Source organism: Ursus maritimus, unplaced genomic scaffold (assembly GCF_017311325.1).
Source record: "Ursus maritimus isolate PB19 unplaced genomic scaffold, ASM1731132v1 scaffold_27, whole genome shotgun sequence".
Taxonomy (NCBI): domain Eukaryota; kingdom Metazoa; phylum Chordata; class Mammalia; order Carnivora; family Ursidae; genus Ursus; species Ursus maritimus.
Genome location: NW_024425230.1, coordinates 23,222,708 through 23,511,065, shown reverse-complemented (window position 1 = coordinate 23,511,065; position 288,358 = coordinate 23,222,708). Strand labels below are relative to the sequence as shown.

Here is a 288,358-nt window from a genome sequence, read left to right as displayed (position 1 = left end):
GGACTAATTTAGGAAGAGCAATCCCAGAAGACCTCTTAATGAAGTGACATTACATTGATACTGTGAAGACAGTAAGAATAGTCAAGAGCATAGGTAGAAGGCAGTGGGGACAGCATGTTTAAGAGCTTTCTGGCACTTTGCAGAATTGGAAAAACAGCACAAAGGGGGAAGAGTAGAATCTCTGAGGAGAGGTTAATAGAAGCTTCCCAAATAAAAAAGCAAAAAGAAAAAAAGACTGAAAAATAAAACAAAACAAAACAAAACAAAACCCAGAACATCCAAGAACTGTGGGACAACCACGGAAGGTGTGGCCTGAGTGTAGTGGGAATACCAGAAAGAGAAGAAAGAGAAAAGAACAGAAGAAGTAGTTCCAGCAGTAATGACTGAGAATTTCCCCTCAATTTCCACCCATACAAAAACCTGCACATGGATGTTTAAAGCAGCTTTAGTCCAGTTGCCCAAACCAGGAAGCAACCAAGATGTCCATCAGTAGGTGAATGGATAAATACAATGTGGCCCATCCAGACACTGGAATACCAGTCAGTGATAAAAGGAAGTGAGCTGCCGGGTCATGAGAACACATGGAGGGTACTTACATGCATGCTACTAAGTGAAAGAAGTCGCTCTGAAAGCATACATACTCTTTGCTTCCAACTATATGACATTCTGAAAAAGGCAAAACTACGGAGACAATAAAAAGATCGGTGCTTGCCAGGGGGTTAGCAGGGGAGGCAAGGATGAATAGGCAGAACACAGAGGACTTTTAGGACAGTGCAACTACTTTTAAGACCCTCTACTGGTAGAAACAGTCAACAAACATTTGTCAAAACCCACAGGATACACACCACCAAGGGGAAATACAGACTTTGGGTGACCATGATGTGTCAATGTAGGTTCACTGATCATTCGTTTTAAGAGTGGACAAGGTTATACATATGAAGGAGCAGGAATTCTCTGTACCTTCTACTCAATTTTGCCACGCATCTAGAAAGTTAAGTCTATTTTTTAAAAAGGGTGGGTGTCCAGGAAGAGCCTGGAAAGGCAAGCAAGGATCGTAGATTTCACCCTCAATGCAATGATAAGTCATCGAGGGATTTCAGTAAGGGGAGTGACAAACTCTTAAAACGAAACTTTCTTAGGTTTTAAAGCAATCACTTCAGCGGCTGCCTGGAGAGTGGACCTGAGGGGGACAATGGCGGAAGCTAGGAGATCAGGAGAGGAGGCTGGCAATGCGGTTTAGGTCAGAGTTGATGGAGGCTTAGACCAAAAAAGAAGTCATGCAGACAGAAAGGAATGGTGGATTAAAAAAAAAAAAGAAGACTTTTAAATACAGAATGACAATGGATTAGATGTGTGTGTTAAAAGAGGAGAATCAAGGAGGACTCCAAAATTCTGCAGTGAGCAACTGGAGGCCATTGTCTAGTTGAGCAGACAGAGGAAGGAGAAGCTACCTGAAGGGCAAGACCATGGTTCGTCTTTGACCGTGTGACGCTTGAGATGGCTGGTAGTGCCTGACACTTGGTAGGTGGCTGGGTGTTGCTCTTATTCACGTTGTTTTTGTTATGAGCATAATAGGGTAGGCAATACTAGACATAATTCTTCTAAAATATTTTCCCAGAGATTAAGGGAATGGGGGTGGAACACATCATTTCCCTTCCATCCCCTTACTATCTCAGCAACCTGTCCCGGTGCCCTGAACCCTCATACCCACTGCAAGCTGGGGGAGGGGGCGGAGTGTGTGTCTCAGTTACACGCGTCACAGCTTTGCAAACTCCACTCTGAAAAATCTGCTGGAAGGCACTCATGCTAATTTTTTACTAAGCAAGGCATTGCTCCCAAAGGCCCAAAACAGTAAGTTAATTTTAATAAAACAGTAAGTTGTTAAAAGGCTCAAAAAACCTATCGAGGTTACCCTTTCGAAGTTGTGGTTCTCTGCACGGGGAAGCAGCATCAGCAGCTCCCATGAACTTGTTAGAAATGCAAATTTGAGCCTCCAGGCCAGACCTACTGGGTCAGAAACTCTGGGGGTGGGGGCCCAGCACCCTGTGTTTTAACAAGTCCTTCAGGTGATTCTGATGCCCTTCAAGTTGGAGCACCACCGACCTAGAGGAATCCCAAGATGTCATCTGCTGCAATCTTTTGAGTCTACCTGGACAAAGTTTAGGCTGTTTTAAATAAGTAAGACATAATTTGAAGGCAAGTGATACTCTCTACCATATTTTTTTACATGGAAAGTATCAAAGACAATATTTCATCTGCATGAACGAAAGAAGAGAGCCTCGGTATGGAGCGTGGGCGTGGCACGTGCTGGCCCGGGGGTGGGGGGAGGGGGATGGGAAGCAGGTGTGGCTTACCTGACAAATGCCGCTGATGCACATGTCCAGGGAGTCCGTGCTGCAGCGAGTTCCATCCAGGACCTTGGGTGCCAGCTCCACTACCAAGTTGTGTCCCCGGGCATGACACTTGAGCGCACAGGGGACAGCAGGATCGTTATACCGGGGAAGCCATTCGTAGTAACGCCCCTGATACTGGACGTCATTGTAGGCGGAGCACTGCTGGGCTCTGAAGTCCTCCGCATCTGGAGGGCAGTCCTGCGAGCAGAGAAGAAAGGCCACACGCACATCACTCAGGGAGACCAGCCACCGAAAGGCTGAGCAAGTTTCCAAGAGTCTGAAGAGACCAGCCCCACCACGGGCCTCTCACCCTGGAGTCACCTCATTTCTTCACCCTATTTAAAAGCTCTCTTTTAACCGTCTTGCTTTTAATTGTTCCAGATGACTCTAGGTCTTTATGGGGAATATTAATTATCATCCATGCCTTCAAGAAGCATTTCAGTAGGAAGGATTACTTGCCCCTACTTTGGCCCCAAACTGCCCTGCTTTGTGAGAACTTGTGTTTGTTTCTGTTTTTGTGATTGTTAATTCATGAGCCCTTCTTCTCTCCTTGTGGGTCCCCAATCACTGCTTTTCACTGGAGCCAAGTGCCTGCCTTCAACCTGCCGAAGGATGGAAAGAGAAAACGGAGTTCTTTCAAATTCTGTCTACAACAACAGCAAGGAAATTCTAAGTAAATCCTTTAGGGAGCTCTCATAATAATAGTAAAAAGTGTTTGTGCAAGTCTTGATGACTCAGAAATCTTTTTACTTAATTACTAATCCCTCCCATCCGATCCTTCCAAAGGCAGACGCTGGCTGACAAAAGGTTAATTTACTCTTCAGAGTTGGGTACAAACTTCCTAACTGATGGGAATTAATTAATCCTATACCAACTTCCCAATTACAGAAAGCAAATACAGAAAGGCAATATATTATTTTGTATTTTTTTCTTATTACAAAAGTAATCAATGGTCCTTATAAAACCTTTGGGAAATGGTTTCTATTTAAAAAAAAAAAAGAATAAAAGACAAAGATTCTTGTACCTAAATCTTTGAACAAATCCTTGATGATTTCCCAAAAACAAATTTCTGGAAATAAAATTTCTGAGAAAAAGGGTGTGTTTCATGAGCTTTTCAAAATATTGCCAAATTGCCCTCCAGGAATTTCCCTCTTTATTATCACCAGGCTCCCTAAGTTCCCTTTTTCTTAACCTCTCTTCTCAGCTTGGATATTATAATTTTCTAACATTTTTCTAATCGTGTTAAATAGATTTTCTTTATTTTAATTTACATTTCCTTTCATTTCTTAGGTTTGATAGCTTTCACGTATATTGCTCTTTGTATTAACTTCAAAAATTTCTTGTTTCATTTATCTATTGGAATGTTTGCCTTTTTACTGTTTTTAACGGATAAGACTTCCAACCTTCCCAATGAGGTTATCAACTCTTTGCCATCTGTACTGCAAATATTTTCCCCATTTGATTTTAGTTTTGGTGCTCTGCAAAGTCAAAGCTTTAAATTTCCAGGTAGTCAGCTCTATTAATATTTCCTTTTAAGGCTTTTTCCCTCATTAATGAGTTCAGAAATGCTTTTTGTACCCTGTCTAGAACAGATAAATACTCAAGTGTATTGTTCTAGTTCCTTTCTAGTTTAGCAATTACATTTAACACTTTGTTACACCGGGAATTTATTCTGATGTGTGGTGCAAGGTAGAAACTTAATGTTATGTTTTTCTACAAATAATTATTAATAAATTATCAGCCAGAATCTTAAAATAGAATTTCTTTCATTTCTCCTCTTTTTACTACTTAACTTTTGTATCTTGCTGTGTTTATGCTTCTGACCTTTATAATCTGCCTCAAATCCTTTCTGGAAGTAGGCAGGGAAGACATAAAATATAAGAAATAACCATCCCCCCCGGGATTAGTTGTATTAGTTTGCGGTGAATCGTTCCAAAATCCTGTACCACATCCACATTTTCCTGTTTCAGAAAAATTAAACCTGCACCCAGGTCACACTACGGAAGAGAGAGTCGAGATGGAGACTGAAACTGGTGACCTTTCTCTCTTGAAATGAGGACTGTTTTCCATCCGGCCCCAGGGAAGATCATCAGTTGATAAAATTATATGGCCTCCTCTTCCCTTAACCACGGCCAATTTTCTGTGTATCTGACTCTTTGAAACCGAAGCCAAAGAGTGTAAGACAGCAGAGTGAAAACAACCCCCTTGCATTAGGCTCACTGATGTGGCAAGCGTGCTTTAGGGACTGAGACTTCTTGCTGCCTGACTCCTGACTGCCTTAAACTCCAGAAACCAAAGAAGTTTCACAAAATTAACAAGGTTTAATTAACAGTCAGCTGAGGATGCCAGCCTACACTTAGTCCTTGCTGAAATGGAGGCCAGGTTTGGACACGGGAGCCCGCCTCCTTGGCCACAGCTGATATCAGAGGCAAACACCTGGTCCATGCCAGGACAGTCAGTCTTTCCCAGGAATCTGGAATTGCAAGAGAAGAGCTGGGGACTCCCATCAGTCTGGGGCTGAGCTAGCCGTCTCTTCCATGAGATGCCTGTTGAAGAAAAGCAAGCCAGTTCCCACAGCAAAGAAGAATGAATTAGACACGGGAAAAGGAACGAACACCAACCACGTATTTCAGTAAGATTACGTAACTTGGGCGTCTCACCGTCTGATTCCTGGGTCCAGGCCCTCAAGGTGTGCTGATGCCCGAATACCATTAAATATCCACACACCCATTCAGCGAATCCCATTTTTCTTGAGCTATTTTGAGTGGGCTTCTGCTCCTGGGAAATGATGACCCCGACGAAGACACCCTTGGATCCCGACGGTGCTTACCAGTTTACAAGGGATCATACTGATATTCCCTTTGGGGTAGGTGGGTCACAATTATCCTTACCCTCATTTTATAAACAGAGGAAACTATGACCCTCAAAGTCTTCAGTCACTAGCCCAAAGACACCCAGCTAGAATATGACAGAGCCAAGACTGATTCCCAAAGTAACAAGTGTTCCATTATACGATACCGCTTTCTAGTAATCTTGCAAGACATGGAGGACTCACATTAAACGCTTTCATTTACTTGGCATTCTTCCAGTGTCAACACTAAGCCTGTCTAGTCGGCTTCTCCTGGGTCCCCGGCCCTGGCTCAGGACAATCTAGGGATTCTTGTGTCTTAAACAGTTTAGTTGACATTTAGGAAGCTTGAATACCAAACATTCTTCTGCTTTCCTTTCCCTGAGAAGCATTTCTTCATATCAGTTCCGACAACACGTTTGTTAAATATGCTTTACGGGCTTCGCCCAGGTTACATGCTGTGGAGAACATGAAAGAATATAAACCACTGTGGTCACGTGGAGAGCCCGTTGTCTTATTGGGAAAGCAGCATCTACTGTATGAAATACCCTGATCCCGTGGGTTACTGTTTGTGCTTACAGATTCGCAAGTAAGGCTTTGCAATGAAAAGGAAATAAAATTGTTGTCCATGTGTTAAATTAAAAATTGATTAAGTGGCGGGGCGCCTGGGTGGTTCAGTCAGCTAAGCATCTGACTCCTGATTTAAGCTCAGGTCATGATCTCAGGTCATGGGATCGAGCCCTGCACTGGGCTCCGTGCTCAGCAGGGAGTCTGTTTGGGATTCCCTCTCCCTCTCTCTCCATAACTCCCCCTCCCACGCTCTCTGTCTCTAAAGTAAATAAATAAAAATCTAAAAAAAAAAATTGATTAAGTGGAGTTAATAAGGAAAGAACAGATCCTAGATCAGAAAGACTTGACTCAGTCAGGAGGAGGCGGCCAGGCTGGAAAGCACAGAAAAGGAGAAGGAGGAGGAGGACCAAGATTAGGAGGAGAAGAGGGAGAAGGAGGGAAAGGACGACACAACTTGTACCCATTTAAGGACCATGCTAAAGACAGAGATCTCTTTTCCCTCCTTAAGCCATGAGGATACATGAACCATTCTCACGGACAACTTAGGGCGAAATGCTGAGACAGGAAGATCACCTAATAAACAGAGCATTTTTACATAAAAGAGATAGAGCGTTAGCTAAGGGATGATTTATATAATAGGATTGAACCAAGCTTTAATATGGGTTAGATATTTAGGTCATTTTTCCCAGATAACCATGAGTAAGGGACTTAAGAAAAATGTAATCTCTACTATAAGCAAATTTAAGATTTTTATTTTATCTTCATATCCAAGTTGTACTATGCATTAAATTTTGGGATCCTCTAATATAACCAATGCCAAAATTTCTAGCATGAAAACGAATTACTGTGAGTGGTCATTATAAGAAGACAGTTAGCAAAGGGTGCATCCTGGAAAAGTGACATTTCAGAAGAGATTTAAGGGACGGCCTGATGTTTTTAGGACAACTATAGGAAAGAACACAAACAACGGGGACATGGCAGAAATGAAGTCAGTAGCGATGAGGGACAGGGACCAGGTGTGACCAGCAAGGGTGAAAGTTTGTGAGCTGAACACGAGATAAGTCTAACCAACTGCTGGAGGTCCTTGAATGCAAGTCAGGGGAATTAAAAGCAATAAGGATCCGCAGAGGGGACTGAAAAAGAAAGTGTGGCACTTTAGGAAGACCCGTGTGACGGCAGGATGGACTGGGGTAGGAGCAGCGACAGTGGAAAGTAAAGAGCACCTCTAAGAGGAAACTGCCAGAAATTAGCCATCCATAGGACTCATGGTATGAAGAGTCTTTCAAGGGTCACATCAAATGTCTCTTCTGGAAAGCCATCAGGGACCCCACTGTGCAGAGTTAACCATTTCTCTCTCTGTGCTCACATAAAAATGTGTTCATGCTGCAAAAACACTATTACCAAATCATGATACACTTGTTTTTAAAGGTATTTTCCCTTTGTTCTCTTCCAGCACTGACTTTGAGCCCATAAACCCTGGTATAAAGAAATGAGTAGTCAGCGAGTTCAAGTATTAGAACTCTTTGCTGACATGCATGACTTCCCTTGGAAAGTCTCCACTTACTCTGGGAGACGCCTGATAAGGAAAATTCTTCACTGAGACCTCAGGGGCCTGGCCCTGGCCGTCAGGGTCTTTGCTGAGCACTGACTAGAGGGTTATCTCTGAAGATGGCAGGTACCTGGGATTAGGGGATGCTCCAACCCGAACCTTCCTCTTCCCCCCGACAGAATAACCCCAGGGAGAGTTGTGAAAGCAAAGCCCGATTTTGTAGGGAGGACAGTGTGGTTCTCATTCCCTGGCCGCGCCTCCCATTCCTGCACACCAGGAGTGGGATTTCTTCCTCTCTGCCCTCTGAATGTGTATCCCCATCACACCCACACTTCCTAACAAAAGGACATTTGATTCTTCCTTGAGTGCCTGGAGTCTATTCTTCTCAGGTATCTTCTACTGAGGCGGGCAGAGATCAGAAGTGCGGATGTCAGGGTCTGTCCACGTCAGGCCCGAGTTTCCCGTGTTGGGGACCCCTTCCCCGCACCTTGGGCCATTGGCGTACAAGGCCCACGGCCGTGGAGGACACCATTTCCGTGATTCCCCTCCGCTGCCTCTCTTCTCCCTGACCTCTGCCCCTTGCCAACTGTGAATAGTCAGAAGGTTTATCCTACAGCTCCTGGGGTTGGTGATTCTATAACGGTATCTGAAAGGGGAGTGTTCCTGCAATTTCCCCTGTGAGTCAGGTGCTCATGCGTCAGGAGGAGCAGCCATGTTTGAGACTACTGTTTGTACTGTCATCAGTCATCTAACAAAGCTTGAGACCTCTCAGGCTCCTTTCCAAGAGGCAGTCTGATGTAGCAGAGTGGTTAGAAGCTGGTATTCCGGAGCCTGGAGCCCGACTGCCTGGAGTCTAGTTCAGCTCTGCGACCTTGAGCACGTTTCCTACATTTCCTCCTGTGTAAGAGTGGAGATAAGGGGCGCCTGGGTGGCTCAGTCGGTTGAGTGTCTGACTCTTGATTTTGGCTCAGGTGATGATCTCAGGGTTGTGAGATCGAGCCCCGTGTTGGGCTCTACGCTCAGGGGATCTGCTCGAGATTCTCTCTCTCTCTCTCTCCCTCTGCCCCTCCCCTACTCTCTCTCAAATAAATAAATGCTTTTTTAAAAAGTGGAAATAAAAATAGTATCTACTTTGTAGAGATATATGAGGATTAAATCAGTTTATTCATGGATAGGCGCTTAGAACAATGTCTAGCATTTGGGAAGTACTGACTACATGTGATCTATTATTATTATTATTATTATTATTATTATCATCATTAATTTTGGTTAAGAGTTCGAAAGCTGGCACACATAGATGGCAAGCTCTGTGGTTTTGAGGCCAAGAGCCTGAGCCTTCAGATAATCACATGGAGGAATAGAAAGAAGTAGGAGTGACCTCTGGGATGGGAGGGAACAGTAGGTCTCTGGGGTCCCTGGCAGTGACCTCTGTTCCTCCATGGAGCAGCCTTCCTGATCACCAAGACTGAGATGGTGAGGTCCCTCAGGTGGGAACGGGGGATCTCGCAGCCCATCGGATGGGATCTCCTGCCCCCGGAAATACAGGTGTAGGAATCTCTGAATCACAAGGCAAATCTCCCTCATAAGAGTGCCTTGTCTTGGAATCACTAACAGCAGCTTCCTTCAGAAGAGTGGGTGATGGGCCCCATTTCCAGGGAAAAGGGAAACCACTGACTGTCAAGGGAGCCTGGCCCGTCTCTAACGGGGACACTGAGTGGCCGTGACAAGCAACAGCAGGGGAGCATTAAGGGGAGCTCCCTTCTCTCCCCACTGGAGGTAGGTTGCAGACTGGTCCTCCTTCCTGCCCTCTGCCCCACCCTGAGTAGCAGGGATGGGGAGATCTCAAAAGGGTGATTCTAAACCCCAATTAATAAAGCAGGAAGCAACTCAAGAAAAGATGTGACTATCTTTGTACCCTGAGTTCATGTGGTTATGTCCACTCATGGTGCCTGACATCCCGGGCGTGTTTCTATGGTATATTCCCAGGAACGCACTGTGTCACCTCTCCTGGGAAGACCCCAGCCCTGCCGCTGGGGCTGCACAGCTCCAGCTCCGCCCTCCAGGAGGGCTTGAGGGGGCACAGCGGCAGAGCCTGGCAAACAGAGATGGAGGGGTGTCCCAAGCACTTTAGCCCTGAAAGACCTGCCACAACCCCCCCCTTATTTCCCTAAAAGGAATTTGGTAAAAGTCTGAGTTTGCAACGGCAAGCACAGTGATTAATGCCGCATTCTTATGAAACCTCTCTAAGGACCCCAACTCTGAGAACTAAAAAGGGCAACATTCGCTTTGCGGTCCTCTCCACTGGTCACCACCTTCTAAACCTCTATTCCTCACCAGCCTAGAGGTGGTAAAGGGTTCCGCAGGATCCTCCCAGAAGGGCCCTCACATGAGACCACAGGTCCTCCCAAGACCCACAGACGGGGCCTCAGGGGCATGGGATCTTCACTCGAGCGCACCCAAGTCCTAACCATTGCACCCAGGATGCGCTAATTTTAGTAGATTACGTGTGTGTCTACACTGTATGACCCGACACTCCTAGACCCACATAACGCTTGTGTTGAAGAAAGGTGCCTTTTTGGAATTATCGAGAGCAGAGTCTCACAGACAGATACACACACACACACACACACAGAAACCCGAGAGTGAAATCTCAGACGGCAACACCTTGATCTGGGCATTTAAAATGAACTCCCCTAGAGAGTTTCAGAGTACCGCTGGCTAGGATACAGTTGTGTAATTTATTTTTGAATGACCGCAAGGAGTTTGATTTGTTAAAGCAGCACTTCATATAAAAAAAAAAAAAACTAAAAACAAATAACAACAACAACAACAAAAACAAAAACACACACCCAAGCGAAAGGTAGTAGATCGAAACGTCTCCTAGATAAACCCTCAGGTTGCTACTGTGTTCACAAGCTTGCGTGAGGAAACAAAGCCAGACTGTGTGTGTAACTAAATGCCTGCCTCTCTGTTCAAGTCAATCTCTCTGCCCCCCGCACCCCTCCCGGACCTCAACTCATTTAATTTAGCTTCACGCCCATGTGTGTCCCCAGAGTCCTCGGCCCTCCATCTGGTCATGGGACATGTGAAATCTATTCGCTTTGTGGCCCCAAATTCCTCCCAGGACATGATGGACACCAAGGGCCGAGTCATACTGGAATCTGAATGCCCAATAACTAAGTACCCACATTTCCCACTTGAGTTTGAAGCCAGTTGAGCGAGAAAGACAAACCTTTCTGCTTCATCACTGATAAAAAACAGACTGAAAATGCGGCTGACCTGTGATCAGAAGGCCTTGCTCACACTGCCCGCTCACTATTGCCCCAGCTTTCAGGGCTGCCCTCCCAGGACAAGTCTGCGTCTGCAGAACAGAGGCCCTCAGACAGGACTTCCGTCTCCCACCGGCCCAGGACAGAGAAGGGACAAAGAGGGACAAAAGGCCCAATGAGTGAAACTTTTTAAATAAATTAATTACATCCAATGGAGAAAAAATGGATTAAAAAAATCTAAATCTTAGATTTCCAGATTCTAATAATTTCCTTTCTATTTGCGTCATTTTGATTTGGGTCTATACCGTGAACCAGGGAAATGTTCAAGTGGAAAATAGGATGGATTCCTTCTGCTATTTATTTTGCATTTTTAGATTTGTAAAGCAAAAGCTTGAATTTCTTTAGTACTCATCACTGTAGAACAAGAGTGAGGTTTATAAACCTGTCCCTACATACAATTTTTTTGAATCACCAATAGAGCACTCTTAACACATTTTGCCGTGGGCAGGACAGGTGGTTTGGAGCAGGAAAAACAGCAGTAGACCAGTTAAGTCTGTGCTCTTCCTTTGTGACCGCTGGGAACTAATTTTACCCCAGGCCCCTCATTTGCAAAAGAGAAATAACCACACCTCGTCTGCCTCTATCGTAGAGACAGTAAGAGGGTCAGGTGACCTACTGTACCTAATACACTTGGAACGTTGAAGGCATTTACAGGTATGAGGTACTGTATCTATGAATTCAGAAGTTATTAAATACTTACCAAATCACTTTATAAATGTGAAATGGCCTCAAAAGGTAGTATATATGGAAGGTATGAGATACACAAAACCTGCTGTCAACTAAAAAATAGTTACATTTTCCCCAAAGGGTACCAAGGGGCCATTAGCTTTACAGTACACATAATCTTCCAACTTAACACATGAACATCATTGGATTATATATTTTTATTCCAGAACTTACATGATTGCTGCATGTCTTGTATCGAATATTCTGTCCTTCACAATTCCTAGAGGAAAAAAGAGGGAAAAAGAAATTATTTCATAGAAGTGGCAGGCAGCACAAAAGAAAGAAAGAAGGAAGGAAGGAAAGAAGGAAGGAAGAAAGGGAGAGAGGAAGAGAGAGAGAGAGAGAGAGAGAGAGAAAGAAAGAAAGAAAGAAAGAAAGAAAGAAAGAAAGAAAGAAAGAAAAGAAAAGAAAGAGAAAGAAAGAGAAAGAAATGGAGGGAGGGAAGGAGGGAGGGAGGAAGGAAGGAAAAAAAAGAAAAGTGAAGAGAAGAGAAAGAAAGAAAGAGAAAGAAGGAAAGAAAGAAAAGAAAAAAGAAAAAAGAAAGATTGCCAATACAAGGTGATACTGATAAAACTTTTATTACTCCACGTTACCTCAGAGATTCAAAGTTTAAATTCTAAGAAATAACTTTCAAAAATCAGGAGGGCAAAAAGTCTCATGAAAGTGTCACTTTAAATATTAGAGAGTAAATTCTTTAGCTGAATTAATGTAATGACATTACTAACGTGCAGTTTTTACCCTGGGAGCCATATAACCACTGAAATTAATATAGAACGTGTGTGCATACTTATGGGTTTTTTCTGCGAAAAAGAAGAGGAAGCTACGGGTGGACGCATTTGGGCACCATGTCCTCACTCACTGGGGAACCCAAGTTGGCCGAGCTCTCCGTGACCTCCTTCTGTAATCGACACGACGGTCTCTGGTAGACATCTGCCTGAGGCAACCCTTCTACACTGTATTCTAACCATTGGCCTTACTGAACAGAAGCTACAAAGGAGTGTCCAGGTGACTTTCTTGGGATACTGGTGCTGTAGGGTCTGAAGTCATCCATAGGTTTGAGAATCTCCCACCATGAACCCTGTCCTCCCCGCCGCCACTGCTGTCCAGAGCCCTGCCACTCATTCTCTAGGCAGATTCTTCCTCCGGATGCTTGAGATCCCATCTGGCAGCTACTTTCCTCCATCAGCGCTTGCCGCTCCATGGTTTACATTCACTCCTTAAAGTTAGCTCGTCCGCTAATGGTACCTTTCCCAACTCTTCAATTACACATCCTTACCTTTGGTTTTCCTGGCCAGTTCAATGGCAGATTTGCGGTAAAGATAGCTAAACGCAGGCGTAACTCAACATCTTGCATTAAAAGTCAACTGATACTATTTCAATTGTTTTAAAATATTTAGTCCTAGAAGAACATAAATTTTTAAGAAGTGGATCTGAGTGGGGGCACCTGGATGGCTCAGTCGGTTAAGCGTCTGACTCTTGGATTTCGGCTCAGGTCATGATCTCAGGGTCCTGAGATCAAGCCCTGCATTGGGCTCACAGGCTCCTCAGGGAGTCTGCTTGAGATTTTTCTGTTTTCCTCTCCCTCTGCCCCTCCCTCCTCCCTCTCTAAAAAAAAGAAAAGTGGATCTGAGTGGAATCTGATTTTTGGCTGGTATGGTTTAAATAGGAGCCTCTATGAAACAACTGATAATCTATTTCAGTAATGTACAATTCATTGCACATACTTGCTGATGATTCCATTTTTATTGATTATAAAAAAGAGTAAGTGAAAACTAATACTATGCCAAGAGGAATAAAAGAGAATAATCAATCTTTCAAAATCCCATCACTAAGACCTTCACTCTCAATATTTTGGCATTTAATCATCCAGTGTTTCTGCAGGACTTACAGAGGTGAAAGCAAACTAGAAATTCAACTTCGTATTAGTTTTAATCTAATATAACAAGTAGTCCCCCATTTTATTACTAAGTTTTTGGAGAAATTATTTTAATAACTTTATAATAGTCCATTACGCAGACATTACATTTTTTGTAAGTCTGAATTTAAATTTTCTTAATTGTGGTAAAATACCCATAACATAAATTTACCATCTTAACCATTTTTAGATACACAATCCAGCATAAGTGCATCCACATTGCTGTATAAACATGACATCTTATGGTTATTTATGCTGCCTCTTTTTTCCCTATGCTTTTTAAATTTACATACAGTAAATTTCACTTTTCTGGGAGTGTACAATTTCATGAGTTTTGACAAATCCGTCCTCCACATGACTAATTTTCTTTTAATGGTGTGATTATTTTGTATTTTATCATGTCTGACACTCTTTGATCCTGCTTTCCACTTTTTCTTTCTTTGCAATCCTTCTCAAACTCAGCCTTCTCTGCTTGCATCTCGTACCATACCTTCCTTTCTGTTCCGACTGTAGCACGTACCCCTATTGGGATTAAGGAGATGGGCCTATGGGAGGAAGAACTTTTGGGAGTGAAAAAAATAGCATTATAGCTGCCTTGGAAAGCATTATCTAAATGACAGTTAAATTTCTGAACTTAAAGGCAGACAAGGTATCCAATCAGTTGCCCCTGTTTAATACAATTCTCATGACTTGGGGATTAGGACATCTTCCCAGATGCTATTGTAATAACAGGTTGACCCAGTCTTAGCGTTTTGTAACACTACCTATTTCCTCTTTTTGTGTCTTGTCATTGGTACACGACCCTGAAATTTATTAAACTTTCGATGAGGCTACATCAAACTTGAAATATTCAAGAAGCACCAAACTGGGAGGCTGGCGGGAAAACGGTATTAGGGTGGAGAAGTCTCTCTTGGTCAAGGGGAAGTGACGCCATTCTCCTGGGAGACAACAGCTATACCAGTGGACAAGGTCATGTACTTACGTAACTTATTTCATGGTGCTTTTATGGGCACCATGAAGAAAATAAATTACAGAAAAAGTGAAAGGGGTAATTTAAAGTACTCTGTTTATTTTGGAAAGGCCCTGACTGAGGAAAGCAGCTAACAGATTAAGGAAGTGATAACCAAATGCTTTTGTACCACACTGACTTAGAATCCTAAGAGGCTTTTAATTCCACTATCCAGAGAGCAGGCAAATTGCAAAGACACATGTTAAAATAGTATTTTAATTGAAATACTGATAAACGAAAAAACAAAAACAAAAACATATCGAAACCTACCAAGAATGACAGTTTCTTTAAAAGCGTTCTGGAGCTTCAGAAAAAAATATTTCAGGTGCATTGTCACCAATTGTTTAACTTTAGCTGTTTAAATGAAAAGCAAAACTACTTTTGTAGGGGCGCCTGGGTGGCTCAGACAGTTAAGTGTCTACCTTCAGGTCAGGTCATGATCCCAGGGTCCTGGGATTGAGCCCCGCATCGGGCTCCCTGCTCAGCAGGAGCCTGCTTCTCCCTCTCCTCCCCACTTGTGTTCTCTCTTGCTATCTCTGTCACTGTCTCTCTCTCTCTCTCTCAAATTAATAAATAAAATCTTTAAAAAAAGAAAAGAAGAGCAAAACTACTTTTGTAAACATGAATTTAAAACTAAAAGGAAAGAAAACAGCTGATGGTTGTATCTCAGGTCTGCTGTGTAGACCATACAGTCATGGTCTACACCCCACTGCCATCTGCTGCACCCTGATTGTAAGCCTAGTATCCAGGAGGCACGAACTTGCATCTAGACTGATGAGCCTGCAGATCTAAACCTGCATCTAAATCTCCATGACCAATCCCACTACAAGTGCAGCAAAGCGATCTGGAAAGAGAGCATTTTACTTCCTGAACTCTCAAAATGTAAAGTACCATTCTGCACTCATTCTGTCTCCAATAACTTCTTATGGCGAACCTACTAAGTACCAGGAGATGGGTATAAAGATGCGGGGGAACTACCTCTCAATCCCCCTAACAAATCAGTAGTAAGATTGTTTTTTTTAAACCCAGCCATCTGGCCAACATTTTGAACATGCTGCTTCACTCCGACCTAACACACAGTAAGCTCACTGACTGGCCACTATTGATGTGGTATGCCTTGGTTACAATTTAGTATGAAAATGAATGACCACTTTATGAAACAGGCATAAAATGAAATTCAAGTTATTTTAAAGTTAAGGACGCTGGAGTCCTAATTCCCCAAGCAAGAACCTGCCAGCTTATTCTGGAAATAATTCCTTTGGCCCAAAGCAACTGAGCTGCAGAAATATTACTTCCAAGTTTTTAATTTCATTCTAATTATTATATGCAAGAGCTAATGGTTATCAGGAGTATATGAAAATTCAAGAACATCATTTCACAATTATGTATTTTCTATCCATTACAACATTCATAACACCCTGAAATTGGAGATTTTTGAAGCCATAAATTTATGAATATATAAAAAACATATGTTGATTCCACATGAGGATACATTAAAAACATTAATAAAATTTCCTTGGAGTTTATAGCAGTATAATTTATTACATTCATTTGATGATATATTGACTCAAATACTAGTGTCTTAAAGACTGAGAAGCAGTGTTTTGATGAATAAAAATATATTAATTTTTTAAAATAGTAGTTAACTTAAACCTGTTTCCCATGGTTGGCAGTTGACTAGCATATCGAGTTACAAATTTCTGCAAGAGAGACATTCTGGCTGGGTTATGCTCTACAGTGCAAAAGCACTGACTGTGAATTTAAATATAATCAAATCCTGAAATAACATTATCTGCAAAGAAATAAATGAGCAAAATAGCTGCATTCATCCCCTTCCCTAAATCATGAATTTAAATAAGCACGCTGATAAAAAGAGAAGGCACTGAAATGCTTTCAAAAGCTTTGGGATGGCGCTTTGTTTGATTTTTAATGTAACCACCTCCATCTTCCTTCTCCAAGAAAAACTGACCACAGAGCCCCATATTTATGAAGATTTAACAAGTCTCTAAGGGTCTCCTAGGATAAAGAGACCTGATAAGCTTTCCAAGGGAAGTAGGTTTCCTTCTTAAGAATCTCAGAGTTGTTTCAAAATGACAGTAAAAGTTCTTAACATGGGAGTAGGTCAGGAATGATTAAAGTTTGAGGCTGCCCAAAAGGTGGGGAGCAGGGATGAGCTGAACTATTCATACATCTGCTGCCCTTCTTTTGAATGAATCTAATTCATTTTTTATGCAGAGACAAGGTGTTACTGTCTCTGTTTCTCACTGGAGACATGGAGCGAGTGGGGCGATGCCACAGGCCTGGCCCCATGCCAGGAACCAAGCTGGAGACAGGACATATATCACCATACATTTATCTGACTCTAAATACCACAGGACATACTACTCTCTCATTCAATTTTTTTAATTCTTGATTAGGCTCTTTTCTAGCCAGATATATTTGTTCAAATTAGAGGAGCTCAGGGAGTAAACGAATTTGGAGACTCTCAGGCCTAAGAGCAAATTTCAGAAGATAGGTTAAAACTTGTGCATAAAGCAGACTAAAAAACACTAAAGTCCTAAAAAACTGAAAAAAATCAAGCAAGCAGCACTTCAAGAATGGACACCTGAAATAGAGTAGCGACGTGTATAACTGAATTGTTTTTGTATTCTTACAAGTGTTTTATTATGAAATGTCTGAAGTCCGCACACACGAAAAATATAAGAATGACACAACTTATATACATACTAGCAAGCCTCACTGTATCTTTAAGTTTTCTTGGGAATTATTTTTAAGAAATGTATCATTACAAATCTGGTGAAAGTCCCCAGCCAAACGCTTCAATCCTATTCCCTTGCCTCCGTCTGCAGAGGCAACTAAGTAAATGGTATCAGAGTGTGTGCCATGACCTCCCTCGGCTTGTTTTTTTAAATTTGTATCAGCACTATGTTTTTGAAAACACCCATACTGATAGACGCAACCCGGACGCATTCACGTTTATGGTTCCACAGGAACCCAATGTATAAACACACCGCTGTGTATATATCAATTCTTTTTCTTTTTTATTGGCCAATTTTCCCAAAGTTTATGAAGATTCTGCAATGAGCGACCTTACACAGTCTCCTTAGGCATATCTGCAGGCATTTCTCTGGGATATATACCTGAGCGGGACTGCTCTGCTGTGGGCACTTACAGCTTCGCTACGACTAGATACTGACAAGTGCTCTCTAAAGCGAGCGTACCAATTTTCACCCCCATTCGTAGTAGCACAGGAAGGTTCTTATTTCACACATCTAGGTCAATATTTGGCATTTTAAAACATTTTTAAGTTTTTCCCAATCTGAAGAACAGAAAATATCTCACTTTGTATTCTTTTGTGTCTTTTTGTGAATGAGGTTAATATTGCCATTTATTTTTGACGACACAGGCTCCCCTTCTGTGAATTTCCTGTCCATATTCTTTCTTCATTTTCCTCCAAGTTTGTTTTTGTTTTACTGAGAACAAAAGAAGTTACTTAAATATTTCAGATACTAATCCCTTATTGTCTATATTCACTGTCAAAAGTCTCCCACTCTTAGGCTTTTCTTTTGGTTTATAGTATATTTTCATGATACAAAAGTGTTTGTGTAGTGGACTTGAAGTTACCAATATTTTTCTTTGTAACTTAAACTCTTTGTATGTTAGTTAAGGAATAATTCACTACCTGGAGATCATAAAGACATTTTCTGGTATTTTCTTCTAAATGTTTTAAGCTTTGCTTTTCACAAGTAGACTTTAATGTACCTAGAATGTATTCTTTATGTGTATTGATATTTTCTAATATTTTCCCTTTAGATATCAATAACCATACCTGAGCCCCATGTATTGAATATCCACCCTTTCTGTACAAATTTTTAGTGCCACCTCTAATGTGTATCAAATGCTCGTATATACATGTTTTTGTTTCTTGGATCTCCATTTTGTTACATTGGTCTCTTATTTGTCCCCATGCTACTATGGTAGTTAAATTTCTTAAATTTTAGTGTCTGCCCGAGTTACCCATTTTGTCGTTTGAAAAACTCTTTTCATTACCTTTACATTTCTTTATGATTCTTAGAATTGGAATTACACTTAAAGATTAATTTTGAGAGAAAACTGTTATTTTTATGATGTATGACTTTCTATTTTTGAACATATTATATCTCACCATTTGTTTAGGTGAGATTTTAAATCTTTCATAAAGGTCATGTACATCTACTGAATGTTTTACAAGGTACCTCACATTTTGTTAGTAGTGTAAATAGCATCTTTTTGAAGTTTTGCTTTCTCAGTTCTTGCTACCATGTAAGAATACAGTTGTTATCTGTGCATTAATCTTGTTTACAGTAATAGGACTCTTATTAGTCCTATTTTTTAATGTGTAGATATTCTCAGACGTTCTCTTAGACAATCAGGTAGTCTCTGAATCATAAGAACTTTATTTCTTCTTTTCTAATTCTTACACTTTGTATTTCTTTTTCTTGCCTGATTATACTGACTAGGGCATCAAAAACAAAAACAAACAACAACATCAGGCATTCTTATTTCGTACCTAATATCAGAGAAAATGTCGTAGCATTTCTACACCTCTATTTCTAGTTTGCTACATTTTTCTTTTCAATTATGAAAAAATACAGATAACTATGCAATTTTTCTCTCCTATGTCATCAATGCTGTGCCTGATGGCGCTTACTCGTGGCAAATATTTCCTTTCATATTATGTATTTTAGGATTGCTAGCTAATTTTAAATAAGGGATCGACTGATAGGAATAGGAATCCCATAGTGCCTGCCTTGGTGCTTTGCCCCTCCATGTCTTTTATTACTGCCGGTAGCCTCAGAGCTATCAAGGGTTACAAGACCACTTTTCATATTAATTTCTCACCTCAAAGCTTCCACAATTATATGGGATATACACATTCAACTCAATATGTACAATATGTCTAAATCAATATACATGTACCTCAAACTCTTAGGAGAACAGGTCCATTGTTTCAAAGTGGAAACTTTTTTTAATTCAGTGTTGAGACCAAGAATTTAAAATTTTCTATGCTGGTATATGGATTTTTTTTTTTTTTTGGTCCCAGTCCATCTGTTTAGGAAACCTATGGACTTCAAAGGTTCTGCCTTTACATTATGGTTGGAATTCCTGTGCTGTGCCTTAAATATACTCAAGACGTGATGGCTTGTGATTACGAAGGAATTAAAACTCAACAGCCTGAGTTCTGGACACCAGCAGATCCCTCTCCATTCCCCAGATAGGCACAGAATCAGGTAGGCACTTCTTGGTCTGAGATTCAGTTACTTCTTTGTTTTTTGGTTTTGTGGATTCCCTTTAATTTCTTCTAGGTTCAATTACACTTTTTTATTCAGATTTGTTAATGTAGTGGTTTTTTATCCAATTAACATACAATGCTAGATTAGCTTCAGGTGTACAATATAGTGATTCATCAATTCTATACATTAGTCAGTGCTCATCACGAGGGGTGAGGGGTGCACTCTTGATCCCCTTTATCTTTTTCACCCCTCCCCTCACCCTCCTCACCTCTGGCAACCACAGGTTGTTCTCTGTATTTAAGAGTCTGGGTTTTTTGGGGGGGGTTTTGGTCTCTTTTTTTCTTTGTTTCATTTCTTATATTCCATATATGAATGCAATCTTACGGTATTTGTCTCTCTGACTGACTTACTTCACTTAGCATTATAAACTCTTGCTCCATCCATGTTGTTGCAAATGGCAAGATTTCATTCTTTTTATGGCTGAGTAATATTCCATTGTGTATATACGCCACATCTTCCTTATCCATTCATCTATAGATGGCCATTTGGGTTTCTTCCATGTCTTAGCTTTTGTAAATAATGCTACAACAAAGGGGTGCATATATCTTTTCAAATTAGTGTTTTCATTTTCTTTGGGTAAATACCCCATATGGAATTATTAGATCATATGGTTATTCTATTTTTAATTTTTTGAGGAACCTCCATACTGTTTTCCACAGTGGCTGCACCAATTTGCATTTCTACATTAGCCTAGAAACATTTTTCTAGATATGTCTCCTCTGGCAAGGGAAACAAAAGCAAAACTACACTACTGGGACTGCAACAGCAAAAAAAACTTTTGCAGAGCAAAGGAAACCATCAATAAAACACAAAGGGGATCTACTTAATAATAGAAGATATTTGCAAATGATATATTCAATAAGAGGTTTATCCCAAAACATATAAAGAATGTATACAACTCAACACCAAATAAAAGAAATAATCCAATTAAAAATGGGCACAGGACCTGAATAGACATTCTTCCAGAGAAGAAATACAGAGGGCTGACACATTGAAAAGATGCTCAATGCAACTAATCATCAGAGAAATGCAAATTAAAATTACGATATCACTTTACACCTGTCAGAATGGCTAAAATCAGAACACAAGAAATAACAAGTGTTGGCGTGGATGTGAAGAAAAAGGAAACTTCATGCACTGTTGGTGAGAAGACTTTATTTTTATTTTTTTATTTTTTTTAATTTTTTTTTTAAAGATTTTATTTATTTATTCGACAGAGATAGAGACAGCCAGCGAGAGAGGGAACACAAGCAGGGGGAGTGGGAGAGGAAGAAGCAGGCTCATAGCAGAAGAGCCTGATGTGGGGCTCGATCCCAGATCGCCGGGATCACGCCCTGAGCCGAAGGCAGACGCTTAACCGCTGTGCCACCCAGGCGCCCCGAGAAGACTTTATTTTTAAAGCAGTTGAGGTTCACAGGGGAAGGTTCAGAGAGCTCCCATTCACTCCCTGCCCTACACATGCATAGCTTCCCCCAATATCGACATCCCCAACCAGAGAGGTACCTTTGTTACAACTGATGAATCTACAATAACACATCATGACCACCCAAAGTCCATAGATCACATTACAGTCAATTCTTGGTGTTCAACATCCGGTAGGTTTGAACAAATGTGTAACAACATGTATCCATCCTTATGGTATCATATGGAGTATTTTCACACCATAAAAATCCTCTGTGCCTTGCCAATTCATCCCTTCCTCACCCTAACACCATGCAATCACAGTCTCCAGAGTTTTTCCAAAATGTCGTGTAGTTGGAATCACAGTCTACAGCCCTTTCAGGTTGGCTTCTTTTCAGGGGTATGCATTTAAGGTGCCTCCATGTCTTTCCATGGCTTCATAGCTCATTTAGCAATAAATCGTACGCCATTGTCTGGATGGACCATGGTTTATTTATCCATGCACCTACTCAAGGGCATCTTATTTGCTTCCAAGTTTTGGCAACTATGAGTAAAGCTGCTTTAGACATCCATGTGCAGGTTTTTGTGTGGCTATAAGTTTTCAACTCCTTTGGGTAAATACCAAGGAGCTCAACTGCTGGCTAGCGTGGTAAGAGTATTAAACATACTGCTAAACTATCTTCCAAGGTGGCTGCACCATTTTGCACTCCCTCCAGCAATGAATAAGAGCTTCTGTTCCACATCCTCACCTCACTGGAACACTGTGGTCAGTGTTCCAGATTTTGGCCATCTAATAGAAATGTAGTGTAACTCATTGTTGTTTAAGTTGCATTTCTCTGATGACATACAACGTGCAATGTCTTTCCACGTGTTCATTTGCCATCTCTGTATCCTCTTCAGGGCAGTGCCTCTAAAGGGCTTTGGCCCATTTTTTAATTAGGTTGTCCATTTTCTTATCATTAAACTTTAATAGATCTTTGTGTATTACTTTATCAGATAAATCTTTTGCAAATATTTTCTCCCTTCTGAGGTTTGAGGTTTGTCTTCTCGTTCTCTTGACATTGTGTTTTGCAGAGCAGAAGCTTTTAATTTTAATGAAGTGTCTTTGGTAGTGCATCTAAAAAGTCATTGTCATTGTCACACTCAAGGCCATCTGTGTTTTCTCCTATGTTATCTTCTAGACTTTTATATTTTTGGGTTTTACATTTATGTGCATGATTCATTTTGAGTTAATTTTTATGAATGATTCAAATCTGTGTCTAAATTCTTTTTTTGGCATGTAAATGTGCTATTGTTCCAGCACCATATGTTGAAGAGACGATCCTTGTTCCATTGTGTTGCTTTTGCTCCTTTGTCAAAGATTAGGTGACTATATTCACTTGGGTCTATTTCTGGGCTCTCTATTCTATTACATTGATCTATTTGTCTATTCTTTCACCAATACCATATTGTCTTGATTACTGTAGATTTATAGTAAGTCTAGATATCAGATAGTGTCAATCCTCCAACTTTGTCCTTCTCCTTCAATATTGTGTTGACTATTCCGGGTCTGCCTCTCCCCATAAATGTTAGAATCAGTTTGTCAATATCTTACAAAACACCTTGCTGGGATTTTGACTGGGGTTGCATTGAATCTATAGTCCAGGTTGGGAGGAACGACATCTTGACAATATCGAGTCTTTCTATCCATGGACATGGAATATCTCTTCATTCAGCTTTATTATTTTTAAAGGATTTATGTTCTATCTTACCTGACATTTCTAGGTCATTTTAGGAATACTATATAGTGTGTAACATTTGGAGAATGGCTTTTTTACCTCTGTAATTTCTGTGTTGATTCATTCTGGTTGTTGCATATATCAGCGGTTCTTTTCCTTTTATTGCTGTGTAGCATTCCATGGTATGGAAGTACCGCAATTTAATCATTCACTCGCCAAAGGGCATCTGAGTTATTTTCACTTTTTGGATATTATGAGTAAAGCTGCTATAAACATTCATGTACAAATTTTGTTGCGAACACAGTATTCATTTCATTTCTGTGGTAGAAATGCCCAGGAGTACAACTACTGGGTTATATATTTACTTTTTAAAGAAACTGTCTGTTTTTCAGAATGACTATTTTACATTCTCACCAGCAATATACGAGTGATCTGGTTTCTCTGCATCCTTGCCAGCATTTCATATTGTCATGATTTTTTTTTAGCCAAGCTAAGTATGTAATGCTATCTCATTGTGGCTTTACTTTGCATTTCCCTAATACACAGTGATGGTAAGCCTCTTTTCATGTGCTCCTTTGCCATATATTCATTCTCTTTAGTGAAACATCGATTTATGTCTTTTGTTCATTTTCTAACTGGATTGTCTGTTTTTTAATTATTGATTCTTAAGGTTTCTTATTTTAGATACTAGTCCTTTATCAGATATGTGGTTTGCAGATATTTTCTCCTACTGATCTATGTGTTCATCCCTCTACTAATACCACAGCTTTGATTAGTATCTATATAATAAGCTTTTATATCAGGTAGACTGATTCCTCCTACTCTATTCTTTTTTTTTTTTTCAAAATTGTTTTAATTATTCTAGGGCCTTTGCCTTCCCATAAGAATTTTAGAATAATATTGTTTTAGAATAATTATTTTAGAATAATCTACAAAAAATATTGCTGGAATTTTGAGAGAAATTGGGTTAAACCAATAAATCAGTCTGGGGAGAACTGACCTCTTTTCTGTGTTGACTCATCCAATCCATGAACACACACATTTGTCTCCATTAATTTAGACCTTTGATCTCTTTCATCAGGACTTTGCTGTGTTCAGCATCAAGTTCTGTACACATTTTGTTAGATGTACACCTAAATATTTAACTTCGTTTGAGTAACTTTAAATAGTATTGTATTTTAATTTCAGTTTCTATGTACTCATCACTAGCAGGAGAAATAAAATAAATTTTTGGATGTTTATTTTGCATCCTGTGACCTTGCCAAACTCACTTTTTTAGTTCTAGAGGTTATTTTGTAGATTCCTTGGGCTTTTCTACATTGACAAATAAGGACAGTTTCATTTCATCTTTTGGATTAATATGTCTTTTATTTTCTTCCCTTATTGCATTGGATTGAACCAAAGTGGTGAAAATAGACTCCTTTGCCCTATTACTGATCTTAATGAGAAAGTATTCCATCTTTCACCATAACTATAACATATAATGTTAACTATAGGATTTTAAATATTTTTTATCAAGCTGAGAAAGTTCCCTTCCATTCCTATTTTTCTGAGAGTTCCTTATCACAAATCAGTGTTGACTTTTCTAAAAAACTTTTTCTGCATCAATTGATATGATCCTATGAATTTTTTCTTCTTTAGCTTGATAACTGAGTAGATTACAGTGACTGACTTTCAAATACTGAACCAGCCTTACATCCCTGAAATCAACCCCACCTGGTCATAGTGTACAATCCTTCTTAAATATTTCTGAATATTATTTGATAGCATTTTATTAATAATTTTTACATCTATATTTATGTGTAATATTGGTCTGTAGTTTTATTTTTTTGTATAGTTTTTATCTAGTTTTGATATTTGATGAATACTATATTCATAAAATGGATTGGGAAGTATTCTCTTTTGTTTTCTGGAAAAAATCATGTGGAATTGGTGTAAATTCTCCTTAAATACTTGGTAGAATTCACCACTGAAACAATCTTGGCCTGGAGATTGTTTGGGGGTCAAGAGTTTTTATATTATGAATTCAATTTCCATAGTAGTTATGGATCTACATATCTACTTCGTATCAAGGATATGTTTGGATTTCAAAGACCAAAGAAAGACAGTCCAAAGACAGCAGTGGGGAATTTTTAAAAGCAATTCAATTTGCTCTGCAGAATTCACAAAAGGCTCCAGAAGAGGCACATCAGATATTTCTGGAAATGGGATGAAGTTAGGGCCAAAAACAGTAAAACTGGTTGAAAGCCTGCCTAAGGAGCAGTTAGACTCCCAGCTCCCTTTCCTTACTTTGGCAAAACACTGCACATTATTATCTAAAGAGGGTAAAACAAAAAGTCTCCAGACTGAGAGATAACCTGGCTCAATGAAAGGCAAAGGTACCATACTGAAAATAGGGATTAAATAAAAAATTCATATATTTAGAGCTGAGACCCCAGCTTTCAGCTCCACTTGGTTCCTAGACAATTGGAATCAAAAGATCCTTGTCTGACAAGTCGGAGCAGCCCAAAATAAAACACCTAGAACATCATCAGGCAATGAGACAGGCCAACCATACCCCCCACAATTAAGCTCACAACTCTTTTTCTTAAATATGAATACACAAGGATCACCAGAAATCTTGGAAAGTCTCTAATGAAACAGTATGACAAACACGAAATCAAAAACAGTAATTTGGAAGGAACTAAGGCTATGTGAGGAAAAAAAAAACTTCCTCCACTAAAAGTCTATTTATATTCTCAGAGATACAAGAAAATATACTGCATCTTGAGATCAGGGACAGAATGCTATTTTTTTAAATTCAAGGAACAAAAAAAGATCTCAGAAAAAGAAAAAAATATATATATATAGTATTTAGCAAGCTGGAAAATGGTAAATTTATGTAAATTTCCCAGAAAGTAGGGCAAATGGACAAGAACAAAATAAAAAGTGTAATATTTGAGTAATAAGAGTCTCAACAAAAGACAATACAGAAAATTGAAGAAATCATCAAAGAAATAACTCAAGTCTTAAAGGAATAAATTTTCATAGTGAAAGAGTCCATGGTGAGTATAATACAATGGATGAGAACAGACCCACACTAAGACACAGCATATGAAATTTCAAAAAACTGGGAGCAGACAAATGCTTCTAAGTACATCCACAGAGAAGGAAAAAGGAATAGGAAATCAGAATGCCTTCAGATTTCACAAAAACACCACTTTGTATTGGAAGACAGTGAAGCAATGCTTTTGAGTTTCTAAGGGAAAATCATTTCTATATAATTCTGAACCTGGAAAACCATCCTTCAACTTTGAGAGTAAAATAAAGACATTTTCAGATATCCAGGAAGCTCCTGAAAAAATGTACTCCATAAAATGAAGAGGAAGTTAAGAGAAGAAAAAAAGAGAAGTGATTAGGGAACAGGAGGTCGAACCCAAGACAGAGGTAAAAGACATACGCAGGACGACAGTAAGATGAGACTCCGGATGCCCTGAGTTCCTGGCTAAAGGGCAACTAGTTCAACGTAAGGCTGTTAGGAATTCTCCAGGAAAGAAGAAAAAACGAAAATTAGAAAAAAACTGTGAAAATTAGGATAGCTAATTTTTTTGAATTAGTGCTAAAAATGTAGAAAACTAAAAAAGCAAGCAAACAAATGAGGAGCCAATTATGGATTCTAGAGGAAAGAAAAATACACTCAGGAAAGGAAAAATAATCATACTACATTACATGACTCAGCTGTGAGTAGTATAAGGATCACAGTCGTAATAATTTAAACATTGAACAGTGGTCTAGCCAAAGTTGCATATGACCCTAGCCTGAGGAACTGAAAGTAAGAGAGAGAGCATTTGCATGTGTGTATGCCTGTGTGTGTGCACACAGGCACACTCAGAATGAGAGGTGTGAGAGATTGCTAAAATCCTCATCTCCCGAAGTATGAATCTAATAGATAATGCTTACAACTGAACAATCAAGAAGTTGCAATATAAGCATTAGAAATTTAGAATAAATATAAAAACAATCAGTTGCCCCGGGGAATGAAATGATGGCAAGCAGGGGATCCAGAGACTTGATATTCACCACAAGCCTCGTTGAGCTATTTGGCTCTTTAAACTATATACATGCACATCTTTGAAAAAAATAAACAAACATGCAAAAAATCTCATTGCAAAAAGTCTATAATCCCCAACTTAGCTTTCAGTATCTTTCACAAAATGACCAACCCTTACCTATTCCATGGACCTTTACTATAGCCAAGCAGGCTTTTCATTAACCAACTCTGAGATTTATTAATTCATGTATTTCTTTAAAAAATAAAATTTACTAAATTTGCAACATATGTCAGTAGTAACATTGAACATAAAGAGATGAAAGACACAATCAATGCCACCTAAATTTGGTCTCAGTTGTGGAAACAGAAAAATAAAATAACAGTGAAATAAACACTCTTATAAAAATATTCACAAGATCCCATGGAAACATGGAAGAGTTGCACATAAACTAGTGAAGGGTAGGAACTGCCAACAAATGCTTAAAGGAAGAAATGAGGATTCAGAAGAGTTTTCAAGGTCAACTATGTGTCAACCAGAAAAAGGAGAGAAGGAAGCTTTAGCCAGAAAGAAGAGCATTGACCAAAAAATGCAAGTTGATGGTGAGTACACATTCACTTACCCATTCAATTACCACTGTTTGTGTCCAAATCACATGTTAGATATTATGTTAGACCCTGGAATGGTGAAGTCTTTGACCTTTCCCTAAAAGGACTCCTATTTTGCCAACAATTTAAGAAGCACGAAAGAGGGACATCAAAGTTATACCAAGGTGTCAAGATAGGTCTCCTAAATGAGGGTGACCTTGTGCAATCACTAAGAATTAGCTAGATATCATACTTAAAAAAAAGGGGGGGCCACCTGGGTGGCTCAGTCGTTAAGTGTCTGCCTTCGGCTCAGGGCGTGATCCTGGCGTTCTGGGATCGAACCCCACATCAGGCTCCTCCACTGTGAGCCTGCTTCTTCCTCTCCCACTCCCCCTGCTTGTGTTCCCTCTCTCGCTGGCTGTCTATCTCTGTCAAATAAATAAAAAAATTAAAATCTTTAAAAAAAAAAAAGACCCAAAAGCATGTAAGATACAATGCAGATGATTAAGACAGTAGACACAGAAAAGGGTCAGGTTTAATGTGAAGGAAAGAATGTAAGGTAAGAAATATGGCATAGGGGCATTTTAAAACTTCATTAAAAGTCAACAAATTAATCTCTCTCTCACACACACACACACACACACAAATTCAAGTGGCAAGGATCTTGAAAAATCACTCTCAAATATACAGAAAAAGACAAAAGAGATGAAAGCGATTGGAGAGAACACAATAGAAGTGGAAGGCAGACAGAGGTAACTGATGTTCATAAGGGCCAGAACAAAGGGGCAAGAACCAACAGTGAATGATACAATAGAAGAAAAATTTTCCTACAATAAATAAGGATCTAAATCTGCACAACAAAAGTTGCCGCTATGTGCCAGGGAAAAATAAACTTTAAAAGACTGAGAGCTAGACACAACCTTGTAAAATTCTTAACTTGATGAAAAAAAAAAAACCAAGTCTTCTGTAGGCTGCCAGACAGAACAAACAGGTTATCTACAAATGAACAAAAAAATCGAACTGGCCCGAGAGCTCTATGGGCAGCCACAGTGTATACTAAACACGATGGAAAAAGAACCTGTGGGTCTTGAGAAGGAAAATTTCTGTCTCAGGAATTTTATACCTAAATAAGTCATTCACTCTTTATGTGTGAAGGCAGGAGAAAGACATTTTCAGATATATAAGGACTCATAAAGTATAAAACCCACAGCTTTTTCCTGAAATTAAAAAGTCTATAAAGCCCTGCTGCTTGAAGTGTGGTCTATGGACAAGCAGCATTGACATCACCTGGGAATTTGTCAGAAATGAAAGCTCTTGGGCCCCACTCCAGACCTACTGAATCAAAGTTTATATTTTAACAAGATCCCTAGGTGATTCATATGCACATTAAAATTCCAGAAGCACAGCTCAAAACATATCCCTGCCAACAAAGTGATGATTCAAAATGAAGAACTAAAAAGACTGATAATGAGCACTGAAATCATGTATGCACACATACACAACGAAGTTTCAACAAAGGTCTGAAATACGATAACGAAAGAGACGATGTAAAGGAAAATGCTGGTGCCAATAAACTGAGTATAAAATCTCAAGCAATAATAACAAAACCCAAGATGTGGGAATGAAGGGAAAAGCATAAAATGTTAATCATCTTGCACTGGAGAAATCAGAAGAAACTGTTTTTTTATTGGCATTGGTATTGATAGTTATAAAGTAATTATTAAAATATGACTTTCAAACATCTTCAATTTAATCATCAGTAAAAAACAACAACAACAACAACAAAAACCAGATCACCCAGATTATATAATTTCCAAAATGCCAGATGTAAAATTTGAGAGAAAAACATGAGAGAAAAGAGAAAGATTTTAAATAGAAATAGTAATCTGAGCACGTATATTGAACTCCTTCCCCCATACAAATGCATACTGAAATGATCAACAAGGTACGTTAATAAGTGGACATCTCTATGATCATACCTGGAAATCCAAAGAGGCTACTACACACAAGCCAGGAACTCTGAGATACAGTGTAAGCAAGTTGGGATTAAAGGGAGCATATAAATACACTATTCACAAGGGAAGCCTGCCTTCGAAGTAAGTGAAAGACATCAGTAGGAGAACCTACCTATACCCAGTAAGTTTAAGTGGACAGTGGAGCCACAATTACCAGCAATTAATGGCATGGGGGTGGCTAGCCTAAGACAAAAATGTAAAGCACATAAGATCCCACTGGATGTGGGTGCCTGTGAAATCTCAGTCCCTACATGGGCTACAGTATTCTGGAAAGGTTACATAGGATAGGTACCACAGAAACTTAAATACAGAAAAGCCACAAAAATCATAGAAAAGAAATTCATTCAGCAGAAAGGCAAATTCCTTCCCGTGAATGCCTTCAACTGTGCTTCCTGTTCATCTCCTAGTATAGAGATACTGACCCAAAGCTGCAGTAGACCCAGAGCAGAGCTTCTTACCCAGTCAGAAGGGCATTTTTTCCCATGGAGATCCAGAACTGAATTAACAAGGGACTTGATCAAATACTGACTCTAATCCAGACCCTTGGTATGTGGAGTATAGGGACTTGGGGATGGACAGACAGACAGACACACACACAGAGACTCTCTCTCTCTCCCTTTAAAAAAAAAAGATTTATTTATTTGAGAGAGAGAACAGGGGGGAAGAGAAGAGGGAGAGGGAGAGAGTCTAAAGCAGACTCCGTGCTGAGTGCATAGCCCAACATGGAGCTCGATCTCATGACCCTGAGAGCATGACCTGAGCCGAAACCAAGTCACATACTTAACTGACCACACCACCCAAGCACCCTACGTATATATGTATTTTTAAAAATTTGCTCTTATTGCTTAAATGGAAGTTTGGACCATCAATTGTTTGCAGCCAAGTCTTTTCTAATATATATATATTTTGGGCTATAGACATCCCTGTAAGGGTGAATGAAGGTACATCTTCCAAGTCTTGATATATTTTCATGATCCCTCTTCATTTCTGATAATGCCTCTTTCCTTAGTTTCTACTTTGACACAGTACAGCTGTACCAATTTCCTTTTAATTAGTATCACATGTTATAGCTTCTGCCTACGCTTTTACTTTCAGGTGTCCTTACACTTAACATTGGTGTCTAGTAAACAGCGTGTGATTTTTGTTTTATCCTCTAACAACTTTTATCTTTTAATTGGACTACATAGTCCATATATCTAATGTAACAACTGATATGTTTGGGGGTTTCAAATCTACCGTCTTACCATTTCTATTCTATTTGTCACACTCACTCTATCTTCCATTTTCTCTCCTTGAGTTTTCTCCTTCGTGAGTTATTTGGAATCAATCAAGTATTTTATCATTATTCTACTTCTCTCTATGATAGATGGTTGTTAGTTATAGAATTTGTTATTTTGTTTTTAATGATAACCCTAAATATGACAACACACATCCCTGATTTTGTCAAATGTAAGTTACTTTTACGATTTTCCAGGCAATTCAAAAACCTTAGATCATTTTAACTCCATTTGCCCCCTTCCCAAATTTCATGTCATGGTTTCCCTCTCTTTTTAATTCTACATATACTTAAATCCCACAAACGTACTATTTATTATTGCTTTAAGTGGTGAACAGTCATTTACATTTCTGTTCTCAAGTGCTCTTCATTTCCTCTTGCATTTCCATTCTCCATATCAGAACATCTTCCTTCTTCCTAAAGAAATCCCTTCACCACTTCTTTTAACACAGTTTAGGTAGAAAAGAATTTTGAAGTTTTTGTTTGTCTGAAAACATCTTTATTTCACCTTCACATGTGAAGGGTATTTTTCCAAGGTAGAGAATTCTATTGCAATAGTTATTTTCTTTCAAGATGTTAAACAGGTTGTTTCATTATCTTCTAATGAGAATTTACCAGTCAACCTTATTTTTGCTCCTTTGAAGATAATATATCTTTTCTCTTTGGCTTAAGATTTTGCTATAATGTGTTCGCATGTATTTACTCTGTATGAGGCTTGCAGACCTTCTTGAACTTGTGGCTTAACATCTCCATAGCAGTAACTTTTAGAAGTTTCAAAAAATTCTTGGCTACTATCTCTTCAAATTACCATATATCCTCTATTCTACTTCCTGTGTTTTTCCCCTCTGTAATTTAGCCAGGATAGTTCTACAAACCTATACTCTCTTCTGCTATTTCTAATCTGTTGTTAGCACCATCTATTTAGTTCTTAATTTTAGTTATTTTAGGTTACTGTTCTTAAATTTCCATTTGATTCTATTTTATGGATTCCAGTTCTCTGGTAAAATCATGTATTTTGTCACCTACTCTTATAAACATATTTATTACAGGGATTTTGTTGTTGTGTTTGCTGTTGTTTTTCACACATAGATCTAACAGCTCCACGACCTGTTTCTATTCTCTGTTTTTCCTCTTGATCCTGTCTCATGGTAAGACTGGTAATGTTTTAAATAAATTATGGGAATGATCTATGAAAATCTGTATAATCTCTGGTTGATGTCATCTTCCTCCAGCGTATTTTAGGTTTTTCTCTTTTTAAAGCTTCTTGGAAGCAGTTGGAATAGCAGTACATTTGATCACTCAAATTAGGGTTGAGCTCATTCAAAACTGGGTTTCAGTCTTAATAACACCTAGTCTATTTAGGACCATTTTTTCCCTTTCTCCTAGGGTATAGTCCTTCAGGAATACCAGTCTATCACCTGAGATGTCTACCAGGGCTTTGAACCCCAATTTTTATGTTCCAGGACCATGAAACTGTCAATAAATCTGCTTAGCTTCTCCACCTCTTTGTAACTGCTTTCTGCTTGGCTTCTCTGCCTCTCACCACTTAAGAATCAGTGAATGCCTGGATGAAAAGCATAGCTGTGATAAAATCACTTTTCTGCATATTGCTTCCTTCAGGGATCTTAGAATCTCAAGTTCTGAGTCCATGACTATGTTTACTTCTCAATTTCTGGTTCAGTTTCCCATCACTGAGCTATTAATAACTGCAATCATTTTTATTAATCCAAAGCAAAGTGAGACAAATAAGAGCAAAAGAGTGGATTTTCATAAAGCTAAATGAATTCAATTTAAAGACAGGTTTTTAAATCCAAGAGTACGTCCTACCTTTAGATGTTGAAATGACAAGATTCTGATTCTAATTCTTTTTTGAAAAGTCTGTGATGGTAGACCAGAGTTGAGTTTTGTTTGTTCATTTTTATTTTTGTCCTTACTTGACTAAACAAAAAACTGACAACCTAAATTAATTCTAAATATATTAATATGCCCTTTTTTGGAAATTTTCCTAGTGTTTGAAATTCAAAAGTCTGAGCACCAGATTCTTTATTCTGGCCCACAAATTCACCTTCTTCTTCAGTATTGGTCCATTCTGCTTTCTCCCTTGTCTGGGGTTCTCCTGGCATGAAAGCCTCTTTTCATTTCCTGCTCTAGCACCTTTATACATGCTGCTCCCACTCTCTGAGTTTTTTTTTCCATAACCTTCTCCTATAAGAACTATGAGGGCAGGCTCTGTGTTAGTTTAATTCACAATTGTTAAACTCCTTGCATATAGTAAGGCATAAAAAGGATCTGGTGAGAAGGCATTTGCAAATGACATACCCAATAAAGGGTTAGCATCCAAAATATATAAAGAACTTATACAACTCAACACCAAAAAACCCCTCAAATAATCCAATTAAAAATCGGCAGAAGACGTGAAAAGACATTTCTCCAAAGAATACCTACAGATGGCCAAAAGACACATTAAAGATGCCCAATATCACTCATCATCATCAGGGAAATACAAATCAAAACCACAAGGAGATATCACATCACACCTGTCAGAATGGCTAAAATTAAAAACACAAACACAACAAGTGTTGGCAAGGATGTGGAAAAAAAGGAACCCTCATGCATTGTTGGCAGGAATGCAAACTGGTGCAGCCACTGTGGAAAATAGTATGAAGATTTTTTTAAAACCTGAAAATAGAACTACCAAAAGATCCAGTAATTCCGTACTAGGTATTTACCCAAAGAAAATGAAAACACTAATTTAAAAAGATATATGCACCCCTATGTTTATTGCAGCATTATTTACAAGAGCCAAATTATGGAAGCAGCCCAAGTGCCCACAACAGATGAATAGATAAAGAAGATGTGCTCACAATAAAGTATTACTCGGACATAAAAAAAAAAGAATGAAATATTGCCATCTGCAACAACATGGATGAATCTAGAGAGTATAATGCTAAATGAAATACGTCAGTCAGAGAAAAACAAATACCATTTAAGAGACAAAACAAAGAAAACAAGATATCTCTTAAGTATAGAGAACAAACTGATGGTCACCAGAAAGGAGGTGAGTGGGGGTATGGGGGAAATAGGGAAGGTGATTAAAAGAACACTTACAATGGTGAGCACGGAGTAATGTACAGAATTGCTGAATCACTATACTATACACCTGAAATTAATCTAACACTGTATATTAACTATACTGGAAGATGATAGATAGATAGATAGATAGATAGATAGATAGATAGATAGATAGATGATAGACAGACTGATTGATTTTTAAAAGGGTCTCGTGCTGAAGACACCTTCATGGAGGATTACATAGAGGAAGAATTTCTGAAGATTTGAGAAACATGTGCTATGATCCTACTTTCCACTCTGCCCCACCAAGAAAGAAAAGGGATAAGGGCTTCAACCTGCTAACCCCAAATCAAGGGGATGAAATTTTAGGGACACCCCTTAAAGAGTTCAATCCATGTCTCCTGCAGTTGGTTGGTGGCTAATTCACATCTGAGAAATTTAAGGGCAGAGAGATTGGTCACAGCCCCTGTGCATGAAGAGTAGGTATTGCTGCACTGAATCCCAGAACTTCAAGAGTTCGTTTAGCAAAGTGCACAGGAGGGTTTCTGGTGAGCCAGAGGCGGGCCACAGGCAAGACAGGCAGCATGGCGCTGTCTTAGGAACCTACCAAGATGGCCACTGAGGGGTGCGGAGACATGAATGGTGGGGGGGGGGACTGGGAGTGTGCCTAGTTGTCCAAGAGCTGAGGAAAGAACAGTATTACCAAGATAGGATTGTGAACAGCACATCTCAAAGGCACTGCTGACAAGACACGCCAAGGGACTGGGAGAAAAGAGGAGACCGTGCCTCAGAGAAATCCATCAAAGTGTTCACAACAGAAGGAGACAGCTTTAAACACCTGCCAAACCACAGAGCACTGAGACATGCTCACTAATGTCAAGCCAGACTTCCTCCTCTTGTTGCTCTCCTCACACCCAAATTGCCCTTCCTGAAAAGGTGCAGAAAAGACAGGAGAAACAGAAGCTTAGCAACTTTTCTTCCTTATCTGAAGCGTTTAATGACCAGCTGACCCCAGTGAGGAAAGAGAAGATGCACGTTCAAACACACACTGAAATAGATCACTTAGCAAAATTGTATTTCAGACAAAATCAAAGTCATATTTTAATTACTAAAATAATCAATAAATATGTAAGCATTTTGGTTGTATGACAAAACGATGAAAGTGGTCATTCATGGTCTCCAATATATTCCTCCAATTCTTTTTAACAAATACAAGTACATCCTATTAAAAAAAAGACAAAGTCAGGGGCGCCTGGGTGGCACAGCGGTTAAGCGTCTGCCTTCGGCTCAGGGCGTGATCCCGGCGATCTGGGATCGAGCCCCACATCAGGCTCTTCTGCTATGAGCCTGCTTCTTCCTCTCCCACTCCCCCTGCTTGTGTTCCCTCTCTCGCTGACTGTCTCTATCTCTGTCAAATAAATAAAATCTTTAAAAAAAAAAAAGACAAAGTCAAATAAACCCCACTCCTTTTCCAACTGAACCCCACCACTGATCTCAGATGATTCAGACCCCTCAGATCTGGAGGCCACAGAGTGGTGCTGAAGTCCTACCTTCCACTCACCAGATTCTCTGCTGGAAACTTCTCCCCCAAGTGACTGAACAGTAGTGGGAAAAATCTCATTCCACACATGAGAAGTCGCTCCCTGACCCTTGCCCACAGGCACACGGTCCTCCCACTGTAGACCTCATGGGGTCAGTACATGCCAGTACAGCATGATCTCCTGTCATCCTTCCACACAGCAGGATGCACTTTGAGTAACAGGGTCTTCGTCTCCTCCCCAAGGTAACAGTATAGGGGAAGCAGGTATACCGGTTCATCTATGCAAGACTAATCCCTTGATTCAGTTCTGCAACCATTCACTTATAGCCCAGTGCCCTGAGCTGAAACTGCCTGGGTGAATGACACCAACAACGCCTCCGATAGTCTTCTGCTGCCTTCCTACAGCTTTAATATCCCATAAGGTGTGAGCCCAACAAAATAGGTGCTCCCTGCATTTCTGATCTACACCTTGACACTATCCAGGGAAAATCAACCTACCCTTTTGCTTTACGATATCCCAAATCTGAAGACAACTGCCATGATCCTGGAACCTTCCTTTGGTCCAGAAGCAGGACATCAAATTCCATCAACCTGGGGCTCTGTCTTACCTGACAGCCGCAGTAAATTCTTGGCTGGGATTTAAACTGCCCTACGAAGGATTAGCTCCAGTTGTCCCAAAAGCAATGATGAGTGTGAACTTCTTACAACCTTAAGGGTTTTTTAAGAAGCCAATCTTACATTTTAACACATTATTTAATATAAGCGTACCTAAGGTGTAAAAACAGAATTTGCATTACCTTCTTAATCAATGGATTGCTCAGAGAAAGTGAACATGAAATGAACTAAAATTGAAATAACTCAAGGGTAGAACCCAGAAGACTTGAACCATTATCTCTAGAGTTGACAATCTGGGGCGAGCGACTTAACATGCTGGCCTTCCCTCTTGCAAAACTTAAAAGTGTCTAGTGCCCCCAGGCTCCTTTGAGCTGGGAGTCTCCTGTGGATGGACTATGGCTACACTCATAAAAATGGGGCCATAACTATTTAAGTATGGTAACTTGAGGATGACTAATGTGTATATACAGCAGATGTCATATCACCATCCTAGTACCTTCCAAAGCCAAGAAGCAAGTCTGTCTCTCCAACTCCACCCTTCAAAGGCACTGACATCCAACGAAGAAGAGCAGGTAAAACCCCCACTTACCTCCCAGTCAAGCACCTTCGCAGAGAGTATGATGCCCCTCCCCCACACGTCCGAGAACAGTCACTCCAGCTGCCCCAAGCATCCCAGTTGCTGTCTTTGTCTTCATCTGAACGAGCGTTTCTTGAGGTCTAGAATGTAAAAAAACACAATAAATTATAGAAAAATATACTAGAACTATACCAAAGTTTCCCCAGTTTTTCCAGTCTTATTCTAAGCTGTTCACAGAGGAGAAAGTTGCTTAAAGATGCTTTGTTTTGGGATGGCTACATTAAATACACACACACACACACACACACACACACACAGTTTTATACGGAAACTAGTGTCACGTGAGTACCCTTCCACCTTATGAAGGTTTTGCCCAGGCAGATTCTAAGCTCAGTTTTAAATCTGAAATTTCATCATTCCAAAATTTAAATAGACTAAGTTATGTTTTATAACCAACACAGCAGGGTCCCAGCTTGTATCTAAGACGTTCTCGCCACTGAAATCCTGGCTTGCCCTTCTGTCACACAGATGGGCACTGGCTCCAAGGAAATCATTTAGCACGAGGATTTGTGGAATCTCCTGAAAAGGGCTCCATCCCAAGAAAATAGGGATCCAAGAAAATAGAGAACGGTGCACTAATTAAACCAACTAATTAATTTGGTTTAGTCTTCTGGAATGGCCACAATTGACTTATATTGGGATACCCTAGAGAAAAGAGGAGGACAGGTAAAAGTTAAAATATACAGACAGATGTAGATGTAGATATGAGAAGAGATGATGTATATTACTTACATAAAACTATAAAACCTTCACTAAGGGACCTAGATTAGGGCCCTTGAATAAATGGAGAAATGTACCATAGTCCTAAATGGGTAGACTCGATACTGTAAAATGTTAGTTCTCTCCAAATTAATCTATAAATTTATAACAACTCCAATCAAAATCCCCAAGGGAATTTTTTTGGACCCAACAAAATGATTCCAAAGTTCATCTAGTGGAGTAAAAGTCTACAAGAGCCAAGGAAAAAACTGTAAAAGAAGGGAAATTGGAGGGAAATTGCCTCAATCAAGAGTAGAAAGTTGGCATAGCGATAAGCAGTAAAAATCTATTAAATTAAAAAAAAAAAAAGAGTCCAGAAACAGACCCAAGTATAAGGAGGTAGGATGGAACCGTAAGTCAGTGTGACGAATGTTTTTAAAAACAGAACAAAAACCAGGGTGCTTGGGTGGCTCAGTTGGTTAAGTGTCCAACTGCTGGTTTTGGTTCACATCACGATTTCAGGGTGGTGTCTGCTTGAGATTTCTCTCTGTCCCTCCCCACCCCGAAATAAATTCATTATTTTTTTAAAAAAATAGATGACTTGTTCACAAAATACACCAAAAATGATTTCCAGAAATATATTAGAAATTTTTATTAAAAGCACTGAGATCATAAAATAGTCTATAGACTTGACATAGGCAAGACTGTTCTAGATAGGTCAACAAAGGTGGAAGCTACAAAGGAAAAGACTGAGCGATGTCCATTAAATTTCTATTTTATTTCCATTAAAATAAAAGCACACAAGACATTTGCTATCTCTTCACCCTTTGGATAAAGGCGCAAGCATGTGACTGCACATGCAAAATGTATACCACAAGGACAAGCATAGGGCCAGGAAGGAGCAACCTGCCCCTGAGAATGGAGGGTGCGGGGCTCAGAGCAAATGTTGTCCATGACAGAAGGGATGACCGGTGAATGTCTTTTAGTCCCTCCACCCTCATTAAAGATCTGAAGCCAATATGACAAAACATTACATCTGATGAAGCCAGGGGGTGCTATAACAGATGTTAGTTTTGTTCAAACTTGCATTTTTTTTTGAAATATCTTTTTCAAAAGTAATTTTTTTGAAGAAGGGGGTAAAAGGCAATCCTAAGAGCCCAGGAGAATTCTGTGTCACTTTTCATACAGGTAACTGTGTACAAGCATTGAGAAAGGAGTGAGTTAAACATTGCATCAAAAACTGGGGATGTACTGTATGGTGACTAATATAACAAAATAAAAATTATAAAAAAAAAGAGAAGGGAGTGAGTTAATTTCAAGTGTTCACCATGGCAACATCCATGTTCGAGGACTCTGAGTGATTTTATCCTCTTTTGTTTTTGTTTCTCTGCACTTTGCAAAAAAAATAAATAAAGTCAACACTTTAATACTTGAGTTAAACATTTGCAAGCAAGCAAACAAAGACCACATCCACACACAGAAAAGTTCAAGTCAGAGAGAATTTAACAGGGAAGCTGTAAGTCGGAGAACAGGAACATAGTTTATGAAGGAAACCCTGATACTAATAAAACCACAGCGAACGGCTGAACTAGATATTACACGGCTTCCTTAAGCCCTTAGGCCACGTTACCTCATCTACCAAAAAAAAAAAAAATTTAAATTAAGAGGGGGATCTGTAGAAAGGACTTTCAGAAGCGAAATGGAATAACGAACCAAGGAGGGGTTTTCCAATCATTTCCACCAAGACTCACCGGTCAGTGGGTTTCGTGGCTCCTTGCCAAGCTCCCTATTTATAGTACGGTGCGCACTCCTGCTCCAGGCAATACGTCAGGAACAGTCAAGCGAAAGGAAAGGATAAATATCTGGCAACTGATCAAATCTGTCATCAGGAATAAGGACTAATTAAACCCATACTATTTACTGTTCTAATTAGATCACTGTTCAGTTCAATTTTCTACACTAAACGTCACCCAAATGGAACCATGTCCTGTCTATAACATAATAAAAAATAAAGTTTTAATTCATAAAAAAAAACACAAATAGCACTTTAATACATTCATCTGGACTTTTAGGTTGGTAAGTCCAAATCATTTAGGTAAACGTTTAAAATATACACAGCTGAAATTGATTTTTCATTTTGTCACCCGATCTACCGATAGGTTGAATGTGAAAAGTTGAAAAACATCATCATATATATTTTTAAATGAAAGTTGAGAGTTCTTTGCAATATTGTTTTAATTTGTTTTTATTCCCACTATCCCATCTGTTCAGTTTATAGTTAGAGTCGGGTTTCTTTCCATAACTTCTCCACCTTTACTTACCAAAAAAAAAAAAAGAATCTTGATTCTAAAATAACAAAAATAGGCATGTTATAAATGCAGGCATTTGGTTTCTCTGGTTGGGTCGGTGAGATATTTTCACCCCTTAGAGAACAGAGAAAACTGCATCTCAAGAGGAGTCCTCGAGTTTTTCTCCTGCCCTTGGCGTGAAGAGGAAGATGGGATTTTGCTTTGAAACCCTGCTGCCGCCGTCTGCCAGCCTGTCTTCCCGCCCTTCTCACAGATGCTTCTTTACCCAAAGAGCAGCGATAATATCCCCAATGTGCACCTGGTTCTCGCCTCTCCCCCGAAGCCAGCAGCATGGAGCAAGCACAGCTGGTCAGAGGACAGCTCCATGGGGGCAGGAGAAAGCACCACTGGGGCGTCTCTGCACACGTGTGCTCGTGTGTTCCTCCCGACAGTGACGCAGCAGCTCCTTCCCGGGCTGGACCTCCTCCCAGGGCAGGGGACCGCCGGTCTCCATCAGCTTCTGCCCCAGAACCCTGCCCTAGCTCTCCCTCCAACCATCCCAGCTCTTCCATGAATATTTACTCCACACACTTAAGTTTGCACATATAAATACAACACTGTTTCTGAGAATGACACAGATCACACTTTGCCCCACGCTTCAGGTTTCTTCTGATAAAATCTGAGTTCCTCCCTCCCTCCTTCCTTCCCTCACTCCTGCCTTCCTCTCTCCCTTCCTTCCTTCCTCCCTTCTTCCTCCCACCCTCCTTCCTTCTCACCTTTCCTTCCTTCCTTCCCTCCTTCTCTCCCTCCTTCCATCTGTCCTTTCCTTCCTTCCTCCTTCTTTCCTTCTCTCCTTTCCTTCTTTCCCCCTCCCTCCCTCCTTCTCCATCCTTCTTTCCTTTCTCCCTCCCTCCTTCTCTCCCTCCCTCCTTCTCTCCCCGTCCTTCCTTCTCTTCTTTCCTTCCTTCCTTCCTTCTCTTTCTCCTTCTTTCCTCCTTCCTTCCTTCTCTCCTTTCCTTCCTTCCTCCTTCCTTCTCTCCTTTCCTTCCTTCCTCTTTCTTCCTTCCTCCTCTCCCTCCCTCCTTCTTTTCCTTCCTTCCTTCCTTCCTTCCTTCCTTCCTTCCTTCCTTCCTTCCTTCCCTCCCTCCCTCCCTCCCTCCCTCCTTCCTTCCTCCCTCTTCAGGCACACCATTTCTTGGATCCCATCACAGAGGCCATATCACATAATGGTCGAATGCTATGTGACCCTGGATACATTTCTTAACCTTTCTAAAACTCATCTATAAAATGGGGATGGTAACCTTCACTGCAGCAGGATTTAAATAAAATAACACATATATAACAAATCACACATCATCTCAATAAATGTAATAAGTGAATGTCTCAATAAGTATAAGCCATTATTCTTCAAAATAACATCTTTCTCAAAGTAGCGACAGTACAGCTAGCTCTCTCCCGTTCTTACTTATGCGAGACTTAACATGAATCACTACTGAATTTTCTCTTGTTGGTTTTGGCCCAGAGTACTGGCCTGGTGAGATCCGTTTGAATCCTGATCCTGTCACCCGTCTAGGAGCCACTTCGCTCAGCTTTGCAGCTTCCCTGTTCCGCCCAAGTCCCTGATAAACGTGCTGGCCACAGCTCCCTAATCTTACAGAATGCCATTAATGCATATTTCTGCTTTTTTCTTTTTAAGTAGTAAGCAGACCATAATGCCAAATAAGCAGCTAACTAATCAGACTTGGAATCTGTGGATACAGGTTAGTGTTAAAATAAAAATACGGGGTAATACCTATCACCATCATCAAATGTTAGGGGGCAGAAGAGGCTGAGGGGAGGGAAGAAACCAGCCATCCGGGGGCCCAGGTCCAGCAGGTGGGGTCTGTGTTCTTGAGCCGTGGGGTGGCAGGGAGCCCTCCGAGACAAGGAGTATTTGGCAGCCCCGCTTTGGCCAGCCCCAGCCCTGAAATCCAAGGACAATAAAAGCTGAAGGATGGGAATCAGCTCGATCTCGGCCCGAAGGTAAGTCTGAAGAGTCAACGTCTATGCTTGTTGGCTGGGTACCACTGCTCCCAGTTCCCTCTTCACCCGCGTCTCCATAAGCTGTCTTCAGTAATCATTTAAAATTCCATGTTCTTAGTACTTGACACGTGGTCATCTGAACTCTATCTATAGGTTTTCTCCCCCAAGTCTGAGTCAACCACCATCATGTCACGCGGCGACCCTGCCTCGGGCGGGGCTCTGAAGTGGGGCGTGGAGGAAAATTGGAAGGCACTGCTGGTGCACAGACAGAGCCCCGCCACCCGTCCTTTTCCTACAGCCCTTCTATCCTTAACAAACCCTCGAGCTAGGTACAACCAGCCCATTTGACAGGTGAGGAACCATCGTGTCGGGGGTGGGGAGAGTCTGGGGGGGGAGCCCCTCTGTCAGACACTGACAAGCCTGCGTGTTCTTCACTGATGCCCCGCTGCACCTGTGACCAGGAATCCAGCAAATCTGGCAGCCCACCTACCGTCACTGGCAGCGGTCAACCTGCGTCTTGGATGGAATACACCTGCTGCCGTGATTGCCTGACCGCAACCTTCTCCCGTGATCTCAAGGGGGACGTCTCCCTTTTCGGCTCTCTGTGTTGCAAGCAGAGCTAGGCTTCTGTTTGTCGGAAGCATTTGGCTGCGTCTAGGTTATCACAGGAGGGATACCCATGCTTTGACTGACGCTCACGACCCAGACACATTTGTGAATTTCCCACACAGGAACAAAGACCAAGGGCTTTGGAAGTTCCAGACTCGGTGCTCCTGGAGGACTGGCCTGGACGGGCCACAGGACAGCCAGCAGCAGGTGACAGATGCCGAAGGGATGTGGTGACAAAGAATCAGCCATCTGACCTTGACAGCAACAGACACAGGGCCCCAGACGCTGACACAGAAGCACCTGCCACCGAGTTGGGAAAGCCTCCTCAGGGACAAGCCTTCCCAAGGATGCACCAATTCTGCTGGAGGTGCAGGCAGGCCCTCACCCATCCCTATCAACCCCTATCCCACGATGTGATCGCAGGTGGGGTCCTGCTCTTGGCTCATCTCTATTTTGTAACCTTGATGGAATTAGATGTGTTTCTAGTCTCTTCCTTTTGCTCATCTACAATTACCACTTTTATACAACGAACATGTACAGTTTATGCAATAAAACACCCAATAAAAGTTCTTTTTTTTTAAGGGGAAAAACAACACTCAAAGAAAACCTAGGGAAACACATCTAGAGAAGCCAAATGCACTTTATGCTGTTTGGTTGAAACTATCAGCTTAAAGATCTCTTAGGAAATCATATTTTCCTAAGTGAAGTTCTAGCTGGGGAATATTTTTGGATGAAAAATTCAGAAGAGATATTGTTTACTCATTATATAATAGGACGGGAAGAAGCCAAGAATATTGTAGGAATAAGTGTGTTCACAATCTCATAAAGGCTCAACGACTCCTTGCCTTTCTTGGATCCCCATGCATAAATCAAATCATAAAATATTTTCCTGACAAGTTCTTAAATCTGTGACTTATAATGAATAGTACAGTTCTACCAGTCTTGCAAAAATGTTAGTAATTAAACACAGATTTCGCATATAAGGTCACTTATTGGAAATGCTATATTAACAGCTCCGTATTAAAAACAACCCAAAATAAAATAAGTTCCACTGGGATATTACTTCCCAGACATCAAATAAATGTTCATTCCAATGTTACCACAAAGGTTATTTAAGGAGATCACAAACGACCCAGATTTTGTTAACAGTAAATACATTCTTTCAGGTTAATACGACCTTACAGTCTTTAACAACAAAAAAATTAAAAATATATGAATTGGGTAAATGACATAAATATGTCACTCAAGCTGTCACACAGGCTCAACAATTCAACTCAACCAGAATATATTAAACACAGACATATCTAAAGATGTGAGCAAGGTACTACGGAGAAACGCTCCATACCCCTGGATCTTACCTCTCCCTTTTCAGTTCATTGATCGTCGACTGAAAAGTGTATACAGCAGTCCCCCTTATCCATGGGAGATACGTCCAAGACCCCCAGTAGAAGCCTCAAACCATAAACAGTACTGAACTCTCTCTATATATGATGTTTTTTCCTACACATACATACCTATGATAAAGTTTAATTTATAAACTAGGCACAGTAAGAGATGAACAACAGGGGCGCCCGGGTGACTCAGTCGGTTAATCGTCCAACTTTTGATTTTGGCTCAGGTCATGATCTCAGGGTCGTGAGATCAAGCCCCACATCAGGCTCCATGCTCAGCAGGGAGTCTGCTTGAGATTTTCCCTCCCTCTGCTCCTCCCCCCACTCATGCACTCTCTCTCTAAAACAAATAAATAAAATCTTTAAAAGAGAGAGAGTTGAACAACAGTAACTCATAATAAAATAGAATGACTATAACAATATATGTGGTAAAAGTTATATGAAGGCGGTTTCCCTCAAAATATCTTGTTGTTCTCACTCCCCCTTCTCCTTGTGAGGATGTGCGATGACACATGCCCACGTGAGGAGATGAAGTGAGGTGAAGGACGTGGGCATGTGGCGTAGCGTTAGGCTGCCGGTGACCTCCTGACCTTGGGTCAGAAGGAGGCTCGTCTCCCTCAGGACTGTGGTTGACCTCCAGGAACTGAAACCATGATAAGGAGGATGCCTGACCATGCACAGCTCATGACCTTGATGGTCGATGGCCTCCAGGATTTGGTGGACCCTCTCCAACAACGTGGTCCTGGTTATTTTACTGCCTTCTTAAAACCCTTCACTGATCCCTCAGGACGCATGTTCTATACCTCTTGGCTCTCTGTGACCCGCTCTGTCTCATTCTCCAGCTCCCTTTCTTCAGCTCGGGCTCACACCATATTCCACAGCCAAGCACACCACGGTTCAGACTGTTCCCCAAACACAAACACATCCGCCAAGTCCTGCTCTCCGTGGCATATTCCAGAGTGGCATGAAGACCCTCGTCCTGTGGCAGCTTTCCCTGCAGGAGACCAGAGAGTGGAGAGCCAGCCGGACCCTGCTTCCCTGAGCCCGGGGTCGGTCTAGTCCGGGAGAGCTTCTGAGGAAGCATCCTCCTCTGTGGATTCTTCCTGCTGGCCCAACACCTGGGAGGCTGCCCCGGTTCTGTGATTCCTCACCTCATCTACTGCCCTCCTTGACTTAGCCGGAAGCATCTTCCTCTGTGGATTCTTCCTGCCGGCCCAACACCTGGGAGGCTGCCCCCGGTTCTGTGATTCCTCACCTCATCTACTGCCCTCCTTGACTTAGCCAGGCGTGGACTGACCTGATGACGTGCGTTCGCCTCCTCATCCACACCCTCTACGCGAACTCCTAATTGGGAGGTTGGTTGGACCTCTTGTGCTAGTGAAAGAAAAATCTCCCACAAATGTTAGGAAGACTTCCCAAATCCAGATGGTTTTCTCCAAGTCCAGATGAAGGAACACCAATGAGACATTTCTAGACTTCTGAGAGCAAGGCTGACCTTCTGTAAACAGCAATCCAGTCCACTGTGTTAGGGAGGAGACTGAGGGCCCAGTGGGACACAGAGGGCAGCTTCAGACGGGGACCGTTGGAGGAGCATTCTAAAAACACAGGATTTACTAGGGTGTGGACAGAGCACAGGGAAAGCACAGGGCTGACACGCCCCCCCCACCCCCGGGCTGGTACCAGGCAGGCTCTGTGAATACGATGATTCACGTTATCTGCCTGGGTCTTGTGTGCACGATGGGCAAGGGCGGCCAGATGCCATGTGTAAACGCTGCCTGAGAGGTGTGCTAAGGCAGTGGCTAAGACCTTAGCAACATCAACCCTAAAATGAGAGCCGAGGAAGCAAATACACTGCCCTCCTCCCTGTCTCCAACGCCCTGCAGCGCTCACCGGAACAAGAGGACACGGAAGAGCACTGATGCGGTCCGCACAGGTCCTCCTGGGTGGGTGCAGCACAGGGGGGCAGGCAACGGAGACAAGATCTAGAGGGCCGAGGGAAGATTTCCAGCACAGTAACTTACTGACTCCCTGGCATATTTTTAAGCAGAGGCGAGACTTCGGCAAATTGTTATTTTGGAAAAATTACTCTGGCACAGGAGGTGGGGAAGGACGGCAGGAGGAGAGCCCACAGGGCATGCAAGAGACAAGAACCCAGGGCTGGAGACAACCAGGGTTTGCAAGAAGAGGGCGCATGCCTGAAGGTTTGTGCTGTTGTCTGTCTGTCTGTCTGTTTACTTTTGTACTGACACATAACTGATATAGAACATATTAGCTTCAGGTGTATAACATAATGATTCGATATGTGTCTATACTGCAAAATGATCAGCACAAGGAGCCTTGCTGACATCCGTCACCACACATCATTACAAACCATTTTTTTCCTTGTGATGAGAACTCTTCAGATCCACTTTCTTAGACATGAAGTTTGCAGGAGATATAATCAGCTGCCCAGATTGCAGGGAGAAAGGAGGTGTTGGGGTGACTCTGGGGCTTCCGTACTAAGTGGCTTGTGGCACATGGGAATCTCACTCAGGCTACAACCACCTGTAAACCCCGCCCCTGAGGAGAGACTCCTTGTGCCCTGTGTACCCGGTATAAGCAGTGGCCAGACACCCCTAAGATAAAGGGATAAAACAGGTCCCCAGAGGAGCGTGGCCTGAGAATCTGATTTATTTAACTACAATTGCGTATCTTACCCCTAAAAAAGTACTTCCTGGCTAATGTTTAAAAATGTGGAGATTTTACATAACAATCTATATTTCTGACTTCTCAGGAAAAGAAAAGAGGAAATCAATATAGGACCCACATCCCAGCATGGCAATAATTCAAACAAACATGGCCACACAATTTTTTGAAGTATAATTAATATACAGTGTGATACTAGTTTTAGGTATAGAATTTAGTGATTCAACACTTCCATACAATACCTGGTTCTCATCACAAGTGCACTCCTTAGTCCCCACCACCTGTTTCCCCATCTACTTACCCACCTCCCCCTCTAGTAACCAGTGGCTGGTTCTCTGTAGGTAAGAGTCTGTTTCTTGGTTCATCTCTCTTTCTCTCTTTTTTCCCCTTTGCTCATTTGTTTTGTTTCTTATATTCCACACATGAGTGAAATCATAGGGTATTTGTCTTTCTCTGACTTATTTTGTTTAGCATAATGCTCTCTAGCTCCATCCATGTCATTGCAAATGGCAAGATTCCATTCTTTTTTATAGCTAAGTAATATTCCATTGTAGTATATATGCCACATCTTCTTTATCCATTCATCTATATTTATTGCAGCATTATTTACAACAGCCAAGATACAGCCACAGGATTTTTAAGGGGCATGTGCCCTCCGATTTGCACAGATCTCATCCAACCACTACGAGGATTCACACTATTTGCCTAGCCCTTGGGGGCTGAACTGGGAGCTCCTTGGTAATGAATGAATGTCCGTTTGAAGGTAATCAATACGCATGTGTATCTCTAACTAACGTCAGATTCTTTATAATCTTGCTACAGAACATCATATTCCAGCAAGTAAGAAACATAGACACAAATAACTTTAAAATAAAAAACAAAGGGCACTTTACAGAACAACATCATATTCCAGCAGGTAAGAAACATAGACACAAATAACTTTAAAATAAAAAACAAAGGGCACTTTGTCATCTTCACTGGACAGTGAGTTAAGCAATGTGCACACAGAAACAGAATATAAAAAGCTATTCCGTAATGCTTGTTGTCTAAACTCTATTCTCTTTGTACCCATGGGCTTTCTCTCTGGGTATTTCAAATATAAAATATTAGTGTATTTTAAAAGCTCAAATAAAAGTTTCCAGAGTGTAGACAAATTATATTTTGAAACGTACCCATGCTGGCAATAACACATGGGACACCATGGTCCCCAGGAAGCCCAGGAATCACCCAGGGCCATCTCTCCATAACAGCCACTACACAATCCTATGTTGTGGATGAGAACATCTAGGTAATGTTCTCTCCATAAGTGCAATTTTCACAGCTACTAAACAAATTAGAAAAGAACCATAATCAGTTCCTCTCCAACTACAGCAAAATACATAAATAAAAATGCCCAAATACTATGAGGGCTTTGTTTTGCTTTGTTTTAACTTTTTGTTTAAAAAAATTCCTAAATATAAAGGTACTTTATGTGAAGAAAGATTTAATAGGATATCATCCACGATACTTGGGTAAGTCATCATGAATCATGTCCAACACAATATCAGGTAAGACTGACTAACAAGGAAAACTAAATGCTACCAATTATCAAAGTCTGTTGGACGGTTATGGAGCACTAGGTAATATGGATCAACATCCCACTGAGGACAACTCGAAAAGAAAAAATGTCCTCTGTGAATGAAATAAAGACATTTTCAAAAAAAATTTTCAGACAAATAAAAACAGAGAGAGAGAAAAATAGAGAGAACTCATCATCAGCAGACCAGTCTTAAAGGAAATAGTAAAAGGTGGGATTCTTTAAAGATTTTTTCATGTATTCATTTGAGAGAGAGAGAGACAGAAAATGAGAGAGAGTGCATGCAAGCAGGGGGGAGGAGCAGAAGGAGAGGGAGAAGCAGGTTCCCCACTAAGCTGCCTGACGTGGGGCTCCATCCCAGGACCCCAGGATCATGACCTGAGCCGAAGGCAGATGCTTAACTGACTGAGTCACCCAGGCGCCCCATAAAAGGTGTTTTTAGGGTTAAAGGAAGCTTGGAGATTCAGGAAGAAATGAAGAATCAAAATAGGAATGGCAAATGTGAAGACATACAAATGGCTAACAGACACATGAAAAAATGTTCAAAATCATTAGCCATCAGGGAAATTCAAATCAAAACCACATTGAGATACCACCTTACGCCAGTTCGAATGGCAAAAATTGACAAGGCAGGAAACAACAAATGTTGGAGGGGATGTGGAGAAAGGGAAACCCTCTTACACTGTTGGTGGGAATGCAAGTTGGTACAGTTACTTTGGAAAACAGTGTGGAGGTCCTTTAAAAAGTTAAAAATTGAGCTACCCTATGATCCAGCAATTGCACTACTGGGTATTTACCCCAAAGATACAGATGTAGTGAAGAGAAGGGCCATATGCACCCCAATGTTCAGAGCAGCACTGTCCACAACAGCTAAAATGAAACATAAGAAATAGCAGGAAGATCGGTAGGAAAAGGAAGGGAAGAATGAAGGCGGGGTTAACAGAAGGGGGAATGAACAATGAGAGACTATGGACTCTGGAAAACAAACTGAGGGCTTCAGAGGGGAGGGGGCTGGGGGTTGGGATAGGCTGGTGATGGGTATTAAGGAGGGCACGTATTGCACGGTGCACTGGGGGTTATAAGCAAATAAAGAATCATGCAACACTACATCAAATACTGTATGGTGACTAATATAACGTAATAAAAATTATTTAAAAGAAAAAAAATAATAATAAATCTTGGTGTGGAAAAAAAGGAATGACAAATGTGAATAAATCTACATAAAACAGCAATTATAATGGCTTGTGGGGTTTAAAATACATATATGTAATTAAGCTATGTGACAACAATGGTGTATGAGTCAGAAGAGTGGTGGGTAATATTCAGATCCTTGCATCATCTAGGAAGAAGATAACAGGACAAATTTATAACTGATTTTCATAAGTCAAGGATAGATGTTTTGATCTCTAGCATTGCCACTAAAAAAAGAGAAAAGAGTTATAATTTCCAAATTAGTAGATGAGAAAACATTCATTAAGGACACATATTCAGTCAATCCAAAAGAAAACAAAATGGAGAGAAAAAAGAACATAGATAAGATAAATACATTTTAGAAGCACATAGTAAAATGAAAGATTTAAATGAAAGTATATCAATAATAAATAATAAACAATAAATCCAAACAGAATAAATGTACCAATTAAAAGACAAGGATTATAAGGGTGAAATTTGAAAATTCATTATATTCTGTTTAAAAGAGATATTCCTGGGGCGCCTGGGTGGCACAGCAGTTGAGCGTCTGCCTTCGGCTCAGGGCGTGATCCCGGCGTTACGGGATCGAGCCCCACGTCAGGCTCCTCCACTATGAGCCTGCTTCTTCCTCTCCCACTCCCCCTGCTTGTGTTCCCTCTCTCGCTGGCTGTCTCTATCTCTGTCAAATAAATAAATAAAATCTTTAAAAAAAAATAAAAGAGACATTCCTTATTTATTTTTTTTTTTAGATGGGGGTGCAGAGGGAGAGGGAGAGAGAGAATCTTAAGCAGGCTCCATGCCCAGTGTGGAGCCTAACACAGGGCTGATCTCACAACCCTGAGATCATGACCTGAGCTGAAATCAAGAGTCAGACACTTAACTGTCTGAGCCACCCAAGGGCCCCTAAAAGAGACATTCTTTAAATATAATGACCACAAAGATTGAAAATAAAAGATCCAAAACAGAGACAACAAGACTACTAATGAAAATAAATTTACATGAATTACACGAATCAGACAGAGCTGATTTTAAGAGAAAGAGGCAAACAGAGATGCATTACGATGTTTGAAGTTTGAATTCTCCAGAATGGAGCAAAAATTCTAAAAGTACCTAATAACATAACCTCAAAATATACAAAGCAAAAACGGACAGAACTATAAAGGGAAACAGAAAAATCCACAGTCACGGGGGTAGATTTTAACAGAACTCTCTTACTAACTTATCCAACAGACAACACATCAGTAAAAGTCAGGACACTGAAACAATTTAATTACAAATGGAATGAATATACATGTATGTACAGAAAACTATAACCAACCATTACAAGAATATGCATTGTTTATATTTATAAGATATTTACAAAAATTGATTGTAAGCTGAGCTAGGAAGCAAATCTCAAGAATTCAATGAATTGAAATCATACAAGTACTTTCTCTGCCCACAAATCAAATAAGCTAAACACCAATAAGAAGAACACTAAAAAATTCCCATTTGGAAATTGAGAGATTTTTTTTCATTTTTTTCCCCATTTTTCAAATTCAAGTATAATTAACATACAGTGTTAGTTTCAGGTGTACAATATAATGATTCAACAATTCTATACATTACTCAGTACCCATCATGACAAGAGCACTCTTTAATTCTCATCACCTATTTCACCCATCCCCCCACCCACCTCCCAACTGGTAACCATCCGTTTGTTTTCTGTATTTAAGAGTCGGGAGGAGGGAGGTTGTTTCTTTTTTCTTTCTTTGTTCATTTGTTTAGTTCCTTAAATACCACATATGAATGAACTCATATAGTATTTGCCTTTCTCTGACTTATTTCACTTAGTATTATCCTCTCTAGCTCCATCCATGTTGCAAATGACAAGATTTCATTCTTTTATGATTAAGATCCCATTGTATATGCATACCATATCTAACAATACTTTTCACAGAACTAGAATTAATAATACTAAAATTTGTATGGAACCACAAAAGACCCTGAATAGCCAAAACAATCTTAAGAAAGAAAAATAAATCTGGAGGTATCGCAACCCGAGATCTCAAGTTATACTACAAAGCTATAGTAATCAGAACAATATAGCACAAAAATAGACACACAGATCAATGTCACAGACAAGAGCCCAGGAATGAACCCACAACTGTAAGGTCGATTCATCTTTGACAAAGAAGGAAAGAATATCTAATGGGAAAAAGACAGTCTCTTCGACAAATGATATTGGGAAAAATGGACAGCAACATGCAAAAGAATGAAACTGGACCACTTTCTTACACCATACACAAAAATAAACCCCAAATGGATTAAAGACCTAAATGTGAGACCTGAAACCATAAAATGCCTAGAAGAAAATATAGGAAATTTGTGGTTTTGAATATACATATTTGAAAAGAAGAAAGCTGAAAAAACCAACGATCTCAAATCATTTCAAGACATTAGGAAAATGGCAGCAAATGAAACCCACAGAAAGTAGAAGGAAAATAATAAAGATGTGAACAGCAATTATGAAATAGAAAACAAAAATGGAAAAAAATAGGATCAACAAATCTAAACACTGGTTTACTATAATGACAAATAAAATCGATAAAATTCCTTGGGAAGACTATCGAAGAAAAAGACAAAGAGAAGTCACTAACAATCAATGCCAAGAACGAAACGTGGAGCATCACCGCAGAGTCTGAAGGCACTAAGAGGATGGAGGATAGTATCCGCACACTGATATATTTCAAAATTCAGAGGCAGGCCCAGCTCCCTTGCCTTGAGGCAAGGCCAACTCTGCAGAGTGATGTATGCCCCAGAGCTCCCTGCTGGATGAGGCGGAGGCTGGGACTGCACCTGAAATCCCACATTTGCTGTGCTCCTTCCGTTTTCCCTTCCCTGTCTTGCTTTCCCCCCTCCCTTATTAGGCCCCACTGGAAATACTTCCCAAATAAATCACTTGGACATGAATCCACATCTGAGCTCCGCCTCTCAGAACTCAACCCAAGAAACTTCTTAAACTATATACATGTAAAATACTGACTTAAAAAAATACTGTGACCCAAATATGACAAACCATTCATATTAGTTAATTCTGGGTGGTGGTACACATGAGTCTGTTATACTAGTCTCTGCAATTATTTTCTTCAGATTTTTTTTTTCCTAACTGATGAAAAGTGAGGAGCACTCCTTAGAGGATGGCGATAGGGAGAAATTCTGAGGCATTCATGCAGTAAAAGCAAGTCACCTGAAAGGGAAAAGTCTGCCTTCTCCACAGCTACACTTCATGACAGAAGACAGGGAAGCAAAACCTACGAAATTAAAAAAAAAAAAAAAAAGTACCATCCAAGAAGATATTACACTCAGCCAAGACTTATTTAAGAATAAAGGCATTTAGTCAAAATTTAAAACTTTTATGTGGGGTGCCTGGGTGGCTCAGTCAGTTAGGCGTCTACCTTCAGCTCAGCTCGGGTCATGATCCCAGGGTCCTGGGATTGAGCCTTGTGTCGGGGTCCCCGCTTAGCTGAGAGCCTGCTTCCCCCTCTCCTTTTTTTTTTTAATAATAATTTTTTATTATATTATGATAGTCACCATACAGTACATCCCTAGTTTTTGATGTAAAGTTCCATGATTCATTAGTTGCGTACAACACCCAGTGCTCCATGCAATACGTGCCCCTCCTTACTACCCATCACCAGCCTATCCCAGTCCCCCACCTCCCTCCTCTCTGACACCCTCAGTTTGTTTCCCAGAGTCCATAGTCTCTCGTGGTTCATTCCCCCTTCTGTTTACCCCCCCCCCTTTCTTCTTCCCTTTCTTCTCCTACCGATCTTCCTACTTCTTACGTTCCATAAATGAGTGAAACCATATGATAATTCTCTTTCTCTGCTTGACTTATTTCACTTGGCATTATCTCCTCCAGTCCCGTCCATGTTGCAGCAATGTTGAGATTCCCCCCTCTCCTTCTGCCTGCTGCTCCCCCTCTTGTGCTTTCTCTCTCTGCCAAATGAATAAATAAAACCTTTTTAAAAATGTAAAAAATGAAACTTTTATGCATCAAAGGACACTATTAACAGAGTGAAAAGGTAATAACACAGAAAGGGAAGAAATATTTATAAATTATATATCATACAAAGGATTGATATCCAGAAGATATTAAGAACAACCCACAACCCAAAAAGAAACACCCAATTAAAAATTGGGCAAAGGGAAATGAGTCAATCAGAGAAAGACAATTATCGTATGATTTCACTCATATGTGGAATTTAAGAAACAAAACAGAAGAGCATAGGGGAAGAGAGGGAAAAATAAACCAAGACAAAACCAGAGAAGGAGACAAACCATAAGAGACTCTTAATCACAGGAAACAAACTGAGGGTTGCTGGAGGGGAAGGAGGTGAGGGCATGGGGTAACTGGGTGATGGACATTAAGGAGGGCACGTGATGCAATGAGCACTAGGTGTTACAGGCAACAGATGAACTCTACCTCTGAAACTAATAATACAGTACATGTTAATTAATTGAATTTAAATAAAATTTTCAAAAAATAAATAAAATAAAATAAATAAAAACTGGGTAAAGGACATGAATTGACATTTCTCCAAAGAAGACATACACATGGCCAATAAACACATGAAAAGATGCTCAACGTCACTCATCACTAGGGAAACACAATGGAGAACTACAATGAGATACCACCTCATACCCACAGGATGACTGTTATTATTATTATTTTTTTTTTTACGAAACCAGAAAAAGAAACAAAAGACAAGTTTGGAAGAGGAGGTGGAGAAATGGGAACCCTTGTACTTTGCTGGTGGGAAAGGAAAACGGTGTAGCCCCTGTGGAAAACAGGCTGGTGGTTCCTCAAAAAATCACACAGAATTAGCATGGGATCCAGCAATTCTCTTTCTGGGGATCTATCCAGAAGAAATGAAAGCAGGGACTCAAACAGACGCTTGTCCTCCCGTGTCCACAGCAGCATTATTCCAAACAGCCAAAAGACAGAAACAACCCGATGTCCACAGACGCAGAATTGGATACACAAAATGTGATATATCCATGCAATGGAACAGTACTCGGCCTTGAAAAGAAATGAAACTCTGGCACATGCTACAACATGGCTCAAGCTCCAAGACCATTATACTTAGTGAAATAAGACAGACCAAAAAAATAAGTTAAAAAAGACAAATACTATATGATTCCACTTATGAAGTACCTAGAATAGACAATTCATAGAGACGGAAAGTAGAGAGGTGGCTACCAGGGTCTGGGGGGCAGCGGGGAGGAAAGGATAGGGCAATATTTTTTCATGGAGGCAGACTCTTAGCTTTTTAAAATGAAAAAGTTCTAGAGATGGCTGGTGGGGATGGGGATGGTTGAGGTGGCTGCCAGGGTCTGGGGGGCAGCGGGGAGGAAAGGATAGGGAAATGTTTTTTCATGGAGGCAGACTCTTAGTTTTTTTAAAATGAAAAAGTTCTAGAGATGGCTGGTGGGGATGGGGATGGTTGCATAATGATGTGAATATACTTAATGCCTCTACACTATACGCTTAAAAATGGCTGAGATGGTGAATTTATGTCATGTATATTTTCCAATAAAATAGAAAGATTAAAGGCAACACTAACATTTTCAAATATTAAAAAAGAAACTCAGAAAATGGAGCCTTTCCTTAAAAAGTTGACAAAGAAATCTAGCCAACCAAGAGATGATTCAAAATTTAAAAAAACAGGATAATAGAAGTCTTATAAAAGGAACGGTGGTGAGTCTTTAATGCACGTAAATAAACAACGAGAACGTTAAGGTTGTAGGACAGAACGTGGACTGTATTAAATTAGTAAAAATATAATAAAAATTGGGAGGTGAATGGAGGAAAGTTAAGTAATACGGTCTGAAATTTAGTCATGAAGCTTCTGAACACAGTAACTCCAAAGTCCTCGTGTTGCTCATAATCTCATTCTTAGGAATGTCTCTGAGGAAATGATTTATCCTTCTGTGAAGCACTCCGCCTAAGTTTTGCAAGTCTCTCACCTCATTTCCTTATTATCTATTAAATTCACGGAAATAAAATATTTCTAATTGAAAATGGCATACGTCATTGGATAGTGTTTCTATAGAACTATGTTGATTTATTTGTCCTCACAAAATCCTCTTTGTATGTATGTTTGAAAATGTCCGGAAATGTTATTTACCAAATGCAAACGCTGGTTATTTCTAGAAAGTGGGATGGGGTGATTTGTAGTTTTTTTTTGGTGGATTTCTGTACTGCTGGACTTTTTTTTCAGTACAAGCATACTTTTTTTTAAATGTCAATTATTCTGACACATGAATAAATCCAATCTGCATTCAAAGAAGTTGTCCTGCTGTGGTTTCAAAACTCAAGGCAATTCGGGGTCTCCCTGGTGAACGCGTGCCAAGCAGCCTGTACCAGGGGCTGGCCTTCCTGTAAGCAGGATTGATGGAAACTGCCTCAGGGCATCTCAAGGCTGATGGAACAAAGACATGCAGTCAGATGCTACAGATGATTAAGTTCCAGCCCCACACATTTCAACAAATGTTCTAGAATGATACTTCTCAACCTGGTGGTTTTGTCCCCCAGGGAGCACCCAGCGCTATCTGGAGACATTTTTGGTTGTTGGAACTAGGGCAAGGAGGGTGCTGATGGGTGGGGGCCAGGGATGCTGCTAGACACCCTTCCATGCCCAGGACAGCCCCCCAGCACACAGAATGATCTGACTCAGAATGTTAACAGTGGCGAGAGAGAGACATGCGTTCTAGAAGATGCATGTCCCCACAACCAAGATTCTTTATGCTCATAATGATTTATACTGGTTAAAGTGAAAAGAATTCTTTTATAAACAATATAACAAAGCATCGTTAAAATCCTCAATGCTCAGATAGTCTTACAATGCAAACAGCTTTACTTGCACTCCCCCACAACGCAGCGAAGTGCCCTGCCTCTGCATGATGCTTCTACTATTTATTTTGTTTATTTTTTATGTTTTTAGGATTGTATTTATTTGACACAGAGAGAGAGCATGAGAGAGTACAAGCTGGGGAAGGGGTAGAGGCAGAGGGAGAAGCAGGCTCCCCACCGAGCAAGGAGCCCAACAGGGGGCTCGATCCCAGGACCCTGGGATCACGACCTGAGCCAAAGGCAGACACTTAACTGACTGAGCCGCCCAGGAGCCCTGCTTCTTACTATTTCAAAGTAGGTTCATATAGGTTACTTTATATACTTTCTTGCCCTGTGTTAAGAACCACAAACTAGTCTTTAGAAGCTCTTAATTTCAACATACCTCAAACCCTATTCAAAGCATTCATATTTGACAATCCACAGTGGATTTTTCTTTCCAAAGAAAAAATAAGCATAGATTTTCAAGTTTAATGATACCAAGTTTTTAAAAAATTCTTTTTTGACTTTTCTCAGTGATTTACTTCCATCCATGGTTAGCCATTTCACATAGAAAAACAGAGGTTTTGTGCCAACAACTCATCAAGAATATTACCCAGACCACATTTTAGGGGCATAGGCTTTAAACAAACTCCCACAAGAAATATTATTTGACAGCTACAAAAGTAATTCATGAAAGAAGCCAGCATGTTGTTTCTATATCACTCCTTCTGGGATTGGCTGCAGGCCTGCATGCTCTGGGCCACCCATGGGTGGCATGTCACCCCGGTAAAGAGAGAAACCGGGACGTTCTGCACGTCCACGGCTGAAAGAGCTGACAGCAAAGTCGTAATTCCTTGACTAAAAATGGCAGGAGCGTCTCCCCGGTTAAATGACAATGGCCTTGTGTAGGTCATTGCTAAATGGCTGACGTTCCGATCCACTGAGTTTCCAAAGAGTTAGCCAGGTTTTTGCAGGTTTAGCAACGTTAAGATTCACCAAGCCTGATTTAGTCACTCCCCTCAAGATTAATCTAGTTACAAAAGAAAGGAAAACACATGATTTCAAGTGGGCATTAGTGCTCAAAGAGAAAGGACGACGACCCTCAGCGTGGGAAGTCAGGAGTGTTTCCTGAGAAGGTGTCACTTGAGCTAAATCTTGGTAGATAAGCAGGAGTTTATGAAACCCTACCAGTGAGCCAGCCTGTGGAAGGAGCCAGATGTCCTTTGACAGATGAATGGATAAAGAAGATGTGGTTCATGTACACAATGGAATATGACTCAGCCATCAGAAAGGATGAATACCTACCATTTACGCCGACATGGATGAAATTGGATGGTATTATACTAAGTGAAATAAGTCAATCAGAGAAAGACAATTCTCATATGGTTTCACTCATTTGTGGAATATAAGAAATAGCACAGAGGATCATAGGGGAAGGGAGGGGACACTGAATGGGAAGAAATCAGGAGGGAGCCAAACCATGAGACTCTTGACTTTCCTCTGAGGGTTGTGGAAAGGAAGGCGGGTTTGAGGATGGGGCAACTGGGGGATGGGCATTAAGGAGGGCACGTGATGTGATGAGCACTGGTGTCATACACAACTGATGAATCATTGAACACTACACCAAAAACTAATGATGCACTATATGTTGGCTAATTGAATTTAAATAAAATAATAAAAAAAAAGAAACCCTACTGGTGAACATCTAAGCAAAGAGTCTAATTCACGGGGAAAAGAGGAGATATGTGTATAAATTCTAGTGGGTTATAGGTAAAGTAATCAAAGGAATATGGTCACTTGTGGAGATCTGTATCATGTAAGCTAGATTTTTATCCATCTCATAATATGACCGTAATCTTAACACCAGCCACATTGCAAGCTCTTGCTGTGCACTCACGTGGTTAGTGGCTACTGCATTAGTTCAAATATAGAAAATTTCTAACAGAAAGCTCTGTTAGGCACCAATGGTATAAATGACTGTTGGAAACATGGTCATAAAATCAAAAGCAAACCCAAAAAAGCTTACATGTCTGTACATGCGCGCACACACACACATATGCTACAATCTTACATTAAGTCAATCGTTTATTTGATTGAATCATGTCTGTGATGAACTTAAAAATATCCACTGGGAATTTTGAATAATAGAACTTAAACTTTTAAAATCACCAGAGACAATGAAGTCAAGCAAAATATGGTCTGCAGAGAAAAGTACCAAAAATAAAGAAATATACCAAACATTGAGCCATGCCCCAAAAATATGAACATGATAAAGGAATAAGGCAAAAAATAACAGAAAGGGGGTAAGCATAAACAAAACAGAGCATTTTCATTTCTTCATATTCTGTGTCACGGATTCAGTTTTCACAACGTTAATTCTGTCCTTCATCACACGATCGAACTCCTGCTATTACATCATTTGTTTATACAGTTGCCTTAACTTTTAAGCCTTTTTCATCTCATCTTGTTATTTTCATCTTCTTAGTGTTTTCTTCAATTTCATCAATAGCCAAAGCAAATGTAATTTAAGCCATATTTGTTTTCCCGCAATAAATTACCTTCTCAATATTCCTTTTTACCTCTTGTAGGATACAGTTGTATGTTAGGATACAGCATCTTTTCACATTTCTCACGTTATTGTTGTTGGTTTTCATTCATTGTACAAGGAGAGATCTGTTCTAGGCTGGTGTTGGCTCCAAAATGTTGTAGGACAGGCTCTTGTTGGGTGGATAGAGTCTCGCTTCCCATCTGGACGCTAGGGACACAATCCTTCCACCTGGGATTGGTTGATGCTTGTGAAGCAGGTAGTGAATCAAGGCTGAAATTAGTGTCAAAGAGAAGATCTCACCTCTGCAATTTCTCTTCTGCATTTATTAAGGTTGCTCCCTCCGAGAATGAGGTTTTCATGGGGAGTTTTCTGTTCATACCAGTGAGTTTCCTGGCACAGCTGCTCACCTTCTTAGAAAGGACCCGAAATGTCAGGGAAAATCCACATGGGAGAAAAAGCACAAACGCCCACAGCTTTATGTTTGGTGTGGCCCTGCTTATGCTTAATTTTACCTGGACGGAGTCTCCAAATATTGTTAACCCCCAGCGGCCCAGCTAACAAGGCTCCAAGCAGAACCACAGCTGTCCCCCTGCCGTTCGAGATTCAACTTCAAGTCCACTATAAATCTGGCTCTGCTTCTAAACTACTGGATGACCTCCAACACTCGGTTAAGTCAGCATTTTGGCTTTTTTTCTTTCTCCCGTGATAATATAAAATGCCAAAATCTTAATGACCTTGGAGTAAATATTCATCACCGCCTCAAAGCTACAACCCCCGCTCACCTGGTCACCTGAGTCCACTGAGCTTTCCTTCTCCAGAGCTCACCTCCCTTTCATTTCCTCAGAGGAGCCTCCCTGACTTCAGCCTATAATGAGCCTCCCTCCCTACGGCAGTTTTGCTTTCCACGGCTTCAGTGACCCCACTCAAGTGCAGTACGGATGCAGGTGATCATCAGAAGGTCAGTAGGAGCCTAACGCCACGTCACCGAGCCTACGTCATCATCTCACACCGTCTCATCATGTAGGTCCTGCATCATCTCACTTCCTCATAAGCAGGGTGAGTACAGCACACCAAGCTAGTGTGAGAGGGAGAACACATTCACATAACGGTCAGTACAGTATATTGTTTCACTGTATACTGTTACAAGTGTTCTGTTTTATTAGTGTTGTTTTTAGTCTCTTACTGTGCCTAACCTCTACATTAGATTTCATCATGGGTGTGTATATATAGAGAAAAAAACACAGTATATATAGGGCTCAGTATAACCCTATGCACCGTTTCAGGTGTCTGCTGAGTCTTCGAATGCATCCCCTCCAGATAAGGGGGTTTATACTGTGCACAGCAAACCACGTGATTATCTGATTAATGTCTGTCTCATCAACTGGACTTCAAGCGCCACAAAAGCTTGTACTTGATCTAGTTTTATCCGCCAGTGTATTTCCAGCACTTAGCATGGCACCTGACATACAAGAGACACCTAATAAAACTATTTACTGAACAAATGCATGAATTAGTAATTTAGCTCATGAACAAACACATGCATAGAGTTAATAATTTCAGTAATAAATGTGTATGGATAAAAATTCATGTTTTGAGATAATGAATCCAGAAATTAAAATTTCTCCAACATGGAAAATTTTCTCTATGAACCATTTTGAAAGTGAAAGGGGCCAGAGTCCTGATCTGTGACTTTATCTTTTTTATTGTCTTTTTTTGTTGTTATTCCCTAAATTAGCTTTTGATTCTGGTCATGACACCAAGCTATGCCACAGACCCCTCAGGGGAAAAAGAAACACATCTCACCCAAGTCCTCAACGAGTATGGGCTCACACTGGCCAGTTTCTTCATTGCCAGTGTTAATCCTCTTTTCATTACTATTTAAGCAGAAGCTTAGGTGAAGACATTCCATCTCTGTGCAATAAGGAAAGCTAATTCTGTCTTCCACGGAGCTGGGTTGAGTTACCGGATATGTTATAATTGATTAAGAAACAAACCCCTCAGGCTTGTAATAGCTGATACATGATTCTGGTTCAGCTTGAATCCATAATCCACTGGCTTCAAATTTTGTGTAGAAATAGGGCGATTTGGAAGGCCATGAGTGTGGAGAAAGCAATCCACAGACAGTATCCCAACCAAAGCTTCCAGAAGTCCAGTTTTACACCCAACTAGCCTTCAGCATCTTTCTCAAGAACACCATTAAGGAACACAAATTGATAGATAAGTTTAATGTAGAATCACAAGAGGTTAGAGCTGGAAAGGGACTTTCAGGTTTATCACTTTTACAGATGGTAAAACAGAAGCCCAGAAGCAAAGCTACACAATTGATTCGGTGACAGCAGGCTTGGATGAGAACTCTGATTTCTGCTTGCAACCCAGGACTCTAGTCACCAGCCACAATCCTCACCTTCACCAATGACTCATCTATGGCCATTCCTTCCACTTTTTGCCACTCCTATGTATCCTACATGTCTAAGCTGGATGTGTCCCTTTAAAACATAGTTTCACATCTGTCATACTCACCCAGTGCTCAAACCATTTAGTCTATTACTAACATCGATGGGACAAAGTTGGAAGTCTTTGGCTTGGCAGGCGAGGCGCCCCGCCTTCTGCCTCCTACCAGCGCACCCAGCATCGCCCCCTGCTGTTTCCATGCGGTGACAGCCACTACCATTCAATGGTCACCACTGACCATCACATGGGCTGTGCATACATTTGCTTATGCCTCTCCCTGTGGTGATGCGTGGTGGGCTGAGGTACCCAGAATCCCCATCAAGAAAGCTCTTGTTGCCCTGGGTTGCAGGAATGTGTTATCAAAGAGCTGTCAGCCATCAGCCTTTTCAGACGTGAGGTGTTACAGAAAGGCATCTCTCTGGGGTCCTATCCAGCGGCAGCATCCATCCAATGACTAACCCAAGCACAGGTATAAAGGCCTGGCCATCTCAGTGCAACTTGGGACAACTGCAAAGGCTTCACTTGCTCCAGAGCTCCTTGTGGGGTGGGTTAAGGCTGCATTGGGGATGGCATTACAGCTCGATGTCCCCCTCTGCCTGTCTTCCCCGTCCTTCATTCCTCCCTTTTAACCTTCTCTTCCATGGGTGTCCATCCCAAATGAACATCTTGCATGCTGAACTCTCCCCAGAGTCTGCTCTCCGGAAAACCCAGCAGGCAACACTCCCTGCCCCAAAATGCCTTCCTCCATTCTCTTTCAGGGTCTATTCCCCAAGCCACTCCTCTCCAGAAGTTCTGCAGCACATATAGACCATGTCACTTATTTTATATCAATATGAACCACCCACCCCACACCATTAATTACTTCTTAGGTACAGGTGTCAAAAGCATCCACTGTGTTTTACAGCTGTTTGTATCCACAAGACCTAGCAGTGCCATGCACACACAGTGAGTGATGAGTGCACGGTAACAATGTTGATGATAATGAAAATGTAACAAATCTCAATGGACAATCCATAGACTGTAGGTCCCAGAGAGCAGAGGACTGCTCTCCCTCCACGTTCTTTATAGCAGGCACTGAAGAGAACGAAGGAGAGTTGCTTTTGCATTCTTAGCCGTGGGAGAGGAGGTGAGGAGAGAAAGGAAAGCAGAAGAAATGTTTTGTTGAAGGGGAATGACATACAAGGAATGTTGTACAAGGTCTTTTCTCCATGCCTGAACGACTCCGGAAGACACTGAGCAGACACCTGCTAAGAGCCGCCACTCTGGGGCCGGCGCGTCTGCTTCTGCCAGCGCCATAGCTGCCCTCGTCCTTCTAGAATGAGCCATCTTGTGAAGTAGAAGCCACTTCTCTGCCCTTAAACATCCTAAAACTATTTCTTTGTTTTCTTCTTATGGAAAACCATAGATGCTTGGGAGACATGGGTTTGTCTTATTTAAAACAAAACGGGATCACAGTGACTCTTATGAAGTAGACCAAAAACCAACAAAAACCCACTGCGAGCAGTTAGAGCCATGGCTTGAATTTTGTGGCATGTGAGGGTGTTCTGAAGAGGAACAAGAAATCTCAGCCTCCCGGAAAACAAAAGCTAACGCTAGATACTGCCGTCCAGCGAGGGGCACTCCACTACTACTCTGAACGGCCAGAGGCAAGGCATCCAGCCCTCATCCCACACGTGTGGACAGATCTGGCCGGGTACCTGACAGTTTGAAATCAAACAAGGGGGGAATGGAAAAACTTACTGAAACCACTTCTCCTACCAGAGCAGACACGGTCCAAAGTGGGGACACGACTACTGCCTTGAGGGGCCAAATAATGAAATGTTGTTTCAACACCCTTCCCAAGTGAGGAAAGAGGAAGTGGAAGATGAACTGCAGAGGAAAGGCAAAACAGGAACAAGACGCAAGAGGAGGGTCAAGGAAGCAGGAAACCTCAGGAATGGTTGGCGGAATGGATTTCAGGAGATTGCAGCAAGAGGGCAGCCCGACACCTCCTTATACAATGTAATTTCCAAATGACACCTAGACCACGTTCTCCGGGCAGCGTCCTCCAAAACCCAATCTAACCTGTCACTTCTGTTAGCTTTGGACATTTTCTTGGTGTCCAAACAGATATATTATAAGGCAGTCCCAGAGTCCTTTTATTTCCCCCCAGAAAATCTAGGACAAAACTCTCTGCCTTACGTTCCTGGAAATTAATCATTCCGTCAGAAGACAGGGAAGGAAACTTCCCATTGTACTTCACTCTGAACAAAAATGAGAAAGTACTTCAAACCTGAAATGTACAGTTTTCACCTAAGGCTAGCTTCCTCCTGTGACCATCGTTGTAAATATCCCGCATGCCACCCAGTGTCCTTCATAAAATGACCCTGGCTTTCAGCTTCATAACCAGTGGCATCAGGGGCATGGGCTTAAGAGTGAAATAGACCTCAGTTGATACAATGTCACCCAAGAACTGGCGATTTGGATCTGATCGTTTAGTCTATCAAATCTGAACTTTTCCATGCATACAACAAATACAGGATTTGTGTCAGACACTAATAGTTGACCCTTAATATCCACACTTTCCTTCTTTTTTGCTCACAGAATCCTAGGTGGTGACTATCTTGTTCCCACTTTCCAGCCTCCCTTACATTCTGGGTGGCCATGCAACCCAGTTCTGGTCGATGATACGCAAGAAGACATTCGTTCTGCGTGTTCTGAGCAAACACTGCCTTTTTGATTAATGGGACCTACATGGTTCCACCCCTCTTCTCTCCTTCTTTCCTCCCAGGACATCAGTGTGGTGACTGCAGAGCAACAGCTGTCCCACAATGACAAGAGGGACAGCCAACGCACTGAGTACGGATAATAGAAAGACAGACTGGATCTCTGATGGTGTCAACGAGCCATGTGACCAGCCCTATTTGTTTAAGTAACTATTGGTATGGCGTGATGCTCTCACAGCTAAAAACACTCAACTGATATACAGGTTGTTGTGAAGTTTTAAAAAGATTTTATATTAAAGTCATTTGCCTGGTCATGGATATTAAGGAGGGCATGTATTGCAATGAGCACTGGGTGTTATACACAAATAATGAATCATGGAACACTACATCAAAAACTCATGGCATACTGTATGGTGACCAACATAATAAAAAAATTTTTAAAAAATTTTTAAATGTCATTTGGTAAAGCACCTGGTACCTCCTAGGTTTGTCCGACTCCACAGCTTGCCCTCCTTCCATGACAGCAGGCTGTCCATAAAAATTACATTTATCTGTAACCTATATTGTCCAATGGCATAAACCAAGTATCACTATATATACTTTTTATTTCGTGTGTTAATGCAAATACATACTCCTTTGACATTACACAAATGGCTTCTCTAGAAAGGCATATGTGGGAAATCCCAAGCACTGAATTCTTCCAGACAAACCACTCATCCTACCTCACACAGGGTGAGAATAGAGAAAATCATGGAATCTGAAGTATGTCAGTTTGAACAAAAAATATTTTGGGTGTCCTCGGAAAATATTAAGTCATGGATGTGGTTTATTCTTTCTTATATAGTAATGCTCTGCTTTTCTAGGACAATTAGGACAAACTGTGCTACATAAATGAACTTCCCACATAAAGAAAGTTTGCCCCTTTGGTATTATTTGCATTGAAGAAATGTTTTCTTGTTAAATCTATTATTGTTATAAACATCAATTATTACACTAGATTAAAATGCAGCACTTCTACTATTCTCACTTGATCTCCTCATACGACTATTATAAAGCTATCTATTATATCTTAAGGCACGAGGTTAGACTGTAGTAACTCACATCCACCTTGTATTAGTTCTTCCACCTTCCCTGAATGGCAGGCTGAGAATTAAATTTCATAAATGTCAAAACCATTACAAATGTAGTACACCACTCAAAAGACAAGGGAAAGCACATTTTTAAAAATATTTGTTAGAATCAAAAGAAGTAATGTTAGACAGAGTCCTGTTTTTGCTTGTTTAAATTCAAGGCAAATGGACACAATGGTAGAAGAAATAAAAATGGAATGATTAGGTAATAAACTCTTACCAAAAGGGAGTAGATACAGATGAAGCTAAAATATAAGGACAGCTGTAATACGACAGGAGATTTAAAAAATGAATATTAGTCTACCAAGCAGAAAATAAAATACATAAATCTGAATCCCAGAAGGAACAGGCAGATATTAAAGCTTCTTTCAGAATGCTGATGAAAAGGATAAGTAAATTAAAACAAGAAATAATACTTGTGGCAATTAAAGAACAATGTCAACAAATAACCAGTGTTTTTTATTATAATAGAAAGAAATTTTCTGAACTGAAGTCAGATCTCCACACCGAGACTAAAGAGGTTCATTTCAGGCAAAATCATTGAAAAGAAACCCTCGCAATAACACATCCAGACAAAATTTCTGCAATGCAAAGATTTAGAACTAATCTTATAAGCTTTCAGATAGGAAAAACATAAGTGATTACAAACTGAGAAAAATCATAGTCACCAAGGATTATTTTATTATTTTTATCTGTTATTCTACTTTGTTATTTCTAATTTTGTGTTTTAACATGGGGCTTTTTAAAAATTTTTAATTTTTATTATTTTCCAAATAACTTATAAGCACATACCTTATTTCCTGCTTGATCCAATAATCATTGGCTTGGGAGACAGGTTTATATCAATTTACAAATGGCTAGATTTATATAATTTCTTGTTACACATATCTAATTTTAATCACATTGCGTTAAGAAATGAGGACTATATCTCTAATATGGAAAACTTACTGACTTTTCCTTGTGAACTAATATGTGGTAATTTTTTGCAACTCTCTATGCTTTTTTTTTAAAGAAAATATATTTTCTATTTGGAAAGCATAGAGTCCAATATAAATCTATTAGATCAACCATGTTGAGTATATTTAAATTTATATCTTGATTTCACCTTTTAGTTCCAATAGTTTTGGAGTTTTCTTAAATTTTTGGATTGATCATAATTTCTTCAAATAATCATAGTTCTGTCTCTCTCTTTGTAGTCTTTATACCACTTACTGCCTTTTCTTATTCCATTGGCTGGGTATTCTAACACAATACTTAAAATTATTATATGATTCTATTATCCCCTTCCTCATTTCAATAGGATGTTTAAACACTAAGTATCATGCTGGCTGATAATACTCATTAAGAAATGTTCCTTACAGTACCACCGTGCTAAAAAATTTCTTTATTAGTATTCTATGTTGAATTTTGTCATATGCCTTCACGACATAACGAGATAATTCTATAATCTGTTAATGATTGAATTTTTAATCTGAAATGACTGCAGTTTAAACCATTCCTTCATCCCTAAGAAAAATCACACTTGGTTGTGATGTATTAACCTGAAAAGAAAAGAAAAAAAAGCTGCTAGATTTCATTAATATTTTATTTAGGATTTTAGCATGTGGTTTATGAGATTGGAATATAATTTTCCTTCTCTGGATTATCTTTAATGTTTTGGTATCCATATCATACTAGCCTTTTAGAAAGTTTTCTAGCTCTCTCTATGCTCTAGTTTATGTTAATAGAAAAAAACATAGTCCCTTGAATGGTTGTTAGAATTCATATGGAAAAATATCTTGGCCTGATGTCTTTCTAAGTAATAGACAGCTAGTTGCTTTTTCAACCTTTTCTATAAATATTGGTCTATGTATGTTTTCTATTATTTATTTTAGAAATTTGGGTTTATATTGAAATTATCTATTGTATCTAATTTTTCAATTTTGTTATTAATTATATATAGGAGAGGATGTGTGTTCTATGGAGTATGCTGGTAGTTAATCCTCTAGATTTGGGCTCCCTGTCTCCCCTAGTGGTCACTGGCTTCTTGGAGCATGAAACTGATTCTCTGGCCCATGCTCCACTTACTGCTAACTAGGAGAAAATACTATTGCCAGGGACTGCTCAGCTGAAACAGGCCACACACCACTCTCCTCCCACCCCCTTTTTATCTGCTAATTCTAGCCTTAGACTTCCACAGAATGGCTTCCATCACAGAACTACTCCTGAATATATTGTGGGCTACAGTTTCCTAGAGTCTAAAAGAACTACCTACTTGTTATTTTAGTAACTCCTAAGAATTTCTAGTTTGTTGGTACAACTTTCTCTCCTTTTCTAGGGTTATCATTGAGCTCTTGTTCTTTACACATCTTCGGAGTCATTTCATGAGATTTACAATATGTGATAAAGTGAATGCAAAGTTATCAGCCACCATCTTGATCCAAAGTGTCATGTTCTGTCTTAAATTTCTTGTAAAAATGCCTAGTATCTCCTTTGACACGGGGTCTAATTTTTTAAATATAATTATATAATCATTAAATATTCTACATACTCCATATACAGCTAATCATTTGGGAGGACCTAAATGCCAAGACTGATGGAAAATCCAATAAAGTACCAGCAGAACTTCTAAGGAATGGAAGAGCAGCTTTCCCCTACTTATGAACACTAGCTTATTACATAGGATGCTATGTTGGATAAACCGGAGGAAAAATTTTTTACCAATATTGCTAATATGTGCCTTAGCAATACAGAATATTACATTTAGTCAACTTTGCTTCCTCCTGTCCTAAGGATGGCTATTGCAGATCAAGTCAAAGGGAAATATTTGTCCCTTGTTTTCGCCATATGCATAGCTACCCCAAATCCCTTCTGCTCAGGGATTAGATCAAGGTAAGAGGGCCTGAGGCATTTTCCAACTTTATTGCTAACCCATTCCTAGGCAAAGACTCCCTCAAACTCTACAGTATGTGTCTTTAAGGTGAGGCTTCCCCTCTTGTCACCAGCAGGTTATGGAAAACCCAAACCTACTTAATTTATGGGAAATCAATTTAATTTTGGGAAAACCCAAACCCATGTAATCTATGAAGTAAATTTATGAAGTACTGAACAAATGGTGTTCAGTAGCAAAACAAACAAACCTACCTACCTTTAGGTTACTGAGATGCCAAAAATAAACAAAAACATGTCTTAGTTCATTAAAAATCTCCCACTGACCCCAAAGATGTCCTTATAATACTTATAAGATTCTTAACGGATGAAGCTTCTAGAACATAATCATTAAAGATATGAATCTGGTAAGAAAGGCTAAGGAAACCCATCATTGGAATTTTTTTTTTCAAAGCCAAGTATCCTGATCTTTGTGAACTAAAGGCTACTTCCTTATAAAATCAGTAGCTTTTTCATCTTAAAATAAGCAATAGTTGGTTTTGCTCCTGAGAAACACTGTTAGTCGATCATCTTATGGACCCTGTGAATTATGTAACCAATTGGGTTTCTCTCTCCAAGTCAGCTGCCGGAAAGCTCAGACTCAAACCTGCTCCCATCCTACAGTAAGTACGCAGAGTTCTGTAGTTGTCTTTGCCATCTACACCTGGTTTACTTGTCAGATTTTCAAGCTCTTTAGAGGCTGCCTTGTTTAAAATGAGGTAGGACTTTTCAAAAAATAAAAATTCTCATTCTGAAACGTTTGCACGGCGAGGCTACCTTCATAGTTTTAGTGTCCTTGAAATGAATGAGGATAACTATGGGGGGGAGCTCAGACTACAGCATAATCAGAGCAGAAAACCAGTACTGGGAGTACAGGCTTCCCATCTTCTGGAGGTTTCCTAACAGGAGTTGGATGACCTCATATCAGAGATGCAACATCAAGCATGACACCTCGTACCCCCACACACACACACTAGCAGAAGTGCTAGAAAAATGATGTTTCCACCATTTTCAGCCATCGTTCCCAAGGCGAGATGGGAATTACCTGGGGTCAGGCTGAGCCTGATGCTCTGTGGAGTCTGAAAAGGAGACTCACTTCTCCTTAGCTCCAACAAGGACTTGTGCCTGCATGGTTTAGAAGAGAAATATTCTGATTCCTTTATGCCTGGTGCTCATATCTATAAACCACAAGACTATTTGCTGAGCATCTCCCCCTCCCCCAAAAGGGCCCCACTTGTACCCGAGCTGGCAGGTGTAAGTCAGCAGAGGCAACTCATCCCAAAAGGGGCTGCAGTGCTGAATAGTTAGAGCTACTGGTTCATGCAATTCCAACATGAACACCTCCAGGGACAAGAAACTAGGACTCCATCCCTGGCTTTCCTAGCTCTGTCTGGTTATGCCCACACCAGCTTAGTGACAGCTTGAGGATGGGGAAAAAAAATTTTTTTTAGAGATTAACAAAATATCATTGTTTGAAATTATTATTCTCATCAGTGTCATTAACTATAGAATAATTTCTACAAATCCAGATTAGCATAATAATGACTCAATAAAAATCCATACAAAGGCCGTATTCACTCAGATCCTCTAAACCCAAAAGGGAATTTTTTTTTTTTGCACACAAACTGCAAAATATATGTCAAAACCTTTTTCCCCTTTAAAGAACCCACACAGATGCATCATAAATTGTTGCCATAAAAATTACTATCTGGACTTAATGTCGTTATGAGTTCATACTTTGTATTTTATAGTTAAACTGTTTCAAGCTGTAGACCATTATTATAAAACAAAAAAATTAACAATTTCTTTTTCAGAGACTCATTATTCCCCTTATGCGAGGAGGCTCACCACACTTTCCTCCAGTTTGAATACCAGCCTTTAATTAAATGTCCGCCTGCAATGTCTATTCCTCATATACCATTCCAGATGTCTATCCAGCGAGAAGGAGTCCCTGGGCTGTCTTGTGGTTGATGTCCGAGTCACTTTCCTGCTTTTGCTGGGCACTAAGCCAAATAAATGATCTAAAGCGTTCAAAACAGACGCCAAAATTAATAAATTTTTACTCGTATGAAATTCAGGACCGTGCACCCTGTCTTATGAAGTATGAGTACTGTCAACAAACTAGAGGGGATTTTTAAATAAAGTCATCCCCCCTGTAAATTTAATCAACACCACTTTCTCCCAACAGCAAGACAGCTTCCATCGGACAAAGCCTGGCAAGTGAGGCACCATCGTTTCAAAGATTTGCACGAAAATGCAGCATATTGCAGAGCGAATTATTTTCCAAGCCTCTAGACCCACAAACCTTCTCTGGTGAGTTAAAATGACATTAAATCCCCCCCCCCACGTAATGTGTGCAGCCCACAAAAATGCCGAAAGACATTGAACTTAGCACCCGTCCCAGAGCTGTAATCACGCTGAGAAGGTGTGACTCAGTCTCTCCCCACCACCATCCGTGCCTGACTTGTAGACAACCATGCCTACACCCCTCACCCTCCGTGATCCCCTCTGCCATAGCGTCATATTAGAATTCACTTTGTTCACTCATTGTCCCTGCTGGACTGTGGGCCAGTTGGAAACAGAACTGTCTTGTTACTCATTCCCCACCCCCCAACTCGGAGAGCTGGCGTATAGTAGGTGCTCACCTTGCTTGACTAAATGAAAGATTCAGGTCATTTTTGTGTAGGAGGGTGTAAGGAGACATTTTCCACTTCACTCTTGTGATTACACCCAGACGGTCAATTTAATGAAATGCAGAAAATGGAATGATGTGGCAGGTTGTAATAAATGCCAGCCCAGGAATTCTTTACCAGTGTGCTTCCCGATACAATGCAGTATTGTGCTCTTTCCAAGGGCCATAATTTATCCAGCCCCTTTTGACAGATTCTAATGAACCAAATGTCATTGACGACAATATCCATTACCTGTGCTCACTGCAGCCTGACAGGAATCGTATCCAGTGACACCGTCTCCACAGGTAAAGAAACATACTCCCCCCCACACACACACACACAAAGCAAGATAAACTGGCATGTGTGATGTCCCGATGAAAATTCAACCCTATATGAGACGTAGAAGGACAATCTAGCACAAACAAGGAAAATTCAATAAATTCCGTTAACGTCAGTGGAATACAAATGGTGGTTTTATGGAACGAAATCCACTGGTTAAAACAGAGCTGAACGTTGTCTATACAACTTCTAATATAGTCTGAGAGTATGTCTTGTGATCCAAATTCATCGATAAATGCAGAAGCAATACCCCTGTTATATATTAGTGCCCATTATTATTCAAACCATGATAGAATTTTCTGGGAAAATCCATCTTTAAGGAATCCCATCGATCCCAACCTGTTCCTTTAAATCCCAGTTATACTCATGTATGTTTTGATCTGACAAAGGAAGCATCTGTTAGATAAAATACAGTGATGAATCATTTATCTGCCACCATTAGGGAAATAAGTTATTTTTCAAGTAATAAAGGGGGCTCCTCCCAAACACCATTTTTAGTTTAACTCTTTTTAAATGGAAAGCATCAGCCTTCAGACAGGGGACCTAGACAATAACGTAACACCTTCTTTGGTGTTTGGGATCATTTCTGGGAACACCCATTATTGTAAAAGCAATGGGTGAGTTTGTTGTGTTTTTCAGCATTCCCACCCACCAGGCTTCTGAGCTCCTGTGGCTGGTTTTGCTTTGCTGTGAAATCGTGCTGTGGTTTCTTTGACCCCTGTCTCCAAGCCGGCTTCTGACTGCCCTTTCTCCCTTCCTTCTTCCTTGCCACAGGGAGTGACCTGGGTACCACCCCATAGCGGATCCTCCGGTCTCAGTCTGTCTTGGTTCACCATTCCAGGCTTTGGAACTCATTTCAGATTCAACCCTGCTGGCTTTATTCCTGGAGCCCCCGCCTATAAAAATCCCTTGTTTTGGCATGTCACAGGTGGCCAAGGCTACTGGTCTTGCCCACTAGCACCTCCTCTGGGCAATCAGTACTCATAAGCGACCCAGCACCTTCTATAAAGTTCCATGTCATTCTTGTTTTTTTCAAAGATTTTATTTATTCATTTGAGAGAGAGAGAGGGAGAGGGAAAGGGAGAAGCAGACTCCCCACTGAGCAAGGAGCCCAATTCAGGACACTTGATCCTAGGAGCCCAGCAGCTGAGCCTTTGCTCAGTCATATGACCGAGCCATCCAGGCACTCCTCCATATCATTTGTAAACATTAGATTTTTAATTATGGTTTTTAGACATTACCCATGTCTTAAATAAAGAAGTTAGGACTTTCAGGTCAGGTACCACTCCACTCGGTGACAATTCTGTCCCTCGGAGACTAAAGCAAAAACCACAGTCTTGGGTGGTCTTTATCAAATAGAGATCTCTGCACAGAGATATTTATTCCCAGTGAATTTTTAATGCTGAGTTTCCATTTCAGAAATAATCCAAAAAATTCATCTAGGCATACTGTAGTTCATCTGAGGGTGGGGACACCTTATAGCGAAGTCATGTCCCTGTTCCCTTCTGGACTGTGCTGCTGGTTGTGTCCGAGTTCATTGATCACCTGAAGCAACTGGGTTTTACTTTCAATGCAATATTTCTCCAAGTAGGGTTCGGGTCTCAGGTTTGAGTGTTACTGCAAGGGACCATTTCTAGAGGGTTCTCTGCTCAGGTCAAACACATCTAACCTCAGTTCTTTAGACCTTTCTTAAGCACAAAATATTTCATTAAATGATTTTATATCAGCAACTTTAAGGAGTAAAGCAAGTTATGATTTCAAATCAACCCTTGACCAAACAGTTTTGCATTATTGAGAGATGGATATTCACATTGACCTTACAATATCATTTCACCCAAATGTCAGAAGGAGGGAATGGACGTGTGTGGGTTTGTGTAGTACACTGTAACTGCCCTAAGCACTTGCATCGCCCAAAGATGAATCCTGTGGACTTAGCTGCTCTGAAAAAGGGAAGAAAGAGTTTCCCCCAAGAAAACAGAGTTTCTCTATAAAAGAAAAACGGAAAGGTAAGCTCTTTCATCTCTCGCTGAAGTTCTTTAAAGAAAAACAAGAAGGGGAATCACCACCAGACATAGGAAAAGGTGGGCACTATTAAAATAAGTGTTTAGGGCATCTGGGTGGCTCAGTCAGTTAAGCAGCTGACTCTTGGTTTCAGCTCAGTTCGTGATCTTGATCGTGAGATCAAGATCCGCATGGGCTCCGGGCTCAGCACGGAGTCTGCTTGTGGATTCTCTCTCTCCCTCTGCCCCTCCCCACCATGCTTGCTCGTGCTCTCTCTCTCAAATAAATAAATAAATCTAAAATAAAATAAAATAAAATAAAATAAAATAAAATAAAATGGAATGAAATGAAATAAGTGTTTAGTCCTGGATGTCCACTCCACCATCCTTTCTATTTATTAAAATTTCCCCCAACCTTCGTGGGGGTTGGTCACTTCTCCTGAGCGTTCCTTACTCACTACTGAGAGTATTTATCATGTTTATCATGTTTCCATGGTCAATGTATTATATCCACGCTTGTAGAAAACCTGAGAAATAAATTTAAAAGAAAATGAAAAGCATTCATAATTCCACAGTCCAAAGACAACCACTGTTAACATTTTGAGGTGTTTCTTGATGTTTACTTTCTGTCCACATACGAGTAAAATCAGAGACTTCTATGATTTTATGACCCGATCTTTTAACTTATGGATATAATATTAACATATCCCATGTTATTTCAAACATGTAAATATAAAAAAATTGTGATATTCCATCTTAGAAATCCCATAATTTACTCAACCATTTCTTTATAGTTTAAGATTCGGACTGTTTCTGGTTTTCATATATTATAAATAATGATGAGATTAATGTATATTTTGCATAAGACATTTTGTTTTACTTAGACTATTCCCTTTAGAAAGTCACAAGAAAGGCATTTTGCTGGATCAAAAAGTAAAGATATTTTTGAGGCTCTTAATACATGTTGCAAAACTGCTTATCAAAAGCTCTTTACTTAAAATTATTCAGGACCATGATGTGCACCTAATCTCTCCCACCACAAGCACCACCACTGGGTTTTCATTCTTTCTTTTCTTTAAAGTAAAGCTAGGGGTAAAAATGCTATTTGGTCATTGTTTGAATTTTACATTTTATCTAGGATAAGTTGGATTTCTCCATAGAATTGCTAACCACTTGCTTTCCTAATGAAGGAATAAATTATTTTCCTTTAAAAGATTCATCTACTCTCTTTAATTTTTCTTGCCTATCTGAAAAGTCTTTATTTTAGATAGTGAGCATTTTAACACAAGTTCTAGTATGTGTGGCTTTTCTTTAATTTTTCATTTGAATGTTTTTCGACAAATATCCGTTTTACGCCTTCTAAGTAGTCTAACCCATCGATACACTTCATTTTCCATTCTTTGTAAGTTTCTTATTGTAATTTTGAGAAATTTGAGAAATGTTGACTTTTATGACCTTTTTATATTTTTATGGTTTAATTTTTATTTAACTCTTCAATCCATCTGGAATTTATTTTGGCATATGGTAAAGGTTTAAATTAACTTTCTCTAAATAGTTAACCAATTGTTCCAATACCACTTGTTGAATCTATTAAGTGCCTACATTTACTGAAAGTATTTGAGGCAATCTGTTCACTTCTCAACAGAGATTGTAGTTACACTATAACTTTGGAGATAGTCTAATTTTTTTTATTTCCTACAGACTATGTAATTATATTTTTCATTTCTATCTTTGATCAATAATTTCTATAGGAGAGTATTTTAGCATTTCTAAATGTTTACAGTTTTTAGCGTGAAACATCCTCCCTAATGCTTAATTTGTATCACTTAGAGAACGTGGCCTGTATTAATCTCTGTATCTAAATTTTTTCTATTTCTGCATTTCCTAAATTCTGAAACACCATTTCTCTTTTTTTTTTTTTTCAATTTTTGAAACCAGAATGTGATGCATCTTACAGTCAACATCCTTAGTGATCATTTGGGATTTTTTTTTGCACAAGCTTTCGGTAAATTGAAGATGCCTTACCACATTTAATTTCCTCTCCCCTTCTGTCTCTCTCCTCCCTGTTTTGGGTACGTAGGTTGGCCCTCTGATATCTATACAACATAGCTACAATCTCCTTCTCATCAAATTTATCTCCCTGTCCTTTCCCTGTGTGATCGGACCTCTGATATTTGTTTTCTCTAATTCGATCTCCTGCTGAATCCAGAATGCTTGACCCCTCCCGCATCTTGATTTCATTTGAAACGAGGCCGTTCCTTTGTCAGCCTTTGCTCACCTCAGGCCACCCTGCCCCCTGAGCGTCTAAGCTAGTTTCACAGGGGCGCTGTCTTCTAAAAAAACAAGTAGGGTCCTGGGTTTCTTAGGTTTCTTGTTGTAAATCTATTCTGCAGGAAGGCTAACACCTAAGAGTGTTTTGAGAATGGAGGCCCCTTCTCTCAGACCGTAGAAGCTTTTGCAGGGTCTCTCACATCCCTTGCTCATACTTCTTTAGGAGGCTAATCTATCTGGAATTGGATAATAACTGAGCAGCTGAACTGGGGGTTGAGGTCGGGGATCTCTCAGACACCCTTGGGGAAAGGGACCTTATTCATCGAAATCCTTTATGAAGGGAGTCCGCATCGTCAGTGTGTGCATGTGGACAACGTGACAGTTGGGTCCAACCCCACTAAATGCTCATGAACGAGAAGGCCCACCAGGTGTGTACTGCTGATCCGATGAACTCTGGTTGTTTGAAACGAGATTTCCTATGGTGTGTGGCAAGAGTTGGCCCAATAGGTGTAGAGCACAACCACAGATCACACATGGCAGACCAAGCTGAACGTCAAGGCAACCGCCCACGGCTACGCCAAACTGTTCCAATCCCAGGTCTGGTCCACTTTGCTGAATTAAAGAGTGTATACGCTGCATCTAAATAAATTAAAACACTAAAAAATAAAAGTATAAAAATTGCTAACTGAACTGTACAGAAAAAAAGATTTCCCATACTCATCTGAACCTAGGAAAAAACAAAGGTTTTCTGCATTTAGTTTTTAGGCTCTTACTCTAATATTATACAGTACCATTTGGCAAGTTTCATGGCGATTTTTTTAACTTAAAAAAATACAAGTGGAATATTTTAAGGCTGAAAACTGAGAAAAAAATACGCTTTCAAAACGTTTTAGCTAAAGGTTTACACTAAGTTCACGGCATTATAAATCCATGTCTTAAAATGGGCTGAATTTGGGACACGTACTTTATAAGAGCATTATCCTGTAATGGGACAGGGAATTAAGCTGCTTCAAGTTAGAACACAAAATAGACTCAACTTGTAAAATATGCTAATGGTAACATAGTTTCACTGCCAATAGCAGGGCATATTTTCTGTCATTAAAATATTTTAGTGCTTAACGTAGCTATTCAGAATGTAATGTTCACTGACGCATTTTAACCTTTGTCAATGCTGACAATCCAAAATACCTTTTGTCACCAACCTCTAAATCAATACTTCTCAAACGTTCTGGCATCAGGATGTGTGAAACATCATGCGATGCTTTTACAAGGCCCGATGGAATACTAATCAATAAAACTTTAATTTACTATACTTATAATTTGGGACTAAGTTGAAAACAAGTTTCTATCATATTTCAGCGTGACAAAGAGGTCAGGGCCCATTTAAGAAATGTCTATAGAAGAAGCATCTAATTGTAAAATGTTCTTCTGCTATTTTTTTTCTCTTGAGAATTTGAGATTTTTTAAATTGCATTATTTAATTTTAGGTATGCAAGCTAGTGTAGTAAAAAGTGAACATGTTTTCCCTTGAGAGTGACCTGGGTTTGGTGAGGTCATTCCCTCTTCCAGAGCTCAGCTTCTTACTAATAATGGAATGACACCACCTCACAGGAACGTTGGGGTTTGTTTTCTCGTTGTTTGTTCTGTAATCTTTAATTTTTTTTTACTTTTTATTACGGAAATTTTCAAATGTAAATACAGACAGAATGGTATAACGAACCCCCAGTGTCACTCACTCAGCCCCACCATCAACAACCCAAGGCCAATCGTGACCCACCCACTACCCACTATGCTCCCCCATTATTTCGTAGCAAATGCAAAACTTCATGTCATTCCATCAGTAACTATTTTCATGTGCAACTGTAAAAGATACCCTTTTTAACGCAATCCCATTACTGCTTTCCCAGCTTAAAAATTAGCAACTGACAATAAAATATAAATTTTCTAATTTTCTTATGTCATCAATGGTATTATAATTCAGGTTAATTAGTTAGCTTAAATGAAGATCCAAATAAAATCCACATATTGCAAATGTTTGATATGTCTTTCAAATCTCATTTAATTGTTTTGGTTCCCCAGCTAGTCCTTTCTTTCTTTTTTTTTTTCCTTTACAATTTATTTGTTGAAGAAACTGGCTTGTTTGTCCTATAAAGTTTCCCACTGTCTGGATCTTGGTGGTTGCAGAACCATGACTTAATTTAACACATTTCTCTGAACCCTGTATTCCTTGTAAATAGGTGGTAGGATCTGGAGCCTTGATTTGGGAGGGGGCTAGGGAGGGCACACGGAGGGCAAGAGTACTTCATAGATGGTACTGTGTTCTCCATCAAGAGACACGTAATGTTTAGCTGTCTCTCTTTTTGGGATATTATTAGCAGTTGCTGATGTTCTATGCCTAGAACCGTCAGTTCACTGGGGTTGCAAAATGATGATATTCTCATTCTATCAGCCTTTCCTTATTAGCTGGAGTATTTCTGCAAACACAAATTTTCCTCATTTACCATTTGGTCACACGAGGTACAATTCATACAGAGAAGGCAGGATAAATATTTGGAGTTTTTTCCCTTATTTTTTTCAATATCATGAGTTCATTCCTTAGCACTCACCAACATTGATGAATACATTTTAGTACCATTATTAATTTAGGGATTTAAACATAGTTGATATATTTAAATCCTTTGTAGTTTTTATTCTTTGCAATGCCCAGATTGTCCCCTTTTTATGCTCCTCAGAGTCTCTGCAAGTTGTCCCCTGAGCCCTTGTGATGAGGTTCTAGTAATCCTGATAACCAGAGTTAATTATATGATGTTCCAGTGTAATTGTGCCTATTTCTACTCCTGTGCCATTTTCCCATGAGTCCTAGTTCCTTCTAAGAGGTAAATGATATTTAGAGACCATAATCTGGGCACTAGGGGTGCCGTTGCTGGTAAATTGGTCCTTTGGTCACTGTTTTGGGGGACTTTTCAGTGGGTGGAGCTAGAAAATACGTACTATTTTACTTTTGTTTAAAATAAAATACCTCAGGGGTTCTTACAGATACTTTCAGTTCAACTTTAGGACTATCAGGTTTTTCATTTCTCTTTTACATCTCTCGTTTCTCCCACACTAAGAATCTGGGTTCTCAAGAATACCAGAAATTAAAAAAAAAAAAAAATGATCACCTTTGTACTGTTCACCTGCTTTACCCCACACTGCCCACAGAGCAGTCTCAGGCAGCATGAGGAGTGCTGCCCCCTACAGTAAGATTACTGTAGGACATGTTATGATTTTATTTTTAGTTCTTTTTGTCCTTGGATATACCCACATAGTCAAACTAATACATGGTAAAGTCCTTTGGAATGATTCTTCTCTCTGTGTGGTTAATGGTAGCAAATGAAAACACAGATTTTTTTAGTTTTGTTACTTTATTTTCGATGTTTGGAGATTATACTTTTTAAATCTAATTTCATCCTATGATTTTGTAAAATATTTGCAAGGTTCCAGAGTCAAATGTATAAGACAGATGTATAGGAAGAAATTTGGTTTCCATCCTTCCCTGCTATCCCTTATTCTCTCCCTTCCTATGTATTAGCTCTTTGGTTTTGGGTTTTTTTTTTTTTCAACTCTTCACAAATTTCATCTCCGATAGTACAGGGGCCATGCTAATACTCTCTGTATTGTGAATTTTAGTATATGTGCTCCGGAAGCGAACACAGAGGATTGTTTTGAGAAGTAACCGTGATTATAATGCACATGCCACATGCCCATACATGGAGGTTACTTAATAAAGGACAGCTATAATCGTCGTGTTATCGGAAAAAGAAAAAGCCCCTTCTTCTCTAGTTTTCAAGACTGGAGTTGCAGGAGATGCCTTGGAGACAATCCTGTTTCACATTCTCACACCCCACACCCAGCGCCATGCCTGGCACACAACACAGAGTCAGTCGATATTTGCTGAGGCAACAACTGAATCAGAGGCTGAATGCATAACTAGACCTGCAGCTACCAGCACAGATGTTAAACACCACGGCCTCAGCTCGAGGCATCTTGTCTTCTGAGGGAACGGTGTGTTCACGATTAGGTTTTTAAATGGAGTATAGCTGTACTTCATGCCCATATATAACATACATTTAATAGCTGCTCTATTCGATAGGTATATACTTTGTGTAACGTAAACCTAATATGAAGGAAAGGTTTTGAGTCAAAAATTCTTGACTTTTCCTAATCAGAAAGGGAAGTTTGCTCAACCACTTTGAACTCCGCAGAATTAAAAACCTCTCAGCATTAAACCACCAGAGGGAAGGGCTCAAGAGAAGGCATCAGCAAGTGGGCTAGGAGTACTGTCCTTGGTGGTCTGCCATGTGGAAAGAATGGGGAATTAGAAGCAAGGCAGCCGGAAACAATCTGACTCTCCATCCCAAGTTCTGGACTAACAGTGTTTAGAAGAAAGAAATTCTTTCCTCGGTTTCAAGTAGAGAGTAAAAAACAGAAATGAACACACATACACACAAGAAAAGAAATCAGGATAGACTCATTGTTGTGACCAAGAATACTTAACATTTTTGAAGAATTTATTTTATTCCTTAAGGAAAACTCAGAAACGAAGGTATCATTAGAATTTCGTCAAGTCTTGTCACTCCCAGAAAGAGACCTACTATCCACTCTGTGTCCATGGGAGACAGAAAGTCACACAGGCCTGCTCCATAATCGCTCTCACTCCAGCAGAAGAGATAAGACATCCATGTAAATAATTACAAACCCGGATGAAGCCTTGGGGCCACGAGCAAGGATGAGCTACTCTTCCCCAAAGAGCAGGAAGTAACCGCCTTAGGCTGATGACCTCCCTGAGAGCCACCTGGAGGTGGATGGAGGAGAAGCTACCAAAGCGGGGCATTGCAGGCATCACAGACGTTCAGTGGAGAGCTCAGCATGCCAAGGGGCTGGCACGGGCAAAGGCTGGGAAGGGCAGGAAGTCCAGTTTGATCAGCACGCTGGGCACATGAAAAGAAACGGGGGATAAGAGAAGCCAGGTAGACGGGCCAAGCTAGGTGGGGATATGAATGCTGTTCAGGGGTTGAGCTATCTCAGAGGAGGGAACAAACAGGACCCACTTAAGGTTTCTGACAAGGGGTGTAACTTTCAACAAGCCGGTGTTCACTGTGCATCTACTATGTGTCAGGCTGTGAGTCAGCTCTGAGAGTATGACGATGAAAAGACACAGTCCCTGCCCCTAAGGGGCTCAGAGCCTGCAGGGAGAGTCAGGGGAGGAAATAACCACTGTGCTGGGAGCAGAGGACAGAGAATCAGTGGGAGAACTTCCGAGGGGGTGGGGGAAGACTGATGGAGAGGGGACTTAATCAGCTCAACCCAGCTCCAGGAAGGGAGGTGTATGTTAGGTTACGTTTATTAATTTCTACATAACTCATATCTATTCATGTAAGCAGCTACATTTTATTAACTTTCAAAAGTGGAAACCTGTCCAAAACAATTGTGCATGTGCAGAATGATGAAGAAATTGAAACAGTTTCTGGGAAGAGGCAATATTAAAAGGCCATCAGTCACTGTCCGTGACCATCACTGCTGACCCCGGGGACGTGAGGCTCAGCAGAAAGTGCTCCAAACCTCAGATCCTGGACCGTGTTTCCCTGGAACAGCTCATGATGCAGCAGCCCCACAGGCTTTGCTGTTTGGAGAAATAAGTCACCAGGACTAGCACTAGAAATTCAAATTGACCAAGAGCCCTCTCGGACCACACTCACCTTCTCTCCTCACCCCCTCCCCCACCACCCAGGAAGGTCATGGTCTGCTCAGGAGGGAGGAGGTGATATAAGAAAATAATTCTCCAGAAGCTAAAGGAAGGAAGCCAGTGAACAAGCAGGCGGAGTCTCACCTGGGTGAGAAGTGAAGGTAAGGATGACATCAGGGGTCTTCCCTGACGAAGTAATCATTGAGCTGGAAGATAAACAGGGCTCAGCAGAAATGACAGGGGAGGGGCAGGGGGTGTAAGAAGCAGAGGGCGATGTTCCAAGATCCGGGACAGTTTGTGCAGGAAGAGCCATGTGAAAGGACACGTGAACGTGTCATTAATAAAACCAGACTTGGAAATCCACTGGAAGGCAGTGCTCAGAGGACATCCAAGTGGGGCACCCTCAACAGCTACATACATGCCCCCCACTTGCCCTCAGAATGTCCTACCAAGCATGGTAGCCAGCAGCACCCCACCTCAGAGCTACCGATCGATCCCCTTTAGTTTCCGCAGCCCAAGAGTGGACAGTAAAGTCCAGGCTGGAATGTTGGATGACCAACCGTCCCAGTTTGCCTGGACCATCTCAGCCCTGAGAAAACCAGGACGGTTGGCCACCCTACAAATCTTACATAAGACTCATATTAACAGGATTATAAAAGATAACTCAACATAGAAAATAACACAACAGACCGTTTCAAGATATGTCTCCACCTGGCCCCAGGCATCCACACAGCAGCACCATTTTCCCACCATCCGAACCCTCGAGGATGCCTCGGCTCCCCCAAGTCCAGATCCAAGAAAATAGGGTCTGGAGAGATAAACCTCCACGTGGGAGCAGACAAAAGTATCCACAGAATGACCCGAGCCGCCCAGAGCCTTCGTCCGTCAGGAGCCTCTTTGCAAGCCATGCCTGCGCTTTTGTGATGTTGGCCCAACAAAAGGAAACGTTTCCAAACTCCAAATAAGCCAATCAAAACATAATGCTTGAAATCCCTCATGATCGGGAATAAATTCCATTATTGCCTCTACACCCAGCCCTTCCAATTCCAGCTTGGAGAGGATCAGCGATGTCTCTTCCTGCCTGCCATGGCTCGCTCTCCCGGGGCCAGCAAATCAACTCACCTTTGTTTTGTGACTCTCTCAACCTGTTAGTTCTCCTTGACAAAAGAAAGGCACGACGTGGCTCCGTCCAGCGTCCACCCGCCATGACTCCCCACCCTCGTGGCAAGGCTGCAAGTCCCGCTCCCTGTCCTGAGCCGTGCTCTTCCCCAAGATGGCAGACGCTCACAAGACCACTCCCTTTGGTACACCACAGCGGAACACACGTTCCAAAGAGGCGCAGAGAGACCGAGAGGGGAGCGCACTTGCCCTCGTCTAAGGAGTGAGGATGACACGGCAGGGCTGCTTGACGTGACCTCGTGTCAACGTGCTTGAAGACGGAGCATCTCTGAGCAGGGACTGGCCTGAGCTCAGACAGAAGGGGTGTCTGAGCACAGGCAGCAAGGGCTTCGTGGGGATGGGACTGAGCTCTCGGCGCTCGTGACTTGTAGGGGAAGCCGCATCTGGGACTGCTGACCTTCACCACTCCGTACGCACCATTCAACTCACCTGGTGCAAGTGATTTTAAAAAATCACACAGAACCCCCCAAAAAGGAGTGCAGGAAGACAGCGTTAGGAAAGCGTCTGCATAGTTCAATAGCTGGATACTGAGTCTGCAATAACAGACCCTATTCTTTTATGCTTGAGAAATGGCTGATTTGCAAAAAGCTCAATGATAATGAAATTCAGAGTTGGAGTGTGCCAAGGCCAGTTGGAACAGCACGTCCTGCTGCATGTACTACGGTCATGTATTTGCTCTGTGCCGAAACTGAGAACAGACTCCACGTTATTCCAATTAACGTATTCTTGTCTTCTCCTAACAGACCATGAGCTTGCTTTCTCATTAGATCGCTAAATCTGTGGAATATTTAAGGACCATAACTACATTCGACCAAGATTACTCACTAACAAAGGAATGAGCTATTCAAGCTCAAATGGCGTGCTGCTTAAAAACATTATACACACAGGCCAGAAACAACACGGAAACTCTCCGAGAATATGCGAGCACTCGTCTCCATCGGGGGGAAGGAGCTGACAACACCCTATACATTCAAGGGCTATGTCCATCTTCCTCCACCAGAAGTCTCAGGAGTTGGTATACACTTCCCAAGTTAAAAACTATTACATAAATAACTTGGAAATGTCAAGTGATATTTCTGAGGCCTGCCAACAGTTCAACCACAACGAAGCTCCTTGCCAAGATATTCATGAAAAGTTCAGAAGAAGTTACTTTGAGAAAGATATACTCACAGCAAACAGATTTCTTCTCCTTAGGAAAAAAAATGCATAAATCAATAGTGACAATAAGGAAAAGGAAAATTAGGTTTGTCATAATGGTAGAAGAAAACAGACTTTTAAGAGAACTTTAGAAATGAGACTATACAAAGACTTCATTATTAATATATTATTGTTGCTACTAGTATTAAAAATTCATTCAAACATTTCTCTCATACTTTTCCTTCCCGCAGATTAGATGTAAAAATGTCTTAACTGAGCTTAAGGGCAAAGAACAGCCACTTGGCTTTGCTACCGCCTGGCTGTGTGATCTTGGGTAAGACCCTGTTCCTCTCTGGGGCCCAGATTCCTCACCTGAAAAAGCAGAATCCCTAAACGTCCTTCCAACTCTGACTTGCTACAATTCCAGACGCCTGTCAGGGCCACAGACCCAGCCCTCCGCCTCCCTGGCAATGGAAATAGGAGAGAAAAAACAAATTGGAGAGGCATTTTGAAAGGAGAAATCACACAAATAGGCAGTCAGTGGCATCCAGGGAAGGAAAGAGAAGAGTCAACTGTGACTCCATCCAGAGCGTCATAATGTCTTAGGATTTTACAAAGACAGGATTTTATAAACACAGAATGAGTCACGTGAGAGTCTGGATTTGACTTCGGGGAAAGTAACCGAAATTCTTGAAAAGGACGCCTGTCTAAGGTGACGCTGGGGTAGGGGGAGGTAGGGACTAAAAGTCAGAGTTTAAAAGCTAAAGTGAGTAGGAGAAAGTAGCAGGAGACAAGAAGAATCTGAAAATCAGGTGGGCACTGAAAGCAATGGTAGATCAGAGTGTAGGTAACAGAATTTTTAACTTGAAAAAAAAATCTTGAATCCACTTAAATGTGGGCAGTAAGAGACAAAACATATGCCAGATAAGGTAGGGGCTCCTTCCCTGGAGTCCACAGGAGAGAGAAGGTGACGGGGAGAAGGGATGACGGGCACAAGCAGGTGTACAAGGACCGCTGCAACATGAGATAAAAGTGTTCTCTGTCTTCAAGCTTGCATCGGAACTGACCCTTGGTTAATTTTAGGAAAGTCAGAACCCACCACCAACTGAACACACAGGCTTGTCCCGCATGCCTGGAGTCCAAGTGATTAAAGTTTGGTTCTGCCTTTCAGTGTTTGCAGTCTAAAGCTGGCAAGGTGGACATTACACCAACAGGTACACACACAAAGACAAACGCACAGACCTTAGGAAAATGAGCATGGGCATTAATTTCTACGTAAGCTTAACCTCCTTTTATCCCACTATGGCTGCCCATAAGAGGAAGTGTATTCCAGCAAATCCACGAGGTCTGGGAAGACGCACCCTCCACATTTCCCTGTACCTAAGAAACATTAAAAAATGAAACACAAAAATAAAAGACTCTTTGTGCAAAACAAAGAGTTTTGTTAATTTTTTTTTTTAAGATTTTATTTATTTGAGAGAGAGAGCATGAGCTGAGGGGGGAGGGAGAGGGAAAAGCAGGCTCCCCGCTGAGCAGGGAGACCGACATGGGACTAGATCCCAGGACCCTGAGATCATGACCCGAGCTGAAGGCAGACGCTTAACCAACTGAGCCACCCAGGCGTCCCAAGTTTTACTAACTTAAAGAAAAGAAAAGAAAAGAAAAGAAAAGAAAAGAAAAGAAAAGAAAAGAAAAGAAAAGAAAAGAAATGACTTCCAACCAAGAAAAATTAAGTCTAGAACAGACTTTTACATCAGTGTCCATAATAAACTTCTGAGGCCCCAAGTTTAAAGCTTCAGTGAACTAGAGGTGAGGATGGAAAGACTCACCACCCTTTTCCCCAAAAAGAGACACAGGCCAAGAGTGACTGCCCGCCCCCATCAGCTACAGAGCAAGAGCAAACTGCAGAATCCAAGACTCTGCTTCCTAGAACTGCCAACATTCAGCTCTTTGCATGTGAACAGGTCCTCTGTGGGATCAACTCCAAAACCACCATGAGGAATAACAAAAGAATTTACCCCAGAGGCTGGCTGGCTATCAAGCCTTTGGACCACAAGCCCTTCGCTCGGTGTCCCAAACTAACACGTGTTCACTGTCTTGCACGACTGAAGCAACCAAATGTCAGGACGCTGCCACTGCGAGGACACGTTCACTAAATGGGAAGTAAGTGCCATTTTAACTTGAGCCGCCATGCTCCACCCAGACTTTGAAAAAAAGTCATTCCTAGTGTGATAATAATTATGCTTGTAAATGCCATCAGCATAGATGATTCTTTTTTTAAGATTTTATTTATTTATTTGGCAGAGAGAGAGAGAGGGAACACAAGCAGGGGGAGTGGGAGAGGAAGAAGCAGGCTCTCCGCTGAGCAGGGAGCCCGATGCGGGGTTCGATCCCAGGACCCTGGAACCCTGACCTGAGCCGAAGGCAGATGCTTAACGAATGAGCCACCCAGGCGCCCCAGCATAGATAATTCCTAACGCCTGAAGGAGTTAAGTTAAGAATGAGCTAAGGAAGCAACTCAGGAATACGAAATCCTTCCCCTGGGTTTACGAAGGTCTCCAAGACTCCGCTGACACCAGCCATGGAAGCAGGATTTTTAGGAACAGAGATAATTTTCTGGGGGATTCTCTTGAGAGAAGGAGCTAGCTGCCTGAGGTCAGAGTGCCATAGTCTTCGCTGTTTCAAGCAACTGTCTGGATGTCCTTGAGTTGGTCACTTGCACATGCAGAGTCTCCGTTTTCTTGACTCATAAAATCAGGCATCTGAGCCAAGGTCTGCACCAGCTGTAAACGTCTATGATTCTCTAAGTAACAGTCTACTGCAAGGCTGGCAAGACCACCTCGATAATCAGAATGATCCAATTAACACTCTGCAATGTAGGCTATTCTATCTGTAGTTTAAAAAAAAAAAAAAAAAAAAAAAAAAAAAAAAAAAACCAGACTGCTTCAGAGTGGAAGGCATTCAGATCATGAAACCCAGTCACTTTGTTTTTCAAAACAAATGGAGAATCTGAGGTCCAAAGATGTTGAAAACCTTTGTTAAATTACAAGCTAATTAGTAGCAGAAGCAAGACGAAGGCTGCCTGACGGGTCCTGTTTGCACTGAGCCATGCTGTCACCCCGCCAGCTTCAGCCCTGCTCTCTGCACCAGCAGCTGCCTCGGCCCCTGCACCATTTATGTGACTCATTAAACAGCCTACATCACAGCTGTGCTTTATTGGCCTTGGGGTTATTAGTTTTCCAGACACGTAATCTAGGTGACATTGGAAGAGTGACCTGAAAGGTCTTCGTGAAAGCAGGCCAGGATAAAATACTCTAGAAAGTCCTACGAGATCTGTTGAAGACAGCAAATCTCTCTCCTCCACCTGTTGGCTTCCCAGGTTTATTGAATGAGGATTTGCAGGTAGAAGAATCGATGGCCAGCCAGTCCTGATCCTATCCCTTCAGGAACCAGACTGCAACCTGGACAGCACACGCTCCCTGTCTCTCTGGCTTCAGGCGGCTGCACAAATGCGCAAACGCCTCAGGTAGGTACCTGCGCCCTGAGACAGCACAGCCACTGCCCCGGGCGGCCACTCACACACACCTGGCCCCGCTGGACGTGACAGGGCAACACTGGACAGCTGTCCCCACCACTCTCCGGATGTGGACTCTGCAGCCCTAGGGACAGCCCTGAAAACCCTCTAGGGACAGGCTGGGAATCTCCATGTGGGGAACAATGCCACACCCAGCATGCTGCCATGTGTCCAATATGAGAAGATTTGTTCCCAAGCATACAACCTGCAGACACTGAACCCTAAATTGTTGGATCTGCCAACTTGTCAAATCTCTCAGACATAATGCTGACACAGGCCAGACACATATGGGTACGTGCGGTGTGACTCCATTTAGGCAAAGTCAAAAATAAAAAGCAAAACTAGAATGGTGACAGAAGTCAGAAGGGGTGATACTTCCTCGGGGGGGGGGCACAAGGAACTTCCCAGGAGCAGGACATGCTCAGTTTCTCGATCTGGGTTTCTGTAATTGGGTGATTACAAAGGTATAAAGGTATTTATAAGTTCATCAAGTTCTACACTTCAGATATGTGTGTACTTAACCATATGCATGTTAAAGCTCCATCAAAACTAATTTAAAGTATTGTGTGAGGTCCCTGATGTCAGTGGAGAATATGCTTCTATCCTTCAGCATAAGGATATCTGAGATTCTCTGAATGGGGTCTCTGCAAATCATAGGAGTCATAATGATAGCAAGATCACCTGCTTACATGCACCAGGCCCTATGCAGAGAGACCTACCCGAATGACCTCCTTCAATCCCTAGAGCATTTCCAGGGGGTGGATACCATCCAGGTCTCCACCTCACACAGGAAGCATGACGTGGCTTCATGAAGTGAGGTGAAGGAGCATGCCCAGAGTCACAGAGGAAGTCAAGTGTCAGAGCAGGGATTCAAAACCAGCTCAGTCTGACTCCAGAGCCTGTGTTGTTGTTCTTGTTGTTTTTCTTTTTTAAGGTTTTATTTATTTGACACAGAGAGAGAGAGAGAGAGCACAAGCATGGAATGGGAGAGAGAGAAGCAGGCTCCCCAGGAGCAGGGAGCCTGACGTGGGGCTCGATCCCAGGACCCTGGGATCATGATCTGAGCTCAAGGCAGACACTTAACTGACTGAGCCACTGGGTGCCCCCAGAGCCTGCGTTCTTAACTGGTCTTCACATTCCATTGTGTGCTGCAGGACCAGGGGATTTTTCAAGCTGGGTAACATTGGGCTCATACACTTCTCCCTCTGCCTGAAAGGCTCCTGCCAGTATGATGCCGTCTGTACACTCAGCATTAAGAGCAAAGAGGACCGAGTCCCGGGGTGATGGATTCTCTCTAGCGGAGCACATCCTAGAGGTCATTCAGGAGATACACCTAGTTTGGTACAAAGGCCTGCGTATTTTTTTTTTTTTTTTTTGCCTTTGCCAGCAGAAAGCAGGTGTTATTACTGACTTGTTATTGTCTGACCTGATTCCTTCCCCTTGAGCGAAACACACAGGGGGGTGACACAGAATGTTTTCATGTGCTGTTCGCTGGGGCTTTTCGGAACACTGTGTCTTAGGACAAAATTTCCACAGCGTGCCACACACTTTTAAGATCTGCTTTAGGCCTTTTGAAAAGGCTGAGGGGGCTTATTTTCCTCTTTTCCTAGCTTGTATATTGTTATTATATTAAATATAAATACAGTGTATCCGTAGAACCTGGAGGAGGCATTAAGCAGTCTTTAATTACACGGTACCTGGCTCATGATTTTCCAGAAACCCTCTTTTATCCTCTGCTGCCTTCTCAATTAGCTCCCTGAAGTTCTCACATGAAAACCTGTTGGATCATTGATTTCTCGATTAAAAGCAGCCATAAATTACAGGCCCTGTAAAAATCCACCAGGGAGAAGGACAGAAAGCAATTTAATGATAGCTTAGACCCCATTAGCTGCCAGGCCCCAACGCCCATCCGAAGGGTTAACTAGGCTCCGTTACGTGAACGTGGGATGATGCCCTGCCCGCCCCTGCTCCCCACAGCAACGACTCACGCATGCCCTCTTCAAGATACTTGGAAAACTGATTGCATGTTGAAATTTTTTGTTAAACAATCGGTCTCCTCTCACCACTGCCCCTGAGCACCTGGGTAGTTCCCTGCCCACAGCTGGGACCCGGTGTTCACAGCCTGCCCCTCACCCCAACCCCAGGTGCAGAGCCAAATGTCTCAAGCCAGGCCACTCAGCAGCAGCCTGGAGGATGGAAATGAATGGGGCCGCCCCCCAAGCTGGGAGGCACGGTGCCAGGGACAGACTGCCATTCCTGCCCCGCTGGACACCTGACTCACCCTCCTTCACCAGCCTGGGAACTCTCCTGCCTCATCTCCAGCGCTCTGTCTGCCCGGCCTGCTCCCCATTGTCACACCCCACATCTGCCCACGCTGCCACAGTGACTGTCCCTGAGCTGCCGCATCTGAGAAGCACCGTCTACCCCCTAACTAGCGTGCTGCCATCAGGCCCGAACTTGCTGTGTGGCCTTGACCACACAGAAGAGGACACCTCGGTCACTGGCCCATCCTGCCCTGCCCCATCGTGTGCCCTGAGAAGACGTTCTCACCAAATTCCGCATCTGCACCTGACCCTACGGGTGCCAAGCTCTGCCAGGTCCACCCAAGCCCTCCATCGCCGTCAGCCCCACCCAACTACCCCACGATCTCAGGCCCCACCAGCTAGAAACCTCCACATTCAGCAGAGTGGACGTGCTCTGCTTCAAACAAGTCACGAGTGATTTCAGAGACACGTACGACGCTCCACGCTGTTAAGGGATCAACGTGAGCTGGGGGCGGAGAGGAATCATGCCGCAGGCCCACTTCCACCGCTCGGCCGGGCAAAGCCTTGTTCTCATCGAGCCGAAATGAAGGAACAGAAACACACGCACGCACGCACACACACACGTGCGCACACGCATGCACAGAGGCTCACCTACCCTGTTCCCTTCTGCAAAATGGGCAAAAAAATCAACGTTGGTGCTGGTGAAAGACAGGAAGCAAAAGCCAGGAGGGCAAAGAGAGGGAGGCCTCATCAGAAAACAATACTCTTGGGTAATTTCAGATAATAAATACATTTGGTGATCACTAAAATGAATGAATCCATCATAGATTTCCGATAAAAATAAGAAAAAGTGACTCAAGCTAACGTCCCAACCAGAGCAAGAACCACCATTGTGTAGGAAACCATATGTGCAAGTGTGGGCAGCCCAGAGGTCTTGGGATCCTTCCAGAGAGTCAATGGCTTATTGAACTAATAGTGCCAAGGGGAAAAAACATGATTATTTTGAAGTTATTTTTGAGAAATCATTTCCTGCCCATTGGCAAATGGCAAAGCCAAATGGAGGCTCTTTCAAGAGGTTCTTACCTGGTCATCATAGCGGTACGTGAGGAACTGCTCCCCCGTTGTGTCTTCGAGAAAACTTCCCTGAGGGGAGAGTGCAAACTCAGGAAGGAAGTAGGCTCCAGGGGACTTCTCTGCTGTGGCCTGAAAGGCAAGGTCACCTGGTTACAAATAAGGCCCCGTAAGGACCCGCTGACGGACAGTCCCTGGAGCAGGGTGATTCCCAGGGCACCCACCTGCTAACAGCTGTCCCAAGAAGGAAAATGACCTCACTTAGTAAAGGCCAAGGTGAGACACACAGGTGTCTGTGTGAGGCACTGTTAGGCTAGGACACCCCACTGGGCCACCTCCAGCTGACACACAGTATTGATTCCCTGACACCTGCCCCCCTCCCCACTGCCCACAACCTTCCGGCGATCCAACTACAGTGCAGTTAACTTAAGCACTGTTGTTGCAAATCCATTGTTTCTAGGACTTTCTTTCTTTTCCTTCCTTCCTTCCTTCCTGTTTTTGTTTGGTTGAAGGAGTGAGAAAGAACTTTTTTCCGCACGACAAAAGAAACTCACATTCACTGCAGAAACCTTTGAAGATACTGATGAACACAAAAGAAAATATAAATCACCCCATAATCCCTCCAACCTGTAATAACCACTTTTAATTGCTTTGGCATAGTTCCTTTGAGACTTTTTTTCCTCTCATAATGCTTTGGAAGTTTATACGAAAATCCAAGATGAAATAAACATGGCTTTTGCAGGAAGACTCCATTTGGTTCAAGGAAAGCCCATACGCTAGCATCGGAATCATTAGACATAAGCCCCTGTTGTCAGGGTTGAGGGGAATCAGGAAGAAGGACACCATCTCTTGGAGACTACGGGTGCGTCCAACGGCCCGGTGGACTAGTTGCCATCACTTGCCATCAACTCCAGCCTGGAGGAGCCAAACCAAGAAAAGGTGGAGGATGCAGAGTGCTTACCAGGATCCCTGCCTTGACTGGCTGACAAGGAGGAAAGCGATAAAGGATATGGACCCTGCCCCCCACTGCATGCAGCCCCACCTAGTCCAGGAACACAGATCAACGACTCTGCCTCCCACAGGGTACCTCACTCCCCCCGCTTGGGGAGGAGTAAGAATCCAAGAAAGAGGCCACAGGTGCTATTCTGAGGAAAATACTCTCTGCAAACAGAAAGAGTGAGGAATAAAAGTACCCCTCAAATACCTCTGCTCCCCCTATGGTCACATTCTCAAACTACAACAAGAACTTTGGTTAAAGCAAAACATTCAAGTGAAGGCTGCACTTTAAAAAGAGCGATCAGCAGGTGATAGCTCTGGGAAGGCAGAGAGGACAGGTAACTCTCTGTTTTGGTTGGCACTAGACCGTTCTGAAAACTTCAGAAGTCTCATGAAATTTCACTCACACAAGGGTTTCAGTGCCCAGTGAGCGACAGGAATCTTCCCAGAACCATGCAGCCTCTGATCTCCCTTGCCTTCCTTCAAAGTGGCTTGCTTGAGTCCAGATTACTCTGATCTGAAGTGAGGAAAACAGGACAATCACGCACAAGAGTTCAGTGTGGTGAGCAGCGAGCCTCCCTTGTCACAGGCCTGTCACCTCACCGTGTTCTGGGCAGGTTTTCTCTAGTACACAGCCTTCTGTGGGGGCAGCTTTGCTCCAGAAGCTGGGGGAGGGGTTCACCTGTGGCCTGCCGCAGTGCCAAGGGGTCAAGAGTCTGGCAGGGAAGTCTGTCCAGGCCCCGTCAATGGTGCAGAATGCATCTATCACACCTGGCCCACTACTGCTCTGATAGCTGCTGGAGGTCACTGCCATAAGTGGCCTGAGAAGGAAAAGGAAGAGGAGCTAATACCACAGACCCCACAGAGACAACTGACTCTCACATGTTTTAGTGCTGTTTTATGGATGTTAACAAGAAACCCCAGAAAAAGCAAAAAATCTCTCCAGTACTCATGTTTTCACTCCTCAGTCGTTATTCTACTAGGGGGAAAAAAATCACAGACTCTCTGGCTTGACTGTAGCTATAGCTGATTACCTTCTGCTTTCTGACCTGCTGTATCCAATGTTTAAATTTCATCAGGATTAAAAAAAAAAGTGAGATGGGAATGAAAATGTCCATGTGAAAATAGGAGGTGAACTTAACGATAAGATTTCTTACGTCTGTGTATGTTTCCTAGGCAGTTTGACTGTGTGTCAAAGTCCAGTTATTCTCACCAAAGACAAATGCATCCAGGGAAACCTCAGGGGAAATCCTACATGACTGCAAGACGACTACAGGTTGCATCTTAAGACAGTTCCTATAAACTGATTACCAACACACCTAGCAAATAGTCCATAACATTTAATTGCTGTTGTTGTGATTTGCCTCTGTTGCTTTTAGAATTCATAGAATCATAATTTTAAATACCTAAGGAGACTTGCCACAGACCACAGAGCAGAAGCCAGGCCTGGAGCCCACGAGCAGCTATGTGTGAAGACACAGATCCAGTTACCAAAGAGTGGGGGCTGGGAGCAGCCTAGAGTCATTCCCAGAAGACAGCTCCCTGAATACAGTGCTTTATATTTAGCTGACCACATGTTCCACATGTATTTACTGAGCACCTACTATATGCCTGGAATCCTTCTAAGAGCTATGGGTACCCTAAGGAACAAGAAAGATAAGGTCCTCATTTTTATGGAGGTTTCATTCTAATGGGAGGAGACACATAATAAGTAAACAAATTCCTAAACAAGAGAATTAAAGTTCTAAGTGCTATAAAGGAAATAAATAGGGTGATATGGGGTAAGCTGAGTCTGCAGAAAGGGAGTCAGTGAGGCTGATCCAGGTGGACAAGGAAGAGAGCAGAGAGAGAGGGAGAGAAGGAAGAATGGAAGAGGCAGGATATGCGGAGCACTGTGGGCCCAGGCAAGGGGGTAGAGAACCACCAGATGTGGCTCAAACCTTGACTGTTTCATGGAGGATGGGTTAGAAGGGGGCAAGAATGGAACCACAAAGACCAGCTGGAAGGCTGCTGCACCAATCCAGGCGAGAAGGGATGATTCCTTGGATGAAGATGATGGCAGTGGAGAAGGGGAGAGCTGAATGGATGAGAAGTAGAACCTGCAAGACTTGCTGATGGGTGAGAAGGGAGGAATCAAGGACAATTTCTGGGATTTAGGCTTGAGCAACAGGCTATAAAGGAATGCCACGGATGGGCAGCCCTGATAGGAGGAGAGGGGCAGAGAGGCGATCGTTCTGTTTGAGTCAAGTGAAGTTTGAGATGCCTAGGAGACATCCATGTGGAGAGCTTGAGTTGGCCGTCTAATACTGAAGTCCGGAGCTCAGAAGGGCAGTCTAAGGCTGAAGACAGATTTGGAAATCATTGTTGACATCTTCATACATACATACACTCACGTATCCACAGTCATCCTACCCGAAAGGACCTTCCCTAGAGAATCTGGCAGACAAGAGGGCTTTGTCTGAGGCCCTTGATAATTCTAATGTCTGAAGGTAAGCAGAGAAGGAGCAAGCCAAAGAGTTTAAAACTGGTAATCATTTAGAGAGGAATAAAAAAAAAGAGAAATACTGGGTCATGGAGGATTCAGCATCAAAGAGAGTGGCCAACTGCCTTGAATGTCCCCGAGAGACTGAATAAGATGAGGCTGGAGAAGGATCCACTGGGTGTGGCAATAAGGAAGTCATTGTTGACCTTGACAAGAGTAGGTAAGTGGAGTGGCAGGGACCACAGTAATGGGTCTGGGGACTGGATGGAGAAGAGGAGGAAGAGACCAGGAAGGGACACTTAGAACAAGGCAATGGCGAGAGGGAATGTGGAAGTATAGGCAGAATTTTTAAAGATTGGAGAAACAAGAGCATGTGTGCTTGGTTATGGGAATCATCTAGTGGTAAGAGAGACCATGGAGGAGACAAGAGAGATAACTGCAGGAGTCGAGCCCTTGAGAAAACAGAGGAATGGGGTCCAAACTGTATGTGGAGAGTCTGGCTTTCATATAGACAAGTGTCCTTGGTCCATGTAAGTCTACACCACGCCACACCCACCAGCAGACCCCTGAATGTGACCCTCCATCTTCCCTGCGCCTACTCCTTGGACACCCTTCTACTAAGTCCCAAGATGATCCACCTGTGTCTATCACCCCACTTCCCAATTAAGCTTTCTTATCTCCCAGATGGCTCTCTCTCCTGGGCCCCTCTGCAGCTGCCCTACAGCTGGAAGAGTGCGCTGCCCGCATTTTCTTCCAAACAGCTGCCTTCTGCGGCAAGGCGGGACTGTCCTAAGCCTGCTGTGCGTGAAATCCGAAGGCTCCTTTTGTCACACCACGACACTTCTCTGTGATCAAAGGATTCATGACTCTGTTTCCACACTATTAAAAACATCTACAAACATTTAATTAGCTCCAATGAGCTTTCTTTGCTCTGCTTAAATTCAGATTGGGTAAAATGAGGTATGTTTGCCCTACGTTTTATTCCTATCCCAGGATTCTGCCTCTCCTCCCAGACCCACTGAGGTGTCGCATTTTGGGGGAAGTACCCTAAGGCTGAGAACAGCCTCTCTATCACGTCTGCCCATCCCCCAAAGCAGGGGTATGGGCAGTAAGGAGGGAAGACCGGCGGGTTGCTCTACCTGAGCTAAGCAGGACAGGGTGCTGCCTCCGCAGCCCCACCTGTGGGGTTCAAGGTCGCTAGCCACTGGTTGCAGCAGATTCTCTCCAAACCCACATCCCACTCCTTGCTACCAATAAAAATATGCAGACTTTATACTTACCTCTTTTAATCAAAATCCTTACTCCTGAGTAAATTCCTGATCATGCAAGAGTTGATTCTAACGATCCCCTGCAATCGGAGTCCTTTCCCTCCATAGCAGCGAGGGTGCACCAAGGTCACAGTGCACCTCCATGGCTGTCTGAAATTTGAAAAGGTGTGCTGTGGCATCCCACAATTAGGAAAGCCCAGCACTTGAAAAGCCCCTCTCAGTCACCTAATCCAGCCTGTCTACCTCAGAAATCCTGCCAGCTGCCCTGCAGCCTCTACTTGAATACCTTTAGTGATGGGGAGCTCACTCCCTCCCAAGGCAACCCAGATCTGTCAGAACCTAGCAAGCTCATAGACACCCGAACTGGCTAGAAGTGGCCCACTGCTCCCCAGTTGAGGTCTGAGGTGCCCCAGCCACCAGCACCACTCTCCTAGCATCCTCTCCCACAGCCGCCCTGCCCCTCCCCCACAAACACACATATTCTGAGTTGAATTCCAGAGTCTGAGCCCTGTAAGCATCTGAGTCCCAGAATTACAGAATGCAAGGAACCTCAGAGACGCCTGAATCCCAACCCGACTCCTGGAGCAGGCATTTCTCCTGCAGCATCTCCGACTGTCCAGCAAAGGAGTCATGAGAGGCCCTCTGGAGAGAAAGCCGAGGAAGAAGGAAATCAAGCCTACTCAGCACCCACCGTGCAATGGGATTTGTGAAAACGGTCTCATTTCGTCTCATTTTGAGGTGGGTGCCATTCGTCTCATTTCACATGTGAAGAAACCAAGACACAAGAGGGCAGGTGCTTTGACCAGGGGCACAAGAGCTCTCAGAGGCTGAGTGCAAGGTCACCTCTGTTCCATTTCCCTGCCTCCCTCAGCGGGAAATAGTCTGAGAAGAACTGGGCCTTCCTTTGGGAGAACTGGCTGGGTTCACCAGTGGCTTCCGAAAGCAAGTGCCATGCAGATAACTGGCCTCCGAGAACATGTGCGGACATCCTCACCCAGATGGGAGCGGACTTCCTACGTGTCAGGGAGGTGGCATGTGCGATTCCTGGCAGGATGAGGTGACCCAAGAGGTCAGGCCCTGGAGTAGCAAGAGTGGAAGGGAAGGAGGGGGGAGGGAAGCCAGGCCAGGAAGTGTGCAATCTTCCCAGGGCCCAGATCCAGGGCCCAGAGAGACACTGCCAAAATGCATCATCCCCCCAGCCACTGTCCGCAGCTGCCGAGTCACCAGGGGTGCGGTCAGGAGGAATCCAAAGGGCCCCTCCAGGGACCAAGAATCTGAGACCTGGGGATACAGCTGCGTCTCCAGCTCCCGTTCCAGCTGAAGACTTTGACTTTGGCCAGAGGAAGTAACCGCACGATGCCAATTCAAGGACAAGATTTCAGTGTCCCAGACCTCGCTCTGTACCGCATAAGGATGGAGAAGACCTATCAGGACTGAGCCAGAAGTCTGGCTGATATAATGGAAGGAGAGAGAAACAGGGGTGAAGAGGTGTCCAACAGTAGCGAATGGGACCCCATGTGCTCCAAAAGTCAGGCAGTCACCAGTTAAGAAAAAAATACCATGTGATGCCCATCAAAATTCAACAAGCCAGTTTACACACTGCTCCCAGCTTGGTCTGAGCTCACCCGTGGAGCACACCCCTCTCCAGAGTGTGAACGCAGCCAAACACCACCCCGCTAACCTCTACAGACTTACAGGCAGTGAAGGCCACCGAGGCTTTTCCCCAAGTGCCACCGTGAAGCCACGTCTCTGTACTCTGAGAACCAGACTGCACCTTCCCCCATCACCCACACCCTCTAGACCTGGCCCATCACTCCAGCCTGTCAAGACTCTGGATCCCGACTCCGTCTAGCAGTATACACATCACTGCCTCGTCGCTTTACATCAGCCCAAATTTGAGCAGCAGGCCCTCTGTCTGCATCCTTGTCACTGCCACAAACACTGATCAGGAGCAGGGCTGAGACCCAGGGCCGGTACCAAGCCAAGGAGAGCCTGTCTCCAGGCTGATGGTGACTTTACCCAATCGCAGGCCCCTCATTTCAGATGTCCGCATGTTGGCCACTTGGGGATTCAAGAAACACCTCACCAGATGCTTCACATCTGTGGTGACACAGACAGTGCACGAAGATGTGAGAGAGAAGAACTGAGATCCCAACAGATCTTAGTAGGTTGGGACAGAAGCTAAACGCACAAAGGCAAGGCCCTGAGCCACTAAGGCAGAATTCCTCCCAACACCAGTGCTTAGCAGGAAACTGTTAAGGTTCCCATCTGGAACATTAATGCACAGGAAGCCAAGATCTGCAGGGGCGAGTTCACTATCCGGATGGGAGGTTGGGACCACTCCTCCAAATGGTCATATTAGATGAGTCTGGAAGTGTGCCGAGCAGGCAGAGTGGGCAGAATACCCGGGTCCTGGGGACAGTCTGCAAGGACCACATTCACTGGAGGGTCCTGGGAGCTGTTCCTCCTGGTCCAGATGGCACACAGAACCTTACAGCATACACCTGCCAGAACTCATGGGGAAAATCAAATTAACCAATATTATTTATTTACACTCAGCACACCAACCACATTTTTGCTCCAAAAAGCATGATGTGCATTTTGTCTCTTGAACCTGCAATGGTTGTTTAAAAATAAAATTAAATAAATAATAAAATAAATAAATACATAAAATCTTCCATTTTGTTTTTTCAAGTAGAATGTCATCATTCCAAGACTTTTCAAAGTCTTAGGTGTCCTAACACTTCCTGATATAAAACACAATTTATGGGGCACCTGGGTGGTGCAGTCGTTAAGCGTCTGCCTTCGGCTCAGGGCGTGATTCCAGCATTCTGGGATCGAGCCCCACGTCAGGCTCCTCCACTATGAGCCTGCTTCTTCCTCTCCCACTCCCCCTGCTTGTGTTCCCTCTCTCACTGGCTGTCTCTCTCTCTCTCTCTGTCGAATGAATAAATAAAATCTTCAAAAAAAAAACACAATTTATGTATGCGAAACACATATATACGTGTGTGTGTGTGTGTGTGTGTGTGTGTGTGTGTGTGAGAAAAACATTTACTTTGGCAGGACTGGAAAAGTGGGCTGAAAGAAAAAATAGTTTTCATATTTTTTTGTTAGTTTTTAAAAATTAATGCTAGGGATTTAAGATTTGTCTTCTCTATTTCCCATCAACTAATTAATATGTTCTCTTGATACTGTTGGGTTGCAAGACTGAATATTTAGATAAATATCCGAGACGCCTTGCCCAAAATACCATGTAGTGTCAAACTTCAGTCCAACACTGAGTCACGTTTTCAAAAGAAATATGAGCGGCAGACCCTTCTGGATCCCTCCTCGAGCTGTGAGGTGGGGTGTGCCTCGTGGGCGTGCATATTCAGAACGAGCTGTTCCACACAGAAGGTCTTTCCCTGAATTTGTCAAATTAAGACTCTCTTAAGCAAACTGGAATTTGGATCTAATAAACATCATTCATAGCACTAGTCTGCCTGCCACCAAACATGTATATTCTCCCTCTCATTTTCTCTCTTCCTCTCCTTCCCTCCCTCATCCCCCTACACACACACACACACACACACACACACACACATCTCTAATCAGCACTGGCAAGCAGAACCAAGAGTCATGGGTGAAAAGATCCTGCTGGAACAGATTTCATCATTCAGTTTCCTGAAAGGAGAAAAGCTACAAGCAGAGTCCTAATACCTCTCCACGTCTTTGAACCTTCTTCGGGGCTCAGCGTTGGGCTTTGTGCACAGAAGACATTCAACAATTCACTTTCCTTCCCAGACAAAGCCGCACAGGTCGGCCCGCCGCCCCCGCAGAGCCCTGCATGACTGATGCCTGAATATTCTCTCCTCCACAGAAAGACCCAAACGCTCTGGCCGAGTAACACACTGGCATTTCACAAGGGGGTTATTTAAAAACTCCACTACTACTCTGAATGGGGAGAGGAACGAAAGCCTCCCCTGCCAATACACACAACACGGATCCTCTTGTGCTGGACCCCCCCCCAAATTGTTTAAGAGTTCATTTTTCAAGAACTTGAAGTAAGCTGACCCACTGGAATCAGCCTCAATTAGCAAAATGCCACATGGAAATAACTCTACCTTAAAATATGTCGGGGGAAAAGCACGGACTATTGTGTCCCCTGAACAGGGCTCTATTGGTAAGGAAAAACGGGATGGATGGTCCCCTCGAACCTGACTGGACTGTAAACTCGCTGACCCGGGCCGTCCCTCTCCCCCCACCCCTCCTCCTCCTGGTCCCGTCCCACTGGGGCAGGCAGCGCCCCGGAAGTCAGCAGAGGAGGGGACCACCGGTTTCTGAGGACCCTGAGCTGCTGGCGAGGAAGCTGTGTGTGGGAACCGTCCGGGCCGTCTCTGCAACCCTCCCCCCCCCCCACTCCCTGATAGGGCGTCGGTGCTCAGGGAGGGACTCTCTCAGGCCCAGTGTGGGCGCGGGAATCTGCACTTTGATCCGAAAGTGAAGGCTGTATTTTTCCCACAGCCTCTTCACCCGCTAACACTCATGATTATCTCTCCGGCAGAGAAGAGGCATCTTTGCTTTTTAAATCGAGTACAAACAAGTATTTTATTTTACCGAAGTGGTGGCGAGGGGAAGTCCCCAAAGCCTGGCGTGTCCAAGCAATTCTTGGGTTCACAGCATCTATTTGGCTACTCGGTCCATGTGTGTCTATTAAGCACCTACTACGTGCCAAGGCTGTTTCTGACGCAAGGAGTTCAGCAGTCGGAGAAACAGATGAGAATCACTTCTCCCAAGGAGCTCACAGTCTTAACGAGGGGAAGCAAAAAATGAACAGAAGAGGGAAGCAAAGTGTATACCATGGGGAAGTGTATCACATGGGGAAAGAGTTGGGGGAGAGTACAAACTGCAGTTTTAAACAGAGTGGTCAGGGTAGGCCCCAGTAGGTCAAGGTGCCTTGCGGAATCAGCTTTTTTTTTTTTTTCCTTTTTCTGATTTTCTAAACTGACAAGTGGGAGCCTGACATTTTCCTTGCAGGTTTCGAAATGTCTGCGTTCTCTAAGACCCCGGCTGGGTTCTGCAGGGCTCTGGACCCGTCTGCTCCTACCTACAGCAGCGGTGTGACCCTTGGCTTCTTGGCCCCAAGTGCCTCTCTGCCTTCACGGGCATCCAGCGCCAGCCCGGCCATGCCCCAGCGTTCCTCCCTGGTTGTTCCAACATCTCCTGCTTCCACTGAGCCACAGCCCGACCCTCCCGGGCCCCAATAACACGAGCACGGTGAAAGCGTGCCGAGAACACCACTACTTGACAACGGATTACTTATACAGGCATGCTAGCTCTGTGGATAAACTCAAAGCCCACTCCTGAGTGTCAGGCAAATCGGTGTGTGCACTTCATGCACGAATTTGTATTAACTCAGTAGCAAGCAGGCAAGCAAGCAAGAGAAAGAAAGAAAAAAGAAAAAAGAAAAGAAAAAAAAAAAAGCATTACCATCTCTTCCTGATTTGGCCATGAGACACCACCCAACCTGACACAGTCCAGAAACACGTCGGGGACATATTCATGTTTATTCAAGATTTTTCTCACCCCCACAGCTTTATTTCTTTCAGGAAACAGCTCGTCTGTGTGGCTGAAATCATGCAGGCTTTCACAAATGCAGCCTTCCAAGAGAAGAAAAAGACAGAAATGTGCTGTTTGCACATACTCTGAAAAACATTTATATTCATCATAAGCCGGTTTGTTTTTCTAAGCTTAGCAGGGCAGGAAGCCTTCAGTGCTAACACGTCAGCAGAGCTGCCAAGTGTGCTGTCAGATGCTCCTGCCTCTCGGAATTCTTAAACAAGCAAGACGAGAGGAAGACAGGGACGTGGAGGCAGGGTGTCTGGTCCCTGTGTGTAAAATGGCATCACGCTAATTTCTGGAGGTTTTTCACATAAAATGCTAAGGACTTCTTGAAAACAAAGGTGATGCTTTTATAAAAATAAGATGTTAACGAGGTGCCTAGGTGGCTCAGTCAGTGAAGCATCCGACTCTCGGCTTTGGCTCATGTCATGATCTCAGGGTCACGAGAGGGAGCCCTGCGTCGGGCTCCACACTCTTCGGGGAGTCTGCTTGAGACTCTTTCCCTCNCCCTCTGCCCCTCTGCGCCCCCCCCCCATTCACATGCGCTCTGTTTCTCTCTCAAATACATACCTCGTTTTAAAAAAATTAAGATGCCAACATCAACCCCAATGTTAAAGCCATATGGGAACCATAAATCAGCAGGAGAAATTATTACAAACGCATTACCTTTTCTTACGAAAGAAAAGAGAGAGAGATACAAACTATAACCTTTTACCCGAGTGGGGTGCTGGTCATGATACAGGTTTAGGGATTTAAGTTGATATATTTTAAGGTCCAATTTTAATTTCTTAATGATACATGGAATGATAAGTCATTTCTTTTGAGTGCTTAAAACATCATCATACCATTCCATATCTGTGTGACATGAAAATGTCACGTAGTTTTCAGTCCTGAATAAACATAGGATTAGTTTTGCTAATGGAACCAGATTGCATTCATACACCAGCCACACTTGGAGACATTGGACACCTGTTGCAACTGGTGATAGATGCTCAAGTTTAGAAAGGGGCCAGATTTGCAGCTGGGAGTCTAGGCTCCAGCCCCCCTCCACAGGAGACCGTGCGGCTCCCGGGACACCCTCCCCATCTCCAGGTCCTGCTCACCACATCGTTAAACAGGAGGACTGGCCCTGGTGAGCTCCAGAATTCCCCACGACTAGAGGGAAGCCAGGCGAGAAGATGAAGGTGTAGTCATTTTGTTTGTTTACTGTATTTTTTAATTTATCAAAGGAATATTCTTGGTATGAATTTAGAAAGGCTGCTGTGCAATAAAAAAACAAAAAACACAAACAAACAAAAAAAAAACAATCTAGCAGTCAAAGCAAAACTCTGGCATCCTTCCTAATGGGAGTCATTTCATTTTCTTAAAACAAAAACAGGCCCAAGAGAGAACCACAGAGTGACCCCCTTAGTGACTCAAAGGCCCCTCAGATACAGCCTCATGAAGCCCAGCGTTAAAAGAAAAACACAGAATAATTTCAGGAAAAAAAAGTCAATGCTGTGGAAGTTAGCCTTTTTCTTCCCCCACCCCTCCGCCAACGCTGCCACTACGGAGAGGGAGCTTATGTAAGGGACATTTGCGCTGTCCAAGACTCAGTTTCCTCACCTGTGAACATGGCATCAAACACTAGGGATGTACTGTATGGTGGCTAACATAACATAATAAAAAAATTATTATAAATAAATAAATTGTTAGGAAGCCGCACAGTGTCTGATACCATAATTGTTATTATCACAAAGTCCCCAAAATGCATGTTTAATGGTAGCATTAACACAAGCATGTATGGAGTCCCTCCTCTGGGCACACACACTGGCTAACCATCAGAGACCCAACGAGGCACAGTCCGTCCCCTCAGGAGCTCACCATCTCGGGTTGGGTGTGAGCTCGGAACACTGTTCAGGCGTATGAGAGGGACGTGCACGAGGTGGAGGAGGGAGGAGGGAGGTCACAGATGCATCATGAACACAAGAGCCACCATGCTGAGATGTAAAGAACAAAGAGGAACTAGGAAAATGGAGAGAAGAATGGGGGAACAGAGCCTTCTAGAATAATGCAGGCATAATAAACAGTATGGACAAACCAGGAGACTGGAGAGAGCAGGGCAGGTTGGACGGAGCCCTGTGTGGATGGAGCACAGAAGGAGAGAGAAGCCAGTGGAAGCTGGAGAGGCAGGCATGGGCTGGTGAAGGGGGTCTGGTGGCACAGATCCATAATTCCATGCTTATCCTTGGGAAGCACCAGAGGGATGTTAAGTAGAGACGTGAGACTATGATTACAGAGACTGGATAGGAAGGGGTGAGACAGAAGGCCAGGAGACCAGCAGGCTACTATAATACCCAGCAGAGAACCAACGGTGGCAGTGAGGGCAGAGAGGGGAATGAGCCCTAACAAGATAACGCATCTCAGAACTCAAGAAAACAATTATGGCGGGGCGCCTGTGTGGCATAGCGGTTAAGCGTCTGCCTTTGGCTCAGGGCGTGATCCTGGCATTGTGGGATCGAGCCCCACATCAGGCTCCTCCGATATGAGCCTGCTTCTTCCTCTCCCACTCCCCCTGCTTGTGCTCCGTCTCTCGCTGGCTGTCTCTATCTCTGTCAAATAAATAAATAAAATCTAAAAAAAAAAAAAAAAGAAAACAATTACGCCAATATGTTTCAAATATTAGGAGACATGAAAATGTTTTAGAAAAAAAATCTATTTAAATAATCAAAATGGACTATTAAAAAAACGGAAAATCTCAATGGTCCTTTAACCATTAAAGAAATAAAATCATTATTTAACATTCTTCCCATGGAGGAAACAATACATCTGGAAGAATTTAGAGGTGAGCCCTACAAACATTTGAAGTATAAATAATTCCAATATTTAAAAAAAAAAAGGAAAAAAGAAAGAAACGTTTAAAGAACAGAAAAAGAGAAGCCCTCAATAATGCATTTCATGAGATTATCACCTTGATAACAAAACCAGGCAAGAACAAAGCAAGAAAGAAATTACATCTCAACCTCACTCTTAAAATGAATGCAAAATTCCTAAGTAAAATATAAGCAAAATAAATCTACCACTGTATAAAAAGAAACCATCCATGGAAGGGTGAATCAATCATGGCATATTTGTGCCCTGGAACACGGCAGAGCAGGAAAAAGGAACGATCTCAGCTTCACACATCGACAGAGATGAAATTTCAAACCACAACATGGAGCAGAACGGACATAGTATGATTCCATTTGTATACAATTCAGAAAGGGCTAACGCCACATAATATATGACTTAGAGATACAGACTCAAGAGGCTAAAGGCAGCATAGACACAAAGTTCACTTTTTGCTGTAGTTACTTCTAAGCAGACAGGAGGATGTGACAAGACAGGGACACACAAGGAGCTTCAGGGCCACTGACAATGTGGCATTTCGTAAGCTCCATGGTGAGTACTCAGGTGTTCATTATATCATTGCCCCTCGGCCATCTCCTGTACGGTTGTGCAAGTCGGATACTGCGTACCGGCATATGGCCACCCTCCTTTAAAAACCATGTTATGGGGGCACCTGGCTGTCTCAGTCAGTTAAACAGCTGACTCTGGATTTCAGCTCAGGCCATCATCTCAGGGTCATGAGATCAAGCCCTGTGTCAGGCTCAGCATGGAGTCTGCTTGAGACTCTCCCTCTCCCTCTGCTTCTCCCCCCCACTCTATTCTCTTCTCTCAAATCAATAAATAAATATTTTCTTAAAATCATGTTATGAACTTAGAGAGGAAAGCATTTCACAATACGTGTAAGTCAAACCATGCTGCCGTGCTCCTTAAACCTATACAGTAGTATGTCAATCACATCTCAATAAAATTGGGTAAAAAATTATATAAATTGCTTTTATATATATTACATATATTTATTATTTATAGATAATAAAAAAGTTTTAAGTTAGACCTTTACTATATGCATGTTTATATTTCACACTAAATAAACATAGCCTCTTGTATCAATGGGAAAGTGGTCGATCATTCAAGAAGTTCTTCAGGACAATAGGGAAATTAGGAGGAAAAAAGGGCAAGTTCAGATCCCTCCTCAATCAATGCACCAAAAATCAATTCCAGGGGAAAAAATATGTAAAGGCTAAAAAATATATATTATATTATATATTATATTATACTATGCTATATATAGTATAATACATGTCATATCACATATAGATTTCCACTATTTTATAGAATTGAGAATCATGAAAGAAAAGTCTGCTATCCACCCGACTGTTTTCCCAGTGTAAGTTACTTTTTCTTTCATCCAGAATTTTCGAACATACATACGCTAGCTGAAGTATCTGTCTACGAACGTGGCTTCCTAAAAAGACCATTTCTATTGACTGCTTTCTTTCCGTGTGTGTGGACCACACTTTCCTGTTGGTTTGTGTTTCACATTTTTGTTGAAAACTAGACATTTTAAACAACAAAATGTGGCAACTCAGGAAAGCTTTTCCTCTTCACCCTTAGGAGTCAGGCACTTCACCAGAACATGGGTACGTCTCCGCTCATGTCTTTTTTCACCGGTCCAGGCTTTGACCCTTTCAGACTCAGCCTCGTCCTCATTCAAGGACACTTTGTAGTCACAGCTGCTTTGCTGTGACCTCCTCCCCATCCATTCCTCTCACTCCGTCCCCTGCTGCTGCTGCTGCTGCTGTTTGAACCCTGGGTCCCCTCAGTCTGCTCTCCACGTCCCTCAGCACTTCCCGCACAACTGACACTCGTGGTTTTCCACTGTGTTAGACAGTCTTTCGTCCCCTTGCCTTGCTTTCAACTCACCCACTGAATTTTTGCTGTGAAAGCCATTTGGGTCTACGATGGAAGCTCCTTAAGGACCCTTTATGATTTGGGGACTAAATGCGCTGCCTCTGTTCTCTCACGTACACAGTGCTGCTCAAAGCTGCTCCAGGAGGTTACCATCCCAGCCATGGCAAGGAGGCGGCATGACCAATGTCCCCGGGGGCCCCCAGAGAACCAGCCAGCTACAAGCAGTCTCCTAGGGCACCAGGAGAACTCCCCTCTGCCTCTAATCCCGATTCTCTTCCCAGACGGAGAAAAGCTCTGAGCCTGTACCCTAATGCACAGTCTCCATAAGAGCTGGTTAGAGCCTGCCTCCTCTCTCCAGACCAGCCTGCCTGTCAGCTCCAGAACCAACCCTCTGCCAGAGGGGCGGCTGGCTTCAGATAGCCTTACAGGGGAGAGTAGCATGAACCAATTCAATTTGCTATCACCATAGGACTGCAGGACCTTAAATGATTCTGATAAAGCAACTGTACAGAATGAAATATATTTAATGCATAATCAGATCTTGGTGTGGGAGAAATCTTCAGAAGTACATCAAAGGCAGAACTCATAAAAAATATTTATATAGAGAGTTAATATCAAAATTAAATTTTTAAATACAATTTAAAAGTGAATACCAAAATTGGGGTGCCTCGGTGGCGCAGTCGTTAAGCGTCTGCCTTCGGCTCAGGGTGTAATCCCAGCATTCTGGGATCAAGCCCCACATCAGGCTCCTCCGCTAGGAGCCTGCTTCTTCCTCTCCCACTCCCCCTGCTTGTGTTCCCTCTCTCGCTGCCTGTCTCTGTCAAACAAATAAATAAAAACTTTAAAAAAAAAGTGAATACCAAAAAAATGAATAATCCAATTAACAACTGGGCAGAAGACATGAATAGACATTTTCCCAAAGAAGACATATGAATGGCCAACAGACACATGAAAAGATGCTCAACATTACTCATCATCAGAGAAATACAAATCAAAACCACAAAGAGATAACACCTCACACCTGTCAGAACGCTAAAATCAACAACACAAGAAACAACAGGTGTTGGCGAGGATGTGGAGGAAGGGGAACCCTCTTGCATTGTTCGTGGGAACGCAAACTGGTACAGCCACTCTGGAAAACAGTGTGGAGGGTCCTCGAAAAGTTAAAAATGCAACTACCCTACAATCCAGCAATTGCACTACTAGGTATTTACCCAAATATAAAAATACTGATTTTAAAGGATACATGCACCCCAATGTTTATAGCAGCATTACCTACAATAGTCAAATTATGGAAAGAGCCCAAGTGTCCTTCAATTGATGAATGGATAAAGAAGATGTGCTGTATATATACACAATGGAATATTACCCAGTCATCAGAAAGAATGAAATCTTGCCATTTGCAATGACTGGATGGAGCTAGATGGCATTATGCTAAATGAAATAAGTCAGTCAGAGAAAGACAAAAACCATAGGATTTTAAGAAACAAAATATGGAATTTAAGAAACAAAACAAACAAGCATAGAAAAAAAGAGGAAAATGAAGAAACAGACTCTTAACTACAGAGAACACACTGCTGGTCACCAAAGGGGAGGTGGGTGGGGACTGGGGACACAGGGGATGGGGACTGAGGAGGGTACATGCCAGGATGAGCACCAGGTGTTCTATGGAAGCGCTGAATCACTAACTTGTACACCTGAAACTGATAGTACCCTGTATGTGAACTAACTGGAATTTAAATAAAAACTTTAAAAAATCCTTTCAAAGAAAGAAATTTTGAGTAAAATAATAAAGCATTATAATATTTTAATCGTAAGTAACAGACAAAAGGTTATTAGCTTCAGTGTATAATAATAGCTTTTAAAAAATCAGTAAGAAGATGAGGAACAGATTAATAGAAAAACAGGCAAAGACATGAACAGGAAACCCATGAAAGAAGACATGAACACAGCTATTAAACCTTTGGGTATCACTAGCAATAAAAAAAATACATTTCGAACACTTATCAGATTGGCAAAGACGCCATAAGACAATACCCATTGGCGGCAAGGGTCGTGTTTGAAACAGGCTGTAGCAAACCAGACTTTCAAATGTTTAAATTCAAATAAAGAACACGCTGCAATCTTCACTTTAAAAGTCCGCACCAAAAAATGCTGTCTCTAAAATATAATCTCAGAACAAATCCATGTTTAAAAGCTGAACTGGATAGGGGCGCCTGGGGGGCTCCGTCGGCTGAGTGTCTGCCTTCGGCTCAGGTCATGATCCCGGAGTCCTGGGATCGAGCCTCATGCCTCGATGCTCTGCGGGGAGATTGCTTCTCCCTCTGCCTGCCGCTCCCCCTGCTCATACTGTCTCTATCAAATAAAATAAATACAATCTTTAAACAAAAAAAGCTGAACTGGATAAAACTACAATACCAGAGAGGACGCTGGGGACCTAAGACACCTCAGCACATCCAGGTACACCCTCCTTCAGTATTTCTGAGCAGCTCTATGCCCGGCCACATGGGAGGCACTGACGACAGTGGTAAAAGACACGGACACAATCCTTCCCTCAAGGAATTTATATTCTCCAGAAATATCACAAGAACATTTCAGACCAATTTTGCTCATTTTAAAATATGTGAATTATATGGTCGCCTGACCTCCCAATCTAAGAACTACTCTTCAGGAATGTGGAAACATCACGCAGAGTTACTTCTATGTAAAGACGAACCTTCCCGAGCACATTTTAAGCATTCGTAGCTTATGGGGGTGGTGATGGAAGGGGAACGGGGTTTCTCCCTGCTCCAGACTATGTAAAGCCTCCGCTCCACCCGGTTATCTCCTGAAGGGAGAAGAGAACACAGGAAATTAGCTAGCGGTGGTCGGCGTGATGCAGGAAAGGTGGGACCCAAGGCAAGCTGCTTCCCGCTTCTTCCAAGAAGTCCTGCTGTCCAATCCAGTAGCCACTAGGCAACACAGCAACTGGGACGTTCGAGACATGACCACAGCAGCCTCCCCTCCAGTGCACGTCGGAGACCACAGATCATACCAAACCCTAGACTGTTTTTCCCTACCCGCACATACCTATGATCACGTTAAATGTATAAATCAGGCACAGTAAGAGATTAACAACAGGAACCAGGAATAAAATAGAAACTGTAACAATATACTGTAATAGAAGTTAAGTGAACGTGGTCTGTCTCTCAAAATAGCTTACTGTCCTGTACTAACCCTTCTTCTCGTGACCATGTGAGAGGACAGAACGTCTGCGTGGGGAGATGACGTGAGGTGGATGACGTAGGCGTGGAGATGTAGCATCAGGCGGCTAGTGACCTCCTGATGAAGCGTCAGAAGGAGGATCACCTGCTTCGGGGCCGCAGGTGATCCCAGGGAACAGGAACTGTGGGAAAGGAAGCCGTGAAGAAGGGGAACTACTGCGTTCTGCATTGAGATGGGCCGTACGTGGAAAACAAACACCTGACTTCAAAGACTTCGGATGACAAAAGGCACGGTAAAGCATCTCAGGAGGAATTTTTTTTTTTTTTAAGATTTTATTTCTTTATTTGACAGAGATAGAGACAGCCAGCGAGAGAGGGAACACAAGCAGGGGGAGTGGGAGAGGAAGAAGCAGGCTCATGGCGGAGGAGCCTGACGTGGGGCTCGATCCCATAACGCCGGGATCACGCCCTGAGCTGAAGGCTTAACCGCTGTGCCACCCAGGCGCCCCTCAGGAGGAATTTTTTATATCAATAACATGCTGAGATCATAATAGTTGGGTTTTGGGGGTAAAATGAAACATACTGCTAAAACTGATCTTGTTTCTTTTCACTTCTTTTAACGCGGCTCCTAGAACCGTAAGGTGACACCTGTGGCTTGTATCGCTTTGCTACTGAACGCACAACACAGGATCCTGGGGTAGTTCTAACTTCCCTGCAAGTTTAGAGAAGGAAGCCCCCGGTCTAAGACAGGTGGGCGTCTCCAGCGCTCCCTGCTCACCAAGATGCAGTCTTGGGATCAAGACGAAGCACATGGTACCTAAAGGGGCTGCAGAAAGGAGTAATCGGACCTCACAACCACCATGCCGAAGGAGCCCCAACCGCAGCTCACTTACTGGCGCTGTGAGAAAGGCCATCAGTCGTACAGCAGTGTGAAGGAGCTTAACTACAAGAACACACCTCGAAAATCCCACATCCCAACACCACGGTGAAGTCGAACAACTAGATTCAACATGATTCTTGAACAAGAGGCCACAAAGCCTCCTAAACATCTTCCCCGTGACGTCGTGCACCGCCGAAGACAGGACCCGTCTTCCATGTCTCCCGTTGTTAGCAGCTGCCTTCGACACAACTCCAACAGCGGGATTCCAGCTCCTTCTCCGGCTCAGTCCGTGTCCCACTGTTAGAAGCCGGAGCCTGTCGTAAAGGACCGCACAATGGTGTCGGCTGTGTGGAGGAGGAACTGACATGGGAATGCATCACGAGCCTTCCTGCGAGGCAAACCGGTGCACTACAAATCCTTGTTTAAAACCCGATGAAAAATGTCTTCAAGTTTTTAGAGGGAAAAACGGTGTAGCGGCTCGAAGGCCCGCCTGCATCTACTCTGGGGTTTGTGACAGGTTGTAAAAGAGAGGCATCTGCTACTTGGCTTCGGGCAGAAACCCAGGCGGTGGGATGAGGCCAGACAGAAGAAAGGAGGAGGGAGGGGAGCCAGCTGCCAGAGAGAGGCTGAAGAGCCCATTGTGGGTTTTCCACATGTCCGCAGGGAAGTGGCCGGGAAAGAGTCTCAGATTCCAGGGGCCTTGCTCTCGCTTTGCCTTCCTCCGTGAAGATACAAGAGAAGGAAGGAGCGGCCGTGTTACTGGACGCCTACTCTGTACCGGGCATGGGCCAGGTGCTTGGCATAGTCTATCTGAGTTAATCTCACATCCATCCTGCGAGGCAACTTCATATCATCCCCCTTTTCCAAATAAGGGGAAAACACTGAGGTTCTCGGGATAGAGAGCTGTCTCATCATGGTTAGCAAGGACCACAGCCTGTTGGAAAGCTCATTCATTTCCTCTTCACAGAGTCATACAGCATATAAAATAATTTTTCTTTGGGCAAAAAAAAATGAATGAGGCTAAACACTGAGGGAAAAATATACAAGGATAATCTGTGTGGCGTCGAGGTAAGAAGGGATTTCTCTAAAAAGGCTCTGAAAAAGGCAAACTATAAATGATAAGAGGAATAAACATCTATCCATTCATTTATTCGATTAATATTTTTTGAACATGGGTCACCTACCATATGTTGCTTAGGATACATCACTGAACAAAAGAGACCAAGGTCCCTACTCTCCAGGAATGTATATGCTATGGACAATCTACATTAAAATTCAAATAAACACTTTTGTTCACCATAAAAGGTAAAAATGTAGGCCACTGACTAGAAGAGACATGTAACCAACAATTAATGAATGTCCAAAATATATAGATAATGTCTACAAATAAGGGAGACCAAAAAAACCCGGAAAAACTCATGAGCAAAACGTATGGATAGGCAATTCTCAGCTGGAAACTGAATGCCAGGAAATAAAAAAAAGTGAGTATTTTACTAGTGAACAAGAAAATATAAATTATAACATCAAAAACATAGCGTTTTACCACCAAAAACTGACGAAAATGAAAAAGCCTGACAACATCAAGTGTTGGAGATGTGTGGTATGAGTATTCCTGGATTGGGGTTGGACCATAAACAGGTACCATGACTTGGATAATGACTTTGCAGTGGCTCATAAAGTTGAAAATGGGTGTATTGTTGCACCCAAAAATTCCACTCCTAGGCATAGACCTGAGAGAAAGTAGTTGTCAAAAAGAAGATGGACAGAATGGTTCATAAAAACAAAATTGCAAACAACCTGAATTAAATGTCTAACAGGAGAATGTATAAATAGGTTTTAATGTCTTCATGCGGTGGAATACCACACAGCAACAAAAATAAATTAACTAAAGCTACATTTAACAACAGTGACGATTCTCATTGACAGAATATTAAGCAAGAAAACAAGCTGCAGAATACTCTGTATGATTCCATTTTTTAAAGATTTTATTTATTTATTTGACAGAGAGAGCATAAGCAGGGGGAGGGACAGGGAGAGAGGGAGAAGCAGACTCCCCGCTGAGCAGGGAGCCTGATGCGGGACTCAATCCCAGGACCCCAGGATCATGACCTGAGCCGAAGGCAGATGCCTAACTGACTGAGCCACCCATGTGCCCCTCTGTGTATAATTCCATTTATATTGTTTTAAAAGTACAGAACAACACTATATATTTAAGAATAAGTCGTAAAAGTATGAAGACAAGGAAAGGAATTAAAAACTCAAAATTCAAGAGTCATTACCTATGGGGACAACAGGGAGAGAAAAAGACAGAAATGTACCTAGGTCTTTGTATTGACAATGTTTTATTTCCTAGAATCTAAGAGGTAGTATAAGAGTATATACTGTATTATTATTTAATCCTTTCTAATTCTTAAGTATTACATAATAATAGATTATTACATAATAATACATAAAAAGATTTTAGCAAACTAAGCATAAATGTCAAAAAGAATAGAACGGTTATGGAAAATAAGCAAGGATTCTCAAATGATAAACCAATGTTATTCTAGGTAAGTCCTAAACAGGCCATCTTTGAATTTCAAATCTATAAGGAAGTCCTAAGATTAGAATTTCAAATCTATAAGGAAGTCCTAAGATTGGAATTTCAAATCTATAAGGAAGTCCTAAGATGAGGTGCACAGCCAGGGATGTAAAGTACTGTTATAGGAGTGAGAAACCTTAAATGCTTCTCCAAACAGCAGAATGAGAAAACGCAAACCAAAGAGGTAGAATAAATGGTCTCAGGGTGTCAAAGGCTAAGCCAGGTCTTCGGGATGTCTCAGGGCCAAGGCTGCTCCACAGGAGAAGCCCAAGTTTTGAATGTAATGGGGTGCATGTTGAAAAGGCCCCAGACTGGCAGGGACAAGGGACACTCTACCGAACTCAGTGAGGGCCCAGGAGAAGCACAGAATGTGGTGCTGGATGGACTAGGGATCTGGCTGGATCGGACCACAGCCTTCCCAGGAAGGCTTCACCAGGACCCATTCTACACGTCTCACATTATCTACGTGTCTCCTCAACTCAATATGAACTTCTTCCAAAGCAGAGAGTATGTCCTCAAATGAGTCCAGGGAGCTGTGCTAGACTGCGGGTCCAAAGGGAAAGGAGACATAGACCCCAGGGAACACAGGAGAAAAGTCAATTGTGAAGTCCAATGGGGGAGAAAAGACATGTAGAGAAACAACTCGGTTACAAGGTGGGACACAATAAGGGAGAAATTTATGGCAGGGAGAGGCCTGGGGAAGACTCTGTGAACAACTTGCATCTTGAATTAAGAACAGGGGGGCAAGTGGAGAAAGGACTGAGCGGGGAGAGTGAGCAGAGGAAAGCATGAGCGACAGTTCAGCTTGACTAGGGCATGGATACACAATCGGCCCACTGTTTGGAGGAAACAGTGAGCCACGTACAAGGACAGAGCAAGAACTCAGAGATGCCTATCTCAACGACCACAAATAGAAGGTCTGAGCAAGTATCTACTTACTTTTATTCTTCCCACTGATTTCATCTTGGCTCAAAGGGATGACCGGTTTTATTGAGCCAATACCTAAAACTGAATATGTGGCCTAAGTCCAAATATTTCCAAGTGAATTTCCTTGTAGTCTGAAACCTCTGATAAATGAGGCAAGCTCCGAAGGCCTGCCTGGGATGTCTTCCTCCACCGCCACACAGTGAAGACAGTCTGGTCCACCTGACAACAGGCTGGGTAATGACCCAGTAAGAAAAGTGGATGGGAGACAAATCAGGATACATTCACATTTCTTTACAAGTTATAAACAACACATTTTTGTAACCAAAGAAATAAACATAGCTCACTTCTAAGAAAGCAAACAGTTGTAGGAAAGTCATTTGATGACATCTGCTCTCTGATGGAAAATTTAAGGAAAACAGCATGATTCAGGCCAAGCCAAGAGAAAGCCCAATTAGCATTATTTAGACTATAGCACTATCATGCTTCCTTGTACAATAAACAAATATGGAATCTCTCTACCCTTTCACACCAATGTTCTCCAGTGACACACCAAATGCTCCCTTCTTCCAACACACAGTCAGTAATCTATCCAGGACTTAGTGCCAGCGGTAAGGAGGAGCTGTACTAGTAGGTCCCTCTGGGAGACCTAACAAATATGGGGGAAGAAGGGTAAAATGGTTGGAATAGAAGATCAAATGGTGAGGTAGCGCAGAAAAGTAGTAAAGGAAGATGTGCCTAAGGCAGTGACAAGTACAATGACTCAGGCACTAGCCACTGGCCTTGATGCCACAGGTTGTCTAGAGCAAGACATCAAGTGGACTAGAGGAGTGGGTCTAGTCCTAGTTCCGCCCCTCACCTGTTTTGAGACCTTGGTTAGATTGGTTTTGGGCTCCACGATATTTGGTGTTCTGTTCCTCCTACCCCTGAGTTCTTAAACACAACTGGCCTACCACATATGACGCCATAGAGAATGCAGAGAAGCCTGCTACAATGCTGAGCCCGTCCCAAGAGCCGCAGGTCAAAATGTCAGCATTCAGGTAATGGAGGTGACCAACTTCCCCTACCCAGAAACTGTCCCAAATGACCAGAGAAAAACAGACCTTGGGAATATCAATAGTTTTGAAGAATAATCTTGAGATGATGCCAGTAATATGATACAAAGTCTAAGGATTTTGTTTTTATCAACTATAGGCAGGGCCAGATAAAGAAAAAGTCACTAAGAGCAGATTTTCAAATCAATTCTTAGGAAACCAGGGCATAGGAACATTACAAGATTAAGTAAGCAAAATTCTAGAATAACCTGTAGATGTGGAGGGTTTCCCAGCTAGAAACCATGACAAAGCCCCAGTGAGGCAGGAAAAACAGGAAGTCTCTAACCATGGATCAAAATCAAAGGTAGCAGGGAAAGCAAAGGCCCACAACCAATGAGTCTGTAGACAGGGCCATGATCCCAGCTCCCACAATCAGCCCTTTATGGTGCTGGATGAATAAAGCTGCAATTAAAAAAAACCCTGTATGATCAAGAATGATATTTAAAGTATTTAACAACTAGTAAGACACAGGCACCAGCCAATCACATGTCAGCTGCAACTTCTGATATGGCCAAGCTGGTAGGTACTTGCTTAACTCTTCCTAGATCCACTCCCAACAATCTTCAAGATGGATTTCTACGGTACACAAGCAAACAATGGGGGAACTATGGTAGCCATTATTGCTGTTCACTAAATATTTCCAGTTTCCCACTTGGGTCCATGGGAGGAGTGCACATTCCCATCCCTTTGATGTTAGGTGTGGCCATGTGACTTACTTTGGCTAACAGAATGTGAGTGATACGTGTCACTTCTACTTAGAACTTTGTAAAACCAGTTCCTGATTTGCTACATTTTCTATTTTCCTCTGCAATGTCAACCAGCAATGTTTTCAGATGGCAACGGAACTGAGAAGGAATGTGACCGATATGCAATGAATGGGGAGAAAGTTTTCCATGCATCCTGCTGCTGCAATTATTTTGAATGTTACCGCGGCATGATCTAGCCCATCCTGACTGATAACAAGAAAAATGTGCCTCACTGGTTTTGGAAATATGGTGATAGGGTCATTGCAAATGTTCATTCGAGGACAAGTGAATGGAATTAAACCAACTTAGAAACTACAAACATCTACAGCATGAAAAGAAATAACATGACATGTAAGAGATAAATTTTCAGAAAAAAGTTTTATTCTAGGAAACAATTTTAGATAGCACTTGCTTTGAACATTTAAAAAAACTAAAGTAAACAGGAACTTTGAGAAACAAGATACGAAAGATGAGATAAAGCAACAATTTCAAGTGAAAAAGAAGTTGGCATATGGAAATCATGTCTTAAAGCATTAGGCAGATTAAAGAGAGAAATTATATTATAGAAAATTAAGAGTCTGTGAAGTAGCAGACAAGCATGAGAATAAGGAATGAAAAGGAAAATGCAGGAATTATAATTGAAGATGATAGGCAAGGAAAATAGACAAGGAGATCCCATATAGATAATTCACGTTCTCAAAGGAGAGAACAGAAAAACTGGAAAAGAAAAAGAAATGTAAAGATATATTGAAAGAAAACTCCCCAGTCCAAAGAAAATAGCTAACCTGTGCAGATCAAAACGAGAACCTAGTCATATCCTAGTGAAAATACTGAGTTCCTTGAAGACTTATAGAATGCTGGATTATAAACAAAATGGTATAGACTCATGTGTCCCTACTCCCCCTGCTAACTATAACGAAACACCCTGGACATAACACAGCAAACAATCATAGTAAGACTCAGAAAGGAAGAAAGAAGAGGGCTGACAGGCTAGGGACCTCAGGGTTTGAGGAACAAGATAGTAGTGGGCTCCCTGGGTTTTTCTTTTACATTCCATATATTCTGGATGGAGTGCAGACAACTGCAACACAGAAAACCAGTAAGCAAAGACACCCACCTCATAAAAGCCCCAACAGCAGTTTATTCTCTCTAGTCAAAGGACCAGGAGACAGCCCAGCAGGACAGAAATCCTTTAGACAATAACCACCTTGTCCTAGCCAAAGAGCATGGATGCCCCCCACCACCAGCAGCAGTGCCAGAAAAGAATGAGTAGAATGAGTGGAGAATCTGGACTTTCACTTCTGAACTATCTCACTGGGCAGTCTGGACATGCTACCTTCCCCTAGCTGATGGCATGGTACTACCAAAGACCAGGTGGGGATCCTGGACTCCCACCCCTACCCTCCGGCAATAGTGGGCAGCCCAAGGTGACACTTTTCCCACTGATGCCCAATATCAGCTGGGACCAAGTGGGGAGCTGGACTCTGACCCCTGCCTAGCAGTGGTAGGAGGCACTCTTCCCCCACCCAAGTAGAATGGGGGGGTGGGGTAGAGCTTAGAAGAGGGTAGCTAGAGAAAGGGAATTTTTAAACTTGCATATAAAGTTTTAAGCAAACCCTTAACCTACCCACAAATGACACTGACCAGTATTAACAGTATAAAAGGTTTGGGAACTGAACTAGAGTGTGGAATATCATTGCACATAAATGAGGCAAACCAGAATACCACTGCAAGGTTTCTAAAAATTTAATTGCTATTATAATGGCCCACAAGAGCAGACAAAGACCTGCATGCTAACCTAAACAGGGTGACTATATGCTATAATAGAATATAGATTTAAGTAGATTCCAAAGTCTCATAACATAATACCAAAAGTATTTAGAATACAATAAATATTCTTGTTATACCAAGAACCAGGAAAATCACAACTTAAATGAGAAAAGACAACCAACAGATGCCAACACTGAGATGACTCAGATGTCTGAATTATCTGACAAGGATATTAAAGCAGCCATCATAAAATTCTTCAGTAACCAATTATGAATCCTCTTGAAACAAAAAGATAGACAATCACAGAAAAGAAATACAAGACATGACAAAGAAAGAAATAGAAATTGCAGAACTGAAAATACAACAACTTACATTGTTAAAGAAACTCACGTGGATGCAGTTTTTCAGCATATTGAGATGACAGAGCTTGAAGGAGAAGAGAAATCGCATGGGGCTGAAAAAGTACATTTGAAGAAATAATGGCCAAAATTTTCCCAACTTGGGAAAAAGCAAAAAACCAAAGATTCAATAATCTGCATCCTTAAACAGAACCCCAAAGAAATACATAACAGGACACATCATAATCAAACATCTGACATTTAAGGATAAACAAAAATCCAAAAATCAGCTAGAACAAAACAATGCATCACCTATAGGGGGACAATCTGAATGACAGTGGGTTTCTCATCTGAAACCAAAGCGGTCAGAAGGAAGTAGCACATGTTTCAAGCGCTGAAAGATCAGTTAGACCAGAATTCTATACCCTGCAAAAATGCCCTCCAAGAATAAAACAGAAATGAAAACATACTCAGGTACAGGAAAATGAAGAATCTGTCACCAGAAGACCTACCCTTAAAGAAAGGGAAAAAGTACTCGAGAAAGATGGAAAATGACAACAGAAGGAGGCTTGGAACTTTAAGTAGGAAAAAAGAACCATATAATGGATAAATAACAGATAATGGAATACACTTCTCTTAATGAGTGGGATTTTTTTTTAACGTTTGACAGTTAAAACAAAAATCGTATCATCTGATATGGCACTCGGTGTACAAAAAGACTATATTTAAGACAGTTACCATATTAAAAGGGGGGGCAAAAGAACCTACATGGAGGTAAAGTTTCTATACATCATTTGAGGTAACTGTGAGAAGACAGAGCAATCACAATGTGAGGGGCAGGGGGAATCAAGAGACATTAAAAATCTCTATAAATAAATCAATATGGAGTTCTAAAAAATGTTCAAGTAGCCCACAGGAAGGGAAGAAAAGGGAAACAGAGGAAACAAAAAGAAAAAAATAGTAGGCTAAAGTCCTAACATATAATGGTAACATATCAATAATTACATTAAATGTAAATGATCAAAATACACCAGTATACCGGAGAAAGACTGGCAGAATGTATCAGACATACATACAGCTCAACTATATGCTCCCTATAAGAAACTCACTTCAGATATAATGGTACAGGTAGGTTGAAAGTAAAAGAATATTAAAGTAAAATGAAAATTTATATTATGTGAATATTATATTTAATAGCAAGTTTTAAAAAGGAGTGGCTACATTAGTATCAGATAAACTCCAGAGCAAAGAAAATTTCCAGGGACATAAAGGAACATTCCACTAAGCAAACACAGGAATTTTAAACGAGCATGCACCAAACAACAGAGCTTCAAAATATGTGAAGTAAGAATGGATAAAATTGAAAGGAAAAACAGACAAATCCACAATTAGAGCTGGGGATTTCAACACCCCTCTCTCAGCAACTGACTGAATAACTAGAGAGAAAATCAGCAAGGATAGAGAAGAAGTAAACAATATCGTCAACCAACCAAACCTAATTGATATTTAAAGAACACTCCACCCAACAAGAGCAGAATATACATTCTTTTCACGTGCCAATGGAACATTCACCAAGAGAGACCACATTCTGGGACATAAAACAAACCTCAATAAAGCATTCAGATTGAAGAGGAAGAAGTAAAACTGTCCTTATTTGTAGATGACATGACTGTTTAATCACCTCCAATTCACCCACCTGACAAGGAAGGGATTCTCCTGCAGGGTTATGGGAATGGCCAGATACCCGACACCTGACACTGAATTGATGAGACAGACAGCAGTTTATTAGTCACATACTCACAGCCCGGGGGGAAGAAGGCACTGCAAGCCATGCAGGGCCACGTGGGGGTTTCACTTGGGAACAGAATAAACAAGCAAGGACCGAGGCAGGCAGGTAGTATCAAGATGTGACCTCTGGTTCCTTAGGGAGGATGTGATTGACTTGTTTGAATTTTGCAGTTTGGCAAGGAAATGAAACCCACTTTCAGGTATAAGCAGGAACCTTACCTGGCCCCCCAGATAAGGAAGGTTGTTTGGCTAGGGGACCATATCCATGGAAGCAGAGTGGGGAAGGGAACCTGCAGTGAGGCCATTCTAGACCCTCCTGGTTTCACCAGATGTCAAGGCAGCACACAACACTAGGCCTTAATGCTAGGCTTACTCCACATTGTCTATAAACAGAATCTTAAGGAATACACACACACACACACACACACACACACACACACACACACACACACACACCATCTCCTAGAAATAGTATATGAGTTCAGGGAAGTTGTAGGGTACAAGAGCAATCCACAAAAATCCATTGTCTTCCTATGTATTCGCAACGAACACGTGGATAATGAAATGAAAACCCCAACACCATTTACAACCATTCCAAAAAATATGAACTATTTAGGTACAAATCTAAAAGACATGTTCAAAATTTTACAAAACACTTATAAAGAAGTCAAAATCTATGTAAATAATAAAAAGTCAGACCATGTTCATGGATTGGAAGACTCAACATAGTTAGGGTGTTAATCCTTCCTCAAACTGATCAGTAGGTTTAACACAATTCTTATCAAAATTCCAGCAAGACTTTTTTGTCTACATAGACAAGCTTATTCAAAATTTATATGGAAATGCAAAGGAACTAGAACAGCTTAAATCATCTTGATAAAGAAAAATAAAGTAGGAAGGAACACTGTACTCAATTTCAATACTTACAGCTACGGTAACACAGATAGTGTCTTCTTGGAGGAGGGATAGACATATAGCTAAATGGAACAAAATAGATAGTCTGGAAGTAAACCCACACAGATATTCCCAACTGATTTCTAACAAAGGAGCAAAAGTAATTTAATGGAAGAAGGAGAGTTTTTCCAACAAATGATGCTGGAACATTTGGATATCCACAAGCAAAAGTAAGTCTTAACCTTAACCTCATTCCTTATACAAAAATTAATTCAAAATGAATCATGAATTTAAACTTCTAGAAGAAAGCATGGGAGAAAATCTTCAAGACCTAGAGCTGTGCAGAGTTCTTAGCCACAACACCAAACACCATGATCCACAAATGAAAAAAAAGTGATAAACTCAACTTCGTCAAAATTAAAAACTTTTGGTCTTCAAAAGACCGTAATTAAGAGGATTTTAAAAAATCAAGCAACCAGCCAGGAGAAAATTCTTGCAAACAACATACCCCACAGAAGGAATTCTAGCATACCACAGAAGCTACAACTCCTTTGTATATACTCAACTTCCTAGTAAAGAGAAAGCAGAGAAGAATCTCTGAATTCTAAATGCTGAACGCAGATTAGGACTACACACGCACTTCTACTGCCAACTCTAGTCTTGTATTAATTTCCAGGAAGACCTTTCTTTCTTGATCTCATCAGGGATTGTCAGTCAGTGGATTTGCTAATTGAATCGCAGAATGATGTGCTAATCCCAGTCTTACATTACAGAACAGAGCTCTGAGCTCAGTGAGTACTTCCACATGAGTTACAGAAAGATGCCTGTGTCCTGGGTGCCATGTGTCTTTTAAAGGACAAGCTTCCCTTAGTTATTCCTAGAATGGAAAAAATCTGTTAACTCTCTCCAGGAAACCACTCAAGGGCTAGCCAAGGGAGAACGCTGGGAGCCAAGGCTGGCTCGAAACACCTGTGTCCTGGGGTGGGCACCAAAGTGGATCAGCAGACGGCGTAGAAAAAAAAAAAAATCAGAATGAGGCCAACAAGGACAGAGGCTCTGGCCTTTGCTTTGCAGGGATTCACCAACACCCGACTGAGGAAGGGCCGAGGGCTGCATCAGCACGCCACCTGTGTTGCTGTGTGCACGTGTACGTGCGTGAGCCTGTTCATTAGTTTTATCAATTAGCTACATAATAAACCGTAGCTAGCTCATTCCACAGCATGCGTTGGGCTCCTCCCTGCCCCCCACCCCAAATCTTTCCATTGTCTATTAAAGTGTCAGGTTGCTAAGTTCGTTGCTAAGGATCTACCAAGCACAGCAGTCAGCAGCCAGGTACACAGTGGGCACCAGCCAGGTAAGCAGCCTCCTCACATCAGGGCCTGAACAGAACCCGCCAGAGCATGGCCGCCTGCCACTCCACGCGTTCCTTCCCTACTCCGTGCACCGAATGCTTTCCTGGCTCTCACAATGGAAGCTGCTAATGCATCCCAGAAAGTGTTTACAGAGTGTGCAGCACAAGTGCTCCACCCCCAAAGCCGTGAACAATGATGCCTGCCACATGCTGGACCTCCCAAGGATGGAAAGGAGGGTTTGAAGGTCAGCTCAAAGCCACTGGGCTTCCTCCAAGAGGCAAGGCCACAAAGCCCATCCTGAAGCATGAGGCAAAGCATCAGACCTTGACCAGGTCTGGGAAGGTCTTATCCCATCAGAGGGCCATGGAGGAGGGAGTATTAGGGGCCACGGATCCTATGACCACTGCTCCATGGAAAAAAAGCTCTGCGTTCTACACATAAAGTGTGCATTGAAAGGAAATTTGCTTTAAGTAGCCACAGGGCATTGGACCTGCTTCAATCTGCCCTTCCCTCCCAACCCAAGCTTCGTATGACCACAAGATATTGTCACCAAATGGGCGACCCTTCCTCCAGAAGGATAGCCATAGCCCCTCACCTTTGGGCTGGCTTCTTTCCATCAGTTTCTCTAATCTTCAGTTCCAGCAAACGGGCAATCATCCAAGCCAACAAACAGAACCAAACAAGCAGAAGGCAGTCTCCACAAGCCCTGCCTTCACCCCAGCAGAAAATTCTGACAGGGCTTTCTTCTTTCCAGGCTCATCTGGAGTCCTGGAAGCCCAGATCCCACTGAGCAACAGCAAGTTTTGCTGGTAATTTTAGCCACACACACCCCCAATTTACTGGTACCTTACTTTTGGATTTTAACATGGATGGGCCTCTTTCTTCCACAAATTGTAAGCTCACAGTTAATCCATTTTATAACATGTTAAAATGTACCCCTAAATGAGCTACACCAACCCTCAGAATTCCAGGCTCTGGAAACCAAGGTGGTCCCTTCCATCTGGATTTAAGGGTGATGAAGTTTAAGATGTCCCAACTGCTATGAAACAGACAACCGTTTCTAGTGATATCAAACGCTGGTGAGTGTATGGTGACAAGGGCAATCTCCCAGGGCCCTCGTGGGAGTGTGAACTGGCACAACTTGGTAATTAAAATATTTGTGGACTGAAATGTTGAAGATTTCATTATGGATAATGTTGGGGGGAAAAAAACCGGGAGGCAAGATCAGCAAATGGGGAAGAAGAATTCAATTTTACTCAACACCTGGACCCATTATTCCTCTCAGGAGAGAACTGTCTCTGTTTATGAAAACAGCTGGACAAGCACTTGGGGGGAACGTGGGCTCCTGAGGATGAAGATCAGCAGGAGACAAGAAGAAAACAGGTAGACTGCTCCCCTCTGGGACTAGATAGGACTCAGTGTGGGGAGTGAGTTAACAGTAGATGGGAAGGACCAGAAGAAAGACAGGGGAGAACAGAACAGGCATTCCCTAATCCAGGGAATATAATTTATAGTCAGCTACCCATGGAAATTTAGAAAAATGTCAAAATGTCAACCATCCTTGCCACATTCGTGAAATTGAGCACTTCCGAATTCAGTATTTCCAAGCTTAAAACTTTAAGACCCTGTTCAGTGAAGAAAAAATAAATCCGAAATTAGAGCAAAATTTTAAAAATTTTGAAAAATTACAAAATACCTTCCTCTGTCCTACAAATTTCTAATTTTTATGAAATGGAAAGTTTCTAGAAAAAGGTACATCACCCAAACTGATTAAAGAAGTAGGAGAAAGCCTGAATAACCCAATGATCATATAGAAAGTAAAAAAGGCTGTCAGAGAAGAGTCTCCCAAAAAACGTCTGTGCCCATTTGCTATCAACTTCTTTCAAATCTTCAAGGAACAGGTTATTCCTGTGCTATTTAAACTGATCCAGAAAAGAAAAAAAAATGATGGAAAATGCCCCGACCCGTTTTTGTGAAGTTAACAAAAATCCTGATATAAAAACCCAAAAAATACAGTACTAACTGACATTACTCATGAATACCAATGTAGTACTTCTCAACAAACTATTTGTCAACCAAATCCAGTTGAATATTAAAAAGACAATATATCATGGCCAAGTACAGTTAATGCCAGGAACACAAGGATGATTCAATAACAGGGATCCCATTAATATGATTCATTGGGTTAGTAGGTCAGGGCAGTCAAAGAATATGATCATCTAAATCTCTCTGAAGAGCCCTGATAACCAAGCGTGATGGCAATTATAGCTTTCTATGTACACCACTGGCAACAGTCAGCTCAACAGGGGAACATACCGCCCCCAGGAGACCAGAGCTGCACAAGGTGACAGCCAGCCAGAGTCTGGGAGTTGTGCTGGGAGGCTGTGTCATTGATTTATCAACCCTCTCCCTCCAGCCAAGTATCAGAGAAGAACAATCAATACACACAGAAGTAGACAGAGTATGGGGTCTATCAACCAGGGCAGTGTTTTCTCAAACTGTTATATAGCCCATTTGTGGGTCATGAAATTAATCTATTAGGTTTTAACCAGCCATTTTTTCATGGGATCAATGGAATGGAATGGGTACAAAAGCAATAATCACAGGGAAGCCTTCATAGAAATGATAAGCATTGTTTCTTGAAAATTTTGTTCCAGGAACATGAATACTTCTTCCTGCCTGGCTCTACATCCTTGAAGTGAGACTTTGCTACAATTTCCCAATTCATTAATATTTGTATATGATGAGGGTGTAAGTGTCGTGATTAAAGTATGCTCTTCAAAGCTATACTGCCTCCACTGAAAAGCTTGGCTTTGTGTCCATTGATTAATGAATGGATAAAGAAGTTCACACACACACACACACACACACACACACTCTCTCTCTCTCTCTCCTTGGACTATTACTCAGCCATTACAAAAATGAAATCTCTCCATTTGCAATGACATGGATGGAGCTAGAGAGTATAATGCTAAGCAAGTCAGTCACTCAGAGAAAGACAAACACCGTACGATTTCATTCATATGTGGAATTTAAGAAACAAAACAAATGAACAAAGGGGAAAAAGAGAGAGATTGGAACCAAGAAACAGACTCTTACGTATAGAGAACAAATTGCTGGTTACCAGAGGGAGGGGGGACATAGGGATGGGGATGAAGGAGGGCACCTGCCATGATGAGCACCGGGTGATGTATGGAAGTGTTGAATCACTATATTGTACACCTGAGACTAATATAACACTGTATGTTAACTAACTGGAGTGAAAATAAAAACTTTTAAAAGGGAAAAAGAAAAGCTTGGGTTTGCCTGATTAAATTAGATTAGATTATTTAAAAATATTCACTCTTACCCCTCACCCTCCCCTCAACACACACACATACACACATAATCTCTATGGGAGGAGCATATTTGTTCACTCCAGTGATTTGGGGCTTGGCCTTACAACTGCCCTGGCTTCACAGTAGGTAAAGGTCCTTCCCTACCCACTGACCATGGCTTTGGCTATGTGAGATGCTTTGGCCAATGGGATGTTAGCAAAAATGACTCAAGTAGAAAGCACAAGAAAAATGCTTGTGCATTTGGACCTATTCTCATGTATGTCTGTTATTATCGAGAGAAGAACATATCCTGGCTCGTCTGCTGGCCTAACCGAGGAGGATGAGAGACATATGGAGCAGAGCCCGATTACAAAAAACAAAACAAAACAAAACAAAAATCCCCATCAGAACAGAATCCTCCCAAGATCAATCAATACAATTTTTAAAAATAGAAACATAAGCAAAAAATAAAATAAAAATAGACACATAAACAAAATGTAATCAGTGAACATGTACCATTAGATAAATTTTTCAAAACAACAGTCACAGATAAATAATAGACAACCTGATCTCTCCTTCAAAAAGCTCAGGTGGAAATATACAAGTGTAAAGAAAACACTTAAGACAACAGAAAAAGTGAGCTTAGAAAAAGAATGGCAAAAATTAAAAAATAAAAACATTACAAATTCGAAGACCACACTAAAAAACCTTTCCCCAACACACGACACACACTTATGAAGAGAAAAAAACGATTTACATTAAAGTCATTCACATCACATCCAGATGAGAATATAAGACGTCAGAATAAAGAAGAAATTGTGTAGATATTGTGGCAAAGTGAGGCACATACAAGGGGAAAAAATCATACTGGCCACAGAGTTCTCTTCAGGAATACTCAATCCCAAAAGGTACAGAATCATTATTTACAAAGACCTCAGGAAAAAAAGTGAGAAAAGTTTTCTTTAATTGTATCATTGAATTTTTTGGTTTTTGTTCAAGAGATATTAACTATACGTATGTTGGATCCTCTTTTGTCACTTTTCTATTATCATTTATTTGCTTGTTTCTATTTCATCTTGTAGAATGCCCATTCTGTCTGGCACGATCCCAGTTCCTTAGTCCACTGTGTGTCATTCCTTATGGGGTCCGCCAAGGCTGAGGAACAGCAGAAGAAGGACCTGAGGTACGAGACCGGATGAACTAGAGCAATCCAGCCCTTCACTTCTGCCTTGGAGTCCGGCTCATCCTCTTACTAACTAAGCTCTTCCTTGTCTCTAGAGCAACATCTTTCTTTTATTATCAACACTCAGAAGTCAATGAGGTCCACAGGAAGCCCCGTAGCCCACAGCTCTTCGTTCTGGGAAGTCCTGCTCCCTCTCCCCACCTTCTCCCCTTCACCTTCAGCAGCCTCTCTCTGTAGGTCACCTTGAGCACCTAGACAAAAAAAACTGTCAAAGACTTTCCCCTTCAACTCTGGGTTGCTTACCATTTTTGGTGTCAAGTAAGACCTCTTTGGGGGACAATACCTACTTCTTTTGAGTCCCATCAAGGCCCCAAATTTCACTGTTCTTACCAAAAGTTTATTAGACAGGCACAATTTGTGACAGTCACCCTTAGGGAAATCTCTGTCCTCACAATCCAAGGAGACACATATCAGCTTTCAGGATCCTCTCTCACATCAAGGTTTGACGGTACTCAAAAAAAAAAACCAACAACAACAACTTCATAGTTTGTGTTGGGGGACTAGTACCATTTCCTTATTTCACTGAAGATAAACTTGTTCTTTTTGTTGTGTGTTTTGTGTAGTTTTGAGCGAAAGAACCTGGTAACTCCCCCATTATACCAAATATCTTTCAAAACAACAGGCTTTTTGTTCTTGGAACTTGACCAAATCATTTGAAAGACCTTCTGGATTAGTCCAAACTATAATAATGAAGAAAGGTCTTGCCTTAATAGTTACTGAACACACTACAAAGCTACAGTAAAGGAGTTTGTTTAAAAATATGGTATTAGCACAGGAAGAGACCAGCAGATGAATTAACTAAATATATTCTAAAATTAAAATGTTAATGCTTTTTTAAAAAAGACTAGAAGAAGACACATATATGCATATATTTTCTCTAGGTATGATATTATTTCCAAGCATTTTGCAGAGGCAACGAGCTCTTAAATTAAGAAACTCCTAGAGGTCCCCGGGTGGTCCAGTCGGTTAGGTGTCTGCCTTCTGCTCAGGTCGTGATCCCAGAGGCCTGGGATCGAGCCCTACGTCTGGCTTCCTGCTCAGTGGGGAGCCTGCTTCTCCCTCTCGCTCTGCCAGCTACTCCCCTAGCTTTGTGCTCTCTCTCTCTCCATCAAATAAATTAATAAAATCTTAAAAAAAAAAAACTCCCTAAAGTAGACTGCTTGAAAATTGTAAACGTCAGTGTATCCAAAACATAAATAAAAATAAAATATTCATGACAAAATGGGAAAATTATTCGCAACATATAAAGGACAAAGGTTAATATTCTTTATACATAAAGAACACTTACAAATTAATAAAAAAATTTTCAATAGAAAAAATTGGCAAAAAAAAAGGAAGATAAAATCTCTTATACTATTTCTAGTGTCCTAAGGAAACCTTACACAAAACCACTAATAGAAATGGCCCAAAAGTATTTCTAAGAATCTCTCGATACTAAGATTTCCTTAAATCTTATATTGCCAACTATTGCAAAGTAAGAGTACATATTGAGAGCAGCTTTCTGAAAGAGAACTTGATAGTATAAATTTAAAGTCTTAAAGCTGCACATAGTTTTTGACCCCCAAAGTCCACATCTTTTAATAAATATGTTTTATGTTTTTAAAGCAGGAAAAACACACAATGGAAATTTCAAAAAAGTGAAGAGAATCTGAAGAGTCCTTTCATACTACAAATGAGTTTTTATTAATAAAATAGGTACTCTTCCTTTTTCTAAATTATTTTCAAAATAAAAGGCTAGTATATTTATAAATGAAGGCTTGGAGAACAAATGCATTTCTGAGTATTTGACCACAGTAATTTATAGCATACACTGGCTGGAGCTGTTCAGTGCTGACGAATTCCAGAAAGTAATTGCATAAAATACTTGGAGAGGAAATTGCTTTATGCTTCCATGCTATTTATGGAAATTAGCATCTTTGTAAAAATAAACTGCAAGCAATCACAATCATAAACCTTGAAATGTGGTTTCCATAAGATGTTAGCTCTGGTGCTTTAAGATCTATTAGCAAGGCGGTGGGGGAACACTGCCCACTTTTCTGTTACGAAGCAATTACATATAATTGGTTTTTTCCTCTTGTATCTAAAATCCTTTCTTTTCTCCTAGATGCTTCCCTGTGGAGTATATATATACTGAAATGTTCACTTTGCCCAGAACAACCTTGCTAATGGACCCGCTTCCCTTTCAAAGAGCGTCGCACATTTCCTTTCTCAGTGCCTCACTTTCTGTAACCTACATCTTGCCCTGAAACTACTCCTTCAAACATCACCAACCATTTCACAAGATCAGGGTCTTGGGACCCTGTGACCAACTTTCATGGTCATGCATCCCTAAAACTTGTTCAAAACCTGACGGAATCCTCATTTCTTCCCTCTCTCTCTCAATCCCACAGTAATCCCTTGTCAGGATCTATCTCCTCAGGTTCTGAAATGGTTTTCCCTCGTCACCCTCTTGTCTACGGCTAACTCCCACCCACGCGCTCTTGTGAACGGAGTTGAAGGTCTCATTATTACCAGCCTGGACCAGTGCCAGCTGCCTTCCAAGTATCCTCAGCTCAAGTGCATCACCAGTGGTCCAGGCAAATCTCACTGGGGCCTCCCATCACCTCCTGAACACCCACAGGACTCCATGCACCCCTCTTTATTACTGACTTACGTCGCATGCTCGTTGAGGTCCTGTCCAGTATAACCACAAACTGTCTTTGCTCATCCTGATTTCATACCCCGTGCCGCCATGTACCCTACTCTTCAAACATATGGTATCCATGGAAGCGGAGGGGCAGCCACAGATTTAAGAAACAAATTCCAAGATGGAACAAATACAAGTTAGTGACAGAATGGGTACAGGGCAAGGCAACAAAGAAGAATGCATCTAGAGGGAGCCCAGGATTCTGGCTCATATGACCAGGTGATGGAGAATCTAAGCTTTGAGACAGAGTTGGGGCAGGGGGGATGAGGACTTCCATTTAGGAAGTATTGTCTTTAAGCCCCTCCCCCCCAGTAGCCCAGGGGAGGTGGCTAGCAGCTCATGGATATGCTGATGTGCAGCTCAAGGAGGAGGCAAACAGAATGCTGTCAGAAATACCGGGCCTTTTCCATTTTGGAGAGGCTTTTGAGTTTCAAACAATAATAATAAAGAAAGAAAAGAAAAGAAAGAAAAACCAAAATAGACGTTCAAAACTGTGTTTTATTTCCAATGTTGACATTTAGAAGTTAAAGTAAAATAGAAGATATCTATCTTTTCAGTGTATGTAGAACCTTCTTGGAAGAGAACCTTTGAAAGCTGGATCCCTAGGGGAGCTGGGTCCCCTGGTGGTAAGTCCCACTCAGGAGCCTCTGGAGAGGAAACCAGAGGCATGATGGGAGGTGCCTGAGGAGAGCAGAGGGAGACAGAAAGAAGAGGTCAAGTACAGAACTCCGGAACTGAGCAGCTTTTTTAAAAAGCCAGAGATGGGGGCGCCAGGGTGGCTCAGTCGTTAAGCGTCTGCCTTCGGCTCAGGGCGTGATCCCGGCATTCTGGGATCGAGCCCCACATCAGGCTCCTCCGCTAGGAGCCTGCTTCTTCCTCTCCCACTCCCCCTGCTTGTGTTCCCTCTCTCACTGGCTGTCTCTATCTGTCAAATAAATAAATAAAATCTTTTAAATAAATAAATAGCCAGAGATGGGAAGGTCAGAGAGGCAGAAAGAGAAAGGAGTCAGGTGTCACCTGCGACAAGCAAGGAGAGGGCTTCCTTCCGTTCTCCCACTGGATTCTCATGGGATCTGCCCAATGACTCCATCCTGCAGTTACAGGCCTCGGGGGGCAACGTGGTAATAAGGTGGATCCTGCCTCCCGGACAAGCCGAGGTCTTTCTGCTCAGGCTTCTTCATGAGTGTCCCACACAGCTTGGAATCTGCACCCAAAATCACTGTGCAGGGTGAGGTCACACAGGGAGCACCGTTATGGCATAAAACCCAGAGTGCCGGAAGAACTCTACCCAGAATAAAACAGGACGAAGAGAAAAAGGGCCACAAGGTATATCAAATGTGTAGCAAAGCAGTCAACTAAGGAAAAAATTATTCTAAGGAATATTCAAATAAGTAAGCAAAGACGTGAGCATGAGATGCTCATTACAGGTGAACGAACCATCCTGGAAACCACCCAAATGTCAAACAAAGAAACAATGTGCTTCAACAAATTCTGGTATCACAGTGTATCCATAAGTACAGTGAACACAGCCATTACAAATGCAAACACAGTCATATATGTGCTGACGTGGAAAGATATTCACGATATAGTGACTGAAAACAATGATGGATAGCCGTATCGTTAGCATGACCCCATTTATCAAAACATAACACACGTATTTTTATCATATTTATGCATGGAAAAGTCTGGCAGATTACACATGAAAACACTAATAGTTATTTTCTGGGTGGGAGTAGTAAGGCCAAATTTTTATTTTGATTTTCTTTCCATTTATCCAGATCTTCTACTTTTCTTCAAGTTTTTATGTGCATAACCTACCCACTAGCAGTCACTGCTGCTAGACAGAGAACGTCAAGCTGTGGCAAGGAGGTCAATCAGTTCACTGTCATTCTCTGAAACCTCTTATCTAGATGGGGACCAGCAGGAACAGCGCCACAGAGCTTGGCTGGGGAGTTCTTAAGATGTGAGTTCATGCACAGGAGAGTAAGAAGAGAAGTGGTTGCACCAGGACCTCACTAGTGTCATAGAACTCACTCTGCGAACAGTGAATACAAGTGTTGATGGCTCTCTAACCACTGCTCACGCACGACCCAATTCAATCAAGAGGACACCAACCCAGACTGCCCTCTCAGTCTGCCACCCTCCTTCTCCCGCGTCAGGAGTGTGGTTCTGAGGAGGTGGGGGATTTCTGCACCTCACCACAACCACCCATGCTCAGATTCTGCCTCCTGATATAAAGGGGATGGGGTAAAAGCTAAAAGGTCAGGATTAACATTTGTGGTGTCAGAAGGGGACAACCACCGCCGAGGCCAGAGCCAACACCAGGACGAGAACTACGAACACCAAGGCCTCCACCGAGACGACAGCCACCCAGACAAAACTGCCATCGAGACCCGAACCACCCAAATATCCAGAACCACCGAGACCAGAACCCCTCCCAATACCAGAACTGAGGAAACCAGAATGATGGATCAAGACCGAAAATAGCACCAAGCCCAAAAACAATGCCAGAGAGAACCGCTGAGACCAGAACCACCAAGAACCACCTCCAACAGCAACCCTGAAAACTTCAGAGCAGAACCACTGAAATCCGAATCACTGAGACCACAACTACCACCAAGACCAGCCCTGGCCCTCAGCCTAGAGCTGACATGTCTAATTTTAGTGTCACGATATTCAGCGGGACCTTTGCCAATGCCAAAACATTGGTCTTAGGGGCCAAAGTGGTGACAGACAGGAGCTAAGTGCCTCACATTCTAAAAAGAATGACCAACATCAGGCAGACACCTGCCTCAGAGCTCGCTAGGGAGGGGCATGGTGAGTCCTACTGTCACCTCCCTCCTCTCTAAGGAGGAAAAAGAGCACTGCAGGGGAACCTGCCCAGAGACCGGCCATCCACCCCCTACCCCCACCGACTGGCCTCAGCTCAGACAGTCTGCTGATCTGTCCCCCGGAGCAGGGCATGGGAACTGAAGGCAGCTGGCAGCCAGAGAGAGGAGGGAGCATGTTGGATCCCATGCCTCCGCTGTCTGCACAGCAGGGAAGCGTGCATTTCCTATGGATCGAGTGGACAACACCAAAGGGAGCAGGGGTGTCTTTGTGATTGAAGTGTGGTTGACACATGACGTCACATTCGCTTCAGCCGTACAACGCAGTGATTCGGCAAGTCTCTATGTTATGCTACGGGTCTGGGTTTAAACCACCTTGCTGGTACCCCAGCCCACAGAGCTGAGCACTGGGCAGGAAGAGCCCAGCAGCAATGCCAGGCAGAGCCGGACCTCCTGCTCCAGGAAAGGGAGGGCCTGCAGAGCCGTCTGAAGAAACCGCACTTGCCACCCACGGGCACGAGAGTCAGCGAGAGCCGGACGTGCAGTGGCAACCGCCAGAGAGAGGCATCCAGTTACGTAGAAAACTCTTTGCTCTTCTCCCTGCTCCCTTCTGCTATTTCCAATGCCAGGAAAGCTGGACCCAGAATAATTAAAAGGAAGAAGTATCCCAGAGCCAATCCTCACCACTGGTTGAGGTGGGAAGAGAACAGACCACAGCACAACCGCGTGGCATGTGCCCGGAGCCACGTGTCAACCCTACACGGGACAGAAGGGAGGGGAGATTGAAAGCAAAGTGGGGAATCAAAATTTTAAACCGGACTGGACTTTTTTTTACATGAAAAAATGAAAGTGAATCTGCCCAAGGTTTCGCTAAGGAAGGGAGTGGATTTGACGAAGCATGCTTGGAGCCCATGACTGGAGCCATGTTTACACCCACGGAGTGGAGGTTTCCCCATGAAGGAGGCTGCAAAGGGAGAGCTGGAACAGCTCCCCAAGGAGAGGATCTGAAGCCGCAGGAAGCTTCCAGGGCCCATGACACCAGAAGTGGGAGGGAAGCAGCAAGCTTCTCCAGAAATGTTCAAGAACAAGTTAGAAAAACACAAGACTGCCGGCCTCATGCTTTGCTCTGCAGTCCATCACAGTTACTTGTGGTCAGTGACTACAAGAGGTTAAGTCGTCGCTGGTGTATTAAAGGAAATCTCGTTTTTATTAAATGAGTTGGCACACCCTTGCTCCCTGTGGCTCAGCCTTGTGTCTACTAATTCTCTACCAGCCACCTAGTGGCAGAACACAAGGCAAGGGGAGATACGGAGGGACATCTCAAGGCGCCCAAACACCATAGTCCCAAGACACCCCAGAGGGGCAGTTTTGAATCAAACCCAGGCAGGCCCTAGACAGACAACCACATGTCCAACCCATGAGCAGGGTCTCAGGACTGACCGACACTTCACTAGAACATTCTCCCATGACCCATGGGGAGACTGCCCTAGCCAATCCCACTCACACCTGCAGGAGCTCCCCATGAGAAGATGGGGCCCCACCCCCTCCTAGCCGGTGCAGCATCCTCTCTGTTCGGCTGATGCCTCCTGAGTGCCCCCTACAGTACCACAGCAGAAACTACAGGCAGGCTCCAGTTCTCACCCACCATACAGGCAGCAACAGCCGCAGACAGCTCCGTCCATCACATACCCGTCACATGCCAGACACTGTTTTTGTTTTGACTGTTCCCTTCTTCCACTTGCAGCGGATTAACTTCTCCAAACAATTCTGTGAGGTAGATCCCCTCTCTACAGAGGCCGAAACTGATGCAGAGAAGTTTTCGTGGCAGGTCAGGAAGGAGGTGCGCTGGGACTCGAGCAGTGGGCAGTGTGGATGATAGTGGAGTCAGAAACCTCCGTTTACGATCTCCTGCACACACTGCCCCAAACAGGGAAACAACACGGCCAGAGGCACACAGATATGGAAAAATCCAAAAGAGGTCACTGAGTGATTCAAGCTGGGCAAACACTGCCCTTGGCCAAAGGTCAACAGACTGCCTCAAAGCACATTTAAATTTTATAGGGTGCAAGAAGACAAAATGAAACGTGGTGCCTTGAAACCTCAGCCCCAGCTGACCAGGAATAAAGCCTGTTTCAGATCTGCCGAGGGGACAGAAAAGCAAGTCTCCACCATCTGCCACCACCCTACACCCCACTGACTAGAGAAACCCTAAAACCACCCTGAAAATACTTAACTTCCATTCTCAAAAAGAGATCTGTTAAAATGTACTTATGGAGTGGCATCAATGAAATGGGATAACGGGGGAGAAACCGCACCTCGACAACCAGTTCTCATGAGCCACTGAAGTCATGGGGCACTGGAGCTGGAAGAGGCTCAGAAGCACTGTGTCCAAGAAAGTGAACTGAGAGGCAGTCTGATGAATCGATCCCACGGTGTGAGCCTTTATGCAAGTGTGCATCCTCATTGAACAGACATTAAAGCCCTTCTGAAGGGCCAGGCCCTTGGCTAGACCCTGAGGGTACACAGGCCACCCCACTAAGCCATACACCCAAGAAGTTATGTCTGAAAAGAGGGGTTGCCTTATTCTAATTCCCACAGGGGGCTGTCCTGGGCTAGCCCAGCCCTGGGGGCACAACACTACAACGTGCTCTGCACCTTTAGACCAGAGGCTACAGACTGCTTGGCTAAAGCCAGGCTGCAAACATTTGTCTGGCTTCCACTGCTTTCAAAACCGGGAGGTTTCATAGGAAACCTGGATGATCCAGCTATCTTGAGAAATTAGAAGCTATGGCAATCCCGGGCTTGGGGTGATGGTCAGATGGAGGCGAGCAGAGGCTTCTCTAACTAGATGGACCACATGCCATCCACTTTGCTGCTGTCTCCACCACTCCCTATAGTCTCTTGGGCGATACTATCTTCACTCTTTTATTTCAGTCTGCCCTGTTGGCAAATGAGGATGCAAGAGATGAGGTGGGCCTTCTCAGGCTAGTGGGAAAGACAGGAATCTAAAAAAAGGACTGCAAAATAGTGTGATATGTGTTGATAGAAGCAAACTCAGAATATGTATTTAGTGGCTGAGCTAAGGCCAGAACCTAGGCTCTGCCCCATTCATTGTGTTCTGGCCTCTAGCAGCCTCGCCTCTACTGGGCACATGCAGACAGTCATTCTAGACTGAAAAAACAGGGTCCACCACAGTCCCAAGTCACTGCTGGTACATGGTATTCAAGTGGCACCCAGGCCCTACTCAGGACTCAGAGAGGACCCAAGGAATTTGAATCATTCTTACAGCTAAGACAACCAGAAATACCGTTTGCTGGAGGTAAGAGAGAAAATTAGATTCTCTTCGGTATAGGGTTAACACAAATCATACCACCTCTTGGCGATCTAGAGTAATGCTGGTAAGCAAGCAGAGGGATGCCTGCCATACTTCTTTCCTAAATATTACCTGCAGGAGGGCAGAGGGCATGAAGACTGTCCGTATCAGCAGCCACCAGGAGCTCTGCCAGGAAGCCATGGGGTCCAGTTTCCTGGGGATCTCTCCTGAGCCTACAAAAGAGGAAAACATTGGTTTCCATCCAGCTCTGCCCCCGGTGGCAGCACCATGACTTAAGACACCAACCAGAGGGAGGGATCCTGAGCCTCCCATAACGTCTTGCAAAGGTTTGTGTAGGTCCAAGGTGGAGCTGTACCAAGGGTACAGATGGGCCCACATCAAGGTCAGCAGGGCAGCTGGACCTGACTCCCATGTGCAACCCACACCTCTAGCCCTTCAGAAGCTGAGACATCTCTGCACCAGCCGCTTTCCAGCTCATGTGTCAGCAGCAGGGTGTGGCTACTGGCATCTGACTCAGGAAGTCAGCACGGAGCCAAGGCTTAGGGCACCTGCCAGCTTCTTCGACTTCAGGCAAAAATGAATCTAAGACCAACTAAGCCAGCCCAGAGACTGGAAGGGACCTGCCTAAGGTCACACAGCATGGTGACTGTTGTACGACTGGAACGCAGGTCTTCTGAAAGTTCAAGGCTTTCCCCAGCAGATGACACCGTGTGCTGTCCGAACCCCAGACCTGCAGCCTGAGAGGTCTGAGAGCTGAGTCCGGGGTGGTTCAGAGGGCACAGCCTCAACGCCCGCCCAACACAACCTCCCAAAAGTAGGTGAGGGTGAACCAGCAGAGGCCCCCTGAGCCTGGGAGGGCCGCGGGGGGGTCTCTGCAGCGTTCTCCTGACAATTTACAGGGAAATCAGTATGAGTCGAGACTGGAAAAGCCGAGGTCACACTCGCCTCTCGCTTCGCCTCGCGGGCGCCTTGGCGGAGCCGGTGTCCGGGGGCGGGTCGGTGGCTTCTCTCCATCTGGAGAAAGCATTAAGGGCCTGGCCTAATGCGATCCGCAAATGTGCTGCTGTTTCCGACCTGAGGCGGCGACTCTGGGCCGAAGGGAGGCGGCCGGTGCCGGGCCCCGGGACCGCGCGCCCCCCTCGCCGGCTCGCCCCGGCTGCCCCGCCGCACACCCCGCCGGCCGCCTGCTGCCCGCCGGTGGCTCCTCCTGCGTCCGCGCGCCCCCGGCACCCTACGCCCGCTTTTCCCGCGGGCGCGTCGCCTCGGCCCCTGGCGCTCTAGGCGCTCGAGACCCACCGGCCGGGCGGCCGGCCCTTCCGACGCTCACGGCTCCTGGCTGCTGTCCGTCCGTTTTCCGCCTGGGAAGCCCGACCCCGAAAGCCCCCGTTCTCCGGGGTTCCCCCACAAGTTAAGAGCGAGCCCCGCCCGCGGAGAGCCCCGCACGTCACTCCCCGAATGCTCCAGGAGCCCACGGAGCGTGCCGACCCGAGGTCTCCAAGCCGCGGCGGGGGTGAGCGCCCCGGTCCTGGAGACCCCTGGACCCGCGAAGTAACCCCCTCCCGCTCCGCCTCCCCCAACCCTGCTCGGCGGCCACTGCCCCGAGTCTGACTACCCCCGGGGAAAGCCTTCCCTCGCCCCCCGCGCGGAGCTCGCGACACCCACCTTGCGCGGTGGACGCTTCTGGAACGTGCAGCCCGGGCGGCGCGGGCCGGGCGCGCGCGGCGGAGAGGCGGGCGGGAGCGGCGCCGTCAACACCTCGTGCGGAATCCGGGACCAGGACGTTCCCCGACGCCGGCCTCCAGCCCGCGGCGCCGCAGTCGCTGCCGCCGCCGAGCAGTTAAATGGGGCTGGGACGGGGGCCGCCCCGCCTCTCCCGCCCCCTCCGGGCGCGGAGCGCAGCGCTGGCGGGGGCCCAGCGGCGGAGGGCGCGCGCCGCCACCTGCACCGCCCGGCAAGTGCACGGCGCGCCTCGCCGCCCGCCCGCCCTCCGCCCGAGCCGGGGGCGCCGGGGCGCGAGGGGAGCGCGTGAGGGGCCGGGCCCGGGCCGCTGCGAGCGCGCGGGGCCTCGGCGACGGCGAGACGCGGCTGGAACGCTCCTCCGCCCGCTTCCTGGAAGCCACTCCTCGCCCTGGGCCGGCCGCCAGGCGTGGTGCCAAGAGCCGGGATTGCCGACGCCGCCACCGCCGACGCCGGCAGGCGCGCTGGGGAGAGGCGGCCGCGGCCTCGCGAGCCAGCCCGGGGCGCCCCGCCTCAGTCGGAGCCGGGAGGAGGGCTGCCGTCGCCTCCCGCCGTCCCGAGCCCCCAGCCTCCCCTCCCGGGCCAGGCGCCGGCGCTGCTCAGGCCGGCCCAGTGGCCACACGGAGGGGTGCCCGCAGCCGCCAGCCGCCGGCTCATGCCCGCGGGCCTCAGGCGCCCCCGGCCGGTCGGGTCCTAAGCGGAGTCCGCGACCCCCGTCCCGGCCCGCGCCGCCTCGGTCCCGGGCCCCCGCCCCCCGCGCAGAACCCACGCCCCCCGCGCAGAACCCACGCCCGGCCACGGACTCCTGAGCGCGCTCACCACGTGGACATCTGACCGCCAGGGGCCACGAGTGACCGAGTAGGGTCCCCTCCAGGCCAGGTACCAGCAGCCACTTCATGGGAGATGGGCTTGTTTGAGCTGCCCAAACAATGGGGTGCCGCGCCGAGGGTTAAGGGTAACGGGATGTCAAGACTGGGGACAGGGATGACTTTCCTTGTGGACTTCTAGAAGTGAAGAGAATTAAGACGCAGTGTTTGTCCCTGGCTTGGGCCTAATCTCAGAGGTATAAAGCCAGGGGCCAGGGTACAAAGCTCAGAAAGGCTGCCTTATGCCCCACCTAAGTGTGACCACGGGCATCATTTCCTTGGGTACCCGTGTGCCAGCCACTGTGCTGAGCTCTTCCTGCACAGTTAATCTTCACATCGGGCTCAGTGGCGTTGGTTAAGATCATTATTTCCATTTCACAGTGAGGAAGCCGAGGCCCAGAGGAAGATACCTTGCACACAGTGAGTTGCAAAGCCAGGGTTGACGCCGGTCTCCTCTCTAAAGTTCCTCTGCTGTTCATCCCGGAAGCTGCACTCCGGCCTGTTCTGTAGTTGCTACATTCGGCTGGTGTCAGACTGTGTCCCCACTCCATGTGAGACGGCTGGACTCTCATGGTCAGATGAGCAGAGGACAGTGTGCCAGGGGCAGAGGGCGCAGGGGGAGATGGCTCAGTCCAGGGCAGGGATCGCTGGGCTGAACCTCCAAGATGGCACCTACCTACGGTTCTCCGTCGTTCTGTTCGTATGAAGCCAAGGGAACAATGTTGTGAATACCGAACCTCTGAAAGACAGAGTTAGGTCCCTGCCAGCCCCTGGTCACGTCTGTCAACCAATCAATATACAACCTCATTTTATCTGTGGTTCTCGTTAGAACATACCTCATGGATTCATGAACACTGAACCCATGGCCACCAGCAGTACCACTCCTGCCCGAATGAAGCATCTCCGGCCCACGGATTTGCTCTGGAGGACACATCGCACTGAACCTCTGTTTAGGAGCACTGGCCAGCCCTCCAGCACTGCTTTGGGGGCCCTTTTAAACAGCGAAATGACCAACAAAGAAGACAAAAACATAAAAAGTGGCACAGCATAGACCCTAAAAGGACACTTGCTTACAGGGTGACTGCTGACACCAGAAGGCAGAGTAGGGCCCCCCGTTCCACCTTCCACCTGTCACTGGGGACACGAGAGCAGGTGATTCACAATTTCTGCCCCTTTTCCAAATGAGCATGAACTGCAAGTATTGATTTGCTGAAAATAAATCTTAGGTGAATTCACAAACATGGGAGATGCAAATAACGAGGACCGAGCGTTGGTGCTTCTCACCAGGGTGTCAGTAGGGGGATAACAACACCATTTCAGGACATCAGGGGCACCAGGCTCTGCTCCAGGCTCCTCGCACGTATTAAGTCAGTCATCACCAGCCTATGGGGTAGGCATTGTTTTTATTCCATTTTGCAAATGAGGAGACTGATGTAGAAGGGTTGAACCACACATTCTTAGCAGCGAGAATGTGCCAGTTCTCACGTCATTCATAGTCTAAAACGAGCCCTGATGTTCATGGAGCCTATTGCAAGAAGCACATGAATATTCAAGATGAAATGGAGAATTCAAAGAGACATTATGTCCGTGCAGCTGGGGTGAACTGAGCTGCCCGTGCCTGCAGTTCGGGAAAGCACCGAGAGTGCCTGTGGAGCAGAAGGTGTGCTGGCAACACTGGAGGTGCTCTGCTCCAGGTAGAAGTGCCTCAGCGGGACTTCCTGTCTCATTGCCCCGGGCACTCTTGATTCCTGAGCCAGGCTCCAGGGGGCGCCCTGCATCACGTATGGAGGCCGGGCTGAGGCGCGCTCTCCCATGGGCTACATCTCCTGTCGGGCCAGCCCCTCAAGAAACAGTGGGTGGGCAGTGAAAAGGAGAAGAGCAGGCATCGCCAGCACCGAGGGCAGTTCCTTCCTGTTCCTCCAGCAGATCAAGCGATCCCCTTTGTAACGAAGGCACTGTGAGTTAGCCAGGAAGGGCAGACTCCACTTAGGGAGGGCTGGCTGGACCTCGCAGGCCCTGTGCCCAGGTTCCCAGCTAACTACCCCCATTAGGACTCTCCTACCACTCTGCCCAAGTGTAGACCCAAAACTTTCCCTCAGTCACCCACCCACTCTCCCCTCTGCCCTGCACCCCCTCCACTCAGATCTGGCCAAAATGTTTCAACAAGACATTGCTGAAGAGGTGGGAGAAGATTGGGGAGTGGGAAGAACAGAAGAGAACGTACCCCCAAAAAGCCAATCTGTTGGATTGGGCCACTGGGTGCAGTGGGCCACCCAATCTATCTCTGAGGGTTCTGGCCCTAGACTGCCCCTTCCTCCCAATAGAATCCCTACCGCCTGAGGACAAGGGCAGTGTCGTCAACCCTGAGAGTTCTAAGAAACTGAGTTCCACTTCTTCCCGAGGATCCATCTTCTTGAGTTCCTGTTTCCTTTACCAGGCACAAGATCTGCTTCTTCCCTGGAAGAGTTTTAGGGATCCCCACCTCTACTCCCAGCATGGCCTACTAACCCCCACCAGACAGGCAGACAAGCACAACAACGCTACATTTGTGTGGGAGGCGTGCACAGAGGACCAGGGAACTTACTATGGGTGACGCTGGTGTGGGAGTAGGTGTGTGTTTTACCCTAAGAGAGAGAAGACATCCCTTCCGGGCATCAGCCTGAATTTGTTCTTGATACAGTTTTGTTCTCTCTGCTCGCAGGACCTGTGAGATGGGTGTGAGAAGCACGCCCGAGAAGATGACATTGGAGGCTTGGAGAGAAATATTTGGGGGCGAATCCTATAGAAGTTGCAGTTGACTACAATAGGAACAAAGCATACGCTCTCAGCCAAAGCCCTCAGGAGATAAGAGGCCGGGACTGCCAGGTGAGCACGGTGTGTTAGGGCTGTGAGATTGTCAAGAGGGTGGTCTTCCAGAAAAAAGAAAACTGTAAGGGAGTAGAGAGCAGGACAGGAAAGGGGGGAGAGCAGAGCAAGCCTGAGGCCCAGGGGCGGTCTCCCTTTTGCTTGATCCTTAGTGTCCCTGGAGCAGAAGATTCGCCACACACTTGCCCAGTCTTAAGGCAACATCCACGTGCCAGTCCATCCTCGCCTCCTCTAGAGTTGGATGGTGGCGTGACCTCCCCGGCTACTCCCGTAAACCAAAGGCAGTGCTCCAGAGAAGCTCTCAGGCTTGAGCCCTTGGCAGCCATGCTCTCCTCAGCAGGGGGACGGGTGCACCTGCCGACGCTGGGGGTCTGGACAGAGCGTCCACACCGACAGCACCGACTTCACGCGGTGCTTCAGGTCTCCTTAGCCCCATATGGGAAACACGCTCAGCCAGTGTTTACAGTTTTCTGCCTGTCCGGGGTGGAGTCCTTCTTTGGAACAGAAATTTGTTTTATAAAATGTGTTCAAGTCTCCTGCTTCCTCAGCAAAAAGAGCCCTTGGGAAGAGGGGTGACAGGAGCCGGTTCTGTGCGGTGAGGCGCTCTGGGCTGTGGCGTACCCTCGCTCTTGGCTTCTCCTCTCATCCCGCCCTGAGATCCCCAGAGAGCACCTCGGGGGGCCAGATGGGTGATCTCATGACTTCTCTGAGGGCCAGATGCATGCTTTCAAGTCAGGAGCTTAGGAATTAGGATTACTGCGGCTCTGGGGCTCTGAGCCAATCGGAATCTCTGTCGGGAGGGTGGTGTTGGACAGACTTTTTCTAGAAAGTTTCAAATCCTTAGGGGTGGGCTAAGGAGGGTTAGCGTCCCCTAGAGTGTTGGAAACAAACAGAACTGGGATCTGGTGACCTTCCATGCCTCAAACCAAGGCTGGTTCCCACGTGGCCTCTAGGACTAGGAGGGTGCTGACCTGGCTCGGATTTGTGTGATCTTATACTCTGATAATCTCGCGTGCGCGCACACACACACACACACACACACACACACACACACATATGTCCAGATAGACTCTACTGCGGATCGGGAACAAAACACAGATGCCCCGGGAAGAACGGATTTGCTAGTAACTTTGAACCGTTCCACTCGGCCCCTGACAACCCTCATCTTCCCTTCAGAGGCACAAGGTGAGAGGGGAACCCTGGAGCTCTCGTCAGGAAACCCACCATTTCGGTCCAGGATTGGCCACAAATTGGGGGATTCTGGGCAAATCGCTTCACCTCTCCGAGCATCAGCTTTCCCTGCTACATTGCGGGCAATAGGTCTTTCCGGTGTAATGTCCAAAATTGTTGTTATACTCTGCTTGTATAATACAGCAACTCTCTACATATAGCAGCTCCTCCACCACTCAGCCACAGCAGTCTCTGCAGCTCGGACCCCAACCAGAACAGAAAAGGCCTCTGCGCATCCGCCTGACATCAGATTTAAGCATATTGCGTCTGAGCAAACACTTGGGTCTCACCCAAGCTTTTGATTCTGTGTTTGCACATTGTTCCAACGTGTTTGTTCTTCTGGCTTTCAAGAGTAACTTAGAGGCTGTAAATTCGAAAGGAAAAGAAAGCCTGCTAAGCAAAGCGATACTAGCCACATAAAGTCACTACAGAAGAACTGTAAAAGGCACAAGAGAAGTAAAAACAAAAACAAAAAAACAACACCATAGTCTGGGACAGTTTTATTCCCCTCAGAAGGCCTCAGAAAATCACTGCATCCTGGCACGGTACTGTGTCCGTGTTCACGAATCCAGATTATTTATCGAATGCATTTGTACGTTAGACTCTGTTCATGGATGGATCGAAGTACATGCTACGTTTTAGGAAATCATTCACTCACAAAAGGGTTAAGATTTAAGAAAAAGAAAACAGGGGCGCCTGGGTGGCACAGCGGTTAAGCCACCCAGGGGTCCCCACATTAGGCATTTTTTAAAAGATTTTATTTATTTATTTATTTATTTATTTATTTGAGAGGGAGAAGCAAACTCCCTGCCGAGCAGAGAGCCCGACACAAGGCTCAATCCCAGGACCCTGAGATCCTGACCTGAGCCAAAGGCAAATGCTTAACAAACTGAGCCACCCAGGTGCCCCTATTAGGCATTTTTATCCCTTCTTTACCAAGACCCAGGCAAAAATGTTCTTTTTTTTTTTTAAGATTTTATTTATTTATTCGACAGAGATAGAGACAGCCAGCGAGAGAGGGAACACAAGCAGGGGGAGTGGGAGAGGAAGAAGCAGGCTCATAGCAGAGGAGCCTGATGTGGGGCCCGATCCCATAACGCCAGGATCACGCCCTGAGCCGAAGGCAGACGCTTAACCGCTGTGCCACCCAGGCGTCCCTAGGCAAAAATGTTCTATGGATGAGTGTGAAGAACCAATTTCCTTCAGATCCCACCATCCACGATTGGCCAGCTTCAGATCCGAAGAAAAGTTCAGTTCAATGCAGTGAAATGCAATGTATATTAACTGACAATCGACTTTGTGCCAGGCATGGGCTAGGTCCTGGGAACACAATGGTGTAATAAGATATTACCTGTCCCTGAAGGAGCCAATGAGATAGGATGTGATAAATGTTCCCAGAGTGTTAGAACAGGGAGCTATAAAAGAATTGGGTAGGATGGCAATTAATTCGGTCATGGGGGTGTTAGAGATTCTTAGGAGAAGTGATGTTTCCGTTGAGAGCTAACTTTTAAGTACAGGCTCAGGATCTTCTTCCTTAAAATAAAATCAGCTACTCCCCAATGAAAACCAATCTACTAGAATATTTAGTATATTTAGAATATACTATTTAGAATAATATAAATGGCTGGGGTGGGGATCAGATCTAGGAAAGAATAAGTAAATCCGTCCCATGCTCTAGAACAAATCCTATCTGACCACCTAGCACACATGTGAGTTACACATGCCTCTTCAAACTAATGAGGAATTGAGGGAACATTGTAGAGTATCTGCAGTGGACATATCCTAATGGGGCCCCCCAGTGATCGCTGTCTCCTGGTACTCGCACCACTGTGTAATCCCCTCTCCTTGAGTGTGGACAGGATCTGTGACTTACTTCTAGCAATAAAATATGACAAAGGTGCTTCCTCGGTGCTGCCTGCAGAGGTGGCAGCCATTCCCTCTTGGCATCCTGGCCACCCTCAGACCTCTGTTGAAGCCCATGATCATTAAAAAGAGGACCAAGAAGTTAAGCCAGCACCAGTCAGACCCCTATGTCAAAATTAAGCACAACTGGCAGAAACCCAAAGGCATTGACAATAGGGTACATACAAGATTCAAGGGTCAGATCTTAATGCCCAGCACTGATTACAGGAGCAACAAGGAAACAGAGCACATGCTTCCCAGGGGCTTCTGGAAATTCCTAATCCACAGCATCAAGGAGCTGAAGTGTTGCTGCTGTGCAACAAATCTTACCGGGCAAAGATTGCTCACAATGTCTCCTCCAAGAACCACAGAACCACAGTGGAAAGAGCACCCCAGCTGGCCATCAGAGTCAGCAAGCCCAATGCCAGGCTGTGCAGCAAAGAAAATGAATAGACAACTGGTGCACACATCATAATTTTGTTGATAAAACCATAAAACTACACACGCACAAAGAATTTTCAAAGGCAATGGGACAGCCCTTCTTTGATTATGTTATATAACATGGTAACTTCCCTCTTGCCAGGAGACTCTCTCCCTTATTTGATAGGATGAAGGGAGCCAATAATAGAGAGACCCATGTGGCAAGGCACTAAGGATCTCCAGCAGACAACCAGCAAAAAAACCGAATTCTGCCATCAAGCACATGAACTTGGCCATGCATCCTTCCTCAGTCAAGCCTCAGATGAGACCTCAGCCCTGGCTGACACTTTAACTGCAGTCTTGTGAAAGACCCTGAAACAGAGGATCCAGGTTAGCCCTGCCTGGATTTCTGAAACACAGAAGCTGCAAGATACTCAATGTCTGAACGTGTGTTGTTTTAGCCACCAGGTGTGTGATACTTTGTTACATAATAACAGATAATTAATACATTGTCAACAACTTTATTACAGTAAAAACAATTAAGGGGGAGCCTGGGTGACTCAGTCGGTTAAGTGTCCGACTCTTGATTTCAGCTCAGGTCATGATCTCAGGGTTGTGGGATCGAGACTTGTGTTGGGCTGGGTGTTGAGCCTGCTTTAGATTCTTTCTGTCCCCCTCCCTCTGCTCCCCCTCCACCACTTGCATTCTTTCTCCCTCTCTAAAAAAAAAAAAAAAAAAAAAAAAAAAAAGGAGAGAGAATTAAGAAATAGTTCATCTGTTATTTCTGTTACTTGTTCATCTCATTTGTCTTTTCCAATATGTTCTCAGTGGTATCAGCCATGAAGTGGGTTGGATATCACATCAGATCCAGAACTAGAGAGACGGATGCTTATTGACTTAGAACCAACCATCTAAACACAACTTCTTTTTATCACACAGGGAGATATGAAAATCTATATAAAATTTTTATTTGATTTGAAATTCAAATTTAAAGGGACGTAATTTATCTCACATTTCAAGGATGCCAGTTAAAAGCCAGCTTCTAGAATACTGTTCCAGCTCTCAGAATCCTGAGAAAGAGCTTCTAGCCTGGCATTCCCCTGCATTCCTCCACAAAAAATAGTTCTGGGCAGGAATTATTCATGAGAAGGTTTGGGTGTGAAGTAAGAATTCCAGACAAAAAGGAAAACGTGCAAAGGCCCAAAGATGAAAGTTCCAATTCAACAACCACGTGCTTTTTCAATGTTTGGTGTGGCAGAGAAAATGCTGCGCATTCGCCAAATCCCTTCTCATGTGCCTCCTTCTTGGAGGCTGCAATTCCCAGCCTTCTTGCAGGGCCATGTGACTGATTCTAGCCAATGAAATAAGAGTGGAATTGCTGTGTATCTCTTCCTAGTCGAGGCAGTGGAAAGCTCCCGTGGCTTCTCCAGCCCCTTTCTTCCCCTTGGGCAGCTGTGCCCAATGCGCAGACATTGTGCACTGGCATGGCAGAGCCACAAGTCAAAGGGTCCTGGATTGCTGACCCAAGAAGGACAGCCGGCTTGGGGAGTCATCCAACCTACCCCGGAATTTATATGAACAAGCAATTACCTTTATCAGTCGAACCTCTGATGTTTTTTAGTTATTTGTTACTGTAGCATAAACCAGTCTACGCAGACGAATACATTTGGCGCACAAAGTGAAAAGGGGGTTGGCTCGAGTGAAATGGACAGAAAAGTAGGCGGGGGTCAAGTTTGTGAAAGGCACACAAGCCATGCTATGGGGTTTTGTACTTGACCCTAAGCTCAAGGGCTTGCTTAATATAATATCTGGCAGAGCAATGGCATGATAAGATTGGAATGATTACCCTGACTGTATGTTTAATAACCCAAGCGAGAGTCCTGCTAGCATATCCTGGCACAAGCGGTCATGGACATAGGAGGAAATTGATGGATTTGAGAGTTGTTAGAGAGATAGGGTTGATGAGGCTTGGTGAATTACGTAAAAGGTAGGTACCAGGGAGAGGAGAGTCGGGGTTTGCTCCCTGATTTTTGACATGGACCGTGTGTCGTTCACTGATGCAAAGGACATACAAGGAAGAGGAGCATGTTGGGTGAGAAGGGGCAGCATGGAGACGGTGGCTTCGCCTGGAACGGTTTGAGCTGGAAATGCCTGTGGGTCTAGAATCAGGAGGACCCCCTGCTCTGGAGAGGCAGCTCTGTCCCTCGTCAGCATACGGTTAATCCTTGAAGGCGCAGAAGCTGATGGTGTCCATGAAAACAGCTATCTATCCATCCACCGTCTATCGTATGTCTGTTTATCAGGAAAGGAATTTTTAAATATTCTCTAACGTGCATGTAAGCTGTTATGATTCCCGGAAACAGTGCAAATACCAAAAGTTAACTTCTTTTTCTCAGAAAACAAAACCAAGAAGCAATTATTTTGAGCTGGTTTTTGATTTCTGCCTTTGTCTTCAGCATTCGCTCACATGGCTCAGAAGCTCAGGCTTGAAACGTGTTTTCTCAACTCTGTTCTTTTGCTCTGCCGTTGTAAGCGTCAGCCTGGAAGACACACCCAGAAGCCCCCGAGTCCTCCAAGGCAAGTACGACATTCAATCCTAGCCTGGGTCCCTGGTTTACCATCAAAGCAAGACTGGGACTTACTCGGCATTCCCCATGTAATTGCTAAATGCTATTTCATTAAATACGTGCCAGAGCAGTGTATTTTTATTGTTGTTTTTGAAAACCAAGAAAGAAACCAAAAGACTGCATGAAACAAATATTCCTAAATCCATGTATGTAGTCAGGAAAACTGAGAACGCAGTGTCCTGTGTTCTGCGAAGCATAAATAAAGAAACTGGAAAAGAAAATTTAAAAACAACCACCACACTGGTATTGACATGAAATTTCAGGTCAGGTAGAGACTTCTGATCCAAGAAGATGATTGGTGCTCAGATTTTTTACTCAAACCATCTAACCATACCCACTAAACGGATGTGATGTAACAGTCTACATTAGTGCCGGAAACCGGGGAGAAAATCATCCCCATGGCTGAGGTGCAGAGGCTTGAGAAGATAGGACGGTAGCCATCGCTTTGCCAACAAGGGCTCTCGTGACGCGGGAAGAGATGCGCTGCCATCGGTGTCTTCCCTCGGCTCTGCCAGGAGGGCAAGGAGACCGCTAGGGAAACAAATGGGGTGACAAGCCCGAAAGGAAACAGTAATGATGCAGGTTGGCAATATTGCTTTACCCCTCTGCCTTTAAAGGTAGACTGATTCTGGGGCGCCTGGGTGGTGCAGTTGGTTAAGCATCTGCCTTCGGCTCAGGTCATGATCCCAAGGTCCCGGGATCCCAGGATCCAGTCGGGTTCCCTGCTCATTGGGAATCTGCTTCTCCCTCTGCTCCTCCCCCCTGCTCATGTGCTCGCTCTCTCTCTCACTCACTCTCTCTGTCACATGCTCTCTCTCTCTTTCTCTCTCAAATAAATAAATAAATAAAATCTTAAAAAAAAAAGGTGGACTGATTCTTTCCCTGCTCAATCAGCTGGGAGACTTCTCCTGGGCTGAATCAGAATTTCTACTAATAAATTACATGCAGTGACCAGGAGAAGAAAGGATCCAGGAGGAGGGCAAAGGAGAGCAGCGTGCAGAGTTGGAGAGATAAGGAGAAGATGAGGGGAGAGGTTGCTGGGGTGACCAGGGTTTTGGGAGAGAGAGAGCGCAGCCTGGAGAAGGCTGGATGCACTTTGTCCAACACACTTCTGGGTGTGAAACCCCGCTGATGGGGAGCCTCAAGGCACAAGCACACAACCCAGTTTTCTTTCCAACAGTTGATTAGAAGCGGACTGGTGTCAACCCAGTGCCAGGAGCCAGGCTAAGGATGCTATCCGCCGGCTTTCTCCACGGGTGTCTTGTGGGAGATTCAGCATCACCTGATTCTTCACCTCGTCTGGCCTGGGACATTTACAAGGTCAGTCCCCATGTGTGCCGGGTGGGGGGGGGTCTCCCCTGTGTGGTACCCTCCTGGCTGCCTCTTGCCAGCCTCCTCCTCTAGCTTCTGCTTGGCTAGGTAAACCAGAGACCATGGTTTTAAAAATATTAGTTTAAGGTAAACAAGATGAGTCATCTTCCCAGCAAAAGTTCTAGGGAAGCACTAACCCCTCCATCTTTGAAACCTCAAGAGTCACAGGGCCTGGGAGAAGGGTCATTTCCCGAGTCGCAGATGCCCCGGGAGAGCCAAGAGTGAGGCAGCCTCGTGTCCTCTGTGCGCCTTCATCTCTCACCATTCTTGTGGCTTCGTGCCTCAATGATAAATGCATCCTTATCAACTGAATAAATTTGTAGACCGAAATAGGACAGAACGGTAGAATGATAAACATCAGCTAGCTTAAAGCTAGAAATAAGAAATACGGTAAATGGGGGTGTGCAGGTGTGCAGTGAAGAGCACCTGTTTCTCTGCCCAAACCTTGAGCAGTAAGACGGCAGAGGAGCGCGTGGGCAGAGCACATCTCCGGGGACTGACCCCTGCGTGCGCTCTGCATGTGAGCTGCTCCTGCGAAGGGCAAGGGAGGGGCGTAGCTGGTGTCTGCCCGGCCCTCGGGTCCTGTTCCCAAACTCGCCCTCCGATTCTGGTTCCCTCTGGACCCAGGGCTCGGGAACTAGAGGACGTAGAGAGGGAAGGAAAGTCACGCTAATAGAGCTGCTTCTATGTGGAAGAAATCCCAAAGCGGAGAAGAAGGATCTGCCACCAGCCCGAACCCCGGCATTCCTGGGGGGTTTCTTCTGTTGGTCTCTTGGGCTCAGTCAGTCACAGAACACCACTTCCCGTCTTCATGAGGCCATTACTGTAATATCCTCACGGACAGGGTAGATTTTCCCCTAGAGGACTCTGATGTGAGTTAGAACAGTGCAAGAATTGAATTAACTCCAAGGCCACTCCATTAGCTTCCCGGGGCTGCTGTAACGAATTACCACAAGTGGGTGGCTTAAAACAACACGGTTGTGTTCTCTCACTGTTCTGGAGGCAGACGTTGGAAATCAAGGTGTTGCCAAGTCTGCACTCCCGCCCGTGGCCCTGGGGGAGAATTCTTCCTCGCCTCTTCCCGCTTCTGGTGGCTAGGGGTCTTCCTCGACTGCGGGCTGCGTCCCTCCCATCTCTGCCTCTGTCTCCATGTGATCTTCGCATGACCTCCCCCCTGTGTCTGTCTTGTGACAAGTGTCCCTCTCCTTTTTCTTATAAGGAACCAATTACTAGATTCAGGGCCCCCCTCCTCAATCCAGGATCTTAAGATCCTTAATTGCATCTATAAAGACCCTATTTCCAAGTAAGGTCATGTTCTCAGGTTCTAGGGGGTTAAGACTAGGACATATCTTCTGGTGACCATTATTCTACCCACTATCACCACCAAGACCTAAATTCTATATTCTGTATTCTCTATCGCACCTGAAATTGTGTCTAACCGTGTTTTCTGACATAGCTTCTCAGAGATTGTACAACTGAGACCAAACGGCATTAAGATACTCTAACAACAATATGCTAATATAAATATGCCCCACATCTAGATATAAAATTTCTTCCATTACCAAATTCCCAGGAGGAAATGACTCTATTGTGCGTGGGTCCCGATGCTAAGCACAAGAGCTGCTGGTGACTCAGCCCAGGCCCCTGGGTGGTTCTGAAAGTGTCTCACGTCCCCATCCCAAAAGCTGGGCTGCTCCCCTGAATCCATAATCAGCATCTACGATGATGATCTTGGCCAGTTCCTCTTCTCCCTCTAAAAATGCAGATGCACAGGGAGTCAGCTCTGCCTCCTGGGCTGATTTCCAGGGTCTGAGATCAGCATCTACTCCTGACCTTGTCCTTCTGTGTTTCACCTGACACATTTCCTCAAAACCCAACATTCCCATCAAATTTCGAATTTCCCTCAGTATATCACGCTCTACATCGCTTCCAGTCCAGCTGAGTCGCCCTGCTAACCAGGTGAGTTACAAACTGTTGTTTGCCCGCAACACGGACACTGACGGGATGTACCCGTAATACTGTCTTGCTTATAGGATTCCGTGGTTGTTTCAAAGAAATCTATGGAAGATCTAAGAATTCATCAGAGGAAATGGTTGCCACGGACCTGCCCTTGGAGGATTTGCTCCTGAAATCAAGCACTGATTTCTAAGTGCCTAACCATCTCTAGCAGAAAGGGCTTTTCCTATAGACTGAGGAATGACAAGAGGCAAATAACCCAGGCTTCTCCTCTCTCCAGTATGTTTCGGTTAGGCCAACAGCGTATTACAGGGTTTTTTGAGAGGTCAAAAGTATAACCAACATGAGGTGAGGTTAAAGCCGGTGTCCAGCCATTGGCATGTGCAGTGTTGCCCACACCAGCAGGTGTCCCTCAGCCCAGACCCAGTGGTTTCATGAACAGGTGGGACTGAGGCCAAGCTGGCTCTCTCATTCAGCATGTCACAAATTCACAAGACATCCCGGTGAGCCCCAATCCACGTACCTTGGACCCATCCTGATCTACCGTCCTCCCTCTCAAGCAGAAGTGAACTTCCATGTAGGACACTGTGAACTAATCCAATTGTGCCTTTTCTCCCCATTTCCCTTCCACCCTACCTTTCTTAATATCCTAAATATACGTCTACTCAATTTCTGGTCCTGCTCCCATGCCGTGGATTTCGGCAGGAGTTTCTTCCATGTTCTGGACTATTCTGTCACTCAGCGTATCTTTGATGGCTTCGTTCTTGTCTATGGATGCTATAACCTTGGGCAGATATTTACAAGGACACAACCATCCACGCCCATTGCCTATTTTCCTGTAGGTATGCAGCTCTAAACTACTGTTTCTTGTTCAGTAATGATCACTCGAACCTATTTGCTACAAATTAGGTTGTCAGTGTCTTAGCCCTAGGCCCCACACTTGCCAATGTCTCTGGGAATATACCGTATTCAGTACGCTATAATCAGTACCACCCAAGGGCCAGTCCCTGAAAAGAACTAATGATATTGAGTACCTTTTCACGCACTTACTGGGTATTTGTATACCCTCTTTTGTGAAGTGTCTCTGCAAATCTTTGGGCCGTTTTTAACTGAGTATTGACTTGTGAGAATTACATATTCTGCACGCAGGTCTGTAGTTGGAGATAGATGTATTGTGACTATTTTCCTCCATGTATGTATTGTGAATACTTCCATCCGTGATTGGTCTTTTTATTATTTTTTTTAAATGGTGTTCTTAGATGAGCAGAAATTTTTAATTTTTTTTTTTTTTTAGGAGGCTCCATGCCCAGTGTGGAGAACCAAAGCAGGGCTCAAACTCATGACCGTGAGATTAAGACCTGAGCTGAGATCAACAGTCAGACATTTAACTGACTGAGCCACCCAGGTACCACAGAAATTAATTTTAATGAAGTCTAATTTATCAATTTTGTTTTTTTGGCGTTAGTGCTTTTTTGTGTCTTAAGAAATTATGCCCACTTCCAGGTTATGAAGACATTTTCCCACGTGTTCTTCTTCTTTTTTTTAAAGATTTATTTATTTGAGAGAGAGAGAGAGACGGAGGGAGAGCATGAGCCGGGGGAGGGACAGAAGGAGAGGGAGAGAGAGGGAGGGAGAGAATCCCAGACTCCATTCCCAGCACAGAGCCCAATGCGGGGCTCAATCCCATGACCCTGAGATCATGACCTGAGCTGAAAACAAGAGTCAGACGCTTAACCGACTGACCTACCCAGGTGCCCTGAGAACAGACATTTTAACAATGTTAATATCTCTGTCCATTTTTTTGGGTCTTTGATTTTTATATGCAAAGTTGTGTAGTTCTCAGTGTCAAGGTCTTGGATATCTTCTGTTCAAATACTTCCTAAGTATTTTGTACTTTCTGCTGCTCTTATAAATAACATTTTTTCATTATTACATTAAATCTAACATTTAATAATTGTTTCCAATATATAGAAACATTATTTTTGCATGCTATCTCATGATCTTGATAAATTTGCAGTATATAAATATCTACTAGTATATATATTAGTATATATGTGTTAGTTCTAGATTTTTTTTGTACATTCTTTAAGAATTTCCTACATATTCAGTTGTTTTCTGCAAATAAAGATAGTTTTATTTCTTGCTTTTCAATCTTTAGGCCCTTTTTTTCTTTTCCTTGCCTTATTGCATGGTTAAAAACTCATTTTAAAAACTGTTATAAAGGATATTTCTTATAAATACTCCATTTTCCCTTTTATATAGGACTGTCTGGGCTTCTGATAACTTGAGTCTTCTTTGAACTGTGCTCATTTTCATTCCCCAGACAGAAATACCTTTTCCTCATTCTCCCAGTTTCTATGAGGTGGGATTTTCTCCGAAAAGTCCCACCTAGCTGAGTTACCTTGCTTGTGAGTTTGGGTTGGGAACTGGGCACAAGTCTCACAGCCCCTCCTTGGAAGCTGGCCTGCCTGCAGGCAATGTGCATTGTTGACCTTTGGCAGCCATGCGGTAAGCTCGGTGTTACAGGCTCTGTCCGTAAGTAAGAGCAGGTGACGACAACAGTCGTCCTCGTCCCGGACTGGACTAGGTAGGTCTGATCCCTTTGGGGCTCTGTTAGCAGATGCTTTTGCTCTCATTCTAAGCTACGTATTCTGACACAGCCTTTTACAATGCAGGTTACATACTGGCTCTTACCTGTTTTAACCCTTGACTAATGCCCCAGTTTATTTAGAACTCACGAGGGAAAGAGGCGAGCCATTTACTGAAACCTCACAACCCCTACAGTCTATGACAGCAGTTATAGCTAACTGCAGTTACTGCAATTACTGTTTATTAACTCATTAACTGCAACTAGTTTATTTCCCAAACAAAATACGGAAGCATAGTATAGGCATTGAGAATAGCCCTGGGCTTCTCCTCTCTTTGATAAATTTCACGTATGGCAGCTGGAGACGGAAAGCTGAGGGCGTATAAAAAGCGTGGGGCAAACACAGAACGAGAGGTGGTGTGGGAGGGAGGTGAAGAACACAGGTGCGGAAGGGAGACCACCTAGCTCAGGAGCCCAGCTCTGGCATTCCATGACCGTGTGACTGTGGACAGATTACTTAGCCTTGCTGCGTCTCAGCTCTCTTATCTGCAAAATGGGTTGTTATGAGGATTGAGTTTATTCATTTAAATGCTTGCAGTAGCACCTGGCATACAGTAAGCACTCAATAAATGTTAGTCATTATTATTATTTTACTATGGACACTATATATACAACTGCTTTAGAGAACATGTCGGGGAAGGGAGCTGGTGGGAAAAGAAAGGGGGAAAAATATCCAGGATGTCGTTGTGACTTTACTGATGTACCAAGGACCCAGAGGACTGAGAAGTCTGGTTTTGGTCCCCTTGAACCAACCTGGCCGCTAGGCATTTGTTACTAATGTCAGTGAAAAGCAAGGTGTACCCCGGTGACTTGAGTGGGCACACCTCAGTAGGCTGTGGGGTGCAGTTCAAACTCTGCCTCTCACACCACAGGCTGTTCGATCCTGGGCAAGCCGTCCGTTGAGTCTCCTTCTCTGCGAAGGAGAAAGGATACCCGACCCCTATGTGATGAGTGCTGGTGGCACTCCCCCCAGATCAACCTCTGAGCGAGGCCAGGGGCTGGTTCTCCTAACCCAGGCGATCTTGTTACCATGCCCTCAGCCCAACTCCTGACCCTGCTTCCCCACCCCCGAGCATGCCCACAGGACCTGCGTGAAAACCCACCCAATACTGGGCAGCAGCGGCTCTCTTATAAATCAACTCGACAGTACATGGAAGAGTCTCCTATCCCGGAACTGGAAGGACGGTGTGCTGTGTTTGAATCGGGGGACAGTGAACGCCCACTCTCAGACCTGCCGACTCAGGAAGAAGCACCCATGCATCCACTGGGACCCCGGGTCAGCCATGGGGCTCGGGGGAACAGCGCGCTTACAACTCCATTCAACATTAAGAATAAGCAAGGCCTTCTGCCAACATGGTGTCATATTTATTGGACGGCTCACAGGTCACTAAAACATAAGGAAAGACCAGATGACATCAGTAATGTCAGGAAACAAAATATTTAGCGTTTTTTTAAGTTTCAAAATTTGCATTCCGCTGCGGCTGAGGGCTATCAACGCGCAATTCACGGACAGGACTGCGATTTATTTTTACCAACAAGCAGCACAGACATTTATTTAACCAATGACTTTTAGGCCAATAAGCAAAAAAAGAAGAAGAAGAAGAAGAAAACTACAGTTTCATGTAGCTAATACAAGAAAATCATTTATACAAATGAAACGGATACAAAATACATTATAAAGAGAACGCACATACAAAAGTCATTAAGTTGGTCAAAGAACAGATGTCACAGACCACCACACTGAGAGCACTGGCGTGAATTCATTTCGGTTATGAAAGCGTGTCCAAAGTGAGTTACACATTTACTGAGGTAAAGGCACGATCACTTCAACATAATTAATGGGGAAGAATCCAGACGCCCCGTGTAGCATCCCTTCATACCAGTTTTCATCTATCTGATTGGTTAATGCAATGATGTCCCCTTCTTTAAATCCTAGTTCTCCTTGGTTTTCGGGCTCAAAATCATAGAGACCACGACAGCAGGGCTGGTCCATGGGAACATTAGAACCTGTCCACATCATATGGAGACAAAAAGTACGGATTAACATGACACATTATCCTTGGAGGAGTGGGGAGCTGGAGAGGTCGTGAACAGCAGGCCCCCGCCTTCCTCCCCCCAAGGCTGGCTCGGCCCCGCTCTCGGGTGCTGGGCTCGCAGTGTCTGTCCCAGCTGCCCCCAGCCAGAGGATGCCCCAGCTGACCTCCCGGGTCCATGGCTTTTCCCTTCAGTACTCCCATGCGGTGGAGGCTGGCCCAGCCCACCTCCCTGAAAGCAGCTCCTCCCCTCTGCCTGGAGCCCGGGGGAGACAGAGAATTGCAAGGCCCAACCCCTGCCTTCAGCAAGCTTACACTGCACAAGGTGTGTATGACATTTAAGGACACAGACGAGCTGGAGAATCACTTATAGCTCAGAAGCTCAGAGAAGGAGGAGGCAGGAAAGGCCTGGGTGGTCGGGACATCGTCCCAGAGCTAGTGACCAGGAGCTGGAATGAGGCACGGTGTGACATGGGAGAGGATGGGCAGACCATTCACAGACCAGCCTGACATGCTGGGCTTACTGTGTGAAGCTAGACGTTCTCAGAATAACATTTTTCAAATAGTTATTTTTTAATTTCAAAACTAAAACATGGCAATGGTAATAAAGGGAGAGAGGAGGGAAGGAGGGAAGGAAGGAGAGGGAAGGAAGGAAGAAGGGAGGGAGGGGAGGAGAGGAGAGGGCGAAAGAGTGAGGGGGAAGGAGAGGGGGAAGGAGAGAGGGAGGAAGGAGAGGTGGAAGGAGGGAGAGAGGGGAGGAGAGGGGAGGGGAGGGCGAAAGAGTGAGGGAGGAAGGAGGGGAGGAAGGAGAGGGGGGGAAGGAGAGGGGGAAGGAGGGAGGGAGGAAGGAGAAGTGGAAGGAGGGAGGGAGGAAGGAGAAAAGTATGTAAAATTGAGAAGTCAGCTGTAACCCACTAATCCAGACATAACCAACGTTAAATTAACATTTTGGAAGAGAAGCTTCCAGATGTCTTGATGAATATCTCTCTGTATGTATTTACATAAATATATTCTTTTCATAAAAGAACATTCCTATACATATTAGTGTGACTCTCTTTCCAGAATACCTTTAATTGCTGACCAGCTGTCGACTCCATCAGTATGATACAGTTTCTTTAGCCCGCCTCCTATATTGTTGGATAGATAAGGTCCTTCCTTCCCTTCTCTCTCTCTCTCTTCCTTTCTTCTTTTTCTTTTGTTCTCTCTTGGCTTTCCTAGGTAACTCCTTGAAACATATCCTAATACATGTTTATTTACAAACATGCACAATCAATACCTGGAGGTAAATTTCAGAAGGGAGTTTGCTATTCATAGGACATAAATTTTTCCAAGACTTTTAACATTTACTATCAATTTATTTGTCTATTGTTTTTTGTCTTTAAAGTTTAAGGAGCCCCTTATAAAATGTTATAAATGCTTTGTATATTTATCATGTTTTCTTCCATTTGTTTTGGGAGGATGTCCTGGGGACGGGGCAGGGAAGGGGGTTTCTGGGGCACATACAGAACACAGAAAGAAAGTTTAATCAGCACAGTCAAGCTCATCAACCTTTCCATCCCCAGTTTCTCCCCCACATTCATATATACATATTCAACTAAATTCACCCCAAGAATGATTTAATTTTTATGTGAAAATTTTTACTCTTAATTCTGTTAAATTTTGGCAAATAGAGGCATTATTTTTGACGATGCTGAAACAGTTATCTCAAGACAACTTATTAAAGGCCCCATTCTTCCTCTACTGACTTCAGTACTACTTTTATCTTCGTCGTTTAATTAATGATCATGTGCACTTGGACGTATTTCAGGATTTTCTATTTTTTCCACTGATCCATGTGGGTAACTGTAACAACGTATCATCTGAAATATTACAGCTTTAAAGTAAGTGTTAATAACTAATAAGGTAAGTTCCTCATATCCTGTTCTCATGAAATCACCCCACCAGGTAAACTTCAGTATCAATGTATTGAGTTCCCCCCATAAAAATTTCATTTTGGGGGGTACCTGGCTGCCTCAGTCGGTAGAGCATACAACTCTCGATTTCAGGGTGGTGAGTTTAAGCTCGAACTGGGCACAGAGATTACTTTTAAAAAGTCTCATTTTGATTTTAACTGGATTTTCTTTAATATTAAGATTAGTTTTAGAATATTTTTTTTCAAAGATGTATTTATTTATTTGCACAGGCAGGGGGAGAGGCAGAAGGACAGAGAGAGTCCTCAAGCAGACTCCCGACCTAGCATGGAGCCCAACACGGGGCTCGATCCCAGGACCCAGGCGTGGCAGGAGCAGAGAGGCTGCCCTAGCCAGGGGAGGTGATGTCCGACCCAGAGAGGTCAAGGGCATGGACCACTGGTGGGTCCACAGCAGAAGTGACTGTCCCCGGGAAGATGGAGCTGGAAGGAAGCCAAGCCCCACCCCACAAAAACCACGCCCCCTGTCTACCTCATGGCCCGTTTCTGTCGTCACACCAGCAGAGTGAGGTCTGCAAAGGTGGGAGGCAGCGTCCCCGGGCAAGACTGTGCCAGGTTCACGGTCCCTGTCCTTTAAGAAGAGCTTAATCCCCACACAGGACTGAAATATCCATGTATGTCATCTCACCTCTGCCATCCTATTTTATGCTTTCTGTTCTCATTTCCTTTTTCTGATATTATGAAACATTCTTCCTTCTCGCTCTCTGACTTTAATTGAGAGTTGAAACAAGCCCTGCTAGAGATTATGTTCCTTCCTCACCAGATCTTTAATGTGCACATAAAGAGAATATAAATTTGGGTATTGCTATGGTTGGTCAAATGAGAAGCCCCTCTAACTTGGGCAGCTAATCACTGCGTGAGGCCCGCTTGTGTCTCTGACGGACGGGGCGGCCCTCCGTCTGTGCCAGCCCCACTCCTGATCTTCCAGCACTCCGTCCACACCAGGTGGGAGTGGGAGCCAAGCACTCCTTCGCCTGCAGGCTGTTCACCAGTGAAGTTCCCCAGTGGGGCTGAGGTGGCCCCACGGCCTTCCTGTCACCGTGGCTGTCAACACGGCAGCATACTGAAGAGCTCATGCACTTAGTGGAACCCCAGGCCAATTAGATCAGAAGTGCTGGCGGTGGGACCTGGACCTCGGGATATTTAAAATTTCACAGGTGTCTCCAATGTCCAAGGGAGTCTGCAAACCACCCGCCTAACAGTCTTCCCTTCCCCTCCACTTTCTTCAACCAGAGCTTGGGAGTGTCGAGGAGTTTCAGCTGGTAGGGAAAGGGAAGGGGACCCACTTCTCCCTCTCCAGAGAGGAAGCTCCTTCCCATGTGGTGACTTACAGGAAGATCAGCCTTAGAATCGAAATCCACATGCACTGTAGTGTCTAGCATGTACGTGATGTTTCTAGCATTTGGATGGCTCCTTCCACGACACACTTCCATCCCACCCCAACTTTGTATATTCCTTTTGTCCTGACGATGGCCGTGGAAAGACTTCGACACAGAGGTCCAGTTCATTATCTTGAATTTGAACAGTATCGCATTCAGTGGCTTCAGAGCATTGGGAAACTGAGTGTTTAGCGTGCAGAACTTTCCATTTTCCTTTGGAAATGCAATGCCTCGCTGGGCGCATTGGGGCACTGAAAATCCATGCCAACCTGGGCCGTTGAGTCAAAGTCAACTTTATTAATGAATACCTGTTTTAATGTGGTCTATAAAAGTGATTACTATCCTTTCAGCATGTCTTGCATTCCGGGCGCACTGAAGAGGGAGACAGAGTCAGGTGCCAAACCACATGGTCGTCTTGGAAAGCATTTCCGTGAACACAAAACGTTAGTGCTAGAGGGCTATTTGGTGGTCTTCCATGGACCGTTCTCTTCTTGAAGAAGAGGCAGGGATACCTCCAAGAGGTCACAGCAGCCTGCCCCCAGGCTAATGGCAAAGCCAGAACCAGACACCAGGGCTCCCAGCCTGGGATCTATCCTGCTGATGTCACCTCCTACATGATCTGTGACGCCGCTAAGGGTTGCCAAGACATTTTATGGGCTATCACGCTGACTACGGATCTAACTATATATATTTTTTTCCTCCCGCTGACTCTGCAAGCTACCTGCAGTGACTGAACTAAATGCTGAATGGCAGGCATGCACTTACCCCAACCACCAGCTACTTGCGCACATGTGTGCACTCCCGGCACGCACACTGAACAAATCGGGGAAAAGACACATTACTCACTTCTCACTTCATTTATTCTAGGCAAGCGACCATTGCCACGCTGCCCACTTTGATTTTCTGAGGGCTGGAAAGCATCCAGCACTCATATCACACTCCATCAGCAAATGAACCCAAAACATGGCGTCTCTCCTGAGAGGCGGTGGGGTGGCGTAATGATGCAGGCCACAGTCCCTGACTCAGGTAAGGCGTGAGCACCTGGCTCTCCAGCCACCTCTGCACGGCCCCCAGCAGCGAACGCAGTTCGGACAGCGCAGACGCCAGGGAAATGCACACCGCCCGGAGCTCGGGCTGGCTGCCGGGACTACACAAGCAGCAGGGCGATATTCTGGACTACTGTCCGGTGCGTTTGCCGAGCTGGGTCATTTCTGCTGTCGGGGGCCTTCAGCCCAAGAGCTGTGGCCTCCCTTACTTTAGGGACATGAACAATGCAGTCAATGTTACAACTTCTAGGTTCCAAAATCATGCCATTTCAGCTGCAAACTGGTGTGAAAGCCAAGGTTTACAGGCTTTCATGCCAATGCCAGAGCCAGGTAGGCTTTTATGAGACTTAAGAGGCAGAGAGAGACAGACAGCCAGATAGGCTGACTTCTGGAGTCCCAAGAACCAGGATCTGAAGAACTCAGAGCATGGAGATTTTGTTACAAGCCGTAGAGAGGGAAGGGCTGCTTCCTGCCATCCGAGAAGACATACAAGCTCTTTCCAGAGGCAGGGAAGGAGCTGGAGAGAGAAGAAGGTGGGCAAGAAGGTTGAAATGCTCCCCTTATTCTACCCTGGTGGGGGTGAGGGGTTCTTAGGCCCCACTTCCCACTGGAACTCTGGGAGAAGGCAGGTCCCCTTACTGCTCTCAACCAACATGGTGGGGAGGTGTAATTATGCAGGGAAGGGTCTGAGGGAGCCACTCCTGGCTCCCCATGACCTCTGAACAAATCTCCAGTCCCCCCAGGAAGTGAGGAGGTGCTGGGGGGGGGGGCAGCTGGATCAGAGATGGCCCGCGACAGACACACAGGATGCAGAGACCCCACAATCCAGAGTCAGAGGCTTGGACCACGGAGCCGGGCCTGGGCCTGGAGGGACAAGTTATCTCTGTGTGAGCTGTTCAGCCCAGACCAAGGGGCTCGCCTGCCACCATGACGTCTGGGGAACATCCCCTGGCATCTGGGCAACATCTTGGGGGAGAGGCGTGCGGAGGAGAGGGTCCGTGAGAAAGACCAACAGCTCTAACAGGGACTCTCAACGGAACTGACTGGGTTTAAGTCCTAAACTGACCAAGTAATAAATGGATAGTCTACTTTCTATTAAAAGAGTTACCTTGAAATGGCAAGATTATGTTTTTTTCCACCGTTAGAAGAGATGGAAAAAAGATTTTTTTTTTTTTTTTTTTTTTTGGCCAACAGTAGAAATGGAAAAAAGATTAACTTGTTTCCGCCACCGGTCTAAATGGAGACTTATAAGCAAGTTCAGTTCGCTTGAGGAGAAAGAGTTCCTGCCCACCGAAGTGATCGTGTAGGAAGCTTCCCTCTGCACAAAGAGGGCTGAGAGTCAGCATGGAGGGAGCCCACAGGGCCGGCAGAACGGGCAGCATTTCCTCAGCGGGGCTATTCCATGCCCAAGAGACACCAGCACCTGCACCGGGCCTGCAGGCCCCGCTGACCACGACCGGACGCCAGCACCTTTGCTGAAACCATCCCATAAGCAAAGACGGGTCCTACCCAGTGTTCATCTTTGGGGACAGCTCATTCCTCTCGCCCCCTGGGGTCTCGCAGCACTGCTCCCTGACCTCACATGCACCTCGCCGGCTGACGTGGAGGCGCGTGCTGTCTGGCGGGCGGCGGACACCCCCAGCCCCGGCCCGGGCCGCCCAGCAAGGACGCTGCCTCCGCCCACCTGCCCTGGCCGCGTGGCCCATGTTTATTTTCTCTTACTCCTGAGACCTGGCTTCACGTCACATGAGAGCAGAGGTGGGAAAAACAGTCTTCCTTGTTAAAGCAACGAAACAAAGATTATTTTAACAGAGAAAAGGGAGGGTCCCTGTTAAATATTTATTATTCAAGTTCTGATCCACACCATTAGGAGGAAAAAAGAAACAAAGGAGGCCATAACCCAAGAGTTTCAAGGTGGCTGGTGAGTACAGACTACATCGGGAATGCACAGTAGGTAGAGAAATCACATTCTCCCGAAAATGCGTTCCCTTCCCTCTTGGCAATAATATGGCCCGGTTCCTACCAATCCTGGGTCCCCTCTTATTACTTTAACACCACTATAATTCTGGGGAGTGCCCTTCCGCACCCCACCTTCTGCTTCCCCAAGTCCCCGATGCAGAGGGCTGCTCACTCACACAGATGCCCACCCAGCCCGTCGCATTCCCGTGGTGGTCCCACGGTCCTCAGCCCCCGTCAGCAACGGGGATGACATCAGAACCCTTGGTGCCAGGACACTATTCTAAGTGCCTCACTGACATCAGCGGATTTACTTTGGCACCATTATTCCCCCCAGTCTGATGGAGAAATTAAGGCACACAGAGGTTCAAAGCAATTCAGCAACGGTGCTGAGACGGGACCTCCATCTGGGTCCAGAGTCTGCTCTTGATCTGAAAATCGTTAGCTTGTGAGTTTATCCCCACTCAGTTTCTGAGTCAACCCCAAGCTGGGGCGGGGGGCGTGAGGGCAGGGGGGTAGGGTCTATCAGCTGGGCTTGGTGAGCCTGTGAGTCCTCAGCTTGGCATGCTCTGGGGGGCGCCCAGGCCCTGGAATGCTCTTTGGGAGCGTTCGCCCCTAAATCCCTCCCTGGTCCCACCAAAGGATGTTCTTTGGGTACTTATTCTCAGTCCTGTTTTTTTCTGCCTGAGCTTCTGCTTCAAAGTGAGCAGCTCAGGCTCCAATTAAAAAAAAAGCAAACACAGGAGTCGACACCGGGTGGCGGATGCGCCACCAGAGTGGACGTGGCATCCAATGGGCCTGGCGTTTCTGCAGCCTGGTCTGCCCCTGTGCCCCCCCCGCCACGTGCCAGGATCTGGGGGCCCGTTCTCCAGGGCTGGATTTCTCCTCCTGGCGCTGACTGCCGTGGATGGGGAGAGGCAGGGAGTGGTCAGTGTGGCAGGGGGCATCCTTCTCTGGGTAGCAGGAAAACCTTGCCACTCTTTTGCTGGTCTTAAACTCGGGTCCCTTTTAGACCCTCAGAAGAGCCCCCTGCTTGCTCTTCTCTGCCGGCCCTGACTCTGAGGATTCCAGTCCCTGGGCTCCGGGCAGAGCGCCCCCGCTGAAAGGCAAGCTACGACACCCCCTCACTCCCCCACTCCTATTTTTTTTGGAAGGAAAAGGGGACAGAGAGAGAAGTGATTCATACGACTGTTGTCGACATGCGTGCCTATCAGGGAACAAGGTATGGCGTCTACCAGAAGCTACTGACCTGAGGAAGGCTCTTTGTCTTTTAGTAAATGCCCCAGACTGCTGTGCCTTCTGACTTTGTGTTCCTGCTTTTTATTTTTTAGTCTTTCTCTTGCCTCCCTTGTCTCCGGGCTGCGACCTGTCACTTTCCTGCCGTCAGTGGGCCTTCCCGAAGCAGTCCCTCGGCCCTTCTAATCTGCTGCTTCCAGTCTGCTGTAGGCTAAGAAATCAGATAACCAGTTAGGTAACTCGAACTGCCACCGAGGGGGGGGTGCCTCTTGCTCTGCGATGAGCACCGTGCGTGCCCCGCACCTCTGACTGACGTGATCTCAGAACAGCCCTGTGCGGTCAGGGTCATAATTCCCGTTCTCTCGAGGATGAAACTGAGATCCAGAGGGAGGGAGTGAGAGCCAGGATCTGGGCCTCCCTGTGACCCCACAGCCCATCTAATGGTGAGGCCTGCAGGTGACACCCGTCTGGGCCAGGTAGGCTCACATTCTGTCCACTTTCTGGTCTGAAGTCTGGAAGTTCCATGGTGTTTCCTTATCCCCAGTGCTACCCATGGGGCTGCTGCAGCAGAGAGGAGGCTTCCTGTCAATGGGTGGAGTTACCCCCCCATTGGGAATGGGACCCAAGCCTCCCTCTGGAGGTTTGGCTGCACGCCAAGATGGCCCTGCTATCTGGCTGGGCCTGTGCCATCGGATGATGGGGTAGTTCACCTCTCAACACGCTGGGGCACAGAGCAGGTTTCAAACTTTCGAGTTTATTCCCGGTCAGACTCCTCTCAAACACTCAATGAGTGTGTATGTCCTCCCGGCCAGGCACCCCGCTCAACCTATGCGATACCATCTCCTCTGAATTTGCACGAACATTTTTGCTTCAAATCATAATTTCTCTTTTCCCAATCTAAAATCTCAAGCACTCACAGAAAAATTCTTTGGAAGTGAAATACTTTCCCTCTAACTGACCCAGACACAGCGCTGGTGTAGAACTGTAATAAATACCACAAAAACCATTTTGTTCACCATCTCGAACATGCTATTTTTGTCCATTGGTAATAAACTACACGGGAACTTCAGATCCCTGGTTTCAAGCTCTGGATTATGTCACCCCTGGGCCCTGATTTTCTTACCTGCAAATTTTATGCCTTAATCTGTGGTTAATGCTATGGATTGAATGTCTGCATCCCCTCCGAATTCCAACGTCGAAGCCCTAATCCGCAGTGCGGTGGTATGTGGGGCTTTGGGGAGGTGATTAGGTCATGAGAGTGGACCCCCGTGAATGGGACAATGCCACCGTTTAGGGACACAGCAAGAAGACAGCTACCCATAAACCAGGAAGCGGACCCTCACCAGATGCGGAATCTGGCGGCACCCTCATCTTGGACCTCTCAGCCCCAGCACGGGGAGAAATAAGTGTTCATTGTTCGAGCCCCCTGGTCGGTGGTATTCTGTTAGCCGCCCAAGCTAAGACAAGTTAAGTAGTAAATTACTAAGAAAAGTCTAGTGAAAGTCTATGAACTGTCTTTCTAGAAATAAGAACGCTGTATGTACCCACAGGAGACGTGATTTGTTGAAACACTCGTCAGGGGAACTCAAGCTTAATCATTATACTGCAATCTATAAAAATAAGCATGTGTGATTTGTTTTAACCTTAATTCCAGCCCTCCACAACTTACACGGGACAGGAGATGGGTGTGAGCAGTGAGGGTTGTCCCTCCACCTTGCCCAGCCCCGCTTGTCCCGAGATGTTATCTCAGAAGCTGCCTGGGACCATCAGGTCCTGTGTTTGTGGGCTGCCTTTGCCTCTCCGAGCATTAGACACAGGGGGGCCTTAACCAGAGGTGGCTTCCTGGCCGCTGGCATGGAGTTCACGCTCGCAGGTGTGTTCTGTTTGGCCTACTCCTTGCTTCGTACAGTGTGGCTTAGTTACCAATATTTTAAAAATCAGGAGACTGCATGTGAACAAATACATGATTTCTGGCTTGTCTTGAAAAATCAGAAAGGCCGGCTCTTCTGGGCCCATATTCTTAGACGACAAACAGCTACTCCTGACACCGGCGCCCCCTTTGGACGGGGCAAGTATTGGGCACTTGGCTACAGGCTCACCTCTCCCTTTGTGCACCTGTCCTGGAGGCCTGGTGTCGCCATCTGGTGCCTGGTCTGGCCCAGCACTGTTTTCTTACACTTCCCGTGTCTCTCCTCCCCATAACTGGCATTAGGGTTTGCAGCTGAGGCCACACCCACGGGACTACTCCTGCGGGGGGGGGGGGGGGGGTCATTCCCACGGACTCAACAATGAAGTCCCCCGGGATTACCCTGTAGCTGCCTTCTGTGTCATCCCTGGAAACAATCAACTTCTACACTATTTTTTAAAAACCTAAGTACCTATATCAAGATTTAGACAATAGCACTTTAAATTTTAGCCTTAAAGACCAAATGCGTCATCATTGCAGAATATCAAAAATTTTAAATAGGTGGCATTTGAGATAATATCATCATGCCATCATTTCAGCCAAGTAGTATTAAAATTCCCACCACTAAATTAGAAGTTACCTCTTACAGCTTTCCGAAAACTCTTTCTACAGACGGTTTAGAAAGGTTTAGAAGAATGACTGGAAACTGTTCCCTGCAGTGAGAAAGACTTTCCTTCTAAAGCTTCCTTGGGATGAAAGATAAGAGGAGGACTCTTCCCCTTTCCTGAATCTGTGGCTAATGATCAACAATTAGAATCCTAGCTCAGATTTCATCATTTTAAAGAAATATTTTTTTAAACAGAGAACATAGAAAATGTTCCATCTGTACACTTCTCAAGTTTTTAAGAATGTTAAGTACTCATAAAACAGAACTACAGCAGCCATGGCATTGAGAGGGGAAGAAACCTGCAATGTGCTCAATCCTATCGCTTCATTTAGGGGCAAGCTCAAATCCGCCCAGAGAGGTTAAGAAACTCACCCAAAGTCACGCAGCAAGTGAGAGCCAGATTCTGAGCTATACTGCAGGACCCCTGTTTCCTTGTTTATTTCTCCTGGCCATGGCGCTGACCGGCCCCCTGCTGATAATGTACAGAAATGTGTATGGGGGGGCAGTGATAACAAAACAAACAAGAGAAGTATGGGAAGGAAAGAAGAAAAAGCAAGAAACAACCTGCCCACTGAGCAATCATCAGTCACTGCTGAGTGGAAATTTCCGTCTCCTCTTTGGAAGTTTAAGTTAAAAAAAAAAAAAGCATTTATTTCTATTTGCTAAGTGCTCGTCTTCTTCAAGTTTCGAACTTCACACTTGACTTTTGAATCAATGTTTATTTTCTAATGTAATCCCAGAGACTTTTGCTCCGACGAGGGGAACGACTCAGACTCTAGACATTACTTCCGAGCCCCCTTAGCAGCGTCAAGAACTTTATAAAAGTCTCTTTTATACCTGGAGGGAGTGAGAATGTCTTCCTAGAAACCGTCTGAGAGATTTATTTGCCTCGCTCTGAACGCCCGTAGCGTGCACTTGGAACCACACGTGTTCACTGCCCTCGGCCTTCCATATTTTCCAAGTCGATCTCAGGCTGGAGCGTGTTAGCCCTAAGTTGTGATTACATAAGCGGCGCCCCCTTTAAGAACTTCAATGGGGGAAACATAAAAACCTCATAAATAAAGGAGTTGATAAAAAATGCAAAGTATACTTTTTCTAAATCCGTAAGTGACAACATGGGGCCTGATACGCATGAGCCGGGGCGAGGAAGACACGTGAGCCCAGGTTGCAAACTCCTATACTATTTTCTTCAAAACGGAGGATTTTCTGGGAATGAGGCAGGCACACATTTTGGGGACTTTTCTTGGCCCTGTCGTCTCTTTGGGGACACAGGGGCAGCACGTGCTGATGAAGCATCGTGACCCCACGCGCATGGGCTTGGACGGGCTGTGCTTCCTCCAAGCCAGGGCTGAACTTGGTTCTGCTGCAATCCATCATCTCAAGATGTGACTTCCCCCGCCACCCCCCCCCCGGGCTCCTGGCTCACTTATTCATTCTCCTAGGCAGCGAGAAATGTATTACCGAAGATTCCATCTCAGTCCCACGATGGATTCTGCCTAATTGACCTGCATCCTTCCATCTCCCTCTTTTCTGTTTCTTTAGAAAGAAATGATGAAGAAAATGTTCTTGGAATGCGTTCCTGGCACAGTCCTGTGAGCTTTGCTTTAAATTGTTAGTGAAATGCTTGACATTTTTCCTTCACTTTATAAACATTATGTGCAAATCATTCAGAATCCTAATGGAAAGTAATTTCCCATTAATACAGGCTATAAAATGCCATTTTCTTTTGAAACTGTGCCCCAGAAACAAACAGTACAGGACCCCTTTACACTCGAAAATTCCACCCACGAATCAGCACAGCCCGATGCTGGAGTCGGGGGCTAAAGCTACGGCCAAGGGCAATTTCAGAGAGGCAGCTGGGGAGGGCACAGTGGAGACCCGGCTATTGGACGCCGAGCCTTCCGAGGAGCGTCTTTGTACATCTGTGATCTCTGGCTGACCACCGCTCTTCTAACAACTTAATGTGGCCAGGGACCTAGCTACTGGCCAAGAAGGAGGGGACAAAAGCACGGACATGCACAGTCTGGATGACAAAGCCAAAGAACTCACTGTCCTATCAGCATTTTCTTCTTCCAAGTCAGAGGCATACAACAGACTCCCTTTGCAACCACTTGCTGGCTGAGGATTCCCTGTGATCAAGAATCTTGGAAATAAATCATTCCCAAAGCTCTTGTACATTTTAAATGTTCCCCCAGTATTCCTTCTTAAGGACATAAAGTGAAAAATCTAGAAGGTAAAGGGTCCAGCTCTGCTACTTTCTGCCTCTGTGGCCTTCAGAAAATCTCACTCAACCCCTCTGAGCCTCTACTTACTCATCTGTAAAATGGGCATAGTAACAGAATGAGAAATGTGTAGGAAGTATTTAGTACATAAGCTGACCCATAGTAAGTACTCAGTAAGTGTAACTGCTGTATGTTACATTATTATTTGTTACTGTTTTATTTTCTACGAGCACCACTTCCTTACAATATTGTTATGGCCATGAAATGGATTTATACCATCAAATAATATATACCTGGCATATCTTTGGCACTCAAATGCTATGTCCTTATGCCCTTAAGTGATCCTTTAGTTAAAATACTTCTCCGCTGTCATAGAGTACCTCACTTTCCACACTGCCAGGCTGAGAGGTCAAAGTTAGCATCGCTACCGGGAGACAAGGACACCCTTTATCAAAGGAGAGCTGAGTCTTCCCTCCTAGCAGATGAGAGCAGGGCAGCCTGCGAGCTGGACCCTCGGTCCCGGGGTCTGCTAGCTGTCTTTCACTCAGATACGGTAGAGCGCGGGGAGGGCGAGTGATGGGCAGCCTGGGGTTGGACGCATTTTCAAAGTTTTTACTTAGTTTGTTTTTATATCCAGCTTCTTTCCAAACAGAAATTTTGAAGTGGCTTACAATAATACACACGTTCAGAATATAGTGTTTCTGGACCAGAAGTCGAAAAGCCAAGCCACAAACACCAGGGAAACAATAGATTTTCATCCAAACAAAGAGAACTTTTGAGAGAAAAAGGGGGGCATTATTAAAAACTAAACTAAAGCGACAGACACAGGACTGTCTCGGGATAGTTTACCTGGGCCTGTCCCAAGCAAACGAGGATGCACTGCAGCCTGGTGGAAGGGGAGGAGGGGCGCGAGAGGCAGCTGCAGCCATGGCCGCGGTCCCTGTGCTCAACCTTCACGTCCGGCACTGAGCTTCCCGGGGGCCAGGGGAAAACAGGGAATAAAATGTGGTGCACAATTTCTTTAAAGAAGGAAGTATACTTTTCTTCAAGGGCCATCAATTTTCCCTTCTTAAATACATTTTTCATTCAAATATTAAAGAATATCTTGAAAATGGGAAAATATTGCCCATAATCCTACTACCCTTTAACTTGGTCTACACGCAAATGTTGATTTGCAAAACTGTCCTCGCCATATACTTACAACTTGGTGTCTTTCTTCCACTCAACTATCATACCATAAACATTTTTATGTTTCTCCATAATGTCCATATTAACGCATTTGAATAGCTGCATAATAGTCCACTTGATGTACCCTTATCTCCTTAACGAGTATCCTACTATTGACAAATACATATAAACAAACACTGGTCATTGGGTTATTTTCACTTCTGACTTTTCATGTCTCTAGACAGTGCCGTAACAGATGGATGAATGGGCTATTGCTTAAATTATTTCCTCCAGATACATTTCCGGGAATGAAGCCACTGAGAATGCATAAACATTTTTATTAATTTTGATAGATACTGCTAAATTGATTTCCCAGTGAGTCACCCCAGGGCTCCGTAACCTACGGCCCGCAGGCCAAATAATGTTTTAGTGGAACACAGACTTGCCCATTCATTTTCAAATTGTCTACGGCTGCTTCCCACTCTAACCGAGTCCGACGCCTACGACAGAACCCACGAAGCCTAAAGGATTTACCACTTGACCCCCGACACAAGACATCTGCCAACTCCTAACTTACTTTAATATGCATTCCCCCCAGCAGTGTGGGCATGGGCGTGGGGCCACACTCTAACGGAAATGAATTATGTGGGACCCTACAGAGAGGTCAGTGAGAGACAGAACAGATGTTTTCTTCCTCAACAAACGTAGATGTCAGTGGTAGAAGCCACAAGCTAACCACCAAAACCCACGCTTGCTTTCTTCCCCGGGAATATGCACACAGGTCGGATGTGGCTCTCCGGCTTACCTCCCCCTGCCCCAGCCTTTGCAGCCAGGTGTGAGCGTCAGACTCTGCTCTTGCCAGGCTGGGAGCGGAAGCGAGTGAGCCAGTTGGGGCTCATTTCCTGAGGAGGAATCTCTAGCCTGGACTCCCATTCTTAATTTCTACCTTTTGAACCACTGTTTTCTGGAGTCTCTGTGGAACATTAACTATTCCTCCCTAACACAACCTAGTGCCAGGAGTGGGGTGCTCTCACCATCAAGTTTGGGGTGCTGACTCGGTGGGCAGCCAGTGATGAAGAAGGAGCAGGTGGAACATGTGTGAAAGCCGGTGACCCTCATTAGGTCATGGCAAAACCTTCGGTGAAGCTTTTGCCTAGGATAACTTTGAAAGCATATCGCATACAGTAGCTCCAAAGAGAAAAGCTTGTTGTACATGAGCTGCTCCTTGGTGCATCCGGCAAAGTACTGTAGGAAAGACAAGAACTGCCTGGTTTGTAAGCAAAGATACAAGGGAAGAGAGGAAGATCAGCGGTGGGGTCCCCGCACACTAAGAAAACCTAATTGCTTCTCTGTCCCAAAGAACTGAAGACAAGCAGGCTGTTATTCCAAATCATTCTGAGACTTCCTAAACCAAATGACAGCCCCGGTTCTGCAGCAAAGATTAAATTAAAGGCATTGCCTCCCCACTCCCACTCACCCACTGATTGAGACGGCCTCGAGGTGGCCTCCCTAAGTTAAGGAAGGCAAGATAAGAGGAAGAAAGAAGGTGGCCTTAAGAGCTCCCTCGAAGGACGGGACCTTGGGTGCGGTTACGAGCCCAGGAGCTAGAGACTGGAAGCTCAGTGTGTTTCTGAAGGCACCGGGTGTGAAAGGAAGCACAAGCCTAATCTGAACACATCTGCATCCCTTGAGCCATCCCTTGACCCTCAAGGCCTCCAGGGCGCAGCTTTCCAAAGCCTATTTCCTCCAACATGAAGTGAAGACATGGAAGATATGAAGGACTCCCAAGCAGGCAAATCTAGGGACCTAGGGGACAGAGGCCAAGGGAGGTCCCCTTGCACCCTCCAGAGAGCAGAGCCAGGGTCTAACCATGGCTAGGGGTCCTTGCAATTCCTGTCTCGCAGAATTCCATCTTGCTGGGGACTAGCACCTGCTGTGCATCTCCCACTGGCCCTGGAGTGGCTGCCCAGCTAGAGGCTGCTTCCCAGCTCGGCCACCGCCCACGGTCCTCCGATTCAGTTCTCATCCCTGGCTTGGGAGAGTGTCACTCTTGTCTCACTGGCTTAAGAGGACACATCTAGCCTGGATTGCTGTTCTTTCTCCTCTTCCCACTGGCTGGCATGGCGACAGCTAGGACAGTACCGAAGCCACATGATGAAGCTGGCGGAGCTGTCATCAGCCCAGGCCTGAGTGACTCCACAGACACTGGGAGCACCACACATCACAGACTGCTGCATGAGTGAGAAAGTCCTATTCTGTGGAGCACTGGTTGCACGTCGAGGTCTTAAAAAAAGTAACTGACGTCATAATTTTCTTATGATTCAAGGTTCTTTAGCCTTGAAGGGTCTATAGCCATTTGGAGCCCAAAGCCACCTTGGGCGACAAACAGCAGAGATGCGTCCAGTGGGACACACGTATTACCCTAACACGATACAAAAGAACTCTCCAGAGTACTATGCCTGAGTGTGTGCTTGGTAATATTTTAATGAAATCAATTTTATTCAAATAACTTTAAATGAAATGTTACATCAAAGATGTAAATTGAAAATTAGTGCTCCATGCCATAGACACTGTAACCAGGAGACTAATTAGGATGAAAAATACACAATTTTTTTGAGAGAGAGAGAGAGCAAGAGAGAGTGAGCAGGGGACGGACAGAGGCAGAGAGAGAATCCTCAAGCAGACTCCATGCCCAGTGCGGAGCCAGATAGGGGACTCGATCCCTCCACCCTGACATCACCTGAGCCGAAATCAAGAGTTAGATGCTTAACTGACTGGGCCACCCAGATGCCCCAAAATAGGCAATTTTATTAAATTCAAGCTGGGTACTCTTGCCTGCAAAAGGCTTTTAAGCCAAGGCTTATCTTCTCTGCTAAAACCTGACATTAAAAATATTCCAGTCCAAAATTCTGGCTTTATCTCCTTGAAAGCAGAATAATAAAAAAAACAATTGAGAAAAGAATAATTGTCTTATGATGCAGTTCAAAGTTCTTTACGTCTACAGCCACTTGGCATCCAAAGCCACCTTGGGCGACAAACAGCAGAGAGACGCGTCCAGAGGGACACACGCACTGAATGACCCGAGGGAGGCTGGCGCTGACGCCACAGACGGAGCACAAGAGCACAGACTTCCTTTCAATCTCGAATTACCATCAACCATAAGATAGGTATTTTTAAAATTTCCAAGTGATGCTGGGAAACAAGAATGAACACTGGTGGCAGACCAGAAATCGTGAAGAATGTGGGGAATCGCTGTGCGGCAGATGGAAGATTGAAGCCCAGAATGGTTCTCGAAGAGGGCTGCTCCAGAAGTGGGTGCTGAGGACGCCCAAAGCCCAGAGTCAGTGTGCACTGGAAGCTGGACGACCGACTGGCATTCTGGGAAAAGAGCGGCCCGGTGAGTCCTCCCATCCTGGGTCTGCACCAAGCGCCTGGGAGCCCAGGCATCTGCCTCCAGGAAGGAGGCATGAGGGCAGGGACCTGAACTAGAAAGTCGGGGCAGTGAGGATGCAAACACCCAGAAAACCAGAAACCAATGCCCCTCACTCAGCAGAGCATCCCTTATTCCCTCACAACCATGGAAGGTGGGCAGCCATAAGACACACTCATAGAAAGAATGATTAATATTCTTAGAGGGAAGTGAAGAATCTAATTATTTATCAAATTACATGTTAAAATTTAAAAATTTGACTACTGGTGTGATAAGCAGAGTAACAGCCATCTCTCCACCCCACCCCCAGATGTCCACATCCTAGAACCTTTGGATTCCTTCTTTACGTGGCAGAAGGGGATCTGCAGATGTGATTAAATTATAGATCTTGAGATGGAAAGATAACTGTGAACGACGTGGGTGGGCCCAATTTTATCACAATGTAATCACAAGGGACCTTAGAAGAGGAAGGCAAGAGGCTGAGAGTCAGAAAAGGAGGTATGACAATGCAAGCAGAAGTCAGACAGCTTGGAAGATGGCCCACTGCTGGCTTTGAACATGGAACGAGGGGCCACAAGCCAAAGAACACAGGCAGCCTCTAGAAGGGGGAAGAGATAAGGTAACAGTCTTCCCTAAAGCCTCTCGAAGGAACAGCAACACCTTGGTTTTAGGACTTCCAACCTCCAGAACTATAAGACAGACAATAAATTTGTATTATTTTAAGTTCATTCAACTGGGAAAAGAAATTCAATCGATGGACTAAATAAATGAATGGGTACAAGGAAGGAAATACACAAGGTGAAATTTTCTCAGAGGACAAAGTAAAAAGAACAGCTATCTAGAAAGCAAGAGGGAAAAGATGAGCCAAACAGAACGAGACAAAAGTTTCAACATCTAATAGGATATTAAAAAGAAAAAATCAGAGAGAATAAAGCAGGATATTTAAAGCATTAAAAAAATTTTCCCATCATTAAAAACAGTATGAGTGATCAGATTTAAAGGGTCAATGAGAACAAAGGAAGGGGAGGGGAATATAACCAATCTTCCCATAATTCTGCTAGAATTGCCAAGAGGAAGAGACAACTCCACAATTACAGTCAGAGACCGAAATACCCCCTGCTCGAAACTTAATATAAAAGACTAGACAAAATATCCACAAAGTACAGGTTATTTGAACTATGTTATCAAATAATTTGACCAAATTGGCATTTGTAGAACCCTTCACCCAACAAGGATAGAATACACATGAATTTCAAGTGAAGAACATTTACTAAGATGGATCGTATTCTGGGCCATAAAAAGAAAGTTTCAAAAAATTTTAAAGAGTACAAGTCATACAGAGTATGTTATCCAAGCAAAATGGAATTAATTGGAAATCTAAAACAGAAAGCTATGGAAAATACCCCAAATATGTGGAAACTAAATAACATACCTCAGAATAAACCATGGGTTAAAGAGGACATCGGAAGTGAAACGAGAAAGTATCTTGAGGAGCATGAAAACGAAGACAACATACCAAGATCTACGGGGCGTTGCTAACGTGGTAGCTCGAGGGAAAAACCAGCCAAACACACGGATTAGGATGGGAGAACTGCTTCTGCCTCAGCTTCTGCCTTAAGAAATGATACGAAGAAGAGCAAATGAAATCCAAAGAAGAAACAAAATACTAAAGATCGAAGTGCAACTCAACGAGCTAGAAAACAGCAAGCAATAGAGAACCGATGGAAGAGAAAACTAGTTCCTTGAGAAGAGCAGTAAGATTGATGCATCTATATGCAGAGAGAAGACACAAATTTTCTATCAGAAAAGAGAGCAGTGGCATCACGACAAGGTCTGCAGATCTTACAAGGAAAATAAGGGAATATATGAACAACTTTATGCCAATAAATCTGGCAACTCAGATGAAATGGACAAATGCCATGAAAGACACAAACTACCAAAGCTCACTCAAGAAGAAACAGATAACCTCAAAGCCTCGCATGTAGTTAAAAACCTTTGCACAGGGAAACATTTATTTAAAAGAGTAACAGAGAAAGCTGACAAACGCTGCCTCAACCAGGAGGTCAGCAAAGGCATCGACTAAAATTAACATCAATAATAATAATTCATGTTGATACCCTGAGAACAGCACTTGGCCTCTGTGGTCTTCCGATTCCATATCCCCAGTCTCACTATGAAAAAAGTATCAGACAAATCTCAATTGAGGGACATTCTACAAAATACCTGAATACTACTCCCCAAAGCTGCGGAGCTCTTAAAAACAAAGAAAGTCTTAGAAACCATCACAGCCAAGAGGAGTCTGAGCAGATATTATGACTAAATGTAATGCAGTGTCTTGGATGGGATGTTGGGACAGAAAAAGGGCATTAGGTAAAGACTAAGGAAATCTGAATAAAATACACACTTTAGTTAATAATAATGTATCAATACAGGTTCATTGGATGTACCAAACTCATAAGATGTTAATAATAAGGAAAAAAATAATAAGGGAACAGTTTTGGGCATATAGGAATGCTGCAACTTTACTACAGATCTAAAACTATTCTAAAATTAAGTTTATTTAAAAAAAAAAACCTTTCTCACAAAGGGTTTATCCCATGAATATAAGATTGCTTTAATTAATTTAACATAACTCACCATGTTAACAAACTAAAACAAAAAAACATATTATCATTCCCATCGATGCCAAAAAAATGCATTCCTAGTAAAAACTCTCAGCAAACTATGGAAAGGAATTCAATCTGATAGAAGGCATCTATGAAAAACCTATAGCTACCATCATACTTAACTATGAGATACTGAATCCTACCCCTCTTACATCAAGAACTAGGCAAGCATGTCCACACCAACTATTCTATTCAACAATATACTGGAGGTTTTAGCAGGTGCAAAAAGGCAAGAAAAACAAATAAAAGGCATCCTAACATCCAGTAAATCTTTACTTGTAGATGACATGATCATCTACACAGAAAAACTACAGGATCTATAAAAAAAAAACAAAAAACTGCTGAAACTAATAAGTGAATTTAGCAACATGGCAGGACACAAGACCAATATATAAAAATCAACTGTATGTCTACACATCAGCAATAAAAAATTGGTCACTAAAATTTTGTAAAAATGATGTTTAAAGTCATATGAAAAATATGAAGAGACTGATCTAAAAATGTATAAGAGTTATCTGCTGAAAACAGCAAAACATGGCAGAGAGAAATTAAGAAAACTGAAGTGGAAAATAAAGTAGACTGTGTTTAAGACGGGAAGACTCCGTATCGTTAAGCTGTAAATCCCCACCAAATTGATTTACAGATTCGACCTCAACCAAATCAAAATCTGAGCATGATTTCTTTTGTAGAAATTGAAAAACTAATCCTAAAATTCACACAGAAAAGCTACCAGAACAGCCCAAAGAGCTTTGAAAAAAGACCAACGTTAGAGGACTAACACCACCCAACTTCAAGACTTAGGATGAAGCTAGAGTAACCAACAATAAAAAGTCGAATGACAATGAAAATGTAACGATAGTGCACGTGAGATATGGCCATGAGTATTACTTTAATGCTCATAACATTGTAAATAATTGATATAGGATACAAAAATGGAAGTTATGGCTGAGGCTCCAGAACTATTAAAAAAAAAAAAAATGGACGTGCAGAAGACCACCATGTTGAACTTGCAAACACACAAACCAAATCAGAAGAGATGGGAAACCAGTTTTTACGACTCTTAACCCCAACCTTATCTATGCTATAGATAGGTCAGGAGATGGAGATCAGAAAAGGTTTTTAGAGAACTTGCTGGAGAGCCTGAAGGAGGGGGGTGTGTTTATGTCCCGCCTATTTCACATCAAGTCAAGGGAGACTTCTAAAAAGACCCACAAGAGAGCTTGAAATATGTTCCCTGGAGCTTTGAGAACAGAAGTGGTAGATGGAGAAAGAGAGGCGAAGCCAACTACAACCCTTTTGTTGACACCAATCTTCACCCTACAATAGGCCAGAGCTTCAGGAGGGGGAGCCCAGCTTCAAATCAAGACCCGCTTTGACGATTACACGAGGAAGCATTCTGAGTGCTGCCTAAGCCTGCATCCATACACTCAAGTGAACGGAGGACTTACATCACCCAAGAGGAGCCAGATAGGTCACGGGGTTGCCCATGTCTTCACCAAGAAGTAGAGGCAACAACATTTAACACAACAGCATGGGGTGGGGAGTGCCGCATGGTCAAAGTAATGGCGCCACAATGAGAACAGTGATTATGAGTAACTTGGAAGGACGAGGTGGGGAGGGAAAGTACATGGGAGGCTGAGGACAGGGAGCACAGTCTTCATCTGCCATATCAGGAAACCACAGATCTTATCCCAAACCAAAAAATCAAGAACTAGCAATAAAAGCATATGATTTAGAACAATGGAGCTAAATACCAAACAAAGAGTTGAAAGTGGGTTCTTCTGAGAGCAGGAAATGAAGACGGGGAGAGGGTAGAAAGGAAGACAGCTGCTTTTCATTAAAGGCCTGGTAGCACCCATTTTCTTTCTAGAACTATATAAACATATTGGTCCCATCATTTTTATTTTTTAATTGAAAAAAAAATCTCAAAAGATAGCAATAGTGTTGGAAGAAAATCCCATGGGCAGGTGTGTTACGGAGGGGTAGTCTGAAATCCATGGGCAAATGAGTGAACTTGGACTTGAGTCTCATACAAAAATTAACTCAGAGTGGATCGCAGACTGAAATGTAAACGTGTACAACTCTGGGGAGAAAGCACAGGATAACTTGTTCAGGGCTAGTCAGAGAAAGCTCAGACTTCACAACAAAAGTATGACCTTAGAGGGAAGAAATGAGAAACTGGACTTCACCACAATTAAAAACTTTTGATCTGTCAAAACCCCTGTTAGGAGAATAAAAAGAAGCTACAGGGTAAAAGAAAATATTTGCAAGCCACATATTCGTCAAAGGACTTGTACTTAGAATACATAAAGAACTCTAAAGTCACAACAATAGGGGCCCCTGGCCGGCTCGGTTAGACGAGCACTGGACTCCTGATCTCGGGGTCATGAGTTTAAGCCTCGCTTTGGGTGTAGAGATCACTTAAATAAATAAAACTTTAAAAAAACCCACAATAATAGACTAGGGGGAAAAACCTATTAATGTCCCCATATGTAAAGAACGTTTATGAATCAATAAGGCAAAGTAAACAACCTAAAGGAAAAATGAATAGATTACACAGACAGACAATTCGGACCTAAGAAAATACAAATGGCAAACTAAACTATGGGGTGGGGGGAGCTCAACTTCACTAGTTATCACAGAAAGGCAAATTAAGATTGAATACTCTTTTTTACCCATGATTGCTTGGCAAATATGGAAGTCAGATGACCCGGGTATGGGGAAACAGGCATTACTACATCAAGAGTAGTGTGCCTGTTTGGGAAGGGCATGTGGCAGTAGCTACTATCATTTAACATTTGCATTCACTCTAACTTAGCAATTTCACTTCCAAGGAAGACTTGCCCGTCAGCACGTGGAGGCAGACACAGTGTATTACTTTTAGCAAATAACTGGAAACAACCTTAGTATCCGTTAACAGGGAAATGGTATATATAATGGAGAGCTATGAAGCCATGAAAAAATAGGGGGATAGAGACAGATCTCTATGCATGACATGGAAATCACTCCAAGAGAAAGCAAGCTGCAAAACAATACACCCGGTATGATCCTGTACCTGAAAAACAGAAAATAATCTAAAACTGTGTGTCTATAGCGTGTGTAGACAGGGAGGGTTCATACCAAATTGTTAACAGTGGCTACATCCAGGGAAGGGACGGGGAGGGAGCTAGTGACCACGAAAATCTACAGCGTGACTTATACCATGTGAATGTTGTTTTCCTCCGTCGGATCATTTCATCCAAGAACGTATCTGTGTCATGCGTCCAGTAAAAAATAATGTGGCACTTAAGACAGTGCCTAGCATCCAGCAGGTGCTCCACAAATGCTCGTTCAAACTTTTTTTTAAAAAACTAGTGAAATATTTTGAAAGAGTTAAAAACGTAAATACAGAGGACCATGTGGCCCTGGTGCGCTGGCCAAGGTTTTAACATATCAGAAGGCAGTAAGTGGTAGAATTCTTCCTGGTGCCAGTTTTTGAAATTTGACCTAAGTATCCAAACCGAGGAAGCAGGAAAAGGGGCATTACTGAGAGGAAAGGCGGGTGGGATTCACCAATCAGAAAAAAAAAAAAAAAAAAATTCAGGGTCTTACGCGAATGCAACAGTAAGCAGACGCTTGTGGCCCCGCCTCCCTACAGGGCACACTTATGCCACACGGAACGGTCATCTTACCTGTTGTCTTTGCTGACGAGGTGCTGGACACCCCGTTGAGCTCACTAGGACTCCTTTTGATGGGCCGTGGCTTATACTCTCGTCTGGGGACACTGGATGCAGCTGATATTCTGAAACACGCATGTTAAGATCAGTCAGACATTGGATGGAGAAAGCCACGCCTTCCAACGAACGTCTGCACTACCTTGGGGAACCTATGAACTTGCGGGAGAGGTGGTGGTGGTGAAGGGGGTCATTTTTACATATTGACTCGTGAGTAGCTCAAAGTGATAGGTGCAATATCCGCGGCGTAGTTTTCCAGCTATATGTTCGAAAGTGTGGGTCTCTCACAGAGTCTCCGAGGCACCTGTCCAGTGCCAGGGTTATGCTGGGCACCCAGCAGCACTAGCTGCCTCTTCTCCCCTTCTGCTCATGGAGAGAGAAGTACAAACGTGGTCCTGTGAGCGCTGCGCGCCCCGCCCACAGAAGTGGGTGCTTCAGAGACCGGCCACACCCGGGAATTCTGCCGCTGATTTAAGCAAACACCCCTTCATATGTACTCGTGACCATCATCCCAGGTAGAACAATATTCTATTACCAAACCTCGTCAAGAATGGGGTAGTTTTCTTCACCCGTTATATTAATAGGGTTACTGTGCCTGCTACCTGTGATATTACTAATGTTCAAAGGAACAGAGACTATGTCATCATTCAAGCCTAAGGGAAACGGCCACCTTGTCTTGATCATTCAGAAGAATTTTGACTCTTCCAGGACGTCTCTGAGTCAGTATTACGAACTTGGCCTGCTATCTGTACTGGCGAAATAGAAACGCATCTTTTCCCCAGATATTTACATACTTTCTAAGTATCATCTCACGCTTCTCCACACCCCTACATGTTGGCAAGGAGGTATCTGCCATCGCCACCCCAAGCTTAAGCTCTTAAATCAGCAATGCACCTGGGACAGTGTCTGGTTGCCCTGAATACATGTCACGGCAAAGGGCTTTCGTGAAACAAAAAAGGAGAAAAGCTGCCAGGTTGTTTTCCCAGCTCTGTCCCATCGGCCAGAGCCGCGTACTCATTACCTTCAGGGCTGTCCCACGCCCACCCGTGAAAGCCAGCTAAGAAAATTCAAAACAGAAAGCCGCAGGGGGAAGGGGCAGTCGGAGGGACAGGCAGACGGAGGGACAGACAGATGGAGAGGCTGATCGGATGGAGTTTACTCGGCATCCCCGGGGCCGGCAGGGCACGTGAAGGCTCCTACCGCATCTGCAGCTTGCTCTGTAGCTCCTGCAGGATCTCCGTGGACTGTTTGTGGTACTCTAAAGCAGCCTCTATAAACACGGCCAACTGGCTGACTTGCTCTACCTGCAGCGAAAGTGGAAAATTATCCCAAGGCCTGTGTAATATTCGGGGGGGGGGGGCAGCAACCAGACCCGGCTTCGCAGGGAAGCCCTGCGTCTTCCTCGGCTCTGGTCCATTTCAAGTCCTTACACTGCGTCATCATCACGCGGGTCGTGGTAGAAAGCTGTATGTTCTGGAAAACCATGTTCAAATTTATTTGCAATTAAAATTTGATTTAACTCAATAAAAGCTGGGGTTTTTTTTTCCAATTAGATGACACTCTCAGGAGATTTTTATGCTCTAAAGTTCACAGATCTGAACACAGAGATAAATGACGTGGGAAGCCAACATTGAGTAATGAACCTCTTCCTTAGGAGAATGTCTCTACGGGCATCTTGTCGCTAAGTCCCATCAGGAAGCTAAGTGAATTCAGCCGTTCTCACTTAAGAAAGGAAACCAGGGGCAGCGTGGGCACCGGGCACTTGCCAGCTCCCTCCGTGCCTCGTTGCCGCCTGCACAAAATCATAGCCCTGAAACAGCCGGAAGGGATGAACTCTACAGCCTCGGGCATTTCTCGTTCCCTTGAATCAAGACATTCACGAAACGAGTGACCAAATCCCAGTGGACGGAAGAACTCAAGCAGAAAAGCTCTATCACATAAGAAAGCCTGGGCGACCGGGGGATGCATGGATTGAGGAAGAGACGTCTCCCGTCGGAGCCTCCCCACTTCCCCCATGTGTCCGAGCAACCGCTCCAGAAAAGCGGGGTTCGTGTCGCTGACGCTGGCAGGCCTCAGAGGCAGCACCTGTGGGCTGAGGTGATAAGGACCCCTCAAGAGCGCCGTGACCTCCAGATCCGGAGAAGGACACAAACCAAAATCAATCCCCCTCTTCCAAAGGTTCGGCAGAGCCTACGCCTCATGCCCACGTGCCAAGCAGCCTGGGGACAGAGTCAGCCCTGCTTATTCACCCACATGCATGCGCCCCGTAAAACCAACCATGGCTTCGCTCCCCTTCAAAGACCCAAGCTGCTTCCCTTTGTTGCTCAGACCCTGCGTTGGCAGCCCACACGGTCACTCCCTTACGCACGCATACCGGTTGAAACACGGGTCCGGCACGCACTTGAGACGCCCACAGCATCCCACCGGTGCCCCGCTGTGACCTGCGTCCGAACAAGGAAATCCCGCTGTGTTTCACTCACTTTGCCACGCTGGCGGCTGGAAGAGCACCAGGCCTAGCCTTAAATTTCCCAAAACCTAATAACCAAAACAAAGACAGGCTGGCCCCTACGAAATTCTAAGGATTTCTTAAGTCTCACCTCTCTGGCTTTCACTTTTTTTTTTTTTTTAAAGATTTTATTTATTTATTCGACAGAGATAGAGACAGCCAGCGAGAGAGGGAACACAAGCAGGGGGAGTGGGAGAGAAAGAAGCAGGCTCATAGCAGAGGAGCCTGATGTGGGGCTCGATCCCAGATCGCCGGGATCACGCCCTGAGCCGAAGGCAGGCGCTTAACCGCTGTGCCACCCAGGCGCCCCTGGCTTTCACTTTTAAACAAGTCTGGTGCCGTGGCCCCACTCGACCATAGCAGAACCTCCCGCAGCAGGAAATGTCCTCCCCAGTGCAGGGGAGCGGCGTGCCGGGTCCAATCTGTGCCACACTTCACTGCCTTGCGTCAAGTTAACTTCTATTTTAATACCCACTTTGAAATATGTTTGACATTTCTCTTTTCAAAGGAGCAGTGGAAAAATGGATATTCCTGGAAACATATGGGGGGAGGATGGGGGAGAGGGAAAGATCACCAGCTCTCCTGTCTGGTTAGCTAAACCAAGTTATGTACTCTAGATGCATTCGTCACTATTCCTTCGATGGCTGACTTTGGGAAGGAAAGGAATCCCAAGGCCCCTTGGAAGACAACAGCAGTGCTGCCCAGTGCCTGCATACAGTAGGTGCTCAATGCAACTACTGGAGAGGCGGTACAACACTGCAAAGCGTCTTGCTGGCAGGGAAGCCACGTGGTGCCACAAGGGGCTGATGAGCCTCCCTGTGCCGGAAACCGGAGGCCTCCCGCTGTCCCCGGGCCACAAGCAGCAAGGTGCGTGCGGGCGGTCTCTGCTTCCCAGCCACAGTGAGAATTCGACACCTGGACAGGCCGAACCAAGGTAGCGATAAAGCCAGGCCTTGCGAGTACCTGTCCAGAAGGTGAAGCGTTTCTTCCACTGGCCACACCGCTCAATCTGGCAAATCCTCCTGCTGACCCAGGGAAGGTCACCTGGGATGAGGATGAGAAGACAGGTGGAACTGCACTCCCGGCTGCGACCGGCACTGCGCCTTTGCTGGCGCCACCCTGGGAGTGAAGCGTGACCACGCACTGTGGAAGGGGTCACACCACATACACAGAGCTCCCGGCTCAGAGTGAAGGACACTCGCTGTCACAATGGGTCACACCTGGCCAGGCGCCTGAAGCAAGAAACTGAGACTTGCCAGTAAGCTGCAGGAGAAGGAGGGAGGGGCCAGGGACAGGCCGCGGTGCTGGCACACGGCGGGGCGAGGACAAGGACGCTACCCGGGGTGGGGGTCGCGGAACCAGAGGAGTTTGTGGTGGACGGAAATATGGCCCCCAGAGACTCCCAAGCCCATCTCCCCAAATCTGTGACTATGTTACTGTCCACGGCGAAGGAGACTCTGCGGGTGTGATTAACAGTCTTGAACTAGAGGATGACCTGGATTGTCTGGGTGGCCCAGCGTCACCACAGGGTCCTCGAAGAGGAAGGCGGGAGGGTCAGAGTCAAAGAAGGAGGTGCATCAGGGGAGGCTGAGGCAAAGCAAGAGGTGTGAAGATGTACGTTGTGCCACGTGTCACCAGTCCCTTGAAATTTCTGCAGTCAAACGAGTCTGAGAAGCTCCCCGGCGCAACCTGTCTCAGGAATCTATTAGAGATCAAGTTTTCACATTATCATAGAAAGACTGAAACGTCTTGTGATCAAGAAAACCTGCCTGGTTTTGTCCGCGCGAGGGTCTGCCAAACTCATTTGACCATAGAGACGTTATTAGTACACCTACACCAGGCCGTGGAATGCATTTTGGAAACTGCCACTCCAGACCAACGGAAAGAACCAGGAATCTGCACCCCGGTAACCCCACTGTTGCGGGAGCCCACGGATGGAGGGTGCATCCCCAGGCAGGAGATGTGCACCAAGAGAGCTACAGAAAACTGCAGGGGTCGGACCTCCCGGGCCTGGAATGGGGATCTTCCAGGTGCTCTCTCTGGCTCCTGCCAACGTCAAAGACCTACACTCCATGACGTCAAGGGGTGAGGAATAAACTCTGCAGAGACAGGGGAGTGTTAACAGGCCTGCGGGGGATACACCATTCCCAAGAAATGGTGAAGGTGGGCAACCAACCTGCTCAACTTCCCGCACCCCTACCTCAGAGCGAATTGTGGCGGGCACAGGCGCCCAGCTCTGAGGGGGAGCCCCGCCAGTCCCAGCCTGGTGCAGCAGAAGGGCTCAGCCTCAGGCCTGCCCCTCGGGGCTCCCGGGAAAGCTCGTGGACCAAAACACCTCCCGGCTTGCCTCTGTGCACGGAATAATGCAGCTAACTTCACGAGCAAGAGGTGAAGAGATGCCCGAGGTCTCCAATCCAGCCCTGACTGACAAGACAACCGAGAACCCAGCGTGGGGCCAAAGGACACTTCTCGTGGGTTCTCCCACTCGCAGCTCCGCCAAACTCAGACTGGAAAGTAGACGCCAGTTTCCTTGGGAATGTCGGAGTGACCGATTTGGGTCCCTCACACCACCCCTTCCTTCTTTCCACACCACAGGTGCAGGGGTGCTCAGTCCGACTGGGGAGGCCAGACAATCAGGGTGTCTGCACCCCGCACTGAACGGGCAATAACTGGAGCCTGGCTCTGAGGTCTGTACTCTTTAAGAACGTGGGTTCACCAAGCGACGACCCACCTTTCTGCTCTGCCTGCCTCACTCCCCCTGTGGTTCCAAGGTCTAGACTTCAGTCCTGGGGTAGGTAGCTGGAGTCCCATCGTGGGGCCAGGCCCAAACTGCCCATCCGGATTTCCAGAAAGTCCTATCCTCCGGGCAAGGGGCTGGTATGCGTCCCTTGTTTGGCTGTCCCCATCTGCTTCTCAGTTGGGAGAACTCAGATGTGAGGACAGGTGAGCAACCACCCTCTGGAAACCCCGACAAATGGCCCATTGGCCAGAAAATCCTAGGCAAGGGTTACATAATCTGCATTAGGAGATCCCGGAAAAAACAAGTCTATGCGTTCCAGTCGGGGCTCTCCTCAAGCCTGGCGTATCTGGTGAAGCTCTGCTTGTGTCTTAGGCACGGCTACAGGATATGAGTGCTGGACAAGACACCACCCCTTCCCTGGAGAGTGAGACTCTGGGGTTTGAACCGTCAGTGCCAGGCACAGAAGGGCGGGAGGCACCAGGTCACGCACACGCCACCTCCCCTCCTTCATTCACGTCAGTCTGCTTATCTATTTCCTCCAGCCCCTCTTCACTCCTGCTGGGGAGGAGACCAGGGAATGTTCCTTAATTAGCAGATGGGTCATTCTGCCCCAAAGCCAGCTTTGCACAGCCCCGTGTCTCAGAGTGTATCTGGATGGCTGAGTCAGGGCGGCTTTCGTCAACTGAGGACAGAAGGAGCAGAAGTCCTAGCTGGACATGCGTAGGTCCATGCCATCCCTCCCGGCACCGCTGCCCCGGAGGCCTCTATGGTATCATTACTGGGTGTTCTCATCAGTGAAAAGGGCTGCCTCTTGGTTCCAATCTGGCTTCTGTATCAATTCCTCAATTAGTCAGAACTCGAAGGGGTGACCCGCTCTGACGGATACCCCCAAACCTCTAGCCCACAATGGTACCAGCATCTCCCACCCGTGTCTGGAGGAAGACCCGGCCCCCCGCTGTCTGCCACCACACCCCCGAGGAGCAGGTGTGCACCTGGGCTCCAGCAGGGGCCAGGCCAGGGGGAAGCACTCCAATCACCTGGACAGAGGCGGGGCCTGCAGACCCCCTGTGTTTATGGGAATTAAGACCCCAGCCGTCGTTAGTGGCAGGATCGGTTCCTGGAAGAAAACCGGGCCGTCCTGAAGCATCGCTCCTCCTCCTGACCTCCTCACCAAGAAAGGCAGCAGACACAGAGAGAAGAGGCCGAGTGGCAAAGGCTGGGCATGAGCTGGTGACCCAGATCGAGCAGGAAGTCAGGGTTCAGTGGGCTGCAGAGCGCCTGGGGGTAGAGAAGGGCAAGGGCAGGGCTGCGAGCTCCGTGAATGCTCCTCCCCCCACGCCCTGGTCCTTCGTCTTCCCCACCACGTCACCTGCTGTTGGTCCCCAAACACCAACCACCTCCGCATCGGCCTGTCCGAGGCCTGAACTGCAGAAGATTTTCCAGACCGTGCCTCAACAACAGGACTGCCAGACCACCTGGGTACAGCCCAGACACACAGACACGGAAAAGGTCAGGACAGGGCTCTTCTGGGTCTGACTGCTGTTGCCCCAAGAACAGAAGGAAGGCAGCCTTCTGGAACTTACACAGCATCTTGTGAGTGTCCTCACTATAAGCCCAGGAAGGGGAAATGGTGAAAGCAGGCGTGCCAGGCTAGAGAGGCCACCCCCAGCAGCCCCTCAGGTCCCACCATGAGTCACTCAGCAAACGTCACCGTCATCAGCGTCATCACCACCAACCTCTTCAGCACCGCTATCACCACTTCCGCAAGAACCAGCAGGCCGAGCACCGGGGTGAGCCCCGCAGCTAAAGACGGCAGGTGTAGTCAAGGGCAGAGAAAGGGAAGGAGCCTAGTTCCAAGGCGGCTGGTGCGTCCTTAGCCGCCTTCTGATTTCGGTCTCCTCTCACCTCCGTGGCTGGTTTCCAGGGGCTCTTGTCAGAGGACAGGGCAGAAGCAATAAGGCCATCCCTGCCACGAGCCAGTGCCTCCTGTCGGTGGCGGCGTGGACCCCGCCCTGCACTGAGGGAGCAGCCCAGGCTCCCCAGAGGTGAACGGGGGTGCCGTCCACCCCAGGAAACCTCGGGGACACGCTGCAGGGCCCCTGCAGGCCTGGAGTTAAGAACTAGCTCCTACTCCTGCCAGGGCGGGGCGGGAAGCAGCGGCTTCCAGTGGGAAGCAGGGAATACGGTCACTGTCAGCGAAGGGACCAGTGAGTCAGCGTCCACACGGAAGGGATCTTCCCTGACTTGGGCCTGATCCTGAAGGGAAAGCAGGTCTCTCGGGAGAGCTCGCAAAGCCAAAGCAACTGAAACAGGCCCCTGATGGAGGCTCTGCCAGAGCCCCTCATCGTGCCTCACGAACCAAGCAGCACGCGGGGCAGGCAGCACGTCCGACACACGAGACTCAGCTCCGGAGCTTAAATCCACCGCTGACGGGCACGGGACGAAGGGCGACGTTTGTCACGGCCTGTAAGGGTCAGACGTGTCCGACGCGTCACACTCCCAAACCAGGTGCTGAATACCTCACAGAATCAAATACGGCCATCTGAGAGGAAACAAAGCCAAAACTGCCGATCGGGGCGCCAGGGTGGCTCAGTCGTTAAGCGTCTGCCTTCGGCTCAGGTCATGATCTCAGGGTCCTGGGATCGAGCCCCGCATCAGGCTCCCTGCTCAGCGGGAAGCCTGCTTCTCCCTCTCCCCACTCTCCCTGCTGTTGTTCCCTCTCTCACTGTCTCTCTCTCTCTCTGCGTCAAATAAATAAATGAAATCTTTAAAAAAAAAAAAACTGCTGACAATTTCAAGAGAAAATGGATATTTTTAAGGGGAAATAAACAAGAAAAACAGAGCCAATGGTTACCTCTCTTCCCACTTCCCATAAGATGTAAAAAACCTGATAAACGATTAAAAGACGAAGATAATATACTTTCCAGCACGCAGGTTTCGTGGACGTGGGGATTTTCTCCGGGACCACTGTCTTGTCAACACTGAACATAATTCCCCCCCACGTCACTATGGCAAATAACAGCTGCCCAGGACATTTTGTTTGACTTGACTCGAGAATGCAAGACCTCGATATACCTTTTAATGAACTACTGGAAGTAGAACACGGTTTTGCAGATAAATAAATCCTCCAACTTGTCTCCACAGGTTTGAAAGTTCAACAAATAAGGATCAAAGCTAAGGCTGGGCCAGAACGGCACACGGCATTGCCAAGGCCAGGTTTAGGGCAGGGACACCGGAGATAAGCAGCTGGCAGAAGGCTCTGCCAATCAGGCAGCAACAAACGCCAACGGCCTCATCACCGAGGCAAAGGAGGCAAGACTTCAGCCTTCACGAGGCCCAGCAGGGGGTGACCGTGCCTCTTAGGTACGTTGAATCTAGCTTCCCTTGGACAAATAAAACAAAAGCTGGCGGGAATCACAGTATGATAGAATATTCTGCATTTCTGAGGGATCTGTGTCAGCCCTTCACGACCCCCGAGCTCACAAGCACACCACGGTACAGCTGAACAATGGAGGTCATGCTTTGATATCCTGAACGTTCATGATGACAAGGCATCAGACAGCTGCTCCTCCTCAAACATCTGCTCACAGAGGCTTCTCTCAATCTCAGCGAAACCGCAAATTACCACATGATATGGGCTTTCCCTTCTCCTGCAAAACCACCACGCTAGGGCCGCAAATACAAAGGCTGGTCTGCTATCTACTTCCTCAAAGGACCCCCCCCCCCCCCGGGGCCACCTGGAGCACACCTCGGGAGCAATCCTGGGATGAACAGGACTTCTCGAGATCTGAGGTTTGAGCTGGGACTTGCCAAATGTCTGAAGCTATTTCTGAGGCAGAAGACAGATAATGGCTACAGAAAATTCTAGAACCTTTTGTAAACTAAGGCTGCAGAGCTTCTCCACATGTTGGTCCTAGTCATATATTCAATGTTTTGGTTTAAATACTTACATCATTTTCTAAAAAATTAAACATGCTTCTTTCAGCCAACTCCTTTGACTCTTCAAATTTTTCTACCGCTTGTCTGACTTCTTCATCTGGTATCTTACCTACTCGCTTCTTTTTATAATCATAATCCAGGCGGCGGCCTTCCAGCTTTTTCAGGTGGTGCTAAACAAGACAAAGGAGTCTTTCAGAGAACTGTACACTCGAAACACAGGGCAAAGAAACCTTTGTTGTTTCCATGAAAATAGACATTGCTTTTTGTCCACCTACATTCTAGGGGCAGGGACACATCTTACATGTCTGTGTGTTGCCAGCAACCACTAGAGGCCACCTTTACTGCAGATCCTCAAGGACTATTTGTGGGTTGATGGATGGGTGGATGGATGGGTGGATGGGCAGATGGTTGGATGGCTGGGAAGGTGGGTGGGTGAATGGATGGGCGGATTAGTGGATGGATGGGTGGATGGATGAGTGGATGGATGGATGGATTGATGGATGGATGGATGGATGGATGGAAGGAAGGATGGTTGGGTGGATGGATGGATGGATGGATGGAAGGATGGTTGGGTGGGTGGGTGGATGGATGGGTGGATGGATGGGCGGATGTGGATGGGCAGATGGGTGGATGGATGGGTGGATGGATGGATGGATGGATGGGTGGATGGATGGATGGATGGAAGGATGGTTGGGTGGGTGGGTGGATGGATGGGTGGATGGCAGAATGAATGACTATCTATATGGAACATAAGGGCACAGTATCAGCCTCAAATTCCATTTTCCAAAGTGAGGAATTTCCCTCATTTCAGCTCTATTAATATCCAGATAATTTCCAACTAAATAAACTACACCAAAAATAAGCACATTTCCTTTGGCACTACTAAGTCCTCACTAAGAGGTGGATTATAAAAAGGAAATTTCTAGTAGCCCCTAGAATACTTATGCATATCCCATAAAGCTCCCCAACAATTACAGAACAAGTTCAACAAATGCCCTCAGTGAATACGAACACACAGGGGACACACATTTACAACCTCTGAAAGGTGAGATTTCTTTAAAAAAAAAATAGGACCTCTTTAACAAAATGTAACAATTGTAAATATTCGACCTATCCACTCATGGAATGGGCTGCTTGTGTGGTAGTAAATTCCCATCATAGTCTGTGTTCAAGCAGAGGGATCCCATGTCAGAAACACTGTAGACAGCTCAGCGGTATGGGGCAAGGGAGAGGCTTAGAAGAGTTGACACCTGTAATTCTTGGAAAACAGGTATTTGCTATTGAATGTCTACACAAATCCAGACCATCCCAGAATGGATAAAAAGCCAGAAGCATCTTTCCTATATGTTCTGTGACTCTGGGCAAATCTGGTATTTCCTCTGGGCCTCCGTGTGTGGCTGTAAAACGGGACGGGACGGCCAACCTGGCTGCTTATGGGCCAAGAAATGTGTGGAATCCATAGACCCTTTACAGGTATAAGTCAGCTGGTCTTCAATGAGCAGCTTCTCCACTCCCGGCGTCTGAAACACAGCACGGTGGAGACTGGGAACGGCTTCTGGAAAGTAGACTACTACTGCTGTGAAGTTATGGAGTCATTTTGTTACGCGAGAAATGGCTGTGGAAATACGCATCTTTCGTCTTGGCGTCCAGCTGGCTTCAGAAGAAAGGGCTAAGAGGTTCCGGGTCTCTTTCCCAGTGAGCCAGGTAAATATGGATTATTCTTCTACACCCCCAATAAGATGATGCTTTCCCTGAATCCCTACGGAGGCATTCTAATGATTTTAAATACGGACATCATTTTATAGCAACAGGTAGATTTAGAGCCTGGAAGACTCACCCCAATCTCTTTTAGATCTTTGTCTTGGAGTAACTGGAGTGGATCAATAAAAGTTTGCTTTACGTTAATATCCAGAGAGTCTTTCACCTCAGCCATTAGCTTCATGGATTCCCCAACTTCTATCAGTGCATTGCCTTGAACAGAAAAAGCACATGAAAAAGGTTCTTCAGCAGAGTACTCGAGGATAATGGTGGTATTTATTTAATTCCTTCCCAAAAGTTTGTGGATGACCATGAAAAAAAAGTCCTCACCCTGGGACTGTTGAATCCTGACTCAGAAGAAAAAAAAAGAAGAAAGAGAGAAAGAAAGTCTCCTTATGGTCTGCATTTTCCTCTGTATCTCCTGTAGTCTCTCCACTATATAAAATAAACGTAGGAGGCTCAGAGAGACAGAAGCATTTCCCACTTTGGCCACTAGATGGGGATAAAGCTCCTCTTTAAAAACTGGTAGAGGCATTCCCCCTGCTTTTCGAAAGTTCACAGGGCACCCCACCACTTTTACAAAAGACCTACATTAGTATTTGTTTTTGCTAACTGAAAAAAATCCAAAGAGGATTTTTGCTTTTACCAAAAAAAAAAAAAAAAAAAAAAAAAGGTAAAAGTGAGAATAACATTCAGCCTTTGTTTTACATTAAGTCATTAGAGAGGCAGCATGTACCCCAAGTCGTGAGAGCACACAGCGCCCCGGCATCCAGCAGCCACGGCTCTGAACTGTGCCTGTGAGCATCTGTGCGTTATCTCGACTTATTCTGTGCATGCGCTAGCAAGACGTGTGCATACACTAAGGAGAGAAGCCTAAGGTTATTTTTGGGGTCTGGTAACACCCCCAAATTTTTCCACATAAATTAACAGTAATTTCTTCTTTGCTTTACACCATTCTGGTTTACAAAAGGCCTCGTAGGAATGCTCTACTTTCAGAGAGCAGGGAAATCTCTAGTTTTGTGAACTGGCACCTAGGGTTCCTTAGAAGTCCGAGAACAAAATCCCCCTTTGTAAACCATAAAAGGATTCATTCATCAGGGCTAAGTATCAACCAATAAAGGTTACAATAGAAATAAATGAACAAAACCTCCTGTCAGCTTCTAGCTACTAGATCTTGAGGTCACTCCCCATATCCTTTAGATGGTTCTAAGGCTCCGACCCTTGCTGATGTCAAAGAAAGGCTGACAGGGTCACATGGGCCAGCCTCTCAGCAGGAGGGCAAGGTTTGCTCTTGCAATGAGGCCCGGGCCAGCCATGCTTGGGCCTGGGCAGTGATCGGCAGCTTTTGCTGGATTATGCCCTGGTATCTCGGTGCCAGCTAACCCACAGGAATTTGCAAGCCGGAGTCCTGGTGGCTGAGCAGAATGAGCACTGCAGTTTCTCTAGAAGGCATCTCTGGAATATGACGCACCAGACCAAACTATTTTTCCTGTATCGGAGTTTTCCAAATTGACCTCAAAAACATGTAGAGCTTGGGGTCTCTCAACTTGTAGGCTAGGAAAAGACCTTAAGGGCCAGCCCAAGAATTTGCATTTCTAGTAAATTCTGACCTCCAAGTTGTTGCACCGACTAGTCCAGCCATGCAGTTTATTCCCCTGCAAAACAGCGATAGCAATGAAGACTCACTTCACCTTTTATTTTTATACGAACTAGAGAGTGCATGGTACAGGACCTTGCAAAACAGAAGTGGCAACTCTTATTCTAAACAATGGCTGGCCAGGACTCCATTTTGACCCACTGGTAGCTTCATTCCTCCTACATGTCCTTAACTCACTCTCCAGAGTCAGGTTCTAAATCGTGCCAAGATGAAGAAGAGACATCCTTTCCCAGCCTGGGGACGCTTTCCTGCCCAACTGATCAGAAACAGAAGCTACTGTTTCTGGACCCTCTGCCACCAGTACCTTCCCCTTGCTCAGGCTTAGTGCTACAGATTCCACACGGACGTGGGGCTCAGCCTCCAGCCACTGAGGCTTCTGCACCTCAGGAAAGTTCTACCATGTGGCCCCAAAAGGGGCCTGTTCCTCAGAACAGCAAGTAACCTATCCATTCCTGACGCCCTCCTGACATTGTCTCTCTTCCTTAACACAAGTTCCCTTACGTCACTAGGGATCTGGGAAGCCATCACATCGTCTGCCCATCCAACCCCCCTGCCCAGTCACGTGGCAGGTGCACTGCAGGACTGGCCTTGGCTGCGAGGGCCTCCCCCGCACCCTCACCTGGCCCCTCAACAGGTCTGCCTTCAGACAACAGGTCTGCCTTCAGAACAAGGAACAGGCCATCCTGTCTGCATTCACGCATGGAATAAAATAAAATTCACATTCTACTGCTCTGAAGGATATTGTTACCCCCTGTGACTAATGAATGCTGTAGCATTCAGGATTTTTTTAAAGATTTTATTTGTTTATTTGAGAGAGAGAGCGAGAGAGCACGAGTGGTGGGGAGAGGAAGAAGCAGGCTCCCTGCTCGGGGCTCGAACCCAGGACCCTGGGATCATGACCTTAACCAAAAAGCCACCCAGGCGTCCCTGGGATTTTTTTTTTTTTTTTAATTTTCAGGAGATTCCCCCCCCCCCAATTTCCCATATCAATTACTATAGCCAAGTATCTGAATTCTCAATTTCTATACCCTGCCTTGTTACCCCCACATGAATAGCAAAAGTGCCAAATTCTCCTAGAAGACTAAATAGGTTACATTCAACTCACATCCAGTTTATTAATTTAAAGAAATCTCAATCCAAATTTAATAGGCTTTTTGTTTTTAGTAAATGAGACTTAAAATGACTCGAGGTTTCATCTGGAAAAAAAAAAGGTGAGTATATCCGTGAAATGTCTGCAATGAGATAACAAGGGGAAATTTTAACGTATATTACAATATACTTTAAAGTTATAATACTTAAAATACAACACTGGATCAAAATAGGGTGCAAATCAAGAAAACAAACAAGAAAGGCCAGAAACAAACTTAGAATATAAAAATTTAGTCTGTAACAAAGTTTCTCTTAAATCAGAGGGGAAAGGTTGAACTTTTCAATGAAGTATTAGAACAATTACCTATTTATTTGTGAGAAAACAAAATTAGAACCCTATTGCACAGTATCTGCCCATTAAACTCAGGAGCCTGGAAATTTAAATGTAAGAAAAGAAACATGTTTCAAAATGAAAGTATAAATACACATTTATACAACTGGGGGGGGAGCGGAAGTTTTTCTGAACACAATAACAAAGCCATAAGCCATAAAGGAAGACGTATGAGTACCGCTACCTAAAAAGTAAGAATCTCTCTCCATTACAGAGGTCTCCATCCACAAGGTCAGGAGGCAGATGCCCACCTGGGGTGTAACTTCATTAACATATAAGGCAGACAAAAAGCAAATACCCTGACCATTGAAAGAGCTCATGAACCAGGAAGGGGGAAAAGAATGAACACCTTAATGAAAAAATAGGCAAAGGATACAGATACACAATTGACAAAAATAACAACAAAGAGGAAGGAACTCTACCTTCCGCATAATCCAAAAGGTAAGGTTAAAACAGCACTAAGAGATCAATTTTATATACTATGCATCAAATTATCAGTTATTTAAAACTTAACTAAAAAAATAATTCCCGCAGTTAGCAATTGTGCTGGGAAAGTGTTCTCATGCACTCCTGGCAAGAGTGTCCAACTGGCATCACCTTTGGAGGGTCCTTTGGGAATCTGCTTCAAAAATCTGCAAAAACAGGCATACTCTCAACCCAGCAATTTCACAACTCAGGATTTCATCTAAGAACATCATCTTGGATATCCCCAAAGATTCACCTATGAAAACAGTTGTTATAAGTGCTATGTAAAATTTTTTTGCATAAAGAAAAAAAATCTGGGACGCCTGGCTGGCTCAGTCAGTTAAGCGTCTGCCTTCAGCTCAGGTCATTATCCCAGGGTCCTGGGATCGAGTTCCACATCGGGCTCCCTGCTCAGCAGGGGAGTCTGCTTCTCTCTCTGCCTGCCGCTCCCCCTGCTTATGCTTGCACTCTCTCTCTGACGAGTAAATAAATAAACTTAAAAAAAAAAGAAAGAAAAAATCTAAGTATCCAGTAATTGGGATCGACTGAACGAGCTATGACATCACACATGGATTATTATGCGGCATTTAGAAACAATATCATAGAAGATTAATTATTTTATGACACGGATCCGGATATAGTCAATGGGAATAAACAGGTTACAAAAGGGTCTAAGGGTAGACAGACCCCAACGCCACTTTGATTCTGGAAGGGTGCGTGTGCATACAGACGAGAATAAACAAAGGTTCTATCACTGCATGTGTGATTGCAGGTGACGCTGGCATTTACTTTCTTGTATCTTCTAAACTTCCTGCGATGAACATGTATGACTTGGGTGACATAAAAATAATAATAAGGTTGTTAAAATGAGGGTATTGAGGGGTGCCTGGGTGGCTCCGTTGGTTGAGTATCCGACTCTAGGTTTCGACTCAGATCATGGTCTCAGGGTCTTGGGATTGAGCCTGTGTTGGGCTCCACACTCAGCAGGGAGTCTGCTTGAGGACTCTCTCTCTCTTTCTCCCTCTGCCCCCTCCCACTCTCTAAGTAAATAAATAGATCTTAAAAAAAAAAAGAGAGAGAGAAGGCAGGGTGCCCCATCTACGTGGGGCAGAGGAGGTGCTGCCCACGTCCCAGGCGCTGTGCGCACTCACCGAACGTGGAGCCCTCGCCCAGCTCCTTCCCGTACTTCAGCATACAGTCGCCCAGCAAGCCTTCCGTCTGCGGGTAGCCGGTGGTTTTCACCTGTCCTCGAATCTTCGACACAGTGTTCAGCATTCCTAGCTTAGCTCTGTATGCTTAAAAACATTGTCATTTGTAATTCCTTCAAATGGCAAAGCGGAGCCACAGGTCCGTGGCATTGAACACAGGACGGCGAAACAAAGGCCACCTGGCAGACACCTTGCGGGAGGCCCGGGGCCAGGGCCAGGTGTGACCGATTCCATCTCTCACATGATTTCCCAGATTCTTTTACCGAGGCAGGGGCGGGGTGTGGGGGGCAGGGTGCTGAGCACACTACTGCACAGCCAGGAGGAAAACAGGAAGGGTGCCCACGCCGTGGACTGCAAACAGGACCTGGGCTCCCCCACCCGCGCCCCGTGCAGGGCGAGATGCCACAGGCCTGCCGTCGCCCACGCCCCGAGTCAGGCGCGGACACCTGGGCAGGCGATCCTTCCTGGGGCCCAATCGATCACTAAGAACAGAACTGCTGAGGTGGACATTTCAAACCACCAGCGGCCACGAACACCCTCCCTGCGCCCCAAGGATGGATTCGGCCTGATTATATCCGTGTCATGAAGAAGGGCTGCTGCTCATTCCTGCTTGGGAAGCAGAACCAACAGGAGGACAAGGATTCCCCCCTCCTCTTCAGCGCAGGGACCATGAGTTTGTGTGGGGATGGTCCCTCAGGTGCAGTCAGGTGCACCCCCCTTAGGGAAATGATGGCGGCCAGGCTCAGACTCACGCAAGAAGTGTTTACTAATCCCGGCTCTGTGGGGCAGCCCATGCCAGGTACTGGGGCTCCAGAGAGACCAGGCCAGGGTCTGCCCTGAAGGAGCTCAGAGTCTAGTTACTACGGTAAGGCAGAATATACAAGATGTACTTTGCAGATAAAGTTTGGGGTGATGTCAAGAAAAGGAAACCTTAGCGATATTGCTAAATAAAAATGGAAAGATGCCCCTAAAAAGGCAGAAATTGTGTCAATAAAGCGTGGAAGAGGGAATACTTATGGTCTAGGGCCAAAAGATAAAAACCAGGCTGGCTTGACCTAAGCAGAAATTAAAACAGGACAAATCAGGAGGTATCTATGGGAAAATGGGACTATGCACTGAATCCCAAGCTAAGGATTTGGGATTTTATTGTACAGGCCAGAGAGTGAATCACATACTAGCTTGTGGTGTTTGAGATGACTTTAGGAAGAAATGGGATCAACTTCTATTTTCTTTGACTTTAATAATTACATGTTTGTTTAACGTACTCTAGCAGGGCCTCTCAAACTGTAATGCGCATCAAATCACCCAAGGATCCTGTTAAAACGTGAAGTCTGATTCAGGCCATTTGGGATGAGCCCAAGATTCTGCATTTCCCAGTCTCTCAGGTAATGCTTATCCTGCTCTCGACACTCCCAAGTGCCAGCCTTTCCGAATCCTGCCCTGCACACGAAGGCTTCACTCTCCTACAAACCACACACACACACACACACACACACACACACACACACTCCCCCCAGTGACTGATAGCCATTAAACTGGAAATAACCAGAGGCCTCTGTCCAAGTGGACACTTCCACTGTTGGCCCACCCCATTCCTACACCCTTCCAATGTCAGTTCTTTGAGGATGGGATCTTGGTCCAACTTCGCAGCATCTCAGGATCCAGGAAAACCCCTCGCCAAGAGTAAGCGCTTGCTAGTACGTGCTGACTGATTATCAGGAAAAGGAACTTACGTGGCTCACCTCAGTCACTGAGGCCAGACAAGACATGTAGTTATCATAGTTCCTAAAATTCTAATCATCTGTACAATTCTAAAGACTTCTACACCCACCAACCTCCCTGGACATGATTTTTATAAAATTTATGTTTTTACATTTTTCCCGTCTCGATTTTCGGAGGGTTGGTCTGTGCTGATTCTCATAGCCAAGGGAATCACAGGCACTACGTGCAAATAATTAATTCCGAAAAAAGAAAGGCAGTTTTGGGAATGCACAGAATTCGAGGCTTGGATGCCCTGCCCCCTGTCGGTTTCTGCACTTCACAACCCAGGAAAAACTCATCAAGGTGGTATTGCTTCCCGACCTCGGAATTAAAATCCTTCTGTGGAAGCAATTTCAAGGGAATAGACACTTAGAGCAGGATGACAGAATTTTTTTTTTCTAAAAGAAGAGATGCCTCAGGAAGAAAACATATACAAAACGTTTAGTGGCTCTCTGAAGCGTCTCCTAAGAGATGCCTGTGCTTAGTGGTGCCTCATGGCTTAGCGGTGCCTGGCGGCTGAGACCAAGCCTCCATCCGAATGATGTCACTGTGGTTCACAGAAGTGTCTGCTCTGTTTCTCATCAGCGAGGATTCACTGAAACTACCTCCGGTCACTGGCTTGACTTTAAAAAAAACTGAATTTTATTATTTGGATGCAAAAGACATTGTTTCTAAACTATGTCAGCCATATGTCAAGTAAACATGGGCTATTGATCTGTGACAGTGAATGAACAAGAGAATATTTCAAGACATTTTCTAACTTTACCTGGATTTGGCTGAAGATATTCTGTGGCTTTCGAGAGAATTTCTGCAACAGCTTTATTGGTAATATCTATTTTCTTTAAAAGAAAAACACATAAAAATGTTGGTAAGTGACATTGAATTCACAGAAAAACAGAGCAGTAATATGCATTAATTTAATACATTAAACACATTATTAGGGTGAGTTTAACCTAAATGAACATCAGCATTTTGGGGCAGAAGCAATTCATTTCTCACTTTGATTTTGGGACAACTCTCTCTCCCCATGATGACGGAGAACATTCATTTCTTTTTCTTTTTAACATTAAAGTGAGTGTTCACGTAATATTTAGAAAACTCGGCCAAGTCATTAAGCCCCACTAGATGACTGGATATACTTGAAGGTCTCTCAAGCCAACACAGGGCTTGTCTGAGCCAGACTTTCCTTATCTGCTGAGTGAACTTGATGTCTAACTCACATAAGGACGCCCTGATAATGATTTACGATAGAAACTACCACAGTAAATCAAGAACGAAAGAATCATTCTCACTAGCATATCACTAACATAAACACCCACGTGTTCCATCTGCCACGTGAAGACTGAATCTTCCCTTCCACAAAACTATTCCTGGACACTGGCTGCTGGTTAACCAGACACCAAATGTGAGAATATACAATTAAGTTAAATATGCACATTACAATAGCTTTATTTTATACCATCAATAACCTGAAAGAAAATGCAAGGGAAAAGGAGATCTCATTCATAAGAGCAATTTAAAAATACGCAACGATAAGGAATAAATATAATGAGAAATGTACACTATTTCAAAAACCATATTCCTGAATGGGAAAATTTAATTGTACAAAGATGTAAATCCTCCCCCAAATTAACATGGACAATTAATTCAAATCTCATCTCAATTTTAATTTTTTTCTTTTTTTTGTTACAACTTGGCAAATTAATAATAAAGTTAGGTTCATGCCTCACGCTACATACCAGATTACAAATATAGACCTAAGAACAAAGTGTAAAGGTACTAAATTATACAGGAGTGTATTTTGAAATATGTGGATGGAAGAATCTTCTAAGCATGACCCCAAATCCAAATGTCGTGTAAGTGAAAAGACAGTACACGAAGTTTGACAATATTGGCAAAATGAAAGAGAAAGAAAACTGTACAAGGGACATGCGCTTAGAATTCATAATACACAGAACTCCCATTTAAAGGACAAAAACAAAAACAAAACTCAACCCAACTAGAAGGGACAAGAACATAAACTGGCAATCCACAAACGGGGGAAAGTATAAGTTCAAGCACTTGACAAAATAGTCAGAAAAATTGTAAATTAAAAAGGAGATACTTTTCACTCACCAGAGTGACCAAAAAAATTTTTTTAACTGATTTGACCCAATATTAGGTATTATACAGGTGTGGAGGAATGGGCCCTTTGACACACAAAGAGCAAAACAGATACAACTCTGGAGACCAAGGTAAAGGACCTACTAATGGGCATATTCATGCCACTCTTGGACTTCCAAAAAGTTATCACCTGGAAACACACCAGCAAAGTGCAATGACGTAAAAGGATGTTAGACCATGTTATGTCGTATAAAAAACCGAAACCAACTTGAATGATAGGCAGTAAGCGATTGGATACATTGTGCAACATCCAAATAAAGGAATACTCTTTACTCATCGGACAGAAAATACAAGGAAGTGCCACACGTACTGGAAAGATGCCCATAGAGCACTGTCAGGGAAAGAAAGCAAGTTGTAGAGTGCTTTGTAATACAAGAAATTCATTTTTGTAATTGAAACGACGACAATCTGGTCAGGGTCAGAAGCTTTCAACCAAGCTAGCTCAACCAGCCTGAAACTGTATTTGTTCCCTTAGCTGAATGCCTAAATCCAGGGCCCCAGGAAGGTTTAAAAACACAAAGGCAGTATGTAAATGATGAAGAAATGAACACACTTGCATTACTGGTGCACACGTGCCCGCTGTGTGCAAGGTGCGTGCGCGTATGTGCATCTGGCCTTGTAACAAGTTTTGTAAGCTCTGAACTCTCTTCAGTACGTTTGACTGTTTATGAAGATCATTGAAATGTTTAAGAGAATAGGATCACCTAAATGTTTATGTTTTACTAGAGTTTCAAGAAATGTAAGTACTTAGGAAAGCCATATTTTAAATTTGACGTGACATTAGAGCAATTCCATGCATCACGTTTGTGATTCTAGACATTTGAAATGTCTAAGAGAATCTGCTTAATGTAACTGGAGATAAATGTTTAAGGATTTAATCTGTTAAACCTACGATGTAAGGGAACCTACATGAAGATTAACTGAAAATGATCACCCTTTTTACGCCAAAACTACTAAATTTATAAATAAGATTCAGCAGTTCAGTTTAAGCTTAAGAAAAACTAGGTTTTAGGGTTTATAAACTTTCCTAAGTTTCATATTAATTAAGACACAACTTAGAGTGTTCCCTTCCATGTATCCAACCTTCATGAGACATGAAAAGCCACCAGGAAGGCTAGGCGTCATCTCTGAAGGGTGACAATGAGATCTGTGTCAGGGGTACTTTCTATTTTAGATCCTTCTCTATCTTTTGGGAGGAAAAAAAGCCAAGAGGCAAGTGGCCAAAACTCACAGGCCTTGTGTGCACAGACGAGAGCAGCTTTCAGGACAGCCCGGCAATCGACACTGGGAATCCACCCTTTACAAAGTGGAGGAGACGCCCACTAGCCACGATGGCAAATATGGGCACTAAAGATGAACACTGAAAAAATAATCCATGCTGTTTAAAAACAAAAAAATAAAACAAAGCCTCCCTCCTAGAAGAACTAAGGAAATTGTGGGCAGGGGGAGACGCTCAGGGTAACAAAATGCTGTGCAATGTCTGCTGCAAACCATTAGAACAAATGGGAAAGCACAGAGGTAAAATTATTTCTGTAAAGTCTACTTGGTATGAAGGCATCTTTGTCCACTGATTAAATCTGTAATTTCCTTCAAAGGTTGGCACCCTACCCCTACAGTGCCCCAAAGCCTGTGCCACTGACTCTTTCAGGCCTCAGCCTCAGCTGGAGAGCTGCGAGCAGCCCTGGTTACTATGATGGTTGTTCACAGTATTCTATTTTTTAAAATTATTTTTAAAAAGAATCCATATGCCCTCTCAAAAGAAGAGAATCCACACCTGCCACTATATCCACCTTATTCCTTAAGTAATTTATTTGTGCTTACCCTTCTCTCTCTCGGTCACACTTGGTAGAGGTGGCTTTTTGGGGGAAAAAATAGTTCTTGGTTTTAGTTATTGATTCTACCTTTTTGTTGTTATTGTTTCCTATTTTATTGATCTCTCATCTATCTGTATTGATTTCTTCCTTCCACTTAAAATGATTTAATTTGCTGTTATTTTCCTAACTTCTTGGCTTAAATGATTTATTCATTTTCTTCAAGCATTTATTTTCTATGAAGTATACTGAAGCTGTAGCCATATACCACAGGTTCTGATATATACAACTCTGTCTCTCCTGACTAAATGAACTTTGATTCTACTTTTCATTTCCTCTTTAAGCCAAGAATAATTTTTACACATTTTTAAATTTCCAAACATCCAGAATTGGGAAGGTTTACTTCCTTGTAATCCTTGCATTCTATGATTTTACACTGGGAAATTTTTTTAGTTTTTTCTGGAGACTAGTATATGATTATCTTAATTGTTCTAAAAGGACTTAAAAAGAATACAGATTCTCAATTTGAAGAATGCAGATATCTGTGTTTATAATCAAAGCTATTAATCATATTTTATACTAATTGTCTATGAGCCAACCTATTATTATCAATTTAATCTGTTATTTTATGAGAGGTATATGAAATCTTCTACTCTGGACTTTGTTGATTTTCCATGTATTTCTGACAACTTTTACCTTATGTATTTAGATGCCATGTTATGTGGTGCGTAGTGGTTCATAGCTATTACAATTTTCTGACAGACTATATGACTGCATCTTTTTAAATAATTTTTTAGATCTATTTATTTTAGAGGGAGAGAGACAGACAGAGAGCACAAGCAGGGGGAGGGGCAGAGAGAAAGGGAGAGAGAGAATCCTCAAGCAGACTCCAGGCTGAGCACAGAAGCTGACGGGGGGCCCAATCCCAGGACCCTGAGATCATGACCTGAGCCAAAACGAAGAGCCGGCTGCTTTAACCAACTGAGCCACCCAGGTGCCCCCTTTTTATAACTTTTTCCATTTAGTGGGTTGTGGGGTTTTTTGGCATCAAATTTTACTTTGACATTACTGTTGGTCCTCCATTTCTGGTTAGGATTTGTCATGGAATATCTTGATTCCTTTGTCATTTCTATGTCATGTTTTAAGTGGGTCTGATACTCTCTGATTAATCTCTTCCAGAAAGTCCTTCAAACTTCTGGTCACATATTAGATATTTCCATGCTTTTCGCTGCTTTGCACTTCTGTCATTCACTGGGGTTTTAGGAAGAAAAGGAAGTAAACAAGAGGGATCTCAGTCGACTCATCAACTGAAACTAAAATTGCTGAAATGTGCTTTTAAATTTAACATTTATACTGAATCATTTTGTGAGTAATAAAGTTACACATGATATCTTTATATACCAAGGGATTTTTAAAAGCAATTTCAGGTATGCCAATGATGTTAAAATATTTCTAGGCTTTTCAATTTTCAGAAATTAAGTTTTTTCAAAAGCAAAACAAAATGAGCTTTTCCTCTCAAAGCATTAACATTTCTCGAAACCTAATAGTGTTCATCCAGAATATAAAGAGCTCCCTGGAGGACAGTCCGGCCACGGCCAGGGTATCCTGATGACAGGAACACTCCAAGCCATAGCCCGGGATGAAACTTCCTCCCCGTATCTGATGATAGCTCTACAACCTGCTATACACTGTATCCTCGATGCTACATCTGAGGATGCTTTGCTTTCTCTCTGCCCTCTCTTATCTGGGGAGTCTAGTTATTAAAACAAGGCTATGTTTAAAGGGCCCAAGACCAAGGGGAAGGAAACTAAGGACGCTGATAATTACCAGTGGTCCCAGTTCTACCTCCACCTAGGATATTCCACACAGCTGACCAGGAAACAGCTTAAGGGACAGAGATTCTACAGTCTTCCTTTGGAAGTTGTTACAATCATTTCTGTAACAAACTCATCATACTTTTCTCAGTGCTTTCACACATATTAATTTTTTGCATAATTATCCCAGCATCCACGTGAGGCAAGCAGGGCACACATTATCAAACTTGTGTCACCGGTCAGAAAAGATGAAAGAGCTTCTCGAAGTCCACATCACTGGTTCTAGTGACAGAACCCAGATAACTGTTACTTGTCGCACAGCTTCTGTAACACATGGGAACAGAGCCAGGGTCTTCCACACTATCAATCAATCTTTATGTATCGGAAGGGTCTCATCCCAGAAATACATTTTGATGTTCCAGATACATCATCACAATTACTTTGGTTTTTTTCCTTGCAAAAATTGTTTGCCAACACTGACCATCTTTTCAGCATTCTGACTTTTGTCCACTAGGGGGAACCAACTAGCCATATCCCACCTCCACATTAGAGGGTCTTTACATCCCAGATTCCCACTAATATCCTTCACATTATCACATCACAATGAAAATCAAATCTGTAATACAACTGACATTAACATGTTCTCTTACCCTCTCCATGTCAAGAAATTCGTCATCTAGTTTCGTTCCTTCGACACCACTTATTTTTTCACTAAATAGCTGCAGAGATAAACAGAAGTTAACTGCATTGTATAATCTGTTATCATAGTTTCTGACTCAAATTATTACAAACAAAAACAAACTCACGTTCAGCTTGCTGCATTTCTTACTAAGTCCTTTAAGAAAATTGTTGGAACGAGTAAACAAATCAAAGGACATTGGAATATGTGTATTTCTCACTCAACAGATATTAATCATGCACCTACTGTATGTAAAGTACATAGCAGGTGCTCTAGCAGAAACACAGTAAATAAGATCCTTATCATCCAGGAACCTGGAGTTCGGCAGAAGAGTTAACACACACACTCAACTGAAATACAAGGGAAGAAAGATCCGAACAAAATACTGTGGGTACAAATTATTGTAAACATACAAAGTAACAGGCATTTCAGTGATTCATAGGATTCTGGGAGCCCACAGTGTGTGTGTGTGTGGGGGGGCATCCCGGACCTGTTTCCTACAAGGCTTGGCATTTGAGCTACCCATTTAAGGATAAGGGACATTTCAACAGGCAGCACTGAAAAAGCCTCGCATGAGGCAACGCACGGAAAAATGCCAAGAGACAGCAATGTGTAGGACGGGCGTACCACCTTGCCACTCTGGTACTTAGACCAGATAATTCTCTGTTGCGGGAGGCTGTCCAGATGCTTAACATCATGCCTGGCCTCTACCCACTCGATGCCAGCAGCACACACATACCCACGCAGGGACAACCAGAAACGTCCCTGGATGGTTAAGAATCGCTGGTAGAGAACAAATGTGTTCAAGAAACAGCAGGAAATTTGGTTTGACTACAATGAATAGTGATCGAGGGAGAATGCAGGAAAATGAACACTGGAAGTTGGAGAGGGCAGATCACACAAATGCTCAAATGGCCCACTGGAAGGTATGACTGAGCAGTCCCTGAAGATTCTTCGTCCAAGACAGTGCAGTCAGAGAAACCCCCTAGCAAAGTGACTCTGGTTCCAGTGGGGGTTGCTTTAGAGAACAAGGAGGAGGGATGAAAACAAGTTAAATCACTTTCTTTAGAAAAGCACATCAACGTAATTTGTTTATACCTTTAAAATATTGATATGAATTTAAGAATCAGTAGTAAAGCAGGGGAAGGGTTTACCATCAATTAATGGTAACAGGATTGCAGGTTCTTTTACATGTAAGTATGACTTTCTGCTCCTATTTACACTGCGACTGTAAATACAGTATTACTCTTTAATATGAAGAATGTAGGTGTAGACAACAGGTAACTTCCATTCAAGGTGTGAGGAGGAATGACTTGGACAGAGTAGACAGGGGAAGAGTACACAATGGCCATGATCTTTTATCTTCTCTGTAGCTATGTCTCTGCAGCTTGTCCTGGCCAGAGCTGGAGACTACGTACCCCCTGAGTAAATCTGGGTTGGACTTGACACTGGTTTTGAACCACAGACAGAAGCGTAGGCCTTGGCAGATCTCGTATGCTTTCAGTCATTCTCTTGAAACCCTGCTGCCACCATGTGAACAGGCCTGGGCTAACATCCTGGGTGGTGAGAGGCAAGTGGCCCAAACACCCCCCTCAGGACAACCAGGCGCTCCCCAGAATCAGAGTCCCGGTTGACCTGCAGTGGACTGCAGGCACAGGAGATAAGCCATGGAAACAGGAGTTGAAAAGATGATGGTTGTTTTACAGGAAACACTGGAGTGCTTTGTTACTCAACAAAAGCTAGCTGATACACTACACAATAGCTCTTGTTTTTCAGGCTCAGTACAGATGTCAGGGGGATTCTCCTAATGCCCTGATGCATGGTACAACCTTCCCCAGAAACTGCCGAATCCCAGGGCCACACACCGAGCAGTGTTTACATGGAAGTATTCATCAATTAGACCCCCAAACACCTTTCTGTCAGTAGTGAAACCATTTAAAATACTAGTTCTTAACTTTGGAGGTAATACTCTGAGACTCTAACGTAAAGTTACACGACCACACCCCAGGAAAAACACCCATTTTGCTGCAGGGTAGATTGCAAAAATGGCCACAATGCCTTGTAGCTCCTCCCACTAAGAAGTGCGGTCTGCTTGTCTACCAGATGACTAGTTTTTGTCAATAGAATAGAAAGTAAGTGACACGGCGTGAGCCCTGAGTTCAGGTCTTACAGGTAGGTTACAGCTGTAAAGTGGCTGCGTAGATCTGCTCGCCCTCTGAGCTCCACTCTACCCATCGCACGTGGATAAGCCTGAGCTAGCGTGCTGGAGAAGGAAAGCCCACTCAGAGCAGATAAGCCTTCCAAGCGGAGTCCTCTCAGAGCACCAAACGGACCTGGCAGCTGACTACCAACAGATGAGTGGCTCAAGCCCCGCTGAGAACAGCCAGACCAACAGACCTCCCGAGTGAGCCCGGCCCAAATCACAAGTTCACAAAACTGGGGATAAAGAGTTTCTGCTTTTGAGTCACTATGCTTTGAGGTGGTCTGTTCTACGGCAAAACACCAATACAGTTGCCTAGAATTTCAGAGGGCTCCTGGAACCCCCTCTGCAGAAGCCCATGCACGGGTCCCTGTTTTAAAATACCCATTTGAAAAGCTCCTTAGCACTGACAGGCAGACCAGAAACTTCCTTAACCTGAATCCAGGCTTACCGGTTCAGGTTATACCTGTTCTATTTTCAAAAAGCAGAGTGTCTAATAGAAGGAGGAATGTTCCCACTTTTAAGAACACAAAATAGTGAGATTAATATTCCTTTCTTGTTTGGAAAGAGACAATAATACAGGGCGGTTTACAATATGAGTCACAGGTTAAGAGTCATGATCATTCTGCTTTTTCTGAATTACCCAGCGATGTTCAGCTGTTTCGAGAAAGTAAGTATAAATATACATTTGGTATCAGCTCCTTAGACCATACAATATTTGATACTTCATCACTCAAAGAATATGGCTGAGCATCTACTATGTACAAGGCACCACAACTAGTACACGGACATAAAGACGAAAAAGACAAGCGTGACCCCTAGGGGTTCCTGACCACCTCAAAGAGGCACAGAAACTGAAGTTCTATTTCTTGTAAGTGTTGGGAGCTAAATATAAATACTCAAGTTCCTACTTCTAGCGAAGATAACTAGATAAAATCAACTCTGATACACTCCCTCTGCTCTGAATACTTGGCAATGATAGACTGAATATCAAAAAAAAAGGGGGGGGACCATAAAGATAACCAATGCTTTTAAAACAGAATCAAATTTTTTCGTGGACCAGAAAAGGAAGAGAGAAACACAACACGATGGACAGGGTTAAGTCTCAGTTGTACTGGTGTCTTGTCTGCCACAGGCTCTGGTTGCCAGCAGTCTGGCTCCGGTTGGGTAAAAAGGTATCTACAAGTTCCCCGTGAGGCAAGAGCCTGGAATCAGGCTGTGCTTAAACCCAGGGGATGGGGAGGAAAAGGAAGTTGGAAAAAACATCCATATGCAAACCACTGTCTGAGTTTAGCACCTTCGCCAATCTACAGGCCCAGGGAGACTGGAGAGCAAGGAAGCAACTGGGTCACCCCCAGCTCTCTGGCTAGATCAAAATACCCCCAATATCACCAGAGAACAGAAACCACTCATCAGCACTGGGGCCTTGGGAAGCCAGGTAGAAGAACTCACAACCACTAGAGAGAAGTGAGCAAAGATGGGGTACGAGTAACAAAGACACCCTCCCCCATAAAAATTAACCACAGAACTCTAAATTCTAGGGCACAAGGCTAAATCTAACACCAAGTAAGAAAGCCAACAAAATTATAGATCACAACATGAATTCACTTGTGGTAAATATCATTTTATGAAACAATATGACAGAAACCATATATGTATGCTTATGATATTATCAATACGATAAATGAAGGAATAACTTCTATTAAAGAGCAAACAATTACACAAAAGGGAAATTTTTTAAATTGCTATTGGAAATGAGAAATATGGGAAATAAAAAACACATAATCATGAAAACAAAATATTCAATAAATGGGATAAATTTCAGACTGGGCATGATCAAAGAACAAACTAGTAAACTAGAATAGATTACTAAGGAATGTATGGAAAGGACAAAAAATTTTAAAGGAAAAAGACCTTTTAAAAAAAATACGAAATATCCATTTGGAGGATAAGATATGTCTGATTGGCACTCCAGAAAAAAGGACAGAATAAAGGAGACTCAGTATTTTAAGAGTTAATAGCTCTGGGTTTTTTTGTTCTTGTGGGGTTGTTTCTTTGTTTTTTTTGTTTTGCTTTTTTTGAAAACGGAATGAAGGTATGAGTCCACAGTTTAGAAGTATACTCAAATGCTAAGCAACGTGAGTATTAATTCACAAGAGTTCAAGCATAAACAATTCTGAAACTCCCAGTAAAACAGCAATAAGATTTACAGCAGACTTCTCTTTGGCAACAGCAGATTCCAGGCAGCGATGGAATATCAGTTTCAAAGTGCTAAGAAATGTGAAAATCTAGAATTTTGTGTCTCCCTGAACTGTTACTTAATAAGAAAAACAAAACAAAGACATATTCAGACAGACCATCATAGTTTCTAATAAGAGGAATGTTAAAGTACTTCATCAAGGAAATAAAACTTGATCCATGATGGAAGGTGTGAACTGTAAAAAAACAACAGTAGGAACAGAAACTGACACACTATGGTGGCAAATGTAACTACTACTAAAAACAAACAAGCAGAGACAAATATGTGAGTTCACAAAAGGGTAACATTATAACCTTAAGCAATAGTAAGATGGGAGGGGGAGGGCGTTCAGTGGCTATTCGGAGCACTGCAAGGTTCCACCATGTTCAGGAGGAGGTGGGAAATGGACATCACTTTAAACATTGTTAAAACAATAGATAAGAATCTGTGTTATATAATTAATGGTAACTACTAAAAGCATAAAACGATAATCTACATATAGTACTATGTAGGTTATAACATAGTATGCATAACAGCACGTTGGTGGAAAATCACTGTTTTCCAATCCAAAAAAAAAGAAAAACAAGAAAAAAAGGTTGGCAAGGTCGGGGGTGGGGCAGAGAACAAAGGGGATTACAAATGGAAACCACAACATAGGAGAGTAATAAGTTTAAATACATCAGTAGTTATTATCCATGTAAATCATTAAGTTCAACATGCTAAAGGATAAATATAGTGGATTTTTAAAGTTTTTATTTATATTTTTTAGTAATCCCTACACCCAACATGGGGCTTAAACTCACAATCCCCAGATCTAGAGTCATGTGCTTACAGACTGAACAAGCCAGGGGCCCCCAGAGTGGATTTTTTAAGTCCCGCTATCTGCAGCTTCTGAGAGACACACCTAAAATATAACTGAAAATAAGTAGATATGTTAAACCTACTATGAAAATGCTGATAAAAGAAAGTTGGTAACAATAGTATCAGACAAAAAAACTTTAAGGCAAAGCACGAATAAGGATAGAGAATCAATCTAATAATAGAAGGAGAAATCCCCCAAATTACTGTTACAATAATGATCCACCTAACAGCACAGCTGCAAAAAACTAAGAAGAAAGCAAAAACTGAAAGAAATAATTTAAGTCCACAATCATAGCAGGAGATTTCAGTACAACTCCAACGGAAAACTGAAGGCCCAAATGTGAATTAAAAAAAAAAAAAAAAGACTTGGAAGGAATATAGATGATCTGAAAGACCAACCTTGATCAAATATGGACACATCTACCCATCCTTCCAGCCAATAAACAGAAAAATGTATATTCTCTGCAAGTAAAAATAAAACATTAGAAAAACTGACCACTTACTAGGTCACAAAATCAACTAACACCATATAGAACATTTTTTAAAATTTTACCATCATGCCCTTAAATTAGAAATCAATAATACCAGGGGCACCTGGGTGGCACAGCAGTTAAGCACCTGCCTTCGGCTCAGGGCGTGATCCCGGCATTCCAGGATCCAGCCCCACATCGGGCTCCTCCACTGTGAGCCTGCTTCTTCCTCTCCCACTCCCCCTGCTTGTGTTCCCTCTCTCTCTGGCTGTCTCTATCTCTGTCAAATGAATAAATAAAATCTTTAAAAAAAAAAAAAAAGAAATCGATAATACTAATATGTAGGTATAAAAATTTTAAATTTGGTCCTAAATAACAATGAATTATGAAAGAAGCCCTAATAGAAATTACAAAAAAACCTTTCATTTAACAATGAAAATAGTACCCATCAAAACCTGTGTGGGATGCAGCAAGAGCGCTGTTTAGAAATCAATGAATTACCTTAAATTCATCAACACAAAAAGCCATTTCAACTTAACGTTTCAAATATTAATGACACAATGTCATTCAATCTAATTCATGAAGTATCTGAAAGTCCACCAACTCTGAGATCATTCCACATGCCACCGCTCACGGGCCCACTGAGAAGCAGAAGCCGATGGCCAGAACACAGAAATAAGTACTGTTCCATAACACAGATGCAGAATTTGCTATTAGAACTCAGATGGAAGGAAGCAAATTATATGGATGAGGAGGTACCAAGAACGCTCCAGAATAGAACCTAGAAGGATATGTGGAGAGCACCAAAGAGACCAGAGAAGAAGTGGCATTTCCGGCAGAGAGAACAGCATAAGCTAACACATAACTTATTTTAAAAAGATACGAAGGCATTCAGGAAACAGCACAGTGATCGATAAGGTAACTGATATGAAAGACTGACCCCCAATGAAAGTGAATATATAAGCATATGGGCTGGGGCCAGATCCTGAGGCTGAACTTAATCGTGTGAGCAGTGGAGACGTTCAAGCAGGGGAGTAGATGATGAGATCTGCCTTTCATCCAGGAAGATCACCCCCTTGGCCCACAGGAGAAGGCACCAGACAGGCACCCGAGGACGGGCAGGGAGCATCCACTAGGGGACCACAAGGGACACACACATGAAGAGGTAGACTGGGGAAGAGCGTCAAAATTTCACTCTAACACTCTGCCAACTACCTTCTTCAACGACAAATGCAAGCTGCCCTCACCTGTTCTGACCTGGGCTCGCCAGCCAGGAGCTGCAAATCTACAAACGTGTGGCCAAGTCGGCATGGCTTATGTAATCTTCCCCCGGTGAAAAAGACCACGCTGGAAACCAGGCATCCCTCAGGGTTCCTACAGTCAGAGACAGAAGCCTATTTGCCGTCCTCCAAGTTCATCAGTAATAGGAAAACAAAAAGCATTTCCAAAGACTACAAATGGAACACTGATGTAAAAGAAGTTTATCTGGGGAAAAACAAAGGTTTTGCATTTGGCTTTTCAGCTAGATGTGTCTGGGGTTTTAGTGGTAAATGTTAACACAGCCTTATCACCTTCTTGTGCAAATATCTGTTGTCAAAGAAACCTTGGCTTCTCCACCTTCTTCCCTTTAATGAAGCAAGAAATTAAACAGCAAGAGAGCCAGAACCTAAGAGAAAATGTAAAAAAGCAAAATTTATACCTCAGGATAAATTAGAAAGTGCTCCAGAACAGTATTTCCTAACAGGTATGCCACAAAACACTGACTGCCAGGCAAATGAACAGCTCCTTGGCCATTAAGTCTGGAAACACTAGAATTAACAAAATTGCCAGATTTCTTTACCAAAACATTTTTCAGAGACTTTAAAATGGAAATGACACTGTGGATTTCCAAGGGGGTTCATATAAGATGTGGCATCTCCCACCCTTATTTGGTCATGGGAGAGGTCTCATACAAGGAAAAAATCTCGGAAGAGATACTTTGAGAAGCCCTGCACCAAAAATGTCACCCTCTCTACTGGCTCCCTTTGTTTTTTTGTTTTTTGTTTTATTTTCAACCAATTAGCAGTCATACTCTGCTTTTGTCGGCTTGGAAAATATGGCAATACACAATTATAAATACAAATAACTAAGGTTATTTGTAAGTTGTTAACAAAGTGATCTTACTGTACTAGTTTTGTAACTTTTCAGAGTCTAAAATTATTTCAAAATTAAAAATTTTTTAAAAATCTCTGAAGGCTTCAGAAAGCAACCAAGGCAGTCTGGGATCTGAGGAGCCAAAATCACGAAGAAGAAAAATGCATTGAGAAGAGCCATCCATTTACAGCTGCCTTTTCCCTTCAGAAAAATGTCTGCCTCACAGCACAGGACATAAAGGCTGAGCAGAAAGCACCAGCCTAGAACTTGCAGAAGTCTCCCTGGACTGAGGAGAGGAAAACTGGAGTGCACTGTAACCAAGGAAACCAACATACAAGAGGCCAAAATTCCAGCAACATAAAGAAGTGAACTTAACAGGTTATGTGCAATTTCCTCTTGAGGCTTCTGACAATTCCTAAGCTGCATATACACAAAGCAAGATGCTAAGATACCAGTACGAAGAGGCCACTAGAAGGCTAAACATCTAAGCAGAGATTTCTGCAGTATCACAGTGATTGAGAGACAAAATTGGAGTATAGGACTGCCTTTCTCCTCATTATTTGTCAGAATAAAACTAAATCCTCCTGGAGGAAGATAACATCACCCAGAACTACTACAAGTCTTCACACACAGTGTCTCCCAAAAAATCTGGTATACCAGGAGACTGAACAACAATAACAACAAACTGAAGCTAAATTTTATTTTATTTTATTTACTTTTTTAAAGTAAGCTCTACACAACTCCAAGATTAAGAGTCACATGTTTTACCAACTGAGCCAGTCAGGTGCCCCTGAAACTAAGTTTTAAAAAACATAATCTAATACATAATCCCAAATTGACATTAGAAATTATCTTCAAGACTGGGGCGCCTGGGTAGCTTAGTCGATTAAGCATCTGCCTTTGGCTCAGGTCATGATTTCAGGGTTCTGGGTTCGAGCCCCGCGTAGGGAGTCTGCTTCTCCCTCTCCCTCTGCCCCCTCCCCGCCCCCGCTCATGCTCGCTCTCTCTCAAATACATAAATAACATCTTTTAAAATAAGAAATTATCTTCAAGATAATTATGATTACCTATGTTCAAAAAAATAGATGACAAAGTTAAATTCTACTGGAAAACATTAAAAGAGAGCAAATGGAAATTGCAGATGAAAAATTCAATAACTGAAATTCAGAATTCAACAGCTAGATTTAATAACAATTAGATGCTGAAAAAGAGAGAATATCTGCAGTGGAAGATAAATCACTGGAAAGTAAATTGAAACATAAAGGGAAAGAAGATTCAAAATACACACAGAAAAGACATTAATAAACATATAAGACACAGTGGGAACACCTAATATATGTGTATTTTAGAGTTCCAGAATGAGGGGACAGAGAAATTGAAAAGAAGCAATATTTGAAGAGAAGATGGCCAAGAATTGTTCAATACAGTCGAAAGACATCAAACTACAAATTGAAGCCCTTCTGTGATCTCAGCAGATTATGAAGAAACACATACCTAGAACAAGTCTTTTGTCGAAGACCAAAGGCAGAAAAACTTAAAGAAAAAATACACGAAAAAAGCAACAAAGAGATTGTGAGCTGACAATGTTGCAGAACTCATGGCACAGCTACAAGACAGTGAAATCACAAGTTATAAGTGTTGACAGAAATTCTCTGCCAACCTAAAATTCCATTCTCAGTGAATATACCCTTCATAAAGGAAGGCAAAATTCAAAAAATATTCAGACAAAAGAACTGAGGGAATTTCTCATTGACACACAGCAAAAGAAGCACTAAAGGGAGTTCTTCAAATAAAAGAAAAACATCCCTGACGTAAATAAGGAAATACAGCAAGAAACGAAGAGAACCAGAAAGATAAATCTAAATGGATACTGACAGCTTGAAACAGTATCTTACGAGGTTTTAATATATGTGGAATTTTAAAACATAAACACAATGGCACATAAGCCACCACTAAAGAGGGAGAGATAAATTGTTAATGGGTCTTTTATTGCTTGGAAGTTTTAAAGTACTAATTAAAGAAAGACTCCACCACATAAAAATGCATGTTGTAATCCCTAAGGCTGCTTTTTAAATAATCATAAATATATAACAAGCAAGATGCTAGAGAAGAAAATGGAATAATAAAAATGCTTAATTCAATAGAAAGTAAAAGTAAAGAAACAAAAATGGGACAAATAAAAAATAATATAGCAGATTTAAATGCAAAAATATCAGTAACTATTACTTGAAATGTACATGGACTAAATATTTCAACTAAAAAATAAAAAAACATCAGCCAAGATTATAAAATATTAAACTATATTATTTTCTGCCTATAAAGATGTACATTAAATATGATATGATAGGAAAATAAACAGAAAAGATATATTGGACAAACACTAACTTCTACAACAACAAAAACTCTTGAAAAGCTAATCCTAATATATAAAATATACTTTTAGAGCAAAAACATTATTACTAGAATAAAGAAGGACATTAAAAAATGATGAAATGTCAATTCAAAATTAAGAAATAAGAATCCTAAATCTGTATGCATTTAGTAGCATAGCCTCAAAACAAATAAAGGAAAATCTTATGGAACTGGAAATAAATGACTCCAAATATTTCAATTTTTTAATACAGCTCTCTCAGTAACAGATAAAACAGACCAAAAAGAAAAAAGAAAAGAAAAATCAGTACATTGACTTGACTTGAACAATCTGATGTAAGTGGAGAACACTACAGCAAATAGGACAGAATGACAATGGTTTTCAAGAAGACACAGTGCATTTACCAAAACAGACCAGATGCTGAATCATGAAGCACGTCTCCAACAATTTCAAAGACTAAAATCAGAGTATGTTCTCTGACCACAGTGAAATTAAAATAGAAATCAATACCTGAAAAATGTTCCAAATTATTTGAAAATTAAACAATACATCTAAATAACCTGAATCAAATATGCAATTGCTGGGGAGATTAAGAAATACCTATAAGTGAGTAATACCAAATACAGAAATATATGTAAGCTTGTGGGATGGAGCTAACGCTGTTTCCTAGAGGGAATTTTATAGCTCTAAACCATCAGTTCTCAAACTCCTAATTACATGTCGGGATCACTTTACTCTTAAAAATAATTTAGGACCTGGGGCGCCTGGGTGGCACAGCGGTTAAGCGTCTGCCTTCGGCTCAGGGCGTGATCCCGGCGTTCTGGGATCAAGCCCCACATCAGGCTCCTCCGCTATGAGCCTGCTTCTTCCTCTCCCACTCCCCCTGCTTGTGTTCCCTCTCTCGCTGGCTGTCTCTGTCTCTGTCGAATAAATAAATAAAATCTTTAAAAAAAAAAATAATAATTTAGGACCTGTATCCTACACCATACATCAAAAACAATTCCTGGGGCACCTGGGTGGCTCAGTCGGTTAAGCATCCGACTCTTGATCTCAGCTCAGGTCTTGATCTCAGGGTTGTGAGTTCAAGCCCCACACTGGGCTCCATGTGGAGTCCCCTTAAAAGAAAAATACTCATTGATTTTAAAATAAATGTGAAAGGTAAAAGTTTTAAGATTCTACAAGATAACATTACCTTGGGATAGGAGATAGCTCAACCAATTCCCCAACGCTATAAAGAAAAAGACTGAGATAGAGGGCCTCATTAAAAATAAGGCTAAGAGAGTGAAAAATCAAGTCATAGAGAAGGAAAAAGATATTTTTAATCCATTTACCTGAGAAAGAATCGCACTCAGATATGAAGAAGAATCCCTACAAGCCATTAAGAGGAAGGCAACATACTAAATATTTTTCAGCGTAGGCAAAACCTTATAGAGGTCACTTCATAGACGGGATATCCAAATAGGCAATAAGCATACAAAAATATTTTCATCTCATTATCATCATGGAAACACCCATTAAACCACAAAGAGACGACACTTCATCATTACCAGAGTGGCTAAAATTATTCTATAACAGTAATAATTCAAGTTTCTCCAAGGGTTAATGGAGCAACAGGAACACTCACACACTCTCGGTGGGGTTTACACTGGTACCATGATTTGGGAAGACAGTCTGGCAGAATCTACTGTAACTGAACATAAAAAAGCCATACTCTATGACTCATTAATTCCACTCCTAGGTAAAGACCCAGAAGAAATTCCTTATATGTAACCAAAATTCATACACAAGCAACATTACTCATAATAACCAAAAACAAGTAACGACCTAAATGTCGATTAATAGTAGAGTGAATAGATTGCAGCTATTTCTACAATGCAATTCTGTATTGCAATTAAAAAGGAAGAAGTGTTCCTGCCACATGCAACACATGGGTAGATTTCAGATGTAACAGTGAAGAAGCTCAGGCTGTATGATTCTGATTATACAAAGTTCAAAAATAAAGGGAACGTCCGGTACAATTCCATTCATATAAAATTTAAAAACAGGAAAAACTAATCCGCGGTGATAAAAGTGTAGTAGTTACCTTGAAGTTACAGTAAAAGAGAGCTTTCTGGGATGCTAGTAATAATATTCTGTATCTAGAACTGGCTACATGAATGTGTTCACTTTGTTGTAACAGATCACTTTGTTATAACAGATCTGTTATAACACAAGACCTGTCACTTCCTTGTATATATGTTTTATTTCAGTAAAAAGTGTTTAGCCATCCCTTCCCATAAACCCTGCATTCAATGTTTTCAGTATGTGCATGCATATTTATGATTTATTTGTCCCTGAGGAAGTTTAACAAACAATGCTGGCCTTTTTCTTCCTCTTCCATCTGCATAGTAGAAATAACGTTCATGTCTGACTATCCACATCCACATCTGGAAGTTTCTGTTCAGCAGAATCCTGACCAAACCATAGAGAATATGATAATCTATATGCAAAAGACAAAAAGCCCCAGGGGCTATTACACAGTGACTATGTCCTCTGCATCCTAAACGCTACTTCAAGTTTAATTATTCTAGCAGCAGAATAAAGGAGTTAATTAATCTCACCAAGAGGTGGTAAGTAGATAATACACACAGGAAGTATCACAGAAACTGAATCAAGATGGCACACTGAATACACGCATCTTCCCCTCCAGTGTACCAAAGACCTTTAAATAAACTTATAAACATACCTAGAGAGAAGCATATGACACATAACAGGACTGAAAAACAAAAAAGGTACCAACAGATCATAAATGGTGAGAAATTCCTAGAAGACAGAAAGCAGATGGGATCAGAGAGCTGAGCAAATAGCAGACCAATCCATACATGATAGAAAATGGCTCCCAAGCTAAACAAGACCCCCAATGGATGCCTGAAACCGGGGATAGTACCAAACCCTATATGTACTATGTTTTTTCCTATACATGTATACCTATGCTAAAATGTAATTCACAAACTAGGCACAGTAAGAACAATAATAATCAAATGGAATAATTCCAATGTAATGTCATAAGAGTTGTGTGAATGAGGTTTCTCTCTCTCAAAATACCTTACTGTTCTGTACTCACCCTCCTTGTGATGACATGAGAGGACACAATGACACAATGCCTACGTGAGGAGATGAAGTGCGGAGAAGGATGTAGGCACGGTGACACAGCGTTAAGGCTACAACTGATCTTCTGACCACATGTCAGAAGGAGGACCATCTGCTTCAGGACCATGACTGACCCCAGATAACTTAAATGGTGGGTAACTGAAATCATGGATAGCAAACCACGGATAACTGAAAACACAGAAAGTGAAAGTGCAGATGGGGGAGAGAGGAGACTACTGTACAGAGAAATTCCAAGTTTAAATAGAGTAAACATAAAAAGAATGGAATGATCCCCTAGGAAATCATCAGAAGATTTGCTAGAAGAACTGTACAGTAAGCAATAAAGATCAATGGAGCTCCTCTAGCCCCATCCCTGCACCATCTTGGTTTGAATCCCTGTCCTACTGCTAACTAGAAAGGTAACTCCAGGCAAATCAGTGAAGCTCTCTGTGCCTCCAATTCCTCATCTGCAAAATATGGATAAAATAATAATAGTAACTGCCTTATCAGGGTTAATATATGGGAAACATTTAGAACAGCACCTGACACTGTTAAGTCTCATTAAACATTAGCCATTAATATTACCACTGAAAAACAGGCAGCTAGGGTGTTTGTCCTGCACCTGCAATCTAAAGAGAGGGGACTACTCTAATCAGTGGGCCCCAAAGAGGGTATGAAGACCTGAGAGAGTAGTAAAAGTCCTCCATTTCCAGAGTAAAACCCTTCTTTCCAGTCTTCCTGTCTGGTGTCCTGTGGCCCTCACCACTGGTCACCACACCCACCCAACACTCAGTCCTTCCAGTAATAAAAGACGACTGTTAGACAAATAGAACCTAAGCCATCTACCTAAGTGTTGGACCTAGTCCTTCATTCTTATCAACTGATGGCCAGGAATCGGAGATTTAAGGAAAACAAGGAACATGAGGGAAAATGTCAAAGAGGAAAATTTTAAATGATCCAAAGGAATCAAGGTGATCAAGGTATACAGGGGAACTTCTAAAACTCATTAATGCCCACAGATACATTTGAGAAGATACTGTATGCGTAAAACAAGAAAAGGCTCCAAAGAAAAAGGAGCAATCAGAAGGGGGCAGAAAAAAAAAAACTCAGTAAAAAAGGGTGAGCACAGTATAGACAAAGCTGAAATATGAACTGCTTACTGGGAAGCCAAAGTCAAGGAAATGTGTCCCAGAATCTACAACAAAAACCAGCAAGAGATGGGAAGTAGAAAGAAGTTTGGCCCAACCCCGTCTTGGCTAAGTGTGCCTGGGACCACTCACCTTCTGAGCCCCCCACCCACTCTATCAGGAAAGCCTGTGTCCTCAGGCCAGGCGTGACTTTGGGTTTCCTACAGGAGCTGATTCTGAATCGTGGACCCACCAGGGAAAAGGGGTTCTAACTGGAGTAAATGTTCGCAGTACGTGCAGAGGCTGACTCCTCTCAGCTCCATGCCTAGAAATTAGAGGCTATCCCTGAGGCTCCCTCCTCTCAGCCTAGACACGGAGCTAAGAGGAGTCAGCCTCAGTGATAGCCTCTAATTTCTGAGTCTAGTAGAATCTCTTCTACCTACTTTCTGCACACCCTCGATTTTACTCAGGAGAGATATCTATGATTTGGCCAAGGAGACAGTCTGCACTCTATTGGGCAGAACTTCCTCCAAGCTGGTGACATACGGGTGGAGGGCTTCTCTACTTCTCAGCACCGCTGCCAGTTTTATATTCCTTAGGCCGTTTTCAATTAGAGTTGATGGATGAGACTGACATTTTTTCCCATAAATTTCATTATGTTTCTTTAAAAGTAGCCCACATGTATGCCCAATCCAATGACCATTAGTTGTAGGACTCTACGAGTCTGCCTTTTCAAAAAGTTTGATTCGAGCCTGTGTCCGTGGTGTTTGATCTCTTTCAGCGCGAACTGTGGTCCTTCAGGATTTTCTTTGTGGAAGACCCCGCCTAGTTAAGGCAGAGACTTTGGGGAATGTAACTGATCACCAAGGTCACTCTTTCTGGACGCTGTGCGTGGGGTCCAGACCACAGACAGAGTTCCACTGGGACTTGGGGAAGAAGTTACCCTTTTTCTTTCTTCCTTTGTTTTGATTTGTTCTGTTCTGGTCCCTTTTCATTGACCTAAGTAGGCGAAGACCTCATAAGGACAGTGTCAAATAGCTCTTGAAGGGAGTTATAACATCAGATGAGAAAATACGTTTTGAACCACATGAAACAGTCTGGCTGGAAAAATGTACTTCACTCTCCTCAAGCCATCCTGTGCACCCCAGGAAAATTTCACCACCTTCAAAAGGAGGTAGGAACTTGGTGCTGAGAATGTTTTATTCCTAACACTCACCAATAAAGATCAGTCTGAAGAGAGCTCTAGCACAAACGGTACACCTGTGTTGGTGGGTTTTTTTTTTTTTAATGAATAAGCAGGAACCCCTTGCTTTAAATCTCAAAATTGTATAACCAGGCCTTGACCAATGATAGCTCCTGTTTTTCATGTAGATGGTACTCTATAAAATTGAAAAAAATAATGAGAAATACAAAACGTAAAACATGATCAAAACTTATTAAAATTTGACTTACAAGAATTAAGAAGCAAAGGTCCCTCTACTCCCTGATATAATCACTGCTAACAGTCTGGGACAATTCTTCCCACCTTTTTCCTAAGGTTAGACACAGACACACACAGACACACACACACACTCATATTTCCGTTTACAAAAGTAACAAGTCATTCATGTTTATCTACAGCCACTCCAGAGCACAGACCTTAGCACTCTGGCATCCACTCAACAGAAGGAAAGTGGAGGGCCCTCTAGGTACCAAGCTACAGATAACACTTGGAGGTCAATCTATTCCCTCCTCAATACTTGGGAGACACTGCAAGTTATATTATTTTCTGGCATTTAACGTTGCTGAGAAGAGTCTAAGGGAAGGATCTTTCCTGACATTCATTTTTAGAATGCTTTATCTTAGGGAAAAAAATTAGTTTCTTCTTTATAAAGTCAAGTAGCTTTTCCCTGTTGATTTTTCTTGGTCTTCATGGAGTCCCCGTGAGTTGCAATATTGGCTCAACTAGTTTATGAATTTTTTAGAACCTACAGACAGAAGCCGAGGTCCAGAGTCCCTTGCCCTATGCCGACATGAGGAAGAGTGAGAACAGAAGAGATACTGCTGTCCTGGGAAGTCAGTGCACCCCCAAACTCAGGGCAGATCAAAGGCCAGCAAACCCTGGGGCCCAAAGTGGGGCCTGGGGTATTAAAGAGACCCTCTCCCAAGAGGATCTTCAAGGGGGTTAGTCCCACCAGCAGTAAAAAAGAGTGCATTCACTGCAGCGGTTAAGCCAGTGCCAACCAGAGAGGCCCAGGAACAAATGAGGCCCCTATGAGGGTGTCAGCTCTGAGCAACTGCCAGGGACCAGCAAGAGTCATCTGCATAGTTAAAAAAACAAGCAGAAACTCCTCTGTTCCACTGCCCCCTCCGCCCACCACATACTCCAAATCCTGAGGGCCAGCAGCTCTGGGGAAGGAGACTCACAGCGAAAAATAGGAGCACCCTCCCCTCCAGGTGGCAATGGGCTGACTGCAGTCAGCCCCAGCCAGGGGAAGGGTGAAGAGAGACTCCAGTCACCCTTCCAGCTGTGCTGCTCACGTGGGTTCACTCTGCAGGATCTAATGCCAGACCGACATTGCGTTACGTGACTTCATACAGAGGACACACAGAGGCTGAGCGCAGACAGCTTTAAGGGAATACATTTCTAGATCCCCCAGCCTCTCTATGCCCTCCTTCTTACAGGCTCCTGAAGCCACTTTACAAAAGAAAAGCACAGCTACCACCCCCACGCCCCACACCCCCACACCCACCTCCCAGCTCACTGGGCCCTGGCCAGGCTGTGAAAACCTCTGGTGGAGTCCACATGGACAGGACTCACGCCCTTCACTTTCTAACACAGAACCTTGCGCTATTTCCCCACGTTCCCCTTGGCTGCCTTCCCCGGTCCTCACTTCTCAGAACGGCTTCTTCACCCTCAACACAGACCATCCCCATCTTCCCACTTTCCGTTCATGTCCCACCCCCTAGAGTCATGGCGCTGCACTGCCAGCTGCCCACTCAGGACAACTTCCTCCTTCTTGCTGATGGCACCCGGATGTCACTCAAGGTGGCCACGTGCCCAGCCCAGGCAAAGGCTCCCCATGCCACCAGCGCCAATCCCGTCCTCTGCTCCCCGCCCCCAGCACCCCTCACCACCACAGCTAATTGCATGACCCGTGAGGGCCAACGACACTGAGCAGAAGCCCCTGGGGTGGTGATTTCTGGGAAACTCAAAGGTGACAGACAATGATCCATCACCTGATAAAAATGTGACACTCTCTCTTCCTTCTTCCTACCTGGAACGTGACCCGTGGTGCCCAAGGCTGCTGCAGCCCATGGAGACCGCAAGGAAAAGGCTTTGAAGTGCAGAGATGCATCCCTGGTTATCATGAAGCTACTGAACCCCCCTAGCAGCCTCCCGCCTCTGGTCTTTGTCCTGTTTGAGTATCAGAAACCCAGATCTGTTGCAGGGACTTGCAGCCAAACGCATTCCTAATTGATAGAATTTATAATCTGGCTTCAATTAAACTATGCTCCTCAATGATCTTCTCATTTCTAAATCCCCAAAATAAATCTCAGCTGTTAGCTCACATGGCCCCTTTCAGCATTCTGACCCTACTGACCATTCTCTGCTTGAAAGTATCCCTTTACGGGGCACCTTGGTGGCTCAGTTGGTTAAGCGTCTGACTCTTGATTTCAGTTCAGGTCATGATATCAGGGTCATGGGATCAGGCCCCCACGTTGGGCTCTACGCTCAGTGTGGAGTCTGCTTGTCCTACTCCCTCTGCTCCTCTCTCTGTCTCTCAAATAAATAAAATCTTCAAAGAAAGAAAGAAAGAAAGAAAGAAAGAAAGAAAGAAAGAGAGAAAAGAAAGTGCCCCTTTCCTTGGCCTCGGTGGCCTAAGCATTTTCCCCTTACTCCCTAGATACTCCTTCATTACCTTTGTGATTTCATTTTGTTCAACCACGGTTCCAGCCTTGACCACCTCTCTCTCTGGTCCTACATCATCTCCTCTGGTGATTTAATCAATTCCCAAGGATTTATCCATCAGCCTACAGATGCTGACTTGGAAATCTGTCCCTCCAGCCCAAACTGCTCTCCTAAACTTCAGTTATTTTCGTACCCCAGTTGCCTGCTAGACACTTTCTTTGGATATTCCAGACAGCCCAATGACACAATTTAAAAATTAATGAACTCATCATTCCATTCTTCAAATCTGCTTCTTGATTCCTTTCTCAATTGGTGGAAGCACCATTCACATAGTCTGGAATCTGAAAGTTGTTGTAGACCTTATAGAAATTCTAAGGGACTCCCAGAAAAATGAGAGAGAGAGTGTGTCTGTGTGTGTGTGTGTGTGTGTGTGTCTTGTGTAAGTAAAAGTGAGCAACTGCTAAATGCTACCAATCTGTCTTCCCTCTCCCTCGTCCCACACGTGTCCTCCCCCAACCCCTCCACTTAATCAGCCACCAGTTCCTGACCCTCCCACATCCCAAGCAGCTCTTGAGGGCATTTCTGTCTCTCCGTCCCCACAAACGCCCCTCAGTGCAGCCACCATCGTCACACCCCCAAAACTTGAACAGCCTCTTGAACGGGCTCCTCCAATTCCTCCTCCACCTGCCACCAGGGAGATATCCGAAATACCAACTAGATAATGTTGCCCCCCGAGACTGTTGCCGTTAGAAGAAAACCCATACTCCTACACCCAGTGCACCACGCCCACCACGATCTGGCTGCCACCTACCTCTCTCACCACCAGCCTCATTCACTGCCAAACCCATAAGCACCCCGCACACGCCACCAGTCCTGAACTCTGAGTCACACGGAAGCACCCTGCTCTTTCCTGCCTTTGTGCATGCTGCTCCCGTTGCCTGCAAGGCTCTTCCCACCCAGCTCACCTTCAAGGCACAGCTCCAGGGTCACTGCCATGTTCAGCCTGCCTCCGGATGAGACTGGGGAACTGAAGAGAACCCATGAAAAACTGCTTTTTTTGTTCCTTTTCTTGCTCTGTTCTTGCTAGGACTACACTTCTGCCTTACACATGCCTTACAGAACAGAGAACATAGGTCTTCCTTGTAAAGGACAAGGAGTTTCTTTGGAGTCTTAATACCTAAGGAGTGACCGGGCAGGGTCATCAGGAACGTTTTCCAAGACCACCGACTCACTGAGACCTTGGCTCAGGGCATAAGTGACATCCAAACACTCGTCTTTGTTCCTGGATGTCTGAGAAGACGTGTGCACCAGACCACAATCCTCAACACAAACCCCAGACCCCAAGCAAAGCTGAGACTCACTCTCCTTGGCTTTCTGGGTCTCCCGGATGGTCTGTCTAAATCTGCACTCTCTCCACGGCTTCAATAAACTCTCACTTTCTCTCAGCTCATGCTTTATCTCTATCCTGTGCAAAGCCAAGAACCCTCTTGGCTGGTCCTGAGGGACTCCTGCATCACTGGGTCCTCTGACCCAGCCGGCCTGCATCACTGAGACCTAGCTGGGGGTCCCCTCAATACAGCAAGTGCTATAACACAGTCCTTATCACCCCACACTGAAGACTGTGACATGTCAGCCTTTTGCAGTGGCCTGTGAGATGCCTGGAAGCAGGACCGGGTCTGTCTTATTTGTCATGGGATCCCCAGCACCCACAGAGGGAATACGAAACAGGAGGCCCCTGACCACAGACTGCTCCCCAAAAATGTGCTGAAGGGCATGCTAATGATATTGTTTGAATTGCTACAAGTGACACTTTTCTCCAATAAAAGTCCCAGAAAATTGGGCCCTGAATGATGGCAAGGAAATACCCATGTCTCTAAAACATACGCTCTCCTGGCCTGGAGACCTTCAATGACGTTAAAAACATGAAAGAAAGCATCTCATCATACAGTTGCTAGATGATAAGAAAATCATGACTATTAATCGAAGGAAAGCAAACCTGTTGTTTCAATAACTTCCAGAAAGAAAAAAAAAAGGAAAAAACACAAAAATAGTAACTTATGATTTTATCTGGATCACTGTACACGAGTTATATGGGATGGTTTTTTAAAAAAAAATTCCTCCTCTAAAAACAAAACAGCTGAACAGAAAGTCACACGTGAAAGGCATAAATCTATAGGATTTCTCTCTGGAAATGGGAAGATACGTCCTTCATAGCAAAACAACAAAGAATACAGAACCTAGATTTTTTTTTTTTTTAAAGAAAACAGCCAATAGGTTAACAACTTGTATGTGCTAAAGCTTTTGAGATAAAAGGCAGATTCACCCACCACCCTGCAAATAAAAACCTTTGGGGTCACGGGGGCCCCGCAGGGCTCCCTAACTGTACCTGTGGTCCACTGCCACCTGCTCTCACCCCCCAGTACCTCCCCAGGACCCTAAGAAAAGCCAGACTTCGGTAAACCTCCCAACAGACAGAAGTCATCGGTAGAGTAGAATCACTTTCTATGGCCTCTGTCACGCCCTCTGTCACGCCCTCAGGCCTTTGCTGTTTGGTGAAATTTAACATGGCTCAACACCAACTCTGACCGTCCCCATTCACAGCCGGAAGGTTCTGGTGATCTCTGGGGGTTGCTGCTGCTTTCACCAGCACAGGGCTCCCGATATCAGGAAGGAGAATCTTCGACATCACATTTCATGGTTTCCGGAGGTTTGAGGCCACTGAGACATGAGAAGAATAATGGCCAAAATAAAACAAAATAAACTTACAAGTACTTTAGGCCACACCAGACGCACAAATTAAGGCTGGGTGTGCATCTAGAGAGGAAGACCAGAACATTTCTGGGATTTCAGACAAGCTCCCAAAAACGGAGAATGCGAGCTCATTCATAACTCCAAAATTCAGGTTAGAAAACTCAGCGCTGCCAGGAATGGCTCGAGATCCACCCCCCATCGCGGGGCACCCCCACGGAAGAGTGGGCTGGGGACCCACCCCCCAACGCGGGGCACCCCCACGGAAGAGCGGGCTGGGGATCCACCCCCCATCGCGGGGCACCCCCACGGAAGAGCGGGCTGGGGATCCACCCCCCGTCGCGGGGCACCCACATGGAAGAGTCGGGCTTGGGCAGGTGCCTGGGGTATGCAATTCAGAACCGCTCTTCCCGGCTCTGCCCCCAAGATGCTCCCCTCCTCTCCTGGGCGCCCACCCTGCACCTCTCAGCAAACCCTCCTTCAGAACCCTGCCCTTCCATACTCTTCCAAGGACAGGCACCTTAAAATACTCATGTGTTTCCACCCTGTCATTTTTTAGCTCAAGGCTAAAGGGCTAAAATCAAGTGAGCCGCCACTGACGTGAAAGCAAAGGAACAGTAACAATAAAGTGTAGGGTCTATTTTGAGATGCTGATAAGAGAAAAGGCAGAAAGGAGTACTACATTCTTCCCCTTCCCACGAAAACTTCCGCGGCCTTGCTCAACATCTGACAACCATACTTCCTTCTCCAGGATGTGTCCCTGAAAACTTATGTGGAAATCTGGTTTTCCTCATTCAAAAACACGTTTTAAAATTCACTTCAGAAGCTTATTTAAAGGTGTCATCGAAGAATCCTTTGCTAAAATGAAAGGGTGTTCGTGATGCAGACATCACCCTTGTATCTTGTTGTCATGTAACTTCATACGTGGGTATATCAGCTCTTCTCAAAATGCTGAACATCTCTATGATTTAGGGGAGAAGGTAATTAAAAAACAGTTTCTTGATCGTTCTTGCTCTAGTCCACCCAGGCTTCCTCCTGTGGCCACACTGGTTTACTTGATACTTTACTCAGGAAGAGACCCTCATTCCGTGATCCCAAAGCAGCCTGGACAGCCCGCGCAGATGCTGTGCCTCTTCTTGGCCAAACTGAGACTGACTCAGAAAGTTTAGGATTTTGCTTTCGAAAAAACAGCTGTCATGACAAGGCAAGGGAAGAAAATCTGTGGCTCAAACTCCATTCTCGAGCCAAATTAGGGTGGTCACACTCGTATGAGCACAGAGCACGTGCAACGCTGAGCCAGGTCCAACACTCCTGCAGACACGAGGCTGGCACAGGCCTGCCCCTGCTCCCCTGACCCCCCGGCCCCCTCCTGCCAGCCGTGCAGGGAGGGGAGATGCTACTTCGCACTGCGGCAGATGTGGTTGGAGGGAGACCATCCCTACAAGGTAACACTTTGGGGTCTGAGCTTTAAATTTATATCATGGTTGTTGCAGGTGATTTCTGTTACCGTTGGAGTAAGTAACATGCAAGATGAAAGGCACAAGAAGAGCTTTCTGTTAGGACGACGGTCCCTCTTGCCTCTGCAAGCTCCTCTCGCTTTCAAAATGCTGGGGGTCCTACAGGGTCTGGTTTCAGCTTTTCCCTCATCTCTTCTTACTCTCCTGGGAAATTCTGGACACTCTCAAAGGTTTGCTTACCATCAAGCACCCAAATTATTATCTTTAGCCCCGATTCAGTCTCCTGAGTTCCAGGTTCACACATCCAGCTGCCCCCTGGAGGTCCAACCCAACGTGCCCTACACCCATCATCCCCCTCTTCCCCTCAGCATCTGCCCCTCCCGAGCCGCCTTTCCCAGACAGCACCAACTACCCAGGTGATCCGTTAAGGGGCTAGAACAAGATCTCACATGTTATGACTCTTAGCTTTGACCTCAAAAATGGACAAAAATCTCAAACCAGTTCCACTAGCCTTTGAAAATAATCAGACCCAAACCCTGCTCCTTCTATGCTCAGCAACACTGGCCTCCACCGGCCTCGGTGTGGACACAGCCCCTGCCAAGAGCCACTATTTCATACGGACAGACCGGAGAACCGGCCACCACTCCAAAAGGACCCACAGGCCACTGTCCCTGGATCTAGCAAGAAGATGAGCATGACAGTTTTCATGTTGCTGTCGGAGGTCCTCATCTGAGCAGTTGGCTGTTCCAGGTCTGTGGTCTGTCTACAGTCTCTCAGCTCCAACGCCACCCTCTCCAACTACTGGGTGGCGCTGGGGCTGGGACTCCGCAGTCCACGTGGCTCAGGCTTCCCGGTGGAAAGTGGGAGGAGGGAAGAACGGACGGGTCCTGCTTCCAGCCCCCAGAAGTACCCTTCCAGCATCAGGAGAAGCTCCTGCCCCCACTCTCGACACCCGGAGTGCGGGCGCCTGGCGTCCCGGCTCCAGCCACCCCTACAGGTGGGCACCCCCCATGGCAGCCTCTTCACTGACCACGGAGGCTTCATACCAGCACCTCTTCCCTCTGTCCCCCAATTCCTCTGGCCCCTGGGAAGCAGTCTCTTCCTCTAGTTACTACTCTCTGGATGATTCCAGCCTCATGTTGGTTCCAACCCCCATCCAATCAGGACTCCGTCTTATTGGAAATACTTGGCATGGTTTCTGTATCCTACCTGCACCGTGAGTATGATACACAATCCCTTTTGCTCTAGAGTTTGTTTACTTCTGTGACAGATTTTATGGTTTGCTCACAAAACATCACTTTCCACTGCAGAAGTCTCGACAGTTGGTTACCATACATTCTGCCAAAGAGGCTGATTTTCAGACTGGAAAGGAAAGAACAAGTATCAGTAACAAAAAATTTAAACCTCAGAAAGAGGCCCGCTGGACAGGTAGAGAATTCTGGGCCCACAATCCATACAACTCAACTCTCAGATGCTGAAGTCAACTTCACACTGAATATGCAGCAGGTGAAGAGAAATACAGGCCTATTTTAAATGTTTGCTTTTTCTCTGTACGGATGCAAATACACTTTGAGCTCTGATGAAGAAGCCGACTCTACTCCCGACCCCTCTCTCTTTGGTCCCCTCCCCCTCCTTCCACCATCTGGAGAGTCCTGTCAGCCCCACCTCCGGAGCACCCGGCAGCCCTCCCACCTCTGCAGCAGGAACCCCAACCCCACCCATGGGCACCTGGCCCCGGCGAGACAGCATCGGCCACTTTTCCAGCCCTTGGTGCGGGGATAACTATATCAGTGTGGAAAATGATGAAACTTCCTACACACAATGTAATAACAGGTGGGTTCCACTGCTGGGAGAGAATTCTTCCTAGGTCTCTCATGTTTCTGCAAGTCTTGCAAGCAAAGGCTCTACTCCCTTATTCAAGACTATCTTCTCAAGGACATTTAGATGACGACCAGTCCTAGAAGATACAGTGTCTCTCTCCAGGGAAATGGACAGGTTTATTTACTGTCTAGTATCATGAAGACAATGTCTCCCTCTGGAGCAAAGGTAAGGCAGGCTTACTGCCCATTATAAAAGATTTAGGTTCCCCAGGCTCAGGGTTCCTCTCCTACGACACAATGTACTGCACGTTCAGGAGTCCCCTGGCCCTCTTAATGTCTGCCCTGTGGGAATCTGGACCTGGGGCACTGGCACAAGAAAGTACTGAAACTCTGGCTACTGCTATTGCTGAGAGAAATAAAGTCATCTGTCTCTGACCCAGGAGCTTGGGTCTTCTGCCAGCATTCAGGAAACTGAGCTGGCTAACTTGTTAGCTTGCAAGCAGGGTAAAATTTCAGACTCTCTACAGTTCTAAATGTGCATTACTAAGTGTGAAAACAAAAACTATTAAGCCTTAGAAGACCAAATACATAGCTTCATAATCTAGAATTGGGAAAGACATCTTAAACAGAACACATAAAAGCACTAACCACAGAGGGGGAAAAATAAATAAACCTGGCTACATTAAAACTAAGAACCTCCATTCATCAACAGACACTATGAAGATTTTGAAGATGTCTGAAATAATAATGTTGATACACAACTGACAAAGGCTTAGATCCAGAATGAACACATATCCTTTTGATTAAAAAAAAAAGACAGAAAATCCAAAAGAAAAATGGGCAAAATATTTGAGCAGACCCTTCACAAAAGAGGAAATCCAAATGGCCAATAAACATACACATAGATGCGTAACTTCATCAAAGTCAAGGAAATATAAAGCACAATGAAAACCACCATGGAAAACCATGGAAAACAGGTGGCATTATCTAGTAATGTACACGAAATGACCCAACAATTCTAGCCCTTAGATACGACCTCTAGAAGACATGTCTGAGAACGTTCACAGCAGCAAACACCGAGAACAACTCAGAAGTCCACCGAGAATGGATGAACAAATTATGGCATAGTTTGTGACAGATGAAATCAAATGAGGCTGGTTATGTGAAGAGGTTCTAAGATGGAGCTTGGAGGTATTAAGGGGATGGGCCTTGTGCACGTCCTCACTGGTAGAACCATGAACTTTTGAACTGGGAGAACTGCAAACATTCCAAGGACTTAGCCAGAACACCAAGCCAGAACTTCCATCAGTAAGAGACTCTGCTTAGTGACAGCCTTAGCAATCAATTTTACTCAGTCAAAATAAGATTTTTGCTGCCAATGCCTGTCAAATCTGTAGGGGCTCCTGGGTGGCGCAGCGGTTAAGCGTCTGCCTTCGGCTCAGGGCGTGATCCCGGCGTTATGGGATCGAGTTCCACATCAGGCTCCTCCGCTGGGAGCCTGCTTCTTCCTCTCCCACTCCCCCTGCTTGTGTTCCCTCTCTCGCTGGCTATCTCTGTCTCTGTCGAATAAATAAATAAAACCTTTAAAAAAAATTATCTGTAAACAACATACAAACATTCCCTTATTGCTTTAAAAACCCCTGACTTCTGTTCCAAGGTGGGAAGCTATTTGGGTTGCTACCCAAATCTGTACGCCCCAAATTGCAGTCCCTTGATTCCAAATGCGGGCCCTACCTTAACTCTGCATCGTGACAATTTCAGGTTCACAGTAACACACAACAATATTCTACATCACAATAAAAAGGAGTGCACTGCATCTACGCAGAACAACATGGATGGCTCTTAAGAAATAAATGCTGAGTGGAAAGAAGTTAAACACAAAAGACAATACACAACGTGACTTGGTTTTCATTAAGTTCAAAAACAGGTAAAAGTAAGCCCTAGCATTTAGGGATGCATACTGAGGTTGTACCACTGTAAGTCAAAGCAGTGAGTGACCGCTCCTACAGACAGGGTAGTAGTTACTTCTAGGGGGAAAGAGGAGGCTGTAACTAGAAGGGGAACATGTTTTCTGGGGTGCTAGCAATGTTCTATTTCTTGTCTCTGATGGGGTTACACTACTATTCAATTTATAATAATCCAACCGTCCGTACACTTACGTTTCATGCCCTAAAAAAACAGCATAGAAAAAACAAACGAACAAACAAAAAGAAAGGATACCCAGGTCGTGAAATTGAGCACTGCCAGGAATCCGGAAAGCGCCCACATACCCCTTCGCAATACCACCTCCTCCCTCCCCTCGGGTTACCACTATCCTTTTACCCACGAAGTGTACACGAGTAAATGCTACGGTTCACCTCAGTCTGTTCTGATTTTTACACGAACGAGAATCAACTGAGTATCTGCATTTGGGTCTGAAAACTGTTGACAGATCAATTAATTACTGTGACATATATGCTTCTTTCAACGTAAGGATATCTTTGTGGAGAATTAAGTAGAGTTCAGCCGAAACGAAGATACCAGGCTAGAACTCACAAGTGTGTGAGAAGTCCTGTCGAGAACATCAATTTAGATTTAGCGAAGCATCATCAACCATGACATTAACTCAGGGGTGTTAATTTGAATTTTACTGGGTTGGCAGTTTTATGTGCATTTAATTGGAAATAACTTTGGACTTTATAGTTGCCCCGAAGCTATAAGTGTTAAGTGAACACTTAACTTTTATGTTTACACATATTTAAGTAACGATATTCATAATCAAACTAAATTTTACTCAACACAAGGAGTCCCTCATGAAAAGGGGCCCCTGCTTCACCAGGTTTAAGAATCAACGTCACACTTCCCCTCCCCCTCCCCCACGTCACCCCCCGGGGCCACAGCTTGCTCCCTAAAACCAGGCCCTCTCAAGCAAAACACTTTCCAAATCACCCATGACATCTCTGGGCGTGATGTCAGGCGCTCTGCCTCTTGGCTCTGGAACTCATTCCACCTCCATTTGTCATACAGGTGATCAAAGCTGGGGACCAAATTAAGGCACAGCGGGCCAGCGAAGTGTGAAAATAGTTTATTGGGGCCAGGTGACAATTCTTTGAAATGCTAATGACGATGACCCATAGCTCACACTCTGGCCTCCCTACTGCTTAATTATGAGCCTTCAGGGGAAAGCCCTCACCCAGCATATGCCTCCTACTCCGGCTCTAAAACGTTACCCAAAACTTAGCAGCTTAAAACAACACAAACGCGGTTCCCTGCAGTCCTGAAGGTCAGAAGTCTACATGCGTCTCCCAGGGCCAAAATCAAGGTATCAGCAGGGCTAGTTCCTTCTGGAGGCTCTGCGGGACAATGCATTCCCTGCCTTTCCTAGCTTCCAGAGGTCGCTGCATCCCTGGGCCCCTGACCCTGAAATCACATCACCCTGTCCTCTGCCTTCCATCTTCACATTACCTTCTCCTCTGTCCTGCCAGCGTTTTGTAAGGACCCTGTGATCACACCAGACCCAACCAGGTAATCCAGGATAATCACCCCATCTCAAGATTGGATCTAATTAAAAATAATTAATTTAATATAATCACAGCTGCAAAATTCCTTTGCCATATACAGTAACATTCACAGCTTCTGGGGATTAGGACAGGGACATTTTAGGGGATCGCACACAGGGAGAAGTCTGACCTATGACAGGGTCAAGAAAGGGGCACAAACTCATGCCCCGAATACAATGTGTTCCTTGGAGAACGGACCCTAAACTCCTGTGGTACAAGACATGTACGTGGTCTTTGTCCTAGGTTTGTGCAGAGAGCTCTGAAACCTTTGCAAGTTCTACAGTGATAGGAGCGTCTTTTGTCATTCGAATATTCCTTCATAAGGACTCCCTTTAGACCACAGAGCTTATGCTAATGAAGTGACTTAGGGAGGGGCCTGGGGATGGGACTGGTTCCCAGAAAGAGCAAGTGATCAGAGGGTTGGAACTTGTAGTCCAACCCCAAACCTCCAGGGGAGAATCAGTCACCCATGGCCCATGATTTAATCAATCGTGCCTGCGTAATGAAGCGTCCCAAATAACCCAAAAAGACAGGGTTCGGAGAGCTTCTGGGTCAGTGGACACGTGAAGATTTGGGGAGGGTGGCGCACTGTGAGCTCACGGAAGCTCTACCTCCCGTCCCCATACCTCGCCCTGCCCACCTCTCCCATCCGGCTGTTCCTGAGTGACGTCCTTTCAAAATAAACTGGGGATCCAGTAAATACAGCGTTTCTCTCAGTTCTGTGAGTCGCTCTGGCAGACTAATGGAACCGAAAGACGGGGTGTGGGAACCTCGGATGTAGAGCTGTAAGTCAGAAGCACAGGGGACAAAGAGGACTTGGAGTCAGAAGGAGGAGCGAGGGCGTGGTCTCGTCGGATCTGACACTGGCTCCAGGTAGACAGCGTGAGGACTGGGTTAACTGCTTGGTGGTGCTGGCGAAACTATCTTAATTACAGTGCACTACCAGAGATTAAACAAAACACAACCATTTTTGCAATTGTCTCATTCTTTATAACTGGAAAATAAATCAAAGAATTTGCTTTCGCTTTTTTTAAATCAATTTTTTTGAAATAAATGTCTGGCTTACAGAGAAGTTGCAAGAATATTACAAGGAATTCCCCAGTCCTACAGAGTTCTCCAATATCCTTCACCAATTCCCAAATGTTACTTCATTGGCTTGTATTCCCCACCCCCCAGCCCCCATCTCTCTCCAGCTCTCTCTTCCCTAAACCACTTTGAGACCGTAGGCAGATACGATACCGCCTCTACCCATGAACATTTCATTGCGTATTTCTAAAGCACTTGAGCTTCTAAAGGTGTTTGGTGGGCTGAAATGACAGTGGGAAAAGTCTTCCAAGGGAACTTTTCTTTTTTAGGTCCCAATATTCAAAGAAGAAGAGCCGTTGTTCTGGAAAGCAGACAGTGTCACACCTCACTGTATCCCAGAAAAGTTGTTTTTCACATTATTTTATCCCAAACCCTGGGCACTGAGACTCTTGTCCCTAAGCCTCTTACGGGCAGGCACCCTTAGTACACAGTCTCTACCCACTACAAGGAAGCTCAGCAAAGCTGCCTACGAACGCACAGAAGGGAGGAATAATCTTCAAGTTCAGGTTGTTTCACACTGTCCTCTCTATATGCTGATGCCCAGAAAACTGAAAGTCCCTCTAGGATGACAGCTATGCCACCATCTCTCAGTGCTCTGACCTTTGTGTCTGGCCCATGATCACCCAAGTATGACGATCACTCATTTGTGATCCTTACTCATTCATGATTCCTGCTCTTAGTCACTTCTAGGATTCAATGGAAAAATTCCATGTGACAAAGATTCATCATGCCCTGGGTTGCATGGGAACCAGAAATCAACACAGGGTCACGATACTGTGGAAGAGACAGAGGTGCAAAGCCCAAAGAGCAAAGAAATGTGAAGTCAAGTCGACAGTAGAGTAGGAGGGAGGCGCTCTGGGCAGGTAGGAAAGACTTTAGAAGGGAAGCTGGATGGGCATTTTGCCTTGGAGAATGGGTGCCCTTTGGAGAGGCTAAGGGGAGGGGAAGGAAATTCCCGGATGAAGGGAAAGCATGAGCCAATGCACCAGGGGATGTAGGTGTCCCATGTCTAGGCACAGAAGGTGACACACTCAATGTGGCTCAACAGTGGAGGATCTGGGCAGACCTGAGTCTCGCATGGGAGGCGGAAGAGGTCATGAAAGCTTGAGCACCACGTTCATACGACTCCAGGTCTTTAGTCCACAGTCACAGATGATCTCTCAGAAAACAAATTTCCTTTCCACGACCAAGTAATTAACACCCTACAAGTTTAATGTTCAAAACCTTGACCTAGTTCTGTCCCGATTAAACAATGTCTTAAAGCCCCCTCCTCTGCCTGCCTCTGAACTCTGCTGTGACTCACGGACCACCAGTGGGAGGTCGGCCGGGAAGACATCACAAATACACCCCGCAGGGAAAGACAGACAGGCAACTGGAAAAGCAGACCTCCACCCAACCTGCCCCCCCAGCGCCTTGCGCAGGACTTGAGACCCGCCTGGAAGGAAGGAGTGTCTGGATTCTCATAAGGCCCAATTCTGTGTAAGTTTTCCTAAAGAGGATTATTTTCAAATTGCTCTAGAAGGAGAAAAGACATAACCTTTTTAAAGATGTGAGAAGCAGGAAAATCCTGCCGGTGCTCCTTCATCTAGATAATGAGTATTCCCTGTGTTCTCTCCAGAATGTCACCTTGTCTGGAGGGGGCTGGTGGGGAGAGAGATGGAGCGAGGTGACAGCCAGGCAGAAGTGGGGAAGGAGAGTGATGATTACACTGTGACTCTGTGGAAGGGGCAGGGGGGAAGAGGGAGGGGGAAGAGAGAGGGAGGAAGAGTCTGGGAGAGGGAGGGAAGGAGGGAGAGAGAGGTTAGAAGGGGGAAGAAAGAAGAGAGAAGCAGGGGGTGAAGGTCAGGAAGAAGGTGGCCAGCACAGGACCACAGTCTGGCTTCCCTCACAGAAGCAGAGAGATAGATCTTTCTAAATCTAATCTGCAGGAAAACCAAAGCTGAACAGCTTCCATCAGAACAAGGAGCCAAGGAAAGCATCACGGTTTCAGGCTGCGGCTGCTGCACAGGAACCAAAGTCCCTACACGGCTTCTGACTCTGAGTCAGGGGACCTCCGAGAAGGCAAGAATTAGATTAAGATTAAGGAAATGTGGAGCTGTTAAGGAACCAGAGTATTAAACACATTTTACTCAAAGTTGTTTTTTTTAATCACCTTAAATATATAGCTCTCTCTTTTAAACTTAAGCAGCTAATGTCGATGCCTCTCATTACAGAAAGGCAACGGCGCGCACGGTCCCAGCACTGGCTGTAAGGTTTCCTAGAGTTTTCAAAAATCCCCATTAATGGAGAGAAGCAGAGCGGGGCCAAGTCCCTTGAAGTAACAGGTGGCATCTGCCTCCCTGGGGAGGACCTGTCAGGGCCCATCCCAGACCTCCTCACAGGACCCGGGTCTGAAGACCCCTGTACCATTATTTCCCACGTGAAACTCCCAGAGCAGTGAGTCTGTCCTGCGCACGCTCTGCAGAAGCACAGGATGATGACTGTCCCTCTGAGGGCTTGGATCCCTTCAGGTCCAGCATTACTCCGAGTGACAAACTCCCCCCTCGCCCTGGGGACCCCTGTGAGCTTATACAGATGCAACACGGAGCCACCATGCCACGCCGGCCAGGTCCAAGGGAGAGGTGTGGCTTCTCAGGAGCCAAGGTGAAGGGAGGGGTGAGGTGAAGAACAGATGTACAGGACACAGCGGGGAGAGCAAAATGGGGCTGTGTCATCGTGAGCCTGGAGACCAGCAGCTGGTAGGGTTGCTCACTGTCCAAGAGAACAGGAGTTTGCAAACTTTGGGATTTTAAAGGCAGTAAATGCCTATAGTAGTGCTTGTAATAGAATAATTTTAAAATTATTACATTTTAATATATTATTATGATTTGTATATGTATATATAGTATTTTATTAAAGACTTTCATATATATTTATTTTATAAAATAAGATAATAAATATCAAACATTATGATAATTACAAATAATTTACTATTATTATTATTATTGTTCCCATACAACAAAGTGTTTCTAACTTCTCATGTTCTTAGGAAGGGATTCCTCATCACTTTTTTTTTTTAACTATTGCGGTTTCATTTTAATAAGAACCTTTTAAGTACTAAAATTTAAGTAGAATCAAGTAAATTCAGATTTGATAGAAACTCACTTTTTTTCCGTATTTGTCCTTATTTTTCTCATTTCGCTAAGGACCAGTGAACACTTCCGAGAAGGCCAGAAGTCCACACGTGGAGCTGGAGAGCTGGTGTGAGCGCACCAGGCATTCTCGCCAGCCCCGTTCCAGCTCGTAGTCCTGCAGGTGGCTCCCCAGAGCAGGTGCCTCCCGCCAAGAGCCAGGTGAAGGCACAAAACTGGGGTGCCTTCACTCTGCTCTTCTGATTGGCCGGTTCTCGTTTGGGAAAGCCTGCGTGCCATCCTCTCGCGGAGTGGTGGACATGCTTTCCACAGTCCTTTGCAGAGCCAGAGAAAGGATTAACTGAGTCCTTCCCTCTTTTCACTTTGGCTGCTGGGAAGCTCAACATCGAAGCTGATGATGGAGGCTCCTGGGCGGCTCAGTCGGTTAAGCATCTGACTCTTGATTTCGGGTCAGGTCATGATCTCGGGGTCCTGGGACCAAGCCCCGCATCACGATCTGTGCTCAGTGAGGAGTCTGCTTATCCCTCTCCCTCTGCCCCTTCCCCCACTTTCCCTCCTTCTCTCTCAAGTAGATAAAATGTTTTTAAAAATCAACAATAGCAACTCCACTGACTTTTTTATAGGTGTATTTACAGGTATTTCTACTCCCACAGACCTCCACAAGCCTTGACTTTACCACGATATATTTCTAGTTTCCCTGATCATGATTCATTATTATCATTAACATTTTACTTTTTAAATTTCTTACAAACTGCTTCAAATCCTATGTGGGACAGAGAATATAAATAAACAAAAATAATTTTTTTAAGTTAAAATAGTAAAATTTTGCTAAAACACTTCACGGACCGAGGACAGCCGAGGCAAACGTAAGGCCTTTCACGTAACAGCCACACAGCAAAGCAAACATCATTTATGCCACCGTATGAGGCATTAGGGCTCAAACTTATATGAAGAAAAGCTATTTTTTCCCTGAAAGATATAATATAGAGGGCCATCAGCTTCATTTAAAATTCACAGAGCTTCTAAACAATGAGAGGCACTTTTCTTTTCCATGAACAAAGACGTTTTATTCATATGTGAATAAAGCAAAGATTCTTTCTATTCTATCTACATGAAGCAATTCTGCATTTCTATACAAAATGAGGTATTTTGCACCAGGCAGAGCCATATTACTGAATTGCTGTGCACTGTGGATGAAGTTGTCTGACTGCACATGCATTAATAACAAAAAGCACTTTGTACTACCAAAGAAGAAAAAAAATCCTTAAACCTTCCATGACACTCTCTTCTGTTTTTCCTTCCACATACGGCCAATGGGCGAACCCATACATTGATGCATCCCCGTGGAACCTCGCACTGGGCATGCTCCAGAAGCATGAAGGAAGCCTGTGGGCCCACAGCCAGAGGACCACGTAAAAGAAATGAGGAACTCCACCCCAAATATTTCTAAGCACTGTTCTTGTTGAATTTTTTCCAAGGGTGTGATTTAAAACAGGTTTTGTGAGACTGGGAGTGGGGATAGAATCTCCCCCAAAGTGACTACAAACTCCTTTAAGGCAGCAAAAAATAGTTTCTGCTTATTCTAGGGTTAAATCCCTGAATTATTCATATTTCTTGATAAATTTGGAAGGCATTATGAAAACAGCCTATTCTTTAAAGAACTTTGCCCTCTTTCCTTCCCCAAGCATTTAAATCCTCTTCTAAAAGTGTAAATTGAGTTCTTAAATTTAACAGGAACCGACACTGACCAATTAAATTTCACAGAAACCAACCTTTATCATGCAAATAAAATTGGATTTGAAATATGAAGTCCTCACTTAAAAACAAACTTCATTACTCTCACTGCTGAGCAACCAATTACTGAGCAGTTCTGATCTCCTGGGTGAACAGCTTAGTGAGAAGTGAGACAGCAGAAAGTAGACACTAATTTAAAGCTGAAGCCCACAGTGATGGCTTCACCGTAACAGTCCTTGCCGCACCCGGGAGGTGATGGCAGGAGGAACTGCACCCCATACAGTATCCCTGGGTTCTGATCTCAGCACATGCAGGCCAAGCCTCCTGCTTCCTCACCTCCAACACTGGTCAAGCTCCCTTCTCTCTTCTCCACGCAGGACCAGGCTTGGGCACGATGGCCCATTCCACAGACAATCCCTCCGACTGCCCTCACTCTTCTGTTCCATACTCTTCCTAAGAAAAGCGGGTGTTTCTGAAATGTGGGTGTTTTTAAAGCACACTAAAATGCTCCATGTGTATAAAAAACCCACACCAGTGGGGCGCCTGGGTGGCTCAGTCAGTGAAGCATCTGCCTTCACTCAGGTCATGATCTCGGGGTCCTAGGACTGAGCCCCACTCTGGCTCCCTGCTCAGTGCGGAGTCTGCTTCTCCCTCTCCTTCAGCTCCTCCTCCTGCTTGTGCTCCCTCTGTCTTTCTCTCTCTCTCTCTCTAACAAATAAATAAAATCTTAAAACAACAACATTCATTCCATAAAGGCGCGCCAAGTGCTTAATTCACAGTAAGCACCTGGGTAAGGTGCTTTTGCAATGGCAGCCCCCTAGCAAGCTGCTGGGCTTCTACCTTTACCCCTGTAAAGTCTATGCTCATGCAGCAACCAGAATGTTCTTTTTAAGAATTTAAATCCATCTTGCCCCTCCAATACCCCAGAAGCCTCCTCTTTTCACTCCGTGTGAAAGCCAGTCTCTGAAGTGACGCCCCCCGTGAACAGCCTTCCATCCTCCCTGACCACCCACTCTGCTCCAGCCACCGTCCTCCCTGGTCTTCAAACTCCTCAGGCACACCCCTGCCCCCAGGCCTTGGCACAGGCTGTTCCCTCTGCCTAGCACACACTTCCCGCAGATACCTGCACAGCCAACTTCCTCACCTGCAAGTCTTTCCTCAGATGTCCCCTGTCGATGAGACCTATGCTGAGCACCCTATTTTAAATGCAACTGCCCCCCATTCACACCTCTAGCACTGTTATCCATCTTCCCTTCATTTTCTTTCTTTCATCGTCCTTATAACTTTTGAACTTCCCATAGAATACAGTCATCCATTTTATTCATAGAAACAGTCCTTGGGCTTAGAAAAGTGTCTAGTACACGTTTTCTTTTTTCTTTTTTTAAGTAGGCTCCACACCCAGTGTGGAGCCCAGCGTGGGGCTTGAACTCACAACCTGGAGATCGAGACCTGAGCTGAGATCAAGAGTCAGACGCTCAACCAACACAGCCACCCAGGTGCCCCTCAATAAACATGTTTTGAATGAATGAATACCTGGAAGATCCAAGATGAATCACTTAAAAAAATCCATAAAAATCAATAAAAGATAACAATAAAGGTCATGAGTTAAAAATAATATATATGCAGAAACAGATTTTCCAATTTGTGTAATCTCAGAGTAGGAAAGCCTTTCTAAATATGATTTCAAAATTAGAAACTATAATAGGAAAGACTAATAAAATGGACTACAAAAAATCCTACTCCATCAAATTTTTTAAAATCTTGTTATCAAAAGACATCATTCAGTCTTTGGAGAGTGAAAAAGACAAGCCACAGAACAGGAAAAGATATATGCATAGCAAATGACAGTTAAGAACTAGTATCTACAATATATAAAGAGCTGCCACAAATAAATAAGAAAAACACAACTTATAAAATGGACAAAATAGGGGCGCCTGGGTGGCTCAGTCAGTTAAGCAACTGCCTTCAGCTGAGGTCATGATTCCAGGATCCTGGGATGGAGCCCCAGCTGAGCAGAGAGCCTACTTCTCCCTCTCACTCTGCCCCTCCTTGCTGCTCATGCTCTCTCTCTGCTCTCTCTCTCTCAAATAAGCAAAATCTTTGAAAAAAATAAAAATAAGACAATAAAATAAAATGGACGAGCATGGCACTAAAAAGAAAATTCAAGTGGCCAATAAATAAAGGAAAGAGTTCTTAACCTCTTGGTTTCCAAGGAAATGTAAATTATAATCCCAATGAGGCATCACTGCATGATGCAAAAATCTGAAGGTCTGACAATACCAAGTGTTGACAAGGATATGAAACAATGGGAGCTCTCATATCCTAAAGGTGGAAGTGTACATTGGTATAATCTGGTGTCATCTGGTAACGTGAAAGGAAAGGTGAGGATACCCACCCTCTTTGGCCAAGCTACTGAACCACTAGGTGGACTTAGGAAAACCAATGCAATGTGCCATGGGAAAGGTGCCCAGAATACTCACAGCAACCCTGATAATGACAGCCCATCATACTGCAAAACAATACCAATGACCAACAACAGGAGAAAAGAGACCTAAGTAAGTGGAGTATTTCTATGGTGGATTCCTAGACTGCAGATAAAATAATGAAACTATATGGATGAACTCATATGCATGATATTAAAGACCCAATGAAAAAATATAGATGATCCCATGCATAAATATTAAAGATTATATGCAATACTAAACTGTATTGTTTAGACACACACACATAGGTGGGTAAAACTATAATTATAAGCAAGGAAATTATTATTATAAAAAAAATCAGAATAGGTGCATTTGTTATCTATTGCTGTGCAACAAAATTACCCCAAAACTCAGCAACTTAACACTGCAAACATTTATTATCTCACACAGTTCCTGAGGCTCAGGGATCTGGAAGCATCTTAGCTGGGTGGTCCTGGCTCAGAGTTCATGAGCTGCAGTAAAGCTGTCAGCCTGGCTGTTAGCAGGCATCCGTTACCCAAGGGCTTTTGGCTTGAGGCCCTCAGTCCCTTGCTACCCAGGCCTCTACACAGGGCTGCCTGGGTGTCCTCAAGATATGACAACTGGCTCCCCCCAGAGTCATGCATCCATGAGAGAACGGGACAGCCCCCGATGGAAGCGGCAATCTTTTATAACCGAATCTGAGAATCGACATCCCATGATTTCTGCCATATTCTATTGGTCACATGGGACAGCCGTGGGAATAGTGCGGGGAGGACATGAATCCCTGGATGATGTTATCAATGGGGGCCATCTGTGAAACTGGCTATCACAACAGAAGAATCCTCTGGAGGGTTGGAAGGAGAGTATATCAGCACCTCCGGGAGCTCCCAGGAAGCTGGCAGGATTCTACTGCTTGACGTGGTGGTGGGGGAAGTTGCTCATCTCATACTTATTTGATAAACTGTACAGTTACATTCTCTGCACGGCTCCACAGGCATGTTATACATCACAACAAAAACATTTTTAAAGACTTCACATTTCAAATGACCAGCTAGGAAAAATTTATTTGCCACAATTTAGCAATTGTGCGAAATATATAAAGAATCCTTAAAAATCAATAAAAGACTAAACACCACAGTGTAAACAGGCAATTCATGAAAGAGCGAAAAGTATGACTAAAAATACGAAAATATTCCATCTCAGAATTAAAGAAATGAAAACCAAAGTAAAGATGTACTACCCTTGGCCCTGTGTGTCCATCAAGACAGAAGGAAATGGGGCTCCTCTTACACCCTTTGAGGGAAATCTTTCTGCAACTTAACTTGGCAATGCATAACGAGTCCTTAAAGTAGGCGATGCTGAGCCAGCAACCTGACCTCCAAAATATCTTTTTCCCTAAGAAATTGTCAAAGATGTGTCAGAGACAGGAGCACACAGTCACTGACTACACGTTATCCCCGTTAGGAGCGCGCAGTGAAGTCAGACGACCAGGACTGGGATCCCAGCTCAAAGACTTATTGTCTACGTTAGGCATGCGACTGGTGCCTCAGTTTCCTCAATTTCCTGCAAACAGGAGATAGACAATAACTACTGCTTATGCCTGGTGAGAGGGTTTGGTGAAATCAAACATATCAACATCTTAAATTCATCACCTGACACAGCACTCGATAAATTTTGCGTCTTATTCCTAGCACAACGTTGGAAACCACTTTAATGTTCAACAGTAAGAAACTGCTTCAACACATGAAAGTATATCCATACTACACAGCCACTAAAATTTATGATGTGGCTCTGTATTTGTCAGCACATAAATATGGTCGCAACATCTTGCTAGGTGAGAAAAGTAGGTGAGAAAATATTTTTATATTTTCACACATGTATGTCAATGTAACCATATGGGATATACACCAAATATTAAGATTAACACAAATGCATAGTAATGAGATATGGATGCCTTTTTTTCTCTTTTTCTTTTCGCATTTTATGTAAACCTTTTCTTCAACGAACAAGATGATGTGTGAAATAGATGATTAATTAAAAATGAAATAATTCAAAGCATTAAACCCAGAAAAATCAAGAGGTATAAAAGTTCTCACCTAGAGGTTTGAAAATTTCAGCACGCTATCCCATTTAGAGAGGGCTACGTTGTTTAAGTACGTGTATTTAACATGAGCCCTTGAGTACAACAGTTGGAGCCCATACAACCTTGGATCCCTCACAGCTCCTGAAACTGAGGCCCAAATACAGGTGACTCTTGTTATTCACAGGAGTTACGTTCTATAAAGTCACCTCCAACACGGAATTAGCAAATATGGAGCCAGCTCTCCTAGGGGAAACACAGGTTAAGTTCCTACAAGCCTCTGCTCACATAAGCCTCTAACATACATATTGGGAGCTCATCTGAATTTGCTTAAGTGCTAAGATTTCAATGCGTGAACAGGCAAAGTGTGTGACCAAGTTATACCAGGAGAAAAACAATTAGCAAATGAACCGATGAGAAAACTCGGGCCATTCATTCACTCATGCAGAGATCACCTCCAACGGGCAGAGCCCCGGGCTCCAGGAGACAGAGACATAAGGTGTTGCCCTATTCCTGAGCAGTGCAGGAGACAGGTGTATGGAGAAGGAGGGCCAACCGAATCTGGGAAGCAGGCGCAGTTGAATGTGGAGGCCATGGCATCCCCCTCTTCCCTACTGTGTGTTTTATACCTACAGTCCCATGCCACCCAACACAGCAGTGGTTACAGACCTCACTCACTCTGGGTACAAGAACTGTCAGATTTCTGAGGCAGCCCCAAGGAAGGCGTCAAAACATTTCTGTTATGATTACAGCTCTGTAAATGCTCTACACCCTTAGCTCTGCAATTCTGAGCTGCTTTCCACTTGCACACACTGGTGGAAGGGATGCCTCCTTCCCAGGAAAAGGTCATCCTGAAACCGTAAATTAGACCCTCAGAGAGAAGGCTAAAACTTAGACACTTAGTTGTTGTTCAGTCTAAAAAACGTAACTGCATCTGACGAGAATTTTAAATCATTCTCCAGATTAGAAATTTATTATTCCTAGAGAGAAATTTGGTCTCCATTGGATTTGTCTGCATGTGAAATACTGCAATTAACATTATTTATAAAATCCCTATTTTTCTAATGAGTCATAGGGTTTCCTTCCTCTCCTACAAACTGTCCAGAAAGAGGCTGGTAAGTCTTAAATGCAAAATACGTTCTCACGTGTCCACGATGAATAACACATCTTGCACTCAAATAAGAAAATGAGTAAATTGACCTTTCAATGTCTCTTCCCCTTGTGACACCAATAATCCTACCCCGAATTCCACCTCTGTTTCAAGAATATTAAACAGGACCAAGATTAGCAAAGTGAATTTTTTTTTTTTTAATTTGTAAGTCAGGAGGAGAAAACCGTATTAGGGCAAAAAGACTCTTAAGATGCATTTTACAAATATAAAATTAGAATTTATCTTAAGATGTGAATTATGTCCTTCATAACTTGGGTTGTTTAGTGTTAAGTTTCAGGTAATGTAAAAATACGGGGTTTTTTCAGACAATAATTTCAAATTTAATCAATTTCCTTTCACGAACTTCATAAAGCTATTAACTGTGCCACAAACAGGGTGACAAATGCCTTCAAAGAACTGCACAGCTCCTGTCTGTTTCTGACAAGCATACAACAACTTTGGAACATTGAAAAAAAAATCAGATGAAAACAACAAAAAAGGTAATATTTTCTAGTCATTGACAGCATAAACCAGTCTCCCCCAAAGTACTAAGTCTCAGAGACAGTGAGAGGCAAAGAAAAATATTCCAGAATTCATGACTATAACTTTTACCAAAGGGTACTGCTTAGCCTGTGTTTTCCAGAAAGCAGAGCTTGAGGCAAGGATTAATACAGTGACAATTTACTTGAAAGGCATAAGCCCAGGATGGTGAGGGTGAGGATAAAGGAAGTGAGGCACTAGAGAGACACTAGGGAGTATGCAATAAAGTAAGTGATGGCACTGGCCACCTTCAGAACAAGCCAGGAGGAGGAAGCAGGCCACCAGGCAGGTGTGTCCACTCGGACTTTCTCAGAAAGAGCTGGAACAACAAGCTGTACCTCAGAGTAGCCCACAGAAGGGAGGAAGAAAAGGAAATTTATCTGTGCAGCTCCCTCCTATCATGTCCCATTGGTTAAGGTTCACCACAGACAGCCAAGGACCCAACACTCCTGGTTTCACCACCCAGCCTTAGCAGCCACTCAAGAAGCCAGGCCCCATGTCCTGCAATGTGGCATTTTACCCAAGATCAAAAGTGGGGGGAGATTTGGTATCTGATAGGGCTCAGCATGTGTGGCTCAAAGGCCACGTTGGCCCAGGGCAGCATCTAGGAACTCCAGGCTGCTTTGAGAGCTTTGCAAGTGGCCAGCAAAGGGTGGCAGTCAGGTGTTCAGGAAGGAGAGGGTCAAAAGGAGTCAGCAAGAGAGAGAACCTGATGAGATGCTCAAGGCTGGTATTTAATACAGAATCTTTCAAAAAATAAAACTCTATCCAATTGTTTTAATGTTCTCAGCAATCACAATCCACAATTCCTGCCTCGTTCATTCATTTACGTAATGAGTAGCCACCATGACCCAGGCCCAGTCTGTGTCAGGTTCCAGCAAAACAATAAGACAATTCCAATACTCACGGAGACCCAAATCTACTCAAGGAAACACATCATTCGCTACACAAATGCTGATTGAGAGCCTAGCACGTGTGCTAGACCCTGCCCTAGGCCCAGAGATCCAATGATCTAGAGTCAATAAAATGACCACAACATGGTAAACCACGAGAACCATACCAATTATAAATCTGAGTCAATGATTACCAGTGTTTGAACTAGTGTTACTACAACCTGAGTAAAATACAGGAAATCCATCAGTATACAAGGTGTTAGAGCAAACGAATACGCAAAAGTTACACAACACAACAGGGCCTGGGCACAGAATGGGGAGATCCGAAAAGAATCCTAGACAATGAAATTAGAATCCAAGAGCCTCGCAGGTCCCTAATAACTTTTAAGATATGTTATTTCAGGAACACATACCAATGTGCTGAAAAATCCACAGGTAGAATTGGACAAGACCCCACTGAAAGGAATGGGGTCGGGAAGTCCTATTGACTATTGATGTGGCAGCCACCTGATACCAGTGAGGAGCACCCACTGAACAGATACCAGCTCAGATAATCATCCTGGAAGGAGTTCCACATTCTCAATCCAGGTCCCCATCTCCAAACCAGTAACATGGAGCTTGACTGCATCTGGGTCCCCAGTTCTGCAGGAAACCACAGCTGGCTTGGGACTGTGGGATAAAGAAATCCCTGGTGTTAATGCTTCTGTACTGGATATAATCATTAGTAAGGTACAATGATAGTAATAATGTTTGTCGGCATTTTTATATGTGCCTGTCTACTGTTCATGGAGTTTTAAGCCTGAGGAGAGTTATACACATTGAACTTGGAGCTATAGTTTAAAATGTTTCAGAGAAATTAGTCAGTGGAATGTATAAATGGTATTGTTTGAAAGGCTTGTTTTTTTTTTTTATTTAACACAAATATTACCAGGCTTATAAATGAATTTACAAGATTTAGAAGTTGTTTTTTAAAAGTTTAAATGGAGGGGCGTCTGGGTGGCTCAGTCAGTTAAGTATCCAACTCTCGATTTCAACTTAGGTCGAGATCTCAGGGTCATGAGATCTAGCCCTGGGTTGGATTCTGCACTCACTGGAATCGGCTTGAGATGCTCTCTCCCTCTCCCTCTGCCCCTCCCCTCACTCATGATATAAATAAATAAATTAAATAAATAAATAAATAAATAAATAAATAAATAAATAAATAAATAAATAAAATCTTCAAAAAAAATTTAAGGTAGAATCAGTTTTTACATTTATGACTTTAATGAATTAATTACTGGATAAAATATTGGTCAGCATAAATCTCCCTTTCTGAGCCTTTAGACATTAAAGACCAAGGGACAAGAAAGACAGAGCTCCCGGATCGCAACGGACCAGGTATGTACATTTATACACATGCACCTGCTATAAGAACACTGGCAGCAGAGTAGCCAATTTTCCCCAGTGGGGGATGGGGGCAGCCAGGAAACAGCCAAAATGCCTGAAGCTGCAAGTGATGCTTCAGCAGAGTCTTGAAAGAAGAGAAGACAAACACCAGGTAGACAATGAAGGGAGACAAAGGGAAGCAGAGAGGGGGGCATGGGCTTGGTCCAAAGGGACAAGCCAACCAACTACAGGTGGTTCTGGACGGCTAGAGCTGGGACAGCAGACACGGGTAGAGGAGGGCGGTCCTGGCAGCAAAGGGAGCAGGAGACGCTGACCCTGAGAGGCCACTGGAGGATTTTTAGTAGGGTGTGACATAATCAGATTCGTGTTTTAGGAAGATCCCCCTGGCAGGCTAGGGAAGATGGTTTGGAGAGGGAGGAAACACAGGGTTTTTGTGGGTGTATAAGCAATGTAGGTGACAGTCAGTGAAACCGTCCCCAGGCAGTGATAGGTACAGAGAGGGGCTAACAGGTACTTAGGAGGTAAAATCTACAGCATGTGGGTCCTGGAGAGATGTGGGTGTGGAGCGGGTACCCAGATGGGGCCAAGGAAACAAAGACAATCAAGAAATGTCAAACAAGGGACACCTGGGTGGTTCAGAGGGTTAAGCATCTGCCTTCGGCTCAGGTCATGATCCCAAAGTCATGAGATCGAGTCCCATATACAGCTCCTTGCTCAGTGGGGAGCCTGCTTCTCTCTCAGCATGCCACTCCCCCTGCTTGTTCTCTCTCTGACAAATCAGTGAATAAAACCCTAAAAAAAATCAAATAAATAATGACTTGAATCATGGCAACAATAACATAACATGGCTCCGGAGCCCTTTGCCCAAAGGTGAAGAACAGTTGTACAGTTTCTAGCAACTGGAGTGATGAAAAGGTTTGGGTGGGGGGAAAAAAGCACAATTTTGGACCGTGTGAGATGCGTGTGGGGCTCCCAGGTAGAGATGCCTAGGAAGGCTGTCTATAACTCAAGAGAAATGTCAGGTGGCAGAAATACAGATTTGGGAATTATCGGTAGGAGGTCACATGGGTCACCCTCAGAATATGAGCACAGCAAAAGGACAAAGAGGACCCAGAGCAAACACCCACAGATCACTGTGTTGAGCGAGATGGACAGAGAAAGAGAAGCCACAAAATACAGTGGACAGAGCGCCAAGAGTCTAAGCAGCTGAATGGTGCTGTGAGAACCACAGCAGGTGTTTCAAGGACGAAGGTGTCACGGTGCACAACCAAGCAAAGAGGATAAGGGCACAAATGCCTGTTGGGTTCTCTTAGGAAGACACTGGGGACCCTAACTGAAGCACTTCCACAGAGAGAGTGGAAGGAAAGGCAGATGACGCTGGGCGGAGGGGAGGCAAAGTGGAGATCGGCTTTGCAATACTCCGGCCGGCCGGCCGTGAAGAGGAGTGAGCCGGGAGGGGCTGGAGGGAGGCTGAGTGAGTCAAGGGAGGACTTACAGAAGAAGCAAACCTGACTAAGGGTCCTGAAGAAGAGGATGAGGAGGAGAGGCGGGGACTGATGCCTGGAGCTCTCAGGGCTGCGGTGGGTCAGGAAGAGCCACCGCAGACAGTGGAAGAGGAAGCCACTGGGGGGCACAAAAAAGGTTTATGACTCATCCTGAAGCTGAAGCCAGAGGTCTGGAACATCAGCACGCTTACACGAGATCCTCCGGCAGTGCCTAGCAGCCCCTGGGAGGTGAGCAGAGGGCAGACTGCTCCAGGGCTCGAGACTTGCAGGAAGCATGAAAGATGAGGCAGAAAGGGGCTCGCGGCGGGTCTGTGACCGGGGGCTGCCCTGAATGACAGTGAGGTGGGCAGGAAAGGAAGAGAAGCCATAAGATATCCAGCTTTGGGGAAAGAGCTTCAGGAAAAGAGCAGGGGCTGTCACGCTGCCGAGATAAATCAGAAATAGCAAGCTGAGTGGAACTTTCCTATGGACTTGGAATTACAGCTAAGGTCAGAGCCGAAGATCAAAGGTTCCCAATATCCCACATTCAGAGTCACCAACAAGCTTCCAGCCACAGACAAAGCTTCCACCACCCCACACGTACCAAGAGATGCCAGCCCTGGCCCCGTCCCCACCCACCGCCCCACCTCCCCCTCAAACCCTCCCCAAACCAATACAGGGAGAGGACATGGAAGAGGAAGGGGGGTGGCCTGCCTTGTGGGGAGAAGGGCCCGGAAGGAACATGAAGCAACCAAGCCAGAGGGGCTGGGTTCAAGTCCCAGAACTGCCACTCGTAAGCTGTGGGACCTAGGGCATTCCGTATACGCTCCAGTCCTCACCCATCTCGTCCATAAAATGACAATAATAATAGAGACTTGATATGGTTGTCACAGGGATTAAATCAATTAAAAGACTTAATGTGCTTAGAACTGCACTATGTAAGTATTAGCTAATTTTCTTATTTCTTTCCCTTCTCAAGGGAAACCGATGGGAGTGCTTTCCCGTCTCCAAAGCCACACAGGGGGCCCTCCAAGAAAACCACTGGCAAAGACTGGAGATGCCTTCAAGGAAGGAATACTGCTCTCCTTGGCCCTCAGAGGGTACGGAAGAAGACTCCAGTAGTCCCCTGACTCAAGAAGGCACAAGGCAGGGAGCCACCCGAGAGAAGCCATGGATTCTCCAGGCAGCTTCCAGGGTAAGTAACAGACAGAGCACCAGAGAAAGGGAGGGGGGGGTTATACCACTGATGGGACCAATGGGAGGAACTAGGGCAAAGCTGCTCACCCAGACCAAGCCAGTGACCCTACAGACACATCATCCCCAGGTGGGAGACACATAAGAACTTGGCCTCCCCAACACCCAGCACGGGGGGGAGGGGGGTAAGGCTAGAGGGGTGGGGAAGAGGTGCCTCAGAGTCTGACCCCAGCCTCTCCTCCACTTCCACAGCTGGGAGCCTGCCTCTAGCCATGCTACAGGGGACAGGCTAAGTCATAACTACAGAAAGGAAAAGGGTCTTAAAAATTGAGCATGGCACTGGGTGGTTCAGTTGTTTAGCGTCTGCCTTCGGCTCAGGGCGTGATCCCGATCAAGCCCCATATCAGGTTCCTCTGCTGGGAGCCTTCTTCTACCTCTCCCACCCTCCCTTCTGGGTTCCCTCTCTTGCTGGCTGTCTCTCTCTGTCAAATAAATAAATAAAATCTTAAAAAAAAAAAAAAAACTGAGCACAGCAGGAAAGCTATGGCTCTGTCCAAGGTATCCTTGGGGTCCCACTCCACAGAAGGAAAGAAGAATTCTCTTCAGCACAGTGGAAAACAGTGATTGATAGAAATAAAGCCAGTTTCTATTTAAGTACAGAGCTGAGACCTCTCAATAAATAAGACAAATATGAAAGACCTCCATGGCTACCCTCAACCCACCTGCTTCAGTGACCAAGCCCATCAGAAACCAGCCCCATCCCATCCAGTGGCTGAGTGCTGCCATTCTCCAAAGCATGGAATACCCGTGATAAGCCTTGGACAGTTAGACCCACCCGAAACCTGGCCCACGTGTTCAGTTTTCAAGATCAGACTTCTGTCTTGATTTCCTATGTTACAATTTCATTCTGGAAAAGTCCACGCCATTTGGCCAATGCCTGACAACAACCCTAGCTTTCTCCAACTCTCTCTCCCAGAGGACTGAACTCTTCTCTGCTTGGATCCTCCCCTGACTGGGAGAATCATGGCGACATGGCCCCCTTTTCTGCCTCTACCCCGTAACACCCTGGAGTAGTACTGCCAAGGCCAAAGTCATCACATCCTCCTGGGTGTCCCACTGGAGTACTGACCACCACTCTAAAGGAGAAGTCCACAACCTGGCCTGACCCTCAGTCCCCAGGCCCACACCTCCCCACCCACCCACCCTGGCAGCTCTGGAATGAATGTAACAGTCAAGATCACATGCCTTGGGGGGGGGGGCGGGGACTGCAGATTAGAAAGTGGATTCAACAGGACCAGATGAATGCGTTGATTTTAGAGCAGAAGCTCATAGAATGGGATTTTAAATTTCAGGAGGAAGGAGGTCTGAGTGCTGCTAACATCTCCAGACTGGCTATGGACACACACTGGGGGGAATGGGGTTGCCAGTGTGAGCAGGGCCAAGAACGGAGATGCTCGGAACTCACGAGCCCCTGACCCACTCAAACCAAAGCTGGGGTGTCATGGCGCCAAGACTGGGAGAGGATAATCTTGCCACAGAGCAGGGGGGCCAGAAGGGTGTTCATGTGCTTCGTTTTAACATTCTATTTTGGAAAATTTTGAACATATCACCAAAGTAGACAGAACCGCATCATGAACCGCCATGCAGCCATCACTCCAGTTCAACGACTGCTGGAATTTCCCTTTCTTCCACTAATTCCCCACCCTTTCTACTCCCACCACTGGGTTATCTCAATGCAAATCCCAATCCTTGCAAATCCTTCAGTCTGCATCTCTAAGAGGTAAGCACTCTTTTTTCAACATAACCAGAAATAATTTTCACACCTAAAATAATTCAATATTAATTCCTTAATATTATCTGATATCCAGTTGCTGATCCTATTTCCCCAATAGATTCCGGCCTTTTCACAGGGGGTTTGTTTAAATTCAGATGCAGATAAGGTCTGCTGCTTTCGATGCATGGAGATGTCTCTGTATTAGTTTGGCTCCCCTGGAAAAAGGCCCCGAGGCAATGATTTATCTGGGAGGCGATACCAGCAAAACCAGTGCGAGAAGAGGGAAAGGAGCCAGGGAAGGAAAGAAAGCCGGCAAAGGGAGCCCACCAGGGGGACACACGAGCGTGGTTCCTCTGGACAGGTCTGGGAGAGAGCATGGGGCACCCCTGTGGGTGTCCCAGACCCAGGAGGTGAGGACGACGTTGGGGTATTTCTCTACCTCTCTGTCCATCACTGGATGAGGCTGAGGGGCATTAACTCTCCAGGCCACTGATCTCTGGCGCTCTGCTCGGGGGCCAGGCGTACTCTCAGGATGGAAGAAAAGGCCTGAGGCAGAGGGCTCCCAGTGAGCCCGCCCAGCCCAGGCAGTCCAGCTGGGGGAGGAGGGTTAAGTGCTTCTGCCCCCTCCTGTGCGTTCCCTTCATTTACATCTCCCTCCCCGTCTTGCTCTTGGCCATGGACTTACTGAAGAAATGTTATCTACCCCTTCTAATTCCCACCTTCTAGATTTGCCAGATGGCCTCCCCGCGCTGGTGTTTCCCATGTTCCCCTTTCATATTTACTGGAAACTGAGTAGCCAGCAGATCCAGCAGATCCCGATTCTAAATTCTCATGGGAAGACCCATAGGTCAGGGAGGGCGTCTAACAATTCCAGGTTGTCTCCCCTTCCGTTGGTTGGCTCGGTGGCTTAAGGCAACATATTCCCAGGCAGGCCAACCTCCTCCCCGCGCTGGCGGCCAGGCAAATACGAAGTGAACAAGGCCGGCTCTGCATCATCCCAACGCCTTGCTGGCGGATGTTGAGCCGGGTTTGCTCGTGACTTGGAACACACACCTGAAGCTGTCACTTCGTCTCTCACTCCTTAGAGCACCTTTCAAATACTGAGCTCCCACTGAAAGCAATTCGCATCCCAGAGCCACGCAAGCACCACGTGTATTTCTGACTTCGATCTGGGAGGTGTGACTCTGCTTACGCTCGAGCTGCAACAAATTCTGAAGCAGAGAGCCGCTCAGATCCTCTACATCTTTTATTTTTTTTAAAGATTTTATTTATTCATTAAACAGAGAGAGAGAGAGACATCCAGCGAGAGAGGGAACACAAGCAGGGGGAGTGGGAGAGGAAGAAGCAGGCTCCCAGCGGAGGAGCCTGACGTGGGGCTCGATCCCAGAATGCCAGGATCACGCCCTGAGCCGAAGGCAGACGCTTAACGACTGAGCCACCCAGACGCCCCCAGATCCTCTACATCTGATCTACACCGTTTCACAAGAGAAGTCGGCCTGGCTCATTATAACGTACACAGAGCGCCCGCTAAGGCAGCAGGCTCCTGAAGGCATGCAAAAGTTAAATTCAGAGAACGATCTAGTCCAATCAGTGTTTCATGCAATACCAACAAGCTGCAGACGGTCAGCCCCTGTGTTTGGGAAGGACCTTCACTGTGCTCTGGTTGATTATCCAAGGTCATTTCTAATTCACTCATTCCAGAAACACCTACTGACGGGGTGAGCTTAGGAACCATACTGACCACCAGTGGGATGGGGTTTCTCTTGCCCTCCGAGATGAGGTCAATGCCTTCAACATCACCCCAGACCAACAACATTCCCGTCTGAACATCTTAAAGCCATCAGAGACACTGATCTGTTTCACACAATGCACTCTGACCCCAAACGTGTGGGTTTTTCCTCCACCAACAATCACTTCTCCAGGTGCCAGCACCAACTAGTGTCCAGTGGCCTGGAGTGTGCATCAGACTCCAAGATTTAAGGGCTCAGCCCTCACTTCGGATGCCAGTCCCACGCATCGTGTTACCCACACTTCCACCCAACCTGGCTACAAAGTGGGGAGTTCCCACAGTCCCCTCCGCAGGTCTGATAATTTGCTAGAAAGGCTCACAGATCTCAGTAAGGCATTCACTATTACTGACTAGTTATTCTAAGAGATACAATTTAGGAACAGCTTAACTGAGAAGACGCATGGGGCAAAGAAGTGCAGTGGGCACACCACCGTCCATGCCCCACCCCACGTGGGCACACGACCCTCCCAGCACCTCGATGGGTTCACCAACCCAGAAGCTCTCCAAACCTCTTCATTTGAGGGCTTTTATGGAGTTGTTGTTTTTTTTAACCAGGTAGGCACCATTGATTAAACCGTTGTTCACTGGTATTAACTCAGTCTCCAGCCTCTACACCCCTTCCCCGGGGAAGCCAAGAAGTCAATGGGTAGGGCTCCACGCTCCAACCCTGTCTTCAGGCCTGGGTCTTTCGGGCAACCAGCCCCACCTAAAGCCATCTAGGGGTCCCAACCCCGACTCATCAATTAGCATATAAAAGATACTCTTATCACTCAGGAGATTCCAAGGGGCTGCGTGTCACCAACCAGGGACAAACCAAATATTTACTTTTTTTATTTTATCACAGACACTATGGGTGTTGCTTATCTGATGACAATGTCCAACTAAGTCCCGTCATAAAGAAGCCTTACTCTACAAAACACAGCCCCATTACACATGCAGCCTGGCACATTCTAGACATGAGCCATGGACCTCCACATCTTATCACACTTCCCCTCACGCAGGAGCTCCCCTTTACGGGTTCTGCCTCCTGACACACACACTGGGACTTCTCAAGGGCAAGTGCCGTATCCCCAGGATCTGAGGCCCAGCCCAGCACACGGAAGTCCTTAGGCAGTCACCATTCCCCGCCAAGGCAGCACTTCCCACGTTCACCACAAAGGTCCCCAAGTCCAGGCACACCTTGGAGATGCTGCGGGCTCAGTCCCAGACCGCTGCAATAAACCGAACACCCCAACAGAGTGTCAAATACATCTTCTGGTTTCCCGGCGCACGTAAAAGTTATGTTTACACTACACTGTAGTTATATTAAGTGTATAATGGCATTAGATCTTGAAAAAATTTACAAAGCTTAATTAAAAGATACTTACTACTTAAAACTGCTAACCATCGTCTGAGCTGTCAGCGATCAGAGACTGTGGTATCTCAAAAAACCTCAGTGGAAAGGAAGCAGTCGAGACCCACAAATATGCAAGCACAGACCTCTCTCGAGGGTCCCGGACCTCGTCCTTCTCCCTGAGGCTGGTTCTCACACAAGGTCAGCAGTCTCTTCCCAATCTCTTAACAGACCTCTGTGAACCATACAATCATGTCCCCAGTGATCCCGTTCCCATTCCCCCTGCCACAGAGACAGGGTTCAGTTCCCTTCTATCTGTCTGTCTGTCCAGCTAGCTAGCTATCTCCCTCATCGCTTCAGACAATTCCCACTAGACTCCACTGCCTACAGGAACAAGCCTGTCCCACAGGCTGTTCTCTCTCTAATAGGCCTAATTCCCCTGCTTGATTTCACCTGGAAAGGATATTTTGATACAGCCGTTTCATTTTAGAGGTAGAGACCCAGAGAGATGCAGCACCTCTCCCAAGATCACACAGCAGAGGGAGATTGTAATCTACAACTGTTGTGCCCCAGGGCAAGGGCGACTGAATCATTCAACAGAAAAGGAGCCTTGCGTTACATTACGTAGTCTGCAAATACATACAGTTGTCCCCAGGCTATCAAACACTGGCTAAGGACTGAGTAATAGAAAATCAGTCACTGAAGGAGGAGGGCGAGGGTGAGGCCTCATCCCACCGAAGGAAGGAAGCAGCAGATATCAAAGGGAGGGAACCGCAGTTAACTCTGGATAGTGGAAATTTGAGGTGCTTTTTACCTTTTTCCTTCAGCTCTACTGGGGCTTCCATGTTCCTCACAGGCGGGGAAAGTGGGGAAAGTAGGGAAAGTAGACCGACGAGCCTGATTCCTCGAGCCCCACTCAGAAGCCAGTCTCTTGCCCTGTGAGTCACAAGAGACGTCACATCTGCGTGGAGGGTACCATCGGGAGAAATGAAGCATTCCCAAAGGCACGGTACAGACCAGCTATTTGCACAGCACCCCGCATGCTAGCGCAGGCCACGCTGGCCCCCCAGGAACTCCGTGCATCCCTGGTGCACAACATTAGAGCCTCGAACTTGCTATGATCTCTGCCAAAAAGTCAACATGGGTCCTTCTGCATTAGGGGAAGCAGGGGACTAACAGGGCCTGGATGCCCGCTGAAGTCCCCATGAAACCGCATACAAGTTTGGAGAGAAGGGGGGATGGGCAGCAACAGGTCTGGAAAAGGGAAGAATCCATGTATCACATAGCAAAACCAGAAGGCTCTTCTACGGATGGGAAGGAACCCAGCTCCACAGTCACTGACAAGTGAACGTCAGCCACCAAACCCAGAGTGGCTGCCGGTGCACAGCTGAGCACACGGTGTGCAAGCTGTGCCACATCAAAGGGAGCTCGCCCTTTCCTTCATGGACATGGTAGGTCTGTGTATTTATCATACAATTTTCTAGCACGTGGCAGTCGAAGACCTGCTCCAACAAATTCAATATGGCGCCACACAGACCTTAGCCACGGAAGGGTCTGGAGGTCTAATTCACAAAAAGAGTGCCATATGGGCTAGCAGGGACCCCACTGGCATCCTAACGTCACTGGCTGCTGCTACAGAAAAGCCCCAAGGGATTTAAGCCAAGCCACACAACCCGCCCAACACTGCTGGGAACCCCTCTCGGGAGAGGTCGAATCCCTCTGTCTCATCCGTAACTTGTATTCCTCATCCATCCGGAATCCCAGCGAGCAGCCAGCACAGTGAGAGACGCCCACGCCAGCCGCACTCCTGGGGGGAGTACCTGCGGGCAGGTGCCAATCTCACGGCAGGAAAGACTGACCAGGTCCTGCAGAGCCAACGTCCATCTTACCACTTGCCAGAAAACAGATGGGGAGGGGAAAAGAGAGAAAGTATGTCAGCCAAAAAGAGCTGTGCCACTGACCAGAACTGTCCCACTGGAGACACTAGCCTGGCCTGGGGCCTGTCAGTGAGGACAGGGAGGCACTGTGAGCGAACAGTGTAGCACATCCACAAGCCAACACTAGGCCTATTCATGGACAAGCCAATAGAAACACATTAACAAAGATAGTTCCTCGAGGAATAAGAGCAGAGGCCTCCTTACACATAGCTTTACTGCAGAGAAGAGCAGCGTCTGCTGTGGGGCCACAATGGGAAACAAGGGCACATTCCCCGAAAACAGGCCACATGCAAAACAGAAGAGGCAAATACATCAATTAGAACGCCGGGAGGGAAGGAGAGAGGCAGAGAATATCAACACACTGGGGCCAAACAACAGGAAATGCGAGTCCCAGACGAACACGCTGAAAACCAGCATGAGGACGGAAGGTGGGACAGCTGGCCTGTCACTTCAACACATGGGTGTCACGGGGAAAAGAACAAAAACAGAAAGAAGGGAAAGAAGGAAAGGAAGGGAAGGGAGGGAAGGGAGGGAAAAAGGGATGGAAGGGAAGGGAAGGGAGCTCTTCCAGATCATGAGATTGAAGAATGACCTAGCAATTCCACTCACAGGCATACACCCAAAGAACTGAAAAGGTACTCAACTATTTATACATTGTGCATCTGAGTATTGCTGTGTCCTGAATGTTTCTGTCCCCACCCAAATTCACATGTGGAAGTACCAACACCCAATCTGATGGTACTTGAAGGTTGGCCCTTTGAGAGGTCATTACAGGTAGAGAAGGTCATGAGGGTGGGACCCCCATGATGGGACTGGTATCCTTACATGATGGAGAAGAGTTGAGAGCTCTCTTTCCTCCATCTGAGAGGACAGCAACATGATGACCAACTAGTAGCCAGGAATAGGGCTTTTCCCAGGAACCAAATCTTGGACTTCCCAGCCAGGGACGTTTAAGCCACCTGGTCAACGGTATTTTGTTACGCATTTTGGTACCAAGAGGGGGTGCTGCTGTAACGAATACCTAAAAACGTGGAAGCAACTTTGGAACTGGGTATGGGTTGAGGCTCAATGGTGTCAGGTACTCACTGGAAATACAGATGTAAGGGCGATTCCGGTAAGAAGTCAGAAAGAAAAGAGATGCTTCTCTCTTCTTAGAGACAGAGACATAATCATGACTAAAAGGTGGACAGAAATAGCGAGAGGAAAGGCGGCTGTGGCAAGGCCTCCGACGGACATGAGGAGAACGTTCCTGGACACGGGGGGTCCTTGGTGCACGGCGGTGACAAATGTGCCCAAAGCTGCCTTCCTGTGTGTGGCAGCAGGTAGAACTCCTGAGCCACAAAAGGGGATGCTTAGCTGGGGACATTTTGGGTTTTTTTCTAAAGATTTTATTTATTAATTTGAGAAAGGGAAGGGGAGAGAGCAAGAGAGCACAAGCAGGGGGAGCAGCAGAGGGAGAAGGAGAAGCAGGCTCCCCGTGGAGCAGGGAACCCAACTCGGGGCTCGATCCCAGGACCCTGGGATCTTGACCTGAGCCAAAGGCAGACGACTGAGCCACCCAGGTGCCCCTGGCTGAGGACATGTCTAAGCAAAACATGAAGGAGCAGCTTGGTTCTTCCTGAGGACTTACATAAAATGAGAGAAGAGAGAAATTAATCGAAGAACTCACTGTCAAGCAAAAAGGAAGCAGAGGCTAAAGATCTAGAAAATTCTCAGCCTACACATACTGCACAAAAAATGAAAAAGCTTATTTTAAAGAGATCACTAACGGTGTCGCTGAACAGCCATTTAATAAGGGGATTAGCGTGAGTGTGAACCGTGAACCCAATCAGCCACCCAGCAAAAACACTGCCGGTTTGAACCAAAGGGGACTAGGACAAAACGAAGGGGTTTCTGAGATCCTAAAGGGCTGGGCCATAGAGCTATTTAGCTGTGAACATGCACTGTTCTTCAAGACAAGCGAAGAATGATTCCAAAGGCAATGCAGAGTGATCAGGGCTGGGTCCTTGGTCTCAAAGTGGGGCGGGATGGTGGGGGCAGGTTCATTGCCTCAACAGGGCCAGGTGGCAGCCATCCGGAGCCGTGGGGACACGATGGGACCACCACCCCCGTGGGTCCTGAAGGTAGGACCACCACCCAGGTGGGTCCCAAAGACAGAGAGCACTGAACCCAAGAGATTTATTCTTAAGGCTTAAGATCTAATGGTATTTGCCTTGCTAGGTTTTGGACACAGTTGGAACCCAACCACCCCTTCTCTCTGTCTGATTTCTCCCTCTTGGAATGGCAACATCTATTCTGTGCCCCCTATAACTTACCCGGTATCACAGGTTCACAGCAGGAGAGGAATTCTGCCTCTGAATGAAACTCACCTCCAGTCTGCCTTAAAAGATATTTAGATGAGACTCTCTGCACTCTAGAGTTGATGCTGGAATTAAGACTTTTGGGGCTCTTGCAATGGAATGAATGGATTTTGCATGCAAAAAGGGCATGAATTTGGGGGGACAAGGGAGCTGGATGTTACAGACTGAATGTGTATATTCCCCCCCAAATTCACCTGTGGGAGCACTAGTCCCCAATGTGATAGGATTAAGACATGGAACCTTCGAGAGATAATTAGGTTTATATGAGGTCATGAGAGTGGGGCCCTCCCAAGGGATTAGTGCCCTTCTAAGAAGAGGAAGAAAGGCCAGAGCTCATGCTCTTCACCAGGGGAGGACACAGCCAGAAGGTGGCCATCTGCAGCCAGGACAAAGATTCTCACCAGGAACCAAATCTGCTGGCACCTGGGATTTTCCAGCCTCTAGAACTATGAGAAATAAATGTTGTTTAAACCACCCAGTCTATGGTATTTTCTTACAGCAACCCAAGCTAACCGAGAGAAGTATTCACAGCCGCACTGTTCGTAACACCCACCACCTCTGGCTATTGTGAATGGATACGGATACGTGGATTAAACAAACTGAGGTATGTATGCACACTATTATTCAGGCATAAAAAGGAAGAAAGCATGGATACATGCTACTACATGGATAAACTTCAAAAATACTATGGTCAGTAAAAGCAGCAAGACACCAAAGGCCCTATAGTGTACAATTCCATTTATATGAAATCTCTAGAAAGCAGATCAGTGTCACTAGGGACTAGGGGCAGGAGGGAACGGGAGGGAACTGCATTAAAAGGTCTGTAGTTGTATTTTGGAGGGGTAAAATGTTCTGGAACCAGACAGGAGGTGGTCGCACAGCACTGTAAATGTACGAAATGCCACCAAACTCTGTCACGTGAATCTCACCTCAACTTTTTTAAAAAGAGAGATTTAAGAGGCATAACAGCCGAAAATGCAATATGTGGCCCTTGATCAGCCTGTGGTTTGTAGCAGCTGGCTAGAAAAGGCATTTGGGGACCATAAAGGAAATCTGAACAGAGCCTGGGCATTGGATGACATAAAGAAGTGCGGCTGGGTGTGACCATGCTGCGATCAGGAAAATGCCCTTACGCCTCAGACGTGCACGCGGGATGGTTTGGGAATGAAATGTCATGGCGTCTGGTAAAGTCGCTCAGTCAAGGGGCACCCAGGTGGCTCAGGCGGTTAAGTGTCTGCCTTCAGCTCAGGTCATGATCCCAGAGTCCTGGGATCGAGCCCCGCATCGGGCTCCCTGCTCAGCAAGGAGTCTGCTTCTCCCTCTCCCACTCCCCCTGCTTATGCACTCTCTCTCTGTCAAAAAAATTAAAAAATAGGGGCGCCTGGGTGGCACAGCGGTTAAGCGTCTGCCTTCGGCTCAGGGCGTGATCCTGGCGTTATGGGATCGAGCCCCACATCAGGCTCCTCTGCTATGAGCCTGCTTCTTCCTCTCCCACTCCCCCTGCTTGTGTTCCCTCTCTCGCTGGCTGTCTCTATCTCTGTCAAATAAATAAAATAAAAAATCTTAAAAAAAAAAAAAATTAAAAAATAAAATAAAATAAAATAAAACAAAACAAAACAAAATAAAGTAGCTCAGGGAAAAAAAGACAATGACTCAAGGTGGCAAAGTGTTAACTGCGAGATATACACGGTGTTCTGTGTGAGACATACGTGATGGCGTCAAGGTATTTGCTGTATCTTTCTCTTCAGTTTTCCGTATGTTTGAATTTTTTCATGATAAAAGGTAAAACAACAACAACAACAACAACTCCCCATCAAAATCCCAGCCAGTGATTTTGTAGGCACCGACACTCTGATTCTCAACTTTTCTATGGAGAGGCGAAAGTCCCAGTCGACCCAACATGATATGGAAGGAGAAGAACAGAATTGGAGGACTGCTGGCACCTGACCTTAAAGATTGACTCTAACTTACAAGAGAGGAACTGCAGCCGACCGACGCATCTATAAAATCAATGTCCCAAACCCAAACACCACGACACGTGCTTACATTTATCACAAGGGCTAAATTTAAAGAAGAGAGAACAGTCCCCGTGTTGGCAGGGAAATGACACACAAGGTCCCTCTGAAACACCAGTAAGGGACCAGATAAATTAGAATCACCTCTTTGGTGGTGGGGAGGAAACGAGGGTCCTCTTCTCCTAAGAAAACTAACTCCCTCCTCACCCCACATTCCAGGGGGCTTCTGCACAGTCTGTCTCAGGGAGAATGGTCTCAGGCAGAAAAGAGCAAATCCGAGAGCGCCAGCTCTGCAAGAGGATGTAGCAAGAACGGCTTTCTTTCAACGCACCTATCGCGAACCACATATTTCCCTGCGCAAGTCAAAGGAGGTATTTACTTCAGAAAAAAAAAAAAAAAAAAAAAAAAAAAAAAGATCAATCCTTGAGTCTCCAAGAACCTTCCCGGTAGGGTATGAAACTTAGGGTATGAAGCTCTGACATCACAATGCACTATTGTGCTCTTTCAAATAAAGAAAGACATTGCATTGTTCCCTTTGTCCCCAACCTGAAATTTCAGTTCTTAAAGAATATGTTTGCCCGGTTAAATGGAACTCCAGTCAAAAACGAATACATTAAGCCATTTCTGAAGTGAACTCTATCAAAAGTAGTCAAACTACAGCTCCACCTAAGTGGGAGCTACTCTCTGTGATAGGAATTAGTTCCCTTGGGGATGGCTGGGTGGCTCAGTCAGTGAAGCTTCTGCCTTCGGCTCAGGTCATGATCTTCAGGTCCTGGGATCCAGCCCCACATGGACTCCCTGCTCAGCGGGGAGTCTCCCTCTGCCTTTCCCCCGTCTCATGCTCTTGCTCTCTCAAATAAATAAAATCTTTAAAACACATTTTTTTAAAGGAATTAGTTCCTTTAACCCACACAGAACAGGCAACAGGAAAGACAGCATGCCCCAGTGAACACGCATTTCTTTTTAAGATTTTATTTATTTATTTGACAAAGAGAGCACAAGCAGGGGGAGCAGCAGGCAGAGGGAGAAGCAGGCTCCCTGCTGAGCAGAGAGCCTGATGTGGGGCTTGATCCCAGGATCCTGGGATCATGAATCCTGGGATCATGACCTGAGCTGAAGGCAGCCACGTAACCGACTGAGCCACCCAGGCGTCCCTGAACATGCATTTCTAATGTGGATTCCATCTCACCCATCATGAGGCCCCACAAGGGCTGTGTGCTTTGAAAAAAGCTGCACAATCTCTGTGTGCCTCAGTCTTCCCATCTGTCAAACAGGGACAGTAACATCTTCTTTATAGAATTGTTATTAGAATTATAGGAGATAAAGCCTGTCAAGTATGCCTGGCACACGACTGTTATTTTATTATTAGATCAAATAGTGATAAAAATGGAGTTGTCATTAATCATAACAATGTATGGGGCGCCTGGCTGGCTCAGTTGGTTAAGCATCCAACTCTTGATTTCAGCTCAGGTCATGATCTCAGGGTCATGAGATCGAGTCCTGCGTCGGGCTCTGGCTGGGCATGGAGCCCTCTCTCTCCCTCCCTTCTGCCCTTCCTCATCCCTCTCTCCCTCCCTCTCTAAAAAAATAAGTAAATACTGTCAATATGTGTGGGCGCCTGGGTGGCTCAATCATTAAGCGTCTGCCTTCGGCTCAGGGCGTGGTCCTGGCATTCTGGGATCGAGTTCCACATCAGGCTCCTCCGCTGGGAGCCTGCTTCTTCCTTTCCCACTCCCCCTGCTTGTGTTCCCTCTCTCGCTGGCTGTCTCTCTCTCTGTCAAACAAATAAATAAAATCTTTTAAAAAAAATAGTGTCAATATATGAATTTATATTGACAGACTCCAAAGACACAGAAAGATAAAAATAATAGCATAAGGGTGGTAGGATTAAAGGGGATTTTTTTACCGTGAATTTTTTCATTTGCATTGTTATAGTTTTAAAATAAAAATTGGAGAAATGATTTAGATGTTCAGATAAACAGCTAAAAATTAATTTCCATTCAAAGGATTTTGATCTGACATCACAATGAGCACGGTCAACTTAACCACACCAATAAAGGTCCTGAAGGAACTCGAAGAATACTCACATAATAATAAAAGCTAGCATTTAGTTAGCAATGACCACATGGCAAAGATTCTGCCAAGCGCCTTAAACCTATCCATTCAATTAAATCTCATCATGAGTCTAGGAAAGAGGTACTGTCATTACCTCCGTTTTACAGATGGAGAAACTACGGCACGATACATGGCACTCCCACGATCACAGAGCAGGCAGCAGAGGCAACATTCTACACTGCAGGCAGAGAGCGGACGGGACGAGTGCCCGCCCCGCGGTCCTGGGACTCACCTCTAGACGCTCAAGACTGTTTACTGCAAGCCCCTGGCCCTTGTAGGCTGGGCTGTGTTGGTCTGTTTTCCCAGCTGCATGAACATCAGCCCCGGCGGCGGGCAAACAGGCAGTGCCCGAGAGCCAATGCTCCTCCGAGCAGCCCTCAGCCGAGGTGCCAGGACAGCTGGGCGATTATGCCCGGAGCCTCCTGCCTCTGGCTTGCTAACTCTCAGGCAGCTTCCACCCTGCCCCTGGGGTTCCCTCCCCAGCACGACTGAGCCCCAGGTGCCCTCAGAGGTCACTAACTTGGCAGCTTCCCCTTTACTGGCTTCCTTCTCCTCCCTGTCCCTCTTCCCCACTCACCCGCTGGTTCTCCTGGGATCACCTCGAAACCAAGAACAACCCCCAAAAAACTACCTCTCCAGAAACTTCTATCTCAAGGTCTGCCTATGGGGACCCCCAAACCAAGAAAACAATATACACAGTCCAGCTATATGACCCCACCCCCAAACACTCTACCCATCAGGCTATACTACCTACAGTTTAAATGAAGCAACAGGGAATGTTCCTTCAGTGTCCATCCCAAACGTGCTCTCCTTTGAAGGATCCTGCAAATACGCACCTGGCCCTTACATCAACGGTTCAGTACTTCACATGCACTGTACGGAAACATGTGGTATCGTGGAGGGGTGGAGAGGAGCCGACAGACCGAAGTTGTTCCCCGAGGAGGCCTTCAGCTCCCAAGGACCCAGAAGAGGGTTCTCACAGGGAGATCAAGGGTGAGGGTGAAGCCTGGCCAAATTTGCTTGAAGAAGCAGGGTTTGATTTTCTGGCCCAGGCAAGCAGCCCGCATAAGGGCATGGTTATCATGTGCCGAGCTCAGTGCTCATCACTTCTCATGTACTAGGCCATCTAATCTGCCACATGAGCCCACCCTGTCCAAGCGGTGACTCGCCCCATGGTACAGAGCAGGAGACGGACACTTATGGAAGGGAAGTGACTTGTCTAAGGTCAAACAGCTCTGAGCTGGAACTCCCATCGGGTCTCCCTGACTATGAACCCCAACTTTTTACCAAGAGGTTATATAAGTCCCTGCCAAATGATCATTATAATAAAATCACCACCTACCGAACCACGTATTACGTGCAAAGCACTTCAGATAACATCATTTCTCGCCCTCACCACAACCTACAAGTTAGAACTATGCCAGATATGGTGTAAGCTTCACACACATGTCAGCTCTATGAAGTATTACCTCCATTTTACAGGCAAGAAGACTGAGGCACCAGGAAACATTTCCCCAGCAGGCGCAGGTGCAGAGAGCCTGGCAGGCTCTGCTCTCCCTCGCCCGCAGGGCCTCCTGGGCTCCACTGTGCTCTCTGTATTATGTGCACAGGGCTGCGGCCGCCCCCTCTGCAGTCCCTGCTCAGAGTCAGTGCTTACGGGGAGCTATGGCTGACCTACCTCTCCTGGCCGCTCCTAGGGAAACCAACAGCGGTCCTCCAACAGGTGCTACCCCTTCCAAAACCTGCAAATTCTCCCAAGTCTCGTCTTCTCAGAGTGACTTGACCCCATCCCATTAGCTTTTGGTTAAATGCCCTGGCCCTCCCTCCCCATTCATCGTCTGGGCTCACGCAGTCTCCTCACCTCCTACCCCCTACTTTCACAGCCCCAAAAGCCCCTAAGAGATCTAAGTGAGCATATCAGCAGCCTTATCAAAGAAAAAAACATATCATGGATTATATCAAATACCCTCTTTTACCTAAGTCTATGGGGCTTTTGTTCTCAGAGAAGTCAATTAAATAAATCCAATAATATTTGTTTCTTGACGATCTGTGCTGGCCTTCTGATATTACACTCCTCGTTTTGATGACAAGCTCCAAAAATTTTTTCAATGATGGCAATTTCCGCTGACTTCCATTCCCAAAGAACCCCCTCTACATCTCCCAAGGAGAATAAATACACCATATTTCTTTAAAATATGCATGTCTGGCAACTCGAAAGGGTACCATCTGGTTCACATAATTTCTGCATGAAGTTTCTGAAAAGCCTATAGAACATACATGATCCACTCTGGCTGCAACAGAAGCCAAAACATTCCATTGCTGTCGTACAAAGCAACTCAGGTTAACTGAGGCGAAGACTGGCCGTGTTCCTTGCAAGGGGATGCAATGATCAACTCCCTTAGAACACGGCTCACAAATTAAAATACACATATTTAATCAAAGTCACGCTAGGGAAAAAAGATAAACATGGAAATGACATCACCCTCAAGAATCATTTTTGAGCCTGGGAAAAGTAAGTAGAAAACTGGCAAGCAAAGCAAACTGGGACTCTTACAAAATGAAACAAAGGAGAATGCAGAAGAAAGTCGGAATAATTACAACAAGAAGGCAATGATGGCAGCGGAATGAACCTGACCAGGGGAGCGGGCACTGTTTCCCTGGTGAGGAATTACAATGAGGTGCACGGCAAAATGTCCAACCACCTGTAGCCAGAAAACACTTCTTGAGTTCCCCAGTTCCCCATCCAAGTATGTCACGGTCATTCTTCTCCAGCACTCTCAGCTTTGGGGAGGCATCAGCACAGGTGACTTTGGGGGACATGAATCTCCTAAATTACACAGTAAGAATGTACTTCCAGAGTGGACCCTTTCCCAGGTCACCAGGATGAATCAGAACTGTTCAGTGATTGGAGATCCTCCAAGCCATGTACGGCCCAATCGCAGATGCGGACAAAATGTTTTCAGTGTTCTGTCTGGGTCTTCGGAAATGTGCATCCCAGCATACATAAATTCCCCAGACTTAGAGTTGAGAGCCAAGGTTGGCAAACTCTTTCTGTAAAGGGCCACCCAGTGATAATTCAGGCTTTGTGCTCCAGGCTGTCACTGGTCACAAAGATTCAGCTCTGCCGTTACAGGGAGAAAATGGCCATAGACAACCCATATACAAGTGAGTGTGGCTGTGTGCCAATAAAACTTTATTAATGGACACTGAAATCTGAACTGTATGTAATTACCATGTGCCACCAAATATCATGTGGCTTTTTATTTTCTTCCGCTATTCCAAAAATGCAAAAATCATTCTTAGCTCACAGGCTGTACAAAATAACAAGTGATGGGCTATATGGAACCCATAGGCCACAGTTTGCCAACCCCTGGGTTAAAGCTTCTAGAAAATGTAGAGGCTACCTATATGACATCTGTTTCAAACGAATGACGAAGACACGACCTTGAATTTACACAAATATTAGAAATCAAGAGGAGGAGGGTGAAGGACAGCAATGGATTTATTTCGCACGATGGTGACAAGGACCGTACTGTACAGTCTTGGAATCATGCAGGCCTCTCTCTGAGGGCTCACAGGACCACGGTCCAGCTGCATAGCCTTGAACAAGTTTTATTTAACCTTGCCCAGCCTTAGTTCCTTCCTCTGTAAGAGGGCGATAAAAAAGTACCTTCTTGATAGAGTTATCATGAGGATGAAATGAGATCCTGTCTCTAAAAATACTTTGCCCAGCACCCAGCATGTCTGCAAAATAAAGCTATTTAGTATTAGTCTTATCTGATAATACTCATGGGATTACTGATGGGTTAACTGCAAAACATTTTTCCTGGATATGAAGGTAAGATTTTCAGAAATCCTGACTCCTCAGTTGTAAAAGCCGAAACTCCAGACAAATAGACATAGATGTTTAACACAAAACTAATACAATGAAAGGGCATTTTAATTTTGGTACAGGACCTCAGTTACCCAGCTATTGGGCATCTAGAAACCTCAGATTTCTGTAAAATTGTGAGCTCAAACTCGTGAAGAAAGAATGCACCATAAACAATCATTTATTCACTCAACAAGCATTTCTGAATAATTCTGTGTGAGAACAGTTTACAATATCAAGTAGGAAGGCCCAAGAAGTAACCAAAATAATGGCCACACAATAAACATAACATTATCGACGTGGGTACATCAGGGCCCAGGGAGTTGTAAGGGCAAGCAAGGGCTTTGGAAGAAAAAGGAAGAATCCACCAAAGCCGGGTGAACTGGAGTTCTGCAGGCTCCCAAGATGGCAGTGGAATCTTCCAGACATTGGGCTTCAGTGAATGAGCCAAAGGCTGCTGGAGAGTGGAGGTGGAAGGCTATGAGAAGAGGCTAGGACCGCAGGAAAGGTCATCCCACACCAAGTTAAGGAACTGAGCATCTACCCGATGGCTCTGGGGACCCCTGGGGGAGCCCTGGAAGGGGCAGGCTAGGGCCCTACTCCCTGTGAAGCAGGAGGATGTGGTGGGGATGGAGAGGAGGCGGGGATGGTAGGAATATCTAGAAGGTGGAATCTACACAGGACTAGTGACTGGATGTCCCCGAGGCTGGGAACAGTACAAAAGAGAAGACATAAAAATAGTCATGAAGCAGAAAATACAGTAGATTCCAGGAGAGACGGATGGCGTGGTCTCCTGGTCTACAATCATTGTGTGTGTGTGGTCAGGGTGGACGAGGGGTTGATGGATGCCACCTTCAAGCCAGGAACAGCCAAGGAACAAGAAGAAAAAGGCAGCAAGGAAAACATACATATAACACACTTCCCAGGCATGTGCCGATACGTGGGGAAGAACGGCCAACAGCCGAAGCAGCGGGTCACTCACTCCCTGTTGTATCGAACACTCACGGAATATGCCCCCCTGCTCCTTACGTAGTTGCTGGAAAACGTGCTACAGAAACAATAAAATGCATTTAAATACACAGATTCAAATTGGATTTAATTTTTCACTTTACCCATTTTTTTAAAAAAATTACGGCAGCATACAAAAATACTGCAAACATTTTCTCCCTACCCCACAGAAGAATGTGTTTATCAGCCTGTGCACTAATTCATTCATTCTTGAGAAATCACGTTCATTTTACGGGAAAAAGCAACACACACAGAGGCCTTCCTAATAGCTGGGTTCAAGCCCTCTCTGGAAGATGAGAAAGCTCTGTGAACTTGAGAATACACCTTCACCTCTCTGGGACACCGATGAGACCCCAGGGAGGAAGGAGGTCCAGGTGCTTTTCATGGGCTGTTCATCTTTTCTCATTCGTTTTTGGTTTTGTTTTTTTTATTATTTGAGGGAAAAAGCAAGAGCGAGAATGAGCTGGGAGGAGAGGCAGACAGAGAAGAACAGGCAGACTCCCCACTGAGCAGGGAGCCCGAAGCGGACCTCCACCCCAGGACCCCGAGATCATGAAGAAGGGGGAATGAGCCACGAGAGACTATGGACTCTGGGAAACAAACTGAGGGTTTCGGGGGGGGGGATGGGCTAGTCCGGTGATGGGTATTAAGGAGGGCACACATTGCATGGAGCACTGGGTGTTATATGCAAACAATGACTCATGGAACATTACATCAAAAAATATACGTATATATACTTGATTTAACAACACCCACCCAAAGGGGGGAAAAAGACAAGAAAAGAGAAATTCCTTTATTCTCCCCAGTTGCACCCACTCCCCCTACCGCTACTTCAAAATAAAGCTGGGCCTCCATCTACTGTCCCCAGTACAGGACTCCACTGCTGAAAAGCAAGAGAAATAAAAGAAGTGAATTCTTGGCTTTTGAGCTTCCAAGGGCCTAAACCCTAGTGATCTATGGCCAAACCATGGGATTTTATATGCCATTTACAGTCTGAAATTTCTTCATTAGATGTTAACTGTACATCACTCTTGGTCCAGGTGTCATCCCCTCACATTCAGAAATTAACCCTTAAAGAGACATGGCCATGTGCTTTAGCCAACAACCATTTTTTTCTTGGAAAAAAGCACCTGGTCTAAGACATCACTCTGAATAGCAGGAACCCAGTGTGGATAAAATTCAAGGTTTTTGGTTAACTTATTTAAAACAAATTTTATGAGTTATAAAAAAATTAACGTCTGTTTTAAGACCCAGGACTTTGACTTAGGACGCGACCAGAGCACCAAAGAAGAGGTTTTATCTGCCTTAGAATATTCTAGAACCTATTCTTGCCTCCTCTTCTCAAAATATTCCTAAATAGGTCACTACAAGCAAAGCACTGGCTCCACCTCATTTCTCGCCAGCGTTTGCACAGTCGTGTGAGGCTGCCCACTCATTTGAAAGCCTGCCTTCTGCATCTCTGCCCACTCGGCGCTGTCGATTTGTATCATGACTTGACAGCTCCCTGCCCTGACACCTGATCATTCCACAGCTCCCGCATCGTGCCAGCCAAGCTCCTTTGCAGAGCCTACCACGGTAGCGCATGCTCAGCGCTGCTCCACCCAGTGTGCCTTCCAACAAAGTTTCCAGGAACATCCCCAGACAAGAAGCCAAGAGCTGTCTTGTCAGAAGCCATGTTTAGCTCCTAAGCAAGTACTGGCAACACCATGGGCAACCAGGAATCATCCTTCTACTCTTCAAACCCGAGAACAAAAGCTGACCTGCAGATGAACCATTCAAGCCATACACGCTAGTCTAAGACCTTTAAGCAAAAGTTGCCAACCATTTGGCAGTGGAGCATATTAATTCATCACCCGTGGCTTTCTTTTGACCCGCATAGCTTTCTAAAATTCTAAATGAATGACCAATATTTTAAAAGTAGGACACTGTGGATAAAATGTAGATTTTGAACATCCCTCCCACAAGTCAAGAGAATCTAAACAAACCATAGGTTGGAGTTAAACAGAAGGAGACCATCCAGGTTGCAATTCACCATCCTTGCCGGGTGCTAAATGCTTATTCAACATTAGCAGATAGTTACTGAGCACCCACTATATGCCAGGTGGTGTTGAAAAGGTTTAGGAGGCCATAAGGGATAAACAGGACAAGAAATTAACAGACAGTTATATCTGCTAAGCAGGGATTTTAATTGGGTACCACAGACCACTTCTGTTTTAAGGAAGATGGAATAGATATAGTTTTTCCTATTTCTCCCACTAACTGGAACTAAAAACTCTGGACACTATATATAATATAAAGATAAGATCCTGAAAGGTGGAAAGAAGAAGGTATATTAGCTAGAAATCTCAGGACCCAAGAAATGACACAGGGGTGAGTTTCCTGCACTTTCTTTTTTCCCTATATACCCAAGAGTTGGAGCTAAAGAAGCCAGCAACCCAGAAATACTAACAGGTGCAAGGGGAGAAATGTCCCAGTAAAGACCCATCACTCTCTCTAGCCAAAACCAGGCAAGGGACAGACTAGCAAGACAGAAAATGTTTAGAGAATAACCATTCTACTACAGCTCTACTCCAAACACTACAGAAAAAAAACTGTGGCCCCAACCCCACCCACACCAGCAAAGGATGAGTGCAAAACCTAGACTTCCACCTTTCCCAGGCTATAATGAGGTGACCCAACCCTCACCCCCCTCCTTACCCTGGAGTCACGCCAAACAAGACCAAGTAGGGAGCCGGGACTTTCATCTCCACCAGGGAGTAACAACTTTCACCTTGCCCTCACCTTTGAGGTCAGCAGAGACTATGGAGGAAGCCTCGGCTTCCACTTCCACAAGGGACAATGAGATGCCCCACCCATCTTTGCTGGGAGGCCTAGTAGAGAGTCAGGACTTTCACCACTGCCCGGTGGTAATAAGGCCATCCACTCTTGTGGTGTTGGCTGAGGCCACTTGGGGAGCAGTAGCAAGGCTGTTCTACCTGTCCCAGAAAGCTATCAGTGAAGGCCCAGTGGGGAGCCAGAACTCCCACTCTGAGTACCAAGACTCTGAGTGGGGAAACAGGGCATCCACCCCCACTTGGAAGTAAAGGCAGTGCCACCATCTGTCCCTGCCACAGCAGTGAGAGAGAAAGCCAGTAAAAACAGGCAATTTAAATGAGATCTAGTCTTGGGGCACCTGGGTGGCTCGGTTGAGTGTCCGACTCTTGATTTTGGCTCAGATAATGATCTCAGGGTTATGAGTTCGAGTTCTGCATCAAGCTCCACACTGGGTGTGGAGGTTAGGATTCTCCCTCTCCCTCTCCCACTGTCCCTCCCCCTGTGCCCACAATATCTCCAAATAAATACATAAATGAATAAAGATCTAGTCTTATAAAATATTATTTACAATGCCCAGGTTTCAATTTAAAAATCACCATCATGCCAAGCACCAGGAAGATTTCAAACTGAATGAGAAAAGACAATCAAGAGATGTCAACACCAAGATGACAGAACAAGCAAAATTATCTGACAGATTTTAAATGAGCTGACAAGCAATTATGACAATGCTCAAAACTAATGAAAAAATAGGAAGTCTCAGCAAAGAAATAGAAAGTTTCATCAAAGAAACAAACAATATAAAGAAAAATAGAATAGAAATCTACGATAGAAATTGTAGAACTGAAAAATACAATAACTGAAATGAAAAGATTCAACCTTCAACTCAATCACAGAACACAGGAGAAAACAATCAGTGACCTGGAAGGTAGAACAACAGAAATTACCCAATCTGAACAACAGAGAGGAAATAAACTAGGGGGAAAAAAAGAATAGAGCTCAGGGACATGTGGGACTGTAACAAAAGAGCTAACATTCATGTCATCAGGATCCTAAAAGGAGAGGAAAGAGGGCGGGGCAAAAAACCCCGAAAACAAACAAAAACAAAAACAAACAAATAAAACACACCACACTAGAAGAAATAAGGGCTGATGGGGTGCCTGGGTGGTGCAGTAGGTTAAGCATCTGTCTCTTGGTTTTGGCTCAGGTTGTGATCTCAGGGTCATGGAATTGAGCCCTGTGTCAGGACCCATACTCAGTGGGGAGTCTGCTTGAGATTTTCTGTCTCCCTCTCCCTCTGCACCTCCCCACCACGTTCGTTCTCTCTATTCCTAATAAATAAATAAATCTTTTAAAAAACTAAGAGAGAAAGAAGGCTGAAAACTTCCAAATTTGGCAAAAGACATAAACCTACAGATTGAAGAAGCTAACTGAACTCCAAGCAGGATAAAACAAAAGAAACCCACATCAAAACAACATGGTCAAACTTCTAAAAACCAAAGAGAAAGAATCTTAAAAGCACTGAGAAAGAAACGATACCTAACATATAGAGGAAAACACCATCCAAATTATAGATTTCTCATCAGAAATCACAGACGTTGGAAGAAAGTGGCACGATATTCAGTGCTGAAAGAAAATTGCGGTCAACCTGGAATCCTATAACCAGGACTGAAGGGGAAAATCAAGATATTCTCAGATGAATAAAAACTAAGAGAATTTATTGCCAGCAGACCTATCCTAAAAGAACAGCTAGAGGCATTTCTCAAAATAGAAAGGAAATGATGAAAGAAGTAACCCTGGAACAGCAGGAAGGAGGGAAGAACATAGCAAGCAAAAATATATGGTAGTTAGTATAGACTCCTCCTCTTGAGTTTTCTAAATCATGCTTGATGACAAAAGCAGAATCACTGATGATTAAGTGATGAGGCGTAAATCGATATCATAAGACACTGATGAATTTCCAAACATATGCAGAGGAAATATTCAACACAGAGTAAATATTAAACACAATTATATTATAAATGGAGGAGGATAATGGGACATTTGGGAGATAAGTCTACATTTCACTACGACTGCTAGAATGATAATACCAGTAGACTGTGATAAATTATGTAGACAGAATGTGATACCTAGAGCAGCCACTGAAAATGCTATACAAAGAGATAGACTCAAAAACACTATGAAATTGACCCTTGAACAACACGGGTCTGAATTGCAGGGGTCCACCTGTATACTTTTTTTTTTTTAAGAGTTGACAGCAAAAGCCACAAAATGTTTATTTACAACTGTCCATCCATCTTTCCATGGGACCTAATCAAAGGAGACAGGTGCAGAGGTCCGGCCTGCTGCTCTAAGTGTGGGCTGGAGGCAGTCAGCAGCTCTCCTGTAGATCCAAAACCAGACATGGCTGCACGTCACCTAGTATACTGAGGGGGTAACTGGGTCTAGGGGGCTCCCTGGCTCCCTCACCACCCAAGCTCTTCACACACCCAGGCTCCAGAGCTGCACCAGGGGAGCCACAGACCTCAGCTCCTCCCCACCAGATGCAGACCCCGCCCCCCAGCCATACCATCTTCCCCAGGCCTGCCCATTCAGGTGTGCCTGCAGCTGCCAATGGTCCCGGGCCAGTGGTACACCTCCAGGCAGATGCGGCAGGTGTACTGCACCTCCAGGTCTATGTTGCTGCCCAGGGGCTGCTACTGCTGAGCTGAGGCCACCAGGCCACACAAGATCAGCATCTTGGGGCCACACTGTTGCCACCCTGCATCCCTCTCTTCCACCCATACACATTTTTTTCAACAAATACACATACAACACTATAAACGTATTTTCCCTTCCTTATGATTTCCTTAATAACACTTTCTTTTCTCTAGCTTATGTTACTGTAAAATGACAGTGTATAACACATTTAACATACAAAATATGTGTTAATCTACTATGTGATTGGTAAGGCTTTTGGTCAACAGCAATCTACTAGTAATTAAGTTTTAGGGGAGTCAAAACTTATATGTGGATATTCACACAGGAAAACAAGGGGGAAAGATAAGAAATAAAACAGAGGGGCGCCTGGGTGGCACAGCGGTTAAGCGTCTGCCTTCGGCTCAGGGCGTGATCCCGGCGTGATGGGGTCGAGCCCCACATCAGGCTCCTCCGCTATGAGCCTGCTTCTTCCTCTCCCACTCCCCCTGCTTGTGTTCCCTCTCTCGCTGGCTGTCTCTATCTCTGTCGAATAAATAAAATCTTTAAAAAAAAAAAAAAAGATATAAAACAGAAAAAAAATTAGTATCCTTTAGCCCTAACATATAAATAATTATATTAAATGTAAGTGGTCTAAATACACCAATTAAAAGACTGGCAGATTGGATTAAAAAGCATGGCTTAACTATATGCCATCTATAAGAAACTTAATTCAAATATTGCAATATAGGCAGGTTGAAAGTAAAAGGATAAAAAATTTATATCATGCAAACATTAATCAAAAGAAAGCAGAATTGGCTATATTAATATCATATACAGACTTCAGGGCAAAGAATATTACCAGAGACAGAGAGGGACATTCTACAACGACAACGGATTTAAAAGGGTAAATCCACCAAGTAGACACAGCAACCCTAGATGTGTAGGCACCAAATAGTAGAGCTGCAAATTATACAAAACAAAAACTGACAGCAGTGAAAGAGGAAATAAACAAATCTAGTTCTATATATGAAGTCTTCTCCCAACAATTAATAGTACTTGACAGAAAAATCAATAAGGATATGGAAGAATCCAACACTATTAGCCTAATCAATACCTACAGAATACTCCACCCAACTAGAGCAGATACACATTACTTTCAAGTACCCACACAACATATACCAAGACAGACCATACCCTGAGCCAGAAAATAAACCTCAACAATTTTTTTTTAAATTGAAATCACACAAAGCGTGTTCTCTAACGGCAATGGAATTAAATTAGAAATCAGTAACAGGAGCATAACAGGAAAAATGCCAAGCACTTAGGGACTAAAATGCACAATTCTAAATAATCAATGGATCAAAGGGAAAGTCTTAAGGGAAATCAAGAAGTACAATGAACTGAATGAAAATTAAAATACAACATATCAAAATCAGTGAGACACAACTAACACAGTATTGAGAGGGAAATACATAGCAACAATGAATACATTAGAAAAGAGGAAAAATCTCAAAATCAATGATCTGATGTCCCTCAAGAACACAGAAAAATAAAATAATTAACAAAATAAAGCAAAGCAAGCAGAGGAAGGAAATAAAGAGCAAAAATCAGTGAAATTGAAAATAGCAAAAAACAACAGAAACAAAGACCTGGTTTGAAAAGATCAATAAAACTGACAAAACTCTAATAAGACAAAGTAAAAGGAAGAAGACACTAATTACCAATATCAGGAATGAAAAGGGGGACATTACTATGGACCCTGCACACCACAAAATTATAATAAGGGAAGACTAACTCTCCACACATAAAATTGATAACCTAAATGAAATAGACCAATTCCTTGAAAAACACAAACTAATAAAATTCCTGAATGAGAAACTTTTTTTAATGATTTTATTTTTAACTCATCTCTACACCCAACATGGGACTCAAACTCACAACCCCGAGATCAAGAGTCACATGCTTACTGACTCGGCCAGCCAGGCATCCCCTAAGTAAGAAACTTCTAATCCCAGATGGTTTCACTAAAAAATTCTACTAAATGTCAAAAAAACAATTAACACCAATTCTACACAATCTCCTCCAGAAAACAGAATAAGAGAGAATACCCAATTCATTTTATTAAGGCAGTATTACCTGACACCAAAACTACACAGACAGGATTGCTTGGCAGGCTCAGTTACTACAGCATGCAACTCTTGATCTCAGGGTCGTGAGTTCATGCCCAACGTTGGGCATTGAGCCTACTTAATTAAAAACAAACAAACAAACACAAAACAAAACAAACCCACACAGTACCAAAAATTCCAATATCCCTCATGAATATAGACACAAAAAAAAAACCATGACAAAATATCAGCAAATAAACTCTTGTATTCCTATGAACTTATTCTATATATTTAAAAAGAAATATACACAATGACCAGGTGCATTTTAGTCCACGGATGCAGAGTTGGTTCAATTCTCAAAATCAACTGATGTAGTCCATCATATTAATACACTAATGAAAAACTACAAGATCGTATCAACTGATGTAGAAAAGCATTTGACAAGATTCAACACCTACTCATGATAAAAAAAAAAAAATACTCAGAAAAATAGAAATAGAGGGGAACTTCCCCAATGTGATAAAGAATATCTGCAAAAACCCTACAACTAACTATTGCACTTAAGAGTGAAAGACTGAATGGTTTCCCCTCGGATGGGGAACAAGGCAAGGATCCCACTTTCACCACGGTTATCAAATAATGCTGAAGGTTGCAGCTAGTGTAATAAAGCAAGAAAAAGAAATAAAAGGTATAAAGATTGGGAGGGAAGAAATACAACTGTCCTATTTTCAGATGACGTGACTGTTTACATAGAAAATCCCAGGGAATCTTAATTAAAAAAAAAAAAACCAATAATACACAAAATCAATAATATTTTTACACACTAACAGTGAAGATATGGATATTAAAAATATAATACTTTTTACAATTGCTTTAAAAGAACATGAAATACTTAGGTGCAAATTTAGCAAAATATGTACAGGACTTGTGCTCTGAAAACTACAAAATGCCAATGTAAGAAATCCAAGAGCAAATTACATGGAGGGACATGCTGTGTCCACTGACTAGAAGACTCAGCATAGGAAAACTGTCAGTGCTCCCCAAACTGATACACAGGTGTGATGCAACTGCTATCTAGGTCAGAAAGGTTTTTTCTGTAGACATAGGAAAGATGATTCTAAAATTGAGACAAAAATACTAGAATAGCTTAAAACAATTTTTAAAAAGAAGACTAGCATGGGTAGAATCAATCTGATTTCAAGACTTACCATGTAGCTACAGTGATCAAGATGGGATTATGCTGACAAAGGAATGGACAAATACACGTAGATGAATGAAGAAAACAGAGAGACATGAATATGCCCACACGCATATGCCCAAATGATTTTGACAATGGTACAAAAGCAATTCAGTGGATTTTCAACAAGTGTTCAGTGGATATCTATGGGCAAAAAATGATCTCTGGTCCAAGTCTCACGCCTTTTTTTCTAATTAACTCAAAATAGATTATAGACTTAAATGTAAAATATAAAACTTTGTAGAAAAAAGCAGAAGAAAAATCTCAGGATCCAGGGCTAGGCAGAGTTCTTAGATACCAAAAAGCATGATCCATAAAGGAAGAAATTCTCAAACAGGACTTCGTTGAAATTAAAAACTCTTGCTCTATGAAAGACCAGGTTAAGAGGATAAAAGGAAACTACAGACTGGAAGAAAACACTTGCAAACCACACGTCCAACAAAGGATTAGCATCCAGAACATATAAGAACTCACAACAATTTTAAAGATCCTATTAAAAATGTGCTAAAGATATGAACAGACATTTCACTTAAGAGGAGATACAGAAAGCCAATAAGCTAATAAGCACAGGAAAAGTTGTTAGCCATTAGACAAAAACAAATTAAAACCACAATGAAATTAAAAATAAAATAAAACAGTAACAGTAAATGCTGAGGAGGATGTGGAAAGACTGGAACCCTCACATGTTACTGGTAGGAATGTGCCATGTGCAGCCACTCTGGAAAACTGAGACAGTTTCTTAAAATACTGAACATGTTAACTACCATAAGACCCAACAATTGCACTCCTGAGCATTTATCCCAGAAAAATGCAAAAACACATAAAAACCTGTACATATTTACAATAGCTATATTCGTAAGAGCCCCAACCTGGAAACAATCCCCATGTCCTTCCACAAGTAAGTGGTTCAACTGTAGGATGTCCATCCCCTTGTAACACTAAGGATACACACCACAACCTAGATGAATCTCTACTGTGCATTATGCAGAGCTAAAAACCCAATCCCAAAAGGTTATAGACCATACAGTTCCACTTATTTAACACTTCCAAAATGACAAAATTAAAGAGAGGAGGACAAATTAATGGTTGCCCGGGGTTGAAGAGGGAGTAGGGGCCGGAGGGAAGTGGGTGTAGCCATCATCTGTTCTGTATCCTGACTGTATCACTTTAAGTGGCTTGGTTGTGATCATGAACTACAGATTTGCAAAATGTTACCACCAGGGGAAACAAACCATATAAAGGGTACAGGGATCTGTATTATTTCTCCCAACTGCTTGTGAATCTGTAGCTATCTCAAAACAAAGTGTAATTTAAAAATACACGGGATTATGGGGCGCCTGGGTGGCTCAGTCCTTAAGCGTCTGCCTTCGGCTCAGGGCATGATCACAGCGTTCTCGGATCAAACCCCACATCGGGCTCTTCCGCTGGGAGCCTGCTTCTTCCTCTCCCACTCCCCCTGCTTGTGTTCCCTCTCTCGCTGGCTGTCTCTCTCTGTCAAATAAATAAATAAAATCTTTAAAAAAAATACACGGGATTATAAAGGAAACCAATGACACTGAATGCACTTGTCAAAACATTAAAATATTTGTGGTGTGGTTTTCAAAAACACCTGGGTAATGTGATAGCGAGGGCACAGCTCCATCTGAATTGGGTGTTGAGGGAAGACTTTGCTGATGAGGCACCCTGAATTCTGTGCTGTGATCTAAGTGACAAGGAGACACCTTGCAAAGATCAAGAGGCCAGGCAGGGCAGGTCGAGGGAACAGCTACTACAAAAGCCCCGAGATAAGAAGACCTTAGCACATCAAGGGAACGGAGAGGTCAGTGTGTCTGATCCCCAGCAGGAGGAGGGAGGGGGAGGCCAAGCGATGTGTGGTTTCACAGGCCAGAGGAGGAGGAAGTCTGGGTTTTATTCTAAATGCCACTGGAAGCCACTGAAGAATTAAAGACTTAGGAGAAGAATGATTCCGTCTGAGACTCATTTTAAAAAGAGCATCGTGACCACTGTGAGTAACCGGATTGTTGCCCGTAGGAATAAAGGTCTGGGAAGTGGGTGGGAGAGTATGAGAGGCCATGGTCAGGGCCAGGAGCAGAGTGGCAGCAGAGATAAGAGAGAGATGAGCGCATTAGCAGTTTATTTTGAAAACAGAACCAGGAGGAAGGGCTCTCTGATGAACTTCCTTTCCAATGAGGGAAAGAAAAAAAAATCAAAGATGAGTCCTGGTTTCCATTTTGTTTTACTTGAGCCCCTGAGCACAGGGCCGGTGTGGTCTACTGAGCTAGAGACGACCTGCGGAAGAACAAGTTGGGATGGAGAAAATCCAGAGTTCAACTTTGGATATCTTCAATTTGAGAGCCTTTTAAATATCCAAGGGGAGAGGCGACGTATGAGTTCGTCAGGAGTCTGTATTGAGGAGCACCAGGACTGGAAATACCACTCAAAGAGGAATCAATGTATGGATTGTCTATACATCCGTGAGGCTGGAGAAGATTCCTTGGCAGGGTGGAGGCTGAGACAAAGGGGAGGTGCCCAAGCAGAGCCCTGGGGCACTCCAGGATGTCTCGGGGAGGGGGAAGTCAGAAAGAGCAATCAAGGAGGCCTGCAAGAAGAAAACCAAGCCAGTGTAGGAGCTGTGAGCGGAGTATGGTCCTTGCGGTCACAGGCTGCTGAGGGTCAGGTGGGGAAGTGATCCCAAGATGTGACAACTGGGGGGTGGGGGGGGGTCACACAAGACCTAGGCCTCAGAGCGCTAGAGAGGACAGCCAGCAGGAGCCGGCTGAGAACAGGAGATGAGAAAGTAGAGATGGGGCAACAATGTTCTCAACACATTTTGCTGGGAAGGGGAGAGAGAAAACTGGGTGGGGTGAAGCGGGATCTCAGACCAAGCAAGGGCTTTCCCCTAACTTTTTTCAAGATAGGCCATAAGAGAGTATGTGCATACAATGCAACATCCCGGAGAAGAAGAAGGGCAGGGTGTGGAGCCCAGAGGGAGGCTGCCAGGTGTGCTGCATCCTTGTTACTCCAGGACAGACAGACGGGCGCCCACGCTTCAGCTGGCAGATCCCTCCAGGCCTCGGAACAGTGGCCCACCAGAAGAAACTACATGGCCCTGGTACGGCACCCAGGTCACCAGGCCTGGATCAGCAGCTCTGAGCAGGCAAAGAAAGCACCTGGTGGCATCGCTGTGGGAGAAAGACGTATCCACACCAGGGGGAACGTCACCACCTTCCCGTGGATTAGAAAGAAAGCCAGAAGGAGCAACGCCCGGGCTCAGGAAAGTCACTGCTGCTGGTGCTGTGGTGACGACATGTGGACGTGACCCTGGGAATTGCAAGGCAAGAGCTCCCTGGGAAGGCATTTCACAGAACTCGAACAGTCACAATAGCGAAGGTACCTCCCTGACCCCATCCCCAGCGCTTCCCCCAGACCCTTCCCCCAACTCAACACTTTCCCAGGTTTCCATTGAAATGCAAAATCCATGTATCCACATCTTGATGGTGTAGCTCCTCCGAAGTCCATTCGCCTCTTAGCCAAATACTGTAGTGTATCAGTCCTGTTTACCAGCAGTTTTGTTTGTAACAGTTCCCCCAAATACACATGATCTCACACACACTTAACTTTGGGTAACCTAATTTACATTCAATTTGTTAATAAAGCTGAAAAAATAATCTGAAAAAAATAGCCAAAAAAAAAATCCCTGCTTAAATGCCTTCTTTAAATCAAATTCCAAGCAAATGATACCCTAAATTACATTTGCTTTAGAAAAAAAAAAGTCACCATGGGTAAGAAATGTTTGGATTATATTGTGTAAAAATCAAAATCTATGTGGCTCGGACATCTAGTCTAGCACCCTGACTTTAAAAAAAAAAAACACACAAAGATTTATATATGAATATATCAAGCCATCTATGTGGAAAGGAGCAAGAATGTTTTAGCGTCATATATTTTCTGATGCATCTCAGAGAAAAAAATAAATCACTATGGATTTTACAAAGTGCATTTTTATCTTTCTCTCTAACGAGACAGTGAAACAAGAGACGTTCATTGCCTCCCTAGAGATTCTCATAATTTACAAAGACTATCCTTCTCTGAAGTGTTTACCCATAAATGGCCAAGATGGGCAGCTGGTTGTCACACGAAAAATGTCTAGGCCCCTTATGACCGCTCATCATTTTTTCTGGTTAATGCATTAAAAGAGGGTAGGGGAGTTACTCCCCCCCCCCAAAAAAAACCTGTTTTAACACGAAGCCTACAAGTGTCACCAACATCTAGGGTCACCACTATATGGTTAATCTGGAGACAGAAGAAAAAGAGGAAAGATAAACTGCTCCCTAGACTTCCCTGGGATGGGGAACACGTCTTCTAGGAGTCCAGAGAGAAAGAATATGGCTATTTGCACAGTGTTCAGGCCAAAAGAAATGCAGGTGTGGCCTGAGCTTCCTATGCCAACAATAACCATTGTCAAGAAAACCACCATGAATTATGCCTTATTAAGCATAATCAATACAAATCAATGAGTGGTAACCCTAATGTAATTACTCTAACTTGCCTCCAGTAGGAGGGTACATTTAAAAATCCTTTCAAGAGGAAAAAAAAGGAATTATGAACTAGGGACACTTAGGTTCTAAGTCCCAAATGCTGAAGAAGAGAATTAACTAAATTAACTAAATTTTGTGATCAACTCCACTTGTGCTTTCTTACTTTATTTCTCCCTCTTCCCTGTTGGTCTCCACCTGCTGCCAAAAGGAGGAATAATCCCTGGGGATTACAGTTTTTCATTTTCTGTAAAATAAAGGGATTTTTTCCCCCTCAGAGATAAGTGAGGTACCAAGAAAGAAGAACCAGTTATCAGGAGGTTATAAGTTATGTTACCTTGTCTATTGTTGAGAAAAATCATCTCCAGTCACCATTGTCCTAGTTCCCTTATTTGTAAAAGATCCACTGTATCATCTTTCTCCAAAATACTTTAATTGAATTAAGAATTTCAGAACTGGGAGGTATATACTGAGATATAATCCACAGACCACACAATTCACCCATAAAGGTGAATTCCATGGTTTTTGGAATATTCAGAGTTGTGCAAGCATCACTACAATCAATTTTAGAACAGAGACATAGCTTCCGAATCCTCTAATCCAAGGTACAGACAAAACTAAGATTCAGATGGGTTAAGTCACGTTCCCAAGGTCACGGAGCTGGTCAGGAGCACAGCCAGGCTTGGATCCTGGGAATTATCAAGCCACTGACATCATCTGGGACGGTCTTTCCCCTGCCCTGGAAAGGTTCTATGTGAATTAAAACCTGCTGTTAAAATGTTGTCTGAGAAGAATGTCTGGCATTTTTTACTCTCATGCTCCCTCTTATATTAAACCCAGTCTAATTTCTACGCCAAATCTGTCCCATTGCAAGATTTCTTAGACTTCTAGAACAGATAAAAACTTAGTATCTACTGGGTACTTTGACCACAAAACGTGGTTTGTAAAGCACAGAGAAAAACTGTGATTCCTTTCTATTCCAATAAATGCACAAAAGATCTCAGCTCATGCAACAAAGGTCTAAATCAGACCCACTCCCCTTTTGTAAATTAATGGACTGAACACGGGCGGTTAAACTCAATGACCTCACCACTACCATGACACTTCTCCAATGCCAATAACTTCCTAAGACCGCAACCATTCACCTGGCTAGTGGTCAGAAACCAACTTGAATCACCCTTGAACTTATGTCTCTGTCTTCTCTGAGATGTGCTCCTTTAAGTTCATATCAAATAAATAAAAATCTTCAAAAAAGGTCAGTTCCTGGCCAGTGCTCAGGAAGCCAGTGCAACAGGCACAGCCAGGGATTACCGCGGCACTGCCCAGCCTCCTAGCTGCCCAAGGCGAGGGCGAGCTCTCCTTCTGAGCTCACAGCAGCACTTGCCCACTGTTCCTGCCTTTAAAGGTCCCCCACCCTGTTTCCATGACACTCTCCTCTCTCCTGCATTCTACCAGTTCTTTCCTTCCTCTGCTCCATCACCCCAAAAGTTTCCTTTATTCAATAAATATTTATTGAATGGCCATTGCTTATCAAGGACTGGGCTAAACATTGTCCCTAAATGTGGCTGCTCCTGAGAGTCTATATTTAGCTCATCGTGCATTTTCTGACTTTCCTGCGCTTACATTTATTAATGTCCATTTAGGGCTTAAATCTCCAAGAGTCTGTAGTTCCAGTCTTGGCCTCACCCCCTGGGACCCAGATCAGGGCGTGCACCTGCCCTGAGGCCAGTGACATCTGAATGGCCCCAGACACTTCAGAGGGCCCGGGGCCAGCGATGAGTGCACCCAGCTGGCCCCTCCTCCAGGACTCCTTATTCACCTGAATAGCACCACTGTCCACCCAGCGTCCCCAACCAGAATCTGGGCATCACCCAGTTTCTTCATAGAAGGGGTGTAAGTGAGGGGACAGCAGTGTCCTCAGTCCGAGACTGAGGCTAGAAGAAGACAATTCTCTAATTTCAGCTGCTTTCCCATTTGTGGCAGAAGCAGGCTTAAGATCTCATAAATGTGGACTCCGAAAGAAATCTGTCCACCTTGGTGCGAGCCAAATTGGGGGACTGGGGGTAGGGAGAGACAGAGCAACAGAACCGGGGCTGCAGGTGTCGGATACGTTCTACAGTGTGCGCTCTGCCATGGCCGGAAGAGACTGCAATCTTGGAATACAAATTTGCTTGTCGTCAACACACACACTCACGCACACACAGCAATTTCATGCCTCCCTGCCTGTTTTCCTGTTTCCCTGTTTCCTCCGTTCAGAACGCCCTTCCCCCTTCCCTCCCACACCACCCCCCCAACCACAATCCCTGCTCCTACTTAATTCCCAAACGACGCGTCCCCTCCTCCGGGAAGCTTTCCCGGACGCCCCCACCATGCTGTCTGCCGCGCTCTGCGCGTGGAGGTGCGTCTAACACTGTTTGTTTACGTGTCTGCCGGCGTCTCCGCGCCAGACCGCCGCTCTCCAGAAGCAGAAACCGGGCCGGCGCCGCCAGGACGGCGCGCCGGCGAGGCACCGCCATGGGGAGCCCCAGCCCGGGGTCCGGCGCGGTCCGGTGGGGTCCACCTCCAGGCGCGCGCGGGGCCCGGCATCCCAGGACCCGCCGCGAGGCTACAAGACGCGCCCCCGAGGACTTCCAACCTCCAGGTAGGCGCCCGGCGGCCCCGGGGTCTCCGGCCGAGAGCGAGTAAGGGGGCGGCGCCGAGCGCAGCGCGCAGGCCTCCGCACGCCCCTCTCCCGCGCGCGAGCCCCTGCGGCCCGCCACCTCTGCTCCCGGCCCACGGAAGCCTTTCGAGTGACAGCGCTCAGGGAAGAGCGCGGGCCGGGGGCTGCGGGGGGCGGCGGCGGAGGGAGGCGGCGGAGGGAGCAGGCGGCCCTCGCTGCACTTCAGAGCCCCAAGAGAGGCCCCTCGGGGCGCCAGAGGCCTTAAGCCTCGGGGGACCGCGGCCCCCTGGTCCTCCCCCACCCCATCCCGACCTCCCCCGTGCCTCCCTACCTGGCTGGCTTTGTGGAACTGCTTCTTCAGCCCCGCCACCGACATCGCGACTGTGCCGGCCCGGGGCCGGGGGTCTCCGGGCTCCGCCGGGCCGCGCGGCCGCGACGCGCTGGGAGAGCGGGCGCCGGGGCCGGTCCCCGCGCGGCTGGGCTCCGCCGGGCCCGCCTCCCACGGCCAGGGCCACGGCCACCGCCGCTGTCACACTCGCACACACGCGCGCACGCAGATGGCAACACTGCGTTCCAGAGCCCCTGCGCAGCCCATTGGCCGAGCCGCGGCGGTATGCAAATGAGGCCGCCGGGGCCGCCCACGCCTCATTGTTGCGTGGAGACCCGGGGGCCGAGCGGCCGGGAAGCGGGGCCTGGGGGCTGGGCGTGGGGAGGGCCGGTCCGGCGGGTAGGCCCACGCAGGGCTTCCGGGGGGCCAGGGGCTGTAGCATGGCCACGGCTGGGGAGGGAAGGCGCACCTCTCGTGCTTCTGGGACTTGGTGCGAAACCTGCTTTTGCTGGCGGGCAACATCGCCTCCCTCAGGCGCAATTTGGGTAGGTGTGCCTTCTCAGGCAGGGACGCTCCCAAGTCCGCCTCGGGGGACAGAAATGGGACCGGAGGTGGAACCTGTGGTAGGAGGGCAGCAAGGCTGTTTCTTCTTTCCCCCGCACGCTGCCGTGGGTGCAGTCTGCCCACATGACTGTGGCCTTCTTGGAGGGCCAGCAGTTTATTGGGTAATTTGCTGATAAATATGGTGCTCGCGAAGCCCACTGTCAACTACATGAAAAGCAAGGGTCTCCAAGGAGCTGTGAAGCACGCGCGGGACCCCGCCCCCTCGGTAATTCCTACCAGTTGCGTAGGTTATCGAGCGTCATTTTGCACAGCTGAGGCCCAGCCCGGGGGCCTGGAGCGTCGTGTGCTTCCTTGTGCCAGACCTGCCCCCACCAGGTCAGCGTCTGCGCAGAACCCTGCCTCCAAAGTTCCCCAGGGCTCCGGAGACCTGCCACCCCACTCTTAGCCACTGGGCAAACACTGCTCGAAGCAAACATCTTCCTCCTCCAGGCTCCACCCTAAGGTAAAGAAGTTCCTCTTTTCTGACCCTCCTCAGGTCCCGTCTGGGATGACCAAGAGCCGTGGTTTGCCCAGGACGCTTTGCTTTACGCCTGCTGTTCCCTGGCGTCCAGGGGGTCCTGCGTTTCTCCAGGAAAAAAAATCCTTTGCCATTAGCTCTGGACTCCCTTGTCCCTGACTTCATCCCAGTGAGGATTCGTGAGTAACTTCCCTGTACGTGTTTCCTCACTATCCCTTAGAGGGTGTGGACAGCATCGAGCAGAAGCGTTCTTTCTCTGGTAGGGGAGAAGGTGAACGGAGGGGAGGGAATAGAGGTGGCCATCTCAAGATTTAATTGGTATGGCTTCCGGGAGTGCCGTGGGCTTGATTGGCCTACGGATGGCCGACACCAGCCATAGATAAGTAACTGGAAGGTGTGAGGGTGGGGCTAGCTGGATCAGAATAGCATGGCAAGGGGCGCCTGGGTGGCACAGCGGTTAAGCGTCTGCCTTCAGCTCAGGGTGTGATCCCGGCGTTATGGGATCGAGCCCCACAACAGGCTCCTCCGCTATGAGCCTGCTTCTTCCTCTCCCACTCCCCCTGCTTGTGTTCCCTCTCTCGCTGGCTGTCTCTATCTCTGTCGAATGAATAAATAAATAAAATCTTAAAAAAAAAAAAAGAATAGCATGGCAAGGTGGCCTGTCCACACAACAGGCTGAATCCCACTCAACAGCAGGCTCCACCCCAGGGGAACTGCGCACTGAGGGCAGCTGGGTGCAGGGACTAGAGTTGGGGTCTCCTTTGTCCTGGGCTAGTCCAGGACTGCCTGGAACATGGTCATCTCCCTTCTTTCTCCACCTCCGAGAATGGCTTAAATAGCACAGCTCTGAAGGAACTTACCCCCAAACCAATCCAGCTCTGTGCCCTTTGGGAAGGGAGGTTTTTGTTTTTGGTTTTTTAACATTTTTTTAAACAACTTTTGGTCATTTATTCCGTGGTTGATAATATATTCAAGCTTCCCACTCCAGTGAATGTTGGTAATTTATCTCTTTATTTAATCAGGTATACAGTTGTGCATCATATCTCATTTGAAACTTCAGAATCTTTCATGTACATGATCCTTTGTAAAAGTGTGACCTTCATTTTTCAATGATTAGACTCATGAGAAGGTTTGCCAGTTTCCTTGGTCTTTTAAAATAGTTCTTCAGTTTACTCAGTATTGCCATAGATTTTTTTTTCTATCATTAATTTCTTTCTTATACATGGTTCCTTCTGTTCTGCTCAGGAGGTTGAAGTTCTTAACAAAAGAAACTGGTCCTGGTTAATGTGAACTGGAAAAGAAGGTATTGGAGAAGGATATCAGGCGGCATAGGGTACCACATGGGGGAATGAGCAGGAACGAGGAATCCCAGTGGTCAGATCCCCAGTATGTCCAGGGGCAGCTCGTGGGGATGTGCTGGCCTGGGCACTGAATGCTGGCTGTGGTTACCAGAATGAAGGCTTAGCTACTCCTCCTTCATTCAGGCCCTCACACGGGATTCAGAGTTCCAGGGGGCAGCGGCTCATTAGCTAAGGCTAGATGCTATGCCCGGGCTCTAGAGGTCTAAGATCCACACCATGGTGGATCTCCCTAACATAGGAAGCAGCTTCAGATACTAGGCAGCCAAAAAAATTAAGAACGACAGCAATATAAATGCTCACTAACCTTTATTTGGGGACTCTTAATCTCTTCAGTGCAATTTGTGGTTTGTATGTTTTTATTCTTTTGTGTTTTATAATCAGCACATATAAGGCTATAAATTTTCTTCCTGAGTACGGCTTTGGCCTCACACATTGTTCTCATTATGGCGATATAGTTCTTCTGATTATTTTCTAAATAAACTTGTGATTGAAATTTTAATGCCCCGTTTGATCTAAATGTTCAGGACTATTTTTTTTAATCTTTTCTAGGTGGTTGGATTGCTTTTGTTCATTGTTAAGTTCTAGGCTTGTACTATTGTCAAAGACACGTCCTAAAGGTTTTGTTCATAGCGTGTTATATTATGTTTTATAAATGTACTGTAGAGGTTTCACATAATGTGCGTTCTGTTCTTATGGTACAGGTTTTTCTCTTTATCCGTAGTGGGAGCACATGTTCCAGAAGGTCCTAGCTCAGAGTGAGATTTCAAACTCATGCTAGCTAGAGTCACAGTGGCCCGTTCAAGGCTTGCCCTTTATGTCACCATAACCCCTCTGGTGACCTGAGGGCCCATAGCTCTCCAGTCTGTTTAGGGGAGGAGTATACAAATGTCTTGGGCTATTGGACAGAGTTGCCTACATGAGAAGAAATCAATAGGAGGTCTTGAGGCACAGATAAGTGTTATTCTAAACTGAAACGTCTTTGGGCATTTGGTGGTCTTCGCAGGTCAATGACAAGAAGGATGCCATGGTTGTCTCTGACACTCTGGAGAGATGGCTCACATTCTGGCAGCAGTCTGGGCGTTCTCCTGTTCCTTTCCTCGTGGTCCTTGGCTCTCACATCCCCTTGACCTTCCCTGGTGCAGAGTGCTGTGCGAGCATGCATTGACATTTCTCTGTCTTGTGCTTAGGCCAGCTTTCAAGTCTAGTATTTGCAGGCTTTGTGTCTGGTCTTGCGGTGAGTGACTCATATCTCCCTGTGTGAGTGGGTGCAGGAGAGCCCTGGGTAGGGGTGGAGGAGGAGGGAAGCATAGATTAATGTCTAAAACAGGATGACATATCCCATTATGTAGCCCATAAATCAAGTCTTCTGGAAGTATCCTTCAAATGCTCTGTATCCTGATTTTTTTTTTTTTTGACCCCAGAAAACCTATTTTGTCCTGGTTATGGCTTTTTGTTTCTATTTTACTTTGTCATGTATCAATTTGTGTATCCCTACTTTTTGTTTATATGTATTTCATATGTTTTAACTGGTCTTTTGTTGGTCTCTTTTGTCTAGCTTTATAGAGGTGTAATTGATATATGACATTGTGTGGGGTCAAGGTGTGCAGTGTGATGATTTGCGATACATGTCGTGAAATGATAACCACGATGAAGTTAGTTAACACTTCCATCGCCTCTTATAATTATCAATTTTTTTTAACGGTGAGAACATTTAAGACCTACCCTCTTGGCAACTTCCAAGTATTCGTCCTTTACTTTTGACCTTTCAGTTTGATTCAGGCATGTGTTCTTATAAACAATAACATTTAATTTGTTTGGGGGTGCCTGGGTGGCACAGCGGTTAAGCATCTGCCTTCGGCTCAGGGCGTGATCCTGGCGTTATGGGATCGAGTCCCACATCAGGCTCCTCTGCTATGAGCCTGCTTCTTCCTCTCCCACTCCCCCTGCTTGTGTTCCCTCTCTCGCTGGCTGTCTCTATCTCTGTCGAATGAATAAATAAATAAAATCTTTAAAAAAAAACATTTAATTTGGGGGCCAAAATAAGTCTTTGCCTTTTGTTAGAAAGATTTAAAGCGTTCACATTTATTAAGAAAAGGATATATTTGGTCTAGGTTTTGTCATGTTACGGCATGTTATCTGGAGTATTTTTTCCCCTTCAAATAGTTCGTTCTATCACTAGCATCTAACTGTTGACTCGGGTTTTCTTTACTTCTTCTTCCCCTTTGTTTTTAGAAATTATATGCCCAATTTTTACTCAACCGGTGGTTACCATTGTTCTATAAAGTATATGAACTTATATTCTCTGTCAACATCAATAATTAAACATTCTGTGGAAACCATAGCCTGACTAGCATGAGCCATGGCCGGGGCACATGGCCTAGGTCTTCCTCGTCCCTCCTTGGACTTACACCAGCTCATGCTCTGGACCCAGCAGTCTAAGAAGTCTCCAGCAGAGACCAAAGTCCAGTTCCCTTCATGGGAAACAGAATATCAACTAGGGTGAGACTGGACTGCAAGGTGTTGGTTCTAAGTCAGGGAGGCAAAGATGGGGAGAAGACAACTTGAAATTTTGAGATAAAAGGATAGTGAAATTATTTTAAATTCAAATTATTTTCATAAGTATGTATTTCCCTTTACATAATATCACTTAAAATTTGGAAACTATTGGAAAGGAAAAAGGAGGAAAATTTACCTTTGCAATCACCGTCGAAACAACTGCTCTTAATATTTGGGCATATTTTTCTTTTCTAGTCTATTTCCTATCAAAATTTAAACATACTGACACAGCTGTACAAACTACTTTATTTTCTTTGTTCTCTTAATTACGTGAGCATTTTGTATTTTGTCTGGTCCTCACACATCATTTTCATGACAACTCAATAACCCATTATGTACACATAGCAGTGAATTTGATTATCTTCTATTATTACTCAATTTAAAAGTTTTTTTCCTCCAAATTATTCATGATTTAAATAATGCTGCATTAAACATCTTTTTCCATATTAGGGTTTCTTTCTGTATTTAGCATTAGTTCCTTAGAATAGGTTCCCAGAAGTAAAATTAGTGCATGAAAGATTGCAACAGTTCTAAGTGCAAATCGATACACATTGCTCCCTGATCTGTGGTCATTAGAGGAGAGTCGTCTAAAAAGGCCGGGTGAGGGAAGGAGACAAAGAAACATGGGTTTGTATCTTCCAGTTGCCTTGAATTTTATGTCATTAAACACGCGGCCTGATACAAGCTCCAGATTGCAGTTCTAGGCGATCTTAAAGAGCTGAGTTCAAATCCTGGTGTCTTAAATAATCCTATAATGTTAGGTTAACCATGACCTCTGCATTTCCAGCTTTGTCTCTCTCTTCTCTCCCTGTTTTTTCCTAAAGAAAGCTCTCACCCAGACGCCCTTCCGGAGAGGCATCCTGCATCGCTGATGCATGCATGGGCGTGGCTTTGGCCGAGTTTGTGCAAAAGGCCAGTATTCGAACAAACCAGACCTAGAGCTTTCTTCCCCTCGGTTTACCGTCCCCACATACCTGGCTGCAGCAGGAAGTGGAGAGCATGGAGACTGTTTTTGCTTTCCTTGTAACTTCATAGGCCTTTTATTTTGTGCATCTGGGAAAGATATGTGCCCATCGATGAGGTAACAGAGCAGACATGATGAATCCCAGATGATGAACATGGCAGTTTGCCTTGAACTTGCAAGATCACAACTGGGGACAAATGTATAGATTTTCTTCACTTAATTGTTTTACATGAAGCTAATGGAAAACCAGTTGATCAGTTCAAAAAAAAGGCCAGAGAAATCTTTTCCTTTTAAAATGTAGGGGGGGTGGAAATTAGTGTGTTCATTTAGGCAAAAAATGAAATTGGGTGAAGGGCACCATCTCAACAGTGAAAGCAAATATAATTAACTAGTACATTGATGCATATCAGAGTTATCTATATTATTCCATTATTCTGGGCCGTGCACACACGCGGTTAGAATTCTGGGTCATGCTGTTACTCTAATTAGCCTTTGTTAATTACATAGGTGCCATTTGCATGTTCACACGTCCCCCCCAGAGCATTTCTTTCCCTTGTATTATAGGATGCTCAGTTTGTGCTGGGGAGGCGTGTGAGCGGCGGCCGCGGCTTTTGTAAGCTGCTGCTGCCACCTTGTGGTGGTCCTGAGAAGTGGCAGAGGCCAACGTTCAGGAACCGCGAGCATTTTAGATGGGGCTTGGTTCCGTCTTTTACTTTTACGTCAGAGCTCTTAAAAAGCACCCTGTACCTCCAGCCATGTCACAGCAGCTCATCTGGCTGGTGTTAAGATACCTTGAAATCCCGGAGCACATCTGGAACTTTAGTTAATAAGGAGCCCTCTTCTGGTTCTTACTGCATATGCATCTCAGGAAGGGCTGTTCCATCTCCGGGGGCTTAGCCAGAAAGGTAGGAAAATAGGTCATGGCGTCGTGGTGCCAAAGGAGGAATGTCAAGAAGGAGGAGATGGCCCTTAGAGCCAGTGGTCACAAGAGCATCCCCCTGCATCCCAATTCCATTACTATCTGTCCTTTTTTACTCTATGTTCCTGTGTAGCTCTTTACTCTGCCTGACATTTTAATAATGCCTAATTTAAATGTTTTTATTACCTCTCTGCACCGCCAGAATGAATGCAAGCTGTAAGGCAGCACTGTCCGATAGAACTTTCTGTGACCATGGACGGTGTCCTTACCTGTGCTGCCCAGTACTGACAACCACTAGCCAACTGTAGCGGTCGCGCATTTGAAAGCTGGCCACCGCCGCTCCCAGTCTTTCATTTTATTTCATTTTGATTAATTAAAATTTAAATGGCCGCCCATGGCTACCGGCTACTGTGTTGGACAGCTGATCTCAAGAAGGGCAAGAGATGATTCTGCTGTATTTAGGGCAGCGCTCCCAGGTCCAGAAGTGTACCTGTGACCGAACCCACACTCATTTGTCTGCTCGATGTGCAGCAAAGACGGTCCTGAGACAGAGAGTCTGCAGCAAGGAAGGGGTTTCTTCTAGAAGCAGCCAAAGGAGGAGATAGAGGGACAAGCCTCAAATGAAAGGCAAATGAGAAAGGTCTGGGTAGAAAGTAGCAGCTGCACTTAGTAGCCAATAGCTATGATTAGTTGGTTGCATTGACCCTTTGATTCCTGGTTTCACAACTGGAGTCTCAGAGCTGCTCGACACACGTAAATACTAATTTAATGAATAAATGACCGAAGAGGGAAGACGAGGATCTGGATTAGCAAGAAGGTGGAGGGGGGACGGTCAGCGACGAGTT

The 288,358-nt window shown here is 44.4% G+C and overlaps 2 protein-coding genes, 1 non-coding gene and 1 pseudogene across 4 annotated transcripts in view; 1 reads left to right on the top strand and 3 right to left on the bottom strand.

Annotated features, from left to right (window-relative positions):
• Positions 1 to 135,710, bottom strand: part of ADAMTSL3 (ADAMTS like 3) — a 333,594-nt gene extending 197,884 nt beyond the window's left edge. The window contains exons 1-6 of the mRNA XM_040642874.1: positions 135,636 to 135,710; positions 134,085 to 134,185; positions 89,885 to 90,004; positions 36,514 to 36,641; positions 11,590 to 11,635; positions 2,355 to 2,591 (exon numbers count right to left, since the gene is read on the bottom strand). Of these exons, the coding sequence (XP_040498808.1) occupies positions 2,355 to 2,591; positions 11,590 to 11,635; positions 36,514 to 36,641; positions 89,885 to 90,004; positions 134,085 to 134,153 (600 nt within the window). The 5' untranslated portion in view covers positions 134,154 to 134,185; positions 135,636 to 135,710. The remainder of the gene's footprint in view (positions 1 to 2,354; positions 2,592 to 11,589; positions 11,636 to 36,513; positions 36,642 to 89,884; positions 90,005 to 134,084; positions 134,186 to 135,635) is intronic.
• On the bottom strand, positions 78,510 to 78,615 carry LOC121105572. The gene has a single exon (XR_005838184.1). It is a non-coding gene; the product is annotated as a U6 spliceosomal RNA (small nuclear RNA).
• Positions 135,711 to 142,480: 6,770 nt separating the features above from the next.
• Positions 142,481 to 143,714, top strand: LOC103660286 (annotated as a pseudogene).
• Positions 143,715 to 152,253: 8,539 nt separating this feature from the next.
• SH3GL3 (SH3 domain containing GRB2 like 3, endophilin A3) lies at positions 152,254 to 280,718 on the bottom strand. 2 transcript variants are annotated; one of them, XM_040642872.1, is made up of 9 exons: positions 280,636 to 280,718; positions 200,937 to 201,005; positions 195,265 to 195,337; positions 192,681 to 192,824; positions 188,007 to 188,140; positions 186,181 to 186,339; positions 178,185 to 178,288; positions 176,943 to 177,052; positions 152,254 to 153,601 (listed from the first exon to the last, which is right to left on the bottom strand). In XM_040642872.1, exons 1-9 carry the CDS (start codon positions 280,678 to 280,680, stop codon positions 153,396 to 153,398), a joined length of 1,044 nt encoding a protein of 347 aa, XP_040498806.1. In that variant the 5' UTR covers positions 280,681 to 280,718; the 3' UTR covers positions 152,254 to 153,395. The 2 variants fall into 2 exon arrangements, with proteins under 2 accessions (XP_040498806.1, XP_040498807.1); XM_040642873.1 differs by lacking the exons at positions 200,937 to 201,005; positions 280,636 to 280,718 and having other exon boundaries at positions 192,681 to 192,817.
• Between the last annotated feature and the right edge of the window lie 7,640 nt (positions 280,719 to 288,358).

Excerpts from the sequence above, each read along its gene's own strand:
- SH3GL3 (XM_040642872.1), bottom strand. The coding sequence starts at position 280,680 with ATGTCGGTGGCGGGGCTGAAGAAGCAGTTCCACAAAGCCAGCCAG. Across the intron at positions 195,338-200,936 it reads AATTTCTTGACATGGAGAGG|AAAATAGATATTACCAATAA; the intron begins GTAAGAGAACAT and ends TTTCTTTTAAAG. Across the intron at positions 192,825-195,264 it reads ATATCTTCAGCCAAATCCAG|CATACAGAGCTAAGCTAGGA; the intron begins GTAAAGTTAGAA and ends AATGTTTTTAAG.